Consider the following 250,873-nt stretch of genomic DNA (forward strand, 5'->3'; position numbering starts at 1 on the left):
TAACGCCCGCCGCACGACTATTTCCGTCCACAGAATGGCACGTACAGGCAGATGGGCGTATATATACGTCCCTGCCTTCTAGCGGGTCGGGGGTCCGATCGGGACCCCCTCAGCTGCGGGCGGCTTACCTCCGGGAGCGATCCGACTCGAGGGGACGGCTGTTCGTTTCTGTCCGCCCCCTCGTGATCGCTTCCAGCCAATCCTGTGAGCTGCCGCCGTGTCACTTCCTCTGCCTGTAAAATGTAAACATAGGCAGAGGAAGTGATGCAGCTCGCATCTCGGCGGTATTTTCAAACCCGCCGAGATGAGAGAAGAGTCACAGTAAGTCGCACCAACACTACACTGACACCAGTACACATAGGCACATTTAACCCCTTCCGATCACCACCCCCAACCCCCCTGTCACACTGTCACTGAATGCAGTGATCATATATGTACTGATCACTGCATTTAGTGTCAGTGTGACAGGCAGTTAGTGTTAGGTCCAGGGTAGCCCCGTACCCCCCCCCCTAATAAAGTTTCAACCCCTTGATCACCGCCCTAGTTAACCCTTTCACTCCCTATTGCCAGTGTCACTAAGCGATCATTTTTCTGATCGCTGTATTAGTGTCACTGTTGCCGCTAGGAAGCTAATTTTTTTTTATTTATTTTTTTATTGCAATTTTTTTTTTTTTTTTTTTTTTTTACTAAAGACATGTGGCTGAATACATTTTGGCCTAAATGTTTGTCTAAAATTTAGTTTATTCAATTTTTCTTATAACAAAAAGTAAAAAATATTGTTTTTTTTTTTTGTTTTTTTTCCAAAAATGTCGCTCTATTTTTGTTTATAGCGCAAAAAATAAAAATCGCAGAGGCAATCAAATACCATCAAAAGAAAGCTCTATTTGTAGGAAGAAAAGGACGCGAATTTTGTTTGGGAGCCACGTCGCACGACAGCGCAATTGTCTGTTAAAGCGACGCAGTGCCGAATTGTAAAAACGCCTCTGGGCATTTAGCAGCATATTGGTCCGGGGCTTAAGTGGTTAAAGAGGTTGTAAAGGTTCATGTTTTTTCACCTTTATGCATCCTATGCATTAAGGTGAAAAAACATCCGATGGTATCGCCCCCCAAACCCCCGTTTCACTTACCTCACCCCTCGAAAGTCCCGCTTGCGTCCTTGTGATCCTCTTCGGTTCCCAGCCTGGCCGTTGATTGGCTCGGCTGGATGGATTGATAGCAGCGCAGCCATTGGCTGGCGCTGCTGTCAATCACATCCAATGACGCCGAGTGATACAGTCGGCGGCTATGCCCGCCGCTGTATCACGGGAGCGCGCCCGCAAAAGCTTTCCACCATGCGAGCTCGAAGGTGGAAAGCTTTTGTGAGGAGGAGCCGAGACTGCCGCCGAGGGACCCCAGAAGACAGGGTTAGGGGAGACACTGTGCAAAACGAACTGCACAGTGGAAGTATAACATGTTTGTTATTTATTTTTAAAGTTTTTTTGCCTTTAGGGCAGGGGTTGACAAATTTGCTTGGAATCTCGGAGCCAGCTAAAAAAGTTAAAAGCCAGAAAACGCGCCCCGTCCCGACAAGCTTGCGCGCAGAAGCGAACACATACGCGAGTAGCGCCCGCATATGTAAACGGTGTTCAAAACACACAAGTGCGGTATCGCCGTGATTGGTAGAGCGAGAGCAATAATTCTAGCACTAGACCTCCTCTGTAACTCAAAACATGCAACCTGTAGAGTTTTTTTAAACGTCGCCTATGGAGATTTTAAAGGGTAAAAGTTTGTCGGCATTCCACGAGCGGACGCAATTTTGAAGCGTGACATGTTGGGTATGAATTTACTCGGCGTAACATTATCTTTCATAATATTAAAAAAAAATGGGAATAACTTTACTGTTGTCTTATTTTTTAATTTAAAAAAAGTGTAATTTTTTCCCAAAAAAGTGCGCTTGTAAGACCGCTGCGCAAATACGGCATGAAAGAAAGTATTGCAATGATCGCCATTTTATTCTCTAGGGTGTTAGGATAAAAAATATATATAATGTTTGGGGGTTCTAATTAGAGGGAAGATGATGGCAGTGAAAATAGTGAAAAATGACATTAGAATTGCTGTTTAACTTGTAATGCTTAACTTGTAATACCAACGACCACCACCAGATGGCTCCAGCTCACAAAAAAATTTTTTTGCCCCCCTTCCAAGCCAAGTCGCCAGGACCCTATTTCTAGTCGCCATGGCGACCTGGCGCCCGGGATTTGTCGAGCCCTGCTTTAGGGTTCCTTTTAAAGTGAATGTAAACCTGAATTTTTTTATTTTTTGCTGTCACAATATATAGTATAGGATTTCCTATCATCTGTGCCCAGTCTTGCCACAAAGAGTTAATCCTTCTTTCTTCTTTTTTCTTTTTTTCTTCTTTCTTTTTTTTTTTTCTTCGAGATAAACAAACAGGAGAAAAACTTTTGTCCCTTCTCTCCCAAAACCCCCCCCCCCTGCTGTGAGTGACAGGTTATTTACATATCTCATGCACTAGCCCGAGACAAACAGTATTTTTTATTTCCCACCCCTACTCCTTTTCTGAAGTCATGTGGTTACTTTTCTGGATTTTGACTGGATGTTAGTGATCATAGCAGAATTCAGTGTAAGGAATACACAGACAAAAATGCATGTTGAAAAGGGGAGTGTAGAGGAGGGCGGGGAGTCTACTGACATCACGACTCCACCCACTGAGCTCCAGACCAAAGATCCACCCACAGAATCTGCAGTTTTTCAGTTCTTATAACAGACAGATGGGAGACATTTGACAGGTAAGGATACATACAGGACATACACGTCCCGACCGCCTCATGTACATTTACGTCGGCAGAATGGCACGTACAGGCACATTGGCGTACCTGTACGTCCCTGCCTTTCCGCGGGTCGGGGGTCCGATCGGGACCCCCCCCCCCCCCTGCTACATGCGGCGGGCGGATTCCCCTCGGGGAGCGATCCGGGACGATGGCGCAGATATTCGTTTCTAGTCGCGATCGCTCCCCGGAGCTGAAGAACGGGGAGAGCCGTATGTAAACACGGCTTCCCCGTGCTTCACTGTGGCGGCTGCATCGATCGAGTGATCCCTTTTATAGGGAGACTCGATCGATGATGTCAGACCTACAGCCACACCCCCCTACAGTTGTAAACACACACTAGGTGAAGCCTAACTCTTACAGCGCCCCCTGTGGGTAACTCCCAAACTGCAACTGTCATTTTCACAATAAACAATGCAATTTAAATGCAGTTTTTGCTGTGAAAATGACAATGGTCCCAAAAATGTGTTTAAAATTGTCCGAAGTGTCCGCCATAATGTCGCAGTCACGAAAAAAAACGCTGATCGCCGCCATTAGTAGTAAAAAAATAAATAAATAATAAAAATGCAATAAAACTATCCCCTATTTTGTAAACGCTATAAATTTTGCGCAAACCAACCGATAAACGATTATTGCGATTTTTTTTTTTTTTTTTTTTTTTTTTTTTTTTTTTACCAAAAATAGGTAGAAGAATACGTATCGGCCTAAACTGAGGGAAAAAAAAATATATATGTTTTTGGGGGATATTTATTACAGCAAAAAGTAAAAAATATCGAATTTTTTTCAAAATTGTCGCTCTATTTTTGTTTATAGTGCAAAAAATAAAAACCGCAGAGGTGATCAAATACCACCAAAAGAAAGCTCTATTTGTGGGGGAAAAAAGGACGTCAATTTTGTTTGGGAGCCACGTCGCACGACCGCGCAATTGTCTATTAAAGCGACGCAGTGCCGAATTGTAAAAACCCCTTGGGTCATTTAGCAGCATATTGGTCCGGTCCTTAAGTGGTTAACTGACGATGTTTTCTGCTATAAACGAAAAAACAACAACCATTTTAGGAATAAAAAACACTATTTTGTAATTTTTGCTATAATAAATATCCCAATTTTATAAAATGTTTTTTCCTCAGTTTAGGCCGATATGTATTCTACATATTTTTTGGTAAAAAAAAATCGCAGTAAGCGTATATTGATTGGTTTGCGCAAAAAGTTATAGAGCCTACAAAATAGGGGATAGATTTTACTAGTAATGGCGGTGATCTGCATGTGTGGGTTGTCTTTTTTTATTTTATTTATTTTTTATTTTTTTCTTCTTTGGAACTGCAACATTATGGCGGACCCATCGAAAAACTTTTGACGCATTTTTGGGACCATTGGCATTTATACAGCGATCAGTGCTATAAAAATGCACTGATTACTGTAACAATGTCACTGGCAGGGAAAGGGGTTAAATGTGTTCCCTAATGTGTGTTCTGACTAAGGGAAGAGACTGATCGGTGTTCATACATAGTATGAGCACACGATCAGTCCCCTCGCCCCTGAGAGAACCGGGCTGTGTGTGTTTACACACACACACTCAGGTTCTCGCTCTTTAATGAGCAATCGTGGGTGCCCGGTGGTCATCGCGACCACCGGGCACTCGCATCAAGTCCGGGGATATGCATCGGGGACATGCGGGTGCCGCCAGAGGCGCCTTAAAGAGCCAGCGTACAGCTACAACGGTTCGCGCAGGGGGCCAGCCTGCTGCAGTATAACTGCGGCACTGGTCCGGAAGCAGTTAAAACTAAAATGAAGCAACAAGAAAGCATGGGGGTATAAAGCAGGGTTTGACAAATTTGCTTGGAATCTAGGAGCCAGCTAAAAAAAGTTAGGAGCCAGAAAACGCACCCCGTCCCGACGAGCTTGCGCGCAGAAGCGAACACATACGTGACCAGCGCCCGCATATGTAAACGGTGTTCAAACCACACATGTGAGGTATCGCCGCGATTGGTAGAGCGAGAGCAATAATTCTAGCCCCAGTCCTCCTCTTTAACTCAAAACATGCAACCTGTAGAATTTTTTTTTAAACGTCGCCTATAAAGATTTTAAAGGGTAAAAGTTTGTCGCCATTCCACGAGCGGACGCAATTTTGAAGCGTGACATGTTGGGTATGAATTTACTCTGCGTAACATTATCTTTCATAATATTAAAAAAAAATGCGGATAACTTTACTGTTGTCTTATTTTTTTAATTAAAAAAAGTGTAATATTTTCCCGAAAAAGTGCGCTTGTAAGACCGCTGCGCAAATACGGCGTGACAGAAAGTATTGCGATCGCCATTTTATTCTCTAGGGTGTTAGGATAAAAAATATATATAATGTTTGGGGGTTCTAATTAGAGGGAAGGAGATGGCAGTGAAAATAGTGAAAAATTACATTAGAATTGCTGTTTAACTTGTAATGCTTAACTTGTAATACCAACGGCCACCACCAGATGGCGACAGTTTACACATCTGGTGGTAATAACTTGTAATATCAACAGCTCACCACCAGATGGCGCCACTACTCGCACCTGAAGTTTTTTAGGGGCTTTTATTGAGCCTTTCCTTTAGCGGTATTGCAGAAATTAGATATCGCAGGATGCACTGGGAAACCAACAAGCGAACCGCAAAGATGTCAGCAGTCACTTCCGGTTCATGTGTATATATCGTGGAAGGGTCTGGTGCAGACGTCGCATCTGGTGAGCGGGGTTCCGGACCAGAGCAGAGCAACTAGCAGACAACACACGTGGTATGCAACATGGGAACTCTATAGTGCAGTGGTTCTCAACCTGGGGGTCGGGACCCCCTCGGGGGTCGAAGGATGATTTACCAGGGGTCACCGAATCCTGGGATGTTCCTGAAGCCTTCCCCCACTCTTCCAGTCTTTTCGCGGGCGCCCAGCTGGGCTGTTCCTGGAGCCCGCGGCTGCCACTCTGCCTCTTCACAGCCGCCCATTTAGTTCCCGACATGGGTGGGGGGTAGAGACTAGAGGTCAGCTGACTGATGAGGAATGTGAGGTGGGAGGGGCTGGAGGAGACCCCACCTCCCGATTTTGGTATATTTTTTACTGCTGCGAGACACCACAAAGCTGGAGACACAGTGGCCCGGATTCAGATATTTACGTATCTTTCGGCGGGCGTAACGTATTTCAAATACATTACACCGCCGTAACTTAGGGCGCAAGTTCCGTATTCCGAAAGAACTTGCGCCCTAAGTTACGGCGGCGTAGTGTAAATGTGTCGGCGTAAGCCCGCCTAATTCAAATGTGGATGATGTGGGCGTGTTTTATTTAAATTCCTTGTGACCCCAGGTATTTGACGTTTTTAAGTATTTTTCCCGTATCTAACGTTTCCAAGTGCGCATGCTCCAAATTACGCCGCAAACTGTCAATGCTTTCGACGTGAACGTAACTTACGTACAGCCAGAGCTTTTTTTCTCCGAAAATAGGTGCAGGAACTCAACCATGACCCCGTTCAGATTTCACAAACAGTAGAAGTGTTTTAAAGGTGCATTAAATACCAGAATTGCATTACATACAGAGTGCAGAGTTCAGGGGGGTTACACACAGAGTGCAGAGCTGTCACTTGTATATACAGAAACCAGACTTCTGTGTTTACAAGTGATTGTGGTGAGCAGGCACCAAAGGGTCTGAGCCAGAGGTGGTGGAACTAAGTTCCCCCAGAAAAAAAGCCCTGCGTACAGCCCTATTCGCGAACGACTTACGTAAAATACGACGCTGTTCGTGTGTTTCCGACGTCCATACTTAACATGACTTACCCCTGCTTTATGAGGGGTAACTTTACGCCGGAAAAAGCCTTACGCAAACGGCGTAAAAAAATGCGCCGGTCGGACGTACGTTTCTGAATCGGCGTATCTACCTAATTTGCATATTCCTTGCGTAAATCTACGGAAGTGCCACCTAGCCGCCAGCGTAAATATGCAGCCTAAGATACGACGGTGTAAGAGAATTACGCAGGTCGGATCTTAGGGAAATCTATGCGTAACTGATTCTACGAATCAGTCGCATAGATACGACCCCGCACACTCGGAGATACGACGGCGTATCCGGAGATACGGCGTCGTAACTTGTCTCTGAATCCGGGCCTATGAGTAACACTACCTGTGATTAGAGTTGCCATTAAAAGTCCCCACTACAGTTCTCCGATCAGCAGATGACCTTGATCAAGAGCACCTAAGTTGGCCGATCAGAACTCCCCCCAGCATTGCCACTTATCCCAACTACTGTTAGGGGTCCCCACAACTTGGGAAATTTTATCAAGGGGTCACAGCACTAGAAGGTTGAGAACCACTGCTAGTGGAAGGTAAGCGGGGACCGAGGAGAGGACTGAGCAGCAGAGGATCAGCAGAGCTGGAAGGGCAAGAGCAGGAGAAACTAACAATATCACACATAGGGGTAGATTCGTAAAGAAGTTACGCTGGCGTATCTATTGATATGCCGCGTAACTTCTAGGATGCTCCGGCGTATCTTTTTTCTGTATTCAGAAAACAAAATATGCCGGAATTTGGCTAAGATCCGACTGGCGTAAGTCTCTTACGCCGTCGTATCTTAGTTGCATATTTACGCTTGCCGCTAGGTGGCGCTTCCGTCGATTTACGCAAACAATATGCAAATTGGGTGGATACGCCGATTCAGAAATGTACGTCCGCCCGGCGCATTTTTTTACGTAGTTTACGTTAGGCTTTTTCTGGCGTATGGTTACTCCTGCTATATGAGACGTATCCAATCTTAACCACTTCCATACAGGGCACGTATACACCTTCCCGCCCAAGCCAATTTTCAGCTTTCAGCACTGTCGCAATTTGAATGGCAATTGCGCGGTCATGCTACACTGTACCCAAACAAAATTGGCGTCCTTTTTTACCCACAAATAGAGCTTTCTTTTGGTGGTATTTGATCACCTCTGCGATTTTTTTTTTTTCTGCGCAACAACTAAAAAAAGACCGAAAATTTTGAAAAAAATTACGTTTTTATTTTTTTCTGTAATTTTTTTTGTAAATAAGTACGTTTTCTCTTTCAATTACGGGCACTGATATGGTGGCACTGATGGACATCGACAAGGTAGTACTGACGGGCACAGATGAGGTGGCACTGATTGGCGGCGCTGGTATGCGGCACTGATGGGCACATATAGGCGGCACTGATGGGCACTCATGGGCGGCACAGATGGGCACTCATGGGTGGCACAGATGGGCACTGTGGGGTGGCACAGATGGGCACTGTGGGGTGGCACTGATGGACACTGTGGGGCGTCACTGATGGACACTGTGGGGCGGCACTGATTTACTTTTTGCCAGTCAGTGCCCATTTGTGGGCACTGATTGGCATCTTTTTTTTTTTTTTTTGCATCTTCTTTTTTTTTTTTTTTTCAGACTTTTATTTTTATTTTTTGGACTTTTTTTTTCCCCATTTTTTTTTGTTTTGCCCTTCCCTGGTGGGCATCCCTGGTGGTCCATGTGGCGATCCGAGGGGGGGCTGCGCTGATAAACAATCAGCGCGAACCCCCCCTGTCAGGAGAGCCGCCGATCGGCTCTCCTCTACTCGCGTCTGTCAGACGCGAGTGAGGAAGAGCCATCGACGGCTCTTCCTGTTTACATCGTGATCAGCCGTGGTTGGACACGGCTGATCACGTGGTAAAGAGTCTCCGTGAGAGACTCTTTACCGAGATCGGTGTTGCGGGGTGTCAGACTGACACCCCGCAACAACGATCGCCGCGATGCGTGCCCCCGGGGGCGCGCAGCGGCTGAGAATCCTGAGGACGTCATATGACGTCCAGTCAGGATTCTACAACCACTTTGCCGACGTCAATTTGTCATTGGCGGGCGGCAAGTGGTAAATGTATATAAGAAGATAGTGCAGCGCTTATATTAGAGTCCAAATAAAAGTCATGAAAATGATCTTATTAAAAGTGACTGGTGATGAACGCAAAACATGCAGGTGATGTAGCGTGGAAAAGGAACACCTCCACCAATGGTAACAATGGCCGCTCACCTCACGGTTTTGACCCTCTAGATTAGGTCAAATAAAGCATTCCCATGAGGGTGTATAAAGCTCATCTCCAATGTGAATCCAGCAATGATCTGACAGTGGAAGGCAATACTCTCCGAAAGTGGGTCAGCAAACACAGCCAAATATCGAATCCATTCATATAAAGAAAGGACAGTACATAGTGTTTCTCCGCATGGACATGAATAAATTTAATGGACAAAAGAATAACACTTACAAACAAGGCACTTATTCCAGTGCCAGGAATAAAGGGCAAATACAAACATGTAGTCCGGTGAATGGTCGCGGGTGACGTCACGTTTTTCCCTACCGAACGTTGCGTCCTGGGGGCGGGACTTCTTCAGCGAATGTAGGGGAAGACGGACGTGCACCCTGTGAAATACTCAGTGGTTGCCGTAGGAACCAAGACGCTGCATCTGCTACGGTGCGGTGTAAGGGACAATACTTGTAGAACGCGGAAGTCACGTGGTGCATGTAAACACAGCACCACGTGATCGGGAATAACCCGAACAGCGTAAGGTGATTGTAAATGGATAAGACCACCCGAATGTATGATAACTACGGCAACTAGTCAGATAATATTGTAGATAAAAAGAATTTAAAAACAAACACATGATAGAAAAAAATAACCTAATGTGCAGTCCACATAGTATAATGGAGACTGCTAAAAAACATGTGAAGTCAGCCGCGGCCAAAGGGACTATGAAATACATGTATATCTATACACCATGACAGGCGTATAATACCCAAATATAAATACACATGATAATACTATAAATATATATATATATATATATATATATATATATATATATATATATATATATACATATAAAAATATATATATTTAAAAAAATAATAAGAGAATAATAAAATGCACATAAAATCAACGATCAGATATAAAACAATTAATATCAAATTCCACGTTAAGGCCATCAGGGCAAAGCACATGGGTCTCATGGATCCAATAAGATTCTTTCTTACTTAGTTGCCGGATAAAATTACCCCCCCTCCAGTGACGGTTGACCTTTTCTATTCCCCAAAAGCGCAAGCCCTTGTTTTTTTTTTGATGGAACTCTTTAAAATGGCGTGATACATTATGGTTGGTTTTCCCCTGTTTAATGTTAACATGCTCAGCTAAACGGCCTGGATGTCCTACCAATATATTGCAGGCCACAGTCGCATTCTAACATATACACAACGCCTACAGTGTCACAGGTAATAAGCTGTTTAATGTCGTATTCTTTATTAGTGGCGGATGCCAAAAACGTTTTCCTCTTTTTTAGGTTAACCTTTGAATGTTTGCATGGTACACACCTTCCGCAAGCGTAAAATCCCCCGAGAAATTTGAACATTCTGTTGTCAGAAATGACAGGAGGATTAAGCACACTAGGTGCTAGTCGGTCTCTAAGGGAAGGAGCTTTCTTGTGTATAAAATTAGGTTTTTCTGGTAATGCTGGACCTAAAACTTTATCCTGTTTCAGGATTGGCCAATTTTTTGCAATGATCCTTTTTAAATTTCTTGTGTTGGACATTGTAGTCCAGGATCATTTTAAAATTGTGTTTATCACTATTGGATTGGCCGACATGAACGACACGATCTGACACAAGGGTGGTTCTGTCTAATTTTTGAACTTGCCCTATTTCGGCCTCCAGGTTTTCCATATTGTAACCTTTTTGGACAAATCTGTCAGCCAATAGTCGAGACTGAATAACAAAATCAGTCTCAGTAGTACAATTGCGGCGCAGTCGGATAAATTGACCCTTAGGAATGTTACAAAGCCAAGATCTATGATGGCAACTCCCCAATGGGATGTAGGCGTTGCGATCCGTGGGTTTAAAATAATTGGTTAGTTTAAAATTATCCACATCCTTAACAATATTAAGATCCAAAAAAACAATTTTTTCATGGTCAATTGTCCATGTTAATTTTATATTTTTGTTATTATTGAGGCCACTGATGAACGCATCTAGTGTGGACCTCTCACCATTCCAAATAATGATGAGATCATCAATATAACGTCGGTAACAGACTAGTTCAGGGGGGCGGTGGTGAAAAATGGCCTCTTCCTCCCAGTGAGCCATAAAAATATTGGCCACACTGGGGGCGAAGCGAGCGCCCATTGCTACTCCCCTCGTTTGTAGGAGAAAATCTCCATTGTACCAAAAATAATTCCTGGATAAGCAAAAATCTAAACAACTAACAAGGTATTGTTGATGTCTGCCCGATAACAGAGATGTGGAAAGGGCCCATTCTACAGATTCCATGGCATCACGGTGCCCTATGATGGTGTAGAGCGAGCCAACATCTGCAGTTACTAATATGCTATTAGAAGGACAACTGAGGGACTCCAAAATTTGGATGATATGCTTAGTGTCCTTTAAAAAAGCTGGTGTCTTAACAACCAAAGGTTGTAAGAAGGAGTCAATGTATTGACCCAATCTAGCCGATACCGAATCGATCCCATTAACTATGGGTCTCCCAGGTGGATGGGTACTGTCTTTATGGATCTTTGGCAAGAAATAAATAATAGGGGTCCTGCAAAACAAGGGGTCAAGGTAAGAGGCTTCTTTTTTGGTCAGAATTCTTTGATCCCTACCATCTTCAATAATATGATGAAGTTCATCCTTAAAATCAAACATGGGGTCTTTAGCCAACACCCGATATGTATCACTATCGGAAAGAAGGTTACTCATTTCGAGTTGATAATATTCCTTGCTTATCCAATCTTAAGTATGGACGTCGAATTTTGCGTCGTTTACATCATTTGCGCAAGTCATTCGCGAATAGGGCTTTGCGTAAATTACGTTCACGTCGAAAGCATTGACTATTTGCGACGTGATTAGGAGCATGCGCACTGGGATACGTTCACGGACGGCGCATGCGCCGTTCGTTAGAGACGTCATTTACGTGGGGTCATGTTTTATTTACATAAAACACGCCCACCTCTTCAAAATTTGAATTCGGCGCGCTTACGCCGGCAGATTTACGCTACGCCGCCGTAACTTAGGGCGCAGGTTCTTTGTGAATCCAGCCCCTGCCTCACTAAGTTACAGCGGCGTAGCGTATCTGAGCTACGCCCGCACAAAGTAATGGCCCGTACACACGATCTGAATATCGGACGAAAACGATCGTCCGATGAAGGATCGTACGATTTTCAGATCGTGTGTACACTACTTTCGAGAGCCGATCACGACAGTTCATCCGATATTATTCGATCGGACATGCACGAAAATTTTCCTCGTACGATTTTCGTTTAGTCAGTACAGTTGTCGTCCGAAAATACAATACAAATACATTACAACACATGACATCACTTCCGATTATTTTTTTTCGGTCGTACGAGAATTTTCGTGACTTTAATACCTTATTTCATTTTACTTGCGACTATTAAGCGAAAAAAATCGTACGATATTCGGATCGTGTGTATGGGCCATTACGGCGGGCTATCTGAATCTAGCCCATTGTGCGGGAGGTGAGTGGGAACCGGAGGGAAGAGGATTCAGCAAACCAGAGCTTGGGGGATTGGCAAAGCTGGTGGTACTACTGAGCAGGGGATCTGCTGAACGAGGGTACTATAGAGCTGGGGTTTCACTGGGCCCCTTTAAAACAAATAGAAAATCAACACACCGGGCATTTGCCAAACTTTAAAAAAAAGCATTACCGAATGAAACTCAAACTAGCATGTTGAAGTGGTAAGCGCTTTAACCACTTAAGCCCCGGACCAATATGCTGCCTAAAGACCCAAGGTGTTTTTACAGTTCGGGACTGCGTCGCTTTAACAGACAATTGCGCGGTCGTGCGACGTGGCTCCCAAACAAAATTGGCGTCCTTTTTTCCCCACGAATAGAGCTTTCTTTTGGTGGTATTTGATCACCTCTGCGGTTTTTATTTTTTGCGCTATAAACAAAAATAGAGCGACAATTTTGAAAAAAATGCAATACTTTTTGCTGTAATAAATATCCCCCAAAAACATATATAAAAAAGTTTTTTTTCCTCAGTTTAGGGTGATACGTATTCTTCTACCTATTTTTGGTAAAAAAAATCGCAATAAGCGTTTATCGATTGGTTTGCGCAAAATTTATAGCGTTTACAAAATAGGGGATAGTTTTATTGCATTTTTATTAATTTTTTTTTTTTTTTTACTACTAATGGCGGCGATCAGCGATTTTTTTTCGTGACTGCGACATTATGGCGGACAATTTTGACACATTTTTGGGACCATTGTCATTTTCACAGCAAAAAATGCATTTAAATTGCATTGTTTATTGTGAAAATGACAGTTGCAGTTTGGGAGTTAACCACAGGGGGCGCTGTAGGAGTTAGGGTTCACCTAGTGTGTGTTTACTACAGTAGGGGGGTGTGGCTGTAGGTCTGACGTCATCGATAGAGTCTCCCTATAAAGGGGATCACTCGATCGATACGCCGCCATAGTGAAGCACGGGGAAGCCGTGTTTACATACGGCTCTCCCCGTTCTTCAGCTCCGGGGAGCGATCGCGACGGAGCGGCTATAAACGAATAGCCCGCGCCGTCGTCCCGGATCGCTCCCCGAGGGAACCCGACCGCCGCGTGTAGCGGGGGGGAGGGGGGTTTTCCCGATCGGACCCACGTCTAGGCAGGGACGTACAGGTACGTTGATGTGCCTGTCCGTGCCATTCTGCCGACGTATATCTACATGCGGCGGTCGGGAAGTGGTTAATGTGTGTTAAAGGTGAAGCAAGTGTAAACAAGCTCTGACTCTGCTGGAAGTTTTTCTTTTTTAGGGACGTAAAAAAAAAAATAACTACTTTGGACGGTTAACTGTACAATGGTCAAAATTAAGCCTTTAAATCAGGGGTCTCAAACGGCAGCCATACAGCGTTGCTCCTCCCCCACCTTAATCATGTGACTGGATAGCAAAGAGAGAAGCTACAGACTCCTGAGCTCATCTCTTTGCTATTCTGCTCTCTCCTCCCATTAACTTCTTGCACTGCAGCAGGAATAGACTCCTTGTGCTGCTTCTCCCTCCCCCATTGTGAGCTTTATTGTACAGGGAATGCAAAAGACTGACACCAAGTCAATTCGGGTACAAACACTGCTTGCATTAAAAAAAAAAAATGCATTGAAATATGTATTAATGATTATATAGGTGCATTAACCACTTCAGCCCCGGACCATATTGCTGCTCAATGACCAGGCCCCTTTTGACCATTCGGCACTGCGTCGCTTTAACTGACAATTGCATGGTCGTTCGACGAGGCTCCCAAACAAAATTGGCGTCCTTTTTTTCCCACAAATAGAGCTTTCTTTTGGTGGTATTTGATCAACTCTGCGGTTTTTATTTTTTGCGCTATAAACAAAAATAGAGCGACAATTTTGAAAAAAAAATATATTTTGCTTTTTGCTGTAATAAATATCCCCAAAAAATATATAAATAAAAAAAAAACATTTTCCTCAGTTTAGGCCGATACGTATTCTTCTACTCATTTTTGGCAAAAAAAATCGTAATAAGCGTTTGGTTTGCGCAAAAGTTATAGCGTCTACAAAATAGGGGATAGTTTTATGGCATTTTTATTAATATTTTTTATTTTTTTTTACTAGTAATGGCGGCGATTAGCGATTTTTATCGGTACTGCGACATTATGGCGGACATATCGGACACATTTTTTGGACCATTGGCCTTTTTGTAGCGATCAGTGCTATAAAAATGCATTGATTACTATAAAAATGCCACTGGCAGGGAAGGGGTTAACACTACGGGGCGAGGAAGGGGTTAAGTGTGTCCTAGGGAGTGATTCTAACTGATGGGGGGTGGGACTGACTTAGGGAAATGACAAATCGCTAACATAGTATAAACAGACGATGGGTCATTTTCCCCCTGACAGGACCGGGAGCGGTGTGTTTACACACACCGCTCCCGGTCCTCACTCTGTAACAAGCGATCGCGGGTGCCCGGCGGCGATCGTGTGTGCAGGAGTCAGGGGCGAGCAGGGGGGCGCGCGTGCACACGCCTCTATTGGCTGCTCGGTGAGATGACATAGATCACGGCGGGTGGTCGGCAAGCAGTTAAGTTATGTTTGCAACCTGGAGTGAAGAGAAGAACCCTGTGTAAGAGCTCGTCACACTTTGGAGCTTACAGAGGGCTGAGAACTCTCCCGACTGTTTCATGTTTTGACACTGGGTGCCTGAGCAGCCCAGCCAATTGGCAAGTATATGTGGTGTTGCATGGTAGGAAGAGGGATGAGTTGCATTTTTTATGGGATAATACAGTATGGGACACAGGCTCTGTGATTATTAGGATTATTGGGTCATGTGCAGCTACTTTTAGGTGATTGGACACACTGGCAAAAAAAAAAAAAGGTCTGCAGGAACAACCACCCCTTACTCCCAGCTATCCGCAGTTTTTGCTAGTGTCCTTAGGTCAGGACTTGATAAATTTGTTGGGCTCTAGGAGCCAGCTAAAAAAGTTAGGAGCCAGGAACGCGCCCCGTCGTGCTCGCGTGCAGAAGCAAACGCATATGTGTGTAGCGCCCGCATATGAAAGCAGTGCTCAAACCACAGATGTGAGGTATGGCCGCGATTGGTAGAGCGAGAGCAATAATTCTAGCCCTAGACCTTCTCTGTAATTCCAAAACATGCAACCTGTAGTTTTTTTTTTTTAAACATCCAGATTTTAAAGGGTAAAAATTTTACGCTATTTCACGAGCGGACGCAATTTTGAAGAGTGACATGTAGGGTATCAATTTACTTGGCATAACATTATCTTTCACAATATAAAAAAAATTGGGCTAACTTTACTGGTGTCTTTTTTATTTTAAAAAAAAAGTATTTTTTCACCCTAAAAAGTGCGCTTGTAAGACCACTACGGTGTGACAAAGTATTGCAACAACCGCCATTTTATTCTCTAGGGTGTTAGAATAAAAAATATATATAATGTTTGGGGGTTCTAATTGGAGGGAAGGAGATGGCAGTGAAAACACAGGGGAAGCTCCATTAGCATTGATGGTTGTCTTGTCACACCAACGACCACCACAAGATGGCGCCAGATCACAGAAGGAAGCATATGCCTGCAGAAGGCTGCAAAGCTGCAGCCTCAATTACCGGCCGGCGCTGCCCAACACGATCGGGTGGGGGGGCACGGAGACACAGGATACCCCAGCTGTGCCACCCCAGGCGCCAGGTCGCTAATTCTAGTCGCAATGGCAACCTGGTGCCCAGGATTTGTCTAACCCTGCCTTAGGTGATGGACCTCTTCTCTTACTTTTATCATTTAAAGATAGAAGGAAAACACAATAGGAGAAGGATATCCCACCGAACTGATTCTCCTATCAAGATTCCTCCTACACCAGCGGTCTCCAAACTGCAGTTCTGGGGCCAGACATGGCCCTTGGCTTGCCTCTGGCCCCTGGGGCGCTATTCCATTCACAACTGACACTAAAGATGGGGCACGTTTCCTCCCACTGTCACCAAGGGTGGGGTGCTATTACTACCACTGATATCGACAAATTCCCTCCACTAAAATCAATTATGGGGTATTGTTTGCTTCCACTGACGCTTGGGCATTTTCTACTTCCACTGGCCTCAGTCCGGCCCCCCTAAGGTCTGAAGGACAGTAAACTGGTCCTTCCTTTTTATAAAGTTCTACACCATAGCTATTGCGCCTCATAATGTAGCATCGAGATTAGTTGACGTCTCTGCAGAGCCATAGAGGGACTATACCCTGAGCCTGCTGCATGGAAGAAGCAGGGCCAACCTGTAATGTTGCTGCCATGCACTGGATTCTGCTGCAAGTTCTTGCCTTGGCACATAAGGCAATGCTTGGGGTTCAGACTGCTTTCCAGGGACATGATCTGCCAGAGGCATCACCCTATCCCTGAAATCCAGGGTAAGAGGTAATCCCGCTAGACCAGGCTCCGGTGCCACCTTGTCAATCATGCTTTGGGGTTGTATTGCAGCCAGTGGCACAGGGAACATTTCACGAGTAGAAGGAAAAATGGTTTCAATAAAATTTCATCAAATTTTGGATGGTAACTTGATGCCATCTGTGAAAAAGCTGAAGTTAAAGAGAGGGGGCCATATTCTCAAACAAGTTACACCGTTGTATCTACTGATACACCGGCGTAAATCGAATTTCCCGCCGGCGTATCATTGTTTTGTATTCACAAAACAAGATACGCCGGATTTAGGCTAGGATCCGACTAGTGTAATTCCCCGCCGGCCGCTAGATGGCGTTTACCTTCAGGTCTCATTTGTTTATGCAAATGAGCCTGATACGCCCATTCCCGAACGAAATCGCGTTGCGTAACCGTCGCTTACGTCGTTTGTGTAAGCGTAAGGTTACCCCTGCTATATGAGGGGTAACCTTACGCCAGTCCCATGTATGCCATGTTAAGTATGGCGTCGGGTCCGCGTCGTCTTTTCCCGTCGGGTACGTCGTTTTACTAAGTAGTTCTTGAATACGACTTTACGTCAATGACGCACACGTCGGCGTCATTGACGTTTTCCGTCGAGAACTGGAGCATGCGCACTGGGCTATTTTAAGCTCTGCGCATGCGCAGTTCGAACGGCACGGGGGCGGGCTTAATTTAAATACAAGCCGCCCCCTTGGAATTACGCGGGGATACGCCGGGCCAATTACACTACGCCGCCCCAAACTACGGAGCAAGTATTTGGGGAATACAGCACTTGCTCCTGTAAGTTGGGGCGGCGTAGTGCAAATGGCTTACGCGACGCCGCCGCAGAAAATACAAAAATCTGGCCCAGGATGGCTTCTAAAAATGGATAATGATCCTAAACACACCTCAAAATCCACGGGGGATTACATCAAGAGGCGTAAACTGAAGGTTTTGCCATGGCCTTCACAATCTCCTGACCTCAACATAATGGAAAATCTATGGATAGACCTTAAAAGAGCAGTGAGTGACAGACAGCCCAGAAGTCTCAAAGAACTGGAAGACTTTTGTAAGGAAGAATGGGCAAAGATACCTCAAACAAGAATTGAAAGACTCTTGGCTGGCTACAAAAAGCGTTTACAAGCTGTGATACTTGTCAAAGGGGGCAGTACAAGATATTAACTCTGCAGGGCGCCCAAACTTTTGCAGACGCCATTTTTTTTTGTTTTCTGTAATTTTGAAAGTGTAAATGATGGAAATAAAATCTAACTTTTTTTGAAAAATTATAAGAATGTCTAATCTGTAATTTGATGCCTTTTGGAGATTTTTCCATCTTTCCTTGGCTTCGTTATTCACATTAATACACATTTTTACCTGGGGTGCCCAAACTTTCGATCCCCACTGTAAGTCTCTTAGCTAGATTCAGAGAGAGTTAGGCCGGCGTAACTCTGGATCTGCGCCGTCCTAAGTTTAAGTGTATTCTCAAACAGATACACTTAAACCTAGCTAAGATACGACGGCCTGCGCCGTCGTATCTTAGGGTGCAATATTTAGGCAGGCCGCTAGGTGGCGCTTCCGTTGAGTTTGGCGTAGAATATGTAAATGACTAGATATGCCGATTCACGAACGTACATGCGCCCGTCGCAGTAAAGATACGCCGTTTCCGTAGGAGATACGCTGCGTAAAGATAAAGCCCAGATTCTTAGAGGAGATACGACGGCGTATCTCCAGATACGTCGTCGTATCTCTGTGTCCGGCCGGTCGTATCTATGCGCCTGATTCTTAGAATCAGTTACGCATAGATATCTGTTAGATCCGACAGGCGTAAGTCTCTTACGCCTGTCGGATCGTAACTGCATTTTTACGCTGGCCGCTAGGTGGCGCTTCCGTCAAATTCCGCGTTGAGTATGCAAATTAGGTAGATACGCGAATTCCCGAACGTACACCCGGCCGACGCAGTAAAGTTACGCCGTTTACGTTAGGCTTTTCCCGGCGTATAGTTACCCCTGCTATATGGTGGCATAAGTGCGGCGTAACCATGTTAAGTATGGCCGTCGTTCCCGCGTCGAAATTTGGAAATTTTACGTCGTTTGCGTAAGTCGTCCGTGAATAGGGCTGGACGTAATTTACATTCACGTCGAAAACCAATACGTCCTTGCGGCGTACTTTGGAGCAATGCACACTGGGATATGTACACGGACGGAGTCAATCACGTCGGGTCACGAGTAATTAACATAAAACACGCCCCCCCATCCTCATTTGAATTAGGCGCGCTTACGCCGGCCGCATTTACGCTACGCCGCCGTAAGTTAGGAGGCAAGTGCTTTGTGAATACAGTACTTGCCTCTCTGACTTAAGGCGGCGTAGCGTAAATACGCTACGCCGCCTTAAAGTTGCGGCGGCGTCTATGAATCTAGGTATCGGTGTCCAAGGAAAAAATGATCTATACCCCACAGAACTGTCTCTAGAGAAAAACCTAAGCTTTACCGTTATATGCTGGGCAAGCAAGGGAAACTTTTTTACATATGAATTGTCCAATAAAAGTTCACTATGACTGTGTAAATATGTTCAGATTTGCGCTTCTGTTATAAGGAAGTCATTTCATGATTAACCACTTCCCGCCCGGCCTATAGCCGATTTACGTCCGGGAAGTGGTTTTGAAATCCTGACTGGACGTCCATGGACCGTGGGGGCGCGCAGCGCGGCGATCGGTGACGCGGGGTGTCAGTCTGACACCCTGCATCTCCGATCTCGGTAAAGAGCCTCCGGCGGAGACTCTTTACCACGTGATCAGCCGTGTCCAATCACGGCTGATCACGATGTAAACAGGAAGAGCCGTTGATCGGCTCTTCCTCACTCGCGGCTGACAGACGCGAGTATAGGAGAGCCGATCGGCGGCTCTCCTGACAGGGGGGGTTCGCGCTTATTGTTTATCAGCGCAGCCCCCCCTCAGATCGCCACATGGACCACCAGGGAAGCCCACCCTGGACCACCAGGGAAGGGCAAACAAAAAAAAGAGCCTTGGAAAAAAAAAAAAAGCTTTAAAAAATAAAAAAGATGCCAATCAGTGCCCACAAATGGGCACTGACTGGCAACATGGGTAAATCAGTGCTGCCCCACAGTGTCCATCAGTGCCACCCCAGTGTCCATCAGTGCCACCCCATAGTGCCCATCCATGCCCAGTGCCCATCTATCAGTGCCCATCTGTGCCACCCATAAGTATCCATCAGTGCCACCCATAAGTGCCCATCTGTGCCGCCTATGAGTGCCCATCAGTGCCTCCCATGAGTGCCCATCAGTGCCTCCCATGAGTGCCCATCAGTGCCGCCTATGTGTGCCCATCAGTGCCGCATACCAGCGCCGCCAATCAGTGCCACCTCATCTGTGCCCGTCAGTACTACCTCATCGATGTCCATCAGTGCCATCTCATCGGTGCCCATCAGTGCCGCCATATCAGTGCCCGTAATTGAAAGAGAAAACTTACTTATTTACAAGAGAATTAACAGAAAAAAATAAAAACGTATTTTTTTTTTAAAAAATTCAGTTTTTTTTTTAGTTGTTGCGCAAAAAAAAAAATCGCAGAGGTGATCAAATACCACCAAAAGAAAGCTCTATTTGTGGGGAAAAAAGGACGCCAATTTTGTTTGAGAGCCACGTCGCACGACCGCGCAATTGTCTGTTAAAGTGACGCAGTGCCGAATCGCAAAACCTGGCCTGGGCATTTAGCAACAAAATGGTCCGGGGCTTAAGTGGTTAACTTTGTTTTGACACCTGCAGCGTTGGCATAGGACAGTGTGAATCGCCAGTGGTTGGTGACACGCGATGCGGAACCCGTACTGGATTTGCACAGGTTCTCGCGTGGCAGCATTGTGAACCGAGCCTTAAAGCTGATGTTTAGTGATTTGTTTTAAATGGCACGAGGGACAGTACTTACATGAATAAAGAGTGTCCCATGTGCTGATGGCTTCTGTGTTCCTTGAAATCCTCAGTGCTCTGCCCCCAGGATGCCTTCACATCTGTGATCTTCCAGAACTGTGGGGGGCTAATGTATGTAGCTGCACAAGTATGCAATAAAAGTGACGACTATGCCCCCCGCTTTCTGCCCTTCTTTTCCATTCATAGAAGCCCTACTATTGGTTCCTGCAATGAAGACCAATCTCCCATCATGGATTGATGTATAAAGAGGGCAGAGCGCACTATTGTGGAGGGGGAGGGGGTTATGATATGAGAGCTGTTAGTGCTGTAGGGGGTTGATGTAAATGGGGACGGTGCGGTGGGGGCGTTGTGACGAGGACGGAGCACACCACTGAAAGGGATGGGAGGGGGGATCAGTGCTGAGGGGGGATCAGTGCTGAGGGGGGATCAGTGCTGAGGGGGGATCAGTGCTGAGGGGGGATCAGTGCTGAGGGGGGAGCAGGTGACATGAAAGGGGGCAGTGCTGTGAGCAGTGATGTGAAAGGGGACAGTGCTGCGGGGGGGGGGGGGGGGGGGGGGCTGATGTGAAGCGGGCAGTGCTGTGGGGAATGATGTGGGGCAGTGCTGTGGGGGGTGGGTGATGTGAAGCGGGCAATGATGTGAAAGAGGGCAGTTCTGGTAAAGGGGGGGGGGGCAGTGCACCAAGGGGCTGATGTTAAGGGGGCTGTATGTGTGTGTGGGGGGGTGATGTGAAGGGGCAGAGCACACTACTGTGGGGGGATTTATAATGTGAGGGAGGGCAGTGCTGTAGGAGGGTAATGTAAAGGGGGGGGGCTGATGTTAAGGGGGAAGTGCTGTGTATGTTTGTGTGTGTGTGGGGGGGGGGGGCTGATGTGAAGCGGGCAGTGCTGTGGGGAATGATGTGGGGCAGTGCTGTGGGGGGGGGGGGTGATGTGAAGCGGGCAATGATGTGAAAGAGGGCAGTTCTGGTAAAGGGGGGGCAGTGCACCAAGGGGCTGATGTTAAGGGGGCAGTGCTGTGTATGTGTGTGTGTGTGGGGGGGGGGGGTGATGTGAAGGGGCAGAGCACACTACTGTGGGGGGGATTTATGTGAGGGAGGGCAGTGCTGTAGGAGGGTAATGTTAATGGGGTGGGGGGCAGTGCACCAGGGGGCTGATGTGCACCAGGGGGCAGTGCTGTGTATGTATGTGGGGGGGGGGTGATGTGAAGGGGCAGAGCACACTACTGTGGGGGGGATTTATAATGTGAGGGAGGGCAGTGCTGTAGGAGGGTAATGTAAAGGGGGGGGGGCTGATGTTAAGGAGGTAGTGCTGTGTGTGTGTGTGTGGGGGGGGGGGGGGGATGTGAAGCAGGCAGTGCTGTGGGGAATGATGTGGGGCAGTGCTGGGGGGGGGGGGGGTGATGTGAAGCAGGCAATGATGTGAAAGGGGGCAGTTCTGGGGGGTGATGTGAAGTGGGCTGTGCACACTACTGTGGGGGGGATTTATGTGAGGGAGGGCAGTGCTGTAGGAGGGTAATGTAAAGGGGGGGCAGTGCACCAGGGGGCTGATGTTAAGGGGGCAGTGCTGTGTATGTGTTTGGGGGGGGGGTGATGTGAAGGGGCAGAGCACACTACTGTGGGGGGGATTTATAATGTGAGGGAGGGCAGTGTTTATCATAATGTTATGGCTGATTGGTGTATAAAAGGGAATAACATTACGTTTCTCATTAAAAATGACATTTGAAAGTGGGTGGGATATCTTAGGCGGCAAGTCTACTTCAGGGATAATGTGCTGAAAGCAGAGGAATGGGTAGGCGTAAGGATTTGAATGACTGACAAGGGCCAAATTCTAATGGCTAGGGTCAAACTATCACCAAAACTGAAGCTCTTGTGCAATGTTCCTGGTCTACTGTGGTCAGGACCGAACAAAAATGGTCCAAGGAAGGTAAACTGGTGAACTGGCGACAGGGTCATGGGCAGACAAGGCTCATTGACGCACATGGGGAGAAAAAGCTGGCCCCTGTAGTCCAATCCAATAGAAAAGCAACTGTATCTCAGATTGCTAAAAAATGTAATGCTGGTTCCGATAGAATGATGTCAGAACAGTTTGTTGTGTATGGGGCAGATAGGCTGCAAATGCTGACCCGTGTCCACAGCCAAAAGTGCATACAATGGGCACGTGAGCAACAGAACTGGACCACAAGCAATGGAAGAAGGTGCCCTGGTCTGATGAATTCAAAAATGGTTTGAGGAACATGAGTTGGAGGTGTTGACTTGGCCTTCGCATTTTCCAGAGCACCAACCAGCTGAACATCTGTACAATGTGCTGGAAAAACAAGCATGATCCACGGCTGGTGCCAGATACACAACAAACCTTCAAAGGTCTAGTGGAGACCATGCCTCGATGGATTATGGTGGGTGGTCATAATGTCTGATCAGTGATAAGACATTTTAATTTTCTCATAGTAAACTATATTACAGACATGAATCAGTTATTAACAATATAAATTGTTCTAGAGACAAATGTACAGAACAAACAAGTGTAGTCTATCAACAGTTATCTTCCATACGGGTCCTGAAGAAGTGGATACAATCTGTGAAATGCGTCGACCTTTGAATGAGTTATAAATGAAAAACACTGACTAGTAATTTTCATGTATCACTGTATATATTTATGTATGCATAAAGATTTGTATGTATACCGTATTTATCGGCGTATACCGCGCACTTTTTTGCCCTGAAAATCGTGGGTGCGCGGTATACGCCGATACCCGATTTCCCGCGCCGAGTTTTGAATACTGTGCCGACATATACCGAGCGCAGTACACTCGGGTATAGTCGGGCAGTCTCGGCTCCTTCCGCGCTCACGTCCTGGACGTACAGGACGTCAGCGAGGGTAGCCGAGCATTGCCGACAATACACGAGTGTACTGCGCTCTGTATATGTCGGCGCAGTATTCAAACTCGGCGCGGGAAACGAGCGAGGAGGACGCGAGGACACCGCAGAAGGACGAAGAGGACACCGGACCCGCCGAAGAGGACACCGGACCCGCCGCAGAAGGACACCCGAAGCCGCAGAAGGACGCCGGACCCGCCGAAGAGGACACCCGAAGCCGCAGACGAACGCCGGACCCAACAAGGCCGCCGATGGACGCCGCGCAAGACACCAAAACTGTAAGTACAAAAACCACAAAAAAACTTTTTCCACAGGATTCGGGTCAACTTTGGGGGTGCGCAGTATACGCGGGAGCGCGTTTATACCGCGATAAATACGGTATTTTGGATTTTATTATTTTAATATAATTTATATATCTTTTTTTTTTTTTTTAAACAGTATTTTGCTGTATAAAAACAGTCTTGGGCGCTATATTTAAAGCCCCCATTATTCTCCCTGCATGCTTGCTATAATAGTGATGATAGTGTCCTGAGAATGTAGAAAGTTTTTTTTGTCTGCTACCCCATACCCCCAGGTGCTGTCAGTTACAGCCAATGCCCTCATGTTCCAGCAGGGAAGGCATGTTGGGGGTAACAACAGAGAAGGTTTCCCGGGTGGGGTTTTTAGGCAGCTCAATTAGACGAGTTGGATGCAATTGGTGAAAAAAGTATTTATTCACATGTATCAAAAAAGGGGGGGAGTAGGGAAATATAAATAGGATATGAGTTGCGGCATTACAAAAGACATAAAAATTTATATAATATTTTACAGTACACAACAAATCATTTATACAGCTAAATACATATATTGCATGTATAAACAATATTCTAACGCGTTTCGACCATAATGGTCTTCTTCAGAGGTTTAATTAGTTGTGACTGAAAGAGAATGTACAAGAAATTATATTAAACATACCGCATATTTTAATCCAACTATCTGCCCCACCCTGTTGGGGGTTTCCAGTCCCTGAAATAGAAAATTACCTGAGCAGAATACATTCTTGTAAAATAAGATCTAAAGAGGCTTACCAAATGTAGTAGACTAAACGTTAAGGTTTTGCGATAAAGAAAGCTGTAAAAGTAATATAAATGGATCGCAACAAATGGGATATTCTGCTGGTACTCTTATCTGATGAACAGTATGTAGTAGTGCAGGGGTCATGGGGTGGTAGTCACGTTCTCCATGCTTTCCTCCTTGTTGGGCGCTAAAAAAGGGTCACATGAGAGGCCTGGCCTGGCCTGGGGTGAGGTGGGTTCTTCTAGGCTATGCTAGCCACTTTGGTTGGGGTCACCGCCTTACACCTTTACTTGAACAGATGATTGAACTCTAGTAAACTCTCTCCATGTAATTAACTCTTACACTAATGTCTTCATACCCCAATGTGCTTAGTTGACCCGAGTTGTAGACTATGGGCCAGATTCTCGTCCATCGGCGTATCTCCGCGGCGGCGTTACGTATCCGATTTACGTTACGCCGCCGCAACTTAGACGGGCAAGTGCTGTATTCTCAAAGCACTTGCTCCGTAAGTTGCGTAAATCGGCCGGCGTAAGCCCACCTAATTCAAATTTGGATCAGGGGGGCATGTTTTATGTAAATGTACTGTGACCCGACGTGATTGACGTTTTTCCCAAACGGCGCATGCGCCGTCCGTGGAATTTCCCAGTGTGCATTGCTCCAAAGTACGCCGCAAGGACGTCATTGGTTTCGACGTGAACGTAAATGACGTCCAGCCCCATTCACGGACGACTTACGCAAACGACGTAACTTTTTCAAATTTCGACGCGGGAACGACGGCCATACTTAACATTGTTATGCCGCACTTATGCCACCATATAACAGGGGTAACTATACGCCGGGAAAAGCCTAACGTAAACGGCGTAACTTTACTGCGTCGGCCGGGCGTACGTTCGGGAATTTGCGTATCTATCTAATTTGCATACTCAACGCGGAATTCGACGGAAGCGCTACCTAGCGGCCAGCGTAAAAATGCAGTTACGATCCGACGGCGTAAGAGACTTACTCCTGTCGGATCTAACAGATATCTATGCGTAATTGATTCTAAGAATCAGGCGCATAGGTACGACCGGCTCCGACGCAGAGATACAACGGCGTGTGTGGAGATACGCCGTCGTATCTCCTCTAAGAATCTGGGCCTATGTGTGCCGATTACTTGCATTACACCCCTTGAGTAACTTCAGATCATTCAAAGGCAAAGTTTCAAAAGCTTTACTTAAAAATCATGGCAACAGTCTTTCCCTGAACAAATTCCTAACTCAGGCCTATGGCTGCCCCAGCATACCTGCACAGGATAGAGTCAATTTCTAGCTGAGTTGACAATGGTAGTATCCAGGGTTGGCATCTTCAGGATGGACAATAGGTCCCAGCAATCCCCCTAAGCTGTCAGAGGATCTTGAAGACAGATGTACATTAGTTGGCGCTCTGGTCTCGGCATATCAGCAGGCTAGCAGGACGGACAATTGGCATCCATATCAACAGTCAAGGACTCTCTGGTTTCTGGACACCTGTCCCTTTTATATTCACACAGGACCCAAAAAGCCTGCCGAGAAAGATCTGGGCTGAAATAGGCAACCTGCGTACAAGTAAGCATGTTTATCAGATAAGGGTAGAGGTAGGTGTTCAATGGGAGAAACAGCCCCAAATTTCTGGCATCAAACCTCCAGTCACTGGCTGTATATGGAAGCCTTGCTAGACCACTATATCATTGCAAACGTTCCCTTCCCTGTATTATACTACAGGAAAGTGAAAACTGTCTGCTAGGCATCACTGTGTTTTGCATATTATCTACGATTGAATAATACAAGGATATCTTATCTTAGATCCGTTTCACAGCTCGCTATTGTGACCCTAGAACCTTAACTGAGCAGAATGTTGATCTTTATTTTACAAGAATGCAAAAGGTTTACAACATGAACTAGACTTAATACTGAGAACTCAAGATAAATAAAGATTTAAAAGTAAAATAAAATGATTAAACAAATATCATATCCTACCTCTATTCTTATCTGATGCCTGGTCAATTCACTGTTAAATATCTATGCCATGGGTTAATATGAACCCGCCTCTTATTCTCAGGTTATAAATCTCAATTTCGCCTGACTGGTTATCTGAACGCAGGTCAACAGTCACCAAAGCCCATATCCATTTAACAGACAAAAATACAATTTCATAAAAGTTGAGATAAGCAGGTAGTCTACATGACAACTCTGTCTGATCTCGGAGACAGATAAATGAAGGGTTAAGGAAGAACCCAACTGATAAGACACTTTTCCAGTGCACCACACAAGATCATACCTCTCATCTTTCTGAATATGTGTCAGAAAACATGAATCAGACCGAGACAGAAGTACAGTTAAATCACACTTGTTTAACCACTTAAAGCGGATCTCCCGCGGCTCAATCGTTTTTTTTTTTTGGGCAAATTAAAATGTGTATTAGCACTGCTGTGCTAAACTCACGTATCCCGTTTTCGTCCGCCCCTCCGCTGTTATTTCTGCCCTAATAAACACTTATATTATCCTCCACGTCCCGTGGCCATCTTGGCTTTGGGCACTCGAATCCAACAAGGAGGTAGTTCCTGTTTGCGGTGGATGCTGTCCCAGCATCCACCGCTCGATCTCGTGCATGCGCACTGGCGAATGTGCCCATTGGCGTGAGCGTCTCTGTTGTCATCGCAACGGCAGGCGTATGAATGAAAAGTTCCCGCCCCGTTGTGATGATAACAGAGCCTCGTGAAACACAGCCACAGCCTCAAAGACCCACAGCCTGAAAGAAAACGCCCGCCCCTTCCTTTGATTACATCGGCGTCACTTCCTCCAAAATGAAGTCGCACAATGTCTCATTACAAACAAATCTTACGAGCTCTGAGAATAGCTCCCAGCAGGCACAGCGCGGCGCTGGAAACTCCAAAAAACCCGTCTAAAACCCGAGGGGGGGCAGACCGGAACCACTGCTCGAAAATAGGGTACAGATTTAACAATTAAAATGTAAATAGCCGATTCAGGCTTAGATTGCAGCGGTTGTAATATGGACGTCTAGTGTAAATGAGGGTGGAGATCCGCTTTAAGACCCGGACCTTTATGCAGGTAAAGGACCTGGCCAGTTTTTGCAATTGGGCACTGCGTCGCTTTAACCAGTTAACCACCGCCCTATAGACGAAATACGTCTACAAGGCGGTTGCTTAACTCTGGGAGGATGTCCTTGGACGTCCTCCCAGAATCGCGCGCCCTTTGGGGCTCGCACACGGGAATGTCTGTGACCGCTGGGTCCTCAGGACCCGGCGGATCACGGTAAATCGCCGCTGATAGCGGTGGTTTACCACGTGATCGCTCCGTCCAATGACGGAGCGATCACTTGTAAACAGACCGGCGTCATGTGATGACGCCGGTTCCTCCCTCCCCTCTCTGTACCGAACGGTACAGTGTGAGAGAGGAGAGGGGAGAGAGCGGATGCAGCAGCAGCTGCTGTGGGCTGGATCTGTGACAAATGCAGTCACAGATCCAGCCATCCATCCCTGCCCCAACTCTGCAATACCCCACAATACTCTGCAATACCCCAAAATACTCTGCAATACCCCACAATACTCTGCAATACACCACACTACTCTGCAATACACCACACTACTCTGCAATACCCCACAATACTCTGCAATACCCCACAATACTCTGTAATACACCACACTACTCTGCAATACCCCACAATACTCTGCAATACACCACACTACTCTGCAATACACCACACTACTCTGCAATACCCCACAATACCTTGCAACATCGCCTATGGGGATTTTTAAGTAGCGAAGTTTGGCGCCATTCCACAAGAGACAGGGTGACATGTTGGGTGTCTATTTACTCGGCGTAACTTCATCTTTCACATTTATGCAAAAGAATGAAGAAAAAATACTAAATTTGCTAAATTTTATAACAGAAACAAAGAAAAATTCATTTTTTTTACAGAATTTTCAGTCTTTTTTCTCTTATAGCGCAAAAAAAAAAAAAACAACGGTGATTAAATACCAGCAAAAGAAAGCTCGATTTGTGTGAAAAAAAGGACGAAAATTTCATTTGGGTACAATGTTGTATGACTAAGTAATTGTCATTCAAATTGTGAGAGCACCGAAAGCTGAAAATTGGTCTGGTTATTAAGTGGGTTTACGTGCCCAGTGGTCAAGTGGTTAAATGACAATTGCGTGGTCGTGCGACGTGGCTCCCAAACAAAATTAGCGTCTTTTTTTTCCCACAAATAGAGCTTTCTTGTGGTGGTATTTGATCACCTCTGCAGTTTTTATTTTTTGCGCTATAAACAAAAATAGAGCGACAATTTTGAAAAAAAAAAAACAATATTTTTTACTTTTTGCTATAATAAATATCCCCAAAAAAGATATAAAAAAAACATATATTTTTTTCTCAGTTTAGGCCGATCCGTATTCTTCTACCTATTTTTGGTAAAAAAAATCGCAATAAGCGTTTATCGATTGGTTTGCGCAAAATTTATAGCGTTTACAAAATAGGAGATAGTTTTATTGCATTTTTATTAATATTTTTTTTTTTTACTACTAATGGCGGCGATCAGTGATTTTTTTCGTGACCGAGACATTATGCCAGACACATCGGACAATTTTGACACATTTTTGGGACCATTGTCATTTTCACAGCAAAAAATGCTATAAAAATGCATTGTTTACTGTGAAAATGACAATTGCAGTTTGGGAGTTAATCACTAGGGGGCGCTGAAGGGGTTAAGTGTGACCTTATATGTGTTTCTAACTGTAGGGGGGCGGGGCTGGAAGTGTGACGTCATTGTTTGTTCCCCGATATAGGGAAACACAATCAATCAATGACACTGCCACAACGAAGAACAGGGAAGGTGTGTTTACACACACCTCTCCCCGTTCTTCAGCTCCGGAGGACCGATCGCGGGACACCGGCAGCGATCGGCCCCGCGGTCACGGAGCTGCGGTGTGCGCGACCCTACAGCTGGGCTTAAAGGGCCACGTACAGGTACGTGGATGTGCCCAGCCGTGCCATTCTACCGACGTATATCAGAGGTTAACCACTTCGTATCCCGGCTATTGTACTTTGATGGCCACAAGGTGGATCCACAATCCCGGGAGGACATCTATTGACGTCCTCGGCTCCTCCGGCCACTGGGGGGCGCACGTCACTGAGGTGCCGATGCGCGTGCTTGGAGGCCGCCATATCCGCCAGGTACCCGCGATCGGCCGTTACACAGCCAAGGACGTGGATTTGTGTGTGCAAACACACAGATCCACGTCCTGTCAGGGAGAGAGTAGACCAATGCTGTGTCCCTTGTACATAGGGACACAGATCGGTCACCTCCCCCAGTCATTCCCCTCCCCCCACAGTAAGAATCACTCCTAGGGAACACTTTTAACCCCTTTCTCGCCCCCTAGTGTTAACCCCTTACCTGCCAGTCACATTTATACAGTAATCAGTGCATATTTATAGCACTGTTCGCTGTATAAATGTGAATGATCCAAAAAATGTGTCAAAAGTGTCCGATGTTTCCGCCATAACGCTGCAGTCCCAATAAAAATCACAGATCGCCGCCATTACCAGTAAAAAAAAAATGTCATAATTCTGTCCCCTATTTTGTAGGCGCTATAACTTTTGCGCAAACCAATCACTATGTGCTTATTGCGATTTTTTTTTTTTTTTTTTTACCAAAAACATGTAGAAGAATACGTATCGGCCTAAACTGAGAAAAAAAATATAAAAAAAAAATGGGATATTTATTATAGCAGAAAGTAAAAAAATATTGTGTTTTTTTTCAAAACTGTCGCTCTTTTTTTGTTTATAGCGCAAAAAATTAAAACCGCAGAGATGATCAAATACCACCAAAAGAAAACTCTATTTGTGGGAAAAAAGGACGCCAATTTTGTTTGGGAGTCACATTCGCAATTGTCAGTTAAAGTGACGCAGTGGCGAAACCTGAAATTTCACCTGGTGTAATCGGCCATGCTGGACCGCAACGCGATGACCGCATTGCCAGGCGCCACGTGCGTTCTATTCGGCACACATGCAGCGCTCTATTCGGCACACATGCCTCTCAGTCTTAAATAGAACAGCATGTAATACACACGCTGTTCTATTATTGTCAGCTGTACTCGGCCACGCTACAATCACTGGTACCATCTAATCCCCAACCTGGACATCATAGCACATTGGATCCATGCTGTCATTCCTGGGGACACCCTAAAGAGATCATCCGCCAGCGAACCCTGCACTTCAGAAACCATTGCTGCTAAACCTACTACAACATTCATCCTCTACAAACGGATAAGTAGCAACTACTACATTTGTACTGCTCTAGAATTACCTGCATCATTTATTGCTTCTACCATGTACTACTTAAATCTGGCAACTTAATACTAACCTACTGCTTCTGATTAGTTACTGTGCCTGCAGTTGTTCGCTGTGCTATATCTTAAAGGGACATACACTCTCAACTTGCTGAGCTATTAATGCCTCTTGTATGCAACTACTAGTTGTCTACAATATTCTTATTTACTACGTGCTTGACATACATTGTTAAAAGTATATGGCCTCACGCCCTAAATTATTGAACATGTTTGCTTTAACTTTTCTTTGCTAAAGTTGAAGGTATTTTATACCTGCTCCCTTAGTGCCCTAATGCATTCCTTTATGTTAAAGTGATATGATGTAGAGAACCCCCAACCTCCTGTTCTCTGATTGGAGTGATGCTTGGGGTCCTGTACTCATAATCACTTGCATAAACAATTGCATTGGAATCTTTAACGCACTTCTGCTTACTTGCATTTATTGTAATCTTTTAACGCTAGTGATTGGTGGCATGTTGTAATACCTCCATCCTTAGTAGCTCAACGCATTCCTATATGTGAGAGATGATGTAGTGAACCCCCAAACTCCTGTTCTCAGATTAGAGTGATGCCTAGGGTCCAATACTGAAATCTCACATAACATAGAGATGTGCATTGAAACCTTTGCTGACGGTGGCGATGTTCCCGACCGCCTCACCGCTATGTTTTAGGGAATGTCAAGCCCAGGGCTCCATGCTACATATTTGGTGGGAGTGTCCAAAAATTAGAGGATTTTGGAATAAAATCTTTCACCTCCTCAGAAAAGTAACGGGATTCCCGGTGGTGAAGTCCCCTCAGATAGCGTTGCTTGGTGTCCGCATCCCACAAGCCCCAAAAATTACTCAAAAACTGATTGATTTTATGCTCTTAGGGGCAAAAAGTACTTTAGCTGGGGCATGGAAACAACCTACGGTATCTGTCTCGGCGGCCCAGAGGAAAATATCTTGGATCATGAACCAAGAGAAAATGATTAGCTCAATTCTAAACACTACTAATCTATTTGAAGCGATTTGGGAGCCCTGGGCTAGACATATTGGTATATCCCTCACGCTGGAACCTTAGGCGAATTCTACAGTTGTTTACAGTCTGTAGCTGGCAATATCCTTCTTTCTTCTCCTTTTCTCTTTTTCTGCTCCTATATCTTTAGGCTATCTTTTTTTTTTTTTTATATATTATTTATTTCTGTTGTTCTCACTAATACAACGTTTGATAGCAGTCACTGTACCTCGGCCTGCTTTAGCTAGAACTTGATGCTCATACAGCTCTAGGACCACAGGAGCTTCTGTATGCCTCGGTAGGTATCGTTAGGATTCTCCGAGGAGGAAAGAACTACTAGATCCTAGTATTAATCTCCTCACTTTAGAGCTCTCGACCGACTCTGGAGGTTTCTGTTATTCTGGAGCCGCAAGATGAGTTCTGTATTTAAGAATGTATCTCCTGAATTTATCGAATTAGCCTGTCCTCGACACAGTTTGTGCCCATAGGGGGTGTCGGGACTGGCAATAGAATTAAGTGCACTTATAGGGGATACCTGCTTTTATGTAATTGTTAGCATACGAAGTGGGTGGGTGACCTGGGTTTTTTTTTTCCTCTAAAGATGGTCGTTTATCTGACATGAATACTTTGACAAGCATTGTACGTATTTAATACTGGCCCCAGAATGTGCTGGCGGCAATAACGTGTACTGTACTGCTCTTCAATAAATTTATTTTAAACTGAAAAAAAAAAAAAAAAAAAAAAAAAAGAAACCTTTGCTGACTGCAGTTGTTGTGGTTCACTCCCGTTCACCATAGTTTGTGACACCTGGGCAGGAAGGGGGTATAATTGCCCACTAAGCAAGTGGTTAATTATAATAATAATAATAATAATAATAATAATAATAATAAGATAAATGTAGTCAAAACATAGCCAGAGTTCAAGAACCAGATCGTATAGTCAGCCAAGCCAAACATCAGGGAACCAGATATATACGTAGTAGAACAGCAAGCAGGATCAGGAGCCAGAAGGCATGTCTTTAACAGGAACGCAGGAGATAGTCTCTGTGATGTTGACCAAGGTTAACGCAGAGAGCAACTGAGCTGGAAGGCTTAAGTAGGCAGGACTGACAAGCAGGATCATCAACAGGTGAGTCACTGTGGAGACATAGGAGCTGGCAATTAGCCAACAGCTGAGCAGCCAGTTTAGAGAAGGAAGGGCTGAGCCCAGCCCTGACAATATGTAGGCAAAGGATACACCCATGCCACACTCATTTATGGAGACCTAACTTTGCACTCAGCTCCCCCTTCCTCAAGTTTTTTTAATTTTTTTATGCTTTCATTTTATTTACCTTTTCAGATGTCTTCTGGTTGGTCATGTGATGATCTGGATCACCTCTTTACTGGCCCTCTGAGGATGGAAAGAACGATGGTAATATCCACCCCACTCTCTTCATCAATACACTATAAATTGTAGTGCACCCACGTTGGAGTAGCTGGTGAAATTGGTCCTATTTCCCCACTTAGAGCACACATAGCCTGGCACCCAGCATTTTCTTCATTCATCCACTGGCTGCAAAGAACAGTCTAGGGGTCTCTTTTTCATTGGTAACGATGAACTTGGATACGGAGATGGAGCATGGGATATCCCAATAAAATGTAGAACTGAATAACTTGAGGACTCCTCAACTTTCTGGCTGCACTTGTATAAAAAGAATGTCCCTTCAAATCTCTATGCTAATGGTGACCTGTACGCCTTCCAGAGTTTAATAGCCACACACAGTCACCACTCTTCAGCACTGGGGTCGCTTACTCACACAGCCACAGACAATATCCACCAGACTCTTCCTAGTGAGGGAAATGTAGACTCACACAACCACAGGACAACTTGACTCTTTCCCACCAACTTCCTGCTGACTCTCTCCAGTGAGCTTCTCCAGACCCAACTTGATCCCTGGACTCAAGCTTGCGAATAGGCCCCCCAGCTAGCTTAACTAGTACCTCAGTGACTTCCTAATGGCTTCCTCTAGATCTCCAGACCCAACTTGATCTCTTGGCTCAAGCTTGCGAATAGGCCCCCCCGGCTAGCTTAACTGGGACCTCAGTGACTTCCTAATAGCTTCCTTTAGATCTCCAGACCCAACTTGATCCCTGGACTTAAGCTTGTGAATAGGCCTCCCAGTTAGCTTAACTGGGACCTCAGTGACTTCCTAATGGCTTCCGCTAGAACTCTGCCCCACAGGGGTCTACTCCAGCAGGATTACTGGTCTCAGACTATTTATGAGCTCTCTCACCACCACCTAGACTCATAACATGCATTCATAACATGTCCTAAGTCTTCCAAGTTAAATGACCTCGAGTGCCATTTATCTGGGTAGACTGAGGACACCTTGTTAAAAAAGGGGGGGGATTGGGGTGGGACTTTGTATGAGGCATATGATAGAACTACCACAGGCCTCCATCCCTGTAAATGTATGAAAAAGGGGGGAAAGTTGGGACTTTAAATGAGATGCGTTTTTAGCAATATGCGATTAAATATATATATGGAATATAAAAAATGTTTCCATAAAATTCAGGCTCAAAGTTGCCAACCAAAAAAGCACTAAACCGAATTAATCTGTCTAACTGTATGTAATTAAAAACAGAGGTTTAGTTGCATGTATTTGCAAATACCTGGTAAGCTGCAGGCCAATCGTCAAGGCACTCCGTGTACTGCAGTCCTAGCTATGATTTTTAAAGCTTAACTAGTACCTCAGTGACTTCCTAATGGCTTCCTCTAGATCTCCAGACCCAACTTGATCTCTTGGCTCAAGCTTGCGAATAGGCCCCCCCAACTAGCTTAACTGGGACCACGCACAGGCGTGCTAATCAATAGATAGGGGACAGGTGATATCCTAAAGCCCGCCCCTACCTATAGTTGGTCAGGCAAAAAGGAGCACTGGAAAAAACAAAGGCAAAGACTGAGGACACCTTGAAGCAAAAAATTACTAGGATGGCAACTCCAGGTTGAAGTTGAGTATTTTAGCCTGAGCTGCTTTTTTTTTATTGTGTACACTGGTTGAGGGGAATATTTTAATAGTTTTTATAAAGAAATTATTACTTAAAGTCCATTTCCATAAGGGAAAAAAAACAATCCTTCCTACCCAGCTGCCTGGCTATTAAAAATATATTAAAAAAACGTTATTAATGTCCAGTTTTATTTACAGGTGAAACTCGAAAAATTTGAATCTCGTGCAAAAGTTCATTTATTTCACTAATACAACCTAAAACATGAAACTAATATGTGAGATAGACTCATTACATGCAAAGCAAGATAGTTCAAGCCGTGATTTGTCATAATTGTGATCATTATGGCTTACAGCTCATGAAAACGCCAAATCCACAATCTCAGAAAATATGAATATTACATGCAATCAATAAAACAAGGATTGTACATAGAACAATATCGGACCTCTGAAAAGTAGAAGCATGCATATGTACTCAGTAATTGGTTTGGGCCCCTTTTTCCTTGTCAAAGTATTTTATTGAATTGATAAAGAATTGTACAAGCATAATAAAAAGAACGAGTTACAAAAAGAAGAAACTCTCTAACAAACAAACATAGTCATTGTACATTGCAAAAGTAGCTTATTTCAGTCAGTTTAACAAGGTATACAGAAACCAGGTATACAGAAACAATATCGATTGAATAACTGGCCACCTAGGTTCATTTTGCATTACTTCTATTAAAGGAGTTCTCTGACCTAAAACTTTTAACCCCCGCTGTGCCCGGGCTGTAAAACTATACAAAATAAACTTTCACTTACCTGCCTACGATCCCCCGTTGTTCCGATATCGCCGTCCCGTTCTCCGGTCCCGGTCTCTTCCGCTTCCTGCGTGTCGGTGACTCACAGTGCGCTCAGCCTATCAGCGGCCGCAGCAATGTCCCGTCGCGGCCGCTGATAGGCTGAGCGCACTGTGAGTCACCGACACGCAGGAAGCGGAAGAGACCGGGACCGGAGAACGGGACGGCGATATCGGAACAACGGGGGGATCGTAGGCAGGTAAGTGAAAGTTTATTTTGTATAGTTTTACAGCCCGGGCACAGCGGGGGTTAAAAGTTTTAGGTCAGAGAACTCCTTTAACCATTGTGAACTAAAATGAATCTAGGGCCATGTCTTTATGTATACTCTTTTGGTGCAATCGTTGGGAGTTTCAACGATATTCAACATTGTAACCTTAGTTGCGGAAACAAAATTATAAGGCTAAGAACATGTTTCTGAGGAAGGGGAGAAAAGGAGGCAGAGAAGGGAAGGGTTGAGGATAAGGGGGTCTGCAGGAGCAATCTGAGTTCTGACGTCATAGCAGTAGGTTGTTAAATTGGCTGGGCTACCACGGCTGTAAAACATCGTTATTAATTGCATTCGGAATTACATATGTGAACCAAGGCTTCCATATTTTCTCGAATCTGGTGATCGTATCCATATCAATTGCCATCATTTTGGCGTGAGACATTGCGGTATTCATTCTATTTGTCACTTCATTTAGTGATAAATTAGGAGATTTCCAAGCCTTCGCAACTGTCTGTTTCGTGGCTGTAAGAAGCTGCAGAATTTGTTTAAATTGCTTATGTGACACATTGTCAGGTTTTAGATTTAGTAATGCCATTTTGGGATCTAAGGGGATTGTCTTTTCAAAGAGGTCACTGATTATATGGAAAATTTCCGACCAAAATAATAGTGCTTTTGGGCACGACCACCAAATGTGAAAGTATGTCCCTGGTGATGAGCATCCCCTGAAACAATGGTCCGGGTAATTTTGCACGTATTTCGCAATCCTGACTGGCACTAGGTACCATCGAGTGAGTACCTTGTAGTTTGTTTCAACCGCTATTTCATTCAGGGATGCTGATTTAGTGTTATTCCAAATTTGTTTCCATTCCGATGCGTCTAGCTCTAGATCTAGATCCTTTTCCCACTTACACACATAAGGTAGTTTCCCAGAGATGGAATTAGTCAGTAACTGGGAGTATAATGTTGAAATAATTCCCCTAGTACGGGGGTCATTTCTGTAGAAATTTTTAAAAGTGGATAAACGTGTCGGAATCGGGGAAGAGTCTAGAGATGACTTGAAGAATTTTTTTATTTGTAGATATCTAAATATCTCAGCTTGTGGAATGCCATATTTTTCGAATTTCAAGAAATAAGGACATTTAAAAGCAAGATGAAAGGATGAGGTAAGTGAAGGAGGACTGCACTAAGGTAAAGGAAGCTATTTGGGAAAAATAATTGTACCTTTACAACCCCTTTTAAGAGTTCCCTTCACTGGAACTAAGGGGCCAACCACAAACCCTGAAAAACAACTCAAAACCACAATCCCCCCCTCCACCAAATGATTTGGACCAGTGTACAAAGCAAGGTCTATAAAGACATGGATGAACAAGTTTGGGGTGGAGGAACTTGAATGGCCTGCAAAGAGTCCTGACCTCAACCGGATAGAACACCTTTGGGATGAATTAGAGTGGAGACTGCGAGCCAGGCCTTCTCGTCCACATCAGTGCCTAATCTCACAAATGCGCTTCTGGAAGAATGGTCAAACATTCCCATAGACACCCTCCTAAACCTTGTGGAATGCTTTCCCAGAAGAGTTGAAGCTGTTATAGCTGCAAAGGGTGGGCCAACTCAATATTGAACCCTACGGACTAAAATTGGGGTGCCATTAAAGTTCATGTGAGTTTAAAGGCAGGCGTCCCAATACTTTTGGTAATATAGTGTATGTGGGATTTATACGGGATTTATAAGTGAATACACAGAGAGGTCAAAAACACAGCTGAATGTGCCTATGTTGCAATTTGCATTTCAACCACAAGATGGTGCAAAAGTGGTCAACGTGATCATTTTTGTTTTTTAATTATGTAACTACTGGGAAAATGTAACTACAGTATGTGAAAACACTACGACAACCATTAAGGCTAGGTTCCCATCTGAGGGAACTCGCATTCCTGCTTGCATTCAAAATCATTTTTTATAGCTGAATTCAAAAAGACGCGCCTAACGTTAGGCAGGCGTAGCGTATCTCATATACGCTACGCCGCCGTAAGTTAGAGAGGCAGTATTCACAAAGCACTTGCGTCCGAAGTTACGGCGGCGTAGCGTAAATGTCCCGGCGTAAGCGCGCCTAATTCAAATTGTGAAGAGGTGGGCCTGTTTTATGTAAATAAAGAATGACCACGTGTAAATGACGTTTTGAACAAATTACGCCGCGAAGACTCATTGGTTTCGAAGTGAACGTAAATGACGCCCAGCCCCATTCACGGACGACTTACGCAACCGACGTAAAAATTTCAAAATTCGACGAGGGTCCGATGTCCATACTTAACATTGGCTGGGCCAGCTTTTTGTTGGACTAACTTTACGCCAGAAAATGCCTTACGTAAACGGCGTATCTTTACTGCAACGGGCAAGCGTACGTTCGTGAATAGGCGTATCTCACTGATTTTCGCATTCTAGGTGTAAATCAGCGTTCACGCCCCTAGCGGCCGGCGGAACTAGACAGCTAAGGTACGACAGCGCAGGCAGTCGTATCTTAGCTACATTTAAGTGTATCTCAATTTGAGAATACACTTAAATGTACGACGGCGCAGATTCAGAGTTACGACGGCGTATCTACTGATACGCCGGCGTAAACCTCTCTGAATCTGGCCATTAGTGTTTCCGCTTGTGCAAGGAGCAGCCCATTTACTTGAATGCGCTGCCCTACATGCCACAAACGCCCCCAAGAAGCTCTACGCGCGTTTTTTTGCGTGATTCCAAAACATGTGGTATCCTTATCTTGCAGTAAAACCGGCATACCTAACAAATCCTTCAAATGCCTAAACATCCCCCCACCCACCCAATGAGAAAAAAGGTTTTAAAAATAATTATAGTATATACCATAAATGATTGTGCGTGAAAAAATTATAAACAGCCACTCATCCAATTGGCTCTCTGCTTCCTTCAAGTCAAAAATCTGAATTTTACACCCTGAGTTACTCTAAAAATGATAAATTACATACAGGAGTTGACATAAAATGATAAAATCTGTCCTTTACATGATACAATCCTGTAATCCTGGTACCTATGAAGTAACTTTGTTTCACTTTGCTTAATGTATGGCCAGCCTTAGACTGTACATTGTAACTTTGTCGCAGGGTGGCTGATATAGCATTTTTTTTTTCAACCATGGGTTGCAAGAAAGAAAATTGCTCGATTCCCCCCCATCAACACAGTTAGTGTTGATGATTTTTTTGGAAACAAGCAGAAAAATTGGACTTTAACCACTTAACCCCCGGACCATATTGCTGGTCAAAGACCAGAGCACTTTTTGCCATTCGGCACTGGGTCGCTTTAACTGACAATTGCGCGGTCGTGCGACGTGGCTCCCAAACAAAATTGGCGTCCTTTTTTCCCCACAAATAGAGCTTTCATTTGGCGGTATTTGATCACCTCTGCGGTTTTTAGTTTTTGCGCTATAAACAAAAATAGAGCGACAATTGTGAAAAAAACACAATGGGCTAGATTCAGAGAGAAGATACGACAGCGTATCTCCAGATACGCCGTCGTAACTCTGAGTTGCGGGGTCGTATCTATGCGCCTGATTCAGAGAATCAGTTACGCATAGATTTCCCTAAGATCCGACCGGCATAAGTGTTTTACACCGTCGTATCTTAGGCTGCATATTTACGCTGGCCGCTAGGTGGCGCTTCCGTATATTTACGCGAGGAATATGCAAATGAGCTAGATACGCTGATTCAGAAACGTACGTCTGGCCGGCGCATTTTTTTACGTCGTTTACGTTAGGCTTTTTCCGGCGTATAGTTACCCCTGCTATATCAGGCGTATCCTATGTTAAGTATGGCCGTCGTTCCCGCATCGAGTTTTGAAAATTTGACATCGTTTGCGTAAGTCGTTCGCGAATAGGGCTGTACGTAATTTACGTTCACGTCGCATGCGCCGTTCGTAAAAAACGTCACATACGCGGGGTCACAGTTAATATACATAAAACACGCCCACATCATCCACATTTGAATTAGGCTGGCTTACGCCGACACAGATACGTTACGCCGCTGTAACTAAGGGCGCAAGTTGTTTCTGAATATAGAACTTGCGCCCTAAATTACGGCGGCGTAACGTATCTGAGACACGTTACGCCGGGCGCATAGATAGACCATTCTATCTGAATCTAGCCCAATATTTTTTACTTTTTGCTATAATAAATATCCAATTTAAAAAAAAAAAATAAAACATTTATTTTTCTCTGTTTAGACCGATACATATTCTTCTACATGTTTTTGGTAAAAAAATAAAAAATTGCAATAAACATTTATTGATTGGTTTGCGCAAAAGTTATAGCGTTTACAAAATAGGGGGTAGTTTTATGGCATTTTTATTAATATTTTTTTTTTACTAGTAATGACGGCGATCAGCGTTTTTTTTTTCGTTCCTTGCTCTGTAACGAGCAATCGCGGGTGCCCGGCGGCGATCGTGCCCGCCGGGCACGCGCACGGGAGTCAGGGACAGGCCCCTAGTGGCCGCGCAGAGAGCTGACGTATAGCTACGGGCTCTCGCGCAGGGGGAGCCGACCTGCCACTGTATAACTGTACGTTATAGTAGTTGTAGTAGTTGTAGTTATACGGCGGCTGGTCGGCAAGTAGTTAAAGGCGTCAACACACAAATATCATAAAACATCAATTTTATTATAAATCGATATTAAAATGTAAATACATATAAAATCAAATGATGGAATGTCATATAGGTTGTTGACAAATGCTCTTTGCTCAACATGTTTCGCCTAAACGGCTTCTTCAGGAGGTAGCAAAGCATACATGCATTGTCATAAATATAAAGACACAAATGCAATGTATTAGAACACCGTTTTTCTTTATACATTAAACATTGTTGCTATCTGATCACCACCATTACTAGTATAGTGTCTAGTTCTGATCGTGATCAAGATACTGATCGATACATACCCAATAGTATAGTGTCCTCAAAAATGCAGTTTGGTTTTTAGCAAAGACATGTAGCGGAATACATATTGGTCTAAATTTATGAGGAAATTCCATTTTATTGGATATGTTTTATAAAAGAAAGTAGAAAATATGTTTATTTTTTTTTATTTTTTTTACATTTTCAGTCTGTTTTAATTTATTAATAAAGAATAAACAACCTAGTGGTGATCAAATACCACCAAAAGAAAGCTCAATTTGTGTAAAAAAGATATATAAATTAAATTTGGGTACAGTGTTGCATGACGGCACAATTGGCAGTTGAAGTAGCTTAGTGCTGAAGTGCAAAATATTGTCTGGTCGTGGAGGGGGTAAAACCTTTCCGGAGGTCAAGTGTGTGACGGGAGGGCCCGTGGAACCCAGAATCCCTTGGAAAGGTTGGGAAACCCTTGTTTCAGATCCCCATGCACCTTTTATGTCTAGGTCACCCTGTGCCATCCTGGCCCAGGGTGACTGAGAAAATATGTCTTGGATTACTTAAAATGGGACAGTAATATTTATCCACAATATCTCCCAGGATATATGTAAAGACTATTCTTGGTTTGTTTGATTCTGAACTCAACATATTAGTTGAGAGAGCTGATCACATTGGCCTCTGTACAATGTAGGAGACGGGCCGACTCCTGCTGGAGCTCCTGCTATTGTGAGAAGGTGTCCTGTGTTTATACTTATGATAATGTATAATCTACTGTGTAAAGCTCGGTGACAAGTCTGACCTGTAGAGAAATCCTGATTAATCATAACAATGCTCAGGAGGGCATAGAGTCACATCAGAGTGAGCGAGTGAGTAACTTGTATAGCGCAACAAATGCGAACTTAATTGTCTCAAGGCGCTTTGCATCCAGTGTCGTCCTGGTCCTTCAGAAGAGGTGGGTCTTCAGTTTTTTCCTAAAAGCCCGACGGTTTTCTTCCAAGCGGATGGTAGTGGGTAGAGCATTCCAGAGCCGTGGTCCTTGGACTGCAAATCTACATTCTCCCTTAGATTTGTAGCGTGATTTAGGGATTTGGAGAAGGTTTTGGTTGGTTGACCGGAGCACGTGCTTGGTGACGTAGGGTTTTATTTTCTCGCTTAAGTATTGAGGAGCGTTACCCTGTGTACATTTGTGCGTGAAGCAGAGTGTCTTGAATGTCACCCGGTCCTGTGCGGGCAGCCAGTGGAGGGACCTCAAGACCGGGGAGATTGGTTCCCATGGCTTTTTACCTGTTACCAGTCTGGCTGCCGTGTTCTGGACGACTTGTAGACGTGAAATCTGGTATTTCTGTAGTCCTAAGTAGAGGGAGTTTGCGTAGTCAAGTCGTGAGTTGATGATAGTTCCAACCACTACTGCTGTGTCCTCTTCCGGGATGAAGGGGATGAGTCTACGTAGCATGCGGAGCAGATGATGAGAACCGCTGACGACTGATCCTATTTGTGCGTCCATCGTCATGTCTGAGTCAAAGATGACTCCGAAACTTTCGACTTTGTTGCTTGGCGCGATGGTTTGTCCGAGGATGGTGGGTGGTGTCCATGTGGTCCTAGAATTGGATTTCCGATTGGCGTGAAGGATGAGTAATTCTGTTTTGGATCCGTTGAGCTGCTTTAAGAGATTAGTTAATTAGCTCATGTTAATTAGGTTTCTGGTTATAGGTGTATTGTTAGAGTAATATGAGCAGGAGGGGGGAACCTTTCTCTTTAACTGTATATGACTTGTATTCTGGTGCTAATAAACAGTCTATGTTCAGCAATCAAACAAGAATCGTTTTGTTTTGTGCTTGTCTGCGGTTGGAATATCTGATATCTATTATGTTCAAGTATTTTCAAAAGTCATATTCTATATCTATTTTTTTTTGTTTTGTTTGTTTTTTAAGCTGAAGCTTTCATTAGAAAAAATACAAGTGAGCCATAGAGGTCCTAGTTCTGGCACTTCCTGTGATGTGGCGACTACACTCTCGCCCTGTTTCCTATTCTCTTGCTTTGTCTCCCTGTCTAGTACAGTACATGTTGAAGCTAAATCTGAAATTGCCTCCATCAAGAAGCCTGCCCTGAGAAATAACATGCACAGTGAGTGACTGCAGGCAGAAAGTGTCTGTAAAGAGCCTGGAGGGGATCAGCAGCACAGAGGTGCAAAAGGGGATAACAATAAGTACAAACTCTATATATATTTTTTTATACACAGTGGGGTAGATTCAGAGAGCAATTACACCGGCGTATCCATAGATACGCCGCGTAATTGCTAAGTTGCGCTGGCGTATCTACTTTCTGTATTCAGAAAGCTAGATACGCCGACTTTAGCCTAAGATACGACTGGCATAAGTCTCTTACGCCGTCGTATCTAAGGGTGCATTCTGACGCTGGCCGCTAGGTGGCGCTCCCGTAGTTGTCAGCGTAGAGTATGCAAATTCCATACTTGCGCCGATTCACGAATGTACGTGCGCCCGGCGGTAGTTTTTTACGTCATTTGCGTAAGTCGTTTTCGTCGGGACGTTGCTCCTGCTATTAGGAGGCGCAGCCAATGTTAAGTATGGCCGTCGTTCCCGCGTTGCGATTTGAAAATTTTACGTTGTTTCCGTAAGTCGTCCGTGAATGGCGCTGGACGCCATTTACGTTCACGTCGAAACCAATGACGTCCTTGCGAAGTCATTTACCGCAATGCACGTTGGGAAATTTTAGGGATGGCGCATGCGCAGTACGTTCGGAGCGGGAACGTGCCTAATTTAAATGGTGCCCGCCCCATTTGAATTAGGCGGGCTTGCGCCGAGCGGATTTACGTTACACCGCCGCAAGTTTACAGGTAAGTGCTTTGTGAATCAGGCACTTACGCTGTAAACCTGCGGCGGTGTAACGTAAATGGAATACGTTACGCCGCCGCTGCGCAACGTAATTCTTTCTGAATCTGGCCCTCTATTTTTTTTTATACACAGTGTGTTAATAACTAAAGGTTGGCATGTGCTTTGCATAACTGAACCTAAATAACTTTGCACAAGGTATTGAACGTTTCAAAATCTTTTACATTGCCTTAACACCCACATGAGAAAAACAACGGGAGATCACTACAATAAAATATTGTGTATGAAATGTTTATGGAAAATGAGATCAAAGTCCAACATAATATGTTCCATGTAAAATATGTCACTTTGCAGGTTTGCAAAGACGTTTCTGGAGAATCTGCAGTAGAACGTGTCTCAGAGTTATCCAAGAGCAATATTACCCCCTTGGCGCTCTGCTGTGCTGTTGTAGCTGTAGGATTGTGTATCTTTTAAGTGGTTGTAAACAGGGGTGTATTTAGGTTTTGTGCTGCCCTAGGCCTGGTGAAACTCACGCACCCCCTACTTTATATATGATGCACCCCTTCCTTTTTAAGATCCGCCCTGTCATTTTCATGGGATGAGTACAGAGGGACGAAGTGGGATGAGGACAGGGGTACAGGGTGGGATGAGGACAGGGGGACAGGGTGGGATGAGGACAGAGGGACAGGGTGGGATGAGGACAGGGTGGGATGAGGACAGGGGGGCAGCGTGGGATGAGGACAGGGGGGCAGGGTGGGATGAGAACAGAGGGACAGGGTGGGATGAGCACAGGGGGACAGGGTGGGATGAGGACAGAGGGACAGGGTGGGATGAGAACAGGGGGACAGGGTGGGATGAGCACAGGGGGACAGGGTGGAATGAGGACAGAGGGACAGGGTGGGATGAGAACAGGGGGACAGGGTGGGATGTGCACAGGGGGACAAGGTCGGATAAGGACAGAGGGACAGGGAGGGATGAGGACAGTGGGACAGGGTGGGATGAGCACAGAGGGACAGGGTGGGATGAGGGCAGGGTGGGATGAGCACAGGGGGGCAGGATGGGATGAGCACAGGGGGACAGGGTGGGATGAGCACAGGGGGACAAGGTGGGATGAGGACAGAGGGACAGGGTGGGATGAGCACAGGGGGGCAGGGTGAGATGAGCACAGGGGGACAGGGTGGGATGAGGACAGAGGGACAGGGTGGGATGAGCACAGGGGGACAGGGTGGGATGAGCACAGGGGGACAGGGTGGGATGAGGACAGAGGGACAGGGTGGGATGAGCACAGGGGGACAGGGTGGGATGAGCACAGGGTGAGATGAGGACAGAGGGACAGGGTGGGATAAGCACAGGGGGACAGGTTGGGATGAGCACAAGGGGACAGGATGGGATTGCTTTTTTGCCACCCCCCGCAAAGTGCCGCCCTAGGCCTGCGCCTTGTCGGCCTAGGCCATAATACATCTCTGGTTGTAAACCTTTATATATACCCAGTGACTGGCCTCAGGTGATACACAAATCCTTCTAGATAAGTTGTACCTGTTTATCTGCGGTCTTTTCATCTCTACGGCCATTCAAAGTGCAGAATCTTGTCTGTAGAGCTAAGCGAGGAGAGCTTATGGAGCTGATTGGAGAAAAAGGAGGACACACCCCTTCATATAGCACACAGGAACAGAGCTGAAGCTGTGAATCACAGGCTGCGTGCTGGAGGTCCCTTTTCTGTAAACATTTTTCTCTTGGAAAACTTGTCAGAAGTGAGTGACTCAGCCAATCAGATTCCAACTTCAGCTTGTTCAATTAAGCTTTGGCAAAAAAAAAAAATGAAAGCTGATTGGAGAGTGCAAAATCAGGTGCAGCTCTGCATAGAAACCAGTTTTAGTAAATTCAACCCCTTAGTGGTCTGGATTAAGGCAAGCCCACACTATAGAGGGATATGCTTTGTTCATATTTCATGTCTGGAGGTTTACAACCACTTTAATGGTTAGAAAGTATTTTAGTGGATCCTTGGAGGACCCTTCTAGCAGAGGTGGCGTGTCAATCCAGAGTATTGGTATACAGTGGAACCTTGAATTTCGAGCACAATCCGTTCTAGGAGAATGCTCATAATCCAAAGCACTCGCATATCAAAGCGAGTTTCCCTATAGAAGTCAATGGAAACAAAAATAATTAATTCTGCATTGACTTCTATGGCATGCAATACAGCGTGTGACCAGTGGTGGTGGTGAGGGTTTGGGTGCCAGAGAGCCTCGGAAATACTTGGGACAGCTCGGCTGAACTCAGAAACCTTTCGAAAGTCTCTGGAGATGAGTATTTCCAAGTTTTTCAGAGTATTTACGTGTATTTCTGAATGGCTCCGATCTGCTCCGGCACCCCCGCACCTCTGGCCAAATGCGGTATTGCACACCACTGTGGCTTGAATCCTGCTTGTTTTGCGAGACAACACTCGCAAACCATGTCAGGATTAAAAAATAAATAAAAAATGCTCGTCTTGCAAAACGCTCGTTAATCGCGTTACTCGCAATCCGAGGTTTCCCTGTAGTTATATCCTCAAATAAAAATATAAATAAAAAGAGGCAAAAATACAATGGGCCGGATTCAGAAAAGAGATACGACCGCCCGACGTTTTTTTTTATATCGTTTGCGTTCGGCTTTTTCCGGCATATAGTTACCCCTGCTATATGAGGGGTATGTGCGGCGTATCCTATGTTAAGTATGGCCGTCGTTCCCGCGCCGAGTTTTGATTTTTTTACGTCGTTTGCATAAGTCGTTTGCGAATACGGATGGACGTAATTTACGTTCACGTCGAAACCAAAAAACTCGCCTCCTGAAGACTCCTGGGGTGTATGACATCATTTGCCTAGGCTTGGAAACCAAGATGTAACTGAAGAAATGTAAAAAGAAAAAAAGTTAAAACAAGTAAATATAATATATTCTGTATAATAATAATATTTACCTATCTATTTACTAATACCAGCAGCATAAGGATTAAAAATAGTCAATGTTGATTGAGAGAGTGAAGTTCCACTTTAACCACTTGCTTGCTCACCACCCCCGCCCAGACCAATTTTCAGCTTTCAGCGCTGATGCACTTTGAATGACAATTGCACGGTCATACAACACTGTACCCAAATTAAATTTTTATTATTTTTTCCCACAAATAGAGCTTTATTTTGGTGGTATTTGATCACTTCTGCGGTTTTTCTTTTTTGTTAAAAAAAATGAAAAAGACTGCGGGCCGGATTCAGCAAAAATGTATGGCCGCATAAATTCAAAGCTGCGCCGGCGTATCTTCTTTCTGTATTCAGAAAGCAAGATACGCCGAAATTAGGCTAAGATCCGACTGGCGTAAGTCTCTTACCCCGTCGTATCTTAGGGTGCATATTTACGCCGGCCGCTAGGTAGCGCTTCCGTAGTTTTCGGCGTAGAATTTGCAAATGACCTAGATACGCCGATTTACAAACGTACGTGCGCACGGCGGATTTTTTTTACGTAGTTTGCATAAGGCTTTTCTGGCGTAACGTTGCTCCTGCTTCTATGAGGCATACGTAATGTTAAGTATGGACATCGTTCCCGCGTCGAATTTCGAATTTTTTATGTCGTTTGCGTAAAAGGGCTGGACGTAATTTCCGTTGAAAACCACGTCGAAACCAATACGTCCTTGCGGCGTACTTTGGAGCAATGCACACTGGGATATGTACACGGACGGTGCATGCGCCGTTCGTAAAAAAACGTCAAACACGCGGGGTCACCACCCATTTACATAAAACACGCCCCCCTCATCCTCATTTGAATTAGGCGCGCTTACGCCGGCCCCGTTTACGCTACGCCGTCGTAACTTAGGAGGCAAGTGCTTTGTGAATACAGCACTTGCCTCTCTGGTTTACGGCGGCGTAGCGTAATTACGATACGCTACGCCACCGTAACAATGCGCCCGGCTACCTGAATCTAGCCCTGCATTTTTTTCTATTTTGTTATAAAATTTTGCAAACAGGTAATTTTTCTCCTTAGTTGATGTACGCTTATGAGGCTGCACTGATGGGCACTGATGGACTGCACTGATAGGCACCAATGGGCTGCACTGATGGGCACTGATAAGGAGGCACTGGTGGGCACTGATAGGCGGCACTGGTGGGCACTGATAGGGGGTACTGATCGGCACTGATAGGCGGTACTGATGGGCACTGATAGGCAGCATTGGTGGGTGGCACTGAAGGGCATTGATAGGTGGCACCAATAGGTGGCATTGATAGCTGGCAGTGACGGGTGGCAGCAATGGGCACTGATAGGCAGCACTGCTAGTTGGCACTGATTGGCACCAATGGTGGTGGGCATTGGTAGGTGGCACTTGTAGGCATTAATAGGTGGCACCAGTGAGCATTGATAGGTGGCACTCATGGGCACTGTGGGCACTGGCAGGGGGTTTAGATTGGCACACATGAGTCAGATGTGCCTCCTTTCTCTTATGGACCGATGTCCCTTGCACCTAAGCCAGTGATCGGCTTTTTTTTCTCCTCACGCTGTCGGCAAGGAGCGCACAAAGGGGAGGACCGCGCTGTAGCCGTCATTTGGCTATGGCGCAGACGGGAAGTGGTTAAGGACAACGTCGGGGTTTTATGAAGCTATAGCACTGTTTGAGAAGGAATAAATATGATTGACTAATTAGGCAATACTTGTACAAAGGTAAGTTGAAGAGGAACACGTGGAGAAGATTTTGAAACATAAGGACAATTGAGGTTATGGCCCTGTAGCTGAAATGAACATAAAAACTGCTAATAAAAAAAAGTATTAAAGATAAAACAAAGCCTTCTTCACCTTTGTCACCACTTGGTTTCAAACAGTTTCAAAATAGTTCAAAAAGTCATTTCTAAAGTTTAGTTCCAAGAAATGTAAATAAAATGAAGTCTCGGAGAGAGAAGAACCTATGTCGGTGGTTTTCTGTTACACCCCATCATCGGAGCAGCAAGAATTGTTTCTAGAGGGACTTCACACCTGGGATGTTGATCCATAATGGGTTATGTCAAAGGTGTGCACAGCCTAATGCATTAGGGTGTGCACCCCAAACCTTCAACACATATGCGTTTTACATATTTACCGTCCTCTTCCCCGCTCTCCATTCTGGAACAATGGGGGGAAAGGGGGAGCAAATGGGGGACCCGGGCAACAGAAGGAAATAGAACACGGAAAGGAGGGGTGCCATATATTAGTACCGATCCCAGATCCCAAAACCAAATTCTCCCAATACTCACCAGATATTCCCCCACTCTAGACTATCAAAAGATTTAACCACGTCTAGGGACATAATTGCCCTTGTGCCCATATTCTTCTCACAGCTGACCATCTTAAAGCAGCCCACTGTACTCCCACTGACATTTTAATGGGAATAGTATGAGAAATAATAAGTAGTTTCAGGTTTATTATCCCTATAATATTTATCAATGGTGTGCTCCCAACGTTGCGCCGGCGTGACGTAAAATCGTCGGCGTAAGCCCGCCTAATTCAAAGTAGGTGTAAGGTGGGCGTGATCCATTTAAATGAACCGTGACCCCATGCAAATGATGGTCCGAACGAACAGCGCTTGCGCCGTCCCGTGGACGCTTCCCAGTGCGCAATGCTCAGAATCAAGTTGGAACGAACACCTAAGATACGTCGAATCACTGAACGTAACCTACGCCCAGCCCTATTCACGTAGTACTACGTAAACAACGTAAAATACGACGGCTGTTTCGTCGTCCATACCTTTGCATGGGATGTGCCTCCAATATGTGGAACAACTTTACGCCGGACGTACGCCTTACGTAAACGGCGTAGATTACTGCGACTGGCGCAAGTACGTTCGTGAATCGGCGTATCTCAGTCATTTGCATATTCGACGCGTAAATCAATGGGAGCGCCCCTTGTGGCCAGCGTAAATATGCGCCCAAGATACGCCGGCGTAGGAAAGTTATGTCAGTCGGAGGAAGCCTATTTTCAGGCGTATCTAGTTCTATGGGCACAGCGCATAGATACGACGGCGCACATTTACACTTACTGTAGATACGTCGGCCTAAGTGCTACGAGAATCCGGGCCATAGTGTATGTTATTAATTGTGACACATGTCAAGTCCAGTATGTGGGCAGTACAATCCGAAGATTAAAAGATAGGCTGTCCGACCACCTATATGACATCGATAATGTAACAGGATGACCCAAGACACCCAGAGACTTTTGAGGGATGGGGGATACTCCTGTGCCAGCGGCCCTAAGAACTCTTGGTTCTAAGTTCACCCTGTGCCCCTTTTGGGCATAGGGTGGCTAATGAATCATAATTCATGTATTACATGAGATGGGACATTAATAATAATTCATGTTTGCAGGATGTCTTGGGATATCACAAGTTGTTGGCTATTCAATGTGGGGACACATTCTTTTGAAAGGTGTTAATTGCATCTACTCCTAGACATTTCATTGTCCATTGTGTAAAGGTGTTAATCCAGGTCTGCTCCCAGACCTCTAATTATGTATGCTAAATACTGTTTATGTGTGGAATGTACTTGTCGGAGACAGAACGTCTGTCTAGGGATGTGGATTGAGAAGAGATCATTGTGTAATGGTGTTTTGTTTGAGTTCTGTTAATGAAGGAATGTGCAGTGATTAGATCATAATTATAGGCCGGCGCCGACATGTCTAGAATGTTTAGTAATTAGCTCAAAGAATGTGATTGAAGCCCCCCAAGGTGTGATGTGTGGGTGGGGACAGTTTGATTGTTCCTGTGATTTCTGTAACCTGTGTACTGCATATAAGCAAGCTAAGTGTACCATTAAAGTAGTCTTCATTTTGGAACAAGTACAGAGCTGCGTGTCTCGTCTTGATTCTGGGGAAAAGGGATGGATCGTGTCCTGTTGGTTGGCGTGTCGATAAGCTGTCGTAGTTGATGGAAGGTCTTAAACGGTGGTGACCGTTACAGATAAGAACCACAACACTAACGAGGCCAATCACTGGAACACTATACACTCTAAAGATGTGTCCAGCTTATCTATTCAAGGCATTGAGAAAATGACTATTTCTATTAGAGGAAGTGATAGATTTAAGAAGTTATGCAGGCGGGAAGTCTTTTGGATTTTTTCCCTCCATACAAGGATTCCGAAGGGGTTAAACTTCGAATGGGACGTTTCCCATTTCTACGACTAACAGAGACTATTCCCCGCATGCATTTCTAATTCTCTTCAACTGCCTTATAGTACTTTTAACCTTGCCTTAAGTTTTGTCATTCATAATAGCCTTTCACCTTTCGTTTTATTCTGTCATTTCCTCAGCCATCAGTCCTCGGTTTGAGTTTGGAGATAATAATATGTGCCCCACAAAGGCGCTATGCTAACTACGCCACTATACCCTGCGACACACATATGTATACACTACGACCATTTGGTCAGTCATATTACAGTGCAGCGGCTGAGCAGTCTACTGTGCCTTAACACATTTCACATATGATCCCCATGCTTTCACCATTCTCAATATTTTTGAGGGAAAAAAACTTTCAATTACAATATCGTAGTGTGCTACGCTTTCAGTCTTTGGTGTCTTTTTGAGAATCTTTCTTTCGTTCTGATGGTTACATTGTTTGTTCCTTCCTTTTTTTGTTGGTTTACAGGAATATACCGTATTTATCGGCATATACCACGCACTTTTTTCCCCATAAAATAAGGGGGAAATCGTGGGTGCGCGATATACGCCGATACCCGCTTCCCACGCTCAGTTTGAATGCCTGCGCCGACATATACCGAGTGCAGTACACTCGGCTACATTCGGCCAGGCTCGGCTTCGCTCATGCTCACGCATAAACGTCACAGAGCGTGAGCGAATCCGAGCCTGGCTGAATGTAGCCGAGTGTACTGCACAACGGTATATGTCGGCGCAGGCATTCAAACTGAGCGCGGGAAGCGGCAAATCGACGGGTAACAGCGCGGGAGAACACCACCGAAGCCGCGGACGGACACCGGACCCGACGAGGAGGACACCACCGAAGCCGCAGGTGGACGCCGGACCCCGGACCCGACGAGGAGGACACCACCGAAGCCGCAGACGGACGCAGGACCCAACGAGGAGGACACCACCGAAGCCGCAGACGGACGCTGGACCCGACGAGGCCGCGCGCAAGACACCAAAACTGTAAGTACTAAAAAAATTTTTTTACAGGAATGCGAGTCCACATTAGGGGTGCGCGCTATACGCCAGAGCGTGCAATACCCCGATAAATACGGTACTCATTTTACACAATTGTCAGAGACAACAAGACATACAAAATAAACACACCAAGAGGGTCCTACCAAAAACAAAAGTAAAAGTAAAAGTACTAGGATGTCCACCTGGTCATTCTTATCATAAAAATCACATTCATGTGTTTCTTGTTGGGTTACCGACACGACAAGAGTCAGACACAAATTAAACCATCGAAACACATGAGTGAGGTTAGATCATGATTACATCTACATTACATCAGATTTAGGACATCCCTTCTTTTACATATATTTCTTTACCTATACTCGCTATCACTAAAACATCCTTTTCTTGTGTAGGTTAGCATTTCATGTCACATTTTTTTTCCTATACGGATTTGTTATTTTTATATGTACTGTATACATCGATTATCCATCACCCTCTTTCTTTTTTGATGGTCTCATGGTGCCTAGAGTTTTTGATTTTTACCCGTGACTACATATGTGGGATTGGCCGAGTTTTCAGGACTTCCTACATTGTACTCACAACGATCCGGTATACATATGTCTCTACTTTTTCCGTTCGAATCTTATGCCGCGTACACACGGTCGTTTTTCTGGCATGAAAAAAAACTAATTTTTTAAAAACTTCATTTAAAATCATCGGCCCAGATTCTCAAAGGAGATACGACGGCGTATCTCCAGATACGCCGTCGTATCTCTGAGTTTGGGCGGTCGTATCTATGCGCCTGATTCTTAGAATCAGTTACACATAGATTTCTATTAGATCCGACCGGCGTAAGTCTGTTACGCCGTCGGATCGTAACTGCATATTTACGCTGGCCGCTAGGGGCGTGTACGCTGATTTACGCCTAAAAATATGTAAATCAGCTAGATACGCGAACTCACGAACGTACGCCCGGCCGACGCAGTACAGATACGCCGTTTACGTTAGGCTTTTCCCGGCGTAAAGTTACCCCTGCTATATGGTGGCTTACATGCGGCGTACCAATGTTAAGTATGGACGTCGTTCCTGCGTCGAATTTTGAATATTTTACGTCATTTGCGTAAGTCGTCCGTGAATGGGGCTGGACGACATTTACGTTCACGTCGAAACCAATACGTCCTTGTGGCATACTATGGAGCAATGCACCCTGGGATATTCCACGGACGGCGCATGCGCCGTTCATGAAAAACGTCAATCACGTCGGGTCACAAGTTATTTACATAAAACACGCCCCCCCCCTGTTCCAAATTTGAATTAGGCGGGCTTACGCCGGCCTATTTACGCTACGCTGCCGCAACTTACGGAGCAAGTGCTTTGAGAATACAGCACTTGCCCGTCTAAGTTGCGGAGGCGTAGCGTAAATAGGATACGCTACGCCGGAACTAAGATACGCCGATCTACTAGAATCTGGCCCATCGTGTGTGGGCTTCACATAGTTTTTCGGCTTCTGAAAAATTACAATTTTTTTTTCTCAAACATGCTGCATTTTTTTAACGTCGTTTTTTAAAATGTCGTTTTTCGGGTTGTAAAAAATGATCGTGTGTGGGCTAAAACGAAGTTTTAAGAGACGGGAGCACTCGTTCTGGTAAAACTACCATTCATAATGGAGTAAGCACATTCATCACGCTGTAACAGACAAAAAAAACGCGAATCGTCTTTTACTAACAAGGAATCAGCTAAAAGCAGCCCAAAGGCAAATAGAACTTCCTCTTCAGAGTGCCGTTGTACGTATTGTACGTCACCGCGCTTTGTTCATCATTTTTCAAAAACGATGGTGTGTGGGCAACATCGTTTTTAATGATGAAGTTGGAAAAACGTAGTTTTTTGGACATGCTGAAAAACGTTTTTTTTTCATGCCGAAAAACGACCGTGTGTACGCGGCATAAGTTATACACGAACATACAAAGATGGTTTTTAGTGAGCATTTGTACCGGGATGTCAATGGCACTCGAGAGTGACAAACATTTTCTATATATATTGATATCGATATTTACATTTATATCAAGCTTTGTCTTGATTTCTTCAACATTTTAATATATATATATATATATATATATATATATATATATATATATATATATATATATATATATATATATTATATTTGGGAAATCTTTTTCATTTTTTTATTTTTATTTTTACTCGATCGTTGCATACAATTTTCACAATAAAGAGTGAACAGTGGGAAGTGAAATACGAACAGTAGGAAATAGTCATCATGGGATGTACAGTACACCCACATTTATATTTCTGTTTTGTATTCATTTTTTCTCATTGTATATTCTTTTCTTTTTTACGTTTATATACATACATATTCGCTATCTACACTTATTTAGACACACATATATTGCCACTTTATGGTTTACACTTTGTGACTTTACTTTTTCTAGTAAATAGATAAATGAACTATAGATTTTTATATATATAACACCTTTTCTACACTCATTCACCACCCAAGCCCCTCCATGAGTATGTGCTTATATATACACCTTTATTATTATTTTCACACCCACACACTTGGGCTTTTTTATAATAATTTTCCTTATTTTTCTTTTATCTTTCCTCATCCGCATCACATCATTTCTGAGTTTATTATACGTCAATGTTCCTTTACATATATATATATATATATATATATATATATATATATATATATATACACCTTCACTTTTAAACCCATTTTTACCATGGTCACGTATATACATGTAACACAAATTGACTTTGTTACAAAGTTTTACAAGGCGGATTTGAATATACATGCATACTATCACAGGAAGTCAGGTAAATCTGTGGGTGTTGTCACAGACGGGACATACATTTCTGCCTTGTTTAGACAATACACCAATTGTTATTAGGCGTCGGCTGCAAAAGTATCCAGAAAAGGTCTAAGGGCGTTGGAAAACTTCAGCTGTTCAGAATGAGACAATTAAGGCCTCTATAAGTAATCCAGAGGATTACCACTGATTTTCTGCATCCTGAGGCTTTCTGAGTGAAAGAGAGCAGTAGCTGAAAGTCTTCCGAGGAGGTGAGGAGGTGATTGATTTTTCTGTGTGATAAAAATCAAAAGACTATTGTTTTTCTGCTGTATGACCAGCAGTGTCTGCCCAGCACTAGGCTGTGCCAGACTCCCTAGATAGGTTCCTGTGTGGTGAAGATAGACGCCCCAAGTGGCCAGGGTTTATTTTATGTTTGATTTTGTTTATGCTGTTTGGATGCTTGCACTTGTTTCCAGCAAGATGGAAGAATAAACCAAAATCGTTGTTTTCAACTGTCTTCGACTGCCAGTCTCTATAAATTCAGTGTGTGGTGAACCCATCCAAGGGGTCACACACCCGCTACCGAGCTAACCCCTTACAATATATAACAATTTTTGATCCACCACCGATTTGTATCATGATGACACTCTTTCGTTTGTTTACTCTTATATTAATTTTATGTACGTATATTAGTTTTATTAGATTTTATTTAAGTCTAATTTTTCCATCATATTATCATTATTTGATTTAATTTGATTTTCAAATGTGTGTGGCACATTCATTTATTTGGCCCACTCCTGCAGGTAATTATCATCGCCGTCTAACTATCGACTGATTACACACAATTAGCGATGGCCAATCACAGGTAGGGGTGGATCATACGATGTTTTTAGATGGGTGTATATATTTGGAATGTATTTCCTTTTTGTTTTTAGCTATGACTAAGCACTGAACCCTAGTGCGAAACGCATCAGCTATACACCCCACTGCTCGCTGTGTTTTGTAGTGCTTTTTTCCTTTTACCATTAAAGGCTACCTTTTCAAGATTTTTTTGGTGTGCGGCTGTCCATATCTCCTGTCTAAGGATGAGCTCTGGCGTGTTTGCATAGAACACGTGCAGAGCCCGCCAGGAAGTGAGCACGGCGCTGCACTAATAACAGCCAGGGAGACATTTCATGATCCCTGCAGCCGAGCATCGGGCCAATGTCTCCCTGGCTGTGATTAGCACAGCGCCGTGCTCACTTCCTGGCGGGCTCTGCACGTGTTCTATGCGAACACGCCAGAGCTCATCCTTACTCCTGTTCATAGTTTTGCTTCGTGCATTGCCGGCACCCATTTGGTTCTGAGAGGACATTGATTGCACAGTGCACTCACCTGGAGTGGCAGTTTTCTCCTTCACATCACCGGTTTACTCACTGAAGTACTTGTCCTGGCCGGGAATGCCTGGAGGGGCATAAATCCCGCCTCTTGTGTCCAATCACTGTGCTGTGATTCGTTACAGCACAAGCTGATTTTTGGGAAGGGAGGGTGTCCCTAAATGGTAGTTTGGAAATGTGGTCACCCTAGTGCGCCTCTCTCTCCCCTCCCACTCATTTTGGTTTTCGTCCAAATGTCGGTCCAATAACCACATGTGACCTTTTGTAGGCATATCCGGACCCCCTCATCTGGTGCTCGTGAGCATGGCCACCATGGAGAATTTGGCCACCATGTTTTTATGATCCACTCTGGTTTAGATTCTATGGTGTTCCACATGAGATATGATGTCAGTTTTATATACTGTTTTCTTAAACCATGTAGACACGTGTTGATTAAATGTTGATATAAATACAATATAACGGTGATATGTACTAATAACGGTTCTTCTTGGAATACACCATAGATATCTATATAACCCCCTGAAGAAGATCGATACGATTGAAATGATCAAAACGCATTGGAGATCCAATGTGAGATATAGATATGTATATATGTGAACATCATATATTAACCGTACACCAGAACTCTTAATTGTGTCCTTGTATGTATTGGATCCATTTTCCTTCATCCTTTTATGTACAATCATTTTTTGATACTTTTGATATTTATTAATAAATGAATTTATAAAAAAAAACTTTTCTTTATGAGTTTACAATTTTTTTTGCTGCATATAAGCCCTTGGGAGCCTCCTGTCCCCCTTCTATCTAATAGTACTGGGCTAGCAGCAAACAGTTTGGATAATAGAAGTTGGGTACCCCATTTTTGTAGGTTTATTATCCTGCCTCTGTTTTCTAGATCATTCTGTTGGAACTGTAGACAAAGGTGTTTGTGTAATTTTGCATGTGTGCCTCTTCCAGGCAGGTAAAGTGGTTATACAACATGGTACTCTCTGTTTCTAGAACCTCTACCCATGTCAATGCTGACTGTATAGCATCTTTTACTTTCTGTATCTCATAAATCTGTTTGATCTCCATAGTCAGGGAACAGAGGTCCTGCTTTGCGGGGAGAGAAGCCAGCAGGTATCTCAGTACTGAATCAGTTGGGGGAAGGGGGTTACACAGACCATGTCCTACACCTGATCCCAGTGTGTGACATCCAGGTGAAGGGTCCATGGTCATTCTGACCTGCAGGAGCCACTGTTCGACTCAGTCAAGATTTGGTCTTACTAGCTAGCATCTAGTAAAGGTGCAGGCAGTGAAGTAGTTGGTAACAACCAAACTGGAGATGTTGGCCCGGATTCAGAAAGCACTTACGCCGACGTATCTCGATATACGCCGTGTAAGTGTAAATTTGCGCCGTCGTATCTGTGCGCCGTACCCACAGAACTAGATACGCCTGAAAATTGTCTTCTTCCGACCGACGTAACTTTCCTACGCCGGTGTATCGTGGGCGCATATTTACGCTGGACGCATCTTGCGCTCCCATTGATTTCCTATTCAAATATGCAAATGACCGAGATACGCCAATTCACGAACGTACTTGCGCCCGGCGCAGTAGTATACGCCGTTTACGTAAGGCGTACGTCCGGCGTATAATTACTCCACCGAAAGCAGGGGTAAGTCATGTTAAGGTATGGACGTCGGAAACGTCGGAACAGCCGTCGTATTTTACGTTGTTTACGTAAGTCGTACGTGAATGGGGCTGGGCGTAGGTTACGTTCACGTCGTAGGCATTGAGCCGGCGTATCTAAGGGAGTATATGCGACGTGATTCTGAGCATGCGCGCTCATGCGCCGTTCGTTAGGCCCTTCATTTGCATGGGGTCACGGTTAATTTATATGTAGCACGCCCACTACCTTCCTACTTTGAATTAGGCGGGCTTACGCCAGCCAATTTACGTTACGCCGGCGCAAATATGGGAGCGAGTGCTTTGTGAATACTCAGCTTGCCTCTCAAAGTTACGTCGGCGTAGCGCATATGAGATGCGCTGCACCGGCACAAAGATGCGCCTCTCTACCTGAATCCGGGCCGTTCTGTGGAAGTCCCTGGGTCCTTTTCCCTTTCAGCATAGGGTGTATAAATAAGATTTTTCTGTCTTATATCAGGGTGAAAGTTGCCTGGGGAACAGAGCTCTCTTGAGGTTTGTAGTCACCACGCCGTTGCTTGACCATGTCCCACAATTTTTTTTGTTTAATAATGGTTAATTCTAGCTGGAATGCTTCTTTAAAGTGTCACTCCACCCAAAAAGGATATTTCAGTGTTTGATAGATGCTGAAGCTTTAAACTCCCTGACAGTCTCTTTATCACTTGGGGGCTCTATTGAAGGGATCTCTAGTATACGTCCCCCGGTATGCAAACCTGGTGTGTCCACATTCATGGGTTCCAACCATCTCCTGCCGAATAAGCTGTATATTTATTTTATATAATGTAGCAACCTGGATGAACTAGAAAAAACAGAAGGTGGATGGGAGCACCTAAACCTCCCAGGTGGACAGGAACAGATCTGGAAATCATGGCAGGGAGATCTCACTGTTATATGTCTCGGATACTCCAAGAGCAAGAGGCTGACCGAGCCCAGTATTATCCATAAATAACTAAAATACCACCTTTAGATGGCCTTGCCTTTATAAAATTGAGGAAAGCAGAAAGTGAAATGTTTACCTCCCCTGCCTCCTTTTCCTGCACTTTTTAAGCTAAATGACAGGTGCGCTTTAACATAGTACGGCTAATGCCCCATACACGATCAGGCTTTTGCTCGGCCAAACTCACATTGGAATTCCGACGAAATTCCATTGGAGTAAAAGAGAACATGTTCTCTATCTAAACTCCGATTGAATATCCGATGGAAAAACTCAGATGGGGCATACACACGGTCGGAATTTCCAATGGAAAAAGTCAGTCTGACTTTTTCCATGGGAAATTCCAATCATGTCTACGGGGCATTACACAGCTCATGAAACAACAGCCAAGGAATTTGGTAGCAAAAGTCAAAACCAGCAATTTACTTTGGCAATATGGTCTAGGGACCATGACTTTACAATCTGCGGTTTACCACTAATTACACAGAGGAGTGAAACCTCTGTAAAATGCCAAGAATAGAATAGATCTGGCAGAGATAGGAGCAGACAAGGCCAGGTATAAAGTTATTCCCTTTAAATGCTGAGTATTTAGGTTACAAAGGCCCATGTCAATTCTTTGAAAGTCTGTAATAGCATGCTTACATGTTTTGGCAGTTTTCTGCCATCTAACATACCCTGCAGGGTATATTTACAAATCAATAAAGGTATACCTATAATCAGCACTAGGAATGAACAGAGTGATTTTGGCGAAATTGACTGACAAGTTAAACTAAATTTAAAGATTTAAAAAAAAAAATCTATTTAGGTGTAACCCTGGTCCGCAGTGCCACCAGGATGGCAGCAGCACAGACTGGCTGTCACTGTCGATGTCATTGCTGCCAGCTCTACATCTTTTTTTCCTTTCCCTGGCCCAGGGGTGTATTTAGGTTTTGGGCTGCCCTAGGCCTGACTAAACTCATGCACACCCTAATTTAAATATGACCCACCCCTTCCTGTCAAGGCCACGTCCCTTGCATTTTAAGACCCACCCTGAATTTTTCAAGTGGGAACACTAGTTCTGATGGCCTTGGGGCAGGGGGGGGGGGGCAATGGATTCCCTTAATTTGCATATATTTCCTCTCACTTCCTGTTTGGCTATGGGACAGGAAGTGAAGGGAAATCTCTACAATGGGACAGGGATGGTAAAAAATTAGAAGCGACGCACCCCCCCCCCCCCCCCACACAGTTGCAGAATGCCAACCGCCCACATATTGGAAGCAGTGCGGCCGATTTATGGGGGCACTAAACTAATTTGCCCAACAGTGTAGCGCAAGCCGGCGGGGACACTGTCCGTGCTGCCCCCCTGCAAAGTGCTTCCCTAGGCCTGGGCCTTGTTGGCCTAGGCCAGGATACAGCATTGTCCTGGCCACCAGTAAAGAGAGGAGTGGCCGTACAGAGAGAGAGAGAGGGAGACAGAGGTCACAGGCACCGCGACAAGCAGTGTTAATTTCGTAGAAAAAAAAAATGCCATCATAATTTTAGTCAGTGGCATATTTTCAGTGAGGAAAACAAAACGAAAATCACCCCACATCCTTCATTGTATCAGGATACATTCTGGAGGCTTGGAAATTCTGTCCTGCACACCTACAGCCTCTTGACTCTGGGCATGCGGTGACGGACAGTATCTTTCCAAAAGTTTTATAATCATCATTGATATTGTTGTTCTAATATATTTATATGTTGTAATACATTTATACTTTTTTATGACCTTGTTGTCCTATATTTGTTGCCTTAAAATTCCCATTCCCATTGAGGTTTCTTCGATCTTTTTATTTTTTTGTCCCCTTCATCTCAAAAAATCTAAAAGTTAAGTAATAAGAAGTGATACAGAAAATTTCTTAAATTAAACATTTATTAAACACAACAAGCCTCCAATCAGTGCACTTGTATGTATAATTTAAATTAAAAAAACTATGTATCTTAAATATAAAAATACACAAAAACAGGTAATCAAAACTTTAGCATGAAAAAAATGTTTTACTGTTTAGTCTTTGTTTTTTTATTTCATTAAAGTGTATTTTTTCCCCAAAAATTGCATTTGAAAGACCGCTGCGCAAATACCATGTCACATAAAATATTGCAACAACTGCCATTTTATGCTCTAGGGTCTCTGCTAAAAAAAATATATAATGTTTTTAGGGTTCTAAGTGATTTTCTAGCAGAATATACTGGATTTTTTTTTCATATTTATTTGTTTTTTATTTTTGTATTCAAGGTCACAGAGAGATATTAACATCACAGAAGCAAGGAATTCATAATTCTATACATATTATCGTTCCAGACAGCGAGAAACACACACAAAAAAAGAAAGTAGCCACCAACTAGGCTTATCCAATCGTCTCCCTTACTCTGTTATTGTATAATTAACAACACATCTTAAACCTTTTAATTAGAATCTCTAAAGTAACTATATTGTTTTCATACGCCTTAGGCCTCTCTATTCCCTTGTCTCTATATACCCTACCTATCCCTCCTTAAAAAAAAAAAAAAAAAAAATATATAAAGGAAAAGAAAACAACAAAAAAAAAACAACAACCCCCTTCCTACCCTCCTCCCTATCCCCCCTCCCCCTATCCCCTGCACAAGAAATGGAGGGGCTCTCTCTTATTTCTATTCATCAAAATCCTATACACACTCCTCCCGTGGTTGACTCTTCACTCCTTATTCTACTCCTCCATCAGTCTCCTCCCCTCTTCGGAATACATAAACAGATTCCATCCTGTCCATGTTTCTACATACTGCTCTCTTTTATTTCGGGCGGAAAGAACTAGATCTTCTATGGCTCCTATCTCTCGGACTCTATTAAGCCATCTCGTAATGGAGGGTGGCCTAGTGTCTCTCCACTGTAAAGTTATTCCACTTTTAGCAGCATTTATCAAATGACATAGCACCGATTTTTTATACGCTCGCACCGGGATCTGTGAACTGTGGAGCAGGAAAAGGGCCGGATCATCCGGTAGCTGAATTTCCGTGAATTTTTGAGATATTCTCTGAACTTCCAACCAATATTTCCTTACTTTTACACAGGACCAAAATATGTGCAACAGAGTTCCCTGTTCCAGTCCACATCTCCAGCAATATTCTGAGTTTTCTATGGAAAATTTATGCATCTTTACTGGAGTGTAGTACCATTGGTTCAATAGTTTGTAGTTGGATTCCTGTATTCGCGTAGATACTGATGAGTTTAGTGCTAGATAGATAATGTGTTTACGCTGAGTTAGTGAAAACTTCCTCCCCAGGTCTCTTTCCCATTTATTAATTCCCGGCAACACAAAATCCTCCTGAGGAGAATTCAACAGTCTATACATCTTAGAACTCACTCGTTGTGTTGGTTCCTCATCGTCACAGTAGCTCTCAAATTTTGTTAGCTGTCGCCGGAAATTAGACGGTTGTCCTAGGGATCTCATAAAATGATTTACTTGTAAAGCTTGCCAGAAGCTTAGCTCAAAGTTTCCCCCTGGTTTCATTAAAACATCGATAGATGGCCAAGTTTCTGTTTGCAAAAAATGTGAGACCTGCACCATGCCCTTTTCTTTTAGTTTGTTGAATACTGCTCCCTCTGTTCCTGGTTTAAAACCTGGGTTCCCCATTATAGGGAACAAGGGAGATTGGCTCGTTGAAAACTTTGGATTCCTACAGACTTTAGCTGCAATTTGCAGCGTTGGGCCGATTATAGGGTGTTTCTTCAGTTTACTTGGTAATACATTGTAGCACCAGGGGGCTCTGCATAATGATATTGGACTAATCTGTTGCTCTATATCAACCCAACGTTTGTAATATCTATGTCTGCACCAATCTACCAATCTTGTCAGGTGGGCCGCTTGATAATACTTAGCAATATCTGGGACTGCCATCCCCCCAAAGCACTTGGGTAGCCTCATCACCTCTTTTTTTATCCTTGGTCGTTTCCCTGCCCATATAAATTTCATTAGGAGGGAACTCATTTGCTGGAGAAAGGCCGTTGGTATAGTAATTGGTATAGTCTGAAACAAATACATAATTTTTGGCAGGATACTCATCTTAACTATGTTGTTTTGTCCAAACCATGAATGTAATCCATGTTGCCATTTCTCAAGCAGAGTTCTTACCGAGTTAAAAAGTGGTGGGAAATTTATTTTAAAGACTTCCTTTATGTTTGCTGGAATCAGGGTACCCAAGTATTTAAGCGCAGTTTTCCACTTAAATCCAAAATTTTGCTGTATTATATTACACTTCTGAGTTGACATTGCCACACTCATCGCTTCGGATTTAGTTTGATTTATCTTTAGGTTTGACAGTTCGCCATATTTTACAAGCTCTTTCACAAGATTGGGAAGTGAGACATGTGGGTTTGATATAGAGAATAACAGGTCGTCCGCATAGGCTGATACTTTGTGCATCCCCTCTCCTATCTGTATTCCCTGTATATCCGGGTTTTGGCGTACTCTGTTTAATAAAGGCTCCAAAGATAATGCAAATAATAAGGGAGACAAAGGGCATCCCTGCCGTGTATCATTTGTGATTTGAAAAGTTTTGGAAAATATTCCATTAACTCTTACTGCGGCACGTGGGGCTGTATAAACGCTTCCTATCCATCCAATCATCTTCTCCCCCAGCCCCACGTGACGCAGCACTGAGAAAAGGAAACCCCAACTTACTCTATCAAATGCCTTCTCAGCATCGGTATTTAGGAACACGCAGGGAATGTTCCCTTCATTGGCACAATGTACTAAATTAAGGACCTTTATTGTACCATCCCTTGCCTCCCTTGTAGGGACAAATCCTACCTGATCCTTGTCTACCAACTCAGGTAGCCAAGTCTGAAGCCGCATTGCTAGTATCTTCGTAAAAAGTTTTAAGTCAGTGTTTAATAATGAAATCGGCCTATAACTACTGCACTCCGCCGGGTCCTTCCCTTCTTTGGGAATAACTGTAATGTGTGCTAACAGTGCGTCCGGCGGAAATGCAGCAGTCTGGCCCATTGCATTAAAAACCTTTATCATCTGACTGCTTAATAATGTAGCAAATTCTTTATAATATCTAATTGTATAGCCGTCCGGCCCCGGTGCTTTCCCGGCTTTCATGGTTTTTAATATTGCGTTTATTTCCTCTGTCGAGATGGGGGTTTCTAAGCTAGCTCGGGCAAGTGATGAAAGCCTCGATGAGTCTACTGAAGAGAGATATTCTTCCATTTTCAACGGGGCCACTGGTGTTTGTGCCAAATTATACAGAGTAGAATAGTATCTACTAAACTCTTCCACTATATCTTTTGGTTTTCGTTTTAATTGTCCCTCCTTCCCCTTAATTTGCGGGACGTACGTTGAAAGATTTTTTTCCTTCAGTTTCCCGGCCAACAATTTACTGCATTTATCGCCCAATTCGTAGTTTATTTTTCTTCCCCTTTGTATTATTGCTTTGGCCTTATACCGTAAGATCTCTTTAATCTGCCTTCTCAACTGACCTAACTCTCTTCCTATTTGGGGGGCTTGTGTCTTTTTGTGTTGGAGTTTCAATTCCTGAATTTCCAATAATAATTTTTTAACCTGTTGTTCTCGCCTCCTTTTCAAATTCGATCCATGTTTAATCAGGACCCCCCTGATCACAGTCTTATGCGCCTCCCAAACCATTCCCGGATCACTTTCAGGTATATCATTAGTTTGAAAATTTCATTAAAGTGTATTTTTTCCCCAAAAATTGCATTTGAAAGACCGCAAATACCATGTCACATAAAATATTGCAACAACTGCCATTTTATGCTCTAGGGTCTCTGCTAAAAAAAATATATAATGTTTTTAGGGTTCTAAGTGATTTTCTAGCAGAATATACTGGATTTTTATTTGTAAGCAACACATGTCAGAAAAAATGTACTGAGATCTTCTACACACAAGTTCATTCCTTTGATAAGTAGAAACATTTAGCTAGATTCAGGGACAGTTACGCCGGCGTATCAGTAGATATGCCGTCGTAACTCTGAATCTACGCCGTCGTAAATTTAAGCGTATTCTGGAAACCAGATACGCTTAAATTAGGCTAAGATACGAGCGGCGTAAGTCTCCTATGCCATTGTATCTTAGGGTGCATATTTACGCTGGCCGCTAGGTGGCGCTTCTGTTGATTTTTTTTACGTCGTTTACGTAAGGCTTTTTCCGGCATAAAGTTAGTCGAACAAATAGCTGGCCTAGCCAATGTTAAGTATGGACGTCGTTCCCGCGTCGAATTTTGAAATTTTTACGTTGTTTGCGTAAGTTGTCCGTGAATGGGGCTGGACGTAATTTACGTTCACGTCGAAACCAATACGTCCTTGCATGCGCTGTTTGTTAAAAACATCAATAACGACGGGTCACTAGTCATTAACATAAAACACGCCCCCCTGTCCTTTTTTTCTCTTGCTGGCTATGTTATTGAGCCACAACATGCGAGTTGGTGGAGTGGATAACGAAGCCATCCTCTGTCACCCAGGCTCATAGTAGTGTGCCCTCCAATGCAGCTGCCAAAGCGGTCTATTCCACTGACTCCTTGTTCACAGTTACTCCTTCCACCATCATGCACGGAGGAGTCCCCAGAATTATTTAACCACAGTGTCGGTTACATGCTGCTGGAGGATGCACATCAATTTTAAGGCTCTGATGTTGGTTCCCAGGTGGAAGAAGGGAGTAACGTGAGCCTAGAGAGAGGGGGTGCCACAGAAGGACAAGAAACTGTCAGTCATGTTCCCCAAGCTGCAGCATACTGCCAAGTTTGCTCTAGTGACTAGGAGGGAGGGGATGATGAGGTCAATGACCATACTTGGGTGCCTGAGAGAAGAGAGGAGGAAAGAGAGGCGGAGGCTCAACTCGAATGAGGCAGGATGTCCTCCAGGGGTCAGCTTAAGAGCAGCCACCCTATTACATCACACCACAGAGCTCTGCAGATGCAGGGTGCTACTGACTCCCCGTTGACTTTTAAAAGTTCCTTGGTGTGGGTCTTTTTCGACACATGTGCAGCAGATCGGTACGTTGCTGTTTGCAACCTATGTCTGAAGCAGATCAAGCGTGACCAGAACAGCACCCGCTTGGGCACCACATACTTGACCAAACATATGATGACTTGCCATGCAGTCCATTGGCAGCAGAAACTGAAAGACCCACATCATAGAAAAAGGCAGACTTCTCCTTGCTCCTCATCTGGGATCTCAAACCCTTCTATACCTCCAGTCCTCTCAAAAACCTGCACTGAGAGGAATGAAGTTATAGCAATTGGTGTCACGAGTACTTGCAGCCAATCTGCTAGCAGTGCACCACCAGTTGATTTCAGCAGGCAAATTTCCCTATCCCAGATGCTGAACTGTGAAAAGAAATTTGGTCCCAGCCATCCACAGGCTCAACGTCTAAATTCTAGCTTGGCCAAATTGCTAGCACTGCAACAGCTGCCTTTTCAGCTGGTAGACTCAGCCCCCTTTCGTGAATTTGTGGAATGTGCTGTACCACAGTGGCAGGTTCCAAAATGCCATTTCTTTTAACAAAAGGCCATTCCTGCTCTCTACTGCCATGTGGAATGCAATGTTTTGGCCTCGTTGGACAGGGCAGTCAGCAGTAAGGTTCATATTACTGCTGACTCATGGTCTAGCACACATGTGCAGGGACGTTACCTTTCCTTCACGGCTCACTGGGTAACTCTACTGGTAGCTGGGAAGGATGCAGGACAGGGTTCAGTGTTGGAGCTTGTTCCACCACCACAACTCCAAAAAGCTAGTGGTGATTCTGCCACAACATCTGTATGCTCCCCTCCCTCCTGTTCTTCTTCCTCTATAGCCTCTTTTGCAGAATTGTCCTCAAGGGGCTACGCAAGCATTCAGGCAAAAAGATGTCATGTGGTGCATGAGTTGGTCTGCCTAGGGGACTGGAGCCACACTGGTTGAGGCCATGCCATGCCAGCTTCAACCAGGAATGGTGGTATGCGACAATGGCACCTCCAACAGGAACACTTGACCCATGTTCCATGTTTGTCACATGTCCTGAATTTGGTGGTGCAATGTTTCTTGACCAGGTACCCAGGCTTACAAGATCTCCTAAAGGCAGGCCAGAAAAGTCTTTGGTAATTTCTGCCGGTCATACAATGCCAGTGCTCGGCTGGCTGACATTCAAAGGGAATGCAACCTGCTCACCAACCGCCTCATTTGTGACATGCCAACCAGGTGGAACGCGACGTTGGCAATGTTGGAGCAGCTGCACATACAGCAGAGGGCCATCAATGAGTACCTGTGCGAGTATGGCACCAGGACAGGGTCAGGGGAGCTTGGCTTTTTTTCGCCATGCCAATGGCTACCGATCAAGGATGCATGCACTGTCCTGTCACCATTTAAGGATGCCACGAGGATGGCGAGCAGCGACAATGCATGCATCAGTAACACTGTCCCTCTAGTCTTCCTGCTGGAGCACACACTTTGTGGAATCTTGGACAGGGCACTTGAGGCAGAACAGCGGGAGGAAGAGGAGGACTTCCTTTCCTCTCAAGTCCCCCTTTATCCAGATAGCATTCCTGCGGGTCCGCTAAACACACAGGGAGAAGAGGAAGAGGAGGATGATGTCAGCAGGATGTCGAAGATAACACACAGTAATCTTTAAGGGATGGTTTTCAGTCCCTAGAAACCCAAGGAGTTGTATGTGGCCCGGGAGGAGATATGTATAATGTGATCCTTAGAGACCCAGAGGACTCAGAATCGAATGTTTCTTGCTGCATGGCCTCTCTGATTCTGCAAACTTTTTTTTTTTTGCATTGAAACATGTCACCTGGGGCGGTTTATGTTCAGCTAATCCCTACTTAAGACCAAAAAATTGCATCTTTTAAATACAGGACTACCTTAATCCTCCCCACCCATTACAGGGATTGCCTTCACTGTGTTCAGAGCTTGAATTTGCCTAGAACTCTCTGAAAAGAGCAGGTTAAATTTCCTTACAGTTAGCTGTTGTTGAATGTTTATGACATCGCCTTTGTTGTTTGCGCCTGTGAATTGAGGAGCAGAAGGGAGCGGTCTGATATAGCTAAGGGTCATTCCCCTGCCCTTCTTCTGCCTGTTTACATATGTTTACATAAGGGCTGCTGAAATAAAATTGTTCCTTATATTGATTATCTGACAAATTTCATTGCTGTTGCTGTTTTATCACCAGTGAAGTTTCACTTGAAGTATTTCTGTAAGTTTATGTTTTTTCACGTTTAAATGCCTTTATCTTATCAGTAAACATACCTTCTGGTTTACCGCAGTATACTTAAGCGGCTGCTCCGGGGGTAGCACTACATACAGGGCCGGTCCTAGGGTCACAGGCGCCTGGGTGCAGAAATATTTCTGGCGCCCCCACATGGGCGTGGTCATTTTATTAACCCCTCCCCTTTACAAATGTTTCTATGGCAATGACTCAACCACAGAAATGCACTTTAGCATTAAAAATAGCGCCTGAAAAAAGCCTCATCTGCAGTCCCAGTGTGCTTTCACACTGGAGCGGTGCGCTGGCAGGACGTCAAAAAATTTCCTGCAAGTAGCTTCTTTGAGGCGCTTTAGTGTGTGTGTATATACACCACTCCTAAAGCACGCCTGCCCACTGAAATCAATGGACAGAGCCTGCAAATCGCCTTGGCAATGGCGCTTTGAACCCTTTAGTTGGCCGCTAGTGGGGGGTTAAAAGTACCTCTAAAACTACGGTTAAGTCCTGCTAAAACTAGCAGCGCTTTGCCGCCGACGCCCCCGCACTGTCAGTGTGAAAGGGCTCTTAGTACATCTCATTATACATCACATCTGTAGATGGACTACTGAGGTGCAGGAAGGGACAGGGGCTGTGTATCTTATGCAATCTATTAAGCTATAAAACATCTAGAGCAGGGGCAGCCCAGAGCACATGTAAAGGTACGCTGGGGATACCATCCTCCAGGACACTGAGACTCACCTTGGTTCTCTCTGCAGCCTGAAATAGAGATGGGAGGGGGAGGCATTCCAACTGGAGTTGGTGGAGACAGTGCGGGATCCAAGACTCCCAGTGTGAGGAATTCATTCCTGCACATCAGCACTCAGCAGCCACTAAAAACTAGAACCCTTGTGTCAGGAAGAGGAGCGGCCCCTCCCCCGAGCACTGCCAGAAGGAGAGGAGAACTCTGGCACTTCGGCGCCCCCACCTCTGCAGGCGCCTGGGTGCAAAGCACCCTGCGCACCCTGCCTAGGATCGGCCCTGACTACATATACAAGCCAGCAAGTGGATGAAGCCTGCCTTTTAGTTACACAAAGCCACAGATTTTCATTACGCACCATTAGGACTTTCTAGACACTGGCACCCTAACTTAATGATGTCCTCAGTTGATAAGGAGGATGTCTGTCGCCTTCCCAGCATCCTTGTTTGACCCTCTTCTGTCTCTCTCCCTCAGCACTGGGGTAACATTAGCTGACTGGTGGAGATATATTGAGGGAGAAGAGAAATATTGGAATACTAGTCAGTACCAGTGTGCAAAAGTTTATTTCCTTTGGAAGAAAAAAAATCACCTCTAATTTTGGGCGTTCTACCTGTGTGGCTGTTGCTACATTATGTAAAACTATTAGAATCGTTTTTTATATTTTAGAATGGGGTGCCTCGAGACTGACCATAATTTTAAAGGGTGTCTTGAGATTGTGTATAATTTTAAAGGGTGCCATGACTTGAAAAAGGTCGAGAAACACTGCTGTATCCTACAGGTATACTTCCTTTGAACAGGTGTTGTTGGTTATTAGATCTTTTGGTCCTGGTGCTTTGATTGGTAAGATGGACATAAAATCCACCTTTCTGATTCTTACTAGTTTGGCCTGGTACTTACAATTCTCTTGGTTTCCAATTCGAGGGTGGATTTTATTTTGAATGATTAACCACTTGGGGTCCGCGCTATGGACAAAAGACGTCCACAGCGCGGCTCTCAAGTGCCGGGTGGACGTCCTGTTGTTTTTGTTCCCCGTGCGCGCCGCTGGGGGTGCGCAGCGGGGAAACAACGGGAGCCGATGCTAATGCCTGGCGGGCGCGATGTCCGCCAGACACCCGCGATCGTCGGTGACACAGCAGGACGTGGAGCTCTGTGTGTAAACACAGAGCTCCACGTGCTGTCAGGGAGAGAGGAGACCGATCTGTGTCCCTTTACATAGGGACACAGCATCGGTCACCTCCCCCAATCAGTCCCCTCCCCCCACACAGTAAGAACACACCCAGGGAATACATTTAACCCCTTCCTCACCCCCTAGTGCCCCTTCACCCCTTCACTGCCAGTCACATTTATACCGTAATTAGTGCATTTTTATAGCACTGCTCGCTGTATAAATGTGAATGGTCCCAAAATTGTGTCAAAAGTGTTCGATACGTCCGCCGCAATATCGCAGCCATGACAAAAAAATCGCAAATCGCCGCCATTCCTAGTAAAAAAAAAAAAAAAATCATAAATCTATCCCCTATTTTGTAGGTGCTATAACTTTTGCGCAAACCAATCAATATACGCTTATTGCGATTTTTTTTAACAAAAATATGTAGAAGAATACATATCGACCTAAACCGAGGAAAATTTGTATTTTTTTTAAAAAAAATGGGATATTATTATAACAAAAAGTAAAAAATATTGTGTTTTTTTTCCAAATTTTCTGTATTTTTTTGTTTAAAAATAAAAATCGCAGAGGTGTTTAAATACCACCAAAAGAAATCTCCATTTGTGGGGAAAAAATGATAAAAATATAATTTGGGTACAGTGTTGTGTGACCGCGCAATTGTCATTCAAAATGCGTCAGCGCTGAAAGCTGAAAATTGGTCTGGGCACGAAGGGGGTTTAAGTGCCCAGTAATGAAGTGGTTAAAGAGGTGCTGATCATGCCCATATTTTGAATCTTGTGCTTGGTTTTAAAGAATGGATTGTAAAGTGTGAGTGCTCTGAGGGAGGTATTGTTCATTATCTTAACAATTTTTGTTAGTCGGTCCTAAAAATTCTTTGGTCTGCAATAACCTTTTGTGCACTTTTCAGCGACTGATTGCACATATTGGTGTGCCTTTGGCTGCTGAAAAGAGTGGCCCAGATTCAAGTAGCAATTGCGCCTGTGTAACCATAGGTTACACAGCGCAATTGCTTACTTGCCCCGGCATTACAAATGCTCCTGATTCAGGAACATCGTAACGCCGACTGCAGCCTAAAATCTGCGTGGCATAAGGCTCTTATGCCACGCATATCTAGGCTGCATTCTTGCGATGACCGCTAGGGGGCGCTCCCATTGTGGTCAGCGTATAGTATGCAAATTGCATACTAACACCGATTCACAATGTTGCGCGAGCCCTGCGTACGCAATTTACGTTGTTTCCGTACGGCGTGTTTAGCATAAGGCTGCCCCTTCTAATAGCAGGGGCAGCCAATGCTAAAGTATACCCGTCGTTCCCGCGTTGTGACGTTCGAATTTTACGTAATTTGCGTAAGTGATTCGTGAATGGCGCTGGACGCCATTCACGTTCACTTTGAAGCAAATGACGTCGCAAGGCCACTCTTTTCAGCAGCCAAAGGAAAGTTTCCCGACGGAGCATGCGCTCTACGCTCGGCGCGGGAGCGCGCCTAATTTAAATGATTCCCGCCCCCTACGGGATCAGGTACATTAAGCGCCCTTACGCAGGGCAAGTTTACACAGCGCACACGCAATTTACGGAGCTACTTCTCCGTGAATCGCGGGTAGCGCAGTAAATTTGCGGGGCGCAGGGCAAAAACGCTGCCCTGCGCCTCCGTAAATAAGGGTCAAATCTACCTGAATCCGGGCCATTGTTTCGCCTACCACTTCTCTTGACATTCAGGTTGATGCTGATGACATGGAATTTACACTTATGCCTTGTACACACTAATGGAATTTCCAATGGTAAAAGTCCGACTGACTTTTTCCATCGGAAATTCCGACCGTGTGTATGCCCCATCTGACTTTTTTTATCGTAAATTCCAAGGAATTCTGTCGGAGTTTAGATAGACAACATGTTCTCTTTTACTCCAATGGAATTCCGTCGGAATTCTGATGTGATGTTGGCCGGTCAAAAGTCTGACCGTGTGTACGGGGCATTACTTCTTTACATATTTAAAAACTTGAGTCTTCCTTGTCCCTTTTAGTGAGGAAAAAGAAGGTGACAATTAAAGAGAATCAGCCTTGGCTTGGGCTATTGGAGGTTTGCTTCTTCTCACAGGTTGGCTTTTGTTTGCTTTTGTTTTTGGCATTTATGGCAATTATGGCATTTGCACGTTCTTCTCACTAATGAGGACAAAGAGGACTTATTACTAAGGCATAGTTTTCTTTCTGATTTTAATTGAAATCTTCATCAAAGACACATTCAAACTGCCAAAAAGAATGACCATTTTTCTAAATGTAGCACTACCCCATAGGAGCTGCTGGTTAGTTGTGGGCCTTGCACGTTACCTCGTTCCTCGTCGTCTAGGGGTTGAGAGTCAGAAAAAAATTCAATGTCCACAAGTTATAGTTCCTTTTCTATGGCTTTTATTTTAAAACAACTTGTAGAAGTAGAGGGGTGAAGGATCAGGGGAAGGTTCAGGCGCACAAAGCAGATCACTGGGGAATTGCGAAACTTCAAAGTCACACTCACCACTTTTTCTTAAGTGGGTATTGCTCACCCGGATAGGCCCCTCTCACCTGGCCTAGGAGCCGGGACAATGCACGGACAAGATTAATCTCAGTCTCTGCCACAGACTGGTTGCAAGTTCAGATGAGGGATCCAGGAATCCTCTGCCACATCTGCCACGTTTTTGACGTTATTATGTTACTGCGCATGCGCCGGGCGCCTACATTTCCCAGTGTGCATTGCGGCTAAGTACGCCGCACGGGCCTATTGATTTCGACGTGAACGTAAACAACGTAAATCTCGTTTCGCGGACGACTTGCACAAACGACGTAAAAATTTTGAATTTCACGGCGGGAACGGCGGCCATACTTAACATTACTATTCCACTAGGGCCTAGCTCTAACTTTACGCGGCCTATCTCTTACGGAAACGGTGTAAAATTACTGCGTCGGCCGGGCGTACGTTCGGGAATCGGCGTATCTACTAATTTGCATAATCTACGCCGACCGCAATGGAAGCGCCACCTAGCGGCCATCCAAAATATTGCAATCTAAGATAGGACGGCGCAAGCCGTCGTATCTTAGATATGTTTAAGCGTATCTCTGTTTGAGCATACGCTTAAACATACGTCGGCGTAGATTCTGAGTTAGGTCGACTTATCTACTGATAAGCCGGCCTAACTCTACCTGAATCTACCTAAAACTCTGTTGGAAAACCAATGAATACACCCACCCAAAACTCTATTGGAGTCCCAGGTAATACACCCACCTCAAAATCTGTTGGAGAACCCATGAATACACTCACTTCAAACACTGACACAAAGGGCCAGATTCTCATACATTAACGTTGCTCCTGGGCAGCGTAATGCATGTGCTGTACGCTACACCGCCGCAGGTTTACAGGTTTACATCCTGATTCTCAGAACACTTACCTGTAAACTTGCATCTGTGTATCGTTAATTCGCTCGGCGCAAGCCCGCCCAAATCAAATGGGGCGGGCACCATTTAAATTAGGCGCGCTCCCGCGCCGAGCGTACTGCGCATGCTCCGTCGGGTAAATTACCCGACGTGCATTGCGCTAAATGACGTCGCCCCGACGTCATTTGCTTAGGCCCCGTACACACGACCAGTTTCCTCGGCAGAATTCAGCTTCCGACCGAGTTTCTGGCTGAATTCTGCCGAGAAACCCGGCCGTGTGTACACTTTCGGCCGAGGAAGCTGACGAGGAGCTCGGCGAGGAAATAGAGAACATGTTCTCTATTTCCTCGTTGTTCTATGGGAGCTGTCGGCCCGCCGAGCTCCTCGGCGACTTCAGTGCTGAACTGGCAGTGCTGAACTGGCAGGAACTCGACGTGCCAAACACATCGAGTTCCTCGGCCGTGTGTACGAGGCCTTAGTCGTTTACGTAAATGGCGTCCAGCGCCATTCAGGGACGTCTTACGCAAACGACGTATTTTTTTTAAACTTCGACGCGGGAACGACGGCCATAGTTAACATTGGTTGCCCCTGCTAATAGCAGGGGCAACCTTACGCGTCGCGTACGCTACGGAAACAACGTAAATTCTCAGCGTCGGACGCGCGTAGGTTCGGGAATCTCGCGTACTTACCTCATTTGCATAGACGACGGGGAAAACGACGATGTGACACCTAGCGGCGGGGAAAGAAATTACTTTTAAGATCTGACAGCGTAACAGCCTTACGCATGTCAGATCTAATGGGTATCTATGCGCAACTGATTCTAAGAATCAGTCGCATAGATACCCGGGGCCAGATGAGGAGTTACGACGGCGCTAATGGTGTTGCGCCGTCGTAACGCCTTTGAGAATCTGGCCCAAAGTATGTTGTATGGCAAAATTACAGTATATGCCCAGCCAGCATGCCCAAAAGATCTAACTTTGCCCAACATGCCCGGACTGTTACATTTTATAGCTATAACTCAGTTCCTTGTCATGACTTGTATAAATGTATAACTACAGCTACAGTATTATGAAATCGGTCACTTTCAGTGGCTAACAGAAAATCTTTATAACTTTTCTCCAATGTTATATGCAACTGGTTGCCATATTTTTCTCTTGTTAAAATTTCAAACCTTGTAAAAGATCTTCCCTTGACTTTGTGGCACTATATAACGTGCCAAGTAAACATCTCAGCATCTTCCAAGGTTGTCTTGGGCTGAAGAAGCTCAGGTAAGGATAAGAGATGGAAAAGAGATTAATATACAGTAGAAATGAATTGTTTTCTTAAACTTTTATACTTTTTATTTTTTATTTTTTACTATTATAATGACTGTAAGGAATACCGTAAATGAATGATTTATTCTGGTAACTATGCGGTTAGAATTAGATTTTTTGTGATAGTGGTCTTGATAAAATCAGCTCAACAATTTTACCTTTTTCCAACAGCGTAAATGTTATTTTTTTAATGGCATATCGTGTATTTTTAGGCACATTGCATATTAATCTTCAGTAACTTGTCTTCCATATTAATGGTATGGTTATAGATGATGGATTTTTTTTTTGTATTCATTTTTGTAGCCTTCTTCTCCTATGAACAATTTCTGTTATATTTGCTTTTTTTAACGTCTTATTGACGAATCCCAATGCCTGAACCCGGGGCCAGATCCACAGTAAGAGTACGCCGGAGTATCTACTGATACGCCGGCGTACTTTCAAATTTCCCGCGTCGTATCTTTAGTTTGAATCCTCAAACCAAGATACGACGGCATCTGGGTTTGATCCGACAGGCGTACAGCTTCGTACGCCTTCGGATCGTAGATGCAATACTTTGGCGTCCGCTGGGTGGAGTTCGCGTCGTTTTCCACGTCGGGTATGCAAATGAGCTATTTCCGACGATCCACGAACGTACGAGCGGCCGTCGCATTCTCTTACGTCGTCTCTAGTTGGCTTTTTCCGGCGTATAGTTAAAGCTGGTATTTTGCGGCGTATAGTTAGATTTGCCACGTTAAGTATGGCCGTTGTTCCCGCATCGAAATTTGAATTTTTTCTTTTTTTTGCGTATGTCGTCCGTGAATCGGGATGGACGTAAGTCACGTCTAAGTTTAAAAAATGACTTCGTTGCGACGTCATTTCGCGCAATGCACGGCGGGAAATTTCGAAACGGAGCATGCGCAGTTCATTCGGCGCGGGGACGCGCTTCATTTAAATGAAACACGCCCCCTAATCGCCGATTTGAATTCCGCCGCCAGAGATACACTACGCCGCCGTAACTTACGGCGCGAAATCTTTGAGGATTTGAAACAAAGCCAAGTAAGTTACGGCGGCGTAGCGTATCTTAGATACGCTGCGCCGGTGCCGATCTATGTGGATCTGGCCCCCAGTTTTTAACTCGGACATGAATTAGTAAAACTATACACATCTTTGCAACTACCTAATGCATCTAGATGAATTATAACTTGTTTTATTTTTCATGATAAATTGGGCCCTCCATTTTCTGGCATGTGCTAAAGGACATCTCTTATTTTTTGTTATATATCAAATGAGTCATTTTCAATTTCCTGATATTCACAGCGATACCATATACAGTATGGCCCGGATTCATAGAGAACGGGCGCACATTACGCCGCCGTAGCGCATCTCAATGTACGCTACGCCGACGCAGCGCAGAGAGGCAAGCATGGAATTCAGGAAGCCAGTGCTCCCAAAGCTGCGTCGGCGTGGCGTATATTTCGAAAGCGCAGACCGGCGTAGGTGGAAGTGGGCTTGCCTCATGCAAAGCCATGCAAATGAGGCGTGACCCCATGCAAATGATGGTTTGAGAGCCAGACAAGTACGTTGAACGAACTGCGCATGCGTCGTGTCGTGGACGCATCCCCGTGCGCATGCTCATAACCACGTCGGAACAACTGCCTAAGATACGCCGGATCACTGCCTATGCCATGAACGTAATCTGCGCCCATCCAGACACACGTCCAATGTAAACTACGTAAAAAACGCCGGCTTCTGTTTCCTGATGCAGACCTTTACATGTCTGCTGCTGAGTTACACCTCCTTTATGGGGCTTAACTTTACGCCGGACGTAAAACTTACGCGCACCTCTCGTAGCCTGCGTCGGACGGGCGCAGGTTCGTGAATCGCCGTATTTTCCTCATTTGCATATTTGAATGGCTAATCAATGGCAGAGCCACCATGTGGCCAGCGTAAATGTGCGCCCACCCTACACCGGCGTAGGCAAGTTACGTCGACGGGATTAAGCCTGTTTTTAGGCGTATCTTAGTTTGTGGGTATGGCGCACAGATAAAACGGCGCATATTTGCACTTACGCGGCGTATCTGGAGATAAGGGCGCAAGTGCTTTGTGAATCCGGGCCATTGTGTATGTTATTTGTGCTGTGTACCCATAGTAGGGTCACAGAAACAATAGTGAATATTCAGTGCGCCTGACTCTAACCTAGATCAAACCCTGATCTAGCTATTTTATGGTTAGTTTATTATTATTTTTTTTTTAATAAAGACTTTTTTGGTTCACATTTTTCTCCTCTAGCAAGGGGAAAAGGATATAATGTATCTTCTTCTCCTTTTTAAAAAGAATGGCAGGTTATACAGTTAGTGATCACAATGATAACCAATCATAGCCTATTATGAGGATCATATGATCAGGAGCCCACCCTGATCATGCGATGTAGCATGCTCCCAGCACAAACACAGTAATGCACATACACTATATTACTAAAAGTATTAAGTTGCCTGCCTTTACACATACATGAATTTTAATGGCATTACATTCTTAGGGCCGGATTCAAAAAGCCTGGCGTAAATGTGTGCGGGCGTAGCGTATCTCAGATGCGCTACGCCGCCATAACTTAGTGAGGCAGGTTCAGAAAGAACCTGCGCCCTAAGTTAAGGCGGCGTAGCGTATGTGGTCCGGCGTAAGCCCGCGGAATTCAAATTATCCATGCAGTGGGCGTGTTGTATGGTAATGAAGGCTGACCCCACGTAAATGCCGTTTTTGACTAATGGCGCATGCGCCGTCCGTGAACGTATCCCAGTACGCATGCTCCAAATTACGCCGCAAATAGTCAATGCTTTCGACGTGAACGGAACTTACGTACAGCCCTATACGCGAACGACTTACGCAAACGACGTAATCGACGGAAAATTAGACGCTGGCCCGACGTCCATACTTAACATAGGATACGCCTCATATAGCAGGGGTAACTTTACGCCGGAAAAAGCCTTACGTAAACGACGTAAAAAAATGGGTCGGGCGAACGTTTCTGAATCGGCGTATCTACCTAATTTGCATATTTGATGCGTAAATCTCCGGAAGCGCCACCTAGCGGCCAGCGTAAATATGCAACTAAGATACGACGGCGTAAGAGACTTACGCCAGTCGTATCTTAGCCAAATTTCAGCGTATCTTGCTTTCTGAATACAGAAAGAAGATACGTCGGCGCATTCTAGAATTTACGCGGCATATCAATAGATACGCCAACGTAAATTCTTTCTGAATCCGGGCCTTAGTCTGTAGGGTTCAATATCGAGTTGGCCCACCCTTTGCAGCTTCAACAGCATGTTATAAAATATAACATGTGCAGTCATGTTTGAATAGGAAGGGGGCATACCCCAACTGTTCCCACAAGGTTGGGAGCATGAAATTGTCCAAAATGTCTTGGTATGCTGACGCCTTGTACATACGTGTTGGCCGTCGGAAATCCAGAGGGGAAATCCAAGAACCTGCTCTGTAAGTTTTCCCCCTTTAGAATCCCGACCGCGTGAACGCGCCATCGCAGTTTTTCCCATAGGAAAACTGCCAAAAACCACTGGGAAAAATTCAGATGGGAATCCCAGTGGGAAAAAAGAAAGCTGTTTCTTTTTTTTGTCCGGCGGTTTTTGGCAGATTTCCCGTCGGAAAAACTGCGAATGAGCATAAACACGGCCGGGATTCCCGGTCAAAAGCTCTCTTCGCAGTTTTCCTGTCTGGAAAACCGGCCATGTGTACGAGGCTTTAAGAGTTCTCTTTACTGGAACTAAGGGGCCAAGCCCAACCCCTGGAAACCAACCCCACACCATAATCCCCCTCCACCAAATGATATGGACCAGTGTACAAGCAAGGCTCATAAAAACATAGATGAGCGAGTTTGGAGTAGAGGAACTTGATAGAGTCCTGACCTCAACCCGATAGAACACCTTTGGGATGAATTAGAGTGGAGACTGCGAGCCAGGCCTTCTTGTCCAACATCAGTGCCTGATCTCACAAATGCACTTCTGGAAGAATGGTCAAACATTCCCAGCCACACTCCTAAACCTTGTAGACAGCCTTCTCAGAAGAGTTGAGGCTCTTATAGCTGCAATGGGTGGGCCAACTCAATTATAAACCCTACGGACTAAGACTGAGATGCCATTAAAGTTCATGTGCATGTAAAGGTGGAAGGTCCCAATGATTTTGACAATATAGGGCCAGATTCTCAAAGGCCTTACGACGGCACAACGCCATTTGCGCCGTCGTAAGTCCTAATCTGGCCCGGCGTATCTATGCGACTGATTCTTAGAATCAGTTACGCATAGATATCCATTAGATCTGACAGGCGTTAGGCTCTTACGCTGTCAGATCTTAGATGTCATTTTTTTCCCCGCCGCTAGGTGTCGCCGACGTCGTTTTCCCCGTCGTCTATGCAAATTAGCTATTTACGCAAGATTCCCGAACGTACGTGCAAGCGACGCAGTGAATTTACGACGTTTACGTAAGCGTAAACTTACCCCTGCTATATGAGGGGTAAGTTTACGTAGGTCCGTCGTATGCCATGTTAAGTGTGGCGTCGGGTCAGCGTCGTCTTTTTCCGTCGTTTACGTTGTTTTCCTAAGTCGTCCGCGAATACGACTTTACGTCAATGACGCTCACGTCGGCGTCATTGACGTTTTCCGTCGTGAGCTGGAGCATGCGCACTGGGCTATTTTTCCGCCCGGCGCATGCGCAGTTCGATCGGCACGGGGGCGCGCTTAATTTAAATACAAGCCGCCCCCTTTGAATTACGCGGCATTACGCCGGGCCATTTACACTACCCCGCCGCAAATTACGGAGCAAGTGCTTGGAGAATACGGCACTTGCTCCAGTAAGTTGCGGCGGCGTAGTGTAAATGGCTTACACTACGCCAACGCCGATTCTATGAGAATCTGGCCCATAGTGTATATACATTGACCAGTGGGAAACAGAGGAACATTTCACTGTCAATATTGGAAAATGACAGAAGTAGGCGAACCCCATGTCTTATCGTATATTTTCCCCAGATAGTCAAAACTGGCATTGTATATAAATGTATACAAGAACAAATCACATTTGTTTTTAATTGCTATTATTCACTCTTTGCCAGATGGTGTCGGCTAATATGGATATACCCAAAACTGGTTACAACCAATATTTGGTGAAAAGGGCGGTCTATGCTGAAACGAATTTTCAGGAGGAACATGAAAAGAAAGAAATTACTCAGAAGAAAATTCGCGAAAGATTGCAAAACAGCTGCAGGTATGCTTTTAGTTCAATGATAAAAGTAAATCCACTTAAAACTGAAATGTATTTTTTATGGAACCTGCAGAGTTAAAACGGAGTTCCAGTCAACGATCTAGCTCCACCCCCATCACCCTTCCCCCGAAACCTATTTTTCTTTTTCCTGAAACATACTTTTTTTCTTTTTTTTGCTTTAAAGGGGTTGTAAAAGTTTGTTTTTTATTTTCTAAATAGGTTTCCTTTAACCACTTAAGGACCGCCTCCTGCACATATACGTCGGCAGAATGGCGCGGCTGGGCACATGTACGTACAGGTACGTCCTGTACTAGTACCCAGCTGTGGGTCGCGGGCGCGCGCCCGCGGCATGCTCCCGCGACCCGGTCAGAAGCTCCGTGACCGCGGGACCCGCGGACCCGATCGCCGCTGGAGTCCCGTGATCGGTCCCCGGAGCTGAAGAACGGGGAGAGCCGTGTGTAAACACGGCTTCCCCGCTCTTCACTGTTGCGGCAGCATCGATCGAGTGATCCCTTTTATAGGGGGACACAATCGATGACGTCACACCTACAGTCACACCCCCCTACAGTTGTAAACACACTTCAGATCACACATAACCCCATCAGCGCCCCCTGTGGTTAACTCCCACACTTCAATTGTCATTTTCACAATAAACAATGCAATTTAAATGCATTTTTTGCTGTGAAAATGACAATGGCCCCAAAAATGTGTCAAAATTATCCAAAGTGTCCGCCATAATGTCGCAGTCACGAAAAAAATCGCTGATCGCCGCCATTAGTAGTAAAAAAAAAATAATTTATAAAAATGCAATAAAACTATCCCCTATTTTGTAAACGCTATAAATTTAGCACAAACCAACCGATAAACGCTTATTGCGTTTTTTTTTACCAAAAATAGGTAGAAGAATACGTATCGGCCTAAACTGAGGAAAACCATTTTTTTAATATATTTTTGGGGGATATTTATTATAGCAAAAAGTAAAATATATTGATTTTTTTTCAAAATTGTCGCTCTATTTTTGTTTATAGCGCAAAAAATAAAAACCGCAAAAAATAAAAACCGCAGAGGTGATCAAATACCACCAAAAGAAAGCTCTATTTGTGGGAAAAAAAGGACGCCAATTTTGTTTGGGAGCCACGTCGCATGATCGCGCAATTGTCAGTTAAAGCAACGCAGTGACGAATCGCAAAAAGGGGCAAGGTCCTTTTAGCTGCATTTTGGTCCGGGTCTTAAGTGGTTAAGCTAGTGCATTGTTGGTTCACTTACCTTTTCTTTCGATTTCCCTTCTAAATGTTTTTTTTTTCTTTGTCTGAATTTCTCACTTCCTGTTTCTCCTCAGTAAGCTTGCCCCCATCATCCGAGCTGTTCTGGCTGGGGGTTAGTCAGCATGCCTGCCCACTCCCTTGGGACTACATCACTGCGGGGAGATGCTGGGGGTTAGTCAGCGTGCTCGCCTGCTCCCTTGGGACTATATCCCTGCGGGGAGACGCTGTGTTCACAGCTCTGTTGGTCTGCATTAAGTTCCTGGGCTATGCATACTGGCTATGCGCATTATTAAGGGGCTTCCACCATTTATGGGTTATGATTTTTTATTTATTTTATATTATGGAGAATGTAAAAGGAGGAGCTAAATCACCCAAAGGTGGATGGGAACATTCAAAACTCCCAAAAATCCACACTGGATGGACCTAAACTTTTGGGAAAACATGAATGTATTTACTAAAAGATGTTGCGTGGGCAAAAATAAATTCTAATCAGCACTTGGTTAAAGTACACTTCTCAGGGTATCAAAAGTTAAGTGAATACATGTGTGGGAAAAAAGGGGGAATATTGCGCTAATCTAAATACAATAAAGTGAGAAAATATAAATAAAATAAAGCAGACACTACAATGTGACAAATATTAAACAGCAATGTGGAGAAAAAATGTAGCGCTGAAGTGACATAGAGACAGTGGGGGAGATTCAGATAGAGATACGACGGCGTATCTCCTGATACGCCCGTCGTATCTCTGAGATCCGACGGTCGGATCTATGCAACTGATTCATAAGAATCAGTTACGCATAGATCTCCCTTAGATCCGACAGGTGTAAGTGACTTACACAGTCGGATCTTAGGCTGCAATCTCCCGCCGGCCGCTAGGTGGCGCTTCTATTTGTATACGCGACGAATATGCAAATGAGGAGATCCACCGATTCAGAAACAAACGCCCCCCCCGTCGCTTTTTTCTACGTCGTTTGCGTTCGGCTTTTTCCGGCGGATAGTTACCCCTGCTATATGCGGCGTATCCAATGTTAAGTATGGCCGTCGTTCCCGCGCCGAGTTTTGAATTTTTACGTTGCTTGCGTAAGTCGGTCGCGAATACGGATGGACGCAAGTTACGTTCACGCCGAAACCAATGACGTCCTAGCGACGTCATTGGGAGCAATGCACGCCGGGAAAATTTGCTGATGGCGCATGTGCATTTAAATCGGCGCGGGGACGCGCCTGATTTAAATACTACACTCCCCTTAGCCGCGGAATTTGAATTCCGCCGGGGGATTTACGATCCACCGGCGCAAGTTTCGAGGTAAGTGCTTTCTGAATACTGCACTAGCCTCTCAAATTTGCGCCGGCTGATCGTAAATCAGATAGATTACGCGGATCTGAAGATCCGCTAATCTATCTGAATCTAGCCCACTAACTTCTCTAAAAAGTGGATAGGTAGTCACTGTACTGTAACAGTGATAAAGTGACAAATCACAAACAATTAAAGGGTAAATGAATAAACAAGTGCTATAAATAAACACAACCCAAAATGGCAAAAAAAGTCCATCAGAAAAACTGGTGAGTGAATGGATGAACAATGGAATGACCACGTAGATCCTCAAAGGCAAACAATAATTTCTTTAGGTAATGTTGAATGCGCTTACCAGAAGGCGTGGATCTGACTGTCAGCGACAACAGATCAATCAGGCATGAACACTCTCAGGACACAATCTGCTCGGCTTCCTCCGACTGGATCAACAGGTGAGATGAATCTTCAGTGAAGGGCCAAGGCTGTACGATGTCCTGGAATGATGTCCCGGATAGTCCAAAACGGATGGAATCCCTTGGTGGATGGGACAAAACAAGGATGGAAGGCTCCAAACAACACATATGGGGGAGAGAAAGAAAAAAACACAGCCCCAATGGTGCAGGTCAAAAAATATAAGGTTTTATTGAAATAAAACCGCAGGAATACATAAAAGTGATCACAATTGGTATAAAAAGGGGCAATATGAGAAGTGGTGAAAACCAAGCCCTACGCGTTTCGTCCTAGAGGGACTCCACAATACATGTGTGGGCACCAATCTTATCTTTTGTGTTCCAGCCCTCACTGACTCTATCCTCCAAAACCCTTGTCGTAGTCAATGACGTCACCGCGTTCTTGCCATTTAAAAGACCGGTGGTTCTTTTGAATCGTACGTGTGTTCACTTGGCTGGCAAGAAAATCTTGCCAGGAATCTCGTCCGGAAAAACAATTAGCTGGATTCACGTAGATGGGCCTAACGTTAGGCAGGCGTAGCGTATCGCATATACGATACACCGCCGTAAGTTAGAGAGGCAAGTGCTGTATTCACAAAGCACTTGCGTCCTAAGTTACAGGGGCGTAGCGTAAATGTGCCGGCCTAAGCGCGCCTAATTCTAATTGTGAAGAGGTGGGCGTGTTTTATGCTAATGAATCGTGACCCGACATGCGCCGTCCGTGGACATATCCCAGTGTGCATGCTCCAAATTACGCCGCAAAGACTTATTGGTTTCGACGTGAACGTAAATTACGCCCAGCCCCATTCACGGACGACTTACGCAAACGACGTAAAAATGTTAAAATTCAACGCAGGTTCCGACGTCCATACTTAACATTGGCTGCGCCATCTTTTTGGTGGAATAACTTTAGGCCTGAAAACACCTTACGTAAATGGCGTATCTTAACTGCGACGGGCAAGCGTACGTTCGTGAATAGGCGTATCTCGCTGATTTACGCATTCTAGGCATAAATCAGCGTACACGCCCCTAGCGGCCGGCCTAAAAAGACAGCTAAGATACGACGTGCACGCGGTCGTATCTTAGCTAGATTTAAGTGTATCTCAATTTGAGAATACACTTAAATTTACGACGGCGCAGATTCAGAGTTACGACGGCGTATCTACTGATACGCCGGCGTAACTCTTTCTGAATCTGGCTAAATGTTTTTTTACTGACAAAAGAAGAAGACCACATAGCATAATTCCGTAAAAAATGTAGAAAAACTGTAATGAAGCAATAAAACTTACCTTTAGCAGGTAGTTAACCTCTTTGATTTAAATGTGGCGGCAGTGGAGTCAAAGCACTTAACTACCTGCTAAATGTAAGTTTTATAGCTTCATTACATTTTTTCATTTTTTTTTACGGAATTACGCGATGTGGTCTTCTTCTTTTGTTCTCCTGTTTGTAAACATCCATGCAATATTGGAGAGAATTTGATACCGTCCATTGTTGATTTATCCTTCCACGGGGATTGTGATCCTACGGGTATCTGGATGTCACACGGTCTAGCCACTGAGCATTTCAAAGTTTCCACCTTGTCTGTCGGTTGATAACATAAGCCTTGTTCGACTCGCGGAACATACGTTCCCCTAAGTTCAAAATAAAGCCTGCATTTTCATCGGTGGTGGGTCCATGTTCACTATCCGGATGTCAGCAGAATGCGTTGAAGTTTCCAGTGTTTTTTCACATTTTTCCTTGTGTGGATATACAGTGGACTCTTACCTGTTTTCTATATGGACTTTAAAGACACTCATATGTATTATGTTTTGTTTTTAGTCTGCACTGCAATTTGATATTGTTTTCACATTCACAGTGAACCTCACCACTTAGGCCGCGTACACACGGTCGGTCAAAACCGATGGAAAAGGACTGAAGGTCCGTTTCATCGGTCCAAACCGACCGTGTGTGGGCCCCATCAGTCCGTTATTCTTCGGTCGAAAAATTTAGAACTTGCTTTAAATTTGAACCGATGGACGCCTGACCGATAGGTCAAAACCAACCGTTAGTAGGCACGACCATCGGTTATAAGTCCACCCATGCTCAGACTAAATGAGGGGACGGGAGCGCTCGTTCTTGTAAAACTCGCGTTCGTAATGGAGATAGCACATTCGTCACACTGTAACGGACTGAAAAGCACGAATTGGCTCTAACCAAACTTTCACTAACACGTGGGAACACTGAATCAGCAAAAGCAGAGGCAAGGGTGGCGCCAAAGGCTTTGGCCTTCCTCTTTATAGTGACGTCGTACCTGGTTTACATGTCCGCGTTCTGAACCGAACACTTCTTTAACCTATGGTGTGTAGGCACATCAGACCATCAGTCAGCTTCATCGGTAAACCGATGAAACGGTCCTTCAGTCCGTTCTCATCGGATGGACTGATCGTGTGTACAGGGCTTTAGGGTTTCACACCTCAACATCAATTTCCATAGTCAGGTTGTCATTATAATTTTCTTGACTTGAGCATTTAGCGCTACACTTTATTATTATTTTTGTTTACAGCTATTATCTAATTAGCCGTGTTAGCTGCTAGTTATATAGAGGCAGCGCAGAGTTACTTTACACACAAAAGTAGAATCTTGCCAAAGAGAGCATTGTGGATTTATAGGTTCCCTGACACACTCCAAGTGGGCTAAAGGTTCTAAGTGAATACTAGTGATTGAACGGCGTACTTTCATATTGTGTTCAAACAATAGTATTCAAGGAGATGAAGGCTGTTCTAAACTCAGGTTACATGCAACTTGATCATTCTAGGTCAGGGGTGTCCAACCTGCAGCCCAAGAGTGCTGAATTTGCACACTTACTTAAAAAAATATTATATTTTGGGGGATTGTTTTGTAGAAATGCGTTTACTCTTATGCCTAGTACACACGAGAGGATCGATCCGCGGAAACGGTCCGGAGGTCCGTTTCCACAGATAAATCCTCTGGCGGATTTTGATCTCATTGTTTGTACTAACCATGAGATCAAAATCCCAGCGGAATTCCCTCCGCGGTGACGTGTCGCGCCGTCGTCACGATGATGACGCGGCGACGTGCGCGACGCTGTGATATAAGGACTTCCACGCATGCGTCGAATCATTACGACGCATGCGAGGGATGGATTCGGACGGATTGATCCGGTGAGTCTGTACAGAAGGCCTGGATTCTTTCCTAAATGTACATAATATAACTGAGTACTAAGATTTGTAGGTAAAGTTGATCCAGGGTAAATCCGATTGCCTCTCGGGGGATCAGGAAGGAATTTTTTCCCCTGCTGTAGCAAATTGGATCATGCTCTGCTGGGGTTTTTTGCCTTCATCTGGATCAACTGTGGGTATGGAGTTGGGTGTATGGGATTGTATTGTGTTTTTTATTTTGTTTTTTTATTTTTTGTGGTTGAACTGGATGGACTTGTGTCTTTTTTCAACCTGACTAACTATGTAACTATGTAACTATGGATCAATTCGTTGGACTGGATTCCAGCGGATCGATTTCTTAGCATGTTAAGAAATTTTGATCCGCTGGAAATCCATCCCCGGGGAAAAAAATCAGCGGAAAAATATCCGCTGGATCGTACACACCAGGGGATCTATCCGCTGAAACCGGTCCGCGGATCAATTCCAGCGGATCGATCCTCTCGTGTGTACGGGGCCTTAGAGAATAGACATGTGCATTCGTTTTCGTCCGAATGCTTTTTTGTCCGAATTTTGGGTATTTTCGTGATCGTTTTAACAAATGAAAACGAACATGCAGAACCCGAAATCCGAAAGATCCAACATCAAAAAATGCTTTATTTTCGTTTTCGTTGCTACAACAGTTCGATATAGATAGAAGATTCGACATGATGCTGACAATAGCAATCTGTGTCTATGGAACCTGTGGTCGAATCTGCATAACCTTAAAGTGGAGGTTCACCCTATAAAAAAATTCTAACACTGCATCCATTCCCTACCCGGAAGCCGCGGTGAATTCCACGGCTAAACGCTATCTACGGAAAAGAAAAAAAAAAAAGGTCAGTGTCATTTTATATGCACAACTGGGCTGGATGCAGTGTTAGAAATGTTTTATAGGGTGAACCTCCACTTTAACTCTATTAGTCCAAGATTATTCTACATAGAGAGGAAAGATTTGACATAGAGAGAAAAGATTCCACATTATAGAGAGAGTCTTGGCGTAGACCATTCGGCATGAACAATGAAGATTCGACGAAGCAGCGAAAAACATACAAACGTCGAATCTGTCATTGAAGGCTTATGGTGTCTGTCGAAAGTTCTAAGAAGATTCGACAAGCAGCTAAACTGAACGACGCCGCAATCGTACATTTCTGTTCAAATGCTCTGCCCATAGGCTATAGAAGAATTTGAATGTTGGTTGGCTAGTACTAATAATTTATAAATATAATTATTATGCCTTGTACACACGATCGGGTTTCTTGGCGGTCAAAAGACGGGAAAACCGAGAATCGGCACGGTCTCTTTTCCCCTGTACACACTGCCGGTTTTCCTGACAGGAAAACTGCCAGGAGAGCCTTGGTTGGGAAAACCGGCCGTGTGTATGCTCCCTAGCAGTGTTTCCCATAGGAAAACTGTGGGGGGAAAAAACGCTGCGATTCGCGGCGAGAAAAAAAGAGAACAAGTTCTAATTTTTCCTGATCACATTTCTCTCTCTTATTACTCTACAATACATTATCTGTATAGGTGACAGTTAACTTGTGATCTGCCTGACTCTTTATGCTCATCCACTTTCCTTATTGTTATTGTATTTTATGTGTGGTCCAAGACCATTCCTCTTTTCCAATGTGACCGGGAAGGTCAAAAAGTTGGACACCCCTGTTCTAGGTCTTATTTCCCCGAAGTGTAAATTACAAAATGCAGAATATAAAAGTGAGCAAAAGCAAATAATTTTCTATTTATGTCATAGTTACATAGTCATGCCCCTATATATACCATATTCACACCTGGCAGTTTATTGACACAGATAAAGTACCGTATTTATCGGCGTATACCGCGCACTATTTTGCCCTGAAAATCAGGGCAAAATCGTGGGTGCGCGGTATACGCCGATACCCGCTTTCCCGCCACGAGTTTGAATACTGCGCCAGCATATACCGAGCGCAGTACACTCGTGTATCTTCGGGCAGTCTCGGCGCCTCTCGCGCTGACGTCCTGAGCGTGAAGGACGTCAGCGCGAGAGTTGCCGAGCCTGCCCGACGATACACGAGTGTACTGCGCTCGGTATATGTCGGCCCAGTATTCAAACTCGGCGCGGGAAACGAGCGGGGAGGACGCGAGGACGCCGCAGAAGGACGCCGGACCCGACGAAGAGGACACCCGAAGCCGCAGACGGACGCCGGACCCGACGAAGAGGACCCCCGGAAGCCGCAGAAGGACCCGTACCCGACGAAGAGGACACCCGAAGCCGCAGACGGACACCGGACCCGACGAGGCCGCCGATGGACGCCGCGCAAGACACCAAAACTGTAAGTACAAAAAAAACTTTTTTTCCACAGGATTCGGGGCAACTTTAGGGGTGCGCGGTATACGCGGGAGCGCGTTATACCGCGATAAATACGATACATATACACCTAATTATGAGTAGGTCCCCCTGTATCCACCAAAATTGCCTCTTTAATTGCTAAAACAGCCTTGATCGGTCTAGGAATGAATGCCATTAGACCTCTGAAGGTATGCTGTGGTATCTAGCACCAAGCCATCAGTAGCAGATCCTTTCGGTCCTGTAGGTTGCGAGGTAAGGACTCCATGGATCTGGCTTGTTTTTCCAGCACATCCCACAGATGCTCGATTGGCTTGAGATCTGGAGAAATTAGAGGCCCAGTCAACACCTCAAATGTGTTGTGTCCCTCAAACCATTCCTAAACCATTTTTTCAGTGTGGCAGGGTGCATAACCCTGCTGAAAGACGCCACTGCCATCAGAGAATACTGTTCCAATTAGGGGGTATACTTGGTCACCAAAGTTAAAGCGACTGTAAAGGTAAAAATGAAAAAAAAAAAAACAACAACAAACATGTCTATACTTACCTGCTCTGTGCACAGAGTGGCCACAGACCTCCTCTTCTTGGGTACCCGCACTGGTGCTCCAGGTGCCTCCCTGTCCAAAAAAGATTAGAGGAACTGAATCTATTGAGATCAGGAAAAGCTGCAAAGGCTGAAATTGTGATTTTAATCCCAGACCCTATATAATTTATAAAGATATTAAAAAGAGTCCTAACACTGAACCTTGGGGTACACCACTGATAACCTTAGACCATTCAGAGTAAGAATCATTAACCACTTGCTTACTGGGCACATAAACCCCCTTCGTTCCCAGGTGAAATTTCAGCTTCCGGCACTGCATCGCTTTAACTGACATTTGCGCGGTCGTGCGACGTGGCTCCCAAACAAAATTGACGTCCTTTTTATCCCCACAAATAGAGCTTAATTTTGGTGGTATTTGATCACCTCTGCGGTTTTTATTTTTTGCGCTATAAACAAAAAAAGAGCGACGATTTTAAAAATATATATATATTTTTTACTTGTTGCTATAATAAATATCATTTTTTTTTTGAAAAAATAACTATTTTTTTCCTCAGTTAAGGCCGATACACATTTTTCGACGTATTTTTGTAAAAAAAAAAAATAAATCGCAATAAGGGACTGGTTTGCGCAAAAGTTATAGCGCCTACAAAATAGGGGACAGAATTATGATTTTTTTTTTTTACTAGTAATGGCGGCGATCTGCGATTTTTATTGGGACTGCGATATTGCGACGGACGTATCGGACACTTTTGACACAAATTTGGCGCCATTCACATTTATACAGCGATCAGTGCTATAAAAATGCACTAATTACTGTATAAATGTGACTGGCAGTGAAGGGGTTAACACTAGGGGGTGAGGAAGGGGTTAAATGTGTATCCTAGGTGTGTTCTAACTGTGTGGGGGGAGGGGACTGACTGGGGGGGTGACCGATGCTGTGTCCCTATGTACAAGGGACACAGATCGGTCTCCTCTCCTCTGACAGCACGTGGAGCTCTGTGTTTACACACAGAGCTCCACGTCCCTGCTGTGTTACCGACGATCGCGTGTACCCGGCGGACATCGCGGCCACCAGGTACACGCATCGGGTCCCCAGCTATGCGCCGGGACAGTGTTTACCCGCTGCGCGCCCCCCAGTGGCGCGCGGGTAATGCTTTCAAATGACGTCCAAAGACGTCCAGTTGGCACCTGAGAGCCGCGCTGTTGACGTCTTTTGTCAATAGCGCGGGTCTCAAGTGGTTAAACACTACTCTCCAAATTCTGTCTTTTAGTCAGTTGTCTATCCATTTACAAACTGTAAAACAAACTTTTCAAGCTTTTTTCGGCAATAAAAATAATATAGCAACCTTATTGAAGAGAAGCATGTTGGGAAAGAAGGAAATAATACAACTATGTTAATGGATAACTGAAGTGCTTATAAAGCTGCTTATTGGCTATCATATTCACATTAAAGAGTAACAAACAAGTATAAAAAAAGATAGTTTGTTTTAAATCACCTGACCTTCAGCCGACTAATGGTGGTGTCAGTGGAAGGAATAGTGCCCCAAGGGCAGGATTAAAGCAAGCAAAAGGCCAGATTCTACCCACGGGCAGAAGTTTGGAGACCCCTGAGCTAAACAATGCAATAACTAGTTTAAAACAGCTTAGAGTAGGACGCTGTACCAATGAGCAAAGATAACTAAGCAATAAACAGTGTTAGAAAACACAGTATCAGTAGCAAACAGTATTAAGAATAATGACTAATCCCACAGTAACTCCACTGCAGCCAGTAGTTCATAACCACTTCAGAGGGTACTCTATATGGATAACCATATATTTAAGTATGTCCCCTAATGATTAAGGCAAAGTCCCCGTAAAGCAGCCAGTTGGTAGGCAGTTCTTAGTGCTAAACCTTCAGCCGACTAATGGTGGGGACCAATCCTTAAGGTGGTGCACATGAGTGCAGTCCCTTTAAACTCTGCATGCAGTGATAGAAGCGGATAGACAGTCTCTCCATAGTCGCTTTATCTGCTAGAAGTGGTAAATAAGTTGCAGAAGTGGCCTCTCACCAGTCCCAGGGATAAAGCAAACCTCAATCCAGATCCCCAGCTGTCGGCAACCTTGGCAGCTGTGCACCTGGGCGACTCTGGTCACAGGACCCAGGTTATCGGTATTTGGTTCACAGCCTGAGGCTGTAGATTTATAGCAGACAGGTGTGTGCACAAGAACAGTGCTGTATATTCTCTGGTCTCCTCGCAGCAAGAAGAAGTCCTCCAGTCTACAGCCCTGGAAAAATAGCTCCTTTCACCTACTCCTAATGCCACGTACACATGATTGGAAATTTCGACAAATATATGCTCCATCGGACTTTTGCGGTCGGAATTTCCGCCAACAAAAGTGCAGGTTCTCTATTTTTCCGACGGAAAAAGTTCCTATCGGAAAATTCACTCATCTGTATGCAATTCCGATGAGCAGAAAAACACGCATGCTCAGAATCAAGCCGAAGAGCCGAACTGCCTATTGAACTTCATTGATCTTGGCTTGTCGTATGTTTTGTACATCACTGCGTTGTTGACGGTTAAGCCTCGTATACACGATAGGTTAACCAGAGGACAACAGGCTGAAGGACCGTTGTCCTAGGTTGAACTATGAAGCTTACTGATGGTCCGTCGTGCGTACACACCATCAGTTAAAAAAACGATCGTGTCAGAATGCGGTGACGTAAAACACAACGACGTGCTGAAAAAACGAAGTTCAATGCTTCCAAGCATGGTCGACTTGATTCTGAGCATGCGTGGATTTTTAACCGATGGTTGTGCGTACTAACGATCGGTTTTGACCTATTGGTTAGCAATCCATCGGTTAAATTTTAAAGCAAGTTGACATTTTTTTATCCAAAGGTTAAATAACCTATGGGGCCTACACACGATCGGTTTGGACCGATGAAAACGGTCCTTCAGACCGTTGTCCTCTGGTTAACCTATCGGGTGTATGAGGCCTTAGGCCCCGTACACACGGACGGATAATCCGCTGAAAACGGTCCGCCGGACCGTTTTCAGCAGACATGTCCGCCCGGAGATTTCTGTCTGATGGTTGTACACACCATCAGACAGAAATCCGCGCATAAACAATACGTGGGGCGTGGCTGCGCCGTCGCCGCGGCGACGTGTGCGGCCCTGGAAGTTCAATGCTTCCACGCATGCGTCAAATCAGTACGACGCATGCGAGGGATGGCGGTCGGTCGGACGTGTCCGGTGAGTCTGTACAGACGACCGAACACGTCCGACGGACAGGTTTCCAGCAGACAGATTTCTTAGCATGCTAAGAAATTTTTATCCGCTGGAAACTGTCCGATCCGCCGGACAATTGTCCGCTCGGGCCTACACACGACCGGATCTGTCCGCTGGAACTGGTCCGGCGGACCAGTTTCAGCGGATCGATCCGGTCGTGTGTATGGGGCCTTAGAATTTCCGACAAGATTTGTGTGACTGTGTGTATGCAACACAAGTTTGAGCCAACATTCTGTCAGAAAGAATCCACGGTTTTCTTGTCAGAATTTCCGATCATGTGTGCGCGGAATATTACATTCCCTTCTTTGCAATTGTAGTCCACTGGTCCATGGACTTTCATAGCAGGATTACTCTTCTGAGCTACATCTCCCACAGTTCAATGTGGCCTACACTAAAGTCTCTTGAGCTCCTTCTGCTTGTAGTCCTCCCCTACTGGCTGGGGTTGGACAGTGTCACTTCATTTGGTACGACAGTCTGGTAGGAGCACAGGGAGCAACTGCAGCATAGTGTCCTAAATAGCTCCGTCTCTAGCCAAGCACCTGGATACATCAGTCTGTCTAAGTATAGAGTTATGTTTGCCACAAGCATGCATAAATTCACTTAGGGTATGCTTACATTTTTTGACTCCCTCTGAAGAGCAGACCATGGTGGATTGCTTTTTAGAAAGTGTTTGACAGGTGGTAAGGAGCCATCATGTCACCCTCTCACTGCTTGTTTTAACCCTTTAAAAGCCAAACCAACGCAACCATGTACATGTCAGTTGAATGGTTCCCATTCAGTAGGCAGTACTGCCCTAGAAATGCGATGGGGCATAACTTGTGCCTCTCCCCATTAAGCTGCACAGCCAGTGGACAAAGGTTTACACAAACCTTGGTCCACTGGCTGTGCAGCTTAATGGGGAGAGGTTGGAAGGCAGTAAAAATGAAAAAAAAAAACGATGTGTTTTTTTAATAACCACTTCAGAGTGTACTCTATATGGATAACCATATATTTAAGTCTGTCCCTAGAGAGTTACCTCTGGTTATGAATGATTAAGGCAAAGTCCCTGTGAAGCAGCCAGTTGGTAGGCAGTTCTTAGTGCTAAACTTTCAGCCGACTAATGGAGGGGACCAGTCCTTAAGGTGGTGCACGTGAGTGCAGTCCCTTTAAACTCTGCATGCAGTGAAGGAAAGAGCTACCTATATAATCAAGGTGCTCTAAAAAAATCCGACAAGATCTGGAGACTGTGGCGGGAGAAAAGTAGTATCCAAATATAAGAAATAGCTGAGGAAGAAGGGAATAGAAGACTTAAGGAAACAAAGGTTAAGAGGGAATGGAAGATGAATGAGAATGTGGGATAAATGCGACTGACAGTGGCGGGAAGGCCAGTTAGAGGAAAGATAAGGGAAAAGGGGTTGGAAGGAATGGTCTAAACCAGGGATCCTCAAACTACGGCCCTCCAGCTGTTGTAGAACTACACTTCCCATGAGGCATTGTAACACACTGACATTCACAGACATGACTAGGCATGATGGGAATTGTAGTTCCTGAACACCTGGAGGGCCGTAGTTTGAAGACCCATGGTCTAAACTATTGGGGCCAGGGAATTCCTGATGTTTTTAAAGATATATTATATCCTTTTTGTATTGTGTGTCCCAGGGGAGGGAGGGAGGGGGGATTGAATGAACTGATGTATAATGGAAAATAGTTTAATAAAGATATGAAGTATAAAAAAAAGTATGTCCCTAGAGAGGTACCTCTGGCTATGAATTATTAAGGCAAAGTCCCTGTGAAGCAGCCAGTTGGTAGGCGGTTCTTAGTGCTAAACTTTCAGTTGACTAATGGTGGTGACCAGTCCTTAAGGTGGTGCATGTGAGTGCAGTCCCTTTAAACTCTGCATGCAGTGATAGAAGCCACTAATCAGATAGACAGTCTCTCCATAGCCCAACCTATAGGTTGGAAGGCAATAAAAATTCAAAAAAACAATGGGCCAGATTCAGAAAGACTGGCGTATTTTTAGGCGGGCGTAGTGCATCTCATATACGCTACGCCGCCGTAACTTAGAGAGGCGAGTACCGTATTCGGAAAGAACTTGCGCCCTAAGTTACGGCAGTGTAGCGTAAATGGGCCGGCGTAAGCCCGCCTAATTCAAATTATCAAGGCAGTGGGCGTGTTGCATTACAATGAGCCGTGACCCCATGCAAATTAGGGGCCGAACGAACAGCGCATCCGTGGACGTATCCCAGTGCGCATGCTCAAAATCACGTCGGCTACAATGCCTAAGATACGTCGAACACTGCCTACAACGTAAACGTAACTTACGCACAGCCCTATTCACGTACGACTTACATAAACTAAGTAAATTTCGACGGGTGTTCCGACGTCCATATGTTAACATGACTTACCCCTGCTTTATGAGGAGTAAAGTTACGCCGGTCGTACGCCTTACGTAAAAAGCGTATAGTAATGCGCCGGGCGCAAGTACGTTTGTGAATCAGCGTATCTTGCTCATTTGCATATTCAACGCGTAAATCAACGGAAGCGTCCCTATCGGCCAGCGTAAATATGCACCTAAGATACAACGGCGTAGGAGACTTACGTCGGTCGTATTAAGCCAAAATTCAGGCGTAACTTGTTTTAAGAATACCGCGCATAGATACGACGGCGCATCTTTTAACTTACGCGGCGTATCAATAGATACGCCGGCATAAAACGTTCCTGAATCTGGTCCAATGTGTTTTTACCATCCCCAACCCTGGTGTAAAAAAGCCCTTAGGCTTCATATATACTGGGAGTTTATCCCCGTTTCATAAGATACTGGTGCTCTGGTGAAGGCAGAAGGCACACCATCCAGCTCCACTGATGTCATAATGTCAACCTATAAAACTTTATGAGAGACTGAAACCTGCTGTGGGTGGACAGGGCTGTACGGTGCAATGAGTGTCAGTAATGTTTAGAGCAGTATGCGCCCTGGGACAAATGCCCGCAAGGAGTTGGTGTTTTATGCCTCGTTTCCACTGAGCGGATCGGTTCGGTACGGTTTGGTTCGGTACGCTATTTTGGGTGTTTCCATTATGAAAGTGTGCCATAAAACCGAACCGTACCGGACCATTCTGGGTCCTGCTTCAGATGTGGGGCCATAGAAAATGGAACGGGTCCATTAGGGCGGAGATGCAATACATTCCACTGATTGGTGGATGTGCTAGGCATTTTTTCTAAATCCTGTATGGTCCCCACTGTCCGATTTGCAGTGGAAACGCTCACGAGAATAGACCGGTCCGTTCTAAACCGTTCCAAATCTACTGACCCGAACCGTTCCGTTCAGTGGAAACGAGGCATTAGTGTCCCCAAGAAGGACTGGTGGACCATCCACACCTGATGCAAGCAAGTTGTCAAAGTCTATAGAAGGCTTCGGCATGACGAGGCTGAACACTGTAATGAGTGGTACCGGAGCTTGGGGCCCTATGCGTTCAGGGACAAAGGTCCGTAAACGCAGATATAAAACACCAGGAGGGTTGCACTGCAGAAAATGGCAGCTTCCTTTGCTGAAATGGATAGGAGGGTTTAGTTCTGCTTTAAATCAAAGGGGTTTAGTTCCACTTTAACTTTAGTCTACATTAGCTTACATAAGTTTTCACACCTGTCTTTAGTTTGGTTCAATTAAATTTACATCAGTTTTCAAGAAGTTTCCAGACCTCCATTTGGCTATTTGGGGTCAGTAGTAGTTATTTTGCCACTTTAATGGAGCTGTAATTTTCCTATTGAAAAGAAAAGTAAATGAAGAATGAGAATAGAACATTTTAGTGTTTCTCAAGTTCGTTTCCATGCGTTTGCTTGTTTTTTTGTTTTTTTTTGCAATAAAAATAATATAGCAACCTTATTGAAGAGAAGAATGTTGGGAAGGAAGGAAACAATACAACTATGTTAATGGATAACTGAAGTGCATATAAAGCTGCTTATTGGCTATCATATTCACATTAAAGAGTAACAAACCAGTACAGAAAAAGATAGTTTGTTTTAAATCACCTGACCTTATAACAGTCTCTGCCTATGCATAGGGGTTAGGTCATTACATAAAAAGACACAAAAGTTTCCACATCAGCGAATAGGTTGAGGCAATTCTCCAAGTCTGCTAGAAATACATATTGTTCCAACAAAAAAAAAAATCTGACACATTCCAAAATGGACTGGTCAAAATTATTGGCACCCTCAAAATTGTAAAAAATAATTGCATTCCAAGTTTGTAATGCTCCTGTAATTTGCAATGAAAATCTCCTGTATCAGATAACAGATGCTGACAATATAGAAATCACACTGGCAAATAAGGATGAGCCGAACACCCCCCTGTTCGGTTCGCATCAGAACTTGCGAACACACCAAATGTTCGTGTGAACTTTAGAACCCCGTTAAAGTCTATGGGACTCGAACATTTGAAATCTAAAGTGTTAATTTTAAAGGCTAATATGCAAGTTATTGTCCTAAAAGTGTTTGGGGACCTGGGTCCTGTCCCAGGAAACATGTATCAATGCAAAAAAAAAGGTTTAAAAACGGACGTTTTTTTCAGGAGCAGTGAATTTAATAATGCTAAACGTGAAACAATAAAAGTGTAATATTACTTTAAATTTCGTACCTAGGGGGGGGGGGGGTGTAAAGTCAGCATGTGAAAAAGCGCATGTTTCCCGTACATAGAACTGTCTCTGCACAAAGTGTCATTTCTGAAAGAAAAAAAGGCATTTAAAACCGGCTTTGCGGCTCTAATGAATTGTCGGCTCTGGCAATTACAGAGATGATTCATTCATAAAAATAAAAAATAAAAAAGCTGGGGGTCCCCCCAAATTCCATTAACAGGCCTTTCAGGTCTGATATGGAAATTAAGGGGAACCCCGCCGTCAATTTAAAAAAAAATGACGGACCGGACCGCTGATACATGTTTCCTGGGACAGGACCCAGGTCCCCAAACACTTTTTAGGACAATAAATTGCATATTAGCCTTTAAAATTAACACTTTAGATTTCTCCCATAGACTTTAACAGGGTGTTCCGCGGCTTTTCGAATTTGCCGCGAACACCCCTAATTGTTCGTTGTTCACTCGAACTGGAAACTCATCCCTACTGGCAACCAGTTAAAATGGTGGAAATTTGACTTTCTTTGTATTTCTCTGTGTGCCACACGAAGCATGGAGTAGAGAAAAAAGGAGCAAATCATTTCTGAGGGTTTGAGAACAAAAATTTGTGGAAAAGCATGGACAATCTCAAGGTTACAAGTCTATCTCCAGAGATCTTAATGTTCCTGTGTCCACTGTGCGCAACAGTCAAGACGTTTACAGCCCGTGGCACTGTAGCTAATCTCCCTGGACGTGGATGAAAGAGAAAACTTGATAAAATAGTTTTTCCAGATTTTACCAAAATCCTTTTGGGAGAATGGGCTGTGGACGAACAAAACAAAGTTACAGCTTTTTGGTAAAGCCCATCATTCTGTTTTCAGAAAAATAAATGAGGCCTTTAAAGTAAAGACTACAATCCCAACAGTCAAAAATGTCGGAGGTTCACTGATGTTTTTGGGGTTGCTTTGCTGCTTCATACACTGGATGTCTTGACTGTGTGTATGACATTATGAAATCTGAAGACTACCAAAAAATTCTGGGGTGCAATGTAGGCCCCAGTGTCAGAAAGTTGGGTCTCCGTCAGAGGTCATTGGTCTTACAGCAGGACTATGACCCAAAGCACACATCAAAAAGCACCCAGAAATGGTTTAAAGACAAAGCACTGGAGATTACAGCAATAAGTCCAGATCTAAATCTCATTGAAAACCTGTGGAGAGATCTCAAAACAGCAGTTGGGAAAAGGAACCCTTCCAATCCGAGAGACCAGGAGCAGTTGGCGAAAGAAGAGTGGTCCAAAATTCCAGTAGAAAGATGTAAGAAACTCATTGATGGTTACAGGAAGGGATTGATTTCAGTTTTTTTTCCTAAGGGGCGTGCCACCAAATATTAAATTGAGGGTGACAATAATTTTGTCCAGTCCATTTTTTGAGTTTTGCAGGGAATGCAAATGAATTAAATAGTGTTTTTGGTGCTCAGAGGCAATGCAGTTCCAGTTTAAGTGATCTGCTACAGGTATCCAACACACCTGGATGTGTAGACGACCTGGTATGCCTGCCGTATGCTGTGGCTTGTCCTGCAGGCTTGTATGTCATTAACGACTTCCATGCAGGGCACGTATACACCTTCCCGCCCAAGCCAATTTTCAGCTTTCAGCACTGTCGCACTTTGAATGGCAATTGCGCGGTCATGCTACACTGTACCCAAACAAAATTGGCGTCCTTTTTCCCCCACAAATAGAGCTTTATTTTGGTGGTATTTGATCACCTCTGCGATTTTTTTTTTTTGCGCAACAACTAAAAAAAGACTGAAAATTTTGAAAAAAAAATACGTTATTATTTTTTTCTGTTCATTTTTTTGTAAATAAGTAAGTTTTCTCTTTAAATTACGGGCACTGATATGGCGGCACTGATGGGCACCGATGAGATGGCACTGATGGACATCGATGAGGTAGTACTGACGGGCACAGATGAGGTGGCACTGATTGGCGGCGCTTGTATGCGGCACTGATGGGCACACATAGGCGGCACTGATGGGCACACATAGGCGGCACTGATGGGCACTCATGAGCGGCACTGGGCACTCATAGGCGGCACAGATGGGCACTCATGGGCGGCACTGATGGCTACTTATGGGTGGCACAGATGGGCACTGATAGGTGGGCACTGGGCATGGATGGGCACTGTGGGGTGGCACTGATGGACACTGTAGAGTGGCACTGATGGACAATGTGGGGTGGCACTGATGGACACTGGGGCGACACTGATTTACCTATGTTGCCAATCAGTGCCCATTTGTGGGCACTGATTGGCATATTTTTTTTTTAAATGCTTTTTTTTATTTATTTTTTTTCCAGCCTTTTTTTTTTTTTTTTTTTTTCCAGCTTTTTTTTTTTTTTTTTTTTCAGCTTTTTTTTTTTCATCTGCCCTTCCCTGGTGGTCCACGGTGGGCATCCCTGGTGGTCCATGTGGCGATCCGAGGGGGGGCTGCGCTGATAAACAATCAGCTCAAACCCCCCCTGTCAGGAGAGCCGCCGATCGGCTCTCCTCTACTCGCGTCTGTCAGACGCGAGTGAGGAAGAGCCATCAACGGCTCTTCCTGTTTACATCGTGATCAGCCGTGATTGGACACGGCTGATCACGTGGTAAAGAGTCTCCGTGAGAGACTCTTTACCGAGATCGGTGTTGCAGGGTGTCAGACTGACACCCTGCAACAACGATCGCTGCGATGCGCGCCCCCGGGGGCGCGCAGCGGCATAGAATCCTGAGGACGTCATATGACGTCCAGTCAGGATTCTACAACCACTTTGCCGACGTCAATCTGTCATTGGCGGGCGGCAAGTGGTTAAAGGGGAGTTCCGGCCACAATTTCACTTTTTAAATATAAATACCCCTGTAATACACAAGCTTAATGTATTCTAGTAAAGTTAGTCTGTAAACTAAGGTCCGTTTTGTTAGGTTGTTACAGCATTTAAATAGTTTATAATCTAGAAATAGACCGTGGCCATCTTAAGTGTGGGCATCATGAAGCCAGACTGTATGACTTCCTGGATTTCAGCTTTGCACATGCTCAGTGCACAAGCAATGTAATAGGTTTCAGTCAGGTTTGCAAGGACTACTGGGAAACATGATGCCTATCCCAGAAACCCTTGCAAATAGCCTAGGCAAATAAGGAGGAGGAAGTAATGAAGGACTACAAAATAAAGGTATTTACAAGCAACAAATTAAATAAAAATTGTCCATTCTGAACACTATGAGATTAGAGCATGCAGCACAGAAAAAAAAAAAAAAATGGGTGGAACTCCACTTTAAAGCAGTCGAGGATTAAAAAAGTGTCAGATTTTTTTAAAAACAAGGACAGTGAGAAGGTAAGTATGGTGCACTCGGTTTTACATCATAAGCTATAATTTATTAAGTCTAGATGATATGTATTGTATGTCTCAGAGCAGGTGGAGAGCAAAATTGCATGGGGGGGGGGGGGGCAAGATTTTTTTTGCCCCGAGTCCAATCAACATTAAAGACGGCCCTGTATATAACGAATGTAACTGTAACTATAGATATTTGCTCACTATTTTTAATTAAATGACTCTTTTGTTCACATATATTCCTGGCAGCTGTTCAGCTAGAAGAGTCTTCCTGATCATCAAATCAATTTTCCCAATACTGGATTGGCTGCCCAAATACCAATGGAAGGAATGGATCGTGAGCGATATCATCTCCGGGGTCAGCACAGGACTGGTATCCACCTTGCAGGGTGAGTTATGCAGCAATCACAACTGTTGACCCAAAAAGACTCCATTTAGAATCGAGCCTGAAACTCTATTAACTTTATTGAAGTCGTGTGCTGAGAAAACATTTAGGTAGATTCAGAGAGAATGGTGCAAAGTTGCGGCGGCGTAGCTTAGCGTGTTTGGGCTACGCCGACGTAAGTTAGCGAGGCAAGTACTTGGGGCCCGATTCACGTAGGTGAGCGGCAGCGTAACGTATCGTAGATACGTTACACCGCCGCAAGTTTTCATCGCAAGTGCCTGATTCACAAAGCACTTGCGATGAAAACTACGCTGGCGGCCTCCGGCGCAAGGCGGGCCAATTCAAATGGGCGTGTGCCATTTAAATTAGGCGCGCTCCCGCGCCGGACCTTCTGCGCATGCTCCGTTTCGCAATTTCCGTCGTGCTTTGCGCGCCGTGACGTCATTTTTTCGAACGGCGACGCGCGTAGCGTACTTCCGTATTCCCGGACGTGTTACGCAAACGACGTTAAATTTTAAATTTCGACGCGGGAACGACGGCCATACTTTAGACAGCAATACGATTGCTGACTAAAGTTAGGGCACCCAAAACGACGACTAACTTTGCGACGGGAAACTAGACTAGCGGCGACATAGCGAACGCGAAAATCCGTCGGGGATCGCCGTAACTCCTAATTTGCATACCCGACGCTGGTTTGCGACGCAAACTCCCCCCAGCGGCGGCCGCGGTACTGCATCCTAAGATCCGACAGTGTAAAACAATTACACCTATTGGATCTTATGGATATCTATGCGTAACTGATTCCATGAATCGGTCGCATAGATAGAAACAGAGATACAACGGCGTATCCCTTTTGTGAATCTGGCCCTTGATTCTCAAAGTACTTGCCTGCTAAGTTACGGCGGCGTAGCCTAAAGCGGGCGGGCGTAAGGGCACCTAATTCAAATGTGTGTAAGGGGGCGTGTTTTATGTTAATGGGGCTTGACCTTTGACGTTTTTTTTCAACTGCGCATGCGCCGGGCGCCTACATCTCCCAGTGTGCATTGCGGCTAAGTACGCCACATGGGCCTATTGATTTTGACGTGGACGTAAACAACGTAAATCCCGATTCATGGACGACTTACGCAAACGACGTAAAAATTTCGAACTTCGACGCGGGAATGGCGGCCATATTTTAACATTACTATTCCATCTATTAGATTTTAGGCCTCATAATGCCTTACGGAAACGACGTAAATGTACTGCGTCGGCCGGGCGTACGTTCGTGAATAGGCGTATCTACTAATTTACATAATCTACGCCGACCGCAATGGAAGCGCCACCTAGCGGCCAGCCTCAATATTGCAACCTAAGATAGGACGGCGCAAGCCGTCGTATCTTAGATAAGTTTAAGCGTATCTCTGTTTGAGAATACACTTAAACATAAGTCGGCGTAGATTCTGAGTTAGGTCGGCTTATCTACTGATAAGCCGGCCTAACTCTTTGTGAATCTACCTAATTGTCTCAGCCACTGGAAGACTTAAAGTGGATGTAAACCCCAATTTTTTGTTTTTTATTATTTTGATGTCACAATGTAGAGTATAAGATTTCCTATCATCTGTGCCCAGTCTTGCCACACAGAGTTAATCCAGCTCTGAGCAATCCTCCTTTTATTGTTCAGTGAAATAAAACGGACTTACAGAGAAAAACCTTGGTCCGTTCCGCCCCCTTGCTGTGAGTGACAGGTTATTTACATATCTCATGCACTAGCCTGGAGACAGGCATTATTTTTTTAATTCCCACCCCCACTCCTTTTCTGAAGTCATGTGGTGACTTTTCTGGATTTTGACTGGATGTTAGTGATCATAGCAGAATTCAGTGTAAGAAATACAAAAGAAAAAATGCATGCTGACAAGGGGAGTGTAGAGGAGGGCGGGGAATCTACTGACATTACGACTCCACCCACCGAGCTCCAGACAACAGACCCACCCACAGAATCTGTAGTTTTTTAGGTCTGATAACAGACAGAGGGGAGACATTTGACAGGTAAGGATACATGCAGGAGGCGTCTATATCCTTATAGATCAGCACTATGGCAGTAGTTTAGAAAGGATGAGAGTGGCTTTACATCCACTTTAACCACTTAAGACCCGGACCTTTAGGCAGCTAAAGGACCCGGACAGTTTTTGCGATTCGGCACTGCGTCGCTTTAACTGACAATTGCGCTGTCGTGCAACGTGGCACACAAACAAAATTGGCGTCCTTTTTTCCCCACAAATAGAGCTTTCTTTTGGTGGTATTTGATCACCTCTGCGTTTTTTATTTTTTGCGCTTTAAACAAAAATAGAGCGACAATTTTGAAAAAAAAACAATATTTTTTACTTTTTGCTATAATAAATATCCCCCAAAAACCTATATAAAAAAAATTTTTTCTCAGTTTAGGCCGATACGTATTCTTCTTTGTGGTAAAAAAAATCGCAATAAGCGTTTATCGGTTGGTTTGCGCAAAATTCATAGCGTTTATAAAATAGGGGATATTTTTACTGCATTTTTATTAATTATATTTTTTTTACTACTAATGGCGGCGATCAGCTTTTTTATTCGTGACTGCGACATTATGGCGGACACTTCAGCCAATTTTGACACATTTTTGGGACCATTGTAATTTTCACAGCAAAAAATGCATTTAAAATGCATTGTTTACTGTGAAAATGACAATTGCAGTTTGGGAGTTAACAACAAGGGGGCGCTGAAGGGGTTATGTATGATCTCATCTGTGTTTCTAACTGTAGGGGGGTGTGGCTGTAGGTGTGACGTCATTGATTGTGATTCCCTATATTAGGGAACACACGATCGATGACGGCGCCACAGAGAAGAACGGGGAAGCTGTGTTTACACACAGCTCTCCCCGTTCTTCAGCTTCAGGGACCGATCGCGGGACTCCAGCGGCGATCGGGTCCGCGGGTCCCGCGGTCACGGTGCTTCGGACTGGGTCGCGGGCGGGCGCGCGACCCACGGCTGGGCACTTAAAGAGGACGTACAGGTACGTGCTTGTGTCCAGCCGTGCCATTCTGCCGACGTATATGTGCAGGAGGCGGTCCTTAAGCGGTTGAAGCCCATGCAGACTACAGTGGTGGCTGGTCACCGAAATAGTCATAACAAATGTTTTTTGACCACAGAATACAGCGAGGGGAAAAAGTATTTGATCCCCTGCTGATTTTGCACATTTGCCCACCGACAAAAAAAAAAAAAAACAGTCTGTAATTTTACTTGTAGGTTTATTTTAACAGTGAGAGACAGGAAAACCAAAAATATCCAGAAAAACACATTTCAAAAAAGTTAGGGGATCAAATACTTATTTCACTCATTAAAATGCAAATCAATTTAAGTATTTGACCCCTTCGCAAAACATGACTTAGTACTTGGTGGAAAAACCCTGGTTGGCAATCACAGGAGGTCAGACTTTGTTGTCCCGCTCCTCTTTTCAGAACCACTCCAATAGCTAGATTCAGATACAGTTACGCCGGCGTATCAGTGGATACGCCGTCGTAAATTTAAGCATATTCTGGAAACCAGATACGCTTAAATTAGGCTAAGATACGAGCAGGGTAAGTCTCCTACGCCCTCGTATCTTAGGGTGCATATTTACGCTGGCCGCTAGGTAGCGCTTCTGTTGAGTTCGGCGTAGAATATGCAAATGACTAGATACGCCGATTCACGAACGTACATGCGCCCGTCGCAATTAGTTACGCCGTTTACGTTAGAGATACGCCGGCGTAAAGATAAAGCTGCTCCCTAGGTGGCGCAGCCCATGCAAGGTATGGACGTCGGAACAGGCCTATCTTTTTATGTTGTTTGCGTAAGTCGTACGCGAATAGGGCTGTGCGTAAGTTACGTCACGTCGTAGGCAGTGTTCGACGTATTTTAGGCATTCTATCCGACGCATGCGCACTGGGATTCAATCACGTTGGGTCACCAGTTATTTACATAAAACACGCCCCCCTGTTCCACATTTGAATTAGGCGCGCTTAGGCCGGCCCATTTACGATATGCCGCCGTAGCTTAGGAGGCAAGTGCTTTGTGAATACAGCACTTGCCTCTCTGACTTACGGCGGCGTAGCGTATATGCGATACTCTACGCCGCCTCAACATTCAGCCAGTCTATCTGAATCTGGCTACAAGTCAATAAGGTTTCAAGGCTGACGTTTTGTAACCCAAATCTTCAGCTCTCTGCACATATTTTCCTTGGGATTAAGGTCTGGAGACTGGCTAGGTCACTCCAGGACCTTATTGTGCTTCTTATTGAGCCACTCCTTTGTTGTCTCTGTGGTGTGTTTAGGGTTATTGTCATGCTGGAATACCCATCCACAACCCATTTTCAATGCCCTGGCTGAGGGAAGGAGGTTCTTACCCAAGACTTGGCCTTGTCCATCGTCCCTTTGATGCGGTGAAGTTGTCCTGTCTCCTTAGCAGAAAAACACCCCCAAAGCATAATTGTGATGCATTTGCCTATATGTCTCAGTTTAATGCTCCCTGCTAGCCATGATAGAAAGGAATTTCATGTGTGATTCATTCCTCTAACAGGTTATTGAAGTGCTAATGTCCCCTCACTATTCTAAACGTTAATTGATCTATTGTGTTGTGTGAAGAAGATCTGTGTTTACCCTTAAAAGATGTGTATTGTATCATCAGGCTAAATGATTAGAGAAGTGGTATGTTAATTATTCTGATTGCTTCAGTGTAGTAATTAACTCCACTGATGTCTTTATCTAAAGAAATGTGTCTGCATGGTCAGCTCCGACTTGTCTCCTATAATCTGTATGGGAAACCCCACTGTGTGAGGGGGGGGCGGAGATTTCTTGTTCCTAACAGGTTGTAACCACATATAAGCTGAGTTTTTGTGTCATTAAAGTCTCTTGTTCAAGCATTAAGCCTTGGCATGTGTGGCTTATTATGGCGATTCCAGGAGGGGATGTTCTTGTATGGGGAGAAGGGAATGCTTGACGGGGATATCATTCTAATACCGTTACAATTGGTTGGCAGCAGAGGGATTTTCCCTTCTATTCCCCTTTACATCCGGATTTCAAGCAGACACTGGAAGAACTACTGGAAGTTCGTGGAAGGATTGCTAGCAACAAAACCAAGCGGGTCATCATAGCAGAATTAATGGAGATGGACCAGGAGAACGGGATTGCAGCAACGCCAGCAGTGCAAGAGATGGAGACACCAGTGATTCAGGAAGAGGAATCGCCAGCCAACAAGCTAATGAGAGAGAAGCTAGCGTGGTTCGGGCCGAACCCAACGCCGGATGTGGTGCTGAAAGTGATGGACCTGTTAGTAAACGCAGAGCTACAGTTAAAACTGGCAGCAGTCCAACAAGCAGCCGCACATCCTCCAAACAGTGAGTACAGCACAGCAGACGCAAGGAAGATTCCGTTTAGCGCTTTTAAAGCTTTTGATGAAAAGGACTGTGAGATTGATAACTACCTGGCGGATTTTGAGCGACAATGTAACCTGCACCGAATAGCTAGAGGAGAGTGGGTCGCAATATTGTCAGGCAAACTGTCAGGCAAAGCTTCTGATGCTTTCCGGACCGTGCCAGATCAGGATATCCATAGCTACGCCCGGGTTAAAGAAGTGCTCCTGGCTCGTTATGCAGTAACCCCAGAGTCCCACCGACAGAAGTTCAGTGACTCACGCAAAACCACGGAAGACTCTTACGCGGAATGGGCATGCCAGTTATCCCTGTCGGCCTCTAACTGGGTTAACAGCAGCCAGGCCACCACCGCAGAGGACATTTTGCAACTAATGCTCCTGGAGCAATTTTACAATCACATCCAGGCGGACGTCAAAGACTGGGTGAGAGATCGCAGGCCCATGACTCTACCAGAGGCCGCGAAATTGGCGGATGAATATGCGGATACTCGCAAGACGAACCAGGTCACACCACGGGTACAACCTCCACGACCAACGGCGCCCTCACACCCACCAGCCGCTAGATACCAACCGCCTAACAGACCGATGACATCGAGCCCTCGCTATCCACGCCAGGAGGACAACGAACAACGCTGCTTCCGGTGCAAACAGTTGGGTCACTTCAAGCAGAATTGCCCCATTAACAACAACACCAGGTCAAATTGGTCTCAACCTGGGTACCGCCCACCAGCAGCAGCCCATTGTGTAGACTCGGCTTGGGATCTCCAGGAGCTGGGTCAGGAAGAACCATTGGGCACCCCTTACGAAGCCCTCACGGTACAATCTGTTATTACGGACAACAGGGAACACCATTGTCAGCTGGTCATGGGTGACAGCCATGAGCCGGAGGGGCCCTGGAGGGAGCGGGGCAGAAAGAGGCACCGCCGGCTACCAACCAAAAAGAAGAAGTCGTGGAAGCCGTATAACAAGCTGACCTGGGAGGAGAAGAAGCGACTGGAGGAGAGGGAGTCGCAGCGGGCGTCCCAGATGCGGGCCGAGATGTTCGCCAAGGGCCCACCGGTGGCCCCTTACACCACCACCCAGTTCCTGATGATGAAGGACCACGTGGAGAGCCTGCAGGACATGAGCAAGCAGGAGCTGATCCGTGAGTACATAGAGCTGGAGGAGTGCATAAGCCGCATGGAGGAGGAGAACAACCACCTGAGGTCACAGCAGGCTGACCCCCCCAGGCTCCATGAACTGGAGATGGAGCTGGAGAAGCTCAAAGAGGAGAACCGGCGGCTGCGGAGGGAGCAGAGGGTGGCTGACCCTATGGGGCACTGATCCCCCCCCCGAACTCTGAGCACCAGTGCTACAGCATTTCAACAAATATAACTTTTTCTTTTTATGAATCTCCTGTGATTGTCACTTCAGAGCCATAACCTGCCCCCTCCCATAGCGGGACACCTAGATGGCGGCGCACAGACCCATTCGCCGTCTTCACACTGACTTCTGGTGACTCTGCAGATCGCACAAAGACTTGGGGACTGACCGGCGTGTGATCTGACGACCCGGTGGCATACCTGAGTCTGAAGCAGTTGCCAATGGAGGTCAGTTACGCCAAACGAGTTAACCTCGGACTAAAAGCTCTGAACCCGTCAACCCTACTGGACCAGGGAAGGTCCAACCGGGTTTGCCGGAGCAGGGAGAAAAAGGGGGGCCATTGTGATGCATTTGCCTATATGTCTCAGTTTAATGCTCCCTGCTAGCCATGATAGAAAGGAATTTCATGTGTGATTCATTCCTCTAACAGGTTATTGAAGTGCTAATGTCCCCTCACTATTCTAAACGTTAATTGATCTATTGTGTTGTGTGAAGAAGATCTGTGTTTACCCTTAAAAGATGTGTATTGTATCATCAGGCTAAATGATTAGAGAAGTGGTATGTTAATTATTCTGATTGCTTCAGTGTAGTAATTAACTCCACTGATGTCTTTATCTAAAGAAATGTGTCTGCATGGTCGGCTCCGACTTGTCTCCTATAATCTGTATGGGAAACCCCACTGTGTGAGGGGGGGCGGAGATTTCTTGTTCCTAACAGGTTGTAACCACATATAAGCTGAGTTTTTGTGTCATTAAAGTCTCTTGTTCCAGCATTAAGCCTTGGCATGTGTGGCTTATTATGGCGATTCCAGGAGGGGATGTTCTTGTATGGGGAGAAGGGAATGCTTGACGGGGATATCATTCTAATACCGTTACAATAATGTTTCCACCTCCGTGCTTCACAGTGGGGATGATGTTCTTGGGATCATAGGCAGCATTCCTCCAAACACTGCAAGTTGAGTTGATGCCAAAGAGCTTGATTTTGATCTAATCTGGCCACAACACTTTCACCCAGTTCTCCTCTGAATCATTCAGATGTTCATTGGCAAACTTCAGACGGGCCTGTACATGTGCTTTCTTGAACAGGGGGACCTTGCGGGCGCTGCAGTATTTCAGTACTTCGCGGTGTGGTGTGTTACCAATTGTTTTTTTTGGTGACTATGGTTCCAGCTGCCTTGAGATCATTGACAAGATTCTCTGTAGTTCTGGGCCGATTCCTCACCGTTGTCATGATCATTGAAACTCCGCTTGCATGGAGCCCCAGACATATGGAGATTGACCGTTGTTTTGTGTTTCTTCCATTTGTGAATAATCACACCGACTATTGTCACCCTCTCACCAAGCTCCTTTTAAAAAAAAATAGTTTCCCTCAATGTAAATCCATCATCAATCACAACACCCAAAACATAGAAACAAATATATCTCCTGCTGACTTCCCGCCAGGGATGGACTGCCCATTGGGACTACAGGGAGTTTCCCGGTGGGCAGATGGCTCAGTGGGCCAGCTTCAGTGACAGCGGACTGCCGCCCCCCTCTGCTCCTCTGTCTCTCCCTTCCCACAGCGCTCACCTGGGGGGAACAGAGAAGCAGGGGGAGGACCAGAGGAGCAGGGGGGGACCAGAGGAGCAGGGGGGGGACAGAGGAGCAAGGGGGAGGGGACAGACAGCTGACTCAACAGCTATGGCCTGGGAGTTTCTCACTTCTGCCTAATCTTGTCCCATAAGGGGGGCACGGAACTGATTCTTTGCCCTGGGTGAAATAATGTCTAGTTTCCCCACTGGTACTGCCTATAAGTACCAGTACCAGCCATTCTACTCTAATAAAGTAGAACGGCTAGTGAAGGGAGAGAGGGGGCTTGGGTGACCGGGGGGGTGCGGGAGTTGCCAGGCTGCCATGGGAGAGACCTGTCAAAGTGGGCCAGTCTGAATAAAGTCCAGGGCCAAATTTCTGTCCCAGTCCAGCCCTGCTGCCCGCTCTGCGCTTTGACAGTTCTTTTGTAGTCACATGACGTCAGAAGGGGCAGTGCCACTGGGTGACATAGCCGGTTGGCCCCTTGCCTATATAAGAACTGTCAAAACTCAGAGCAACCAGTCGGCAGGAGGCCTCCCAGGAGGCGGAGCGTTTTTATTTGTTTCTATTTTTCGGGTCTGTCGAATGTCATGATTGATGTATTGATGTATTTACATTGAGTAACACTATTTTTTTTTATATATATATATATATGGGGGTTCGTCCAGGATCTGGGGTCCCCTTATTGCCTCTTGAGGGGATTTTTTTTCCCCCGCTGTAGCAAATTGGATCATGCTTTACTGGGGTTTGTTGCCTTCCTCTGGATCAACTGTTTGTATAGGATTGTGTATATGGGATTGTATGATTCCCCCTCCCCTTTTATTGGTTGAACAGGATGGACTTGTGTCTTCTTTTAACCAGACAAACTATGTAACTATCATGGTGCTTTTTAACCACTTAAGCCCCGGACCAATATGCTGCCTAAAGACCCAAGGGGTTTTTACATTTCGGGACTGCGTCGCTTTAACAGACAATTGCGCGGTCATGCGACGTGGCTCCCAAACAAAATTGGCGTCATTTTTTCCCCACAAATAGAGCTTTCTTTTGGTGGTATTTGATCACCTCTGCGGTTTTTATTTTTTGCGCTATAAACAAAAATAGAGCGACAATTTTGAAAAAAATTCAATATTTTTTACTTTTTGCTATAATAAATATCCCCCAAAAACATATATAAACATTTTTTTTCCTCAGTTTAGGCTGATACGTATTCTTCTACCTATTTTTGGTAAAAAAAAATCGCAATAAGCGTTTATCGATTGGTTTTTGCGCAAAATTTATAGCGTTTACAAAATAGGGGATAGTTTTATTGCATTTTTTTTTTTTGTACTACTATTGGCGGCGATCAGCGATTTTTTTTCGTGACTGTGACATTATGGCGGACACTTCGGACAATTTTGACACATTTTTGGGACCATTGTCATTTTCACAGCAAAAAATGCATTTAAATTGCATTGTTTATTGTGAAAATGACAGTTGCAGTTTGGGAGTTAACCACAGGGGGCGCTGTAGGATTTAGTGTTCACCTAGTGTGTCTTTACAACTGTAGGGGGGTGTGGCTGTAGGACTGACGTCATCGATCGAGTCTCCCTTATAAAAGGGATCACTCGATCGATACGCCGCCACAGTGAAGCACGGGGAAGCCGTGTTTAAATGCGGCTCTCCCCGTTCTTCAGCTCCGGGGAGCGATCGCGAGGGGGCGGCTAGAAACGAATAGCCGCGCCGTCATCCCGGATCGCTCCCCGAGGGAACCCGCCCGCCGCACGCAGCGGGGGGGGGGGTCCCAATCGGACCCCCCACCCGCTATAAGGCAAGGACGTATATATACGTCCTTCTGCCTGTCTGTGCCATTCTGCGGACGTAAATAGTCGTGCGGCGGGCGTTAAGGGGTTAATATGTGCAGCCGTTCTTCATAAATGAGATTCTCCAGCCATCTTTGTTGCCCTTCTCTGGACTCTCTCCAGTTCCTGTACATCTTTCCTGCATACTGGTGACCACTGACCAGAACTGGATGACATACTCAAGATGCGGCCGAACCAGATTCATTGTAGATTTATCTCTTCAGTAAATACCATTTTTAATGCATGCGAATATTCTGCTGGCCTTGGTTGCTTCAGTTTTGTTCTACATGCTATTGCTTAGTTTTTCATCCACTAGGACCCCCAGATCCTTTTTCATCCTCAGTTCTCCCCCTAATGCAGTGGTGTATTTCAGTTCTGTGCTGTCCATGGCCTGACCAAACTCGCACACCACCTAATTTAAATATCACCAACCCCTTCCTGTCAAGGCTACACCCCTTCCTTTTTAAGACCCGCCCTGTCATCTTCATGGGAAGAAGACAGAGGGATGCCGTGGGAGAAGTACAGAGGGATCCCATGGGAAGAGGACAGAGGGACGCCGTGAGAAGAGGAAAGTGAGGGATGCCGTGGGAGAAGTACAGAGAGGGACGACATGTGAGGTGGACAGAGGGAATGCCGCAGGAACTTGCATTCACATTCTTAGTCCCCAAGTGCATTACTATACATTTATCTGTATTAAACTATGTAGTTGCCCACCCCTTTATTTTATTGAGGTCTTCCTATAAAGTTACTATAGCCTTCTTTCAGAATCATACATGCTTTGCAATGGAAGTCAAGGACATTTACGCCATATAACTGATTGCAGCCAGTAGGGGTGCAAGGAGTGACAACTTTAGGCCTGGTAAGCAAACATAGGGCCAGATTCACATAGAGATACGACGGTGTATCTCCTGATACACCGTCGTATCTCAGAGTTGCGTCGGTCGTATCTATGCGACTGATTCATAGAATCAGTAACGCATAGATATGCCTAAGATCCGACAGGTGTAACTGTGTTACACCGTCGGATCTTAACTGCATTTTTAAAATGGCCGCGGGGGGCGTTCTCGTCGATTTACGGCGAGAATATGTAAATCAGCGAGATACGCCAATTCACGAACGTACGCGGGCCCGACGCAGTCACTTTACGCCGTTTACGTAAGGGTTTTCCCGGAGTATAGTTACCCCTGCTTCTATGAGGCGCAGCCAATGTTAAGTATGGCCGTCGTTCCCGCGACGAAATTTGAATTTTTTACGTTGTTTTCCTAAGTCGTTCGCATATAGGGATTTGCGGAAATGACGCTCACGTCGGCTTCATTGACGTTTTCCGACGTGAGTTGGAGCATGCGCACTGGGCTATTTTTACACGCAGTTCGATCGGCGCGGGGGCGCATTAATTTAAATACAAGCCGCCCCCTTTGAATTACGCGGCCTTACGCCGGGCCATTTACACTACGCCACCGCAAATTACGGAGCAAGTGCTTTAAGAATACGGCACTTGCTCCAATAAGTTGCGGCGGCGTAGTGTAAATGGCTACGCCGCCGCGGATTCTATGTGAATCTGGCCCATAGATTGTAGAAAATCTCTTTTCATGGCAGCTATGTAAGTTTAGCTGTGATTACAAAATGACAAATTCAATTTAATAACATAAGTAGGGTTATAAAACTCAGCCTTGGTGATAGCAGTAACCCCTAAATTATATATAATACATCTAGGCACAACAGAGCTAGGCATGCTGGTTAGCAGTAAATCAAGGACCACCACTTGATGTCAAGTTGCATCTGCTAAAGTAAATAAATTATTTGATTAAAAAGGGAAATGCAAATGTGGAAAAAGATATAATGTTACCATTGGTATAAATCATTTGGGGATTTATACCGGTGGTAATATGGAGTCCAGAATATGGGGTCCAGTTTTGGGCAACATGTTCTAGAAAGAACCTAGCAGTTATAGGAATTTTTCAAAAGGCAGTAACTAAGTCGATGAAATACTAATCTTAAAATGTGGATGGTGTTAGATTTAAACCAAATTTTATGAAATTCAGATGTTCTGGGTTAAATACGAATTTCTGGGTTATTTTGGTGATTTGGTTACATATAAGGATTCTAGAAACCCTGTACACCTGCTGTTGCCTGAACACCTTTAGTTTGACTACAAGTTTTACCTCTTCCCATCAGGTGTCTACCTTATATCAGAGCGTCCCCTGGCGCTCACATGACTGCTCAGCTCTCTCCTCTCCCATTCTGACAACTACGGTGGAAGGGCCCGAGAACTCTCGCTGATGTCAGCCGGGGAGGAGAGGAGGAGAGAGCCGAGCAATCACATGAGCGCCGGGACACACTCTGATATGAGGTAGAACTCGTCATATTTTTTATATAGCACAGAAACTGGGGCACATATCATTATAAAAGGGGATTGCATAATTATGTAACAATTAAGGTAGCAGCAGGAGGGGAAGGGGCGGGAGCGGACAGAGCTGACAGGCGGAGGGGAGGACAGATGAGAGCTTTAGATGACGGAGGCACATAAACTGACCACAGTGTCAGGGCTCAGCAGCCATGATAAATCGTGGTCAGTTTACGGGGGGGGGGGGGGGCAGAACCAGGCAGGATCAGCAGTGTCTAGTCTCCACTAAATTTAATTGAGTGAAAAAAATCATGTGTAAAAATGATTCCATAGAGAAGTTGATAAAATGCTAAATTATGTGCAAAAAATGAATTCCATAAAAGTGGCAGTGCTCCAAGAAATACAGGGCTAGATTCAGATAGCCCGCCGTAAGTTTGTGCGGGCGTAGCGTATCTCAGATACGCTACGCCGCCGTAACTTAGTGAGGCTGGGGCTGGATTCACAAAGAACCTGCGCCCTAAGTTACGGCGGCGCAGTGTAAATCTGCCGGCGTAAGCGCACCAAATTCAAATTGAGAAGAGGTGGGCGTGTTTTATGTAAATAAAACATGACCCCACGTAAATGACGTCTCTAACGAACGGCGCATGCGCCGTCCGTGAACGTATCCCAGTGCGCATGCTCCTAATCACGTCGCAAATAGTCAATGCTTTCGACGTGAACGTAATTTACGCAAAGCCCTATTCGCGAACGACTTACGCAAACGACGCAAAATTTTAAGCTGTCCCGACGTCCATACTTAACATTGGTTACTCCTCATATAGCAGGAGTAACCTTACGCCGGAAAAAGCCTTACGTAAACGACGTAAAAAAATCCGCAGAGGGGCACGTACGTTTCTGAATCGGCGTATCTAGCTCATTTGCATCTTATACGCCGAAAACAACGGAAGCGCCCCCTAGCGGCCAGCGTAAATATGCACCCTATGATACGACGGCGTAAGAGACTTACCTCGGTCGTATCTTAGCCTAATTTAAGCGTATCCGGTTTCCAGAATACACTTACATTTACGACGGCATAGATTCAGAGTTACGACGGCGTATCTACTGATACGCCGGCGTAACTCTCTCTGAATCTAGCCCATATTCTTCTTGATTCCCAGTGTTCACGCCATGTCTCCTCCACCTTCCACACAAATTACTCACCATGGCTCACAATCAACAGGCTTTCTCCATATTCCAAATGGCAAACACAAGCTCCTCCAGCCAGTATGAGGATACATTTCTCTGATCTTGTTTTTAAATCACCACCATCATACTCGAGACCATAGGTACAAACATTGCATAAAACCCTCTTTATCCAAAATATATACAATCAAAGATACACCAAAGACACCAGCAGGACGAAACGCGACAGTCGGGGCTTGTTTTGGAGACAATACTATAGACGCCAATGCTGTGTCAGGGCAGACACATCCGAATGTAAGTGTATCTTTGATTTTATAAATCTGAATTATGAATTTTGCTTGAGGTGACTGCATCTGGGTAAGGTCATTGGCCCAGATTCAGTAAGCAATTGCGCCTGCGTAACCATAGTTACGCAGCGCAATTGCTGATTTGCGCCGGCGTAACGAGTTCTCCTGATTCAGAGAACTCTTTACGCTGACTGCAGCCTAAAATCTGCGTGGCATAAGGCTCTTATGCCACGCCGATTTTAGGCTGCATTCTTGCGTTGACCCATTGTAGTCAGCGTATAGTATGCAAATTGCATACTTACGCCGATTCACAATGTTGCGCGGGCCCTGCGTACGCAAGTTACGGAGTTTCCGTACGGCGTCTTTAGCGTAAGGCTGCCCCTTGTAATAGTAGGGGCAGCCAATGCTAAAGTATACCCTCCGTTCCCGCGTCGTGAAATTTGAATTTCACGCCGTTTGCGTAAGTGATACGTGAATGGCGCTGGACGCCATTCACGTTCACTTTGAAGCAAATGACGTCCTTGCGACGTCATTTGCCGCAATGCACGTTGGGAAAGTTTCCCGACGGCGCATGCGCTTTACGATCGGCGTGGGAGCGCGCCTAATTTAAATGATTCCCGCCCCCGGCGGGATCATTTACATCGCGCGCTTACGCCGGGCAATTTTGCCGGGGGGGCCCTCGCAATTTACGGAGCTACTGCTCCGTGAATCGAGGGCAGCGCAAAATATTTGCGGGGGCGCAGGGCAAAATCGTTGCCCTGCGCCTCCGCAAATAGAGCGCAGATCTCTTTGAATCCAGGCCATTTTTATTTCATGGTCATGTTGCGCATACTTTGGTTTATTGTTATGTTGTGCATTACAACTAGACAACCCTTGTGTGGGGGTGGGGGGTGTCACAGAGAATTAGTTTTTTATCTGTATTGCAAAACTGGTCAAGGTTTCTCCGGAGGTTTTTATTTTACCTCCCTCTCGATGATGAGAGTTTTTTTTTTAACTGCGCAACACTAAAGAATAAATAGAAAGCACATCAACCTGGTGTGAAATCTTCAATACAACTTTATTGTATAATAAAATCTTATGTTCACAAGGATTCTTGGCAACATAGCTTATCACATAAAATCCATGCAGGTTAAGACCTGCTCAACCATCTGGATACGGGAAAATCTCCACTGCTCATTCCGCTAGGTCGCACATAGTCGCTGCCTTAATTGTGCATCTCGGCTCAGGTATTTCAAGGGCGGACCCTGCTCATCACAGTTACCTGACCTACATGCTTATTACAACTAAAGGTCAGGTAGCTCTGCAATCCTTTATTGTACAATTATAGATATTGGAATTCTCAGCCTCACCCTGCACATAGATTTTCCACCTTGCGAGGGATTCTCAAATAAATGACACGGGGGTCTGGGCACTGCCCTGAAGAACATGTACCAAAGCAAATAAAAATTCTACTTGATGGGGAACAACAATTTAACCACTTAAGACCCGGACCAGAATGCAGCTAAAGGACCTTGCCCCTTTTTGCGATTCGGCACTGCGTCGCTTTAACTGACAATTGCGCGATCGCGCGACGTGGCTCTCAAACAAAATTGGCGTCCTTTTTTTCCCACAAATAGAGCTTTCTTTTGGTGGTATTTGATCACCTCTGCGGTTTTTATTTTTTGCGCTATAAACAAAAATAGAGCGACAATTTTGAAAAAAATGCAATATTTTTTACTTTTTGCTATAATAAATATCCCCCAAAATATATATAAAAATCATTTTTTTACCTATTTTTGGTAAAAAAAAATCGCAATAAGCGTTTATCGGTTGGTTTGCGCAAAATGTATAGCGTTTACAAAATAGGGGATAGTTTTATTGCATTTTTACTAATTGTTTTTTTTTTACTACTAATGGCGGCGATCAGCGATTTTTTTCGTGACTGCGACATTATGGAGGACACTTCGGACCATTTTGACACATTTTTGGGACCATTGTCATTTTTACAGCAAAAAATGCATTTAAAATGCATTGTTTATTGTGAAAATGACAGTTGCAGTTTGGGAGTTAACCACTAGGGGGCGCTGTTGGGTTATGTGTTCCCTTAAGTGTGTTTACAACTGTAGGGGGGTGTGGCTGTAGGTGTGACGTCATCTATTTTGTCCCCCTATAAAAGGGATGACAAGATCGATGCAGCCGCCACAGTGAAGAACGGGGAAGCCGTGTTTACACGCGGCTCTCCCCGTTCTTCAGCTCCGGGGACCGATCGCGGGACTCCAGCGGCGATCGGGTCCGCGGGTCCCACGGTCCCGGTGCTTCGGACCGGGTCGCGGGAGCGCGCCCGCGACCCACGGCTGGGTACTAGTACAGGACGTACCTGTACGTACATGTGCCCAGCCGTGCCATTTTGCCGACGTATATGTGCAGGAGGTGGTCCTTAAGTGGTTAATAATGCGGACAATGAAACAATAAAAATGTGTAGCGGTACTGCCGTAGGGGCTGCTAAGTGATGTGGCCCACCTGTCACCCTGCCCAGCTCGGCGTTCACTCCTCAGTCATTCTCAACAAGCACATGGACGGTTTTCTGACTATTTTTATTATGGAATTTAACTTGGATGGGGTAAGGTAATTATGAGATGCCCAGCAAAATTGTATATCAATCAATTGGCGGATTGTATATCACTCAATTGGCGGATTGTATATCAATCCATCGGGGCAACTATGTACACAACACTTCTCCAATCTCCTCCTGCACAAATCTTACTTGCAGTCTATTGCTCTCTCTCTCTCCCTCCTGCACAACTCTTGATCTCCCAGGAGCAGCTAGCACAAGTTTAGGCCTGACACTGGCTCAGCCAGACCTAAGTAACTTGCCTTTTGCAGGCAGGGACCGCAGGCCCCTATGGTGTAGCAGAAAATAGAAAGTCTTTTTTGTGCTAGCTGTCCTATAGGTGGACTACTGCTCCCAGTCAGTCCTATTCAGACCTGACAGCCCTCCTGGCTGCAGTTGCCCGACTTCACTGCTCATGACATTGCAATCCTCCCTACTGGTTCCACACCCAGCTCTGACTGTTTCCTTTCAGTCCTCTCTGGCATGCCTCTCCAATCCTTCTGACTGCACATGTCACTCACCAGCCCTCCTGGCTGCAACTGGTGGTTCCCTCCTTAACACTTGCCCGGCAGTACTAGCTCTTGCTTTCCTCTCTTGCTCCTCCTGTGTCCCCTGTTCAGAGCCTCCACGATTTCCTGGAGGGCTCCATCCTGCACCTGAGTCACCCCCCCCAAACCGAGGAGCTCCTTCAAAGGCCCCGACAGCCTAGTACTCCATCCTCAGTTCTTCCACCTGACAACTCCTCCCCAGCTGGGCTGACTCTATGTTTTTAAAGGAGGTCTGTCCCCTGCTAATCCAGGTTGGGGATTGGTCAGGGCTCCTTAATCCCAGGAAGCTCCACCTCTCCTTTCCTCCTCTCTTTCTAGAACCTTCCAGAAGGCTCTAGAAAGAAGGGGGAGGTCTTAGTGATGCTGCCTGTGAATCATCAGCTGCTAACTCTGAGCCACTCCCAGCATGGCTCCGAAACATCACTATCTTCTTCAATGATGTGATCGTTTAATAAAGTCTTGGACCCTTTTATGGTGTTCCCTGGTGTACTGGTGACATATTTCTTGTCTAGGTTCTGCAGCAACCACAGGCTGAAGACTGGAATGACTCAATTCACTCCTCAGGAACATGTGTGTTGGAAATATTGCTTTGAACTTTATCTACTATATAGCAGACCCTTATCCATGATAAGGGTCTGGTATAGCTGCTAATGGGCTAACCCGACACAGAAAAAAACACTATGGGGATCCCTAAAAATACATACCAGACTTTTATCATTGATGAGAGTCTGGTATGGATGTCAAGGGGGATCTCACGCACAAAATCCATATTTGGTCACTAACATCTCCTGGGGACCCTTATTTGCATTTTATACCTTAAGGTTTTCGGGGGAACCCCATACCAAGTCAATAGATGTTAAACCAACCCTGCTCCAGGTAAATCCCCCTCAACCCCCCCCCCCCCCCCCAAAAGCATGCAATCGGGTACAGATCTGATTGAAATCCATCAGATACTCCACAAATATGGTGACACTCCAAGAGGTTGACCATACTCCAATTAGCAGGAAATCCAACAAACGTTATTGATATAAATCAATAGCAGAAAACTTTACAGCTCAAAAAGGCAGGGAACAAGATGTCAAATGGAAATGCCTGGCTGACATTTGAATGGGCCGGGCTGGAATACATTACTGGTTGTTTAAACACCAGTGGTCACCATCTCACTAGCAAACAGTTTGAGTGGGAACCTGTCACATTTAGAGGATTTAGGGCCCTTTCACACGTACGGACCGTATGTCCGCATTTTCATCCGTCTGTTTGCGGATGAAAACGGGACATACATGGGTCCCTTTGTGATTACGGGTGTCAGCGGATGAACATCCGCTGACACCCGTAATTTGTCCGCCTCCGCAAAGATCCGCATTTACAGACGGAAGAAATCCTATTTGTCTGCCGGATCGGATGAACACGGACATACGGTCCGTGGGATATGACTACCAAATGTTAAGAAGACAAGATAGAGAAAAAACTTTTCAATGCATATTTTGTATTTTATTCTTACCAAATAAAAATTGGGTTCACTGATGTGCGCTGATGAGGCTGCACTGATAGACTGCACTGATATGCGGCAATGATGGCCACTGATATGCGGCAATGATGACCACTAGGGATGAGCTTCGTGTTCAAGTCGAACATATGTTCGACTCGAACATCGTATGTTCGATCGTTCGTCGAGATACGAACAAAACGGGTCGTTCGTGCCAAATTCGAGTGACGCGCCACGGCCCATAATTCACTGCGGCATTGCGCGCTGATGATTGGCCAAGCATGCACTACGACCCGCTTGCTTGGCCAATCACAGCGCCGTCAGTACAGAGAGCCGTAATTGGCCAAAGCCAGGGTGGCTTTGGCCAATTATGGCTCAGGGGGTTTAGTACACGCCCCACACTAAAAAAGGCAGCCTGCAGGTCGGCCTTGTGTAGTGTGTTCCGACGCTGGTTAGAGATTAGTCAGAGAGAGAGTGTAATTTTTTCTAGGTAGATAGAGCAGGCAGGTTAGTCAGTTAATGTTACAGTGTGTAGAGGATATATATACATCCCAGGTGTTGTACATATATGTATACACTGTATAGCTTAGCTAGATCAGTTCTTCTCAATTTACTGGCAGGTAGTTGATTGTTAAAGGAATTTTTTTTTTTTTTTAAGCATCATGATGCTTAAAAAAATTAAAAATAAATCCTTTAAATATTTTACCTGCTGGGTGTCTATAGTATGCCTGTGAAAACATATTTGAGAACCCAGGTCTTGCCCCAGGGAACATGTGTCAATGCAAAAAAGTTTTAAAAACGGTCGTTTTTTCTGGAGCAATGTTTTTAATGATTTAAAATCACTGCTCCAGAAAAAACAACCATTTTTAAAACTTGTTTCCATTGATACATGTTCCCTGGGGCAAGACCCGGGTTCTCAAAGACGTTTTCCGACAATAACTTGCATATGGGGCTTTAAAATGAGCACTTTTTAATTCGAACGTTCGAGTCACATAGACGTCAATGGGGTTCTAAATGTTCGCACGAACGTTCAGTCTGTTCGAAGGTTCTGCTGCGAACCGAACGCGGGGGTGTTCGGCTCATCCCTAATGGCCACTGATAGACTGCACTGATATGTGGCAATGATGACCACTGATATGCGGCAATGATGGCCACTGATAGACTGCACTGATATGCGGCAATAATGGACACTAATATGTGCCAATAATGGGCACCGATAGAGTGGAGTGAATTCTAACTGCAGTACGGTTTCGTCTCGCTTTTAAAACAAGGGAGATACATACACAGGTATTGTCATATGTCACAAAGATTTCTTGCACACTGAAAGGAATACTCACTGGGTTGAGAATAGCACATTTAGTGGAGCGCAGTGCTGGAACTTGGGACGGCACTAGCTGCATCCCCAAGTGTCAGGACAAATTTACTGGATGGATGGATCCAATCTGGGGACAAAACCGGGGACAGACTTGGTCTGAGGACAGTGTCCTTAGACCGGTGGGACGTCTGGTCACCCTACTTCCCAATTGTAGAGACATAGGCCCGGATTCACATACATCGGCGCATATTTATGCCGCCGTAGCGTATCTCTTTTACGCTACGCCGGCGCAGCGCACAGAGGCAAGCACTGGATTCACAAAGCACTTGCTCCCACTCGCTGTTAAAGATACGCTGGGTTTCCTCTGCGTAAGCCAGGGTAGGTGGAAGTGGGCGTGAGCCATACTAATCAGGCGTGACCCCATGCAAATGATGGGCCAAGCGTCATAGAAGTACTTTAAACGAACGACGCATGCGCCGTCCCGTGGCCGCATCCCAGTGCGCATGCTCAGAATCACGTCGAGACAACTGCCTAAGCTACGTCGAATCACTGCCTACGACGTGAACGTAACCTACGCCTATTCACGTACAACGTAAACGACAAAAGATACGACGGCTTGTGTTCCCTGGTCCATACCTGTGCATGAGTTGCGCCTCCTATATGGGGAATAACTTTACGCCGGACGTACGACTTACGCAACTACGTTTGTGAATCGGCGTATCTCCCTCATTTGCATATGTGAATAGAAAATCAATGGGAGCGCCACATACGCCGGCGTAAACAAGTTACGTCGGTCGGATGAAGCCTATTTTCAGGCGTATCTAGTTTTGTGGGCACGGCGCATAGATACGACGGCACATAGTTACACTTACGCGGCGTATCTCGAGATACGTCGGCGTAAGTGATTTGTGAATCCGGGGCCTTACTCTCAAGGCCGTGAACAGACTGCAAGACAAATCTCAAAAACGATTTACCTTTTCCCCACCGGTAAAAGAAAAAAAAACATGTTTTGCGTGGATTTAGGCTTGTAACTTGTATGTTATTATGTTGCCGAAATTTCTGTCTAGTCATCATGAGGACTCCTGTTACTGGTGACCTGATTGCATCTTGCAAATAGCTCTGTTGCAAACTCTGCACACACAATGTAAAATGTAACATTTATATGCATTTATTGCTAGTTAGAGACTTTTAAAACACACACATTGAACACAATGACTCTTTATTAAAAGTAAAATAGTTAACACTCCCAACCTGGAAAGCGGTGAGCCTGATTTACTAAGTAAGTGATTCAATGAGCTTCCATTAACCCTTAAACTAAGTAGTGATAATTGTAGTGGTGTTGGACCCAGGTAAGGTGATGATTTCATTTAATGTATAAGAGGTTTTAGGGCTTCACAAAACACTCACAAAGAAGCTCTGGCCTCTTTATGGAGGGCTTTGGTAACTTGGTTGCTTTGAAGTGTAGGAGCACCAAACATAAGAGAATAATATCCTGTTTTCAGAAGTTTTTGTTCCTCAAATTGATTAAATCTTTATAACTGAACTACAAAGTAGGGTTGTCCCGATACCACTTTTTTAGGACCGAGTACAAGTACCGATACTTTTTTTATGTACTCGCCGATACCGAATACCGATACTTTTTTTTAAATGTGTCCCCAAATGCAGCCATGTCCCCCCACAAATGCAGCCATGTCCCCCCCATATGCAGCCATGTCCCCCCCATATACAGCCATGTCCCCCCCATATATGCAGCCATGTCCCCCACATATGCAGCCATGTCCCCCACATATTGCAGTCATGTCCCCAAACATATGCAGCCATGTCCCCCCACATATGTAGCCATGTCCCCAAACATATTGCAGCCATGTCCCCCCCATATACAGCCATGTCCCCCACATATGCAGCCATGTCCCCCACATATTGCAGCCATGTCCCCAAACATATGCAGCCATGTCCCCCCACATATGCAGCCATGTCCCCCACATATTGCAGCCATGTCCCCAAACATATGCAGCCATGTCCCCCCACATATGTAGCCATGTCCCCAAACATATGCAGCCATGTCCGCCACATATATGCAGCCATATCCCCCACATATATGCAGCCATGTCCCCCATATATGCAGCCATGTGCCCCACATATATGCAGCCATGTGCCCCTCATGATATGCAGCCATGTCCCCCCACATATTGCAGCCATGTCCCCCATATATGCAGCCATGTCCCCCATATATGCAGCCATGTCCCCCCACATATATCCAGCCATGTCCCCAAACATATTGCAGCCATGTCCCCCCACATAAATGCAGCCATGTCCCCCCACATATTGCAGCCATGTCCCCCCACATATATGCAGCCATGTCCCCCATACCTAATGATGATGCCGCCGCCGCCGCGTTAATCACTGTGCGGCGAAAATTACAGGCAGCTTTCGTTTGAATAGCTGTTTTTCCCGCCACGCCGTGTAAAGGACACTCCCCCTTGCTCGGGATTGGACAGATCCGTCCAAGGGTGAGTGTCTATACACGGCGTGGCGGGCAAAATAGCTATTAAAACTAAAGGTGCCTGTAATGTTTGCCGCACGGTGATTAACGCGGCAGCGGCGGATTTGCGATATACGGCGATGGCGGGGGGGGGGCAAGTATTCTATTTAGGCATCGTGGGTATTTGCGGGACTTACAGTGGGGCTGCCCTGCATTGCAAGGGTAAGATGCTCATTAAGGTCAAGGGGCTGCAAAAATCTGTTTTACTTATCCAAATCTCCCTCTCCTAGGCTCCCTTCAATCATGTAACACAAAAACCTGGGGAATGCCCAGGGAAAAACCAAGCCTACTTACCGACCAGCTCGCAGAACAACCAATTAAGCTGTCTAACAGTATGCGTTAAAAACAGGGGTTTTGTCCGCACGTATTTGCAAACGCATGCGTGAGCCACAGAGCCGCGCCAAGGCACCCTGTAATCTGTGGACCTAACACTAAACAATGAGGCCCAGATTCTCGTAGAATGGAGTAAATTTGGGCGGGCGTAACATATCTCATTTACGTTACGCCTTTGCAAGGTATTCATGCAAGTGCTTTATTCACAAAGCACTTGCGTGTAAAGTTGAGGCGGCGTAGCGTAAATCACCCGGCGCAAGCCCGCCTAATTCAAATCAGGCGGGTAGGGGGCGTGTAGCATTTAAATTAAGCGCGTTCCCGTAACGTACTGCGCATGTGCCGTCCGTAAAATATCCCAGGGTGCATTCCTCCAAATGACGTCGCAAGGACGTCATTGGTTTCGACGTTAACGTAAATGGCGTCCAGCCCTATTCACGGACGACTTACGCAAACGTCGTAAATTTATAAATTTCGATGCGGGAACGACGACCATACTTAACATTGGTTGCACCTCATATACCCAGGGGCAACTTTACGCCGGGAAAAGCCTAACGTAAACGTCGTAACTTTACTGCGTCGGCTGCGCGTACGTTCGGGAATTCTCGTATCTAGCTAATTTGCATACTCGACGGGGAAGACGACGGAGGCGACACCTAGCGGGCAAAAAAAAATTGCATTTAAGATCCGACGGCGTAAGAGCCTTACGCCTGTCGGATCTAATGGTTATCTATGCGTAACTGATTCTAAGAATCAGTCACATAGATACGATGGCCCAGATTAGGACTTACGATGGCATTGCGCCGTCGTAAGCCCTTTGAGAATCTGGGCCTGAGTGTCCCCACAGTGGAGGCACATGCATTTTAATGGATAGATAGGGGCAGGTGGACTGAAGGGGAGCCACCCCTCCTTAAAGGTGCAGGAGCACACCAAACACCCAGCATGTAGCACAATGGCTGCAAAGGTGTTGATGTGTTGCTGGACCAATACAAGCACCACAGGTGAGACATACACATGTCCACCGCCCCATCTATAGCTGGCCATAGCAGTAAGTAGCATTGGAAGGCTAAAGCAGATAACAAAAAAACGGAGAGCCCTCCAAGTCCTCCTTCAAGCAGTCTCTTCCCCTCAATTCTCCGGTAGTTGCAAATCCTTGCATTGCCCAAAGGATTGAGAAAGTAGAACTGTTTATTTTTGTGGCCCCATAAACCTAAGTAAGCATTTATTTTTGAGTGAGGGGCAGCCCCACTACCAGGAAGATTTTTCCATTCTCCATTAATGGGCTTTAAGAAAGGATCCCAACTTGTTTCAAGAGTCTGAGGCCCCGTACACACGACCGAGGAACTCGACATGCCAAACACATCGAGTTCCTCGTCAAGTTCAGTGTGCAGCCATATCCCCCACATATATGCAGCCATGTCCCCCATATATGCAGCCATGTGCCCCACATATATGCAGCCATGTGCCCCACATATATGCAGCCATGTGCCCCACATATATGCAGCCATGTGCCCCCACATATATGCAGCCATGTCCCCCCACATATATGCAGCCATGTCCCCCACATATATGCAGCCATGTCCCCCCACATATTGCAGCCATGTCCCCCATATATGCAGCCATGTCCCCCCACATATATCCAGCCATGTCCCCAAACATATTGCAGCCATGTCCCCCCACATAAATGCAGCCATGTCCCCCCACATATTGCAGCCATGTCCCCCCACATATATGCAGCCATGTCCCCCATACCTAATGATGATGCCGCCGCCGCCGCGTTAATCACTGTGCGGCGAAAATTACAGGCAGCTTTCGTTTGAATAGCTGTTTTTCCCGCCACGCCGTGTAAAGGACACTCCCCCTTGCTCGGGATTGGACAGATCCGTCCAAGGGTGAGTGTCTATACACGGCGTGGCGGGCAAAATAGCTATTAAAACTAAAGGTGCCTGTAATGTTTGCCGCACGGTGATTAACGCGGCAGCGGCGGATTTGCGATATACGGCGATGGCGGGGGGGGGGGGCAAGTATTCTATTTAGGCATCGGGGGTATTTGCGGGAGTACAAGTACTCCCGCAAATACTCGGTATCGGTCCCGATACCGATACTGGTATCGGTATCGGGACAACCCTACTACAAAGTAAGGAATTTTGCTCCCTTACAGTGGGGCTGCCCTGCATTGCAAGGGTAAGATGCTCATTAAGGTCAAGGGGCTGCAAAAATCTGTTTTACTTATCCAAATCTCCCTCTCCTAGGCTCCCTTCAATCATGTAACACAAAAACCTGGGGAATGCCCAGGGAAAAACCAAGCCTACTTACCGACCAGCTCGCAGAACAACCAATTAACCTGTCTAACAGTATGCGTTAAAAACAGGGGTTTTGTCCGCACGTATTTGCAAACGCATGCGTGAGCCACAGAGCCGCGCCAAGGCACCCTGTAATCTGTGGACCTAACACTAAACAATGAGGCCCAGATTCTCGTAGAATGGAGTAAATTTGGGCGGGCGTAACATATCTCATTTACGTTACGCCTTTGCAAGTTTTTCATGCAAGTGCTTTATTCACAAAGCACTTGCGTGTAAAGTTGAGGCGGCGTAGCGTAAATCACCCGGCGCAAGCCCGCCTAATTCAAATCAGGCGGGTAGGGGGCGTGTAGCATTTAAATTAAGCGCGTTCCCGTAACGTACTGCGCATGTGCCGTCCGTAAAATATCCCAGGGTGCATTCCTCCAAATGACGTCGCAAGGACGTCATTGGTTTCGACGTGAACGTAAATGGCGTCCAGCCCTATTCACGGACGACTTACGCAAACGTCGTAAATTTATAAATTTCGATGCGGGAACGACGACCATACTTAACATTGGTTGCACCTCATATACCCAGGGGCAACTTTACGCCGGGAAAAGCCTAACGTAAACGTCGTAACTTTACTGCGTCGGCTGCGCGTACGTTCGGGAATTCTCGTATCTAGCTAATTTGCATACTCGACGGGGAAGACGACGGAGGCGACACCTAGCGGGCAAAAAAAAATTGCATTTAAGATCCGACGGCATAAGAGCCTTACGCCTGTCGGATCTAATGGTTATCTATGCGTAACTGATTCTAAGAATCAGTCACATAGATACGATGGCCCAGATTAGGACTTACGATGGCATTGCGCCGTCGTAAGCCCTTTGAGAATCTGGGCCTGAGTGTCCCCACAGTGGAGGCACATGCATTTTAATGGATAGATAGGGGCAGGTGGACTGAAGGGGAGCCACCCCTCCTTAAAGGTGCAGGAGCACACCAAACACCCAGCATGTAGCACAATGGCTGCAAAGGTGTTGATGTGTTGCTGGACCAATGCAAGCACCACAGGTGAGACATAAACATGTCCACCGCCCCATCTATAGCTGGCCATAGCAGTAAGTAGCATTGGAAGGCTAAAGCAGATAACAAAAAAACGGAGAGCCCTCCAAGTCCTCCTTCAAGCAGTCTCTTCCCCTCAATTCTCCGGTAGTTGCAAATCCTCGCATTGCCCAAAGGATTGAGAAAGTAGAACTGTTTATTTTTGTGGCCCCATAAACCTAAGTAAGCATTTATTTTTGAGTGAGGGGCAGCCCCACTACCAGGAAGATTTTTCCGTTCTCCATTAATGGGCTTTAAGAAAGGATCCCAACTTGTTTCAAGAGTCTGAGGCCCCGTACACACGACCGAGGAACTCGACATGCCAAACACATCGAGTTCCTCGTCAAGTTCAGTGTGCAGCCATATCCCCCACATATATGCAGCCATGTCCCCCATATATGCAGCCATGTGCCCCACATATATGCAGCCATGTGCCCCACATATATGCAGCCATATGCCCCACATATATGCAGCCATGTGCCCCCACATATATGCAGCCATGTCCCCCCACATATATGCAGCCATGTCCCCCACATATATGCAGCCATGTCCCCCCACATATTGCAGCCATGTCCCCCATATATGCAGCCATGTCCCCCATATATGCAGCCATGTCCCCCCACATATATCCAGCCATGTCCCCAAACATATTGCAGCCATGTCCCCCCACATAAATGCAGCCATGTCCCCCCACATATTGCAGCCATGTCCCCCATACCTAATGATGATGCCGCCGCCGCCGCGTTAATCACTGTGCGGCGAAAATTACAGGCAGCTTTCGTTTGAATAGCTGTTTTTCCCGCCACGCCGTGTAAAGGACACTCCCCCTTGCTCGGGATTGGACAGATCCGTCCAAGGGTGAGTGTCTATACACGGCGTGGCGGGCAAAATAGCTATTAAAACTAAAGGTGCCTGTAATGTTTGCCGCACGGTGATTAACGCGGCAGCGGCGGATTTGCGATATACGGCGATGGCGGGGGGGGGGACCAAGTATTCTATTTAGGCATCGGGGGTATTTGCGGGAGTACAAGTACTCCCGCAAATACTCGGTATCAGTCCCGATACCGATACTGGTATTGGTATCGGGACAACCCAACTACAAAGTAAGGAATTTTGCTCCCTTACAGTGGGGCTGCCCTGCATTGCAAGGGTAAGATGCTCATTAAGGTCAAGGGGCTGCAAAAATCTGTTTTACTTATCCAAATCTCCCTCTCCTAGGCTCCCTTCAATCATGTAACACAAAAACCTGGGGAATGCCCAGGGAAAAACCAAGCCTACTTACCGACCAGCTCGCAGAACAACCAATTAACCTGTCTAACAGTATGCGTTAAAAACAGGGGTTTTGTCCGCACGTATTTGCAAACGCATGCGTGAGCCACAGAGCCGCGCCAAGGCACCCTGTAATCTGTGGACCTAACACTAAACAATGAGGCCCAGATTCTCGTAGAATGGAGTAAATTTGGGCGGGCGTAACATATCTCATTTACGTTACGCCTTTGCAAGTTTTTCATGCAAGTGCTTTATTCACAAAGCACTTGCGTGTAAAGTTGAGGCGGCGTAGCGTAAATCACCCGGCGCAAGCCCGCCTAATTCAAATCAGGCGGGTAGGGGGCGTGTAGCATTTAAATTAAGCGCGTTCCCGTAACGTACTGCGCATGTGCCGTCCGTAAAATATCCCAGGGTGCATTCCTCCAAATGACGTCGCAAGGACGTCATTGGTTTCGACGTGAACGTAAATGGCGTCCAGCCCTATTCACGGACGACTTACGCAAACGTCGTAAATTTATAAATTTCGATGCGGGAACGACGACCATACTTAACATTGGTTGCACCTCATATACCCAGGGGCAACTTTACGCCGGGAAAAGCCTAACGTAAACGTCGTAACTTTACTGCGTCGGCTGCGCGTACGTTCGGGAATTCTCGTATCTAGCTAATTTGCATACTCGACGGGGAAGACGACGGAGGCGACACCTAGCGGGCAAAAAAAAATTGCATTTAAGATCCGACGGCGTAAGAGCCTTACGCCTGTCGGATCTAATGGTTATCTATGCGTAACTGATTCTAAGAATCAGTCACATAGATACGATGGCCCAGATTAGGACTTACGACGGCATACATGGCGGAATCTGGGCCTGAGTGTCCCCACAATGGAGGCACATGCATTTTAATGGATAGATAGGGGCAGGTGGACTGAAGGGGAGCCACCCCTCCTTAAAGATGCAGGACCACACCAAACACCCAGCATATAGCACAATGGCTGAAAAGGTGTTGGTGTGTTGCTGGACCAATGCAAGCACCACAGGTGAGACATAAACGTGTCCACCGCCCCCATCTATAGCTGGCCATAGCAGTAAGTAGCATTGGAAGGGTAAAGCAGATAACAAAATAACTGAGAGCCCTCCCTTCGATCATGTGTTAGACAAGTCCTCCTTCAAGCAGTCTCTTCTCCTCAATTCTCCAGTAGGATTGAGAAAGTAGAACTGTTTATTTTTGTGGCCCCATAAACCTAAGCAAACATTTATTTATTTTGAGTGAGGGGCAGCCCCACTACCAGGAAGATTTTTTCGTTCTCCATTAATGGGCTTTAAGAAAGGATCCCAACTTGTTTCAAGAGTCTAAGGCCCCGTACACACGACCGAGTTTCTCGGCAGAATTCAGCCAGAAACTCGATCGGAGCTGGATTCTGCCGAGAAACCCGAATAGAGAACATGTTCTCTATTTCCTCATTGTTCAATGAGGAAAGTCGGCCCGCCGAGATCCTCGGCGGCTTCAACACTGAACTCGACGAGAAACTCGATGTGTTTGGCACGTCGAGTTCCTCGGACGTGTGTACGGGGCCTCAAAGTTATCTCTTTTTCGGAGCTAAGAGAGACCTAGTGCAAAGAAAACAGAAAAGCAAAACAGGCAGCAATCTTTCAGCTGTCCATGTAACAATCTCCACAACTGCACACTCCAGCAGTCTTTCAGGCGTAGAGATTGGGACCAGGCAGTCTCCTACTGCCATCAGCTTCTCTTAAAGAAAAAGAGTGGCTCCTAGCAGGCTGTTCTGCTTTTACGACCGCCAGTCTGTCTTTGTGGATTGCTCTCCCCAGCCTCCATTCATTCTTTCCCAGGTCTCCTCACAATCTGGCACCCACAGACAGGGATGGACTGGAACAAAAATGTGGCCCTGGACTTTGACCCCACGGGGTAAGATTTTGCGTGGAGCCCCAGATCGAGGGAGATTATCAGTGGTCTTGTATGTCTTCCATTTTCTAATTATTGCTCCCACAGTCGATTTCTTCACACCAAGCTGTTTGCCTATTGCAGATTCAGTCTTCCCAGCCTTGGGCAGGTCTACAATTTTGTTTCTGGTGTCCTTCAACAGCTCTTTGGCCTTCACCATAGTGGAGTTTGAAGTGTGAGCGTTTGAGGTTGTGGACGGGTGTCTTTTATACTGATAACAAGTTCCAACAGGTGCCATTAATACAGGTAATGAGTGGAGGACAGAGGAGCCTCTTAAAGAAGAAGATACAGGTCTGTGAGAGCCAGGAATCTTGCTAGTTTGTAGAGGAGACCAAATACTTATTTTCCACCATAATTTGCAAATAAATTCTTTCCAAATCAGACAATGTGATTTTCTGGATTTGTTTCCACATTTTGTCTCATAGTTGAGGTATACCTATGATGACAATAAGGCCTTGTACAGACGAGCGAACTTATCCGATGAGAACGGTCCGCGGACCGTTTTCATCGGACATGTCGGCTCGGAGATTTTGGTCTGATGGTTGTACACACCATCAAACCAAAATCCCCGTGGACAGACAGCACGGTGACGTGGCGGTGACGTTGACGCCGCCACGTCCGCAAACCCGGAAGTTCAATGCTTCCACGCATGTGTCGAATCACTTTATCGCCATGAGCGGGTTCTCGGGCCAGCGGACATGTCCGATGAGTCGTACTGACCATCGGACATGTCAGACGGACAGGCTTCCAGCGGACAAGTTTCTTAGCATGCTAAGAAACTTTTGTCCGCTGGAAACCTGTCCGCTAGGCCGTAAAATTGTCCGGTCGGCCCTACACACGACCGAACATGTCCGCGGAAACTGGTCCGCGGACCAGTTTCAGCGGACATGTTCGGTCGTGTGTACGAGGCCTAAGGCCTCGTACACACGATAGGTTAACCAGAGGACAACGGTCTGATGGACCGTTTTCATTGGTTAAAAAAAGCCAACTTGCTTTAAATTTAACCAATGGATTCCTAACCGATGGGACAAAACCGATCGTTAGTAGGCACAACCATCGGTTAAAAATCCACGCATGCTCAGAATCAAGTCGACGCATGCTTGGAAGCATTGAACTTATTTTTTTTCAGCACGTCGTTGTGTTTTATGTCACCGCGTTCTGACACGATAGTTTTTTTAACCGATGCTGTGTAGGCGCGACGGACCATCAGTCAGCTTCATCGGTTAACCTAGGACAATGGTCCATCAGACCGTTCTCATCGGATGGACTGATCGTGTGTACGAGGCTTTACAGACCTCTCTCATCTTTTTAATCGGGAGAACTTGCACAATTGGTGGCTGACTAAATAGTTTTTTCGCCCCACTGTACATATGCTGTTTTCTTTGGAGAACACATAAGGGGGTTAGTCATGAATTTCAGGATTTGATTTATGTCATCGGTCTCCTTGCTAGATGCCTCTTCATGTTGTGTTTCTTTTGCATTATGATGAGTAATCAACTTGAGTATGGATTCTCACGAATGGGGCTTTTCCAAGAGCTTGACCACGGGCAAGTGACAATGTCCTTTCCAACAATATTTCAAGAGTTACCATGGTATTTAAAACAGCTGACTTGCCACTATAAGCTTTTGTTAAAAATAAACTTTATAGAGCAGTTAGATGGGGCAGATAATAATGAGTTAAATGGAGAATATTCATTTCTCTCTTTTTCCAGTGATAAAGTCTTTTAATAGATCACATACATATACTGTTGTGACTGTAAAAAGTTAATATGAAGTGAAGTAAAGGGCATGAAAGCTATCAGAATACATCAGATGGCAGATGCAAATCACTTTCGACTTTCGTGTCCTACAGTTGCCTTTCATAGGCAGATCTTCAATGGAGGCAGCAACAAAGCACTTACTGGCCTGTTGTCTTGGCTTAACCACTTAAGACCCGGACCTTTAGGCAGCTAAAGGACCCGGCCAGTTTTTGCGATTCGGCACTGCGTCGCGTTAACTGACAATTGCACGGTCGTGCAACGTGGCTCCCAAACAAAATTGGCGTCCTTTTTTTCCCACAAATAGAACTTTCTTTTGGTGGTATTTGATCACCTCTGCGGTTTTAATTTTTTGCGCTATAAACAAAAATAGAGCGACAATTTTTAAAAAAATTCAATATTTTTTACTTTTTGCTATAATAAATATCCCCCAAAAATATATATATATATATAAAAAAAATGTCCTCAGTTTAGGCCGATACGTATTCTTCTACCTATTTTTGGTAAAAAAAAAATCGCAATAAGCGTTTATCGGTTGGTTTGCGCAAAATTTATAGCGTTTACAAAATAGGGGATAGTTTTATTGCATTTTTATTAATTTTTTTTTACTACTAATGGCGGCGATTAGCGATTTTTTTCGTGACTGCGACATTATGGCGGACACTTCGGACAATTTTGACACATTTTTGGGACCATTGTCATTTTCACAGCAAAAAATGCATTTAAAATGCATTGTTTACTGTGAAAATGACAATTGCAGTTTGGGAGTTAACCACAAGGGGGCGCTGATGGGGTTATGTATGACCTCATCTAACTGTAGGGGGGTGTGGCTGTAGGTGTGACATCATCGATTTTGATTCCCTATAAAAGGGAACACACGATCGATGACGGCGCCACAGTGAAGAACGGGGAAGCTGTGTTTACACACAGCTCTCCCCATTCTTCAGCTCCGGGGACCGATCGGGGGACTCCAGCGGCGATCGGGTCCGCGAGTCTCGCGGTCACGGAGCTTCGGACCGGGTCGCGCGCACGCGGCCCGCGACCCCACAGCTGGGCTTAACGGGCAACGTAAATCGGCGTAAAGGGGTCCTTAAATGGTTAAAATGAAAGCCCAATTCCAGACTTTTTCTTTTTTGAATAGAGTATGGAAGAGTTACATTTTGTCATAGGTTTTTATTTCTATGCATGAAACTACTGGGGAGATTTCCTATCATTTCCAGGCTTGATGAAGCCTGTGCAAGACATTTTTGTGAGATATGACAATATATGTATCTCCTTTGTTTTAAAAGCGAGACAAATCCGTACTGCAGTTAGAATTCCGTCCCCTCTAAAACTGAACTGCCAATATTGATTGGATTAGTCAAGCATATGCTCAACCAAACTTCAATTACCTAAAAGGTAAAAATAAAAAGATTAATACGTTACCGGTGGTCTAAGAAACATTGGCTTTGAGGAGTATCAGGTAAGGTGTCCCACAAGGGACCTTTTCTGAGTATCGGGTAAGGTGTCCCACAAGGGACCTCTTCTGAGTATCGGGTAAGGTGTCCCACAAGGGACCTCTTCCAACCTTCCTACATCTCTGCGCTATCTTCTTCTCCTCTCGTCTTACACGACTCTTTCCGTCCCAAAATTATTTCGGTCTTCTCTGAGCTTTTCTTTAAATTTTAGAATCCCCCTGTAACGGAATGACCCGGGACACCCAGAGACTTTGTAAGGATGAGGGGTACTCCTATACCGGCGTCACCAAGGAGTCTTATGTCTAGGGTCACCTTATGTCCGATAGGGCCATAGGGTGACTGAGAAATGATGTCCTAAATTACAGGACAGGGGACATCACTGATAGTTCATATTGCAGGATTTTGAGATACTGCAAGATGTTGGTTAATTGTGACCCAACCAGTCAATAGTGACTAATTTCTATGATTAACCCTGACTAGTGACATGCTAATTGAGTCAGGCTCCTGGAAGACCTTTCATTGTGTGATAACACTGCTTTAAGCCTATTGATGCTCAGAGGTGTGAATACCTTTCAGTCAAGCTGTATGCGAAGACAGAACGTCTGTCTAGGGATATGGATTAAGAAGAGATCATTGTGTGTGATGGTGTTTTGTTTGTTATGCTGTTAATGAAGGAATGTGCAGTGATTAGATCATGATAATTATAGGCCGGCGCCGACATGTCTAGAATGTTTAGTAATTAGCTCAAAGAATGTGATTGAAGCCCCCCACGGTGTGATGTGTGGGTGGGGAGTTGATTGTTCCTTCCATGCCTTGTACTGTATATAAGACTGAAAGTTACCATTAAAGTTGTCTTCATTTTTGGAACAAGTAGAGCTGCGTGTCTCGTCTTGATTCTGGGGAAAACGGGATGGATCAGGTCCTGTTGGTTGGAGTGTCGATAAGCTGTCTTGGATGTGATGGAAGGTCGTAATTGGTGGTGACCGTTACACCCCCTTTCTGCTATGTGTAACCACTTTTATCCCACCCAAAAAATGAGTTTGTGTGTCACTATTATGTATGGATGGTGTAAAATGATGGATTGTTTGTTTCTATGTAACCATGACAATCTCATCTGTGCAGCAATCTTGGACTTTTAGGGGCAGATCCACGTACATTGGCGCATTTTTCTGTCGGGCGTAGCGTATCTAAGATACACTACGCCGCCGTAACTTACTTTTTTTTTGGAATCCTCTAAGAATTCGCGCCGTAAGTTACGGCGGCGTAGTGTATTTTTGGCGGCGTAAGGGCACGCAATTCAAATGGATGTGATGGGGGCGTGTTTTATGTAAATACGTCGTGACCCGACGTAAACAACATTTTTTTTGAACGGCGCATGCGCCGTCCGTGGGGGTATCCCAGTGCGCATGCTCGAAATTAAACCGGAACAGGCCAATGTTTACGACGGTGACGTCATTCTACGCAAATCCCTATTCGCGAACGACTTACGCAAACGACGTAAAAAAAAAAATTTGACGCAGGAACGACGGCCATACTTAACATTGAGTACGCCTCATAATAGCAGGGGTAACTATACGCCGGAAAAAGCTGATCGCAAACGACGTAAAAAAAAGGGCCGGCCGGACGTACGTTCGTGGATCGCCGTAACTAGCTAATTTGCATACTCGACGCGGAATTTGACAGAAACGCCACCTAGCGGCCGGCGGAAACATACACCTACTATCCGACGGCGTACTAAGACGTACGCCTGTCAGATCGATCCCAGATGCAGTCGTATCTTGTTTTGTAGATACAAAACAAAGATACAACGCGGGAACATTAAAATTACGCGGCGTAATTCTTTTGTGGATCTGCCCCTTAATCTCCAAATACGGAAAGGTTTCTTCACAGTCAGGCCTCGTACACACGACCGAGTTTCTCGCCCTGTGTTTCGCACGTCGAGTTGTACGAGGCTTAAGAGCTGTGAAAATGTGGAATAGACTCCCTCCAGAGGTGGTTCTGGCCAGATCAGTGGATTGCTTTAACCACTTCAATACCAGGCACTTACGCACCTTCCTGCCCAAGCCAATTTTCAGCTTTCAGCGCTGTTGCACTTTGAATGACAATTGCGCGGTCATGCTACACTGTGCCCAAACAATTTTTTTTATATTTTGTTCCCACAAATAGAGCTTTCTTTTGGTGGTATTTGATCACCTCTGCGATTTTAATTTGTTGCACAAAAAAAAAGACCGAATTGTTTTGAAAAAGAAAGGTTTTCTTTTTTTCTGTTATCTTTTTTGTAAATAAGTAAGTTTTCTTCTTCAATTATGGGCACTGATATGGCTGCACTGATAAGACGGCACTGATGGGCACCGATGAGGTGGCACCAATGAGGTGGCACTGATGATGGTTACTGATAGGTGGCACTGATGGGCACTGATAGGCGGCACTGATAGGCGGCGCTGGTATGCGGCACTGATGGGCACTCATAGGCGGCACTGATGGGTACTTATGGGTGGCACTGATAGGTTGCACAGATGGGCACTTATAGATGGGCACTGATGGGCATGGATGGACACTGAGGGGTGGCACTGATGATACTGATGGTTTCATTTCTGGGCATCACTTGTTCCATATTTTTGCCAGTCAGTGCCCATGTTGCCAGTCAGTGCCCATTTGTGGGCACTGATTGGCATCTATTGTGAATATTTTTTAATATGTGGATGGCCATGGGGTACATACCTGGCCATCCACATGTTGCCCCCTTCCCTGGTGGTCCTGGCGGCTTCCCTGGTGGTCCAGTGTGGGCATCCTCGGGGGGGGGGGCTATGCTGATAAACAATCAGCGTATACCCCCCCTGTCAGGAGAGCCACTGATCGGCTCTCCTCTACTCGCCGGCATTTTATCCTGCTGGACGTCAATAGACATCCAGTCAGGATAACAGAACCACTTCCTGGACGTCAATTTGCTATTGACCGGGCGGGAAGTGGTTAAGAAAGGTCTGGATACTTTCCTAAATGTATATAATATAACTGGGTATTAACATTTATAGGTAAAGTTGATCCGGGGAAAATCCGATTGCCTCTCGGGGAGATCAGGAAGAATTTTTTTTCCCTTCTGTAGCAAACTGGATCATGCTCTGCTGGGGTTTTTCGCCTTCTTCTGGATCAACTATGGGTATAGAATTGGGTATATGGGACTGTATGATATTATTATTATTATTATTATTTTTTTATGGCTGAACTAGATGGACTTGTGTCTTTTTTCAACCTGACTAACTATGTAACTATGTAATACAATGGCAACAGCGTAAACACACAATAGGCGGGCACAACAAAAACAGCTTTTACTGAACTGCCTCTTCGGGGAAACCCATAATTATTAATTTTATTATTATACAGGATTTATATAGTGCTAACAGTTTATGCAGCGCTTTACAATAATGTTCTAAGAACATGTTTTGGGTATAAAACTCATTAAATGTTTACTGTAAATCAAAGATTATCCCAACCGGTCACCCACGAAAGCTGAAAAATATTGATTACAAATCACAGATGTTGCCTTAATTATAATCTCAAGGATAACATTTCGTTTTTTTATTTCAGGTTTGTCTTTTGCGTTGCTGGCGGAAGTTCCTGTAGGATATGGTCTATACTCTTCTTTCTTCCCTGTAATAATGTACATGTTCCTGGGGACATCCAAACATCTCTCCATTGGTGAGTAAATCAGCTTGGTAATTGTAAAACAACCAAAAGATTTGATGAGTTTTGTCGAGCTTTTCTTGGCTGGATCATGCAATGGCCTCATGGTGGTAGGCAGATACTTGTGTAGCGCCCCCTTTGCTTTTAGCATGGGCACTACGCTAGAGTTAATGGGAAATTGGAGAGTTACTTTGCTTTCATTCAAGATTTGTTCAAATTCCGGACGTCTGTCATTCCAGAATTGTCCGCTGGGTCAGTCTGTGGTCCAGGGATACAGTGCCATCCCTGGCCAGCAGTTGGCGCTAGAGGGGTTCTGGCAGAGCAAGCTTTCCCAGCAGCCAATTAGAGGAGTTTTCCCTCGCAAGGCATGCTGGGGGAGAATATATCTGTGACAGGGGTCATGTTAGGTAGATTCAGAAAGAGTTAAGCCCCATACACACCATCAGATTATCTGCAGATTTTTGTCTTCAGATTTACCAAAACCATGTAATAGGAGGTCAAACCTTAAGAGTTTCAATTTGTATGCAATCAGGCAGGCCCTTGTACTACATGGTTTTGGTAAATCTGAAGAAAAAAATCTGCAGATAATCTAATGGTGTGTATGGGGCTTTAGGCCGGCTTATCTACAGATAAGCCGACCTAACTCTGAATCTGCACCGACCTATGTTTAAGTGTATTCTCTAACAGAGATACACTTAAACATATCTAAGATACGACGGCTTGCGCAGTCCTATCTTAGATTGCAATGTTGTTGATGGCCGCTAGATAGCGCTTCCATTGCGGCCGGCGTAGATTATGTAAATGAGGGGATACGCCGATTCACGAACGAACGCCAGGCCGACGCAGTACTTTTACGCCGTTTACGTAAGAGATAGGCCGCGTAAAGTTAGAGCTATGCTCTAGTAGAATAGTAATGTTAAGTATGGCCGCCGTTCCCGTCGCGAAATTCAAATTTTTTACGTCGTTTGCGTAAGTCGTCTGCGAATCGGGATTTACGTCGTTTACGTCCACGTCTAAATCAATAGGCCCGTACGGCGTACTTAGCCGCAATGCGCACTGGGAAATGTAGGCGCCCGGCGCATGCGCAGTAGCCAAAAAACATCAAAAACGTGAGGTCAAGCCTCATTACCATGATACACGCCCCCCTCCAAGTCATTTGAATTAGGCGCCCTTACGCCCGCTCGTTTGAGGCTACGCCGCCGTAGATTAGCAGGTAAGTAGATTGAAAATCACTACTTGCCTAGTTAATTTACGGCGGTGTAGCCTAAACAGGCTAGGCTACGCCGCCCTAAAGATATTCCTGTGTACCTGAATCTACCTAATGTGTTCTAAAACTTTTGCGGGGTCCGCGTTCCAGGTGCGGTACCCACCTTCAGGGTACGCGCATCCATGGACCACGCCAGCACGGCCCACCTGGCCAAGGCTCAATACTGCCTTAAACCTCATCGGGAGGAAAAGATGGACTTCAGTGTTTCGCTGGGTTCCAGGACCGATTGAAAGAATCCCAGTCTGATCGGGTGTTCGGATCACTGACAGGTATGCTTGCTGTCATCCGGGGGCCTAGTAAGGAAAAAGTCTACTGGGAGGAGTTGCTCTTTATTCACCTAAGTCCTTTATTGAAATTGGCCTGTGACCAAGGCCCTAGAGCCGGGTCTGTGAGACAGACCCGTTCCTCCCAGATGGTTCAGAGTGACACTTCGGCTGCCAGGCCTATCATAGGGGTCTGTCCGGGGGCACTTTACCCACTCCCAGCAGAGTGGCGACGAGTTACAGAAATTGGTACCGTATTTTCCGGCGTATAAGACGACTCGGCGTATAAGACGACCCCCTAATTTTCCAGCCAAAATGTTGGTTTTGGGATATACTCACCGTATAAGACTACCCCCTTCCTACTAGTCATGCCTCGCCTCACGGTGCCACCATTACATGCCAGACTATGCCACTACATGCCAGACTGTGCCCCATTACATGCCAGACTGTGCCCATTACATGCCAGACTGTGCCCCATTACATGCCAGACTGTGCCCCATTACATGCCAGACTGTGCCCCATTACATGCCAGACTGTGCCCCATTACATGCCAGACTGTGCCCCATTACATGCCAGACTGTGCCCCATTACATGACCAGACCTGCCCCATTACATGACCAGACTGTGCCCCATTACATGCCAGACCTGCCCCATTACATGACCAGACCTGCCCCATTACATGACCAGACCGTGCCCCATTACATGACCAGACCTGCCCCATTACATGACCAGACCGTGCCCCATTACATGACCAGACCTGCCCCATTACATGACCAGACCGTGCCCTTACCTTATCCCATGCGAATCGCGGCCGTGTAACCTAACATCTTACCTTACCAGAATCGCGGCCGTACGATTTTTCAAAAGCCGCGCCTCCGACGTCTTCTGTTCCGTGATAGGCGGACACTGAACACAGTGCCTCCTGGGAAGCTGATTGTTTCCGCCTATCACGGAACAGAAGACGTCGGAGGCGCGGCTTTTGAAAAATCGTACGGCCGCGATTCTGGTAAGGTAAGATGTTAGGTTATCGGCGTATAAGACGACCCCCGGCTTTTAAGAAGATTTTAAGGGGTTAGAAAGTCATCTTATACGCCGGAAAATATGGTACTATACAGAGCAGTACTGACTGCTCCATTGTTATCCAGGCCTGATACCGCAAGGTTTTCTCCTCCTATCCTTTCATCAACCTTGTCCTTCCAAACTGATGTTGATGTTGGCCGTGTTGGCCTGGAAATAAAGCATTGAAAACCCTTCAATTACTGTCTGGACCTTCACTCACTATTTGTTCTACCACTGCACCCCTGGAGCCATGTCAGGGTAACTTAATTTGCCGATCCCAAATCAATCAGCGGCTCCTTCGGGGGTGAGCGCTACACTTGCTACCCAACTACCTGTGGGGAAACAGTGATCAGACAAGTTAAAAAAAAATTACCCAATTGCTTTTGTTCTTCCCAAGTTAGGTGATCCTAGCAGAGTCTGTCTGGACCATTTTCCTCCTGACCTCTCTGCTTTGGCTTTAATACAAAATAGGTAAAGGTACTTAAACGGGAAAAGCATTTGCAAGGGCAAATTTTTGAACCATAGGATCTCCCTAGATGAGTAATTTTGCAGAGTTGGTAAACGCTTACTCAAAACTCATGGTGTTACTCGCAACCCCTTTGCTTTATCCATTTTTTAAGGCACAGAATAGGTTGCACTTGGAGAATGGAGCCCGTTGGATTTGACTCTGCATCAGAGGCACCAATCTGGTCCTGAAAGACATAAGGGCAGATATAAGGGTAGGAGGAGGTATGTCATAGAGAACTGGGTATTCTGACTCCAAATGTTGTAATAGTGACTTATCCCTTGCTGAGACCTTTGGGCCAGATTCAGAGAAGAGATACGACGGCGTATCTCCTGATACGCCGTCGTATCTCTGAGATACGATTGTCGTATCTATGCGACTGATTCATAGAATCAGTTACGCATAGATAGCCCTAAGATCCGACAGGTGTAACTGTGTTACACTGTCGGATCTTAGGCTGCAATTCTAGGCCGGCCGCTAGGTGGCGAGGCCATTGCGGTCGGCGTAGAATATGCAAATGACTAGTTACAGCGATTCACGAACGTCCGCGATGCCCGTCGATCTAAATTTACGTAGTTTCCGTAGCGATACGCGTCGTAAAGTTAAGGCTGCCTCCTAGGTGGTCTAACAATGTTAAGTATGGCCGTCGTTCCCGCATCGAAATTTTAAATATCACGTTGTTTGCGTAAGTCGTCCGTGAATGGCGCTGGACGCCATTTACGTTAACGTCAAACCAATGAAGTCCTTGCGACGTCATTTAGCGCAATGCATGTCGGGTAATTTGACGGACGGAGCATGCGCAGTACGCTCGGCACGGGAACGCGCCTAATTTAAATGGTGCCCGCCCCATTTGAATTAGGCAGGCTTGCGCCAACCGGATTTACGTTACACCGCCGCAAGTTTACAGGTAAGTGCTTTGTGAATCAGGCACTTACGCTGTAAACCTGCGGCGGTGTAACGTAAATGGGATACGTTACGCCGCCGCTGCGCAACGTAATTCTTTCTGAATCTGGCCCTTTATTCCTGGCATGTTTAAGCAGATATAGTCACTGTCTTATCCGATAGCTTAAACCTCACCGGAGACCGTTTCTTCCGTAAGCGTGGGTCTTTATTGCAATCAGCAGGTATAGCAAACAACAGGATGTGGCAGGTGAACATAGTTGCCAACATTGTAAAAAAAATTATAGTGACACTTTTGTCTTTAGGCGGAGTCTTATTATAATTAGGGGTGGGGCATGCATGTCGAGAGGAAAGGAAAATGTGGTGCACCATGTCGACAAATGGGCGTGGTTTTAACTGAATATTGGGCGTGGTTAAAGGAGTAAGGCTCAAAGAGGTTGTGGTCCGAGTCTGAGATGAACGAGGGATGGATGGAGGGAGAAAGAAGGAAATAGGGAAGGAGAGAGAAGGAAGGAAAGAAAGAGGGATGGAGGGACAGCAGGCCCAGATCCTACATCACAATAGAAATATGTGTATTATATAAAGTTTATCAATCAGCAGACAAAATTACTCCAAACACCTGGTGTTAATGTGTCAGGATGATTGAAGCGCATTATTATTATTATTATTATTATTATTATTATTACATTGTAATATAAAATGAAATAGTTCAACTCACCATAATGTAGAATCAGTGGGAGACCTGAGCATGTCCCCTGCCACTATAGAGCACAAGTGCAGTACACACCAAGTAGGTTTAGGTGCAAACTACAGAGTACACTTGGGGCCAGATTCTCAAAGGCGTTACGACGGCGCAACACCATTAGCGCCGTCGTAACACCTCATCTGGACCCGGGTATCTATGCGACTGATTCTTAGAATCAGTTGCGCATAGGTACCCATTAGATCTGACAAGCGTAAGGCTGTTACGCTGTCAGATCTTAAAAGTAATTTTTTTTCCCGCCGCAAGGTGTCGCATTGTCGCTTTTCCCCGTCGTCTATGCAAATGAGGTAAGTACGGCGATTCCCGAACATACGCGAGGTCGACGCAGCGAATTAACGTCGTTTGCGTAGCGTACCCGACGCGTAAGGTTGCCCCTGCTAATTAGCAGGCGCAACCAATGTTAACTATGGCCGTTGTTCCCGCGTCGAATTCAATAAAAATTACGTTGTTTGCGTAAGACGTCCGTGAATGGCGCTGGACGCCATTTACGTATACATCTAGGCAAATGACGTCGGGGCGACGTCATTTAGCGCAATGCACGTCGGGTAATTTACCCGACGGAGCATGCGCAGTACGCTCGGCGCGGGAGCGCGCCTAATTTAAATGGTGCCCGCCCCATTTGAATTGGGCGGGCTTGCGCCGAGCAATCTAACGCTACACCGCCGCAAGTTTACAGGTAAGTGTTCTGAGAATCAGGATTTAAACCTGTAGACCTGCAGCAGTGTAACGTAGAGCTCATACATTACGCTGCCCAGGAGCAGCGCTAATTTATGAGAATCTGGGCCTTGCAGTATACACCAAGTAGGTTAAGGTGAAAACTATAGAGCACAAGTGCAGTAAACACCAAGTAGGTTTAGGTGAAAACTAAAGAGCACAAGTGCAGTACACACCTAGTAACTTTAGGTGCAAACTACACAGCACAAGTGAAGTACACACCTAGTAAGTTTAGGTGCAAACTACACAGCACAAGTGAAGTACACACCAAGTAGCTTTAGGTGCAAACTAAAGAGCACACGGGCAATACAACAAATTTAACTGACTAGCCTGCCTGCTCTATCTAGCTAGAAAAAAAAGACACTCTCTCTCTCTCTCTGTGATATCTAACCAGCGCTGCAACACACTACACGAGGCCGCCCTGCAGGCGGCCTTTTATAGTGTGGTAATTGTAGAAAGAAATGTTTGGACAGCCGCACTCTGGAAAAACCTTCTCGGTTGCCTTTTATTGATAAAAGTTATCAAACACCACACATCACAGCAAAGACAGGGGCATACAGCATGTATGGTGTTTGATAACTTTTATCAATAAAAGGCAACCGAGAAGGTTTTTCCAGAGTGCGGCTGTCCAAACATTTCTTTCTACAATTGCTTCGTGCATTGCCGGCACCGGGGTTTCTCTGAGAGGATACGGATTCATCCACATACCTAATTGGAGCGGTGACTATCTTCTCTCTTTCATAGTGTGGGGCGTGTACTAAAGCCCTGAAGCCATAATTGGCCAAAGCCACCCTGGCCTTGGCCAATTACGGCTCTCTGTACTGACGGCGCTGTGATTGGCCAAGCATGCGGGTCATAGTGCATAACAACAAAAACCTGGGGAATGCCCAGGGAAAAACCAAGCCTACTTACCGACCAGCTTGCAGAAAACCAATTAACCTGTCTACAGTATGCGTTAAAAACAGGGGTTCAGTCCGCACGCATTTGCAAACGCATGCGTGAGCCACAGAGCCGCGCCAAGGCACCCTGTAATATCTGTGGTCCTAACACTAAACAATGACCGTCCCCACAGTGGAGGCACATGCATTTTAATGGATAGACAGGGGCAGGTGAACTGAAGGGAAGCCACCCCTCCTTTAAAGGTACAAGAGCACACCAAGCACCCAGCATATAGCACAATGGCTGCAAAGGTGTTGGTGCACTGATGGACCAATATAAACACCACAGGTGAAGCATAAACATGGGTCATAGTGCATGCTTGGCCAATTATCAGCGCGCAATGCCGCAGTGAATTATGGGCCATGGCGCGTCACTCGAATTTGGCGCGAACGACCCGTTTTGTTCGTATTTCGACAAACGGTCGAACAGACGATGTTCGAGTCGAACATACGTTCGAATCGAACGCGGACCTCATCCCTATTCTGCAGGCAAGTGGGAAGCAACAGGTCTTCATTAGAGCAGAGAACATGAGAGAAGTACGTTTGAAGTCAAAGTCAGGTGCCAGGTGGGGGATCAGAGTAAGCGAGATTCATTAGAAAAGCCAGGACCATGTCAGGAGGCAGGCACAAGACAGGTCCAGGGCAACCCGAGTTGATAACAATGTTTCGGAGAGCACCAGTGCACAAGCATGCCCCAATGCGCATCTGTGTGCGCCCTTGTGTACCTGTTATGCATCAGTGCGCATTCCTGCGACCATGCAAAGTACTGCTAGGGATGCCAGGCTTTGGAGCACTGTGGACATCTCCCTGACAACCCCCTTCATGAAGTCTTGACTTGCAACAATGTGACTCAACCAGAAGTGAACTGGACCTACAATGGTATTTTTTTCAGTGTGAATTACAAGCGCAGGCCTTATCAGCACCTTGTTTGGCTGCCAAACATGCTGCAGATAAGGCCTGTGCTTGTAATACACACTGGAAAAATACCATTGTAGGTCCAATTAACTTCTGCTTGGTTCACACTGTTGTTAGTCAAGCCCTGATGAAGAGGACGATTGGACCCCCAAAAAAGGTTGGCTACTGTCACGTACCTTGTGGCAGAGTCTGACATGTGGAGGGAGGCCTCTCGTACAGGCATGGCTCTGAGCCCAACGTTGAATCAAACAGATAAGAAGAAGGCAGAGCAAATCCAGAGACAGGGCAGGTAGCGTTCAAGCAAGACCAGGGTAAGCCAGATCAAGAACAGAAGTTGGCACAGGATCAGATACAGGAACATGGGTAATAGCTGTGGATCAGGCAGCACTGGTTAATAGAACTTCTCGAGTTTAAATAGTCCCATTAGCGCCAGGCGCGCGCCAGTACGTTCGCGCATGCACAGGCAAACGGCAACTGCTCATCTGCGCCTGCCCAATTGTGTATGTCTTGAGGCTTCATCTGTACTATGATTAGTGCCTTCCTGACAGCTACTTTTTTGAATTGTACCCTTTTCTCTTACATCAGTGGGCACTGTAGCCTGCTTAGGTACTCTGTGAGGCTTAGTAGTGGAATGCATGGGATTTGTATTTTGAGATATTAGATTTTGAAGTAACCAAATAAATTATATTTAAGACAAAGTAAACACACACAGTGTACAGTATATATAGCGTAAACTTTATTTTTTTAAAGTTTTGAGTGGAGTAAGGAAGGAGTAAACCCATGTGTAGCAAGGGGTTACTGCCAAACGTATCCTAACAGACTACAGTGTGTTCCTAAATGAGAATCTGGCTCCCTCTGATGTCCGATTTGGGTTATACCGTTGGAGTTGTTGAGTTCAGTTACATTATAGAGTAAAGCATGGTGGGCATTGTAGTGTGAGAGGAAGTGACTCTGTTGCTGTGGGTTGGACTGAGACTACAATACCCACAATACCACCGTGCTACCAAATTGCAGTGCGCCACGCACAGCCTGCTGGGGAATCGGATATAAGGACAAGGTAGGCCTCAGCCCGCTCTCTCGGGACACCATCTTTCAGCCGGTGGGAGGCCTGCTGTGAGGCCCGTTGTGTGTGCCTAGGCAGGAGAAGCCTGGGGCCTAGACTGGAGAGCGGATCGCCTGTGAAGGACCTGAGAGCACCTGAGAGCTGTATAGCGGCCTGAGAGACCGAGCGGTTCTTTTGCCATTACCGTACATTTACAAGGGGATCATTCTTTTTATCTTTACCTGTTGGTTGGAATACAATCACGTGCACCAACAGAGAACAGTCATATTCTCTTTGCCCTTTTTTTTTCTTTGAAAGTCTCTCGCAAAGGGACATGCACCAGGTCGAACTGCCCACTAGAGGGAGCCACATATCCATAAGGGTTTAATGTCGATGTGACTGTTTATATCGTATCTGTTATTCTGCTGTTTTAGTGAGTGTGTGTAGGCCCCTTTCACATGGGGCAGATCAGCGGAGATCGCTCCGTTGATCACCGCTGAGCCGGCAGATGACAGGGCGGTCCCCGCACACTGTGCAGGGCCCGCCCTGTCTTTTCTCCGCTCTCCCCTATGGGGGGATTTGATGAACACGAACCGTCTGTCCGTGTTCACCTGATCCGCCAGAAGGATGGAAAGGTAGTTTTTTTTTCTCTGTCACACTTTGGCGGATCGGAGCGGGTCCGATGTCAGAGGGCATGTCACCGCTGACATCCGCGGCTCCATAGAGGAGCACGGAGCACCCGTTTAGGTCCACCAAAAAAACTGGCAGGCGGACCTGAACAGACCATCCATGTGAAAGAGCCCTAAGGCCCCGTACACACCATAGAATCCATCCGCAGATAAATCCCAGCAAATGGGTTTCAGCGGATAGATCCTATGGTGTGTACACGCCAGCGGATCTGTTTCCGTGGATATTTATCCCCTGGGATGGATTCCAGCAGATCGAATATTTGCTGACATGCAGAACATATCCATCTGCTGGAGTCCATCCCAACGGATGGATCCGCTGGTCTGTACAGACTCACCGGATCCATCCGTCCGAAGGGATCCCCCGCATGCATCGTAATGATTCGACGCATGCGTGGAATTCCTTATATGACAGCGTCGCGCACGTCGCCGCGTCATAATCGCGGCAACGGCGCAACACGTCATTGCCAGAGGATTTCGGCGCGGATTTCAATGCGATGGTGTGTACACGCCATCGCATAGAAATCCGCGGAAATCCTCGAGAGGATTTATCCGTGGAAACGGTCCGCTGGACCGTATCCGCGGATAAATCCTCCCGTGTGTATGGGGCCTTAGACTTGGTGGAGAAGTGTCCCAGTGCCTGTGCCATAATATTGGTAGATTCCTTCACCATACACTCCTTCACATTTGACCCAGGTTATAGTAATTGGGTTTGTGATATAGAGATTTGCGCGGTGTGGCTCCCAAACAAAATTGGTGTCCTTTTTTTCCCACAAATAGAGTTTTCTTTTGGTGGTATTTGATCACCTCTGCGGTTTTTAGTTTTTGCGCTATAAACAAAAATAGAGTGACAATTTTGAAAAAAATTAATATTTTTTACTTTTTGCTATAATAAATATCCATATTTTTTTGTGCCTTATATATGGGTTATAGTGTTTAGCAGCAGAATCTATCATAGACACATTTATTCATTTTTACACAGTTTTTCACCTAGCGCAAATATTTCTTTTTACCCATCCACCTATATTTTTCTCATAACTTGTAAGAAAGTAGAAGGATGAAGGAGTAGGGGAAGGTTCAGGCGCATAGTACAGATCACTGGGAAAACTTCTACGTTCCAAAAAGGTCACTCACCACTTCCTCTTGAGTGGGTATTGCTCACCCGGATAGGCCCCTCTCACATAGCCTAGCAGCCGGGACGATGCACAAACAAAAATAGTCTCTGCCACAGACTGGTTGCGAGCATAAATGAACGATTCCGGAATCCTCTGCCACAGCATTCTGTACCTGGATATCCAGCCTTACAGTCTTTAAGCCAACCCGGCACACTGTAAGGTTTTGTAGACTACGGTGCATTCTCCAATAAGGTTACCAGGCCTCTCCCAAAGTACCAGCCTTCCGCTCAGTCCTTTTTCAGGAAAGCTCCTCCCCTGGTTTCCTCCATTGAGCAGCTTCTTCCCGCAGGACAGACAGCACAGGATCACCTTCAAAGCATAGGCCCCAGTCAGGACAACTGGGCCTACCTGGCAGAAACGCAGCCTCGGGCCAGCATGGCCCCGAGGCTAAAAATCATACAGCACATAACTCGCGCCAGGAGGGCCACAAGGTGAAAGAGGGCCCCCAAAAATGGTGTCTGCCCCTTAAGTATCCTTCCCCAGCATGCCCAGCAGAGAGACCACTCCCACTGGGCTGTTCCTGGAGAAAGACACCCAATACACCCTGACCTGCTTGAGTTCCAACATTGGCCTATGGTGGTACTGCCACCTATAGGCAAACAAAGGAAAATACCTCCAAGCACAGCCAAAGCCGGAACAGAGGCTGATTTAGCTTTAATTAACAAAGTCTGAGCTAATTATCAACTCAGACACCCTCTAAATTTGAACAGCGCCTGGTCATCAGGAGCAGGGCATTACATTTACATTTGTGATGATTGTGTTAGGCGGCAGGTTTGGAGAAGAATGAGGTCAGGGTCTTGACTATGCTGTGTGGCAAGTGTCTCTGGATACAAATCCTAGTTCATATATGTAAAACAGATGTGTATTTCAGTTAAAGAGACACTGTCCCTTAGTGACTGTCATGGTCAGGGGTCAGGCTCAGAGACTAGTAGCTATAGCAGTAGAGAGATTTCCACTGATCAGCAGGATAAGTATACAAGCAGGTCACCCTGGTGGATGACACAGGCTCACCCAAGGTACAGGGTCTAAGTACTAGCTGGTATTCACCAGAGCTACTGATGGTGGAGATGGATTTTGATGTGAGTTAGTACCAGATCTCGGTCCTCAGGATTGGGGAGGAAGCTGGCATCCAGTAGCAGGGATCAAGCAGAAGCATAGTCAGTAAACCAGCCAAAGGTCAGTAGCAAGTGGTTCCATGCTGGGATCAAGTGGAAACATAGTCAAAGAACAAGCCAAAGGTCAGTAACAAGTGGAGATACAGACAGTAGCAGGAGTGACAAGAGTGACATATTGGCTGCAGAGAGCACAATAATCTGGCAAACTGGAAGTGCAAAGGTATGGCTTTAAATAGGAACTTCATGGGAGGAACAAAGGTTCAAGAGAAACAAGATACAAGGCAAGGTTGTCTTACAAGATTAATATAATAAATACAAATAGTGCAGCGCTAGAACAAATAAATAGCTTAAAATGTATAAATCATTGACACAAATAAATAAAATGGTTTAGCCTGCAGAAATAAAACCCCCAAAAAAGTCTCATAGTAAGAGTCCATATGTTGAATAATAAATACAGAAACAATCATCCGTGCTCCATGTGGTAGAAACACTGCAAGTGAAGAAAGGGTGAGTTTTCTTCAAACCAGAGAGAGTTCTGCTCCACACCCAGTAAAAGTATGTACAAACTGCTTACCAGCTGTACATGACCATTAGATTATAGGTGGTCTAACCAAGCACATGGAAATGGGTCTCCTCAGAAACCCGATAATCTCTCTTCAATCCTCTCCGCTCACACGGAATCCGGGAATAAAACAAAAAGTGCTTCCATAGTGCAGTAAATCACTTATCCAGATCACACATATGCGATCCGATTCATGTCCGAATTGTCGGTTCACAGTGCGATACGCAAGCTGAAATGGGGTGTCATTAACATATAATGACACTCCCCAGCAGTTCGCATAGTGCAGTGTGAACTGCAGTGTGTGTCGGGTGCGATACGGGAACCCGCAGTGTATTCGCAGTGTTCCCGCATCGCACCAGTGTGAACCAGGCCTTAACCATCTTCTGGAAGGGACTGTCTGGCACCCCGTATGGATGTCTATTAGACATGTGCAATTTTTTTATTTACGAATTCGTTTAACAAATTTTGACAAATTTGTTAACTCAGGAATTTCCAAAAATTCTGAATTCTTAAATTCTTAAATTCAGTATTTAAAATTAGAAAATTCAAAATTTGGATTTAGAAAATTCAGAATTCGAAAAATTTGGAAATTCTAAAATCTGAGAATTTGGATTTCCGAATTTTCGAAATTCCGAATTTCAGAATTTCCAGAATTTTCAGAATTTCCGAGAAAAAAAAACAAAAAACGAATGAAACGAAAATGACAAATTTTTCGGCAGTGCACATGTCTAATGTCTATACCAAGATACAGCTCCCTCCACTCTGGAACCAGGAATCAGGTATTATAGCAGAGCATTGCATCCAAGAACTAGACAACACTACCTTTGGTGCAAACTAGCACTCTTTATTGAAAACTCACACAGAATTTATACCATACAAAATCAGATAAGAGCTTGATCACATTATCCTAAACAATGCAAACTTAAAACAGTAATATTATTAGTACAACTAACAGTACATCTAATGAACAGCTAACATAAACAAACACATAAACACCCCACAATTGTTTGGTAATGAGGTGAAGTGGACAAAATACTAGCAGACAGAAACAACAAGTCGCTCAATTAACAATGGGGGTTCACACCTAGGAGGCACACAATTAGGAATTATACAATGAGAGAAAGACACCTTAAAGCGGGGGTTCACCCTATCGACAGGAAAAAAATTTTTTTTTTATCTTTTACCTTTAAATCAGGCACTGTAGCGCGAGCTACAGTATGCCTGTCCCGAATTTTTTCCCCCCATACTCACCTTGTAGTCGTCCATCGAAGATACCGGGGAATGGGCGTGCCTCTGGAGACGGAGGATGATTGACGGCCGGCTCTGGCGCGTCACGCTTCTCCGGAAATAGCCGAAATAGGCTTGGTCTTCACGACGCGTGCGCATAGCCTGTGCGCACGCGCCGTGAAGAGCCGAGACCTACTCCGGCTGTCTTCGGGGAGAGTGACGTGCCAGGGCCGGCCGTCAATCATCCTCCCTCTCCATAGGCACGCCCATTCCCCGCGGGAGCCGGAATCTACGATGGACGACTACGAGGTGAGTACGGGGTTAAAAAAATCGGGACAGGCATACTGTAGCTCGCGCTACAATGCCTGTCTCGATGGTAACATCATGGGATTGTGGGTGAACTACCGCTTTAATAAACAGCTTACACATAGCAGCAGGAGACCTCAGCATTAGGTTGTTTAAAGCTGATTATAATCTTCTGCTTAGAGTCTCTGAGTCTGGGGGGGTGTTTGGGCAGAATAAAACAGTCAATGCTGGTTTTGGCACAGAGGCCCCAAGTGTGTATCCAGGTCCTAGGTTTTTAGAGTCTGTGTGTTTTTGGTAAAATATGAACCCAAATCTGAAGCAAAATCACTCTAAATGTCTCCCAGGCACATGTCTTCCAAAGACCAGAACCCACAGTCATTAGGCAAGAGGCTACCTTGCAGTCCCCTCCAAAAGTCCCTTTCCCACTTGGGTCTATGACAGCTGCTAGGCCTGATCACTGTGTCCATGGGAATAAGACCACTTGCTCCTCCATATTCAAGTGTTGTTGGCAGGGGTGGAGGCAGGAGCAGCGCGGGAGAGCTCGTAAGGTGAGTATAGGGGGAGCAGGACCTCTATACAGAGATATTGTCCTGACTCCCTACTTGAACAAGGTGCCTGTGTATGCATCTTTTCATGTATATTTTTTGTGCGCATAAAGATGATCTCTTTAGAAATGTGATAATGCAAACATATTAAACTTTTTTTCCTGAAATATTTCAACAGGACCATTTCCGGTGGTTAGTTTGATGGTTGGTGTGGTGGTTCTTCAGCTGGCCCCAGAAGAAAACTTTAAACTGAGCAATAGCACATCAGTGGAACTAAACTTCACAAACCACACAAACAGCTCAGAAAATTCAGGCTTAGACACTGAAAGAATGAATCAGCAGAGGGTGTTAGTATCTGGAACACTCTGCGTCCTTATCGGAATTATACAGGTAAATTGTCTGATGTTCTAAGAGAAAAAACCCTTCAAACTAGTTACAATCACACTCACATACACTAATGTAATCTGGCCAAAAGAGTCGCAGTGAAACAGCGATTTACTTTGTGGCATGCAATTTACAGTTTGCATCCCCAACAATAATAATTGGTCTTGTGATATTTTTTTTAATTATATGTGGCAGTGTGATCAGGACTGTAGTTACTATAATAGTATTTGAGGGACAGTAACTACATTTTCAACTTGTAGCCTTCAGCAAGAGAACTGAAGGGGGTGCAGGGTATAGTGAAATGAGTTACAAGGCTCTTTGCGCAGCCGGGCCGCCCTGCTGCAGAATATGTACGTGGGGCAGTCCAGAACTGGTTAAAGTCATGTAGAGGTATGTGACTCGCGCCCGCAGATCGAGCGCGTGCGGCCCCGCCGTCACCACTGCAATCGGACTTGGTTCAGAACCGATCACTCAACGAGTCCATATCCAAAATGAATGCAGCGCTAATCAAAAAATTATCAAATGCCAAATGAGAAATATAGCATATATACAATAGACAATGTGACAAAGTCCCAACAGTGTTTCAGTCCATATATAAAAAATCATAAATGGTGACCAAAAAAATCCATTATATCTTTCACTTTTTTTTTAATTAAATTTTTTCACAAAGTCCCATAGGCGATTGATTCTGTAGGCTTTATAAATAAAGAAACACCCATCCGTGTGAAAAGATTAAAACTGCAAGGGAGAGTTGCTGATCCACAACCAGATTCAAAAGATGGCCTGCTTACCAGATGGCCATGGCTACTAAACGGCAGTCTGGCCCAGCGTAGGGAAATCGTTCTCCCCAAAACCATGTGCAGTAACTGGAACAGCCGCTAGATACTAATAGTACTCAAAATCAGAGAAAGAGAAACTTCCATAGTGTAGTATGTTCTTTAAATGATGTTGAATTTAATAAAAAGAATCACACTTACAATGAAGCAATAAAATGAAGGCGATGAATATATACAAACAGCAAAGCCGCGATATCCTCTTCGGCTACACTTCACTTCCTGAAAGGAATAACGTGATTATGTCACCGTCGCAGGCTCCACCCCATGCGTTTAGTCACGATAGGATGTTGTCTGGGGATTGGCCAGGCGACGTCCTACGTGATGAAACGCTCGCTACAGATTCAGAAAAATAGATACCACGATCAAGTAGTGGTCCCTGCTAAGGTCAGGCATACCTGACCCTGTTCTTCTGTTGCTGAGGTGCAACAACCGCATGATACTCGTATGCAGCAGAGTGTCAGTACTAGTGCCCCTCAACCTTCTGGTGAACTGGCAAGCACCAGCGGCCTAGTACATCCTGGTCATAGACAAATCAGAACTGCAGTATCACTTGGCGAGCCCCATAAGTGCAACTCAAGCTGGTGCGGTGGCTAGCACAAGTAGTGTCCCACAGCCACCAAGAGTTCGACCACAGGCCCGTAGAGCCCATAGTGCCCTTCCCGCTGTGCTTGCAAATCCTGATTGGCAGCCCACAGATTCTGCAGCGCCTGTACTTCCCCCATTCACTGGCCAACCAGAATTCAGGTTGAAACAGCAGATTTAATGCCCCTTGATTTTTTTTGCTGTTTTTCACAGAAGATCTGTACGGATCTGTTGTAGATTTATACGCTGGTCAATTTATCGCTCCTAAAACCCAAATTCACCCTTGCCAGACAATTTGGCTGGAGACCTTTAATGGTTCTTGAATTTAGGACCTTTGTGGGCCTATCCCTCAACATGGGCATTACTAAAAAGTGTGAGTTGCGGTCATATTGGTCCACTGACCCATTTTACCATATGCTTGTGTTCTCTGTGGCCATGGCCAGGACTCAATACGAGCAGATATTGCAGTTCATACACTTCCACGACAATGAACTCTGTCGTCCTCGGGGTAACCCTAAACATAATCGGCTCCATAAAATTTGGCCTCTCGTAAACCACCACAACTAAAAATCAAGATGTCTGCATTGATGAGTCCCTGATTAAATTTTCTGTCTGTCTTGTTTTCAAACAGTATCTCCCTTGCAAGCGTGCCAGATATGGGGTCAAGATGTACTGTATAAGCTCTGTGACAGGGCAACAGGCTATTCATGTCGTTTTTTTTGAGGGTAAAGATAGCACCTTGGAGCCCCCCAACTGCCCAGACTACAGGGAGCAACGGCAAGATTATTTGGGACTCTGTGTCACCCTTATTCGGAAAGGGGTACCATTTATACAATTTTTTATTTAAGCATGACACTTTTTTAGACACCTCTATCAATCAGGAATTGACACATGTGGCACTGTGCCATCTAATTTTTGGGTCTTCCCCCAATGGCTTGTAAATGCCCAACTTAGTCAGGGGAAGAGAGCCTACTTGAGGTCCAATGAATTACTTGCACTGAGATGGAAGGACAAACGGAATGTTTTTGTTCTGTCTTCCATTCGCCCAGATAGAGTAGTCCAAATTCCTAGGGCGACTGGTGTTGTTGAGAAGCCCCTCTTTGTCCACAACTACAACCGTAAAATGAGAGGGGTGGACTTCAACGACCAAATGATGGGGCCGTACTTAGTTGCCTGTAAGACCAGAGGCTGGTATAAAGAAATTGTCTGTATACTTATTCCAATTGGTGCTGTTCAACGCTTATGTGCTATACAAAGCATCTGGGCGAACTGGATCCTTCCTAAAGTTCCAGGATGAGGTCATCACAGCCCTTCTGTATTAAGGATGTGCTGTGGCCCAAATTCACAACCCAGATGCATTGAGTCGGCTACATTAGAGGCATTTTCCTGGATGTATTTCCTGGTACCCCTACCCAAGGAGCACCCCAGAAAGATGCTGTGTCTGTAGCAAGCATGGATACAGGCGTGACACCCGCTATTTTTGTCTCGACAAACCTTGGTCTCTGCATCATGGACCATACCAAAAAAAAGCTCTATTTGTGGGAAAAAATAGACGCCAATTTTGTTTGGGAGCCACGTCGCACGACCACGCAATTGTCAGTTAAATTGACGCAGTGCCGAATCGCAAAAACTGGACAGGTCCTTTACCTGTATTTTGGTCCGGGTCTTAAGTGGTTAAAGGAGAAGTCCAGCCTGAGCTTGTTTGGCTGGGCTTCTCCTAAGGGTCACAGGAGTGCAATTTGTTTTGCAAAGCAGGAAAAGAAAATCCATCACATCCCTTAGGAAAAGCACCTCACAGTACACAAAAACACTGGATAGGCACATATTTAACCCTTTGTTCGACCTTTGATCCAAACCAGTGTCAGTAATACAGCGACAGTGCATATTATTTAGCACTGATCACTGTATTATTGTCACTGGTTCCCACAAAGTCACAATATCGCAGTCTCGATATAAGCCGCTCATTACAGCCATTACTAATATTAAAAAAAAAAATATATATATATATATATATATATATATATATATATGAAAATTCCAGGACACTGTATATCCCATAGTTTGGTTTGTGAAAAAGTTATAGCATCTACAATCAATATAAGCTTGGGATTTTTTTAACCAAAAATACGTATCAGAATACATATTGGCCTAAGTTTATAAAGAAATGTAATTTTTTATTGGATATGTTTTATAGTAAAAAGTAAAAAAGATTTTTTTTTTTTTTTTTTAAATTGTCGGTCTCTTTTTGTTACATAGTTACAAAGTTAGTCAGGTTGAAAAAAGACACAAGTCCATCAAGTTCAACCATAAGAAATAAAATAATTGTTTATAGCGCAAAAAAAAAAAAAAACCCCAGAGGTGATCAAATGCCACCAAAAAAAAGCTCTATTTGTGGGGAAAAAAATTACATACATTTTGTTTGGGTACAGCATTGATCAGTCACCCAAATAAAATGCACCTAGCAATTTATTTGGACGACGGATCAATTGTTGGTTAAAGTAACACTGTGCTGTGTCGCAAAAAATGGCCTGATCATGAAGGGGGGGTAAATCTTACAGAAGTCAAGTGGTTAATAAAAGAGCTTTTTCCACGTTTACATTACTTTTGGTACAGCCCTTGCATAAGTTGCTTTTCTCACCTATTTTCAATTAAAACATTTTAACTAAGGCCCCATACACACGATAGAATCTATCCGCAGATAAATCCCATCGAATGGGTTTCAGCGGATAGATTCTATGGTGTGTACACTCCGGCGGATATTTATCCGCGGATATTTCCGAATTCCAGCAGATAAATATTTGTCGACATGCACAGAATATCTATCTGCTGGAATCGGATCCCACGGATGGATCCGCTCGTCTGTACAGACTCACCGGATCCATCCGTCCAAAGGGATTCCCCGCACGCGTCGTAATGATTTGACGCATGCGTGGAATTCCTTATATAACAGCGTCGCGCCCGTCGCCGCGTCATAATCGCGGCGACGGCGCGACACGTCATCGCCAGAGGATTTCGGCGCGGATTTCAATGCGATGGTGTGTACACGCCATCGCATAGAAATCTGCTGAAATCCTCGAGAGGATTTATCCGCGGATACGGTCCGCTGGACCGTATCCGCGGATAAATCCTCTCGTGTGTATGGGGCCTAAGAATATATTTTATGTATTTATTTATTTCTTCTTTTTACAGCTCTTACTAGGTGTGTTGCAGATCGGGTTCATTGTACGATATCTTGGAGAGCCGTTGGTTGGCGGCTTCACAACCGCTGCAGCCTTTCAGGTCTTTGTGTCGCAAGTGAAACAACTTCTGAACGTTCCTACAAAGAATTATAATGGAGTGTTGTCAATTATATATGCAAGTATTTTACCTCTAAAGGGTTACACTATTCAAATTATACTTTAAAATCCCGCTAACATTTTTGAAGAAAGATGCACTTTTAAAACCGCTTACTATCTTTAATGTATTCAGGATAGAGCTAATGTTGAAATATGATGTTTTATCTTTTCCCTTTCTCTGCTTGTCCATAGTAAGTTGTTATTGAAAGTCCTTTCATAGTTATATGTTAAGTATGTATAAACCCAAGAACAAAAGCTTAAAGTGATACTAAAGGTTCAATTATTTTTTTTTAAATAACAAACATTTCATACTTACCTCCACTGTGCAGTTCGTTTTTCACAGTGTGGCCCCAATCGTCCTTGTAACGGTCACCACCGTTTACGATATTCCCATTCCATCAACCACGACAGCTTATCTGACACTCCAACCATCCAACAGGCACGATCCATTCCATTCCCCAGAATAACCGAGACTCACACAGCTCTGGTACTGGTTTCAAAATGTATGAACGAACTTTAATGGTATTTCAGCTCTCTTATATACAGTACAGGCATGTTTACAGTAATCAAAGGAACAAATGAACTCTCCACCCACACATCACACAATGGGGGGGGGGCTTCAATCACATTATTTTAGAGAATGACATTCAGAGAAGTTAATTATCCCCAGACGTCCGGACTCCGATACTAAGTGATTCACCTGCATAATACACATTTCTATGTCAGACGTTTTGGCACCGATTTAACATGACCTAATTACTACAGCTGAGAAGTCAGACTCTCACCTGCTATTCCTATCACAAAGTATCATCAATAGACTTTTCACACAAACACATTCCTTTACTAAACATAATTGACATGCTAATTCCCTACCCCTGAAAAGAGGACATCTGACCTTTAGAATGCTAACTCACAACACATATCTATCATTAATAACATCTTCACACAAACAGTGTTATTAAGATACATAATGAAAGGTCTTGGAGCAGACCCAATTAACACCTCAAAAGCCTGTGTCCTCACATTGAATGAAAACACTCCACTGACCTGGTGTGGGTCAGAATAACCACTTGAATATCTCAAGATATCCTGCAATATGAATTATCAGTTATCAGTCACATCTCATGTAATTTATAATTAATATTTCTCAGTTACCCTATGCCCAAAAGGGGCACAGGGTGAACCTAGACCCAAGAGTTATTAGTGACGCTGGCACAGGAGTACCCCTCATCCTTCAAAAGTCTCTGGGTGTCATGGGTCATTCCGTTACAGTCCTCTTCTGGGGTCCCTCTCGCGGCTCCTCCCTGCATTAGATAACGCCCTAGGAAAAGCGCTCTTCCAAGGGGGTTACCTTGCAGGCACGCTTTCGAGTCCATTATTTAGCGTCCATAACCGTCAAATGCAGGATTTGGCCCCGCCCCCCCTCCCAGAGGCCACAACATTGGAATTGATTGACAGCAGCAGGAGCCAATGGCTGCACTGCTATCAATCTATCCAATGAAAAACCGAGAACCTGGGCAGAGAGACTGCGCATTCTTGGCGTAGGACATTCTAAGGCTCAGGTAAGTAAAACGGGGGGGGGGGGGCTGGGGGGCCACTGACTGACAGAAGTTTTTTCACCTTAATACATAGGATGCATTAAGGTGAAAAAACAGGAGGGTTTACAACCCATTTAACCACTTAACCCCCGGACCATATTGCTGGTCAAAGACCAGAGCACTTTTTGCGATTTGGCACTGCGTCGCTTTAACTGACAATTGCGCGGTCGTGCAACGTGGCTCACAAACAAAATTGGCGTCCTTTTTTTCCCACAAATAGAGTTGTCTTTTGGTGGTATTTGATTACCTCTGCGGTTTTTAGTTTTTGCGCTATAAACAAAAATAGAGCGACAATTTTGAAAAAAAATAATATTTTTTACTTTTTGCTATAATAAATATCCCCCAAAAATATGTAAAGAATTTTTTTTTTCCTTAGTTTAGGCCGAAACGTATTCTTCTACATATTTTTCATTTAAAAAAATCGCAATAAGCGTTTATTGATTGGTTTGCGCAAAAGTTATAGCGTTTACAAAATACGGGGTATTTTTATGGCATTTTTATTAATATTTTTCTTTGCTAGTAATGGCGGCGATCTGCGTTTTTTTTCGATACTGCGACATTATGGCGGACACTTCGGACACTTTTGACACATTTTTGGAACCATTGGCATTTTTATAGCGATCAGTGCTATAAAAATGCATTGGCTTACTATAAAAATGACACTGGCAGTGAAGGGGTTAACACTAGGGGGCGGGGAAGGAGTTAAGTATGTTCCCTGGGTGTGTTCTAACTGTGGACTGACATGGGGAAATGACTGATCTTCTGTTCATACATTGTATGAACAGAAGATCAGCATTTCTCTCCCCGTCCTCGCTCTGTAACGAGCGCCGCTGGGCACTAGCGCCCACCGGGCACGCGCACGTTAGTCGGGGGCCTGCGCGAGAGCCGACGTATAGCTACGAGCTCTCGTGCAGGGGAGCCGACCTGCCGCCGTATAACTGCGGCGGCTGGTTGGCAAGCAGTTAATATATTGCAGTTTACCAGTCCTTACCCTGAAAAACAAAAAAATAATGGAGTTATTACATCTAAGAACATTTTCTGCAAGTACAGAAAATGTTCTGTTGATCCATATTGGTAATTTAAAAAAAATTAGGGACAAAAAAAAAGTTGGGCCGTGACAATGTCTGGATCCAGGGCACCCAGCAAGAGATGTGGGGCATGTGCCTTGAGTGCCCAACACTAGTGAATGGAATATAAAACATGCTTTTAAAATGAAAAAAGACAATTAATTCACGAGATTACGAAACACTTGTAGCGCTTACCCCCTACGGAGGCTGCTAAATTATGCCCAGCTTCTTGTGGGTGGGTGCAGTGTGGTGTGGCAGCAGTATTACACACTGAGTCCAAAAGTAATGCAGAACTTGTATTGAAACAAAGGTTCAAAACAACGGGCTTTCACATTGAGTAGCCAGTGAAGGAGTTTTTCAGGCGGTATGGCAGCGCTATTTTTAGCGCTGTACCGCCTGAAAAACTCCTCAGTGTGAAAGGGGTCTAAAGCAGGGATCCTCAAACTACGGCCCTCCAGCTGTTGCGGAACTACACATCCCACGAGGCATTGTAAAACTCTGAAATTCACAGACATGACTAGGAAATGATGTACTTCCTGAACAACTGAAGGACCATAGTTTGAAGACCCATGCTCTAAAGCCTCATACACACGATTGGACTTCCATCTGACTTTTCCGTGGATTTTTGTCCAAAGGGCGTCCAAAGGGCGTTGCCCATGAACTTGGTATGCATACACACGGCAGGACTTTTTCAGCCAACTTTCACCAAATCACATGTTTTTTCTGCTCTATACCGCCTCCCTGTGGGCAACTTCTGCTATTGTTGTCTGATCTTCAGCATTGGTTCTGAGCATGCGTGTTTGTACTTTGGACTTTAGTCCGATGGACATGTGTAAACACGATAGGATTAGCCGACGTAGGACATTTGTTGCCGGAAAGTTTGTCTGTTCTCACAGCGAACATTTGTCCGATGAAAAAGCGAAAAAGTTTGTCCGATGGTGCATACACACGGTCAGATTGTCCGATCAAACAGGTCTGTAACGGTCACCACCGTTTACGACCTTCCATCCACCCACGACAGCTTATCTGACACTCCAACCATCCAACAGACATCAGACATCCCATTTCCCAGAATAACCAGACTTGCTCTGTTACTGGTTTCAAATGTATGAACACTTTTAACGGTTAGCTCTCAAGTTTATATACAGTTTTCAAGGCATGTTTCAGTGATCACAGGAACAATCAAACTCTCCACCCACACACTGGGGGGGGGGCTTCAATACACCTTCAGATGGCTAATTGCTAAACATTCCAGACATTTTGGCGCCAGTCTATAATTAACATGACCTAATCACTGCACCTGAGAAGTCACATTCCTTCATTAACAGAATTCAAACAAAACACCATCACACAATGATTTCTCCTCAATCCACATCTTTAGACAGACGGTCTGTCTCCGACAGAAAGGTATTCACACCTGAGCATCAACAGGCTTTAAACAGTGTTATCACACAATGAAAGGCCTTTCAGAAGCAGACTCAATTAGCATGTCAACAGTCTACACAGAGATATGAGTCATAGAATAAACCAACACTTTGCAATATCTCAAGATCCTGCAATATGAGCTATCAGTAATGTCCCCTGTCCTGTAATTTCTGATATAATTTCTCCGTCACCCTATGGCCCTATCGGACATAAGGTGACCCTAGACATAAGACTCCTTGGTGACGCCGGTACAGGAGTACCCGTCATCCTTGCAAAGTCTCTGTTTGTCATGGGTCATTCCGTTACAAGGCTTGTCGGACATTTGTTGTCAAAAAGTCTTATCGTGTGTATGGGCCTTAACTGGGAGAGAAAATGATGGTAAATCTGAAAGTTTACAGTTGTAATTAGAACAGAAATAGAGGGGAAAACCAACAACACCCGTTTTTGGTGTCAACTGTCTAGGAGGGTATAGGACTACCCAATCTATCCTAAAAGGAAAACAATTGTTAGGCTTAAGATATACTTTCATAAATGATTATTAACACATGTATTAAGCCTTGGCGCAGTAGGAGGCATTGCAGAAGAAGATCAAGTTCAGCTGAGACATATCTTTAATAAATCTACATTTTGTCCAGCTGCCATTTTTTTGTGTGCCAGTTAGAACAAATGTAGAAAATTGGATGTCCGTTGGTTTTAATGTCATGAGACCTAACACCTCCATAGGATGCATTACCATTTTTGTCTTGTTCTTTATTTTTTAGACCATTATAGACATCTTCAAGAACATTGCAAAAACCAATATTTGTGATTTCGTCGCTGGACTTCTGGCCTTCTTAGTATGTGTGGTGGTAAAGGAGATAAATGAACGGTACAAGCATAAACTTCGAGTTCCCATTCCGATAGAGATAATTGTGGTGAGTGGAGAGATGGACCTGCATATCATTCTGTAGTTCGGTTTTGACCAAAACAGTAAGATGGGGTGGCTCTTTATTTATTTCTCAGGGCATCTGAGCAGTAAAAGTGGAGGTTCACCCAAAAACTCAATTTTTAACATTAGATTGATGCTCATTTTGTCAAGGGGAATCGGGTGTTTTTTTTTAAAATCGAAGCAGTACTTACCGTTTTAGAGATAGATCTTCTCCGCCGCTTCCGGGTATGGGCTGCGTGACTGGGCGTTCCTATTTGATTGACAGTCTTCCGACAGGCTTCCGACGGTCGCATACAGCGCATCACGATTTTCCGAAAGTAGCCGAACGTCGGTGCGCAGGCGCCGTATAGAGCCGCACCGACGTTCGACTTCTTTCGGCTACTCGTGACGCGATGTATGCGACCGTCAGAAGCCTGTCGGAAGACTGTCAATCAAATAGGAATGCCCAGTCCCGAAGACCATACCCGGAAGCGGCGGAGAAGATCTATCTCTAAAGCGGTAAGTACGGCTTCGATTTTAAAAAAAACACCCGATTCCCCTTGACAAAATGAGCCTCAATCTAATGTTAAAAATTGTTTTTCGGGTGAACTCCCACTTTAAAGTGGAATTAGAAAAAATAAATTAAAATACCTTGGCCAGCTCTCACTGCAAAGCTTACTTTTTCGCTGATGTTGTCCCCCTGTCATCAAGTGTCTGGGTTAACCACTTCATTACTGGGCGCTTAAACCCCCTTCGTGCCCAGACCAATTTTTAGCTTTCAGCGCTGACGCATTTTGAATGACAATTGCGCGGTCATACAACACTGTACCCAAATTATATTTTTATCATTTTTTTCCCACAAAGAGAGCTTTCTTTTGGTGGTATTTGATCATCTCTGCGATTTTTATTTTTTGCGCTATAAACATAAAAAGACAGAAAATTTTGAAAAAAAACACAATATTTTTTATTATAATAATATCCCAATTTAAAAAAAAAAAAAAAAAAATTCCCTTCAGTTTAGGCCGATACATATTCTTCTACATATTTTCGTAAAAAAAAATTGCAATAAGCGTATATTGATTGGTTTGCGCAAAAGTTATAGCGCCTACAAAATAGGGGATAGGTTTATGATTTTTTTTACTAGTAATTGCGGCGATCTGCGATTTTTTTGTCAGACCTGCGATATTGTGGCGGACGTATCGGACACTTTTGACACAATTTTGGGACCATTCACATTTATACAGCGATCAGTGCTATACAAATGCACTAATTACTGTATAAATGTGACTGGCAGTGAAGGGGCACTAGGGGGTGAGGAAGGGGTTAAATGTGTATCCTGGGTGTGTTCTAACTGTGTGGGGGGAGGGGACTGACTGGGGGAGGTGACCGATGCTGTGTCCCTATGTACAAGGGACACAGATCGGTCTCCTCTCTCCCTGACAGGACGTGGAGCTCTGTGTTTACACACAGTGCTCCACGTCTCTGCTGTCACCGCCGATCACGGGTACCTGGCGGACATCGCGGCCGCCAGGCACACGCATCGGCTTCCCAGCGATGCGCTAGGCACGTTGGTTCCCCGCTGCGCACCCCCAAGAGGACAAGAGGACTTCCAAAGACGTCCACTCGGCACTTGAGAGACGCGCTGTGGACGTCTTTTGTCCATAGGGCGGATCCCAAGTGGTTAAATGACGACCAGTGTCATTCAAGGCCATTGGCCGCTGGTACTCACTATTTTTTTTGGGGGGGGAGGCACAACCAAAACTGCCCCCCCCCCCGGAAGACGGAAGGCGGGTCATTTACCAGCAGGGACTAAGACTCTGTGGCCAATAGGTGATATCTGATTATCCGGGAGGAGAATGAGACAGATTAGCGAATATCCATTCGCTAGTGTCACACAACTGGGTGGGATCAGAGCACACAGTACTCTGTGCCCCAAGCCCAACAAGCCTATTAGAGCCTCTAGGTCTAAACACATACTTATAAAAAAAATACACCCCCGCCATTAGAATCCATGCATCTAATGGCGCCTTGTATGTAGATCAGGGGGCTGGACGCATGGATGGGGAGTGCCCCTTATGGAGCGAAGTGTGTGTTTTTTCTTCTTCCTTCATTGACCTCACTTCCGGTCTATGTGACACTCATACAGGAAGTAAGGGTGCTGTAGTCACTGGGTCAACAAAGCAAAACCAGCAATAAAAAAACATTGATCAAAAGTCAGAAACCTTTTAACAGTCAACTTAAAATGTTTTTTCTTTGTCCGTGTGCCTGTTGGAGTTGTTTCCCATCACTTCCTGTCCAAACATCTAAATTAAATGAGTAAAGGCACTCTTTTCAGTTGGTTTATGAAGGCCCTCTATGATGACTTGCTGTAATTGATGTTTCAATTGTTGAATTCAACCTAGCATATATTTTTGTAATGTAAAAAACTTGACTGTCTTCCTTTTCCTTTTAATAAGACGGTGGTGGCGACTGGAGTGTCGTATGGAGCGAAGTTTGAAGAGAAATACAAGGCTGGCATCGTCAAGACAATTCCCAGTGGGTGAGTTTATTTGTCTTTTTGTTGGTTAAAATTCCTGTGCATGAAATTTACACTCCAGACAAACAGCTAAATACACATATCAATTACATACAGTGTCTTGCAAAAGTATTCATACCCCTTTAAATGTTCTGCATTTTGTCATGTTACTCTGATACCCCTAACTAAAATCTAGTGGAACCAATTGCCTTCAGAAGTCACCTAATTAGTAAATAGAATCCACCCGTGTGTAAAAAAACAAGACATTTCTCAAGAAATTCTTTAAGAACATAAATAGTATTTGTAGGGGGATCAGACTCACAGTCTCTTTAGTAAAATACCATGTTTAATGCACAGGATATTTCCAAACAGAAGAAAAAGGGCATCTTGCCATCAGTCAAACAAAATAAACTTCTGCTCTACTGAGCCTTAGGCCTCGTACACACGACTGAACATGTCTGCTGAAACTGGTCCACAGACCAGTTTCCGCGGACATGTTCGGTCGTCTGTACGGCCGACCGGACAATTTTCCGGCGGATCGGACAGGTTTAGGTTTAGCATGCTAAGAAACATGTCCGCTGGAAGCCTGTCCGTCGGACATGTTCGGTCGTCTGTACGACTCACCGGACATTTCCGCTCGGCCAAAAGCCCTCGGTAGTACTTACCGTTTTAGAGAGCAATCTTCTCCGCCGCTTCCGGGTATGGGCTGCGGGACTGGGCGTTCCTATTTGATTGACAGGCTTCCGACGGTCGCATACATCGCGTCACAATTTTCCGAAAGTAGCTGAACGTCGGTGCGCAGGCGCCGTATAGAGCCGCACCGACGTTCGGCTTCTTTCGGCTACTCGTGACGCGATGTATGCGACCGTCGGAAGCCTGTCAATCAAATAGGAATGCCCAGTCCCGCAGCCCATACCCGGAAGCGGCGGAGAAGATCTCTCTCTAAAACGGTAAGTACTGCTTCGATTTAAAAAAAAACACCCGATTCCCCTTGACAAAATGAGCCTCAATCTAATGTTAAAAATTGTTTTTCGGGTGAACTCCCGATTTAAGACTAAACATGTGAAAAGGAGCCTAGAGCTCCTCCTACTTGCTGGAAAAGTGAATATGCAATATCTGTGCATAATATTTTCTATTCAACTGATTAAAACTAAATATGCACATGCACAACTATAAAGGCTCTACTACATGAAATAATAAAATAGATGGAGTATTTAGGTTTTGATGCTTTTGCGTTATGGTACAAACCGTTGTTACTGTTACCAGAGGATAGTATAGAATTTTTGCTTTCTTCATTTTAATATACAATTCCTTTTTTCTTGTTTCAGATTCATAAGTCCTATCGCTCCCGATGTTTCCATGTTTCAGTCCATGATTGGGTCAGCTTTTTCCATCGGCATAGTTTCCTATGCTGTGGCTGTGTCTGTGGCCAAAGTTTATGGGACTAAAAATAACTATCCGGTGGACGGCAATCAGGTAACTGTCATTATTCCATGCTGATTTTGAAAGGAATGCTGGATGTTATGGTTTTCTTACATTTCTCAGGGCTAATGCTGTACAGGAATCAGATGTGCTAGTCAGACATTTCACATAGATTTTCTATCAAATTTATGTAGCCCCCTTGTCCTAAATAGGGGCTACTATGTAAATTTAGGTTTCGGCTGGGCTGTAGTTAGCTCAGACGAATTGTATAATTTTTCACCTGATTTCAAGCTGGTTTATGATTTCTCTCTGTTGCCAGTAGAGGTTACTGGTAAAACTGGTTATAGTCAGGGGTGTATTTAGGTTTTGTGCTGCCCTAGGCCTGGTGAAACTTGCGCACCCCCTACTTTATATATGACCCACCCCTTCCTTTTTAAGACTCGTCCTTTCATTTTCATGGGATAAGGACAGAGGGACCGGGTGGGATGAGGACAGGGGGGCAGGGTGGGATGAGGACAGGGTGGGATGAGCACAGGGGGACAGGGTGGGATGAGGACAGGGGGACAGGGTGGGATGAGCACAGGGGACAGGGTGAGATGAGGACAGGGGGACAGGGTGTGATGAGGACAGGGGAACAGGGTGGGATGAGGACAGGGGGACAGGGTGGGATTAGCAAAGGGGGACAGGGTGGGATGGGCACAGGGGGACAGGGTGGGATGAGGACAGGGGGACAGGGTGGGGTGAGCACAGGGGGACAGGGTGGGATGAGCACAGGGGGACAGGGTGGGATGAGGACTTTTTTGCCGCCCCCCGCAAAGTGCCGCCCTAGGCCTGGGCCTTGTCGGCCTAGGCCATAATACATCTCTGGTTATAGTATGAAATATCACAAACAAAACTAAGTTATGTATATTTCATTCAACCAATGCAGTAGAAGGTTTATGCCACTGGTGCATGCTGGGGGTGATCAATATCTGGGACAGGAAATGGGTTGAGGCCTAGGGAGGTGCTGCTGGATGGAGCTCTACTGGTAGACCCAAATAGCCTGTTTGGGGGTCTAACGTGATGGAGTGGTCCTGAAGCTGTGCTGCCTGATCCGGAGAAAGCTGTGCCAAGAAGGAGACCCAGTGAGTGAGTGAGTGAATAACTTATATAGCGATACAAATGTGAACTAAATTGCCTCAAGGCGCTTTGCATCCAGTGACGTCTTAATCCTTCAGAAGAGGTGGGTCTTAAGTTTTTTCCTGAAGGCCCGATGGTTTTCCTCCATGAGGATGTCCGTGGGTAGAGCGTTCCATAGCCATGGTCCCTGCAAATCTTCGTTCTCCCTTCGATTTGTAGCGGGTCTTGGAAGAGGTTTTGGTTGGTTGATTGGAGAGCGCAATTGGGGGTGTAGTGTTTTATTTTCTCGCATAAGTATTGAGGAGCGTTTCCTTGTGTGCACTTGTGGGTGAGACAGAGGGTCTTAAATGTGATCCGATCCTTTACAGTTAGCCAATGAAGGGTCCACAGTGAAGGGGTGATGGATTCCCAGGGTTTTTTCCCTGTTACCAGCCTTGCTGCCGTATTCTGGACGAATTGTATGCGCGAAATCTGGTATTTAGGTAGTCCTATGTAGAGGGAGTTTGCATAGTCGAGTTAGGAATTGATGATTGTTCCAACTACTACTGCTATTTCCTCTTCTGGGATGAAGTGGACGAGTCAACGTAGCAGGCGGAGGAGATGGTGCGATCTGCTGACTACTGATCCTATTTGTGCATCCATCGACATCTCCGAATCAAAGATGACTCTGAGACTTTTGGCTTTGGTGCTCGGGGTAATGGTTAATGGTTAATGGTTTGTCCAAGGATGGTGGGTGGTGTCCACGAAGTCTTATCTTTTGTCTTTCGGTTTGCGTGGAGGAGAAGAAGTTCTGTTTTGGATCCATTGAGTTTAAGGGAGCTCTCAGTCATCCAATCATTGACCAATGTAAGGCAATTTTCCAGTCCGTGATATTGGTCTTTTTTCCCGGTAATGCGAATGTAGAGTTGAGTGTCGTCAGCGCATGAGTAGTAGCACAGGTCCTGTTTGCTGATGGTTTTGAGGAGTGGGCGGAGGTAGATGTGAAAGAGTACGGGTGACGGGTGATCCTTAAGGAACTCCGCAAGGGGAGGTTCTTTTGCTGGAGAGAGCCAGGAAAGAGGTTGGTCGCCTGGTGACACACGTGGAGGATGTAAGAAATTTGGGAACCTGCTTTCAGTGTTCCCAAGTTAGCTTAAAGGTTCTAACACTGTGAAGCTGGACATTGTTCTGGATTTGGATAGTCTTTAATGTAAGTGAACTGCTCCAGTATCTGGGACCCCTAGCCCTCACTTCCTTAAAGGGGTTGTAAAGGTAAAAAAAAAAAATCCCTAAATAGCTTCCTTTACCTTAGTGCAGTCCTCCTTCACTTACCTCATCCTTCCATTTTGCTTTTAAATGTCCTTATTTCTTCTGAGAAATCCTCACTTCCTGTTCTTCTGTCTGTAACTACACACAGTAATGCAAGGCTTTCTCCCTGGTGTGAAGTGTCGTGATCGCCCCCTTCCTTGGACTACAGGAGAGTTAGTGGGCGTCCTGACTCTCCTGCTCGCCCCCTCCCACCTCAAGAGGCTTTCTCCACACCAGGGAGAAAGCCTTGCATTACTGTGTGGAGTTACAGACAGAAGAACAGGAAGTGAGGATTTCTCAGAAGAAATAAGGACATTTAAAAGCAAAATGGAAGGATGAGGTAAGTGAAGGAGGACTGCACTAAGGTAAAGGAAGCTATTTAGGGGGAAAAAAATTCACCTTTACAACACCTTTAACCGTTCTGCAATAAAAAACAAAAGTGACTGGTGCCCAATATCCTTTCTTGGTCCCCCCATTTTAGCCATGCACTCAGCCCTGGGGTGAAATGCTAACCTGCCCCTACCTCTGAAGGTGCTATCCTTGGGGTATTATTTAAAAAAAATAGGACTGAATTAATAATACACTTATTTCAGAGTTTCTATTTTTGATCAGCTGATCAAAATTTGCCAGTTTATTGAAATTTATAACACCAGGTTACCTTTGTTCATTCAACCTCATTGGGTGGCAAGGCTAGGGCAGCTCGCTCCCATCTAAACCTTGCAGTAACGTAAAGCAACACAAATGTGGGTGCTAATGTGTTGTTACAGGGCCGATCCTAGGGTCACAGACGCCTGGGTGCAGAAATATTTCTGGCTCCCCCACATGGGCGTGGTTATCTTACTAACTCCTCCCCTTTACAAATGTTTCTATGGCTACAACTCAAACACAGAGATGCTCCCCTAAGAAGTCTTCATTAGTGTCCCCCATCAGAGCCCCCCATAGCAGGTGTCCCCCATCAGAGCCCCCCATAGCAGGTGTCCCCCATCAGAGCCCCCTATAGCAGATGTCCCCCATCAGAGCCCCCTATAGCAGATGTCCCCCATCAGAGCCCCCCCATAGCAGGTGTCCCCCATCAGAGCCCCCCCAGCAGGTGTCCCCCATTCGAGCCCCCCCACAGCAGGTGTCCCCCATTAGAGCCCCCCCACAGCAGGTTTCCCCCATTAGAGACCCCCCACAGCAGATGTCCCCATCAGAGCCCCCCACATCAGGTGTCGCCATAGGTCAGTACTTGTCCAATAGATCCCTGTAGCTCGGGGACAGCGGGAGGTATGGGAAGTGGAAGGATGAAAACTGGATAGCCGCACTCCAAATCACTTAAAAATAAGTTGTCTTTATATACAAAGAACAGTACGGCCATATTGTTCATTGTTGGTTGCAGTGACTGTGTGTACGGTTGAAAAATAAAGACAACTTATTTTTAAGTGATTTGGAGTGCGGCTATCCAGTTTTCATCCTTCCACTTGCTATCATCAGCATTGCCAGCACCTTGGTGCAGTGACGTCACTAGGGTTGGTGTCACCTGGTGCGGTAAAATATGGTGTCACCCCCCCCCCCCCCCCCCCAATAAAAATTTTCAAATATTTTTTACCCTACTGTTTGCTCTCTGTTCTCCTTTCTTCCCCTTTTCTCTCTCTCCCTATCCATCTTTCTTGTGTGTTCTATCCCTTCTTCTTTCTCTCCATTTTTCTTTGTCCCCCTCCCCCCACCTCTCTTTCTCCAGAACCCGAATTCACATCTCAGGAGCCTATAGACCAGGGGCGTACCTAGAGCATTTGGCAGCCGGGGCGGATCCAATATCTGGCACCCCCCCCCCCACACGTTAAAATGTAAAAACACCCCACTGTGCCCCCTGCATACCTCTGCATCCTTCAATATCTTTTTGTTACTACTGTGTACCCCTCTCCACAACTGCACCTCTGGACCCCTTTACATTGCACAGCACCCCGCATCACCGGGCCCCTTTACATTACACAGCCCCCTGCACCACTGGACCCCTTTACATTACACAGCCCCCTGCATCACTGGACCCCTTTACATTACACAGCCCCCTGCACCACTGGACCCCTTTACATCACATAGCCCCCTGCACCTCTGGACCCCTTTACATTACACAGCACCCTGCATCACTGGACCCCTTTACATTACACAGCCCCCTGCATCACTGGACCCCTTTACATTACACAGCCCCCTGCACCACTGGACCCCTTTACATCACATAGCCCCCTGCACCTCTGGACCCCTTTACATTACACAGCACCCTGCACCTCTGGACCCCTTTACATTACACAGCCCCCTGCATCACTGCACCCCTTTTACATTACACAGCACCCTGCATCACTGGACCCCTTTACATTACACAGCACCCTGCATCACTGCACCCCTTTTACATTACACAGCCGCCTGCACCTCTGCACCCCTTTACATCACATAGCCCCCTGCACCTCTGGGACCCTTTTACACTACACAGCCCTCTGCACCCCTTTACATTACACAGCACCCTGCACCTCTGGACCCCTTTACATTACACAGCACCCTGCATCACTGGCCCCCTTTACATCTCATAGCCCCCTGCACCTCTGAACCCTTTTACATTACACAACACCCTGCATCACTGCACCCCTTTTACATTACACAGCCACCTGCACCTCTGGTCATGTCAGCTAAAAAAAAAAAATATATATATATTTTTTTTTTTTTTTTAAATCGGGATGGTGTCACCCCTCTAGTGGGTGTCACCCGGTGCGGCCCGCACCCCCCTAGCAACGCCACTGCCTTGGTGGTTCAACAGCCCTTGATTGCTCACGGGGCTCACCTCACCTGGAGCGGTGAGAAATTTGCCAGCGGGAGGTATGGGCTCTTGTCAGTTGCCAGCGGAGAGAGCAAGCGGGATGGGGAAACGCAGCACCTGCTACATGCGCTCCGCCTCTGGACACAGACAAGGAGGAGGGAGGGGAGCACTTTGGAGCTTTGGCGCCCCCACCTCTAAGGCGCCTGGGTGCGGAGCACCCCTTGCACCCTGCCTAGGATCGGCCCTGTGTTGTGATTTATTTATTATTGGTAATACTGTATATAGTGCTGACAATTTACACAGAGATTTACATATATGTTGTACATTCACATCACTCCCTGCCCTTAAGGAGCTTACACTTACAATCAAAGGTCCCTAACTCACATTCATACATATACATAATAGAGCTTATTTAGACAGGAGCCAATTAACCTACCAGCATGCCTTTAAGAGTGTGGGAGGAAATCCATGCATGCACAAGGAGAACGTACAAGCTTCAGGCAGGTAGTGTCATTGATGGGATTCAAGCCGATGACCCAGTACTACCAGGTAGAAGAGCTGACCACTATATTCTTCATATTTCTTTCAACAGGAGTTTATTGCATATGGGGCGAGCAATTTATTTGGGGGAATCTTCTCCTGCTTTTGCGCCAGTACTGCTTTATCACGGACTGCCATCCAGGAGGGCACAGGGGGAAAAACCCAGGTAAATAGTTCCATGATCAATACATCAGAAAATGGTTATTACACAGGGACCAAACATGTTTTAATATTCTGATCTCACTTGGGAATATGAAAACCTAAATTTAAATGGTTTCTGTAGAACACACATCTAATCTTTTCAAATTGGTTGATATGAATGCGGCCAGATCTCTGTGGTTTGTATAGGTGATTCATGCTAGGCATGTGCATTTCGTTTCGTTCCGAATCGAAATTCGGACAAATTTTTCACTATTCGGACATTCGGATGCATACGAATTCCTGAATTGTAATATAACGAATTTAACCGAACCCGAACGAACGTTTTCGAATCGAAAACCCGCGTACGAACTTTGATCGAATTCGAAAACAAATTCTATTCGAATCGAATTCAAAAACAATTCGATTCGAAAACAAATTCGAATGAAAATTGAAAGCAAATTTGAATCAAAATCTAAAAAATATAAATCGATTTCTAAAAAAGAATACAATAAAATAGAATATAAAATGATAAAACAATAGAATGAAAATCAAAGAATAGTAAAGAACAGAATGGAATTTAATAGAATGTAATCAAATACAATAGAATATGACACCTGGCTTCTTCTATCTATCTTCTATCTATCTTCCATTTTCTGAAATTCAAAATTCATATAGAATGAACTCAAATTCGAATAGAAAAATATTAGAAGAGTAGAATAATAAAATATATATTTTTTTTTTTCTGCTCTATTCTAATATTTTTCTATTAGAATTTGAGTTCATTCTATATGAATTTCGAATTTCAGAAAATGGAAGATAGATAGAAGATACCGTATTTATCGGCCTATACCGCGCACTTTTTTGCCCTGAAAATCAGGCCAAAATCGTGGGTGCGCGGTATACGCCGATACCCGATTTCCCGCGCCGAGTTTGAATACTGCGCCGACATATACCGAGCGCAGTACACTCGTGTATTGTCGGGCAGTCTCGGCTCCTCCCGCGCTGACGTCCTGGACGTACAGGACGTCAGCGCGGGTAGCCGAGCATTGCCGACAATACACGAGTGTACTGTGCTCTGTATATGTCAGCGCAGTATTCAAACTCGGCGCGGGAAACGAGCAGGGAGGACGCGAGGACGCCGCAGAAGGACGCCGGACCCGACGAAGAGGACACCCGAAGCCGCAGAAGGACGCCGGACCCGACGAAGAGGACACCCAAAGCCGCAGACGGACGCCGGACCCGACGAAGAGGACACCCGAAGCCGCAGACGGACGCCGGACCCGACGAAGAGGACACCCGAAGCCGCAGACGGACGCCGGACCCGATGAGGCCGCCGATGTACGCCGCGCAAGACACCAAAACTGTAAGTACAAAAAGAAAAAAATTCCACAGGATTCGGGGCAACTTTAGGGGTGCGCGGTATACGCGGGAGCGCGTTATACCGCGATAAATACTAGATAGAAGAAGCCGCCAGGTCATATTCTATTGTATTTGATTACATTCTATTAAATTCTGTTCTTTACTATTCTTTGATTTTCATTCTATTGTTTTATTATTGTATATTCTATTTTATTGTATTCTTTTTTTTAAAAATCGATTTATATTTTTTTAGATTTTGATTCAAATTTGCTTTCAATTTTAATTCCAATTTGTTTTCGAATCGAATTGTTTTCAAATTCGATTCGAATAGAATTTGTTTTCGAATCCGATTGAACTAAGTCCACAGCTTACAACTTCCATTCAAAGGGATGATTTACCCCCTTATCGTAACTTTATTGAGAAGATCTCATCTTTGCAGTCTTCAGGAAGACTTTATATAATCCAGTTATCACCTATAACTAAAGCAATTTAAAGTGGACTCACTCCATTTTTCACAAGAATAAAGTGGACTCACTCCTTAAATGAATGTGTGGCCATCAGGTTCCTTCCTCCCCTGTTTTGGAGGGACTGTCTTCAGGAGAGTCCTCCACCCAGTACTCATTGGTCAGCTTCAGTTTATCATGATGAGTGGATTCCACTGAGTGGATCTTGGGCCTTGTACACACGACCAGACATGTCCGATGAAAACGGTCCACGGACCGTTTTCATCGGACATGTCTGCTGGCTGAATTTGGTCTGATGTGTGTACACACAATCAGACCAAATTCCCCGCGGACAGAATACGCGGTGACATGGCGGCGACGATGGCGCGGCGACATGCGCGCACCAGGAAGTTCAATGCTTCCATGCATGCGTCGAATCATTTTGACGCATGCGTGGGATTTCGGGCCAGCGGACATGTCCGATGAGTCGTACTGACCATCGGACATGTCCGACGGACAGGCTTCCAGTGGACAAGTTTCTTAGCATGCTAAGAAACTTTTGTCCGCTGGAAACCTGTCCGGTAGGCCGGGAAACTGTCCGGTCGGCCCTACACACGACCGAACATGTCCGCGGAAACTGGTCCGACGGACCAGTTTCAGCGGACATGTTCAGTCGTGTGTACAAGGCCTAAGCCGTTTGGAAAATGACCCGGGAACGAGCCCATGGAAGTTGGGGCTCAGGTAAGTAAAACGGGGGCATGGGAGGGATGCATTAAGGTGAAAAAACATGAAGGTTTACAACCCCTTTAATAACAGTGGTTGTAATTATGACTTTTGCTTTGTCTCTCCTTTTAGTTGGCCAGCTTGGTTTCAGCCGGAGTCGTGCTCATCGCGATAGTGGCACTTGGCCGGCTGCTGGAACCTCTACAAAAGGTAAGGCTATCTCTACACGAGTGAATAAAGAATTAATGGACTTCAAAAATGTTTTAGTCAAGCCTGGAATGAAACATATAGCAAACCGATTCTCGATTCTTAATAAGAACACGTTGATACCAAACTTTGTTGCTTTATTAATTTCCCATAGTAAGTTGCCAGAGTCCTATGTTCTGAATCAGTGGCGTCACTAGGGTTGGTGTCACCCGGTGCGGTAAAACATGGTGTCACCCCCCCTCTGTCTAGGCTGCCCAGAACCAAGCAGGCAGCGCACGGGGCGCACCCCAAACCAGCCCCTGTAAATGATAGTATAGGGCAGTATAGTGGCAGGTTAGGGTAGTATAGAGTGGTATAGTGGCAGGTTGGTGTAGTGGGGTGGTATAGGACAGGTTAAGGTGGTATAGGGCATGTTGGGGTGATATAGGTTAGTTTGGGGTGGTATAGGGAAAGTTAGGGTTGCATAGGGCAGGTTGGGGTGGTATAGGGCAAGTTAGGGTGGTACAGGGCAAGTTAGGGTGGCATAGGGCAAGTTGGGATGGCATTTGAAAGGTTGGGCTGGTACAGGGCAAGTTAGGGTGGCATTGGGCAGGTTGGGGTGGTATAGGGCAAGTTATGGTGGCATAGGGCAGATTGGGGTGGCACAGGGCAAGTTGGGGTGGCACAGGGCAAGTTGGGGTGGCATGGCAAAGTTTGGGGTGGTACAGGGCAGGCGGGGTGGTACAGGGCAGGCTGTGGTGGCACAGGGCAGGCTGGGTGGTACAGGGCAGGCTGGGGTGGTACAGGGCTGTTTGGGAGGGTACAGGGCAGGCTGGGGTGGTATAGGGCTGTTTGGGGTGGTACAGGGCAGGCTGGGTGATACAGGACAGGCTGGGGTGGTACATGGCAGGCTGGGGTGGCACAGAGCAGGCTGGGGTGGTACAGGGCAGGCTGGGATTGCACAGGGCAGGCTGGGCATGTCAGCTAAAAAATAAAAAATTTAAATAAACGGGATGGTGTCACCCCTCTAGCAGGTGTCACCTGGTGCGGACCGCACCCCCCGCACCCCCCTAGCGACGCCTCTGTTCTGAATAGTACCTTGATCCTGAGATTTTTCAGGCACTGGCAGTTGGAAGGGATGGAATTTAGGCAACTTACAGAAACAGACGATCAATAGGGAGGAACCCTTTAATGGAGTGATAATCAAATGTGCAGATTGAACGTGGGAAGGTGACACAAGAAGTTGCAGACTCTGACTAGTGAAGTCACCCACTGGTTAGAGTTAAACACAAGAATTTTGTTTCTGTAAAGTGGATGTAAAGCCACTCTCATCATTTCTAAACTACTGCCATAGTGCTGATCTATAAGGATATACATGCCTCCTGTATGTATCCTCACCTGTCAAATGTCTCCCCTCTGTCTGTTATAAGAACTGAAAAACTGCAGATTCTGTGGGTGGATCTGTTGTCTGGAGCTCAGTGGGTGGAGTCGTGATGTCAGTAGACTCCCCGCCCACCTCTACACTCCCCTTGTCAACATGCATTTTTTCCTATGTATTCCTTACACTAAATTCTGCTATGATCACTAACATCCAGTCAAAATCCAGAAAAGTAACCACATGACTTCAGAAAAGGAGTGGGGGTGGGAATTAAAAAATAATGCCTGTCTCCAGGTCAGTGCATGAGATATGTAAATAACCTGTCACTCACAGCAAGGGGGCGGAACGTACCAAGGTTTTTCTCTGTAAGTCCGCTTTATTTCACTGAACAATAAAAGAGGATTGCTCAGAGCTGGATTAACTCTGTGTGGCAAGACTGGGCACAGATGATAGGAAGTCTTAGGCCCTGTACACACGACCAAACATGTATGCTGAAACTGGTCCGCGGGCCAGTTTCAGCATACATGTTCGGTCGTGTGTAGGCGCGAGCGGGCCGAATTCCAGCAAACATTTGCCCGCCGGGCCTTTTCCCAGCAGACAAATATTCCTGGACGTGTTTTAAAACCGTCCGCTGGAATCCTGCCCGCTCGGACATGTACGGTCGTCAGTACAGACCTACCGTACATGTCCGAGCGCCCGCCGTCCCTCGCATGCGTGGAATGACTTTGACGCATGCGTGGAAGCCTTTAAATGGCAGGCCCGCCCACGTCGCCGCGTCATCGCCGCGTCATCGTCGCGGCGACGACGCGGACACGCCCCGCGTAGTGTTTACAAGCGGACTTCTGTACGATGGTTAGTACAACCATCGTACAGAAGCCCTCTGGCAGGCATGTACGGTGAAAACGGTCCGACGGACCGGTTTCACCGTACATGTTTGCTCGTGAGTACCCGGCCTTATACTGTACATTGTGACAGCAAAAAAATTCAAAAAATATTTTTTTTCGGGTTTACATCCACTTTAAGCTTTCTATACACTTAACTTCACACTTATGTTATAAGTAGGTTTATATCATCATGTTCTTTTTACTTTCAGTCTGTCTTGGCGGCTATTTGCGTAGCCAATCTCAAAGGTATGTTCTGGCAAGTCAAAGATGTACCGAAGCTGTGGAGAGAAAACAAATGGGATTCTGTAAGTATTACAAATTGTTTCATTTACATTTAATAAAACAAAGAATTTGTTTTAGATTTAAAAAAAATGGTAAATACCACCTAAGATTTCAATTTAAATTCACTAGATACGGTACAGATGCATTCTAACAAAAGGGGTGCAAAGCCCTATAGTTTGTTTTCTTTTGCGGCAGAGAAGGACCCTTGTTCTCTATTTCGGGAGCAGTGGTCTCTCTGCAGAGGTCTGATACTCACTAAAGTCAGAGGAAGAGCTCTTTAATCAGCAGGGTACATGACCTTTGCTGATTGCAGAGATATGGAGGTGTCAGACCTCTGTAGAGAGACCACTGCTTCCACACAGAGAGCAAGAATCCTTCTCTGCAGAATGTTGACAGGGGACAGGTTTTTCATACTCAGCTAATGTCTGTTTTCAAAATATGACTAACTATAGGATTCTACTCATTTTGGAATGTATTTAGCTAATTTAAAGCGGAGGTTCACCCTAAAAAACATCTATGTACCATCCCATCCAGCATACTTGCGTCAGCTACAGTATGCTTTTTTTTGTTTTTTGCGCTGTATTTACCGTTTAATCCTTCAGTTTAGTTTCAGACTCCCGCGGGAAGTAGGCGTTCCTATGAAGAGGGGAACATGATTGACGTCCGGCTATGGTGCGTCACGCGTTCCAAAAATAGCCGGACTAGGTCTCGGCTCTTCACGGCGCTATACGGCGCCTGCGCACGGACTAGGAGCTGACTGCGCTGGCACTGTATACAGCCGAGTCCTATTTCAGCTATTTTCAGAACGCGTGACGCGCCATTGCCAGACGTCAATCATGTCCCCCTCTTCATAGGAATGCCTGCTTCCCGCGGGAGTCTGCAAAGAAACTGAAGGATTAAACGGTAAATACAGCGCAAAAAAAAAAAGAAGAAAAGCATACTGTAGCCGACGCAAGTATGCTGGACGGGATGGTATATAATTCTTTTAGGGTGAACCTCCGCTTTAAGGTGAAAAGTTAACTTTTACCATACTAAACAATCAACATGTTCCTGGAGTCACCCCTCTGTCACTTTATATACTCACATTCCCCTAAAAAGAATCTCAGATCATTTTTGGTCTTTTTTCTCCCCCCATTTCCCTTTCTGTCTTGGTCAAAAATCACCAAAAATCACCCCTCCCCCATTGTGTTTACTCAACTTCCCTTAAAGGATTCTCCCATAAATTTATATATTTTTTTCCCATCACTTTCTATCTTGGATAACTAAAAGATAGGCTGAATCTGCCAAACAAAACAAATAAAAACATGACAGGGGTTCTAATCAGTCCCTACTCTATCCAAAATGAAAAAAACAGTTTTTTTGGCTTCAAGGCATGTGCAGGAGACTCAGCTGTGGGTGGCTGAATGCATCTTTTTCATGGTGACATTCCCATTTGTACTACATCAGAGTGGAGCCAGCCATGACTGTTGTATAATCTATGTCATCTCAGATCTGTAACCCTTACCCGCATTGCTATACCTTAACAAGTAACTTAGACCAGACCGAGGGTGTGGAGTAAACATGGCCGTAGCAGCCTCCTTTATTTAAAATTATAAACGTTTAACATAACTCAAAAACCAGATTTCCTAACCCAGGGTGTGATCAATAATGGAGGAAAACTTTATTAGAACTTTTGTAACATTCCTGCACTGCGGCCTTCTTCTTCCGATAACAGGCCTCAAGCCGACTTCCTGACTCAAAGACAAACTTGACCGCAGTGCCCCATTTCCATTACTTTCAGCTAAGCCTCCGCTTGCTGTAATCCCAAACCTCAGGACCCATACCAACGACAAGTCCTGACCATGTTTTCCTGGTATTTCCTCCTCCTCAACACGACCGACACCCGCCACTGCCACGACTCAGGCAAACGTCATAATCTGAATAGAAAGGAAAGACCAAGAAACAACACCCCCCCAAAAACAAAACCAACTTATATCAAACTTAGGGAAGGGTGGGTGGGAAAATCACTAGGGGCAGTGTTACAGCTATGGGCGGGCTCTTCTTTTTTATATCGCCCTACCCCTCCTCTGTTACACAGCCAATCCCCTGCCATCTCTCTTTCCTTCCCAGTTTAACCCCCGTCATGCCCGCCCTCCGCCTATGTCATTCTTTTATTTTTGCTCCGGGCTTTTCTGTAAGCTCACCATGGTCCATTTTCTTACTGACCCTTCCTGTAATGCTGTATCCAGTGTTAAGAACTTAACCAGGGCTCAAGTCCTGCGGGAACGTGTGGGAACGGAGTTCCTGCACTTTTTTCACAGCAGGAACGCAGTTCCCTTTGCAGGACTAGAGCAGCCGAGCCACCCGAGCCAATCCTTCACTAAGCGGTGATGCCCAGCTCGAGTCACTGTCAGGGGCAGGCGAACCTTAGTAATCCTTTATGTCACTGGCCGCTTCCTGTACATGGATTCATCGGGTAGTGTGCGGGTATTCCGTCACTTCCTCGATGCCGCAATGTCTCCTGGGAGCTTTTGTCATTGTTCCCAGGAGACATTGTGAAGGTTTGCCGCGGGTTATAGCGGGATTTAGAAAGAACTTGCTTAAAGCGGAGGTTCACCCGTACATTACACTTTTTCCCCTTAGATTCCTGCTCGTTCGGTCTAGGGGAATCGGCTATTTGTTTTAAAATATGAGCTGTACTTACCGTTTACGAGATGCATCTTCTCCGTCGCTTCCGGGTATGGGCTGCGGGACTGGGCGTTCCTTCTTGATTGACAGTCTTCCGAGAGGCTTCCGACGGTCGCATCCATCGCGTCACGAGTAGCCGAAAGAAGCCGAACGTCGGTGCGCAGGCGCAGTATAGAGCCGCACCGACGTTCGGCTTCTTTCGGCTACTAGTGACGCGATGGATGCGACCGTCGAAAGCCTCTCGGAAGACTGTCAATCAAGAAGGAACGCCCGCTCCCGAAGACCCATACCCGGAAGCGGCGGAGAAGATGCATCTCGAAAACGGTAAGTACGGATCATATTTTAAAACAAATAGCCGATTCCCCTAGACAAAACGAGCAGGAATCTAAGGGGAAAAAGTGTTTTATGGGCGAACTCCCGCTTTAAAGTTCTTTCTATAGATGATCAGTGACACTGCCACAGCGAAGAACGGGGAAGGGTGTTTACACTCACCTCTCCCCGTTCTTCAGCTCCTGTGACCGATCGCGGGACACTGGCGGCGATCGGGTCCGCGGGTCCCGCGGGCGTGGTCACAGAGCTTCAGACCGGGTCGCGTGCGCAGCTGGGCTCTTAAATTATAACCAGATTTTCACTTTACAGTGTTTAGCAATAAGTACAAGAGCTTAAAACCAAGATAATACTCCATTTGGTATACCATCTAAAACAGGGTTTCTCAACCAGGGTTCCTCCGGAAGTTGCTAGGGGTTTCTTGAGGGGGTAATTCTTCCCAATGACCACAAGGGTAAAGCCTCGTACACACCCACGGTTTTCTCGGCAAGAAAACTGCTGGCAGAGCTTTTTGCTGAGAAAAACGTTTGTGTGTATGGTTTCTCGTCGAGAAAAATAGAGAATCTGCTCTCTATTTTCTCGTCGGGAGTCTCAATTTACTTGTTGTGATTCTCGTCGTACTGGTTTACGATGAGAAAACCGTTCGTGTGTATGCATTTCCGAGTCTTAAAAAAACGCGCACGTTCAGAATCAAGTATGAGACGGGAGCGCACCTTCAGGTAAAACTAGCGTTCGTAATGGAGATAGCACATTCGCCACGCTATAACGGACAGAAAAGCACGAAGATTGAAAAGCGCGAATCGTCTCTTACTAAATTTTACTAACACGCAGTAACACAAGATTAGCACAAGCAGTCCAAGGGGTAGCGCCATTGAAATCGAACTTTCTCTTTATACTGCCGTTGTACGTGTTTTACCTCACCACGTTTTAGAACGACGAGATTTTGGCTTGACAGTGTGTATGCAAGGAAAGCTAGACAAGAATCTCGTCGGAAAAAAAAACGTTTTTTTTTTTTACGTGTGTACAGGGCTTTAGGAGCATTCTTCCCAATGACCATCACACTAATGTATTATGAGTTGTAGATATAGTGGCCCAGATTCAGAGAGACTTACGGCGGCGTATCTCCAGATACGCCGTCGTAAGTCCGAATGAGCGCCATCGTATGTATGCGCCTGATTCATAGAATCAGTTACGCATACATCCTGCCAAGATACGAGCGGCGTAAGTCTCCTACGCCGTCGTATCTTGGGTGCATATTTACGCTGGCCGCTAGGTGGCGCTTCCGTTGATTTCCGCATCGAATATGCAAATGAGCTAGATACGCCAATTCACGAACGTACGTGCGCCCGTTGCATTTAGTTACGCCGTTTACGTAAGACATACGCCGGCGTAAAGATAAAGCATGTCTCTAGGTGGCGCAGCCCATGCAAAGTATGGACGTCGGAACAAGCGTATCTTTTTACGTCGTTTGCGTAAGTCATATGTGAATAGGGCTGTGCGTAAGTTACGTTCACATCGTTGGCAGTGTTCGACGTATCTTAGGCATTCTATCCGACGCATGCGCACTGGGATACGTCCACGGACGGCGCATGCGCCGTTCGTTCAAAACGTTAATCACGTTGGGTCACGAATCATTAGCATAAAACACGCCCACCTCTTCACAATTTGAATTAGGCGCGCTTACGCCGGCACATTTACGTTATGCCGCCGTAACTTAGGACGCAAGTGCTTTGTGAATACAGCACTTGCCTCTCTAAGTTGCGGTGGCGTAGCGTAAATACAATACGCTACGCCCGCCCACACTTACGCTGCCCTACGTGAATCTAGGCCAGTACGTTTTATCAGGGGTTCCCTGAGACCAGAACGTTTTTTTTAAGGATTTCTCCGTGTTGAAAAGGTTGAGAAAGGCTGATCTAAAACTACACATATGTGTCTTCCCCTTCTCTGTTTTTGTATAAATCATATAATTACCAAACAGAATAAACAATAAAGAGACTCAATTGCTTATATAGTGAAGCCTATAAATACAAAACCTCTGGAAAAAATTATAATGTTTGCAATTGCATATCCATCTATGAATGTTACATTTGACTTACCTACATGGAAGCAGTGAGTGACTTTTAGTTTATTTTTCCTGGATTGTGACTTCTCGGCGCATTTAGCGGCTGATGATCCATACATATATGGGGGCAGATCCACAAAGAAATTACGCCGGCGTATCTCTTGATACGCCAGCGTAATTTCAAAATGCCCGCGTCGTATCTTTGTTTTGAATCCTCAAAACAAGATACGACGGCATCTCGGCTAGATCCGACAGGCGTACGTCTTCGTACGCCGTCGGATCTAAGCTGCAATTATTCGGCGGCCGCTAGGTGGCGTTTCCGTCGAAATCCGCGTCGAGTATGCAAATGAGCTATTTACGGCGATCCACGAACGTACGTCCGGCCGGCGCATTTTTTTTCGTCGTTTGCATTCGGCTTTTTCCGGTGTATAGGTAAAGCTGCTATACTGAGGCGTACTCAATGTTAAGTATGGCCGTCCTTCCCGCGTACAATTTTGAATTTTTTACGTCGTTTGCATAATTCGTTCGCGAATAGGAATTTGCATAGAATGACGTCACCGTCGTAAGCATTGGCGGGTTCCGGTTTAATTTCGAGCATGCGCACTGGGATACCCCCAGGGACGGCGCATGCGCAGTTCCAAAAAAACGCTGTTTACGTCGGGTCACGACGTATTAACATAAAACACGCCCCCATTAGATCCATTTGAATTCCGCGCCCTTACGCCGCGAGAGATACACTACGCCGCCGTAACTTATGGCGCGCATTCGTTGTGGATTCAAATTAAAAAAGATAAGTTACGGCGGCGTAGCGTATCCTAGATACGCTGCGCCCGGCGCAGATGTATGTGGATCTGCCCCATGATATTTTTCTAATATTTTTTAATTTTCAATCAGATTTTATTTACATTTTTCTTATTATAAACACATACACGTATACAAATGATAGAAAGAGCATGTCTCATAACAAACCAAAAACAACCAGAAAGTACTCAAGAAAACCAAAAAACAAAGCCCAACGCATGCCTAAATATAATAAGAGCAATAAATATGTATTTAAAGAAAAAAAATACTAAGAAAAAAAACAAAACCTTATAGCGATTAACAATGGTCAGACATTATAAACGACGCCTGCTTTAACCACTTCAACACCGGACCATTTCGCTGGTTAAAGACCAGGCCACTTTTTGCAATTCGGCACTGCGTTACTTTAACTGACAATTGCGCGGTCGTGCGACGTGGCTCCCAAACAAAATTGAATTTTTTCCCACAAAATAGAGTTTTCTTTTCGTGGTATTTGATCACCTCTGCGATTTCTATTTTTTGCGCTATATGCAAAAATAGAGCGACAATTTTGAAAAAAAATCAATATTTTTTTACTTTTTGCTATAATAGATATCCCCCAAAAATATATAAAAAAAACTTTTTTTTTCCTCAGTTTAGGCCGATACTTATTCTTCTACATATTTTTGGTAAAAAGAAATCGCAATAAGCGTTTATTGATTGGTTTGCGCAAAAGTTTTATTAATAATTTTTTTTTACTAGTAATGGCAGCGATCAGCGATTTTTATTGTGACTGCGATTTTATGGCGGACACATCGGACACTTTTGACACATTTTTGGGACCATTTTAATTTTTACAGCGATCAGTGCTATAAAAATGCACTGTTTACTAAAAATGACACTGGCAGTGAAGGGGTTAACCACTAGGTGGCGCTGTAGGGGTTAAGTGTGACCTGGTGAGTGATTCTTACTGTAGGGGGGATGGGCTGTGTGTGACATGACACTGATCTCCGCTCCGATTACACGGAGCGGGGATCAGTGTCATTGTCACTAGGCAATGCGGGGAAATACTTGTTTACATTAGCATCTCCCAGGGTTTATCTCTCCGTGAGACGATAGCGGGTATCCCTGTGGTGATCGAGTCCGCGGGACCCACGGTCGGGGTCACGGAGCTCGCGACTGCACCGCTGCCGGTCAGGGTGCGACCAGACGGCGACATCTTAAAGGGGACGTACCTGTACTCCCATATGCCTGTCCGTGCCATTCTGTCGATGTAAATAGGCATGCAGCGGTCCTTAAGCGGTTAAAATACCTAAGCAAAAAAGCTACGACTAGAGAGGTGTGTGACCTAAAAAATAGATGAAGGATGGATGGCCGCACTCCAAAAACCGTACAGGTTGTCTTTTATTAAATGAACAGCAAATACATCACCAGATCACAACAATAAGAACAGGGGAACAGCCGACGTTTCGCACAAAATCAGTGCTTATTCATGGCTGTGTGACCTAGGTCAATACCGGACTCATATGGGCCAACCATGGTAACCAAATCTGAATCAAACCTCTTATATTTATTCTTTCTTAGAAATTAATCTATGATGTTTAACTTTCATCACCTGGCAGCTAGTGGTTCCTGTTCAAAGCTGAATAAAACAATATAAATGGATACTATAATACTTATAATATTTGGATCCATCTATTAATCCTTTATCTAGTTCTTTGTATGGGCTCTGTGGTTTTGCACACAAGCTTTTGGACAATTTTGCACACCTTTCATAGATGGGATATGCAATTGCAATAGTTTATTGTTTCCAATGGTCTTGTAATTACAGGCTGTGCTATATAAGCAGTTTGGTGTGTCTTTATTGTTAATTAATTTTGTAATTATGTGATTATATGTTGGGTTAGTTAGATTAGTGTTACTAGGGCAGCGCTCTGCCCCTGCCACCAGTTAGTGCCTCTCTGTGAATTGTGAATGAACTCTAACCAATAGACATGTGCATTCGTTTTTGTCCGAATACATTTTCGTCCAAATTCCAGGTATTTTCGTTATGGTTTTAACAAATGAAAACGAATGCGCAGAATACGAAAGTTCCGACATAAACAAATGCTTTATTTTCGTTGCAACAACAGTTTGATATAGATAGGAGATTCGACATGACGCTGACAATAACAATCTGTGTCTATGGAACCTGTGGTTGAATGTGCCTAACCTTAAAGCGGTAGTTCACCCCCCCCCGACACATTTTACCATCGAGACAGGCATTGTAGCGCGAGCTACAGTATGCCTGTCCCGATTTTTTTAACCCCGTACTCACCTTGTACTCGGACATCGTAGATTTCGGCTCCCGCGGGGAATGGGCGTGCCTATGGAGAGGGAGGATGATTGACGGCCGGCCCTGGCACGTCACTCTCCCCGAAGACAGCCGGAGTAGGTCTCGGCTCTTCACGGCGCCTGCGCACAGGCTATGCGCACGCGTCGTGAAGACCAAGCCTATTTCGGCTATTTCCGGAGAAGCGTGATGCGCCAGAGCCGGCCGTCAATCATCCTCCGTCTCCATAGGCACGCCCATTCCCCGGTATCTTCGATGGACGACTACAAGGTGAGTACGGGGGTAAAAAATGCGGGACAGGCATACTGTAGCTCGCGCTACAATGCCTGATTTTAAGGTAAAAGAAAAAAAATATTTTTTTTTTTGGTCGATAGGGTGAACCCCCTCTTTAACTCTATTAGTCCAAGATTATTCTACATAGAGAGAAAAGATTTGACATAGAGAGAAAAGATTGCTGCTGGAATTGGGTGGGGGAAGTAAAATAAAAATAATGATGACGATGAATGTTATTGGCTGGTTGTAACCAAAGATGAGGAGCAGTAAAATAGCTAGAACTAACTTGACAATTCAACATAAACGACGAAGATTTTACAAAGCATCGAAAAACATACAAACGTCAAATCTGTCATTGAAGGTTTATGGTGTCTGTCGAAAGTTCTAAGAAGATTTGACGGAGCAGCTAAACTGTACGGCGCTGTATTCGTACATTTCCGGTAAAATGCTCAGCCCATAGGCTATAGAAAAATTCTAATGTTGGTTGACTAGTAATGATAATTAATAAATAAATATAATTATTACTAGTTATACAACATTAGAATTCTGCTATAGCTAGCTTGTAGGTGGAACATTCGACCGGAAATGTACGATCGCCTTCAATGACAGATTCAACCTCAATTCATTCAGATTTTCGGACGAATGCAATTTCTAACGAAAAACGAAATGAATAAAAATTTCGGGAGTAACAAAATAATTTATTTTTTGGACAAAAACAAAATTCTAAAATGAAATATTTCAGTGTGCACATGTCTACTAACCAAAGACTCAATGGGTGTAGAACAAAAACAGAAAAGGGAGACATGTACAAAAAAGGGGGGATAGGGTTGGGACTTTAGATGAGGCATATGATAGGAACTACCACAGGCCTCCATCCCTGTAAATGGATAAAAGAGGGGGAGGTTTTGGGACTTTAAATGAGATGCGTTTTAGCAGTATGCGATTAAATATATATATATATATACATATATATATATATATATATATATATATATATATATATATATATATACATGGAATATAAAAAATGTTTCCATAATAGCCAGGCTCAAAGTTACCAACCAAAAAAGCACTAAACCAAATTAATCTGTCTAGCTGTATGCATTAAAAACAGAGGTTTAGTTGCATGTATTTGCAAATACCTGTAGTAAGCTACAGGCCAACGTCAAGGCACTCCGTGTGCTGCAGTCCTAACTATGAATTTTAAAGTCTCCTAAAAAGGAGCACAGACGTGCTAATCAATAGATAGAGGGCAGGTGATCTCCTAAACCCGCCCCTACCTATAGTTGGTCTGGCAAAAAAGAGCACTGGAAAAACAAAAGAAATGCAGGAGTGGAACCAAACATGCCTACCAAACCAAAATACCACCAAACTAAAGGCGGACCACATCAAACTGGGTCAGCTAGTCAAAAAATGAAAATGCATAATTAACTGTCGGTGGAAGATCTGTGGAGGCACTTTGTTCCACTCCTGAAACGCATCTCCATCCCTGGATAGTGTCAAAAAAGGGGGGGGTAGGGTTGGGACTTTAGATGAGGCATATGATAGGAACTACCACAGGCCTCTCATCCCTAGGGAGAAATGTACGTGCGGTTTTAGATGTTAAAACAAATTGTGTATTTTCTTGGCTTTGCGCTTTTGTACCTATTAATATTAATGTAAAGTGTATAGCTGGTTATACATAGAATTTTCTTTATTTATATCTTAGAAAATATTTTTCTTCCGTGGTAGCCCTATTATTAACAATTTTACAATTGATAGTTGGTTTAGATACTGGGGCAGATTCACGTAGATGGGCGTATTTTTGGGCGGGCGTAACGTATTTGATTTACGTTACGCCGCCGCAAGTTTTTCAGGTAAGTGCTTTATTCACAAAGCACTTGCCTGTAAAGTTGCGGCGGCGTAGCGTAAATCACCTGGCGGAATTCAAATTCGGCGGGTAGGGGGCGTGTTTCATTTAAATGAAGCGCGTCCCCATGCCGAACGAACTGCGCATGCGCCGTCCCTAAAATATCCCGGCGTGCATTGCTCTAAATGACGTCGCAAGGACGTCATTGGTTTTGATGTGGACGTAAATGGCGTCCAGCCCCATTCACGGACGACTTACGCAAACGACGTAAAATTTCAAAATTTCGACGCGGGAACGACGGCCATACTTAACATAGGATACGCCACCTAGGGGGCAGCTTTATCTATACGCCGGCATACCTCTTACGGAAACGGTGTATCTTTACTGCGACGGGCAAGCGTATGTTCGTGAATCGGCATATCTACTAATTTGCATATTCTACACCGAACTCAATGGAAGCGCCACCTAGCGGCCAGCGGAAATATTGCACCCTAAGATACAATGGCGCAGGCCGTCGTATCTTAGGTAGGTTTAAGTGTATCTCAGTTTAAGCATACACTTAAACATGCAACGGGTTTAGATTGCGAGTTACGTCGGTGTATCTACTGATACGCCGGCGTAACTCTTTGTGAATCTGGCCCACTGAGTTTTACTGTGGGCTCCAGATGTATTTATTTGTGGTTTTGAAGGTCTGTTTTCCTTTTTCCTTGGTGTCCAGAATCTGCTAATCATACCAAAGTATGTGGATTTTGGACAGCCAGGGCATAGGGAGCCTTTGGAACCCTTATGCCCCGTACACACGATCGGAAATTCCGATGGAAAAAGTCAGACAGACTTTTTCCATTGGAAATTCCGACCGTGTGTATGCCCCAGCTGAGTTTTTCCATCTGATATTCCGAGGAATTCCATCGGAGTTTAGATAGAGAACATGTTCTCTTTTACTTCGATGGAATTCCGTCGGAATTCCGATGTGAGTTTGGCCGGGTAAAGGCCCGATAGTGTGTACGGGGCTTTAGGCCCTTTGGCTGTGTTAGGTGAAAAAGAGCTTCCAATTACTAGGATAGTTTACTTAAGTAAGTTGGTTAGGTTAGTGTTACTAGGGTAGGGGCCTACCACTGCCACCGGTCAATGCCTCTCGGTGAACTGTGAATGAACTCTAACCAAAGACTTAATGGGTGTAGAACACTCTGAGAATAAACCAGCATTAAAAAAGTTGTGACTTGTAAAATTGTAACTCATAAATTGCAAAATTGTTGTAACTTGCAAAAGTGTAAGTGGTAAATTGTAAAATAGTTTTTTACCTTGTAAAATTGTAACTGCTATAATTGTAAATTTGTTGTGACTTATAAAATTGTAACTGGTAAATTGTAAGATTGTTGTAGCTTGTAAATTGTTATAACCATGTGACTACGCCACTAGAAACCTAACGTGGTAGCACAATGTAGTACTCTGATGTCTTTCAAAACTTTTTCCCAGCTCTACCTACCTACAAAATGCTTTATAGGAATGTGCACGTTCCCTTTATTTTTAATACTTTAGACTGATTATCAATATATGTAAACTATGCACATACAGCAGGCATCAATAAATGGCAGACCTCGGTCCGAACCCAGACCAAGTGACAGTCCTGTATGCCATTTAGCTGCCTGTGTATCCTCTTTACCCTGCTGTGAAGGTGACAGCAGCGGCAGTGGCGGAATGAAGATGGTGGGAGGAGCGATCGCTCTGAATGGAAGGCAGGAACGGCCCTGCTTTTCAAGTTAACAAGTGGCAGATTGGTTGCTATGACACGGCGTGGTCCCAAGGGGGCACACGGGCGCCACCCCTCATTCATGCCCTGCCGCCCTCCCTATCCATGCTGCCGGCCCCTTTCAGGACACCGGCGCATGAATTACAGCGGCTGTTCAAAATAGGGTTGGCTCGGGACGCAGAGCATTGCATCTGGAGCCCACCCAGTTGAGTTGCAACAGTGAATGAATATTTGCTGTTGCAACATTGATCTTCCTCCCAGCCAATCGTGTTTGGCTGAAAGGACAGGCGATCCTATTGGATGATTAGGAGGAGGGAGAGAAATGCACGTCAGAAGTGGGGAGGAGAAGAGCCGCTGGCCGCTCTTCAGATACCCAATCCCAGCCGCTGCTCCTCAGATGCCTGCCAATGCCCGATCCCTGACCGTGCCTGCCGCCTAGATGGGGTAAGTGGCGGTGACTCGCCCAGGAGACATCGGGGGGGGGGGGGAATAGGGGGGGCTTGGTTATTTGCCGCCCCCAAACAAAAAAACACCAGCCGCTACTGGTCCCAAACAAACAAAAGGAGTAGTGGGGAAGCTCCCTCATTTCATCTAGACTAATCACTCCCTCTGCTATGAAGGGGGAGGGATGATCACACTGATGTAAAGGTTAAGGGGCTGTATTGCTAAGGCAGGTTATGTAAAGAGTGAAATGCTATGGAAAGGGGGACTGAGATGTAATAGAGGTGTTGCAATGTAAAGGGGGGTGCTATAATGTAAAAGAGGGGCTGCTATATATATATATATATATATATATATATATATATATATTGTATTAATTATATGGCTCGCTCCATTTTCACAGCATATTGTACATTCACATCAGTCCCTGTCCTTAACCACTAGAGTACCGGGCCATCGTCAAATGACGGCTCCACAGTGACTCTGAATATTCAACAGGACGTCAATTGACGTCCTGTATTCCTGCGGCCACTGGGGGGCGCGCGAGCGCGCCCGGCGCGTCCCCGAGATGCTGATGCGCGTGCCTGGCGGTCGCGATGTCCGCCAGGTACCCGCGATCGGTAACGACAGAGCAGGGACGTGGAGCTCTGTGTGTAAACACAGAGCTCCACGTCCTGTCAGGGGAGAGAGGAGACGGATCTGTGTCCCTTGTACATAGGGACATAGATCGGTCACCTCCCCCAGTCACTCCCCTTCCCCCACAGTTATAACACAATGCAGGTATACATATTAACCCCTTCATCACCCCCTAGTGTTAACCCCTTGAATGCCAGTCACATTTATACAGTAATTAGTGCATATTTATCGCATTAATCGCTGTATAAATGTGAATGGCGCCAAAAACGTGTCAAAAGTGTCCGATGTGTTCGCCGCAATGTCACGGTGACAGTAAAACAATCGCAAATCGCAAATCCTAGTAAAAAATTTAATAAAATAAAAATGCCATAAATCTATCAGCTATTTTGTAAACGCTATAACTTTTGCGCAAACCAATCAATATATGATCATTGCGATTTTTTTTACCAAAAATATGTAGAAGAATACGTATCGGCCTAAACTGAGGGAAAAAAAAGTTTTTTAAAAAAAAATTGTGATATTTATTAAATAAAAAAGTAAAAAATTGTGTTTTTTTTTTTAAATTGTCACTCTTCTTTTGTTTATAGCGCAAAAAATAAAAACCGCAGAGGTGATCAAATACCACCAAAAGAAAGCTCTATTTGTGGGAACAAAATGATAAAAAAATTGTTTGGGTACAGTGTAGCACGACCGCGCAATTGTCATTCAAAGTGCGACAGTGCTGAAAGCTGAAAATTGGCTTGGGCAGGAAGGGGCGTAAGTGCCCGGTATGGAAGTGGTTAATGAGCTTACAATCTAAGGTCCCTATACCCTAATACACATACTAGGGCCAATTTAAACAGGATCCAATTAACCTACCAGCATGTCTTTGGAGTGTGGGAGGAAACCCATGCAGGCACAGGGAGAGCATGCAAACTCCAGGCAGGTAGTGTCGTGGTTGGGATTTGAACCAGCCACCTTAGTGCTGCTATGCAGAAGTGCTAACCACTACACCACTGTGCCACCGACATATAAAAGGGTTGACATTGATTTGAAGGGGTGGCAAAGTAAAGGGGGCCTGTGATGTAAAAGGAGTGGTATAATGTAAAGGGGGCACTGTATTGTAAAAGGTAGGGACTTTTATGTGAAGGGGGCTGTAATGTAAAGGATCACCTGCGATGTAAATAGAGGGCTGCAATGTAAATGTAATGGCCTGCTAAGTAAAGATGGTGGGCTATGATGTCAAGGGGGTGGGACTGTGATGTAAAGATGGGGGACTGCGATGGAACAATGGGGGACTGTAATGTAAAGATTGGGAACTGTGATCTAAAAGGGGGAGGATTGATGCAAAAGGGGGGCTGTGATATAAATGTGGGGGGGCCCTATATTGTAAAGGGAGGCTGTGGTGCAAAGGGGGCTGTGATGCGAAGGGGGCTGTGATGCGAAGGGGGCTGTGATGCGAAGGGGGCTGTGATGTAAAGCGGGAAGCAATGTAAGAGGGCATTGTATTGTAAAGGGATCTGTGATATAAAAAATTGCGCTGTGATGTAAATGGGGGGAATGTGATGTGAAGGAGGGCTGTGAGATGAAGTAATAGCACCCCCTACTGGAAGAAATATTTAGTGACTGGACCTCTATGAATTTTAAATTAATACCCCTGACATACGGGATATCTTGTGTTCTATTTCAGCTGATCTGGGTGTTCACCTGTATCGCAGCCATCATCCTGGGTTTGGATTTGGGGTTATTGGCTGGATTGGTATTTGGATTGCTCACCGTCGTTCTCCGAGTGCAGTTGTAAGTACACTCTATCTTCATTAATATCATGAAAACAAAGTCACTTTATTTTCAATCTTCATAATGCTTTCATCAGTACAATAGTTTTGGACCCCACAAGGATAGGCAGCTGCTCTGTATCCACCCTCTAATTATCTCCATTGAGTACCATCAGAAGGACGCCACTGGTTGAATACCAAGAGTAATGCTTGTGTTACACAATCTTCCTATCACTGCTGCACTTAGACAGTGGTCGGCACTCTCCCCCTCCCTGTTTTCTGTTTTTACATGAGTATTGGCAGGAAGACTCCAGAATTCACTTGAAGGCGAGACTGCTGACACTGTAAAGACGTATTACCTTTGTTGAATCTATTATATTACGGTGCCTTGAAGAAGTATTCATACCCTTGACATTTTCCAAATTTTGTCATGTTACAACCAAAAACGTAAATGTATTTTATTGGGATTTTATGTGATAGACCAACACAAAGTGGTACATAATTGTGAAGTGGAAGGAAAATGAAAAATGGTCTTAATTTTTTTTTTTTTACAAATAAATATGTGAAAAGTGTGGCGTGGATTTGTATTCAGCCCCCTTTACTCTGATGCCCCTAACTAAAATCTAGTGGAGCCAATTGCCTTCAGAAGTCACCTAATTAGTAAATAGAGGCCATCTGTGTGTAATTTAATCTCAGTATAAATACAGCTGTTCTGTGAAACCCTCAGAGGTTTGTTAGGGAACCTTAGTGAACAAAGAGACAAAAGAGGGTAGCCCTGGGACTTTGAATGAGGTGAGGGAGGTTGAAAAAGTGGGGAAGTTGGGACTTTACATGAGGCATATGATAAATTGCAACCATAGGCCTCCATCCCTATAAATGTATAAAAAAGAGGGGGAGGTTTTGGGGACTTTAAATTAGATGCATTTTTAGCAAATGCAATTAAATATATATATGGAATATACAAATATTTCCATAACACCCAGGTTAAGTTACCAACCAAAAAAGCAACAAACCAAATTAACCTGTCTAGCTGTAAGAATTAAAAACAGAGGTTTAGTTGCACGCATTTGCAAATACCTGTGTGAGCTGCAGGTCCCGTCAAGGCACTCTGTGTCCCTAACTATGAATTTTAAAGTCTCCTCAGTAGGAGCACAGGAGTGCTAATCAATAGATAGGGGACAGGTGATCACCTGACCATGCCCCTACCTATAGCTGGTCTAGCAAAAAAGAGCACTGGAAAAAACAAAAGAAATACAAGAATGGAACTAATCATGCCTACCAAACCAAAACACCACCAAACCAAGAGCGAACCGCATCAACCTGGGTCAGCTAGTCAAAGAATGACAATGCATGATTAACTGTCAGTGGTAAATCTGTGGAGGCACTTTGTTCCACTCCTGAAACGCATCTCCATCCCTTAATAATGTTGAAATAGTGGGGAAGTTGGGACTTTACATGAGGCATATGATAAATTACAACCATAGGCCTCCATCCCTATAAATGTATAAAAAAGAGGGAGAGGTTTTGGGACTTTAAATGAGATGCGTTTTTAGCAAATGCAATTAAATATATATATGGAATATAAAAATATTTCCATAATACCCAGGCTTAAAGTTTCCAGCCAAAAAAGCAACAAAGCAAATTAACCTGTCTAGCTGTAAGCATTAAAAACAGAGGTGAGGTGAGGTGAGAGAGGTTTAGCCAATGTTCACAGCGAACAATGAGACAAAATCAATGTATTCGTTTTAAGGTGTTATGTAACGGAGCAGCAAACAACAATGATATATAGCCTAATAGCCTATGTACACAACACAGATGAAAGTAAATATATAAAGATTTATTACAAATGTTATACATCAATAAGCAACAATAAAACTTGAAAGTTGCTGGGCCAGTGGATACACATATACAATAAGACAATAAAATGTGCATACATATAAACAGGGAAATATGTAAACATAATGCAGACATCAATAATACCCAGCATGTACCAGCATAAAACAGGCATCAATAAAGCCCTACGTGTTTCGCGAGACCCTGCTCGCTTCTTCAGGGGCGGATGCCGGTAAGTATGAGGTCTTTGCTTCAGACCTCTCTTCCAATCAAGAGCTGCTTCTCCCTTACTGAATCTGAGTTCTGCTGTACAGGGAAGGCAAGAGGCTGAGATCGGATCAAATTTAGATACTTTTAATTTAAATCTAGATATTGCTGCTTGCATTTAACAATCAAAAACGTAATAAATAATTTATTGTATTAATTAAATTAATTCATTAATTAATTTATGTATTTTGCACATTCATGGGGTTCATCTTTAAGTTATGTCTTTTTTTTATTATTCTTTTTTTTTTTTTAGCCCTTCCTGCAGTGCTCTAGCAAACATTCCTGATACCGAACTGTACAAAAACGTAAAGCTGTACAAAGACGTATGTACACTCCAACATTTATTTCATGGTCTCAATCCAATAAGACATAGAAAACACATTCCTTCAAATTTAACTCCATAACTTTTCTAGCTTGTAGAGCCAGATGGGGTGAAAATCATCCGGTTTTCCAGCGGTATCTTTTATGGTAACATCGAAGGGTTGAGAAGCGGCATTAGACGAATTGTGAGTTAAACAATCGTACATTTTTCTATGAAAAGTAAATTTAGAAATACGAAGTTAAAGCTTCTATGACAATTTAATGATTGGGGTTTACTTGTACATTAACCAGTTCCCACCCAGGCCAATTCTTTTTTATTTATTTATTTTTATTTTTATTTTTTTTATTTTAAAGTGTATTTTGTGCGTGTACTCGAGAGAGGAGCCGGACTGCAGGAGATGGGAGTAGGCAGGCCTCCCCCAGAGGCAATCTGTCACCTTTCTCCATGCCCCGGGTGGCAATGGCGGGTGTGTGAGGGGGTCCTCCCACACAGCCCGCCCTACCTGCTCCGCTTTGAAGCCCAACGGGGCAGAGGGACTCCCTATTAGGGAGTGAGAGGATTTGCCCGCTCAACCAGCCCCGTTAGTCCTTCGCCTCTCTTTTTTAGAGACCGCGTGGTCAAAGTGCGTGCATGTTAACCCAATTTAGAGTGCGTGTAAGTGTGGTGGTTTTTGTGGGAGGGGGGTGGGCGTACTAAGCACAGGCTTACCTCGCATAGCACACCCACCGGGAGCCGAGCTGAATGGCTTATCAGCTTAGTGCCAATCGCGTTGAGCCACCGCAGCTCCCTCACCCAGGCCCATTCTGACATTTCTCTCCTACATATAAATATCTGTATTTTTTGCTCAAAAATGACTTACAACCCCCAAACCCTATATTTTTTTAGCAGAGACTTTAGAGAATAAAATGGTAGGTGTTAAAAAAATTTATGTCACACAATATTTGTGCAGTGGTTTTTGAAACACAATTTTTTGGTAGGAAAAATACACTTTATTTATTTTTTTTCACACAAACACTATATAATACCCAATTTTTCTGTTAAAATATATAAGATGATGTTACGCTGAGTGAGTAGTAGGGATGAGCTTTGTGTTCGACTCGAACATATATTCGACTGGAACATCGTCTGTTGGTACGTTCGACGAACTACGAAAAAAACGGGTCGTTCGCGCCAAATTCGAGTGACGCGCGTCGGCCCATAATTCACTGCGGCGTTGCGCGCTGATGATTGGCCAAGCATGCACCATGACCCTGCATGCTTGGTCAATCACAAGGCGCAAAAAACGAAGAACCACAATTGGCCAAAGCCAGGGTGGCTTTGGCCAATTATGGCTCAGGGGGTTTAGTACACGCCCCACACTATATAAGGCCGCCTGTAAGGCGGCCACGTGTAGTGTGTTCCAGCTTTGTTAAAGAAAAGAACAGTCAGACAGTTAGAGAGAGAGAGATAGATAGAGACACAGCGTCTTTTCTACTAGATAGATAGATAGATAGATAGATAGATAGATAGAAGCAGGAAGGCTAGTCAGTTTAGTTAAATTTACAGTGTGCAGAGGATATATATACATCCTAGCGTTGTACATATATTTATACACTGTATAGCTTAGCTAGATCAGCTATTCCTATTGTTAGGCAGTAGATTGTGCTAGATGCAGTGCTCTAACGTGTTGTATTGCCTGCATAGTGTTTAGTTTAGCTATTTTTTTCAATGATTTTTATCCATATTGCAGGGACCAAACATTAAATTAAAGCCGCAAGCAGTATTAAATTACTTTTTTCTGAGAGTAATCTCATGTGTTGCAGGGACATTTCTAAACACGTGCCACTACTATAGACACCCAGCAGGTACCATATTTAAAGGATTTTTTTTTTCACTTTAAGCATCATTAAAATCGCTGCTCAAGAAAAAACTACAGTTTTTACAACTTTTTTTTCCATTGACATGTTCCCTGGGGCAAGACCCGGGTTCTCAAAGACGTTTTCCAACAATAACTTGCATATTGGGCTTTAAAATGAGCACTTTTGAATTCGAACGTTCGAGTCCCATAGACTTCAATGGGGTTCTAAATGTTCGCGTGAACGGTCGGTCTGTTCGAACGTTCTGGTGCGAACCGAACCCGGGTATGTTCGACTCATCCCTAGTGAGTAGATACCTTACATTTCATGCTTTAAAATTGCGCATTTTTTTTTCTAAATCATTGACGCTTCCGGTTTCTGGGGTCACAGAGAGGGAGGAACAAGGTCAGTTCCTCTCTCTCTCTCTCTGTAGTGCCGCCATTGCTGGTTGCATCACTCCTGGGCTCCGGAAATGTGGCGGCAGTGGGGGGGGGGAGCCTCCTTCCAGCGCCCGCATAAGTGATCGTGTGACTGTTCAGCCACTCTAGTCACTTTTGCCTTACAGGGCATCGCTGGCTGAAAATTTTCATACCCACTTCAACACAAGGACATCATGTGATGTCATATGGGCGGAAAGTGGTTATGGAACTCCCAGAGAATTTGGGTTAGCTTTACAGACAGCATGGAATATACTGCCTGCTTTCAAGCTAATTTGTTTGATTGAAAATTTGGACTCCACCATCTGATAAGGCATAAGTCGCTGTGATGAATTACTAAAATCAGTTACTAAGTCACTTACTGTATGTGTGTAAATTGCTGCTTGAGCTACTGACCCCCATAAACAGTGGGCTTGAATGGGAGACTAGAGTTCCACCTACTGGCTTAAAACGACAGTTTTTACGATTTTTATTCAATATACTGTAGAAGTTTTACTGGTATTCATTACTTATGTTTGAATTCGGCAGGTTGGATTTGACTGTGTCCGAGTTTACACAAAAAGGACCAAAGCCCTTAGGAAGATTCATAAACTTATCAAAAAAGGAGAGCTTACAACCACCAAGGTGAGCTTACATTCTGAATGATGTCTGATTACCCAGGTTTGTAAAAAATTGTTGTGATTGACTCCATCATGGTTCAATCCTGTAACACGACGGAAGGCTTGGACTAGCTACTTGACAACAATAGTATACGACTTGACCCAGTTAAGAATAATTCTTATGTTAGCATGATGACTTAGGAAAATTGATCTGTTAACCTGGTGCCTCCCACATAACGCATATGCGTTCATGGGCAGCAGAGGTTTCCGTGCTAGGAGCGCACTCACCAACACAGTAACCAAACTGTGAATAACCCAGTCCCTACTAATGATCTGGAGCTCCAAATCATGTGATGACTGTGATAGCCAATCACAGTGGTAAGGTTATCGCACAGACCTTCCTGCTCCCCCTGTCCCAGGGTATATCTCACGGTGAGGCTTTTCCTTGGGTGTTCCTGAGAATAACACACATCATGTGCATAGGGGTTACGCTAACTCCTCCATTTTATCTATGGAAGGAACCATAGGTGTGCACAGCCTATTGCATTAGGGTGTGCACCCCAAAGCTCAAACACACACTACCGATCGCTCACTGTTCATTCAAAAAGTGAAGGGGTCAGTAAATTACATATTTACCAAACCGTTCACCCTAAAACGTTCCCGCAGCAACAGCAGCCGGAAGAGGAGGGAAGCCAGCAGCGGGGCGGGAGGAAGGGGGGAGCTAGGGCAGTAGGGGGAATTGATGCTGCACAGAGTGATTAGGGTGTGCCTGGGCACACCTGGCACACCCTGTGCGCACGCCTATGGAAGGAACCATGGTTTCCACACGGGCTAGACTTTTAACACATCTGACTTTTCTTCATCCCAGTTACACCGGAGGCTGATGGAACTAAGGGCCAGATTCACGTAGAACTGCGGCGGCGTAACGTATCGTAGATACGTTACACCGCCGCAAGTTTTGATCGCAAGTGCCTGATTCACAGAGCACTTGCAATGAAAACCTCCGCTGGCAGGCTCTGGAGTAAGCCCGCCTAATTTAAATGGGCGTGTGCCATTTAAATTAGGCGCGCTCCCGCGCCGGACCTACTGCGCATGCTCCGTTTCCTAACTCCCGCCGTGCTTTGCGCGAAGTGACGTCATTTTTTCGAACAGAGACGTGCGTAGCGTACTTCCGTATTCCCGGACGTCTTACGCAAATGACGTTGATTTTTAAATTTCGACGCGGGAACGACGCCCATACTTTATACAGCAATACGATTGCTGCGTAAAGTTAGGGCACCAAAAAAGACGACTAACTATGCGACGGGAAACTAGACTACCGACGACGTAGCGAACGCGAAAATCCGTCGTGGATCGCCGTAACTCCTAATTTGCATACCCGACGCTGGTTTACGACGCAAAATCCCCCCAGCGGTGGCCGTGGTACTGCATCCTAAGATCCGACAGTGTAAAACAATTACACCTGTCGGATCTTCTGGCTATCTATGCGTAACTGATTCTATGAATCAGTCGCATAGATAGAAACACAGATACGACTGCGTATCAGGAGATATGCCGTCGTATCTCTTTGGTGAATCTGGCCCTAAATGTTTATAAAAGAAAGGCTGTTTTTGGGCAAGGTCGGCTGGTAGTACTTGCCGAAAATGTTATTAGGTTTGTAGGAGGAGTGGCTTCACTGACCATAAGGACGGTGAGAGGGGCTATGTATGTTAAAGGATACTTTCTCCACTTATACTAGCAGTCTGTTGACTTCTTAATATAGCTGGCCTGTTAATTGGTATTAAATATCATGTCACATATCTCTTCAGAATGGAGTCATCAGTCCAGTCGGCATTGACAACCTTGGCTATGATTCAGCCGATGATCCAGAAGACCCTGACCATGAGATGGAAGATGGAATTCAAACAAAGGAAGTAGAGATCCAAGTAGACTGGAACGCTGACCTACCTGTCAAAGTCTCTGTGCCCAAGGTGTCAATTCACAGCATAATATTTGACTTCAGCCAAATAACATTCCTGGATGTGGTGGCCGTCAAAGTCCTAAAGCTGGTAAATATCCTATCTATCTGGAAATCTTATGGCACCTTCATCTTTAATGAGCATTAGGCGTCAGCAAACCCCCCCCCCCCCCCCAAACAAAATCATGCACTAATCTGCATGCTAACTCCCCCAAAGCAGTGGCGACTGGTGTTTTTTTTATGGGGGGGGGGTGGGAAACAACCCCCTCCCCTGGACCACCACCCACTGTCCTTACCATGGATGCGGGTTGTGAGAGCATGGCAGGCTTGGAGAAAGCTGCTCCCTTTCCTGGAGCAGCTTCCACGGTGTCTCTTCTCTCTTCCTCCCGACGCTAGGCATCCAGTAGGGTCAGGGTTGCCAACTTTCAGTAAATTTACAAAGAGTTTGTAAAAATCTGTAATTTTTGCATCTGTCCATAAATGTTTATTATGAACGTGTAGTCTGTATGTCCGTAATGGACATTTATGGACAGATGCAAAAATTAAGGATTTTACAAACTGTTTGTAAATGTTCTGACGGTTGGCAACCCTGAATCGGGAAACAGGTTTCAGGGAGGAGGATCAGTGATGCAACAGCAAATTTTTATTCGCTGTTGCAACACACCTGGGTGGGCTCCAGACGTCCCGAATCCACCCTATTTTGAAGCCTCTAATCAGGTGCTTAAAAAAAAAAAAAAACCTTTGCAATGCAAAGACTAGCATACCAGTATAAAATGCAAAGTGGTCTTTTTCCGAGAACACCACCATAAAGATATATGTGAGTCCTAGTGTGATATTTGGACACGCTGTTGCCAGCTGAACTTAAAGCGGTTGTATACCCTTAAAAAAATTTAAATTAAAAAACTAGACTAGCATAATAGCTCGTTATCAATTACTTACCTTAGATCAAAGCCCCCGCAGCGGTCCTCAGGCACGTCCTCCGTCGCTGCCATGATACCAGGAGTGACTTCCGGGTATCGCCGCTCCCGCGGTGTGATTGGCCGGAGTGGCGATGATGTCACTCCCGCGCATGCGCGCAGAACAGCACGATCCCCGCGCATGCGCACATTTCTGGCACTTTCCGGCAGGCTCCCATTCAAGAGCCGCCTCGCTCAGTGCGCCTGCGCCATTGTCTATTGCGCGCATGCGCCGTAGACATCGGCGCCCGCTTTTCTGCAAATATCTGCTTAACCATGTAGGTTAAGGAGATATTGCAAAGACCTACAGGTAACCCTTAATGTAGGCTTACATGTAGGTGCAAGTATACCATGAGGGTATACAACCACTTTAAAGAAGACCTGGAATGTGAAAAATGTGTCCAAAAGCACAAACAGGCATAAACCGATCCCAACTCTTAGGCCCCATACACACCATAGAATCTATCCGCAGATAAATCCCATCAAATGGGTTTCTGCGGATAGATCCTATGGTGTGTACACTCCGTCGGATATTTATCCGCAGATAAATCTCCCCTGGGATGGATTTCCAGCAGATGGATATTTGCTGACATGCTCAACAAATCCATCTGCTGGAATCCATTCCAACGGATGGATCCGCTCGTCTGTACAGACTTACCGGATCCATCCGCCCAAAGGGATTCCCCGCACGCGTCGTAATGATTTGACGCATGCGTGGAATTCCTTATATGACAGCGTCGCGCCCGTCGCCGCGTCATAATAGCGGCGACGGCGCGACACGTCATCGGCAGAGGATTTCAGCGCGGATTTCAATGCGATGGTGTGTACACGCCATCGCATAGAAATCTTCTGAAATCCTCGAGAGGATTTATCCGCGGATACGGTCCGCTGGACCGTATCTGCGGATAAATCCTCTCGTGTGTATGGGGCCTCACTGTTAACCAGAGAAATCTGCTAGCTAGAGCCTAGAGACAACTGCACCTCAATTTTGATTCAGCAAAAGCTAATGGGGACCATGGTCCATGGCAAGCTCACTTGCATCCTCAAAGACTCCCATGCCAAGTTCTTAAAGGTTTGAAACCCCTTGATATTTTGAAATGCTCACCTGAATATAGACCAAACTCTGCTCTTGGTCTGACGAATTTCATAATTTCCCTTACACACCCCAGCTGTTGGCCCACATGGGCCCTTTCCTTACACCATCTCTCCCCCTCCCCTCTTTGTCCATCAAAGGCAAATGTCCCCATCCTTTTTTTTTTCTCCTCTTCAAATCTTTTCTGCACTCCCTCTTCTGCGCCTCTAACCTCTTCTTGCTCCTCACTCTTGTCCCAGTACTTCTTTATGTGGTGTTTGATTCCCCTCCCTCTCACACCCCTAATACTGTAGAGGTGCCCACAGAGCTCCCCTCGTAAGACCCATCCATTTTCCATCTCTTTTAAACAAGCCATGGAATTTCTGTCTCCTTATAATTCATGATATCCAATTCATGCATGTTTTCTATATTCCTGTATTATGGTGAAACCCTTTTACAGACCGTACCTCTGTACTCCCTGGCATTCCTTGTGCGTTTACTATATTTTCTTGTACTGTTCTGGAAAAAAAATGTAAAAATCCAATAAATTCTTTGTGAAACAAAAAGTCAAACAGAGGTCAACGGTCTAGTTATCAGTATTATCTGTAGGCTTCCGATAGCTGAACCCTTTCGTTATTTCTGATCCACCATGTCTTGTTCTGCTTTGTGTTTGTGTGTGTGGAGGAGGTGACTATCTTGGTGGAGAAATAGGGCTTTACTTCTTCAAGTCAGAGTGATCTGATGACTGATAGAGGATTCCAGAAGCTGCAGGAGAGGTGAAAGAAGCACATGTCCACAGAATGGAAGAAGCAGAAGCAGGGAGGTCCTTGCACTGCAGGTCTTCCGATACAGCTTCCTCTCCAGCAAGAGAAGCAGTGAGCAGAACAGTGGTGACATCAACACATTTTACTACAAATCTGGTGAGACCATCCAGGACATAGATGATTCGATTTTCTTTCCTTCCACCACGGGTGGAAAATTGCTAGATTTCTCATCAACACAGTTAGTGTTGATGGAGGAATGCATTCCACTGAGCTATTGTGCTCTGCTAGTAGGAAGCATCTTCCCCGGCCGACAGAACACAGTGGTCACTGCTTGTGGCTATAGCCGACAGGCTGGGTGTACCCAAGTCGATTGCTGGATCGACTTGGGTAAGCCAGCCTGCTAATAGATTGCTTAAGTCTCGGCCGGTCCCTGCTGATTTGTCCAAGAGTTGATCCATCTATGGCTGGCTTAATAGTCAGAGGACTTAGCTGTGCATCTATGATGCCTTGACCCTTGTAGCATTATATTTGCAGTGAGGCATCTATTTTTCAGGAGGAAGTCAAAACATTTTATTTTATTTTTATTTTATTTCCAGGGTAAAATTAGGGACAATAAACATTTATAGATGTCCCCTATAAGATAATAAATCTTCACTTTTTCAGGTCCATTTTAATTCAGTAAACTGAATAGCATCTGCATAAGCCATAGGTCAAGGGCTAAGACTTGGTGAGCACATGTGGTAGGATGTGACAAATAGAGTTAGGGCAGAAGACACCTCATGAAGAGGACCTGTGAATAAAAATCCCACCACTACATATTCCTTACAAGTTTCTTATATATACTTATGTTGCAATATCTTAAAGAATATGTGTGTTATGTGTGATTTTTTTTTCCAGATCTATAAAGAATTCAAGAGAATTGATGTAGATGTTTACATTGCAACTTGTGAAGGTACGTATAAATACTGGTCTAATTTACAGGGGTGTCCAGTGCACCCCCTTCCCTTTACATTAGAAGTCAAGAGCCACCCCACCATCAAAAGTTGAGTCCCCCTACTTGCCCTTACATCACAGTGCACCCCCTTTCCTTATGCTGCTGCTGGGAAGAAGCTGGATGCATTGCTCAAAAGCAAAAAGTAGGGCACTGGAGGAGGACCAGAGGAGGGCTGTAGCTCTCCTGCAGCTTCGGGAGAGGTACAAGGGCCACATGAAATGGCCTGAAGGGCCGGATTAGGCCCGCGGGCCTTGTTTGACACCTGTGAATTACCGTATTTATCTTCATATAGCGCGCCCCGGCATATAGCGCGCACCCCCAACCTGGAAGGGAAATTTTAGGAAAAAAATAAAATACTTACAGTTTGAATGCCCCTCGTCGGTGTCTTGCCCGGCGTCCATCAGCGGCCTTGTCCGGTCCGGTGTTCGTCTGCGGCCTCAGCGGTGTCCTCCCCGTTTCTCCCGCGCTGTTTCTGAGTCGATCCTCGCTTCCCGCGCTGTGTTTGAACGCCGCCGCCGCCGACATATACCGAGCGCAGTACACTCGGGCACGCTCGGCTCCTCTCACATAAAGGCTATGAGGCAGCTCAGGGCGTGACCGCAAGCAGAGTCGAGCCTGGCCGAGTGTACCCGAGTGTACTGCGCTCGGTATGTGTCGGCGGCAGCTTCAAACACAGCGCGGGAAGCGGGTATTGGCGTATATCGCGCACCCACGATTTTCCCCTGATTTTAAGGGGGAAAAAGTATACGCCGATAAATACGGTAGTTATGTCAAAGTGCATTAACACACAGAAGGCAGTAAAAAAAAGCAAGAAACACCCCTTTCTTTATTTTACCTACTAAACAAATCAAAGTTGATACTGGACTGGTTTTCTATGGGTTATTGTGTGCTTACATCTTCACGCTTTTACAGATTCGGTACTCAAAAAACTGGAAATGTGTTCCTTCTTTGAGGATGCAATCCAGTATGATATCTTCTTCCTTACGGTCCATGATGCTGTCCTTCATATAGAACATGAAAAGAAGTATAAACCTGGGCACGATCCTCTTCTAGAAAAGGTAAGGAGATCACCAAAAAGTATTTAATTAAAAGACAGGGGCCCGGATTCACGTAGAAGCGCGCATCTTTGTGTGGGCGTAACGTATCCTATTTACGTTACGCCTCCGCAACTTTGACAGGCAAGTGCAGCATTCTCAAACCAAATTTGCGGCGGCATAGCGTAAATAGGCCGGCGTAAGCCCCGCCTAATTCAAATGTGGAAGATGTGGACGTATGTAAATTTAATGTGACCCCACGTAAATTACGCTTTTTACGAACGGCACAGCGCCGTCCGTGAAAGTATCCCAGTGCGCATGCTCCAAATTAACCCGTAAGAAGCCAATGCTTTCGACGTGAACGTAAATGACGCACAGCCCTATTCGCGAACGACTTACGCAAACGACGTAAAACGTGAAAAATTTGACGCTGTTCCGACGTCCATACTTAACATTGCTACGCCTCATCTGCGCCTCATATAGCAGGGGTAACTTTACGCCGGGAAAAGCCTAACGTAAACGGCGTATCTGTACTGTGTCGGCTGGGCGTACGTTTGTGAATTGGCGTATCTAGCTGATTTACATATTTCTAGGCGTAAATCAGCGTACACGTCCCTAGCGGCCAGCGTAAATATGCAGTTAAGATACGACGGTGTAGGAGACTTGCGCAGGTCGTATCTTATACAAATTCTGGCGTATCTGATTCTTTGAATCAGGCGCCAAGATACGACGGCTCAGACTCAGAGATACGACGGCGTATCTGGAGATACGCCGGCGTATCTCGTACGAGAATTTGGGCCAGGATTTTCTATCGGAAAAAGGCGTACCATAGTATTGTGGGAGTCTGAAAAAAACATGGCTGGAATCTTATAATGAGAAAAAAAACACTAGAGTGCAGCAAAACTAATATTTCTTGGTAAAAAAAAATGGCAACTCACATGTAGTAAAAAGATATGGGCCGGTCATGTGGTCTATAGCTGTTATCTGTATGATGGTGCGCAATGCAGCAGGAGTCCTAAGCAGCTTCACCAACCCAGGTAGACTCAAAGCTTGGTAAGCCGATCTGACAGCGTGACATCATATACCGAAAGGCATCAGAGTAAATAGTTCCCTATCATTGGTATCAGTGGGAGGAATAGTGTCTGATCATTGGTATTAGTGGGAGGAACAGTTCCCCCCCATTGGTATTAGTGGGAGGAACAGTTCCCCACCATTGGCATTAGTAGGAGGAACAGTTCCCCACCATTGGTATTAGTGGGAGGAACAGTTCCCAACCATTGGTATTAGTGGGAGGAACAGTTCCCCAGCATTTGTATTAGTGGGAGGAACAGTTCCCCCCCATTGGTATTAGTGGGAGGAACAGTTCCCCACCATTGGTATTAGTGGGAGGAACAGTTCCCCACCATTGGTATTAGTGGGAGGAACAGTTCCTCACCATTGGTATTAGTGGGAGGAACAGTTCCTCACCATTGGTATTAGTGGGAGGAACAGTTCCCCACCATTGGCATTAGTAGGAGGAACAGTTCCCCACCATTGGCATTAGTAGGAGGAACAGTTCCCCACCATTGGTATTAGTGGGAGGAACAGTTCCCCACCATTGGTATTAGTGGGAGGAACAGTTCCCCACCATTGGTATTAGTGGGAGGAACAGTTCCCCACCATTGGTATTAGTGGGAGGAACAGTTCCCCACCATTGGTATTAGTGGGAGGAACAGTTCCCCACCATTGGTATTAGTGGGAGGAACAGTTCCCCACCATTGGTAATAGAGGGAAAAATAGTGCCCCATCATTGGTATCAGTGAGCAGAATAATGTCCGATCATTTGGTTGGGGAAGGGGGGGATAGTGCCTCATATTAGGGGGAGGAATAATTCCCCAAGGGCCAGAAAAAGGTTAGCAATGGGCCACATCCAGCCCACGGGCCACAGTTTAAAGACCTTTAGTTTAGATCACTATATCATCAGATATTATCTCCCCAAAAGCAAAGAGTCAGTCTATCTGTTTTGATCAACATTTCATTAAATGTGTTTTTCTATAGATCTCACTGATGAAGGATTCCAATTATTTGCCAGAATACCAAGAGTTACAAGAACCAGACGAGGTTAGTGCCATATCTCCTTTTGATGGAACATGTTATCCTAATGCCGCGTACGATCTGGCTTTTGCCCGGCCAAATCACATCAGAATTCCAACGGAATTCCATTGGAAAAATATAGAACATGTTCTATATCTAAAGTCTGATGGAATATATCGGAATTTCCAATGAAAAAACTCAGATGGGGCTACACACGATCGGAATATTCGATGGAAAAAGTCCATCAGACTTTTTCCATTGGAAATTCTGATCGTGTGTACGGGGCATTACTGCTTAAAAAGACACTCTCATGGAGAGATTAACGGAGACCGTCTTTACTGAACTCTTAGAGAATGTTAGTTTCCTGGCTTTCCTTCTGATGCTTTGACCTCAGTGCTATCTGACGGGCTGACCTGGAATGAGTATAGAGATAAATAACTTTGAGTTTTTTCTGACACTCATTTACAACATGCTTGTTCCAGGATTGTGACTGAAACATTGCCTGGCTGTGCCTAACTGCAGTATACAGGTGAAACTCGAAAAATTTGAATATCGTGTAAAAGTTCATTTATTTCACTAATGCAACTTAAAAGGTGAAACTAATTTATGAGATAGACTCATTACACACAAAGCAAGATAGTTCAAGCCGTTATTTGTCATAATTGTGATGATTATGGCTTACAGCTCATGACCCCAAATCCACAATCTTAGAATATTGTGAAAGGGTACAATATTCTAGGCTCAAATAGCTAGATTCAGGATGGCGAGCGCATACTTGCGGCGGCGTAGCTTATGGCATTTAGGCTACGCCGCCGTAAGTTAGCGAGGCAAGTACATGATTCACAATGTACTTGCCTGCTAAGTTACGGCGGCGTAGCCTAAAGCGGGCGGGCGTAAGGGCGCTTAATTCAAAATAGGCTGAGGGGGCGTGTTTTATGATAATTAGGCTTGACCCGACGTGATTGACGTTTTTTTTTGGAACTGCGCATGATTTCGACGTGGACGTAAACGACGTAAATCCCTATTCACAGACGACTTACGCAAACGACGTAAAATTTTCAAATTTCGACACGGGAACAGCGGCCATACTTAACATTACTATTCCATCTATTTGATGGAATAACTTTAGGCCGCTAATGCGTTACGTAAACGGCGTATCTGTACTGCGTCGGCCGGGCGTACGTTCGTGAATAGGCGTATCTACTGATTTACATATTCTACGCCGACCGCAATGAAAGCGCCACCTAGCGGTCAGCCTAAAAATTACACTTTAGGATACGAGGGTGTAAGACACTTACTCCGCTCGTATCTGAGCCTAATTTAAGCATATCTGGTTACCAGAATACGCTTAAATTAGCGCGGGCGCACATTCAGACTTAGGCTGGCGTATCTACTGATACGCCAGCCTAAGTCTCTCTGAATCTGGCTAAAAGTGTCCCACTCTAATCAGCTAATTAAGCCATAACACCTACAACGGGTTTCTGAGCCTTTAAATGGTCTCTCAGTCTGGTTCAGTAGGAATCACAATAATGGGAAAGACCGCTGACCTGACAGTTGTGCAGAAAACCATCATTGACACCCTCCATAAGGAGGGAAAGCCTCAAAATGTAATTGCAAAAGAAGTTGGACGTTCCCAAAGTGCTGTATCAAAGCACATTATTAGAAAGTGATGTGAAAGGGAAAGGTGTGAAAGAAAAAGGTGCACAAGCAGCAGGGATCACGGCAGTCTGGAGAGGATTATCAGGAAAGACCATTCAAATGTATTGGGGACTGAAGCTGGAGTCAGTGCATCAAGAGCCACCACACACATACGGATCCTGGACATGGGCTTCAAATGTCGTATTCCTCTTGTGAAGCCACTCCTGAACAACAAACAACGTCAGAAGCATCTTACCTGGGCTAAAGAAAAACAGACCTGGTCTGTTCTCAGTGGTCCAAAGTCCTCTTTTCTGATGAGAGCAAATTTTGCATCTCATCAGAGTGTGGAGATGCTTGAAGTCCAGTGTGAAGTTTCCACAGTCTGTGTTGATTTGGGGAGCCGTGTCATCTGCTGGTGTTGGTCCACTGTGCTTCATTAAGTCCAGGGTCAACGCAACTGTCTACCAGGAGATTTTGGAGCACTTCATGCTTCCTTCCACAGATGAGCTCTATGGGGATGCTGACTTAATTTTCCTGCAGGACTTGCCCACACTGCCAAAAGCACCAAAACCTGGTTCGATGACCGTGGGATTACTGTGCTTGATTGGCCAGCAAACTCGCCTGACCTGAACCCCATAGAGAATCTATGGGGCATTGCCAAGAGAAAGAGGAGAGACATGAGACCGAACAATGCAGAAGAGCTGAAGGCCGCTATTGAAGCATCCTGGTCTTCCATAACACATCAGCAGTGCCACAGGCTGATAGCTTCCATGCCACGCCGCATTGAGGCAGTAATTGCTGCAAAAGGGGCCCAAACCAAGTACTGGGTATATATGCATGCTTCTACTTTTCAGAGGTCCGATATTGTTCTATGTACAATCCTTGTTTTATTGATTGCATGTAATATTCTAATTTTCTGAGATTGTGTATTTGGGGTTTTCATGAGCTGTAAGCCATAATCATCACAATTATGACAAATCACGGCTTGAACTATCTTGCTTTGCATGTAATGAGTCTCTCTCATATATTAGTTTCACCTTTTAAGTTGCATTAGTAAAATAAATGAACTTTTGCTTGACATTCAAATTTTTCAAGTTCCACCTGTATTTCCAGAAGGAGACCTGCAGTGGCATCCCAAATACACCTCTCATGACTGAGTTACTTTAAAGGCCGCCTACTTTAACCCTAATCCCTTCCTGTAGTGTCTATGTGCACCCAAATGCCAGACGTGTGCAAAAATGTCAATCTTATCCAATTCACCCTTCTCGTTGGCATGTCAAACCTGAAGAGGCCTGAGCTATCTAAAGAACTTACCAACTTATCATGCCTTGTTCTATACTGTGCCTACGTTTGGAGGAGGCCATCTTGGTAGAGGAGCAGAGCTTTGTTAATGATGACTGGTGATCTCATAGCTGGAAAGGGAAAATGATCAAGAAGCAGCAGGAGAGCTGCAGGAATATCAGAGTCATAGAAGGGATGAAGCAAAAACAGGGGTATCTTTGCACTGTGGGTCCTCCGGTAGAGCTTTCTCTCCAGCAAGGGGAACAGTGAGTAGTGACATCAGAAGTGACATCACCAAATCTGACTTGAAATCTAGTAAAACTAGCAGTTAGAGACAGCAGTGCCTTAGGTGAACTCACACTGAAAAAATACTGTGGATATACAGTAGAGTGGAAGTGCACTGCTATATTTTAGGAGGAATTCAAGACAAAAAGGTTGATTTTTTAGTGTACTGCTTTGAAACAATCAACGTTTTTAGATGTTCCTTATAACATAGAAAATTGGACCCTTCATTTGCAAGTAGTGTGGAAATATGGCTGACCTTATGCTACTACTCACCCTTTCTGGTGCTGTATCCTGCTTTCTCTTACATTTTGAATCTCTGATCTCTTGGGCAGAGGCGTATCTAGTGAAAATGGCGCCTATGGCAAGCACTGAAACTGCCACCCCTGTCAAAACATTTGAAACCTTTCAGATAACCAGGGACAGAGAGAGACACAGTGCGATGAGGACAGAGAGGCACACTGGGGACCACTGGCGGCTGGTGCTGAAAATTTTGGGGGGGGCGTAAACAAACTGAAAAAAAAATCAATTGCAGCCACTGTGCCCATCAAAAGCAGCCACTGTGCCAATCAAACGCAGACACTGTGCCATCAATGGCCAGTCATCGGCCGTCATGGGGGCACCTGTCACTCCCCACCCAAGGCTAAGTAGGAATATTAGCAATTGCTGTGCCTGCGCTTCAGCAGGCCAGCCGCGATCCTGGGAGCTACATTAGTGTGGGAGGTGGCCACAGGAGGACAGGTGTTTTTTTTTTTCCGTGTGGGGTGAGCTGTTTGCCGCCCCCCTCCCCATGGTGCCCATGGCACTTGCCATGGCTGCCATACCCTAGATACGCCACTGCTCTTGGGAGTCGAACGATTACCAACATCATTCAACTCACCTCTTGAGAGTATAGGTTGGGTGGCGTGTCCATGGCATCCTGGGTTCACAAGAAGTGGGTCTAATGATGCCAGATGTCATTTAACTCCAGAGATACTGGTGGAACTCAGTACTTGAACTGTGTAGTGCTTAGGGGGAAGGACCACTCACCTCCACCGCTGAGTACGAAGGACTCCTCCTGTCAACAAACCATCCTGAAGACGGCAGAAAAAGAAAAACTCATTGGGGTTTTGGGATCTCCACACTTTAAAAAAATATCAGTTAGATCTGGGCTTTATAATATGCAGTATGGTAATGTCTTCTGTGTGTAGACCCTAACTAAGATGTTTGTTTTACAGGCTATGAGAGCGTTGGCATTCTGAAGAAAAACAAGCATTTTCTGTTGCATATTGCACATTATGGACTCTACTATCGTTACTCTCTTTGTTGTCTTATGTATCATTAAAATAATCCTACCAAAATGTATATAATCAGTTACTTGTGGATTTAAGTACATATGTGGGGTATGTAAAAAGAATTGATGGACATCTGTAATAATCTAAATCTCTACTACTAAATTGTTCTCTCATTACTTAATTTGCTTTAATAGCAAAAGTGTAGGGTTTGGGATATTCCAAACATTAAGGTGCTTTATTACAGAAATGTCAATAAGAAGTAGGAACTGTGTGTACAGTTGTGTAGGGAAGTAAGAGATTAATATTTTCTGTGTGCAGGAGGGAGGGCTGGAGGATAGACTATGAAGAAGATGAGTTCCGAATGTATAACAAACAGTGGGCAGCATATGCAGGAGAGAAGTGTGGAAGGTATAACAGTGGACAGTATGTGCAAGAGAGGAGTGCAGGGGGTATAACAGTAGGTAGTAGAGACGTGGTGGGGGGTATGACAGTGGGTGGTATTTGTAGTAGAGGAGTGTATAACGATCGGTTGTATGTGTAGTAGAAGATTGTTGTCATGACCTTGCAGTAATACTTTCATGACCTGTCTGTCTCTTACCTTGTCTGTGTATCAGCCTTAGGGCTTGCTCTCTCACACCTGCATGGTTAGGAAATCTTCCCTCAGTGTGGCTAAACCCTAGCTTCAATAGGAACCACTATTTAACACTGTTCCCCAAGCCTGCCTTGTCGTGCATTAGTGTGTGTTTGTTTTCCTGCTTGCCGTGTGCTTTACGTTTTGTCTCTGTTACCGATCTTGGCGTGTCCCCGACCATCCCCGCCTGCTTGTGACTCTGACCTTTGTCGCGTTCTTAACTATCCCTGCCTGCTTGTGACCCTTGACCTTTGGCTTGTTCTCTATTTATCCTTGTCTGCTAGACGCCCCGACCTTTTAGCTTATCCTCCTATAGCCTACCGTGAGCTGGGAGACCCTGGGGGCCGCGACCTGGAGTCAGCTGCAGCATAGTCCATCTTCACCACTAGAGGCTCTGGTGAACACATGCTGGCTCTTAGACTCTGCACCCTGGGGAATCTTATGTTCTAGCTCCCTGTGGGATCCGTGTTGGCGCCCCAGTAGACCTGCCTTCCTGCACCAACCAAGGTTCCATCCGCAGCAGTCAGCCGTAGGGTCCACTATCATAGTGGTGCACTCCTGACCCCAACGGTGTGCATCTGTCACCTGGCCTCAGGTGACCTGACAATTGTTGAGGGTATAACAATGGGTGGTATGTGTAACAGAGGAGTGTTGAGGGTATACATATGGGTGGAATGTGTAGTCGAAGAGTGTTGAGAGCATAACAGTAGGTGGTATGTGTAGTAGAGGAGTGTTGAGAGCATAACAGTAGATGGTATGTGCAGTAGAGGAGTGTTGAGAGCATAACAGTAGGTGGTATGTGTAGTAGAGGAGTGTTGAGAGCCTAACAGTAGGTGGTATGTGTAGTAGAGGAGTGTTGAGGGTATAACAGTAGGTGATATGTGTAAGAGAGAAGTGCAGAGGGTAGCATTGTGAAACTTGTGTTTGAGAAAAGGGGGAGTAGTATGGAGAGAGGTACCGGGAAAAAGCATGTTGAAGGAGCTTCAGCATAAACTAGTGCTGACACTCGGGTACATGTATAACTTGGAGTATACCCAAAAGCTGGTATACTACCATGCTCTCTTCCCCTGGTGGTGTCTCACAACAGGATCCCGTGAGTGGCCTCAACACATCTTGGCCATGTAGTACATTTTCTGATGAAGTCTGTCGTGAAGCCTGTTGAAGAACTACTTGCCATCTGTATCTAATGTTTATTTTCAAAGCTTTTGTGTAGCCCTGGGTAGTAATGTGATGTACCATATACTGTATATATATACACGCAGTAGTCATACCTTGTGGAATGTTATCCTCTAAATAAGATGTGTTGGTGATGATCACGGATCAGCTTACTCACAGTTATGTATTTTACCTATGAAATCATTTGGAATAACTATGTGGAGACTGAAGGTCTTCAGTAGCATATGGTCACTTCCTAATGAACAATGTACAATATGTCCCGGGCACTTGTCAGCATTGCAGGGAAAAACTATAGAATCAGTTGGATCTACTACGATACACATTCTTTCCTGTTAGATTTATTCCTGTTGGTCACATTCTCCAACAGTAAAAGGAAAATGTTGTATATCGATAACAAACACTATCAAGCATTGAACTCAGGACTGTCTTAATGAGAGGGCACACCTGGGCACTGCCCATGGGCCCCAGCTGCATGGGGGCCCCCTGCCCTTTCCCCAAAGTAGATGGTCCTTGACCCCTGGTTGCCCCTCAAATTGGGGCAGCCCGGGCTGCCCCTCTACGTCCCAGATATCCCCCCAGCCCTCTGACCCCTTTACACCCTAGATAATATCCCCCCAGCACTCTGACCCTTCTACACCCTAGATATCCCCCAGCACTCTGACCCCTCTACATCCTAGATATCCCCCCAGCACTCTGACCCCTCTACACCCCAGATATCCCCCCAGCACTCTGACCCCTCTACACCCCAGATATCCCCCCAGCACTCTGACCCCTCTACACCCTAGATATCCCCCAGCACTCTGACCCCTCTACACCCTAGATATCCCCCCAGCACTCTGACCCCTCTACACCCCCGATATCCCCCCAGCACTCTGACCCCTCTACATCCTAGATATCCCCCCAGCACTCTGACCCCTCTACACCCCCGATATCCCCCCAGCACTCTGACCCCTCTACACCCCAGATATCTCCCCAGCACTCTGACCCCTCTACACCCTAGATATCCTCCCAGCACTCTGACCCCTCTACATCCTAGATATCCCCCCAGCACTCTGGCCCCTCTACACCCCAGATATCCCCTACCTCCTACCTTCTTGATTTCTGTTTACCCGCACTGTCTCCATTGTAGGGGCCCCAGAGCATTACTTTGCGCAGGGGCCCATGATGCTATTAAGATGGCCCTGAAAACTCATGTATAGTATATATATATATATATATATACTGTACATACTATAGAGTATAGATGGTGGGAAAGCAGATCATTCGGATTAAGGCTCAGCATATTGCACTCAGAACTCATTGGAAACACTGGTGGAAGATCAGCTTTATATATGTGTTTGGATTCTAAATTCTGACTCTTCAATTCAGTCCCATCCCTGGGCCTATAGCCAATAAGAGATACTCAAAAAACAGTGATGGTACAAAAGGTGCTGCCTAAATTGATGGAAAAAAAATCAGATCTAGTTAATTAACATTTGTCATTCCTGAGATCAGACAGAAGACAAGTTGGCCTCCATGAGGCCTTAAAAGCTTAACACTGGACTGACATTTCTGCTATGACAAGGAGAGAATGTAAGTGAATAAAAGTACACACAGCCCTCCCTGAGAGGAAAAGAAGCACTATTATAACAACTTATTTGCAAGAATCTGAATTTCTATGATTATCTGGTATTCGACTAGTTCTTTTTCATTTTTTTTTACACAAGGTTACAACATACACCCCTAGTGACAATATTACATGTTATCTACCAGTTATATAAAATATGGACTTCTTGTGATAAGTGAATTACACACAGTGTGGTGGAGCACTTTCTCTCTATCAGAACACTATTTACCCCCAAAGATCTGCTCTAATTTTGATCATGTGGCCTGCCAAATCCAAATGCTGTCTTTACTTAGCTAAGATTCATTGAATGTTATTCAGATTGCAAAATTGAAAGTGATTGTAAAGTCTTGTTTAAAAAACAAACAAAAAAAATGTCATACTTACCTCCTCTGTGCAGTTGGTTTTGCATGGAGCAGCCCTGATCCTCTTTGCTGATTCTGGCCCACTCCCTCCTGTCCAGTGCCCCCACAGCAAGCAACTTCCTATGGGGGCACCCAAACCAAGTCAAAGCTCAGTGTGTCCATTCAGACATGGAGCCCCGACCTGGCCCTGCCCATCTCTCTTCTGATTGGCTAACTGACTTTGATAGCCACGGGAGCCAATGGCGCCGCTGTTGTGTCTCAGCCAATCAGGAGGAGAGTCCCGGATGGCTGAGACACTCTTTGGAGAGAGATGGGGCTCAGGTAAGTAATTAGGGGGTGCTGGGGCGACTGCTGCACACAGGTTTTTTTATCTTAAAGCGGTTGTAAACCGCATATATAATTTTTTTTTTTTTTTTTACCTGCAAGGCAAAATGCATAATCAGCTAGTATGCACCGCATAATAGCTGATTATGAAATACTTACCTAAAAACGAGGTGAACAACACTTACCTGGTTCACGCCGAGCGAGATGTCATCTTGCTCCGGCGTGTCTTCCGGGTATCGCCGCTCCAGCGCTGTGATTGGCTGGAGCGGCGCCGCTCCAGCGCTGTGATTGGCTGGAGCGGCGATGACGTCACTCCCGCGCATGCGCGCGGGAGATTTAAAAATCGGCAAGGTCCGGCGGCTGCCGGATCTTCCGCCGTGGATCCCCCCTGCGCATGCGCCGCCCGCATTGCGAGGGGAATATCTCCTAAACCGTACAGGTTTAGGAGATATTCTTTTTACCTACAGGTAAGCCTTGTTATAGGCTTACCTGTAGGTAAAAGTGCAAATTTAAGGTTTACAACCGCTTTAATGCATAGAAAGAAAAACTGCTTTTACAACTCATTTAAAGATTAAAGTGATTGTAAATGATCACCTTGTAAAACAACCTATTCAGTTTAAAGAAATTTTGGCTGAGGCTAGTGGACTTTAAGGCTGCATTCACACCTGAGCGTTTTGTCGCCTGAAGCGCGACGCTCAAAAACGCTAGAGGGGAAAAAATACATTATTCCCTATGGAGATGGTTCACATCTCCACTTCAAAACGCCTGACGCCGAACGCCTGAAGCTCAAACAAGTTCCGGACCCTTTTTTGTCGTGCATATCGGGCGGTTTGCGCGTTTCCGTTTCCCATAGAAAGTAATGGAAACGCTTTATTCAAGCGACTAGCGCGACAACGAGCGTTTGCTACGGGCGTTTTGTCAATTTAATCAATAGAACATTTCACCCAGGCAGAAGATAAAAAAAATCTACCAACATAGCAACAAGTGATGAAAAGATGATCATTTTTCCTATTGGCTAAAATAAAAAAACGTCGAAGTACAAAAACGTCGGACGACGCTGTATGCAAACGCGCAAATAAGCATGAATAAGCGCGACAAAACAACACCGGAAAAAACGACCGAACGACTTACGCTCAGGTGTGAATGCAGCCTAATGGTACCATAACAATTTGAGATACACAGAAGCATAAAACAAGTCATTTTTATTAACCACTTAACCCCCGGACCATATTGCTGGTCAAAGACCAGAGCACTTTTTTACGATTCGGCACTGCGTCGCTTTAACTGACAATTGCGCGGTCGTGCGACGTGGCTCCCAAACAAAATTGGCGTCCTTTTTTCCCCACAAATAGAGCTTTTTTGGTGGTATTTGATCACCTCTGCGGTTTTTAGTTTTTGCGCTATAAACAAAAATAGAGCGACATATTTTGAAAAAAAATAATATTTTTAACTTTTTGCTATAATAAATATCCCCCAAAAATATATAAAAAAACAATTTTTTCCCTCAGTTTAGGCTGATAAGTATTCTTCTACATATTTTTGGTAAAAGGGCTACATATTTTTGGTTATAGGGCCAGATCCACATAAAATTAGATCGGCGCAGCGTATCAGAGATACGCTACGCCGCTGTTACTTACTTTTGGCTGGTTCGAATCCTGGAAGAATTCGCTCCGCAAGTTACGGCGGCGTAGTGTATCTCTGGCGGCGGAATTCAAAACGGCGATTAGGGGGCGTGGTTCATTTAAATGAAGCGCGTCCCCGCGCCGAATGAACTGCGCATGCTCCGTTTCTAAATTTCCCGCTGTGCATTGCGCAAAATGACGTCGCAAGGACGTCATTTTTTAAACTTAGACGTGACTTACGTCCATCCCGATTCACGGACGACTTACGGAAAAAAAAGAAAAAATTCAAATTTCGACGCGGGAACGACGGCCATACATAACATGGCAATTCTAACTATACGCCGCAAAAAAACAGCTTTAACTATACGCCGGAAAAAGCCGACTAGAGACGACGTAAGAGAATGCGATGCCCGCGCGTATGTTCGTGGATCGTCGGAAATAGCTAATTTACATACCCAACGCGGAAAACGACGTGAAAGCCACCCAGCGGACGCCGAAGTATTGCATCTTAGATCCGAAGGCGTACACCTGTCGGATCTAACCCAGATGCCGTCGTATCTTGGTTTTAGGATTCCAACCAAAGATACGACGCAGTAATTTGAAAGTACGCCGGCGTATCAGTAGATACGCCGGCGTACTCTGTCTGTGGATCTGGCCCATAGTGTTTACAAAATAGGGGATAGTTTTATGGCATTTTTATTAATATTTTGTTTTTACTAGTAATTGCGGCGATCAGAGATTTTTTTTCGGTACTGCGACATTATGGCGGACACTTCGGACACCTTTGACACATTTTTGGGACCATTGTCATTTTTATAGCGATCAGTGCTATAAAAATGCAATGGCTTACTAGGAGTTAACACTAGGGGGCGGGGAAGGGGTTAAGTATGTTCCCAGGGTGTGTTCTAACTGTAGGGGGGGTGGCATCACTAGCGGAAATGACTGATCGCTGTTCATACATTGTATGAACAGATGATCAGGCATTTCTCCCCCTGACTGGACCGGGAGCTGTGTGTTTACACACACAGCTCCTGGTCCTCGCTCTGTAACGAGCAATCGCGGGTGTCCGGCAGCGATCACGCCAGCCTGGCACACGCACGGGAATCAGGAACACTGATCGGTCTCCTCCCCCAGTCAGTCCCCCCCCCCCAGTTAGAATCACTTCCTAGGTAACACATATTTATAATATATATTATATTTGGGATATTTATTATAGCAAAAAGTAAAAAAATTGTGTTTTTATTTTCAAAATTTACGCTCTTTTTTTGTTTATAACCCAAAAAAATAAAAACCACAGAGGTGATCAAATGCCACCAAAAGAAAGCTTGATTTGTGTGGAAAAAATGATCATATGGGTACAGTGTTGCATGACCGCGCAATTGTCATTCAAAATGTTACAGCGCTGAAACGGAAAATTGGCCTGGGCAGGAAAGGGGTGAAAATTTGCTGTATTGAAGTGGTTAAAGAGGGAAAGACAGAATCCCATCTGGCAATGAGCAACAAAAAATGGGGGGGGGGCAAAGTTGGGACATTTATGGATACAAAATTAGGTTTAAAAAGAGATGAATATTGTACAATAAAGTGGACCTATCAGTTTCATATTATAGTTCTGTATGAATACATTCATGACATCACAGTACTGTATATAGTGACAGACACCTAACTGAGCATGCCTGGCCTTGACATAAAATGTAGCCAAACCAAAGAGTGAAATGTAATATATTGCACCTTAGTTCAGTCCTTACAGTAGATGTGGTGGCTGCATTGGTTTTCAATTTTTACGGCTTTTTCTCTGTGCCAGGGTGACAACACTTACTCCCTGCACTGTATATATAGCGGAGCATCGTTGTCACCCCACTGTCCAGAGAGACGGCAGGGAGCAACACAGGCAGAGAACATAGGTAGTTATCAGCGCACCAAAAGGACCAAAGGGTATTTTTTTTTTTTGTTCTCATCAAATCGATATAACAAAACACTTTCAATGGTATATTTTTGTAACTTTCTTTTTATTTATTTTAAATGTTCTATATGGCACAAGCTATACCAGAAAACAGAGATACTGTATATTGCATCTGAGTGATTACAATGCAAGAACATAACAGTAACATATTGTTGTAACAGATATATTATGTGAAATAAAGCTATTATAATACAAACAAGCATCTTTTCTATATTGTTGTGTAGTTATAGAAAAATAATGGTATAGGGCAGGGCTCAAAATTTCAAGTCCTGAGCTACTAGCCAGGCCTCAAGAGTTACTCGCCACCAGTTGCCCCACCTAATTCATACACTGCCCTGCGCCTAATTGCACCCGTAAAAACACGCCCTCGTAGATTATCTCATGGAATGACAATGTTTTATGCAGAATCAAGTTACAAAATTTAATATTACCAACAACTTTAACAAAATGGGACAGGGCACTGGGGGCAGACCAGAGCGACAGGGCACTGGGGGCAGACCAGAGGGACAGGGCACTGGGGGAAGACCAGAGGGACATGGCACTGGGGGCAGACCAGAGCGACAGGGCACTGGGGGCAGACCAGAGGGACAGGGCACTGGGGGCAGACCAGAGGGACAGGGCACTGGGGGCAGACCAGAGGGACAGGGCACTGGGAGCAGACCAGAGCGACAGGGCACTGGGGGCAGACCAGAGGGACAGGGCACTGGGGGCAGACCAGAGGGACAGGGCACTGGGAGCAGACCAGAGGGACAGGGCACTGGGGGCAGACCAGAGGGACAGGGCACTGGGGGCAGACCAGAGGGACAGGGCACTGGGGGCAGACCAGAGGGACAGGGCACTAGAACTGGGTCTCTTCCCCATTCTCTTGCTGTCTCCTCTGCAACTCCCATCCATCCTCTCTCTCCCATTCATCTCATCATCAGGAGCCTGTGTGTGCGGCTCCACGCTTGCATGTCCCCACTTCCCCCTTTATTCAGGCTGGCAGAGAGGAGAGGAGTTGCAGCACAGCGGGAGGGAGTACAATCCAGCGCCGAGATCCACACAACTGCACAGCCATTGACACCATAGCACAGCGCACACTGACAGCGCACAGCACACATTGAGACCAGTCTGTTCACAGTGCTCAGGCTAAACTTACATAAAGCACAAGGAGAAGAAAACTGCACAAACTAGAAGGCTGCCGCTCTCATGTCAGGGCAACTTTCAGTGAGCGCTGCACCGGAGTGGTCATTTTTGCAAACCTCCACCACACATTACTTTTTGCTCTCCAGCTACATTGGTCGGGGCCCAGGGGAGGGGGGCAGGCTCAGAGAGGTCATACTGTTAGGTCCCATGGCTTAATGAGAATTGTAAGGAGAGCACCTGTGTACTGCTCTGCCTGTGCGCGGCTCAACAGACTACTTTTCCCGAGCATGCACCTTTCCTCTTCGGCCGCCAATCTCATCAGGACTCTAAGTGTAGGCACAGATTGGAGGGAGATTGGTCATGCAGCCCTGTCATCACTCGCCCCCAGCTTAAATCTACTCGCCAAATGCTAGTAGGCGAGTGGAAATTTTGAGGGCTGGTATAGGGTGCCAGATTTCATGTAGACACATTTATACCCAGGGCTTTTTTTTTCTCGGTGAAAAGGTGCAGGTACTCCCCCCTTTTTTAAATCACCCCTTTGTCTCCGCCCCTACCCACTTTCCCTTGGTTACACCCCCTACCTACTGCCCAATACTGCCCCTTTTAGAGAATACAGCACCAAGTATAATTTTGTGGTGTTAAAGGGGTGTTCCAGCCTTTTTTTAAGTTTATTAAAAGTCAGCAGCTACAAAAAGTGTAGCTGCTGGCTTTTAATAAACAGACACTTACCTGCTCCACGGCTCCAGCGACGTCTTCATTCTTAGTGTGGGCACCCGGCAGTGACAGCTTTCGGCTTCACGGCCGGGCACCCACTGAGCATGCGCAAGCGGCACTGCGCATACGCGAGGGGCACGGCGCCGTCCGATTGGACAGGCGCTCGCCTACAGGGAGGGGCTGTAAAATGGCGATTAAGCTAATCGCCTTTCCAGCCCCTCGGTGGAAGGAGGAAGTGGGACAGGAAGTCCCCTTCTCCTGAAGCCCCCACTCCCCCCCCAAAAAAATTACATGGCAAATGTGGCATGTAAGGGGCGAGGAGTGGGTTAAGCGGAAGTTCCATTTTTAGGTGGAACTCCGCTTTAAGGTATGTTAACAGACAGGGCTGGACTGGGACAAAAATTTGGCCCTGAACTTCATCCAGACTGGCCCACTTTGACAGGTCTCTCCCATGGCGGCCGGACAACTCTCGCACCCCTCTCGCACCCCCCGCCACCCAAGCCCCCTTCACTAGCCACTAGCCGTTCTACTTTATTAGAGTAGAACGGCTGGTACTTATAGGCAGTACCAGTGGGGAAGCTAGACATTATTTCACCTGGGGCAAAGAATCAGTTCGGTGCTCCCCCTTATGAGACAAGATTAGGCAGACGTGAGAAACTCCCAGGCCATAGCTGTTGAGTCAGCTGTCTGTCCCCTCCCCCCTGCTCCTCTGGTCCTCCCCCTGCTTCTCTGTTCCCCCCAGGTGAGCGCTGCGGGGAGGGAGAGGAGGTGAGCCCTGCGGGAAGGGAGAGACAGAGGAGCGGAGGGGGGCGGCGGTCCACTGTCACTGAAGCCAGCTCACTGAGCCATCGGCCCACCGGGAAACTCACTGTAGTCCCAATGGCCAGTCCATCCCTGTTAACAGACGTTAATAACAAGAAAGGCAGTAAAATGGATCCCCTGCATCCAACAATAGATCCCCCAAGAACAATAGAACCCCCACAACAATATACCTTCAATCAACAGTAGATCCACCCCAGCAACAAAAGATCTTACCAGCAACAATAGATCTTCCAGCAGCCAGCATTAATAGACCCTCCAGCACACCCTAGCACCCCTTGTGGTGCTGAAGGTGCCGGAACTGCGCTCCCCGCGTTCCCGCTGAAAAAAGCCCTGTTTATACCTATAGAAAAGTTCATCTAAAAGTCTGTCAAATGTATCATTTACAGGAAGTAGCACCCTCTTGATAGGTGCTAAACGAGAGTAAAGTTCTGGGGTCTTTCTGCTTACCAGGAAAGCTGGCAGATACATTTAGATGCACTCTGCCTACCATGGAGCAGGGATCCATTGATAGGGTCTACTCATGGTGCTAGGGTGCTGCTCATATTGTCTGAATGTTTCACACTGGTCCAATAGGGGGGCATATTGGACAGTGGAAGGAAACCTGACAAATGAGAGCTTAGGCTTAGTTACAGCACTGGCCATTGGCAGAGGAAAGTGCATGCTGGGTGACTATATATATATGCCAAGGGCACATGTGCTCGGGGTCTTTGGCTGGAGAATAGGGTCCCGGGAGGGGGCGGCTGCCCCTCCTTTTTTCTGTCCCTCCCCTTCCTGTATCTCAGCTTATTCTGTGAAGTTGGCCCCACCCTCTTCTCCCAGTAATGCATCAGCACATGTGTGGACTAGATCACATTATGATCTTTTGACCTATCCGATGTTCATTGTTGTAAGATCCTCACAGTTTATGGATTAAACTTCACAAAATCAACAAGGCGTCATCTGAATCGAGTCACTGTCTGTTTATCCTAATAAGATTGGGGTTATCGACATCTCAACACAACTAACTGTAAGTTAGTAAGTTATAGGCCATTAAGGGGCCACATCTGTCACATTGTGCGTACACCGATTAGCGCCTTCGTGCATGCACGTACGCTCGTTGCCACCGTTGCTGACCTGCATACGCCCGTTCGCACTTCTTGCACTAGTGCGCATGGCAATGTGCCAGAAGCGTCCATTACCAGTACTGGCACTATTGCCAGTTCTCCTACGACCATTTCCCTGACAGGGGGAGATCCGGCACCTAGTCTCTGAGAAAAAAAGCCCTTGGTTTCAGCACATAATATATGCCTTCCCACCGTTGCAGCTTCTACCTCTTCTGCTTTGCAGAATTCAAATAGAAGGGATTCCAGTGATTTTGATAACCTTAGCTTGGCCCAGGAGGACTTGGTACACTGACATGGTAAGCTTGTCGTCAGATGAACCCTGGACACATCACGTCTGACCTGACCTGATGATGCAAGGTCAATTCTTCCATCCTACTATATAGACGCTAGCTTTGGTGTCTTAGCTGTTGAAATCAGGGTCCTATGGGACAGTGGCATTTCAGATTCAGTCATTCCTACCCTGCTTAAGGCTAGGAATGCAACTTTCAGAGCAATTTACAATAGGACTTGGAAAGCTTTTTTTTCTTCATGTGAGCCATGAGGGTTTCACTCTCATAGGTATGTGGTTGGTCATATCCTGGCCTTCCTTCAATTGGGATTAGATTAGGGCCTGATCTTGAGTACAAAGGTCAAATATCGGTCTTGGTGATACTGATTGCTTCACATTCTTTGGCACTGGAATTTGTTCAAGATGTTACAAACATTGGGGTAGATTCAGGTAGGGCTGCGCACTGTTACGGAGGCGCAGCGTACCGTTTTAACGCTACGCCTCCGTAAATTACTTGCGCTACGCTTCATTCACGAAGCAGTAGCTCCGTAATTTGCGTGGGCGCTCCGTAAAACTCGCCGGCGTAAGCACGCGTAATTTAAATGATCCAGTAGGGGGCGTGGATCATTTAAATTAGGCGCGTTCCCGCGCCGAACGTAGTGCGCATGCTTCGTCGGGAAACTTTCCCGACGTGCATTGCGGTAAATGACGTCGCAAGGACGTCATTTGCTTCAACGTGAACGTAAATGGCATCCAGCGCCATTCACGATTCACTTACGCAAACGACTTAATTTTTAAAAATCGCGACGCGGGAACGACGGGTTTACTTAGCATTGGCTGCCCCTGCTAATAGCAGGAGCAGCCTTACGCAGAAACCGACGAACGCAAACGACGTAAAATGCGAACGCAGGGCGCGCGTACGGTTGTGAATCGGCGTGAGTATGCAATTTGCATACTCTACGCTGACCACTACGGGAACGCCACCTAGCGGCCATCGTAAGAATGCAGCCTACGGTACGACGGCATAAGAGCCTTATGCCAGTCATATCTTAGGCTGCAGTCGGCGTATCGAGCTTTCTGAATACAGAAAAGTCGATACGCCGACGCAACTAAGCAATTGCGCTACGTATCTATGGATACGCAGACGCAATTGCTTACTGAATCTACCCCATTGTTTTGTTGGTCTACCAGTTAACACTCCACTGGCATTGTGGGACCTCAACTTTGTACTTTCTGTTTACCAGACATCAACATTTTAACCTATTTGGGATATTCCTTTAGTGCTTCTGAGTGAGTGAGTAAGTGAGTGAGAAACTTATATAGCGCAGCACATGCGAACTGAATCGCCTCAGGGCGCTTAGTATCCATTTCCTACTGTATTTTGCCTTCAGAATAGATGGGTTTTGAGTTTATTTCTGAAGGCTTGGTGATCCATTTCCGTGCGGATGCTGGTTGGTAGGGCGTTCCACAGTCTAGGTCCTTGGACTGCAAATCTTCGTTCTCCTTTGGACTTGTATCTTGCCTTGGGTATCTGGAGTAGTTTTTGGTTTGTGGAACGGAGAACGCGATGGGGGTTGTGGCATTTACATTTTTCGCATAGATATTGGGGGGCACTTCCTTGAACACACTTATATGTCAGACAAAGTGCTTTAAACGTAATTCTGTCTTTTACTGGCAACCAATGAAGGGATCTCAGGGAGGGCGAGATTGATTCCCAGGTTTTTTTCCCAGTTACCAGTCGTGCGGCCGTATTTTGAACGACTTGTAGATGAACGATTCGGTATTTTGGGAGTCCAATATAAAGGGTGTTTGCGTAGTCGAGTCTGGAGTTGATTATTGTTCCCACGACTGCCGTGTCTTCTTTTGGGATGCAGGGAACGAGTCTGCGTAGCAGGCGCAGCAGATGGTGGGATCCGCTGACTACTGAACTTATTTGTGCATCCATTGTCATGTTGGAGTCAAAAGAGATTCCAAGACTTTTGATTTTGGTGCTTGGGACGATGGGTTGTCCCAAAATGGGCAGGGGTGTCCATATTGTTGCGGGAAGTCTTTTCCGGTTGGCGTGGAACAGAAGAAGTTCTGTTTTTGAGCCATTGAGTTTAAGGTAACTCTCCGTCATCCAATTTTCTATCAAAGTAAGGCATTTCTCTAGTCTGAGATAATGATCCTTTTTGTTGCTGATGCGGAAATAGAGTTGGGTGTCATCCGCGTAGACGTAGTAGAGTAACTTCTGGTTACTGATGATTTCAAAAAAAGGGCGGAGATAGATATTGAATAGTACGGGCGACAAGGGGGATCCCTGAGGGACTCTGCATGACACCGTGCGTTTTTCAGAAGTGAAAGGACCTAGTTTCACTATTTGAGATCGGTTTTCCAAGAAGGAGGAGAACCAGGGTAAATCCGAGTCTGCGACTCTAGCTACTTCAACCAAGCGAGTCAGCAATAATTTGTGGTCAACAGTATCAAACGCTGTGCTTAGGTCCAACAGTACAAGAAGACAAGATTCTCCTTTGTCTTCTGCTTTGAGAACGTTATCCCATATTTTGAGAAGTGCTGTTTCTGTACCGTGACCAGGACGGAAACCCGATTGAAATGGATCCAGTAATTTGTGGGTGTCTAAGTGATGTTGTAGCTGTTGTACAACTGCTTTCTCCATTACCTTGGAGAAAACGTTTAGGCCTGTTATGGGTCGACGATGGTTTGGGTCTTTGGGGTGTTTTTCTTTTTAATTGGTTTGATTATGCCTTTTTTTAGCAGGGTCAGCACCATGCCTTCCTTGAATGATTGGTTTATGAGGTGCGTGATAGCTGGTGCCACAATATTGGCACATTCTTTCAACAGTTTGGTGGGCATGATATCATTAGGCGCTGTGCTGTCTCGCAGAGTACTGATGATATTTTTCTGATCGCCATTACTTCGGCTTGCAGAGTTTCAGAATTGGCTGCTTATTACTGTAAGGCCGTTCCACTAGGACAAGGTGGTTTTACAGCCTCAGCCGTCTTTTTTGCCTAAAGAGGTTTCCTTAGAATATTGGGACTGTGATGGCATGGGTGCCTCCGTCAAGATACAACAGCTTCCTTCACTCTGGAACCAGGTATTATAGTTGAATATTGCAGCCAAGAACTAGAGGACAATAGCTTAGGTGAAAACTGGAACTGACTTTATTGTAAATTCACACAGAATATCGCACAAAATCGTGTAAGAGCTTGATCACATTATCCCAAACAATGAAAACTGTAAACAGTAATATCAGTACATCTAATGAACAGCTAACATGAACATAAACAGTAAGCTAATAAACAACTAGTCACCTAGACAATCCTAGATGTCAGTGCCCAGTGCCCACCCAGACAGTTCGACACCAGTATTCAAGAAGACTCAGGGTTGTCCAAATCTTATTAACCAGCTTTTTACATATATCTTCTCACTGAGTTTCAAGTTGGCAGAGAGCATCATGACTTGACTGCTAAGTGTGGTAATGTCATCTTGTATTATATAACAGGACATCTTCCTGAATTCTTGTAGCTCCCTCAAATACCAGGGCCCATAGTCAGCATGCAAGAGGCTACCCTGCAGTCCCCTCCAAAAGCCCCTGTCCCGGTTGGGTCTGTCACAGGGGCTTCCTGGGCTATTCATTATCAGGCTTTGGTAGTTCAGGTTTGTAAGGCTGCTACCTAGGTTTTATTTAATTCATTTACCAAGTTTTACCAAGTGGAGGTTCGACACGAAGCTGAGGATGCTTCCTTCGGTCATCATGTGTTTCAGGCAGTTGTGTGAGGTTCCTAGCTTTTTGTAAATGGTAGTTAGTTGCCCTTCCTCTCATTTCTTTGGGAAATCCCTATTATGAATTGAAAGATGCTCTGTGTCTTAGGATGATTTCTCTTACCTATAAAATCCTTTTTCTTTCAGTACATCGAGATCCCACCCCTCTTGCTGGTTGCCATTGTGTCCAATCACCCGAAGGTGCCAGTATAACCCTATTGTTATGAATAAGAAGATGCTCTGTGTCCCGTGTTGTACCGTATTTTCCAGCGTATAAGACGACTTTCTGGATGCAAAAAAATGCATCCAAAGTCGGGGGTCGTCTTATACACCGGGTACGGTCTCCGTGCTGCTGCGAGCGTCAATGATTTAAAAGACGCTCCTTCTTCTCAGAGTGTTCTGTAAATCATTGACGCTCGCAGCACGGAGACTGTCACCGCCTGCTATTCAGAAAAAAGTGAGTAAATGCACCGTTTGCAGTGATGGCACAGAGAGGGGGCAAGTAATGGCACAGAGAGGGGGCAAGTGATGGCACAGAGAGGGGGAAAGTGATGGCACAGAGAGGGGGCAAGTGATGGCACAGTGAGCAAGTGATGGCACAGAGAGGGGGCAAGTGATGGCACAAAGAGGGGGCAAGTGACGGCAGAGAGGGGGCAAGTGATGGCACAGAGAGGGGGCAAGTGATGGCACAGTGAGGGGGCAAGTGACGGCACAGAGAGGGAGCAAGTGATGGCACAGTGAGGGGCAAGTGATGGCACAGTGAGGGGGCAAGTGATGGCACAGAGAGGGGGCAAGTGATGGCACAGTGAGCAAGTGATGGCACAGAGAGGGGGCAAGTGATGGCACAGAGAGGGGGCAAGTGATGGCACAGTGAGCAAGTGATGGCACAGAGAGGGGGCAAGTGATGGCACAGTGAGCAGGTGATGGCACAGAGAGGGGGCAAGTGATGGCACAGAGAGGGGGCAAGTGATGGCACAGTGAGCAAGTGATGGCACAGAGAGGGGGCAAGTGATGGCACAGAGAGGGGGCAAGTGACGGCACAGAGAGGGGGCAAGTGATGGCACAGAGAGGGGGCAAGTGACGGCACAGAGAGGGGGCAAGTGATGGCACAGAGAGGGGGCAAGTGATGGCACAGAGAGGGGGCAAGTGATGGCATAGAGAGGGGGCAAGTGATGGCACAGTGAGGGGCAAGTAATGTAATGGCACAGTGAGGAATGTAATGTAATGGCACAGTGAGATTTGAAAAAGCCTGTTTCTGTCAGTGGTTCTGGCTACCCCTCAGCTTCCAGAAAGACTAGTAAGAATGGGGTAGTCTTATACAGGGAGTATATCCCAAAACCAAAATTTTTCCTGGAAAATGAGGGGGTCATCTTATACGCCCAGTCGTCTTATGCGCCGGAAAATACGGTAATTAAATTAAACGATTTTACAGGTAATCAAAATTCTGACTGTAGTGGGGCGTGGTCATGGAGTTTGCGGAAGATGGCTGCTTGAGCGGGGAGCTCCAACACAGCAGGGGGACTTTCTGCTTTCTTAAGCCTTGTACACACGACCGGTTTTCCCGTCGGGAAAACTGCCATGAGAGCTTTTGGCCGGGAAAACCGGCCATGTGTATGCTTCCTCGCAGTTTTCCCGTCAGGAAAACTGCCGGTAAAAAAAAGAGAACCACCTTTTTTTCTTTCTTGCCGTGATTCCCGGCGTTTTTTAACCCTGCAGTTTTCCTATGGGAAACACTGCGATGGAGCATACACACGGCCGGGATTCCCGACCGAGCAGTCCGCCAGGAAACTCGTACGTGTGTACGAGGCTTAACTGCAATATGGGCATAACTTTCACCAAAATGCCTCACTCACATCTGGGAAGCAACCTCCTATCAATCCTATAGGACATGCTTCGGCAACCCCCCGAAAGTTCTTCCTCATGTGTCTCTCTGTCCGCCATGTCTCCCAAACAAGCAGACCGGATGACAAGAGCCAAGAGCATGATGGATGCCGTCATGCGGACACTGCCGTGGAACTGATACAGCAAGTCCCCAAAATGTCGAATTTACAGTCTATGTTGGTTGTGTAATATAGTGCATAATCTAACACCTGACTTCTGTGGCTGTGCTACCTAATATATACCACTAGAGGGTGGTAGTACTCTATATGACAGACAAAGTATATGTAAACCTAATGGCTACTATTTCAAGCTGGTTGGTGATATAACCTTCTCGCGGCAAATACAATGTAACTTATGGGTGGACTGATCCTTTAATTTTATGTATCTCTTGGTGCTGTTCCATGCAATGATTTGTCTCTTGACTACCTTCCATCCGAAATTAAACAAGGTTACTAGTTTTGGAGTTATTCTTTTAACTAGGGTTGTCCCGATACCACTTTTTTGAGACCGAGTACAAGTACTGATACTTTTTTTCAAGTACTCGTCGATACCGAATACCGATTTTTTTTTTTTTTTAACGACAAGTGACAGTATTTTTTTTTTTTTACACATTTTTTTTTAGGGGGGAGGGGGTAGTGGATTGTCAGTGTGTGTTTTTTTTTTTCTATTATTATTATTATTATTATTATTATTTACATTTTATTTTTTAAATTATTTATTGCAATTTTTTAATTTTTTTTTTTAATTAGCCCTGTTGGGGGGCTTTGGTGAGATATTAGGGGTCTTAACAGACCTCTGACATCTCCCCTTTAAGACAGAGAAAGGGACTAGGGACACAGATTCCCCAGGCCCTTTCTCAGCTGCACTGGAAATGAATGGACAGGAGACAGAGGCTCCTATCCATTCATAAACTGAAGCATCGTAAACTCAGTTTACAATGCTCAGTCAAATGAATGGACAGAGTCAGTGATCACCGACTCTGTTCATTCAGAAAAGGTAGGAGCCGCTCTCCATCCTGACAGAGGGGGCGGAGTCGGACACGGATGGGGGAACACAGATCACGGAGGGGGGAAGCAGCGGCACGGAGGGGGGAAACAGATCACGGAGGGGGGAAGCAGCGGCACGGAGGGGGAGAGCAAAACAGAGGACGGCCGCGGCACGGAGGGGGAGAGCAAAACAGAGGACGGCAGCGGCACGGATGGGGAGAACAAAGGACGGCAGCGGCACGGAGGGGGGGAACAGAGGACGGCAGCGGCACGGAGGGGGGAAACAGAGGACGGCAGGGGCACGGAGGGGGAGAACAGAGAACAGAGGACGGCAGCGGCACGGAGGGGGAGAACAGAGGACGGCAGTGGCATATAGGGGGGGAACAGAGGACGGCAGCGGCACGGAGGGGGAGAACAGAGGATGGCAGCGGCACGGAGGGGGAGAACAGAGGACGGCAGCGGCACGGAGGGGGAGAACAAAGGACGGCAGCGGCACGGAGAGGGAGAACAGAGGACGGCAGTGGCATATAGGGGGGGAACAGAGGACGGCAGCGGCACGGAGGGGGAGAACAGAGGATGGCAGCGGCACGGAGGGGGAGAACAGAGGACGGCAGCGGCACGGAGGGGGAGAACAAAGGACGGCAGCGGCACGGAGAGGGAGAACAGAGGACGGCAGCGGCACGGAGGGGGAAAACAGAGGACGGCAGCGGCACGGAGGGGGAGAACAAAGGACGGCAGCGGCACGGAGGGGGATGACAAAGGACGGCAGCGGCACGGAGGGGGAGAACAAAGGACGGCAGCGGCACGGAGGGGGAGAACATAGGATGGCAGCGGCACGGAGGGGGAAAACAGAGGACGGCAGCGGCACGGAGGGGGAGAAGAAAGGATGGCAGCGGCACGGAGGGGGAGAACAAAGGACGGCAGCGGCACGGAGGGGGAGAACAAAGGACGGCAGCGGCACGGAGGGGGAGAACAAAGGACGGCAGCGGCACGGAGGGGGAAAACAGAGGACGGCAGCGGCACGGAGGGGAGAACAAAGGATGGCAGCGGCACGGAGGGGGAGAACAAAGGACGGCAGCGGCACGGAGGGGGAGAACAGAGGACGGCAGTGGCATATAGGGGGGGAACAGAGGACGGCAGCGGCACGGAGGGGGAGAACAGAGGATGGCAGCGGCACGGAGGGGGAGAACAGAGGACGGCAGCGGCACGGAGGGGGAGAACAAAGGACGGCAGCGGCACGGAGAGGGAGAACAGAGGACGGCAGCGGCACGGAGGGGGAAAACAGAGGACGGCAGCGGCACGGAGGGGGAGAACAAAGGACGGCAGCGGCACGGAGGGGGATGACAAAGGACGGCAGCGGCACGGAGGGGGATGACAAAGGACGGCAGCGGCACGGAGGGGGAGAACATAGGATGGCAGCGGCACGGAGGGGGAAAACAGAGGACGGCAGCGGCACGGAGGGGGAGAAGAAAGGATGGCAGCGGCACGGAGGGGGAGAACAAAGGACGGCAGCGGCACGGAGGGGGAGAACAAAGGACGGCAGCGGCACGGAGGGGGAGAACAAAGGACGGCAGCGGCACGGAGGGGGAAAACAGAGGACGGCAGCGGCACGGAGGGGAGAACAAAGGATGGCAGCGGCACGGAGGGGGAGAACAAAGGACGGCAGCGGCACGGAGGGGGGGAACAGAGGACTGCAGCGGCACGGAGGGGGAGAGCAGAACGGCAGCGGCACGGAGGGGGGACACAGGAGCATGGAGGGAGAGTTAGGTATCGGTAAAGTATCAGAGCATTTTCCCCGAGTACAAGTACTCAGGGAAATGCTTGGTATCGGTCCCGATACCAATATTAGTATCGGTATCGGGACAACCCTACTTTTAACCACTTAAAGGGGTTGTAAAGGTACAATTGTTTTTCCTAAATAGCTTCCTTTACCTCAGTGCAGTCCTCCTTCACTTACCTCATCCTTCCATTTTGCTTTTAAATGTCCTTATTTCTTCTGAGAAATCCTCACTTCCTGTTCTTCTGTCTGTAACTTCACACAGTAGACTCCACACAGTTGGACTACAGGAGAGTCAGGACGCCCACTAACACACAGCTCCTGTAGTCCAAGGGAGGGGGCGAGTACGACACTCCACACCAGGGAGAGAGCCTTGCATTACTGTGTGGAGTTACAGACAGAAGAACAGGAAGTGAGGATTTCTCAGAAGAAATAAGGACATTTAAAAGCAAAATGGAAGGATGAGGTAAGTGAAGGAGGACTGCACTAAGGTAAAGTAAGCTATTTAGGAGAAAAAAAATCCTTTACAACCCCTTTAAGGACCGGCTCACGCATATATACGTCGGTAGAATGGCTTCGACAAGCAAATCAACGTATATTTACGTCAGTTTGAATTTGCCGCCATGCTGCGAGTTCCGTGATCATGCCCGCGGGACCCGCGGACTCGATGCCTGCCAGGTGCCCGCGATCGGGTCACAGAGCGGCAGAACGAGGAGAGGCAAGTGTAAACACAGCATCTCCCCGTTCTGCCTAGTGACATGTCACAATCTGGTGTCATTTTAGGGGAAAACTGGCGACAATTGATGGGCACAGTGATTGCTGGGCACAGTGGCGACAATGACATGGCACAGTGACAAGAATTGATTGGCACAGTGGCGACAATGGCATGGCACAGTGGCTGCGTTTGACATGGCACAGTGGTGACAATTGATGGCACAGTGGTTGTGTTTGGCATGGCACAGTGGCGTCAATTGATGGGCACAGTGGCGACAATGGCATGACACAGTGGCGACAATTGATGGCACAGTGGCTGCGTTTGGCAAGACACAGTGGAGCCAATTGATGGGCACAGTGGCGACAATGGCATGGCACAGTGGCGACAATTGTTGGCATGACACAGTGGCGACAATTGATGGCACAGTAGCTGCGTTTGGCATGGCACAGTGGCGACAATTAATGGGCAGAGTGGCGACAATGGCATGGCACAGTGGCGACAATTGATGGCATGGCACAGTGGCGACAATTGATGGGCACAGTGGCAACAATTGATGGGCACAGTGGTAACAATTGATGGGCACAGTGACTGCGTTTGATGTCATGGCACAGTGGCGACAATTGATGGGCACAGTGGCTGCGTTTGATGGCATAGCACAGTGGCTGCGTTTGATGGCATAGCACAGTGGCTGCGTTTGATGGCATGGTATAGTGGCAACAATTTTATGGCACAATGTCGACAATTTTATAGCACACTGGCTGCGTTTGATGGGCACAGTGGTGGCAATTGATGAGCACAGTGAGGCTGCAATTGATGGGCACAGTGGTGGCAATTGATGGGCACAGTGGCAGCAATTGATGGGCACAGTGAGGCTGCAATTGATGTTTGTTTTTTTTTTCGTTTGTTTGCGCCCCCCCAAATTTTTGAGCACCAGCCGCCACTGCCACCGAAAGAAGCTCTATTTGTGGGGAGGGAAAAAAAGTACATTTTGTTTGGGAGCCACATCGCACGACCACGCAATTGTCAGTTAAAGCGACGCAGTGCCGAATCGCAAAAAGACGCCCGGTCATTTGGCAGCCAAATGGTCCGGGGCTGAAGTGGTTACAAGAGCCATAAATACACTTGCTAAAAATACAGTTTCGCCTAGAAAATAGTTTATGGCCTGAAGTGAAACTCCAGAACCCAAATGTACACATTGCGAGAATTTCAAAAAAGGTTTTGCAGATTTCAGCACTTTTGTAGATATTGAGATAAGTTGTTCAAGTCCGCTTCCTGAAAGTGCGTGCCAAGGAGGAAGGAGGGGGGAGGGGTGGGGGGTTCTACCTACTATGATTATGTGATATTATTTATGAAAAAAGAGAAACATTTTATCCTTTTAAACCACTGGCATCTTTTTAAATGTGCAGACAGAATATTTGCAAACGAATCGCTTAGTTGAAAGGAAAAGAAACCCAGGCCCGGATTCACGTAGATGTGCGCATCTTTGTATCCTATTTACGTTACGCCTCCGCAACTTTGACAGGCAAGTGCCGTATTCTCAAACCAAAGTTGCGGCGGCGTAGCGTAAATAGGCCGGCGTAAGCCCGCCTAATTCAAATGTGGAAGATGTGGGTGTGTGTTATGTAAATTTTATGTGACCCCAAGTAAATGACGTTTTTTACGAAACGGCGCATGCGCCATCCGTGAAAGTATCCCAGTGTGCATTCTCCAAATTAACCCACAAGAAGCCAATGCTTTCAACGTCAACGTAAATGACGCACAGCCCCATTCATGGACGACTTACGCAAACGACGTAAAATTCGGCGTGGGAACGACGTCCATACTTAACATTGGTACGCCTCATCTACGCCTCATATAGCAGGGGTAACTTTACGCCGGCGTATCTGTACTGCGTCGGCCGGGCGTACGTTCGTGAATTGGCATATCTAGCTGATTTATATACTTCTAGGCGTAAATCAGCGTGCACGCCCCTAGCGGCCAGCGTAAATATGCAGTTAAGATACGACGGCGTAAGAGACTTACGCTGGTCGTATCTTAGTGAAATTTTGGCGTATCTGATTCTTTGAATCAGGCGCCAAGATACGACGGCTCGGACTCAGAGTTACGACTGCGTATCTGGAGATACGCCGGCGTAACTCGTACGAGAATCCGGGCCCCAGCTTTTTGTTATGTCTGATGACATATTTAATGTTATATTAAATAATACATTACAGAATGGTACTTATAGATATAACTTACTGCGGTTTTATATGTAATTTTCTTTAAAAAAACAAAATGTGGAAAAAAAATAATCAGTGCAGCTGCATTTCTCTTATGCCGCGTACACACGATCATTTTTCGGCGTGAAAAAAACGTTGTTTTTTCCAACTTCATCATTAAAACGACGTTGCCCACACACCATTGTTTTTAAAAAATGCTCTAGCAAAGCGTGGTGACGTACAACACGTACAACGGCACTATAAAGGGGCTGCTTTTAGCTGATTCCGTGTTAGTAAAAGGCGGTTCGCGCTTTTCTGTCTGTTACAGCGTGATGAATGTGCTTACTCCATTACGAACGGTAGTTTTACCAGAACGAGCGCTCCCGTGTGTACGCGGCATAAGAAGTGAGACCATGGTTTTTCATGTTATCACCTGCTTTCTTAACCACTTTTAGACCGGGCCTGTTTTTCAGACTCTGTGTTTACAAGTTAAAAACTGTCTTTTTTTGCTAGAAAATTACTTAGAACCCCAAACATTATATATTTTTTTTCGAACACCCTAGAGAATAAAATGGCGACCATTGCAATACTTTTTGTCACACCGTATTTGCGCCGCGGTCTTACAAGTGCACTTTTTTGGAAATTTTTTATCTTTTTTTAAGACAACAGTGGTGGTACTTGATGGGTGTGGCAGCGGTGGTACTTGAGGGGGGTGCAGCTGTGGTACTTGAGGGGGGTGGCAGCAGTGGTACTTGAGGGGGGTGGCAGCAGTGGTACTTGAGGGGGGGGGGTGGCTGCAGTGCTACTTGAGGGGGGTGGCTGCGGTGCTACTTGAGGGGGGGTGGCTGCGGTGCTATTTGAGGGGGGGGGTGGCTGCGGTGGCGGTGCCATCCTCTCCCGCCACCACCTGTGCCTCTTACTGACCCCATCCCCCACCACTGATCTCATCCCTATCCCCCTATCCTATCACCTCTGTTGTAGAAGTAATGGGGGGATATGGATGAGATCAGTGGTGGGGTCATAGGTGTGCGCAGCCTATTGCATTAGGGTGTGCACCCCAAAGCTCAAACATATTTGCATGTGTATATACAGTATATTGATGGTGCCAGCAGAGCGGTGGACGGTGTCAGTAGGGCAGAGATTGGTGTCAGTAGGGCAGTGGACAGTGTTAGTAGTTTTTTATTTTTATTATATATTTATTTTATTTTAAACGCCCCATTAGGGAGCTTTGGTGAAATATCAGGGGTCTATTTCTGTGCGTTACTGCATGTTTAAAGCAGTATATTCCAGTGTGTTACTTCACGTTTAATGCAGCATATTTCTGTGCATTAGTGCACGTTTAACGTTGTATATTTCGGTGTGTTATGTGCCATTTAATGCTGTATTTTTCTGTGCGTTAGTGCATGTTTAACTAAGTATATTTTGATGCAATCTGCACCACACAGGGAGATTAGGGTGTGCCCAGGCACACCTGGCACACCCTGTGCGCACGCCTATGGGTGGGGGGATGGGATCAGTAAGAGGCACAGCCAGGTGGTGGAGGAGGATGGTATCAATTGCTGAGCTGAGTGATCTCTGACTGTCACTTTTGATTGACTTACCGTCAGTTATCGCCCACTTTCTGTTCTGTGGCCTGCCCTGGGTCACTCTGTCACCTTCACTGTGCGGCTGTGCTGTGCCTTCTCCCGCCAGGATGCCTTGCCTCATGCCTGGGACACCGGGTGGGTACACGCGCGCACGCTGCTGCAGAGTCCACCCCGCCTCCCTACATCTGTCTGTGTCTCTGGATAGGCGGGGGCGGGGACGGTCCACAATCTCAGTCAGTTTGAGACGCTGCCACAGCCACTGCATTGTTTTTCTCAGGCTCAGCGGCAAAAGCACGCCCCGCGGCTGAACGAACAGCACGCAGTGCGCACCGCATCAGCCAATAAACAGTGTGACAGTCAGGTGGGCCCCCCCAGACTTACAGGGCCCGGTCGCAGCTGCGACTGTTGCGACTATGAAAATTTCGCCACTGATCTATATAGATCAGACAAAATTGAGGGACAAATGAGGAGGAATGAGAGACAGAGGGACATTGTTCCAAATCAGGGACAGTCCCTCGAAATCAGGGACAGTTGGGAGCCATGGTCTGACACATGCATCGAAGTGTGTACTGGGACTATGTGACATGGCCACAAATAGCCGTAGGTGGGAACAGACAGCCCTAGTAAATACAGTTTTCTCCCTGGATAGGTAGGATAATCTATGCTTCCTCTGTGACATCTGCAATAAAAGGCATCTAAGGACGGATGATTTAAGGATTATCCCTTGGTAATCTGGCTATTCCCAGGAGTGTGTAGGCTTCAGCCTTTGTCGGAGGCAAAAATATCCTCGAGTGTGACCCCAGGAGCTGACACTTACTATACCGACAACAAGACACGTGATAAGGAAATAACAGGTCCTTATTCAGACGGGAAAAAAGGAGCCAACAAACACTCGTCTGTCGAGTCATTCCAATCCAGGAAACACTTACAAAACAGGATGTTAGTATCACAGACAGTTTCCTTACGAGGTGAATCCTATCTGTGTGTTTAGCCAGCTTCTGTTATTGCTCTTCCTCCCTGCTTACACCTCAGTTCATATTGGAAAATCTTCATTTTCTAATATTTATCTTTCACCCGTTCTTAGGGATAAGCTTTCAATTCTCAGAAATGTCAGTGACCATTGGGAGACTTGGTGAAATGAGTTGGTGTTAATGGCAAGGCAAAATTAAGATGGTCTTTGGTTGTTATTAAGGGTACATAGTTACATAGGGCCAGATTCACCAAAGAGATACGACGGCGTACCTCTGTTTCTATCTATGCGACCGATTCATAGAATCAGTTACGCATAGATATCCATAAGATCCGACAGGTGTAATTGTTTTACACTGTCGGATCTTAGGATGCAGTACCGCTGCCGCCGCTGGGGGGAGTTCGCGTCGTAAACCAGCGTCGGGTATGCAAATTAGGAGTTACGGCGGATCCACGACGGATTTTCGCGTTCGCTACGTCGCCGCTAGTCTAGTTTCCCGTCGCAAAGTTAGTCGTCGTTTTTGGTGCCCTAACTTTAGTCAGCAAACTTATTGCTGTCTAAAGTATGGCCGTCGTTCCCGCGTCGAAATTTAAAAAATAACATCGTTTGCGTAAGCCGTCCAGGAATATGGAATTACGCTACGCGCGTCGCCGTTCGAAAAAATTACGTCACGGCGGGAGTTAAGAAACGGAGCATGCGCAGTAGGTCCGGCGCGGGAGCGCGCCTAATTTAAATGGCACTCGCCCATTTGAATTGGCCCGCCTTGCGCCGGAGGCCGCCGGCGTAGTTTTCATCGCAAGTGCTCTGTGAATCAGGCACTTGCGATGAAAACTTGCGGCGGTGTAACGTATCTATGATACGTTACGCCGCCGCACTTCTACCAGAATCTGGCCCATACTGTAGTTAGTCAGGTTGAAAAAAGACACAAGTATATTTAGTTTAACCAAGAGGGGGGGGGGGGGGATAAGAAATTAAGGTTGCACCGATACTACTTTTTTAAGACCAAGTACAAGTACCAATACTTTTTTCAGGTACTACCGATGTTTTTTTTTATGTCATGTGACAGTGGCACCAATATGCAGCACTGATGGGCACTGATAGGTGGCACTGATTAGGCATTGAATTGACTGTGTCAGCAGTTATTTTTATTTTATTTATTTTTTACAATTATATTTTTTACAATTTATTTATTTTTTATAATTTTTTTACATTTTAAATATTATTTAAATTTTTTTTTACAATGCTTTCTTTTTTGGGCGGTGTCAGTTTTTATTTTTTTTATTTTTACAATTTAACTTTTTAAATATTTAATTACATTTTTTTTTTTGTATTATTTTTATTTTTTAACCACTTAAGCCCCGGACCAATATGCTGGCTAAAGACCCAAGGTGTTTTTACAGTTCGGGACTGCGTCGCTTTAACAGACAATTGCGCGGTCGTGCGACGTGGCTCCCAAACAAAATTGGGGTCCTTTTTTCCCCACAAATAGAGCTTTATTTTGGTGGTATTTGATCACATCTGCGGTTTTTAGTTTTTGCGCTATAAACAAAAATAGAGCTACAATTTTGAAAAAAATGCAATATTTTTTACTTTTTGCTATAATAAATATCCCCCAAAAACATATATAATTTTTTTTTCCTCAGTTTAGGCCGATACGTATTCTTCTACCTATTTTTGGTAAAAAAAAATCGCAATAATCGTTTATCGGTTGGTTTGCGCAAAATTTATAGCGTTTACAAAATAGGGGATAGTTTTATTGCATTTCTATTTTTTTTATTTTTTTTACTACTAATGGCGGCGATCAGCAATTTTTTTCGTGACTGCGACATTATGGCGGACACTTCGGACAATTTTGACACATTTTTGGGACCATTGTCATTTTCACAGCAAAAAATGCATTTAAATTGCATTGTTTATTGTGAAAATGACAGTTGCAGTTTGGGAGTTAACCACAGGAGGAGCTGTAGGAGTAAGGGTTCACTGTGTATGTGTTTACAACTGTAGGGGGATGTGGCTGTAGGTGTGACGTCATTGATCGTGTCTCCCTATAAAAGGGATCACTCGATCGATGCGCCGCCACAGTGAAGCACGGGGAAGCCGTGTTTACATACGGCTCTCCCCGTTCTTCAGCTCCGGGGACCGATCGCCGCACTCGAGCGGCGATCGGGTTCGCGGGACCCGCGGTCCCGGAGCTTCGGACCGGGTCGCGGGAGCGCGCCCGCGACCCACGGCTGGGTACAAGTACAGGACGTATATATACGTGCTTGTGCCCAACCGTGCCATTCTGCCGACGTATATGTGCAGGAGGCGGTCCGTAAGTGGTTAAGCAGCCCTTTGGGGGGGGGGGCTTATTTATTGAGCTATCAGGGGTCTAAACAGACCCCTGATATCTCCCCTTTGAGACAGGGAAAGGGACTGAGGACACAGACCCCCAGTCCCTTTTTCTGCAGCCTCAGCTGCAATGAAGATTAATGAACAGGAGACAGATGTTCCTCTCCGTTCATAAACTGAAGTATTGTAAACACAGTTTATGATGCTCAGATATGAATGGACAGAGGCAGTGATCACTGACATATTTACTGGCTCCTTCCTCTTCTCTCCATCCTGACAGATCTGGGACAGGGAGGGACTGGAGGAGGACACAGAGGCCTGGGGAGCACAGAGGGGGACCCAAAGAAGGACATGGAAAAGGGACCAGAGGAGGACACAGACGGGGACCCAGAGGGGGACACTGACAGGAACCTAGAGGAGAACACGAACAGGGACTCAGAAGAGGACACGGAAGGGGATCCGGAGCAGGACGCGGACGGGGATCCGGAGAAGGACACGGACGGGGATCCGGAGAAGGACACGGACGGGGATCCGGAGAAGGACACGGACGGGGATCCGGAGAAGGACACGGACGGGGATCCGGAGAAGGACACGGACGGGGATCCGGAGAAGGACACGGACGGGGATCCGGAGAAGGACACGGACGGGGATCCGGAGAAGGACACAGACGGGGATCCGGAGGAGTACACGGAGGACCCGGGGAGCCAAATGAGGATACAGGGGACAGTCGGGGATGATCGGTGCGGCGGTGGGGACAGATACGAATGACATATCTACCTGTGTGGCTTTCAATAAAACAGCTGCTTTATTAAAAGCCACACAGGGAGATCGTTGATTGTAATTCTCCCACCACCGCACCAATTGTCTCTGAGGCTGCCCAGGTATCGGATTAAGAACCCCTGGACCGATCTGGGTGAAATTTGGATATGTTGGTCCCCCAGGTCGGGGCTATCAGGGGATATGTAATTGTAGGGATACCTTGTGTGAAAAGGGGTGTTCAAACTTTTGGGAAAATCGTGTGCTCTGGAGATAATTGGTTTATTCCTTAACTGATCTCAATATCTCCCAGGCAGAGAGAGGGCGAGTGTACTATAAAAGCTTGCTGTGGTAATGTCATCTTCTACGGGGATGTAAATGAACCTTAGGATGGCTCCTAAAGACCTTTCATTGTGTTATGCTAATGGACACTGACTGTATTGTGTGAATTTCTATTGACGATAAATGTGGATTGTGAGGTAGCACAGGCTAAAGGTCAGATGTTTGACTTTTAGCTCATGTAGATTATCTCGGAGACAGAATGTCTGTCTACTAAAAGATGTGTATTGAGGGGGGCTCGTTAGTAACCATTGTATGCTGTTGTGGGTGGAGTGTGTCATTGTCCATTTGATTACTGCAAGTATTCCTTTTGGTGTATATAAGAGCCTGCCTTCTCAATAAAGATGTTCTATGCCTGGTACACCCTTCATGAAGTCTTGGCTCATGTTTGGGGGAATAACCATTGGGAAGAATCATCCTGGAAACTGCATTCATCTCCACTATCCCTCTACCTCCTATGGTAGCAATAATCACTTATGTTCGGCGATTGAGGGATGGAAAGATCCACATTTATCGTCAATAGAAATTCACACAATACAGTGTCCATTAGCATAACACAATGAAAGGTCTTTAGGAGCCATCCTAAGGTTCATGTACATCCCTGTAGCAGACAACATTACCACAGCAAGCTTTTATAGTACACCCGCCCTCTCTCTGCCTGGGAGATATTGAGATCAGTTAAGGAATAAACCAATTATCTCCAGGCAGAGGGCACACAATTTTCCTGAAAGTTGGAACACCCCTTTCCACACAAGGTATCTCTACAATTACATATCCCCTGATAGCCCCGATCTGGGAGACCAACATATCCAAATTTCACCCAGATCGGTCCAGGGGTTCTTAAAAAAAAAAAACCGAACCCATGAGAAAATTCCCAATAAAGTCTATTTTCTTCACAGTAAGTAAAACGGGGGTTCGGGGGGGCGGGGGGGGGGGGCGGTACCATCGGATGTTTTTCACCTTAATGCATAGGATGCATTAAGGTGAAAAAACATTTACCTTTACAACCCCTTTAAGTAATCCTCAGGAGCACTCAGTGATGACTTTTCTTCAATACCGACGTGGCTTCTTCCCTCCTAATGAAGTGAATGCATTCTATTACAATTTTAATTACCGTATATACTTGAGTATAAGCCGACCCGAAAATAAGCCGAGGCACCTAATTTTACCACTAAAAAATGGTAAAACGTATTGACTCGAGTATAAGCCTAGGGTGTTCATCTGCATGCCTCACTGTACCACACTGTGTTTCACTGTGTCCATGTGCATGCCTCACTGTGCCCATGCCTCACTGTGCCTCACTGTGTCAATGCCCCACTGTGCCCATAACTAGACTGATGTTTAACATGGGAGTCTATGAAAGAGGTGCCCAGCTTTGAAAAATCGGTGCTCCCCAGCCGTAGGTCCCTTAGACAACAAACTTTGCACACTTATAGAGAAGAAATTGGACTACAAGTGTGCCAAGTTCCGGTGAGTCGGTCTATTAATTTAGGGGAGACCAGTTTGCATTTGTCCAAGACCTTCTTCCTATCCAAGTCTCCCACATCCTGCTCATCACATTTTAATGTGATAGGCAAGCCTAGGGGTCAAGGGCATGATGAGGCTTTTGTAATAGGTGAATGTCAGTTTTTAAGGGTCAGAGTTAAAGATCACCAGACAGGACACGTCTCAATTGAAGAAGATAAAATATGGAAGGTAGGATTCTTCTTCAAGCTCTTGAAACGCCCTGGGGCCAGTCTTAGAGAGAACTTTGTGTATATAAATGTCTTTGGACACCAGGGGCGTTGCTAGGTGGCAAAAAGACCAGGAGTTTCAGCCCGAAGTCCAAGGCCGGAAACGGGGGGGTTTGGTAGTGGCGCAGTTTTTTTTTTGGCTGGGCGGTGGGGTTGTGTGGCGGGGGGTAAGCTCACTTGCTAGTTGCTGCCTGGCTTACCAGTGCCCATCAATGCTGACCACTAAACTCACCTACCTGACACACTGACCATTACACTGACCTACCTGACATACACACACTGACCTGCCTACAGTACAGACCAAAAGTTTGGACACACCTTCTTATTCAAAGAGTTTTCTTTATTTTCATGACTATGAAAATTGTAGATTCACACTGAAGGCATCAAAACTATGAATGAACACATGTGGAATTATACACAACAAAAAAGTGTGAAACAACTGAAAATATATTTCATATTCTAGGTTCTTCAAAGTAGCCACCTTTTGCTTTGATTACTGCTTGGCACACTCTTGGCATTCTCTTGATGAGCTTCAAGAGGTAGTCACCTGGCGCAGCACCCCATCACTCTCCTTCTTGGTCAAATTGCCCTTACACAGCCTGGAGGTGTGTTTGGGGTCATTGTCCTGTTGAAAAATAAATGATGGTCCAACTAAACGCAAACCGGATGGAATAGCATGCCGCTGCAAGATGCTGTGGTAGCCATGCTGGTTCAGTATGCCTTCAATTTTCATTAAATCCCCAACAGTGTCACCAGCAAAGCACCCCCACACCATCACACCTCCTCCTCCATGCTTCACGGTGGGAACCAGGCATGTAGAGTCCATCCGTTCACCTTTTCTGCGTCGCACAAAGACACGGGGGTTGGAACCAAAGATCTCAAGTTTGGACTCATCAGACCAAAGTACAGATTTCCACTGGTCTAATGTCCATTCCTTGTGTTCTTTAGCCCAAACAAGTCTCTTCTGCTTGTTGCCTTTCTATAGCAGTGGTTTCCTAGCAGATATTCTACCATGAAGGCCTGATTCACACAGTCTCCTCTTACCAGTTCTAGAGATGTGTCTGCTGCAAAAGGTGGCTACTTTGAATATGAAATATATTTTCAGTTGTTTCACACTTTTTTGTTATGTATAATTCCACATGTGTTACTTCATAGTTTTGATGCCTTCAGTGTGAATCTACAATTTTCATAGTCATGAAAATAAAGAAAACTCTTTGAATGAGAAGGTGTGTCCAAACTTTTGGTCTGTACTGTACCTGACTTACATACACTGATCTACCTGACATACATACACTGACCTACCTGACATACATACACTGACCTACCTGACATACATACACAGACCTACTTGACATACATACACTGATGGTAGTGACATACATACACTGACCTACCGGACATACATACACTGACATACATACACTGACCTACCTGACATACATACACTGACGGTAGTGACATACATACACTGACCTACCTGAGCTATGATGGACATCACACGTCCCGCGGGCCCCGGCACTGGACCAGTGGGACGTCTATCATAGGCGCTGCAGGCTCCAGAAGGCGAAACCCTCTATGTCACTTGGCCGCGCTCGGGATCAGATTGGTCCCCGCTCGGTGGTTCAGGGCTAACAATAGATTGGTGCATGCCTGAGACCCGGGGCTTTTCGGGGACCCATTCCCACTGTTGGACACCCAGACTTGGCCTGCCTTTTATCTCGATTCTGTTTTTTGTTTACCTGCACCCACAGGATCTGCTACGTTAGCTTTGACCACACATCTAGCATGGAGATGAATGTTTAATTAGCTGTGATGAACAGTGCTTGTCTCAGTACTCAGGCACTTCCCAAAGACAAGTACCATCAGTAGGTATGCAGGGGGAGTGAGCATGTCAATAATTATATTCCGCTCCCTCTGCTTTTCATTGGATGTTAGGATTCAGGCAGCTGGTCTGCACTACATCATTGGTTCCCCGGATTCAGGGGGCCCAGCTGCACAGCATCATTGGTTGCCCAAATGCAGGAGGCCCGGCTGCACAGCATGATTGGTTGCCAGGATGCAGGCAGCTGGGAAGTAGGAGGCTAGGCCTCAGAACATCCGGTTTTTCCACTGTGCAGGCTGCACAGTGGAAGATTTGTTTACCACTACTATTCCTTTAAATTGGCTTTTGGAATTTACAAATGCAGCAATTTAGAAATCAGATGAAAGGTTGAGCGCTTGAAAACACTTTTTGATAGATAAAAAGTGCATTTTATATACAACTATATAGATCAGACCAAAATGAGGGACAAATGAGGGTAGGGTGACCACATTTCCAAACTACCATTCAGGGACACCCTCCCGTCCCAAAAATCAGCTTGCGCTGTAACGAATCAAAGCACAGTGATTGGACACAAGAGGCGGGATTTATGATTTCTCCAATCACAAGCAGGGGGCGGGGATTGTGCTCCTTCAGGGATTCCCGGCCAGGACAAGTACTGTCAGTGAGTAAAGCGGTGATATGGCGGCCTTTTTTGGGGGCATCAGATTGGCCCTGGGGGGTGGCTGTGTCAGTTTTATTCCGGTACACTGTATTGTCCTGGAATGAATGTGCCCGGGACAGACCTGAAAAATGCAGGACTGTCCTGGGCAATCTGGGACATGTGGCCACCCTAAATGAGGGACAGAGCGACATTGCTCCAAATTAGGGACAGTCCCCCTAAATCAGGGACAGTTGGGAGCTATGACCTTGGACTACATGTGAGATCATCATTAAACAGTCAACCCCCTCATAATAAGGAACACAAAATCTCTTCTGTCCGTAAAAATGGCCACATGATTCCTGTAAATGCTTTCTTTCCTTGTTCCTTCCTTCTATTAGTGTCATTTATACAGAAGCATGACTTAATTTTCTGGGTTCTCAATTATTTCTGTATGTGGTCTGGACCTCACCTGGGCCTTTACTTCACTAAAAGGCATGCTATTACAGCTGCAGATAGGATTTGATTTAGCCTATTCTGTTGACTTTCTTCTCTCCCTTTTCAAAAAACCAGGCTTTTTTCAGCTTTCAGCGCTGTCTCACTTCGAATGACAGTTGCGTGGTCATGCAATACTGTACCCAAATGAAATCTTAATATTTTTCACACAAATAGAGCTTTCTTTTGGTGGTATTTAATCACCACTGAGTTTTTTAATTGTTGCTAAAAAAAATGAAAAAATACTGAAAAATTTGAAAAACATTTTCTCCTTTGTTTCTGTAGCGCTACCCCCCAAAGAAGCCGCTGGTTGAATTTGGGGATCGGCCTATTAAGTTACCCTGGCGTTGTCTAAGGGTGCAATTGTAGAAACAAACAGTGAGCGAAGGTCCAGACAGTGAATAAAGGGTTTTTCCAATGCTTTATTTTCCAGGTCCAACACAGCCAACATCAACATCAAATGGGAAGGACAAAGTTAATGACTAGAGAGAGAGGAAGAACCTTGCAGTATCAGGCCTGGATATTAGATAGAGCAGACAGTACTGCTCTGCATAGTACCAATTTGTAACTCGTCGCCACTCCAACTGAGTGGGTGAAGTGCCCCCGGACAGACCCGTCTCTATAGGCCTGGCAGCCGAGATGTCACTTAGGATTTCTGGGAGGAACAGGCCACTCTCACAGGCCCGGCTCGGGCCTCTGCCACAGGCCAATTACAATAACTGAGCTAGATAGGCAGATGGAGCGAATCCTCCCAGTAGATTTCTGCATTGGTCACCAGATGACAGCAAACATACCTGTCAGTACTCTGGTCACCGGATCCCCAATTGGTTTGTTCAGGCTCTGTTGGATGACCTGCCTCCGGGTCCTCCTCAAACCGACTCCCCAATCGAACGGCACCCAGCCTGGGATCCTTTCAATAGAATCAGGAACCCAGCCAGTCACTGGAGTCCCCTTGTACCTCCGGGTGAGGTCCCAAGTAGTCTGCAATTATGGCCAGGTGGGCCACGCCGGCGGGGTCCATGGATGCGCGCACCCTGAAGGTGGATGCCGCACCTGGAACTGGGACCCCGCGAAGATTTTAGAACACATGACACCTGTCACAGATATACTCCTCTCCAGCATGCCCCGCGAGGGTAAAACTCCTCTGATTGGCTGCTGGAGAAACTTACTCTGCCAGAACCCCTCTGGCGCCAACTGCTGGCCCAGGGATGACATTGCATCCCTGGACCACAGATTGACCCAGTGGACATTTCTGGAATGACAGAAGTCCCAAAATTTAAACAAATAGTGAAGGGGAGCAAGGTAACTCTCCCATTCCCCACTAACTTTAGCGTAGTGCCCATACTGAAAGTATGGGGGCGCTACATTTCTATCAGAAAATGTTGTAAATAAGTAATTTTTCTCCTTCACTGGTGTGCGCTGATGAGGCAGCACTGATGGACACTGATAGGTGGCACTGATGGGTGGCTCTGATGAGCAGGCACTGATGGGCATTGAAAAGCAGCACTGACTGGCATCACTGATGGTGGCATCACTGATGGGCACTGTTGGGGCTGCACAGATAATCAGTGCCCTGATTATCCGTACAGGTCTCCCCTGTGAGGAAATGTCGTTGATCGGTTCTCCTCGCCTCACAATCTGTCAGTGTGAGGCGAGGAGAGCCGATAAGCGGCATTTCCATGTGATCTACTGTGATTGGATGCAGCCAATCACATGGGTCAAGAGCCATGCTGAGACTGGGGCGACGTCATATGATGTTGTCCCAGAACGAGAGGGGATCCTGCCCGGTGTCATCTGTCTCTACGGCATGCGGGAGGAGGTTAAGGATAGGCTGGTTTCATCTCATTTACTTAAACCAGATGACTCCGACCCATCCTTACACCACCAATGGGCTTTTTTGTAGACCTTTTCTAAGACAGAAAGTTTAACACTCGCCTAAAAACTCCTACAGCAGGATCCAGGATTGGGATCTCCATAGCATTGAGAGCGACCCCTTATATCCTGCATGGGGATGGGGGTTTTCCCCAACTTCAGCTACGGAAGGTTTACCTCAGGTGACCTCAGCCTCCACAGATGTAAGTTATTTTCCCTTTTTTTTTTTTTTCATCACCATATTTAAGTCAACTTGCTACAGTAAAAAGATTCTTCAAATTCCTTTATTTCTTTTTGGCAGACACCCCAAGTTTCCCTAGGGACCATTAATCAGCCCTTTGTGATGGAACCCCTTGAACCTCTGAGGACCACAATGTCCTAAATCCCAAACCACCTGACAGACTCTTCTATCTCTCAAGGGCTTTATTGGTGAGATCTCAGAGCTAAGTCTCCATGGCCCAGATTCAGAGAGCAATTGCGCCTGCGTAACCATAGTTACGCAGCGCAATTGCTTACTTGCCCCGGCGTAATGAGTTCTCCTGATTCAGAGAGCTCGTTACGCCGACTACAGCCTAAGATATGCGTGGCATAAGGCTCTTATGCCCGCATATCTTAGGCTGCATTCTTGCGATGGCCGCTAGGTGGCGTTCCCGTTGTGCTCAACGTATAGTATGCAAATTGCATACTAACACCGATTCACAACGTTGCGCGAGCCCTGCGTACGCAATTTACGTTGTTTCCGTACAGCGGTTTTTGCGTAAGGCTGCCCCTGCTATTAGCAGGGGCAGCCAATGTTACGTATACCCGTCGTTCCCGCGTCGCGAAATTTAAAATTTACGTAGTTTGCGTAAGTGAATCGTGAATGGCGCTGGACGCCATTCACGTTCACTTTGAAGCAAATGACGTCCTTGCGACGTCATTTGCCGCAATGCACGTCGGGAAAGTTTCCCGACGGAGCATGCGCTCTGCGCTCGGCGCGGGAACGCGCCTAATTTAAATGATTCCCGCCCTACGGGATCATTTAAATTGCGCGCGCTTGCGCCGGGCATTTTGCCGGCGCGCCCACGCAATTTACGGAGCTTCTGCTCCGTGAATCGAGGGCAGCGCAGAAAAATTGCGGGGGCGCAGGGCAAAATCGTTGCCCTGCGCCTCCGTAATAAATGCGTGAATCTACTTGAATCCGGCCCAGAAAGTTTAACACTTGCCTAAAAACTCCTACAGCAGGATCCAGGATTGGGATCTCCATAGCATTGAGAGCGACCCCTTATATCCTGCATGGGGATGGGGGTTTTCCCCAACTTCAGCTACGGAAGGTTTACCTCAGGTGACCTCAGCCTCCACAGATGTAAGTTATTTTCCCTTTTTTTCCCCATCACCATATTTAAGTCAACTTGCTACAGTAAAAAGATTCTTCAAATTCCTTTATTTCTTTTTGGCGGACACCCCAAGTTTCCCTAGGGACCATTAATCAGCCCTTTGTGATGGAACCCCTTGAACCTCTGAGGACCACAATGTCCTAAATCCCAAACCACCTGACAGACTCTTCTATCTCTTGAGGGCTTTATTGGTGAGATCTCAGAGGTAAGTCTCCTAGGGCCATATTCCCGTAGATGGCGGGCGTCGCGTAAGCCATTTACACTACGCCGCCCCAACTTACAGGAGCAAGTGCTGTATTCCCCAAACACTTGCTCCGTAGTTTGGGGCGGCGTAGTGTAATTGGCCCGGTGTATCCCCGCGTAACTCCAAGGGGGTGGCTTGTATTTAAATTAAGTGCGCCCCCGTTTCGAGCGAACTGCGCATGCGCCGGGCTAAAAATAGCCCAGTGCGCATGCTCCAGTTCTCGGCGGAAAATGTCAATGACGCCGACGTGTGCGTCATTGACGTAAAGTCGTATTCAAGAACGACTTAGTAAAACGACGTACCCGACGGGAAAAGACGACGCGGACCCGACGCCATACTTAACATGGCATACGTGGGACTGGCGTAAGGTTACCCCTAATATAGCAGGGGTAACCTTACGCTTACGCAAACGACGTTAGCGACGGTTACGCAACGCGATTACGTTCGGGAATCGGCGTATCAGGCTCATTTGCATAAACAAATGAGACCTGAACGTAAACGCCACCTAGCGGCCGGCGGCGAATTACATTTAGGATCCGACAGTGTAAGTGTCTTACACTAGTCGAATCCTAGCCTAAATCCGGCGTATCTTGTTTTGTGAATACAAAATAATGATACGCCGGCGGGAAATTTGATTTACGCCGGTGTATCTGTAGATACACACCGGCGTAACTTGTTTAAGAATATGGCCCCATGTCTTTACACCTTCTGTGCTCATTATGAGGGGTCCCCGTCATCTCTGCTGTTTTTTTTTTATTTTAGGGAGGATGTAGGTGGGGTGCAGCGTGGTGCGTCGTCAATATTTCACAGTCAGTGAAATGGAAAACGTGTATTGAAGTGATACAGCAACAGTTCACAACAAACCCGGTGGGACAGCTACCCAGTCGGGCACACTTACTGTTCTAATGACGTGAAAAAGCAGGTTCCAAACCAACAGCGTCTGATGAGAGGGGACAGAATTTTGCCTGGCCATATCATGCCCAATTAGAAAGTTATCCGGAGAGATAAACCCCTCCTTGTCAGAACCCTTTCCCTATCGGTACTACAGTCCCTAACAGACAGTGCCTTTCCCTACTCTACCCACTCACATAAAGCAGGGACCAGGTCTTAAATAGACTCTGCCACACCTAAGATGGTCACTAGAGTCAAATGGGTGGCCCAGTGACTAAGGAAACCATAGGGTGCCCCCCTGCCCCAAAGCACCTACCCCCCATGTTGAGGGCATGCGGTCTGGTATGGTTCAGGAGGGGGGGTGCTCACTCGTCCCCACCCCCTTTCCCGACCGGGCTGCATGCTCGGATAAGGGTCGGGGTAGGGGTTCCCCTTAAAATCCATACCAGACCTAAGGGCCTGGTATGCTCTTGGAGGGGGAACCCATGCCGGTTTTTTATTTAAAATTTGGTGTGGAGTTCCCCCTCCTGGAGGCGACTTCAAGTCACGTTGTAAGTTACTCCAAGTCGTGCTGTGGTTCACGCTCAAGTCGTGTCCAAGTCGCCTCGCAAAGTCGCGCACAAAGTCGTGTTGCCCCAGTGTGAACTGGCTCTAAGGCAAGACTATTTCTCTTGTTTTGGGGAGCTTCGGTTTCCTATTGGGGAGATCTCCCTCAATTCTTGTCAGGGCAAAAACACACTTTTCAGTAGAGTGAGGAAAATCATATGGATCGATGAGCAATGGGTCATTGAGGCTTACTTTGCTGGACTTACAGTCTGTGGCCCAGATTCAGGTAGATTTGCCCATTACTTACACATGAGCTGCTCAGCTGAATTTCTCTGCGCTGGGGCAAATTAGCCAAATTGCCACCTGATTCAGGAATCGTTTGTTCAGTTAATTTGCTCCTGTTTAAGGCAAAGCTGAGGGCGCAAGGCCGCGCAAGTGAAAGTGGGTGTGCCCCTATGTAAATGAGCATTTTTCGGCTCAGCAGAGGTTTGCGCCGTGCGCGCGCATGCGCAGTTATGGCGCTTCCGTCTGCGCATGCGTCAAACTGCGCCTAGCATACTTTCAGGGCAAATCCTGCTCAGCTGCTTGCACTGAGCAAATAAATAGGAGCAGACTTGCGCAGGTTCTTTGCTGAATTTCATCCTGCTTTTTCCAACCCCCCCTGAGCAAGGAAATTCAGCCCATTTTGAAGAGATGGCACCTCCCAAAGGAACTAAAAAAAGAAAGGCCAACTTCGTGGCTGCGGAGATGGACATCCTAATTGCTGCACTCCAGCAACATAAAGAAGTCCTATATGGTGCCCAGCGGTCAAACACCACCGTTGCCCAAAGGAGGGCTATCTATGAAGCCATAACCCTGGACATCAATGCCCTGGGTAATGAAGATCGTTCCTGGGATGACATCCAGAAAAAACTAAATGATATGAGGCGCAGGGTCCGGGATAAACTGGCTCTTATCAGAAAATATACCGGTGGCACGGGAGGTGGACCACGATGTAAGATCCGCCTAAATCATGAGGAGGAGCTTATTGCCCAAAGTTTAGTGCAGGAGCAGGTGGAGGGACTTGCAGGGTACGACTCCACTGTTGGCAACTTGGGGACTGGTAAGTTATTTTTGTTTCATATCTGCTGTGCATCATGGGAGGGGGTAGAAGTGAACATATTTGTGGGTAGAAGTGAAGATGGAACTATTATTTTTGTTTCATATCTGCTGTGCATCATGGGAGGGGGTAGAAGTGAACATGTGAGCAGTGTGTTGCACCAGCAAAATCTTTCGACTCTGGCTCCCTCCAGGAGGATACCACCATCCCTGATCAACCCACCACCCCCCCGGCCAGCACGTCATCCCCCTCCAGGGCAAGCCCCTCCAGGGCAAGCCCCTCCATTGTGGACCCCTCCCCTTCTCCCTCTGTCCGTGCCCGAGCCTCTCCTCCCAGGAAGGCTGTGTCCAAAACCAGGCATATACCCTCCAGCCTCCGTGACGGTCTGCTGGAGGAGCAGGCCCTGCAGAGCCGCCATATAGGGGCCATGGTGGGAGATGTTAGATGTCTGGCGGACAGCATGGCATCCACCTCCACCTCTGTGCAGCATGCCCTCACCCTGCATGCAGACCGGGACAAACATGTCTCACAGAGCCTGGATGAAATAAGTGGCAACTGCAAGGCCATAGTCACCTGCTTGGTGGCTCAGCAGAACGCCCCCGCTTTATTAAGCAGGATGGCAGCTGCGGTGGAGGCCAACACCGCTGCTGTGCAGGCCAACACCGCTGCAGTGCGGGAGGAGGGGAGAGTTACCCGCCGTCATCAGCGGAACACCACCACCCGCCAAATGCGGATGTTGGCCCAGACCAACACCATCCTCGCCCGCCTGGCCAACGCCATGGAGGGCATGCAGCCACCACCTGCGAGGAGTCTGGAAGTAGGGGTTGCTGCTCCTCCCCCCCTCCATCCCCACCCCATGCCTCCTCCGCACCACGGAGATTGAGGAGCCGGAGCCGGGGCACCCTTGGCCCAAAGAAGAAATAAAAAAAATTAGATAATTTGAACAATTATTATATGCTCAGAATATGAGTTTTATTTTTTTTGTTAGATGCTCAGAATATGAGCTTTTATATTTATTTGTAGTCCCTACACACGGTGAGGAGTGTATACTACAGTGTGACTGGTGTGTGAATGGGGGGGGGGGGTGGCACTCCTGCTGGAAAAGGGGTGTCACCCTCTGCCATGTGAAAGGTGTATGAATGGACAGCAACATAATTGGAGCCTTGACGCGGCGTTGCTGCTCCCTAATACCATGGGGTATTGTTGGGTCTAATCCAATTTGGGGTGCATGTGTCGTGTGTGTGCTAGGGACCACAGTGGTGTGCATACATGCATTATACTTGTGACAATATCAGGGTGTGTTTAATGTGCATAGAGACGTTCCACAAGACCATTCCGGATTGCTCTTCCCTCAGAAGATCCGGTAGTGTTTATTGGGGGGGGGTTGCGTGGTTCGGGGGGTAAGGTCATTGCGTAGCTCAATGTGCATGCCCCTTCTCTCAGCAAAATTGTGGAGAATACAACATGCCCCGATGATTTGGCACACAAAGTTGGGTGAATACAACAGGGTCCCCCCTGATTTATCCAGACATCTGAATCGAGATTTAAGGATGCCAAATGTGCGCTCCACCACCGCACGGGTACGTGCATGGGCTTCGTTATATCTTTCCTCTCCTGGTGTTTGAGGGTTACGAAATGGGGTCATCATGTGAGGTCCCAGGGCATATGCAGAGTCACCTGGAAGGGAAAAGACAGGAGGATGTTAGTCGTGCATGTGCCCCTTGTGATGTCTGCATCATGGGGGGGGGGCAGTCATACCTGACA

General features: G+C 45.6%; 1 protein-coding gene across 1 annotated transcript; it reads left to right on the plus strand.

Annotated features, from left to right (window-relative positions):
• The first annotated feature begins 74,340 nt into the window (after positions 1–74,340).
• On the plus strand, positions 74,341–209,450 carry LOC120909327 (pendrin-like). Its single transcript, XM_040321075.1, has 21 exons — positions 74,341–74,447; positions 79,588–79,739; positions 100,260–100,399; positions 136,613–136,723; positions 150,869–151,080; positions 155,682–155,846; positions 160,679–160,831; positions 163,281–163,363; positions 164,668–164,815; positions 170,548–170,661; positions 173,294–173,371; positions 175,819–175,914; positions 190,678–190,784; positions 193,116–193,185; positions 193,276–193,368; positions 195,985–196,080; positions 197,864–198,103; positions 201,702–201,756; positions 202,711–202,856; positions 204,870–204,932; positions 209,324–209,450. The coding sequence occupies exons 2-21, from the start codon at positions 79,588–79,590 to the stop codon at positions 209,345–209,347; spliced, it is 2,346 nt and encodes a 781-aa protein (XP_040177009.1). The 5' UTR covers positions 74,341–74,447; the 3' UTR covers positions 209,348–209,450.
• The last annotated feature ends 41,423 nt before the right edge of the window (positions 209,451–250,873 follow it).

This window comes from Rana temporaria, chromosome 8, assembly GCF_905171775.1.
Source record: "Rana temporaria chromosome 8, aRanTem1.1, whole genome shotgun sequence".
NCBI classification, from domain to species: Eukaryota; Metazoa; Chordata; class Amphibia; order Anura; family Ranidae; genus Rana; species Rana temporaria.

What these genes read in the sequence shown, in the direction of transcription:
- LOC120909327 (XM_040321075.1), top strand. Translation starts at nt 79,588, where the DNA reads ATGGTGTCGGCTAATATGGATATACCCAAAACTGGTTACAACCAATAT. An exon ending in TTCCGATAGAGATAATTGTG is followed by an intron (nt 160,832 to 163,280) that starts GTGAGTGGAGAG and finishes CCTTTTAATAAG; the next exon opens with ACGGTGGTGGCGACTGGAGT. An exon ending in ACGTAAAGCTGTACAAAGAC is followed by an intron (nt 193,186 to 193,275) that starts GTATGTACACTC and finishes TAACTTTTCTAG; the next exon opens with CTTGTAGAGCCAGATGGGGT.